Below are 232,570 nucleotides of genomic sequence, written 5' to 3'. Positions count from 1 at the left end.
AGGGGCACCAGTCTCTGAAGTCACCTGGCCTGCTTTGCAACTTCCTGCTTTCTGCTCTTAGGGGCCCAGTGCCAGCGCAGCTCGCCCTGTGTGGGAAGCCATCAGCTGGAGCGCTATGGGGTGGTGGTGATGGCCGAGCTCCCTGAGGCTTGTGGGTTCGCTGGGGAAGAGGGCTCAGCCAGGGCCCTGCACTCGGGGCTACGCAGAACCCTGTGGCGCACGCAGCAGTTGCCAAACCCAGCTCTCCTGACTGTAGACAGGCCGAGGCAGGAAGAGAGGAACAGAGGAAGGGCTCTGTGAGGATTTGGTGGCAAGCCAGGGACAGTGTGGCTGCCTGCACTCGGCCCGTGGGGTGGTCGGCCACAGCACCGCTCCCCATCGGCTCCTTTCTGGGGAAAACATGTGGATTTGAATCCGGATTCTGTCTTAGAGCTCTGTGACCTTGGGAAGTTCTTCAGTGTCTGACTCTTACTCCTCAGATGATGGGCCTCAGAGAGCCGGGGTGGGTTGGGAATACTGCGTGCCCAGTGCTGGCTGGGACTTGCTGCCCTCCTCCGGCTTCCCCTCACAGAGTGGACAAAGGTGGGTGTCTCCTGCAGTCTGCAAGTCCGGGGTGTTGTTTGTCAGCCAGTCCCCAGGTGGGAGAGGATTTGCAATTCAACACTCTGCTCTTTTGCTGAGCCTTGTGACTTGGCCAGGGCTCCGGGTCTGGTGTAAAGGGAAGCACCGCCTGCCCTGGGCTCCAGTGTCCCAGCCTCCCTGCTCCTGAGCTGGTGTGGCTGAGGCCATTCCTTTCTTGACACTGGGAGAGAAGGTGGCCTGCTCCCCACTGGCCCAGCCATGGCAGAGCAGGACCCCATCTGCAGCTCCAAGTGGGAGGCCCCACGGGGCAAGAGCTCCCCGGATTCAGCGTGGTCGTGGGTAAGGGCTCGCCCTGCGGCCTTCCGCTAGCAAGGCCTCTACTTTTCTTCCCTCCCTGTCAGTTCCCAGGTGCTGATGGGGCCACGGAATCATGTTCCCAGGGGGTCACATTCAGGAAGTTTCCTGCGTTCCGGTTATCTAGACAAATGTCGTAAGCGCTGGCCTCCTCCTTGGGGCTCCTATTCAGGCGGCCATCTGTGGGTTGGGGGCCAGCGCATATTGAAGAATTCCAGTCTGTGCTCTTGGCCTTGGGTGGAGGATGCATAGTGGCTGCTTTGCTCCTGGGTGTCCTGAGGGCTTCCACCTCGTCAGAGAGGGGAGGCGGGGACGTGGGGGGACTTGGCCATCTTATCTTGCCAACGGTGTGTGTGCTGTGTGTGCTGGGTGGCCCTGTGTCAGCAGCCTGGTTTGGACCTTGTCCTAGATGCCAGGGAAGGGGGAAGGTCGTTATTTTCACCGAAAACCCTGAAGCGAGCTCCTGAGGCTGTTTGGACAACCCCCGGTGGCGTGAGACTGAGGGCAGGACCTGGGCTGGAATGCAGGGCCAGGGAGTTTGGCTGCAGCGAGGATGCGTCCAACTCCCTGGCCTGGGCGTGCATTCTGGACACCTCTGTGACACTCTGCTCTCAGCTGCAAGGCCGGGCCAGCAGGGAGGGAGGGTCGCGTGACGGGAACGGCAGAGCAGCTTTGCGTCCACCAGGAGCCAACCCGGCTGCCCTGGAGCACTGCCGCCTGTCCCTTGGCTCAGCCTGGTCTTCAGGCAGCGTGGTTCCCCCAGGGGTAGGTGGCCTTGCCTGGGGCCACTCGGGGGCTCAGGCTGAAATGCAGTGAGGGAGCTGGAGGAGGAGAGGGACCTGGATTCTGCTCCTGCTTCTACCCCACTAGCTACTTGGCCCCTTGGGCAGCTATTTCCTGTAGGGACCGGATGCATGCGGAGGTGTCTCCTCGGCTCATCGCTGGCCTCCCTCTGAACATTGAAGACAGGAGTGGGACCTCCTTTGGGAGCGCTGTGCTGGTGGATGACCTCCACACTCTGATTAAATAGACCTTTTGTCATTAGTCAGGAATACAGTGGCTCTGTCTCACTCCCCTCCTGAAGGTGTCCCAAACAGTGCACAGCCTTGCGTGGAGCTGACCTGTACTTCGCGAGGAAGGTGGGTGTGGCAGACTGTGGAAGATGGGGTGGGGACCCAGGCTGCTTGGTGCCCAGCACAGCCTCAGTCTCTCCTCCCGTGTGCCTCTACTGGCTCTGTAACCGGAGGAAGCTCTGGTTTAATATTGTTTTTCTTCTTTTTGATTATTAGTCATTTTTCATGACAATAAAAGCCTGATCAATATAGAACATTTGCACACGAGGAAAGGTGTAAGTAAGATGAGGAAGTTTGGTCGTTCCACTGCACAGGAACCTGGGAGCTTTGTAAGAGAGGTCTCACTACATTCCTTTTATGGTTTTGGTCCTGGGGATTGAACCCAGGGGTGCTTAACCACAGAGCCACATCCCCAGCCCTTTTTGATATTTTATTAGACATAGGATCTTGCTGAGTTGCTTAGGGCCTCACTAAGTCACTGAGTCTGACTTTGAACTCAAGATCCTCCTGTCTCAGCCTCCTGAGCTGCTGGGATTACAAGGGTGCGCCACCACGCCCAGCTCATACTTCATTTCTTGAGGGCTGTTTATAATTAAGCTGCAGAAAAGATTTGAAATCCACCTCTTGTCCCGTTTTATTCCATCCCGCCCCCCACTCCCGCTTGTGTGCTGGATACATACTCACTGTCGTAGAAAACTCTAAAACCCCAGGCAGGGCCTTTGGCTGCTCCACCGTGGTCTGGACACTTCTGCTGACCACCTCCGTGCAGAAGGGGCCTTGGGAGGCTGCAGGTCTGCATGGCCTGGTGGGTACTGGGGTCACTGAGTCTGGCCTGCTTCTACTGAGGCTGCAGCACAGGCTCCCTGTGAAGATGGCCGCCCTGGGTGTGGGGCCCGGAGGGGCCTGCGGCACCTGGGCTTGGCTTGGGCGCTGACCACGGTCTGGAAGAATCTGACACGCTGTGCTGATGGGCTGAAGCAAGGTGATACCAGGAGCCTAATGGGCAGCTCTGTGAAGCCAGTGGCCTCCCTTCACTGTGGGACAAGTCCTTGCAGGGTAAGGGAGGCCAGGCCAGGGTCAGGCCAAAGCAGAGGAACTGGACACAAGTCAGGAAACTGAGGCAGAAGCCCCAATGGGCTGACTGCAGTGCAGGGAGGCTTGGGGAGGCATTGGGGCCTCTGGCGAGCAGGGTGGGATAGACAGGAGCTGCAGCGCCTTGGCCAGGGGCCCAGGTGTGGCTGGCTGGCTTCTGGGAAGGATGGAAGTGACTCAGTCATGAGGGGCTGGGAAAGGGCAGCTGGCAGCAACGTGAGCCCTCGGAGGCACCTGCTAAGTTGGCACACCCACCTGTAGTGTTGACCAGAGCCATTCTCAGAGACTCTGGGCTTAGTCTCTGGCCCTAGGTATTTCTGGGCCTCGAATGTATGCAGAGCCCAGTGGGGTGGGGAGATGGGTAGGCCTGGTTCCCCAGGAGGAGGTCAGGCAGGGTGGGAGTAGGTGAGAGGCAGTGGATCAGCCAGAAAGTTCCCGGAGCACAGATCAGGAGCAATTCGCCTGAAGGGCCAGAGAAGGCTCTGGGAAGCTGGCCTGTGAGTCAGGCCATGGGGGAGGAGTAGGATTTTAATAACAGAGCAAAAGGGAACGGAGCCCTCTCGGCTCTGGGAGGAACTTGAGCAGAGGCAGTGCGAGAGTACAGGGTGTTCCCCTAAAGCTAAGTGTGTTCTCGGGCCACTGGGGATTCTATTCTTCCTTAGTTTGCACTTGTACAGTGACACTGATCTTGGCCAGGCACCCAGCCTATGAAAGACAGCAAGCCGTCACAGGCCAAGCAGCAGACCCGAGTGGAGGCCAAGATGTCGGAGCCAGAGGCCTGGACCGGCCCCCCAGCTGTGCTGCTTGCAGGTTTTGATATTCTGGAGGGTTAGTTTCATCTGTAAAACGAGGGTCACACACCTGACAGTATAACCCTCACAGGTGCACCATTAAGTGGTAGCTGCCATTAATACCAGCACTAACCCTAAGCAAAGGTGGCCTGTGGTTACAGGTTGGGCTGTAACCCAACAAACAGTCACACCCCTTCACGCTTGGACACTGTCACCTAGCATGAAGGAGGACTGAGTTAGTCTTTGTCCAGATGTTTAGTGTGGCACTCAGGCCTCTCTGGCCACATACTCCCCAGAGCTGCACCTTCCTCAGGGGCCCTCGGCCTCTTGCGTTAGCTGAGGCTCAGGTAGGTGACCAGTCTACCCCAAATCTCCCTCCAGTCCCTGTAGGCTCCTTGGGTCCAGGCTGGTCAGAGCACGTTTGCTGCCTAGACTTCTTTGACTCCACTGACCAGAGTCTGGACCGAGGCTGGGCGATACTTTCTTGAGCTCCTTTCTCCAGGGCTATCTGATGGCCTCCGATGGTGACTAGGCATGGAAAGACACATTCAGGTAAAGGGTCCGCCTCTGTCCAGAGCCTGAGTGGCCTGAAGTGCCCGTGTTGGTTGCCCACCAGGTCCTGGGAGGACCCTTGAGGCCACCACCTTAGGGCTGCCTAAGAGCTTCCACATGTGGGCAGGTATGGGGAGGGTGGAGCAGCAAAGAGAAGAACCATGGGAGGAAATGACCGGGGCCGGGGTTGTTGGTGGGAAATAGCCAAGCTTTTTGACCTATTTGCTCCCCGTCCCAGCATCCTGGACCCACTGAGAACAGCCTCCCTGCCGGGGCGCGGCCTTGGGCTCCCTCTCCAGGTGGTACTCTGCCACTACGCACGTGAAAACTTGCTGCTCTGTAAAAGGGCCATGCTGTCTTAACTTCATCTTAACAAGAACTTGGTCACTGTGGGTGAGCAGCCAGGCCAGGCCTGCTTGGTGACTGACAGATCACCTTCTGCATCTTGCATGGACCCAGGTCTTGGATCTACTCTCCCCATTTCCCCATAGCCCTCCCCATCCTGCCAGGCCCAGTTCAAATGCTAGAGGCTTGGGGGTCCTGTCATCCTTCCTGGATTTGCTTCAGGTTTGTCATGTTTCTGATGTAAATAGATTTTGTTTCCCTTTACAGAGTCACAGTGCAGGGGACAAGACACTGGATACTGCTTTTAGATGACCCAGCTGCTGCCTCCTTTTTGGTCTGTGATGCTCTAGAACTTCTTTATCAGTCCCCCACCCCCACCGTGAGCTCTGAGGGCAGAGAGGGAATCTCCGTTGTGAGGTTCATGTGGCACGCAATATGCAGTTGCCCAGACTGCTTGACCCACAGCAGACCCTTGCTGCTGGCACGGGTGTCTGGTTTGCCTGTCCGTGAGGTTTACACGTGTTTTCCTGGCGTGATTATTTATAGCGTCCCCTTCAGCTCTGGAAGATTCTGGAATGCCTCCTCCACCACTCTTCCCCAGCACTCCCATATAGTTCAGCAGGAGAATCTGGCTTTGGAGCCTCTCCCTCACCTGCTGCTTGTTCCTACTGGGTCCTTCCTCACCAGCTACTTGGGGGTCTTCTGGTTTCCCCTGCCCAGACTACAGTGGCCATGTTTAAGGTCCTTTCTAAGAGACTCAGTTTCCTTGCCTGTGAGTGTGAGTCTCAAATGGCTCCTTGAGTCTAAGTATTTTACAAACTGTGGCACTCCCCACTAAGGAACTTAGCCTGGTCAGCGTCTGCTCTGCATCTCTCCAGGGCCTGTCGGGGCTCTAGAAAGAACACATGGTCTGGAATTGAAGTCAGTCAGCAAACTAAGAACTACATGAAATAACGTAGATCACACAAAATGTATCACGTGGGTTTTTGTGCTCTGATATTTTAAAATGCTAAATCGGATGATGGGAAGCATGAGATGACATCCAGGCCAGGCATCCTTAGAGTGAAAAGGTTCAGACCTTGGAGAGATGAGAGCCATCCAAGGGAGGCCTGGCGAGCTGGCCCTTTGCCACAGAAGGCCCGGGCTGAACTCCAGGGTGGGAATGAGGGGCTAAGAGGGGAGGAAGAGGGCAGAGGCCTGGGATGGCTTTGATCTCAGAGTGACAGTTCCTCCCTGCTTTGTCCCTGATTCCTCCTGGACTGCTGATATGCAGGCAAGGTGACCTGATTTGCCCTGAGCTGCACCTCCCCTCCCCTTCCCTGCAGCAGGGCTGGTGTCTGACATTAGCCCGTTGTACCCAGAGACAGAGCTGGGTCTGGTAGAACCAGGCCTTGGAGCTCAGGCTCTCTGGATTGGATCCCAGCTCTGCTACCTATTGACTGAGCTTCTGCCCTTGTCCAATATGATTTTTGCCTTTCTGAGATCTGGATTCTTTTTTTATTTTTTAATTTTTTTGATTCATTGTACACAAATGGGGTACAACTTTTCATTTCTCTGGTTGTACATGAAGGAGAGTCCCACCATTTGCGTATTCATACACGTACATAGGGTAATGATGTTTGTCTCATTCTATTATCTTTCCTTCCCCACACACCCCTCATTTCCATCTATGCAATCCATCCTTCCTCCATTCTTCCCTCATCCCTTCTTTATGTATCATCATCCATTTATCAGAGAAAACATTTGGTCTTTGGTTTTTTGAGATTGGCTTATCTCACTTAGCATGATATTCTTCAACTCCATCCATTTACCTGCAAATGTCATAATTTTATTCTTCTTTATGTCTGAATAATATTCTTTATCCAATCATCTGTAGAAGGGCATCTAGATTGGTTCCATAGTTTAGCTATTGTGAATTGAGCTGCTATAAACATTGATGTGGCTGCGTCACTGTAGTATGTTGATTTTAAATCCTTTGGGTATAAAATGAGGAGTGGGATAGCTGGTTCAAATGGTGGTTCCATTCCAAGTTTTCTAAGGAATCTCCACACTGCTGAGCTCTGGATTCTTGATCTTTAAAAGTGAACTGAAGAGATCTACTAGGCCAGCTCAAGCTGAGGGTTAATGCAGGGAGCTGGATAGAGGAGTCTTCTCTTTCTCCTCCTCCTTTTTCTCCTTCTTCTTCTTTTCTCTTAGGAAAATGCTTTCTAAGATCTTAGAAAAATTTTCTCATTAAAAAGTGTGTTAGAAGAAGTCATGGGAAAAGTATATGTTCATTGAAATCCCACGTGAACTGTGGTCGGTGAGCCCTGGGCCGGCGTCTCGTCCGCTTATGCTGATCTGAGAGGAACCCAGGATCCCAGCAGTCGCTACGGCTGGAGCCCCACTACTTACTGCTGGGAATGATCCTAACGTAGGCAGATGCTGGAGACAGGGTCCGCGAGGCTGATCGCTCTTGACCTTTTTTCTTTTTCCAGGAAGAACCAGAGGGACACAAAGTCAGATGGTTGCGGGGTGGGAGAAGGGTGGGCCAAAGCTCCTGCGGATCCACAGTGAAAGAAAACAAGACAATGTTGTGTGGTAGACATGGGATGTGTTCCCGCCCACATCTGAGAGAAGGCACTTTCCATTTGGGGGAGGTTGAAGTGTCTTGCTTTTATAAAATGATTATTATAGTAGATGTCTCCTTCCTTTGTAAAATTAAAGTTGACAATTTTATGTCACTTTCCACCCACTCTTCCAAAATGAATAGATGATTGTCTTTGTATTGATTTATTCACACATGTCAGCTGGAAATACAATCACCGTCCCTGAATACAGAGTTTGAGAACCTCAGATCTGGTGCAGTCCCTCGTTTCACAGACGGGGAGTCTGAGTCCCCAGAGGTACCTTTTCTAAGCACGTCTATAGCAGCAAAGACTGAAAGTCCAGCTTCCTGACCTTCCATGAGAGCACTGCACACATTCAGATGCCACTGTGCATTTAGATTGGGACGCGCGTGGTCTTGTCTTTCCATATGTTTCCCTGTTTCCCTAATCTCGCTCCTCTGGCTTTCTTGCCAGGCCTCTCCGACCCCATTTCTTCTCTTGTGTTGCCTCGATTGTTCGAGCACCTGGGTGAGCTGGGTCAGTACCCCGTCAAGGCCTTGTCCGAAGGCAGCAGCTGCCCTGAAGCCAGCTGGGAGTGGAGGCTCCACGATCCTCCAGCGAGTCCCCTGAGGAGGCTGCACCCTCTCCAGGGCTGGTCGTGGCCCTCAGCAGAGCAGGGCATCTGTGCAGGAGCGGGTGAAGGAAGGAGGCGCAGGTGAGCGCCCAGGTGTCCCTGCGCGTGCTGAAGCCCCCCCACCCTGTTTTGGCACTTCCACGTAAACATGCACAGCTGCCATGCAAAGCCGTCACTTTGGGAAGCCCTGCCCTTGTTGTGGGATGCTCCTGGAGAGGAAGAGCCAGGGTGTGGGTGGCCAGGAGCAATCTAGAGGTCCCCCTGCAGTTAGGTCCATGGGTGAAATGGGAGAAGACTGGAGGGTGGGGACAGATAGATGCTGGGAAGATGAAGGCTGGCATGGAACCAGAGGCTTGCCCGTGTGAGGTGCTCTGCAACACCTGAGGCCAGTGTGCTTTGGCCCTGGGACGAATGTGTGGCTGTGTGGTTGTTGTCCTGGTTTAAAGGCACAGGAATGGGTGAATGGCCAAGATCCAGACACCCTGGGCAGAGCATGCCCACTAGGAAGACCACCCCTCTGTCACTCTCTTCTCTTCTCTAGGGGGCTCAGACTCTATCCTGCCACCCCTGTGAGAGGATCCATGAAGACATTCCTCATGGTGGTGGCTGGACCAAGCATCCGTGCTCATGAATCGACATGGTCCTTCACTAGACAAAGAGAACCCAGTCTCGTCTTTGCTCTTTGGCTCTGGCTGCCAGAGGCAGGGTTCCGGTCGGTGCCCCATGGCAGGATTATCATGAGTCTAGATTTCAGGAATAGTTCTCTGCATTCCCTTCCAACGTTAAAAATCCTGGTCCATTTCTTGGCTTTTCATCTATTTTTGAACAATTCTATTGCTTTTTTTTTTCTTTCTAAGCTGTTTGTAATACTTTCTGGATTTGATAAAATGTATAAGCAAATAGTAAGCAAATGTTTGGAATAAAATTACCTAATATCTTTTTAAGTTCAGTTGACAAGAAAGCAGGGCATTATTGGACACTGTGGGTGCTGGGAGTCTTGGTAGGTGGTCTGCAGGGAGGCCGAGGGAGGGGAGGACGTGATACCTCCTAGGGCGGGGACAGCGAGGGGCTTTGCCACTGAGACTTGGAAGAGTTGACTACTAGGACGAGACAGACTCTCCGGGTGAGAATCCTGTTTAGTAGGAGGGGAAGATAGAGAACAGGAGAGTCTGGAGGTCTGGGCTCGAGCGCTCGCTGGTGTGGCTCTGGGCAGGGCCCCTCTGAATCTGGGTAATGACACTCTCCCTGTCAGCAACAGTGGGTTCCATGAGTCTCTACATATGCAATTCCAGGTTGGGGGGTGCCCACTCAAGAAGACCAGCTGGCTATTATTCGTGGGGAGGCATCCCTGGAGGCTGGCCTTGAGGCAGGTGGCTTCTGATGAATGCCTTTATAGAAAGAGGTCACGGCAGGACGGCTCCTTGTGAACTGTAGAGTGCTGGCCAAGGGGACGACTGTGCTCGTCACCCCGCCTGCTAGGCCCTGAGACTGAGGTTGGCTGGGACACCCCCCAGAGGAAAGGGCACCTTGTTGAAAGGATCCAGAGAGGTCCTTTGGTTAATGTGCTCAGAGGGGCCCTGTGGGCCAGCAGTGGTCCAGGAGCAGAACCTGACCATGACCTTCGACACCTGCATTCCCCAGCAGGGAGATGTCCACAGTCCCCTCTCTGAATATGGAATAAAACTGGGGCAACTTCTGCAGGTGCAGGGATGGAGAGCTCGGGCCCCCTTACAAAGCTCCCTTTTCATTTCCCACGTCGGCCCGGCCACTCCATGCCAACACCCACCCGCCCTCTCTCCAGTCACGTGGGCTCCATCAGCAACTCTGGAAGCCCTGGAGGAGGCAGCCTCCCAAGGTTCCATCACTGCACTCTGGGGTCAGAGGTCAGACTTCTTTTGGGAGCAATATGGAGTGACAGTCTCCAGACTTCAGACTGGAGGACCGAGACTTCCCGCGCGACCCTGTTTCCATGGCCTTTCATGTTCTGCAGGACCTGCCTGTTCCTCATTTACCCCAAGAAGCACAGCCCTGCTCAGAAATGACTTAGGAGTCCCAGTGTTCCGGCCCAGAGATACCTTCCAAGGGGCACTGTCACACCGGCACCTAGGACGGGGCACACCTGGGCAAAGGTCACATCCTCTGTCCCCAGGAAAGGGGTGTGAGTGTTGACAAGTGAAAAAACGAGTTAATACATAAAACACTTCTGGCCAACAATAATTCCTTAGTGATTTTTTTTTTTTTTTGGTCTAAGAATTCTTTTTATCAAAGAGTAAGGTGGTTTGAATATCAGTGCAATTCAAAATAAAGGAGAGAGCAACTTGGTTAGTTGGTGTCTTCACCTGATTTGACCTAGGCAGAAACTGAGTTTATTAATAGCTATCCGATAGACACTTTTCAGTTAATGGCAAAGCAAGATGGGATCAACTTTCTTGTTTCTATCCAATTGGAAATGTGCCGTGGGTGAGAGAGGTCACTAGATAAAAAGAGAAGGAACAGTAAGTCTCCTATGCTGAATGTCTGGTCTGAGTAGCCAACTCGTGAAATAGTATTTTTCAATATGCTTATTCCCAATTTTTTTGATAATTCTAAATGCTTTCAAAATGATAAATGGTCATATTTATTATTTTTGTCTACTGAATACTCTCTAAATGCCAGACATCTAAATGGCCCTACATGCCATTTTCTATATTTTGCCCTATGAGTCCTCAAAAGAACCATGCAGGTAGATTATTCGCCTCAGTTTGCACACGGAGGAGCTTAGGGAGGGTTATGAACTGAGCTGAAGTCTCACATCCTGCAGGGAAGCCCTAAATCCAGTAAGGGCCTCCTCTTTCCAGTGATCCTGCTCTCTCCACTGGAAATGTGTCCTTATTTCTCTTTGGACGGCACTTGTAGGATTGAACTTTCACAGAAGGTGGTTCTCCTAGCATTGATTAAGATCTGATTCTCCAGCAGGTACCATCTCCCTGAAATAATTTCATTTTCTGGCTGATCCCAGCATTCAGAGCCTCTTCTTAGGGGTGATGGGTGACGGGAGGGTGAGAGGAGTAGCAGAAGTGTCGTCCTCCAGGAACCCCATCTTCGGAAACTTTCTGGGTGGAAGAAGACTTGATGGCTATGGGATCCTCAAGCGTGTTGACACTAAGAAGCCTTGCCGGCTGGCCATCGAACCAAGCCTTACTCTCAAAGGTCTCAAAGGTCTCAAAGGTCTGGTCTTCTCCATTCACGAGGGAATCGTCCATTGGCTCTTGGTCCTGAACATGAGGATCACTTACAGAGATTCCTTAGGTGGGGCCCAAGGCAGCTCTTTTTCTCACAAATTCCATTTGGTCAGGACTGAAAAGATGATTCGGAGCACACCCAAGTTTTCATCCAAAGATGCCTCATGCCTGGGCCTCTTACACAATGGTCCCTGCCACCTCTTAGTCCAGTGAGTTCTTGCTCATCTTCAAGACCATGTCCCTTTTCTTTGGGAACCTTCTCTTCTACCCTGAGACCACATGAATTCCACATTGCTCTCTGGGTATCATAATTTGCCTCCATCTGTCGTAGCACTTCACTATTGTATGGTAACTGCACAGTGTTTGGTTTCCCTACTGGACTGAGGGCAGACGCTGAGCCTGTGTGTCTCTGGTGTCCCAGCACCAAACAGCATCTGCTAAGAGACGGGGGGGGGGGGGGGGGGGGGGGGGGGGGGGGGGGGGGGGGGGGGGGGGGGCAGTAAAATCAAGCAGTAGGTTGAGCAGCTTGACCGGAACTAGCGTAACCTCATTAGGAAACAGAATGTACCTTTTTGCAACCCAGCCTTTGATCCTATTTAGACTCTCTGGTGCTTCCCAGAATCCGTCTGGTGTGTGTGTGACCACTCTCCTAAGATATGCAGAAAGTGCTCACGACCCTTTCTTCTCCAGGTTTACCATGCCCAGCCCCTCTTTGTCACAGAGGCATGGTTTCTGGTACTAGTGACATCCTACTTGCAAAGTTTTGTCTGACCTGTGCAGAGGAGAATGGCCACTGGTGTTGCCCGCTGTGGAAATCAGGCATCTCCAGCGGCTTCCTAAGATGAAAGCTTTCTGGTTTTTTCTCATAATTGTGCAAGCTAAGGCCGCCCCATCGAGGAGTTCTACAACTGACATTTTGAGCCTTGCTGCATGTCTGAAGTGTCATCTTGTTGGCTTTAGACCTGCCAAAATCCTTTCAGATCTTGACCCTGTCTTCCTGCATCTTGATTTCTAAAGACATGACCAACTTGCTTCCTCTTCTGCCTTCTGTTGAATTGATAATCAAGTGTATTTTCCCGTCTCTCTTCTCTTTTCCTCAGTGGCTTCCCTGACTATAGATTGAATTTCTTTTCTTTCAGTGGTTCTCTTCAACTTCAAAAACATACCCACAAAAATATCGTTTAATGTAGTTAAAATTATTTATCATCTCTATTCTGCTGATTAGGACCTAGGCCTCAGCCACTTCAGCAACCACTGGATATGCTCCTATCTTGGTGCGACTTTTCAGAGTTTTAGTTTTTGTCTGAAAGGAAACCTAAAGACCTTTGTTGTTATTTTTCAATAGAAGCCTATTTCATTAAAACGTCCAAAGCCTTGTACCCACTGTCTGTGCTCATTGCTGTTCCCCACTGTCTGTGCTCATTGCTGTACCTCACACCTTCCATCTGGCCGATGGTTCTTTTGCATAATTTGAAGTTTCTTCTAGAGAGGGGACGTGGGCATTCTCTTTGTATGTTAGAAAATGTCTTCCTTTTGCACTTTCTTTTTCTTGAATGGTAGTTTAGCTGAGTATAAAATTTTAGGTTGCCAGTTGTTTTCCCCTGATATATATATATATATATATATATATATTCATACTTATTTAATTATACTTATATTTATATATATATATATATTTAGTTAGTCTTCTGGGAGACATTTAAATTTTATCCTTTGCATTGTATGCTCTGATGTTTTACTATAAAGTGAGTAGTTGTTGACTTATTTTTATTTATCCTTCTCAGTGCTTGAAATTTCCTTGTACTCATCGCTCATGTCTTTTATCCATTCTGGAAGATTCCTGAGCATCTCTTTAAAGCTCTTTGGCTTACCTGATTCTTTTTCTGGAAGGCTTCGATACAAGTTTTGGACTTTCTTTATCTTTCAAGTCTTCTAGCTGCTTTTTAATTTCTTCCCTTATGTCTTCAACTTGCTATTCTGGTTGAATTTGTTTGCTGTATTCCATTTCATTTCATTCCCTATTTCACTGCCTCTGGATAGGTTTTATGTACTATGTTGATTTATATTTTAATTTCAAGGGGTTTATTTTTCACTTCTAAGATTTCCAGTTGGTTCTTTTCCCTAGTGACTGGCTATTGTTTAATTTTGGTTATCTTTCTGCTTTATAATTTTTCTTCATGATGGAAGTTATTTTAAACTATGTCTCTGTGCATCCTAATCATCCTTATTTAAGAGTCATTGTCAAGTTCACTGAGAAGACTATTGTGAATCCATATCCCACATACTCCTCTTGTTTGCTGTCCTTTTTGGAATTAGAGACTTCCCAAGTATAAGGAGTTTTGCTTTAGGGATCCTTTTGAGTGGATTTTTAAATTTGATATAGATTTTCCCCCCTCTTTACAAAATTTATAATTGACACATAAAAATTTATAGGATTGCTGGAGACTAGGTAGGTAGAGAGGAAGAGACAATGGGGAGAGGTTAGTCAATGGGTACAGTTTGGAGAAATAAATTCTGGTATTCCATTACATAGTAATACGACTGTGATCAACAGTACTGTACTGGTTATTTTGAAATAGCTAGAACGAGGTGTTAAAGGGCTTTAACGTCTCCCCAGTGCTCTGTTTCACAGTAGCAAGGCTGGGTGATTGGAGACACACCTCCGGTCTAGCATTTTTGCTGTTGCCTTTTTAGTCTGGATCCTGTAAGTGATACTGAGGACATTTTCCATGCTGGCTCTGAGCGAGGCAGCCCTTGGCATGGTTCTGACCTGAAAGACTGCAGTGGCCTCCCTCAACAGAAACGTTTATGTCTCTTTTCACCAGCAGAGGAGACCCCTTGCCAGAACTGCTTCACCTCAATTGCCCCGTCTTGGGTGTTCTGCAGGGACCAACCTCTGGATACCTCCTGCCTGGAACCAGAACCCACTGGCCTGTGAAACCTGTCTCCTTCACCTCTTTACATGTTTAATCTGTCTTGTGTTTGAATCTCACTAGGTCACTTTTGTGTCGTCCATTTATATACTATGAGTTCTGGGTGATAGAAGTACGAATTCACAGTACCTCTTGACTGCAAGCCACACACGCTTTCCATTCTGACTCAGCATTGATAACGTGCTTAAGAAGAAGCAGGAATAGAGCCAGCAGTATGACATTCGAGGACTCTGTCTAAGCCGATTTCCACATTCTTCTGGAAAGGCAGTTTAACTAGCTGTACTCGTTATCGTATTACCCAGTTCAGGTTATCTAAACTATTCATTAGGGCCTCACAAAAGATGTCATCAAATGCCTCGCTGAAACCACAAAGTATTGTGTGTATGCCTGGGATACTTCTCTGATCTGCCAGCCCAGCTATCCTTAAAAACCGAGAGCGCTCTCTTTAGCCAGCTAGTTCCCTGTGACCGCTGGTGGCTGCCCCTCTCCTATAGGCAGTGAATGCACCTCGCTTTTCAACATTAAGAATGACTCAGTTGAGGACTCCCAGAATCAAGTCCACACACTGATACCTGGGTATCCTAAGGAAGCGCTGGCATGTTCAAAGCAAAATGGCCTCTCTGGTCACTCCCCGCCACCCGGGATTCTGACTTGTTTGCTCACTCTGAAAATACCACTATCATGTTTGGTCCCATTGCCTTGTTTTGGCTCTGGTGCCTCCTGGCCTTGTGGCTTTGGAGAGTCACTCCACCCTTCAGGGACCTTGTCTCTGAAATGGGCTGCTGTGAGGGAAAAAAATGCAGTGCAGTGGTTCCCAAATACCTGTCACCCGGGAGTTTTGCCAAGTTTCTGGGTTCCGTCTGTACAGATTTGCATTCATCAGATTTGAGCAAGGCCTGGGAATGAATACCTAATGCTAGCGAATCCAGCAGATTTTGATAAGCAGCGGGGTTTAGACTTGGTGGCGTAATGTTTGTAAAGTGCTCAGCAAACAGTTGGTGGAGCTTAGGAAATGCCCTGCTCCCGTGCGACCTCTGCTGCCCTCCCAGGCACATTGGGCTGCAGGGAAGAGGGAAGCTGCTCAGCTTGGGTTGCAGAGGAAACGATAGGACAAAACCCATTTCAATTGCTCTTTGTGGATGTTTTCCTTTGATTAAAGTAGTCAGAAAAAAAGGGCAAGTTACCTCAGAGTCTTTACTCAAATTCCACCCTTATTTATTGGGTCCATAATATGGACCCTTTGCTGAATCCCATGATACAGATATAAATAGGATTCTGGCCGTGCACCTGATCTTGGAAATATATTGCAGCCCTCCAGCTGAAGTTAGGGAGAAACCATTTCTGGATGGGGACCAGCTTTGTCTATACATGTCAAATCATATCCCAGAGGCTCTCTCTGATTTTTGTCAGTGTTGATTGGAAGGAAGATTCTAGGTTCTGGTGACAGGCAATGTGGATACAGTAGGTGGCACTACAGAGTCAGAGAAATACAGAAAAGGCAGAATCTAGGTCCTCAGAACCTCAGAAAGGCCAGGAGGGGTGGCCACAACAGAGAAATAGAAGTTGCTTTTGCTAAAAGCAGGGCCTCTTCATGTAGCCTTGCTGTTGCTCAGTGGGTAATAGAAAGAAGAATAAAGGCTTGGCATCTCTCCTTCACTTTGACTCTGTCCCCTTTGCATTAAACTTGAGTCAGATTCTTGCTAACTCTGCACAAAGGCATATTAATCATTTAAGAAGTGTCATCTAAAAACTGGCAATACAAGGTTTATCAGCCCTGAATTTGCCTGTCCTGTCTTATTCCACTTCAAGACTAAGATAAGAGTAACTGAGGTATTTTCAAGATCTGCAGAAAAATTCAGCTGGCAACTTTTATAACAACCTATTCCAACCCCCTGGAGTGGAGCCCAGATGTCTCCAGTCGTTGCCCCCCACCTTCCAGAAGTAATGTCGTCTTTCAGGTAGATCACCCCAGGGTGAGACTGTCCCCCGCCCAAGTAGGATTGTGCTTACGGGAACCTAACTGCCCCTTTCCAGGAACACAGATGTGATAGATAAACATCTGAACCCCAAGTGGAGATGTCCCCCCTCAAGTGATAAGGACTTCCCTGAGTCACCTTACACAGCCAGAACTGAGATGACGGTCAACTAGGCCACACTTTGACCAAGACTGGTAATTTATTTATGCATAACTCTTGCCCTCACCCCCATTCTTCCTCTATTTAAACCGGAAGCTCATGTCAGTGCCTCAAAGACAGGGTTGAGACTTTTGATCTCACTTTGCCTTCCCAATATGACCAAGCTTGATCACAGTTCCTTTCCTGCTTCTCACGTTTACTTAGTCAATCTGGTTTTGGGGCGAGTGACTGGACTTGTTGGGACCCCCAGAGAGGGCCTCTGACCCAGGACTCCACTTACAGTTCTTTTCCAAAAGATCTGGGCAGTGGAACCAACTGAAAAACTGGACTTTCTGTTCTGTGCTCAAGCCTCTGAATCCCAAATCCAATTCCTATGGAATGAAAATGTAGTCAGGCTTGGGAAACACTGATGTAGAGATTCTAGAATGACCCATGTGATCACAGCACTCTTCTGAATGATCCAGTCACCACTCTCTCTGGCCAGAATCTAGAACCCTGTGCTGTTCAATGTGTGGTCTTCAGGCAGTGTCCACACAGACCCCCTTAGGAGCCAGATCTGCTGAATCAGAATCTGTACCATAACAAGACCCCGGTGGTTCCCAGATAAATTAAGGTAGGAGAGGGTACCTGGCCCAGTGCTTGTCTGTGTCTGAACCATCCTAGGATGGGAGCTCCCTGAGGCAGGGATTGTGTTTTATCCTTGGCACTTCTCTGGGACTCAATTTTCTCATCTTTCAAGGGGATTACAACAATCCTAGCCATCCCCCCTTTGGAAGTCTGTTAGGGGAACTAATGTCTGACTTCCATATTAGATTGTGAATTCTTGGAGACAAAGGCCTTATATTTTTTACAATTTCTTCCCACTGCCTAGCATTGTGAGGTAGCCATTGGGGCACAGAATTATAGAACCCTGAAACAGAAAAGACTTTGTAGGTTGTGTAGATCAAGGTGAGGTTAAGCAATGTGGTCGGGACATTCGGTTACTGTCACATGACCCTCCCTGAGAGTTCCTGCAAGGGATCAGAGAATGACCCCACGAGCTGGGCTCAGCTCCACGACCTTTGTGAAGCTCTCTGATCCCTCTATCCGCAGCCACCTCCGCCCGCTGAGCTGCTGCGGCACTAAAGCACTGTCGTTCCCCTTTGCCTGGGTCGCTGCCACCCCCAGTCTCGCAGCTTGCGGTTGGTCCTACACAGCACGATCAGGCTCTTGGAAGGCAGGGCCGTGGTCTCTTGTGCGTCCTGACTGCTTTCCAACGCCCAGCGCAGGACTGAACACATAACAGGCATGGATGACTTTTTGAATATCTACAATTTTAAAAATACATATGCAATTTTTTCACACACATAAAGGTATGGAGAATAATCGGGTGAACTCGTGAGTTCCCACTGCTTCCCAAGGAACAAAGAATATTATCGGAAGTGCTTCGGGTGCCAGTCCTCCTGACCTGTAGGTCTCAGTGACCATCTGTCATCTGGGACAATGTGGGGCTTATTCATTTGGTGTCCTGCCCATAAAATAAGCACCTAAGAGCCAAGGTCCATGGTAATCCTGAGACTCCGATTCATCCAGTTCAGTTATTCAGGAATGTTCAAGGGCTAATGGGTGCCATTTCCTCTGCTGGGAACTTGGGCTGCACTGTGAACAGATCTCTGACCAAGGCAAAACAAATAAAAAATAAAGTCCCACTGAGTTCACCTTCTGGACAGCCCATAGCAACACATGCAATGAATATGTAAGTTGTATAACATGCTAGAATTTAAAAGCAATGGAAAAAAAATGAAACAGTGTACAAAGACCACCCTGTGGTTAGCAGTGGCTTCACTGAGACCATGACATCTGAGCAAAGCCTTGAAGTGGTGGAGACACTGCAGGGAAAGGCATTCCAGGTGGAGGAATAACCCGTGCAAAGGCCCTAAGGTGGAGCATGTGAGGAAGGGCGAGGGGACCAGCGTGGGCAGAGAGCTCCGGAGGCATCAAAGATGGAGGCAGAGGATGAGGTTCTGCCGAGAGGGCACTGAGGGCTTTTCAGGCCTTTGTGAGGACTTTGTCTTGAGCCGTTGCAGAGTTCCAGCTGAGTAGTCGTATTTTCTGGCCTCTTTGACTTTGGCGTGGAAAGCAGTTTTAGGGGCAGACATGCAGCCAGGAGGGTGGTGCAGTAAGAAGAGGAGGGAGAGAGGTTCAGACTGGGCTGAGCACAGTGGAGGGGTGAGCAGTGAGATCTGGGTGTGTCCCCAAGATAGCGCCATAGGTCGGGATTTCCTCATGAATTGCAAGAGAAGGAGATAATTTAAGGACGCTCCAAGATTTTTGTCCGAGCTCCTAGAAGGAAGAGGTAGCCTCCATCGAGATGGGGAGAGGGGTTTGTGTGCAGAATCCTGGACCACAGGGTCACTTGAGGTTTGGACTTGCTAAGTTTGAGAAATCCACTAGATCTCAGAAACGAAGACATTGGGTAAGCAGTTGTGCATGTGAACCTGGAGTGTGGAGAAAACCTGGGCTGAAAGTACACTTGGGAGCCGGGATCACAGGGTTGGCATTAAAAGTTGTGAGACTGGATGAGGTCACCAAGGGAGTTCATCTATGTCAAGAAGAGGAAACAGGATTGATCCCCGAAGCTCAGAGATCTGCTAAGGACGAGAGCCATCATTTGAAGAAAAAGAAAGATCAAGAGATTTTGGTGACCTGGAAACCAGGTGAAGAAAGTATTTCAAAGAAGAGAAAGTGATAAATAGTGTTGAATGTTGTTGATGGACTGAAAGCAAGATGAGGAGTGGACGGAACCACCTGGATGCCACTGGTGGCCTTGATAGGGACAGTTCTGGAGCAGGGGAGTGGGGACAGCGCTAGCCTGGCTGAATTGAAAACAAGAGGAATGAGTTGGAGAAAATGAGCTTGGACAGCTCTCTGGAGGAACTTGCTGGAAAAGGAAATAGAATTGGTTTGGAGGTGACCTGGGAATTGGGGTCAAGAGGTTCTATAATATGCAGAGTCAGGCTGTGTTTTGCTGTAGATTGGCTCGATGCAGTAAGGATGAGAAACGGGCAATACACTGAGAGAGGAGAGTTGCCAGGATGAAGTCATGGAGCCTACAAAGGGCGGGGCTGGCTTTAGAGAGAAGCTCGGATGTTTCATTGACAGTGACAGACAGCAAGGCAGGTGAGAGAGGCCCGTAGATAGGTTATGGAAATCCTTGGAACTTTTCTTCTGGTTGTTTCACTTTTCTCACTGAAGTAGAGAGTAGAGATGGGAGGAAGGTGGTGGTATTTTCCAAAGAGAGTACAAGCTGAGAGATGATTGTTCGGAGAAGAAGTGTAAATTGATGGTTTATTGGGTCTCAGGTAGGAGCTCAGTCCAAGTCAATGACCTCCTATAGATTTTAACTAACACTGTAAATGTGGTCCGAGTTTTTAAATTTCAATTAATACAACATGGTCCCTGTCTTGTCTCCCCAGTGGCCAGGTGCCTTCCCCCTGCCCTGAAGTCTGCAAGAGCCTCAGGCATCCTGTGGCTCTGATGGTGGCTGGTTCTTGTATGAGCTCTGCATGGGAAGAATGGGGTACAATTCATTTCTGAACCCCCAGCTTCCCTTGCAAGGCAGGGGACGTGGGTGCTCGTGAAATCTGGGTAGAGTGAATTCCGTAGTCGATGTATATGTATAGCACAGGTTGCTTATGGTGAGGGTATGTTCTGGGGAATGTGTTGTCAAGCGCTTTTGTTGTTTGTGAACATCACAGAGCATACTTGCACAAACTAAGACAGCTGTGATGTCACTAGCCAGGAGAATTTTCTTGGACCACCATCGTAGATGCTGTCTGTCATCCCCAGGAACGTTGCTAAGTGGGGAATGGTTGTGTATGTATCTTCACCTCTAAGCTTAGATGTATATGACCTATGGTGTATTTAAAAAAAAAACACGCTGCATTTGGACCTAAATTAGACCAAGATTGTGCCGGGGCCTCTGATGAGCCAGGGCTGGGTCTGCAACAGGACTGGTCAGGTCCACTGGCTGGCTAGGAGCCTCCGGGTCTGTTGTGTTCAGCAAACACTGAGCTTCTGCCTCGCCCAGTGCTGGGGAGGTAGACGACTTCCTGCGTTCACAGGCAGGCCGACAGCCATGGGTCAGCGCAGCGAGAGCAGGCGCCAGAGCCCAGCCCCGGCTTCCTCCACGGCACCCTCCGGCCCAGCAGCAGCCTATGGGGCTCCCTCCTGCTCCCCTGCATGGGCCCCAGCTGCAAGGGACCACTGCTCTGAGCCTTGACACCTTTGGGGGCCCGTTCCCCACCATGTGGAGATCTTCCCCCTTTAGCCTTGAAGATTCCTTTGCTGCGCTCTGGTGTCCTCCCTTTGGGCTGCTCTGTGCCTCTCCTGTCCTCTGCCAGTCTGCTCTTCTCTCGGGGACTCTGCCCTGTCTCTGGGTCCCCAGCCTCTGGCCCAGAGAAGACTGCTAGTTTCTATGCCTGGAGCAGCATCTAGTGAGAAGAGGCACGTGGCCACAAAGCTCAGCCTGGGAAGGGGTGCCCCTCCCCGTGGGCTCTGGGCTCGCTCGGCATTGCTTTCCAGAGGCGCTGTCGTTCGCGTGGGCAACCTGGAGGCCACGTGTGCTCCCCACAGCTAGCCTTCCGGCTGCTTTGGAAAAAACTGCACATTCCAGACCCCTCGGTGCCTTTCCCAGCTCCTGTGTAGGGGGCAGTCTGCTTCTCTGCCCTCTGAGGTGGAGCCGCAGCTCCTGGTGGCCTGTGGCCCAACACAGGGGGACCGGGAAGAAGCCGTCAGGCCCCCATCGTGGGCTTAACCAGGAGTGGGAGGCGCCAGCCTCCCTGGGGGCGTGCTGATCGTGGGGAGCTGTGCCGGCCTGCTAGTCAGACTTAGGAAGTCGCCCCTGGCTGCCACACAGGGTGCTCCGAGTCTGCTGAACTGTGCTGACCTGCCATCCTGTTTGCTGCCTTCGGTAGTGTAGGACCTGGCCTGGGGCAGGGGAAGGACACCACTCGTGGCAGGATCGAGGGGAGAAGCGCTTGGGAGGCTGGCTTTGCGGCCACTGAGAGCCTGAAGCATCCCGACCCGCTCTGCTGACCTTGCTAGCATCTGGGCACCGGCCTCGGGCTGCTCTCAAGCTCCCCTCCTCCCATCTCAGCAGGCCAGGGACTGAGCCATAACTCACATTGAAGAGACACGAATGTGCTCAGAAACAGTTCTGCGGAGAGGCACCTCCAGGAGCAGAGGACAGGCCCTGGTGTCACCCAGCCCAAGCAGGAGTGCCCAGCTTTGCCCACAGGGCAGTGGAGACCATGGTGGTCACAGAGCCTCACTCTCCCTTGGGCCCTGCCTGCTGGAATGTGGGCATCTGAAGCCTCAGTCAGCCCGGCTCTGTGGCCTGTCCTCAGGTCCTGGCAGGTCCTGGCTAGGCTGTGGCCTTTTCCTGCTGTCAGCCTTCCCCTGACAGGGGACCAGCCGACTGCAGGTGGCCTCGTGCTTGACAGCGTCGGGGCCGCAGCCTCGGGAGACCAGTGGCTTTCGTAGAAGGGACTGGGCGTGTGGAGGTCAAGGGGCTTTCTCCGCGTTCTTTATGCGCTCCCTGCCCCACACACCCCACTGCCCGCCAGGATCAGGCGCTGTGGCTGGCTCCCTGGCACCGCCTCTTCCGAGAAACGCAGAACGTTTCAGCGGCGCAGAACAGCATCACGCGGTCTAGTGTTGCCAGAGCCATTTCTTCATGTTCTGGGCTGCTGTTTCCACAGAAAAACTCCTGGCTTTTGAGTGGATGGAGCAGGGCCAGGTCATTAACAGCTGGGCTTTTCTGTGGCTGGTGTTGTGCAGTCACGCTGTGACCAACCAGTCCAGACCTCTCCTGTGCCAGGAAGTGCCCGAGAGTCTTGGGGTGGCGCGACTTCCGGGCTTGTCCACTGAAACAGAGGGAACCTGGGTCCCCAACTCTGCAGCTGGAATCTATGGAATTTAGGGAGGTCAAGCTGTGCACATTTTGTGTACAGAAGGCTTGTCATGGAGCGTAAGTGACATGTGTCAGCTGCCACTCTGGGTGGCCAGCCCTGTGCCAGTAGCTGTTAGTCTCACCGGAGTTCTTATTCCTTCTGTTCCTCCCACCTTCAGGCCTTGGGGAAAATATGTAGCAGCTGTAAATTCAGAACAGATCCTCAGATACTTTTGAACCCTCACTTACAGGCAAAATGGTATCTTTGTTACAGTAAATCCACATGAAGACCTTCCCAGGGGACCCTTTCTTGCTTAGGACTTAAGAGCATTATGAGTTGACTTTAGCTCTCTCCGGCACAAATTAATGTTCGACTTGATGGGACCTGTGGTGTCCGGCCATCTGGGAAGCCCTGCAGGCCCAGCCTTACCTCATAAAGGACCAGCCAACTTGCCGGGGTAGGGAGTCCCTGGGGCGGGGAAGTGCAGGGGGAAGACAGCAGAAGAGGGAGGAGACAGAGGCCAGAGCTTCCCAGTCCTGGCTGACCTGAGTCGTCAGGAGAGCTGCCCTCCCGCTGCAGGGCTTTGACAACTGTGGAAACGCAGCTCCTCAGGTGGAGTCAACTCACATACACTGAGGAGCTAGAAATAAGGTCTTAACTACCTGCCGACCACATGCAGTGGGTCACCTGCTCATTTTGTCCCTTCAACGTTCGGCACTCCACCCAGTGTCATTGAGTGGCCAGGGAGCGTGCCCAGCTCTAAGGCCAGAGTCTGGTACTGCTTGCTGGCCTGTCAGGGGCTGACGAGCCCTTTTCCCCGGGTGCATGTGGGTTTGGTTTGGCCAGTGCCTGTGCCAAGACTCCCTGAGCTGTTTTGTACAATCCCCTGGTTATTAACGTGCTATGCTATCCTGGTTGTCTCTGCTGAGCTCTGACTTCTGGTCTTATGGCCTCAAGATGCCAAGTGTTCTAAGGGTCCTCGGGATTTTCTTTCATGGGGTGTGGTTAGAATTGCAGATGTGGAAGTGACTGTCACGAAGCAGAAGGTTTGTGACGCCCTAGACACAGGAGGCTTGGGAGGCCATGCAGGACCCACGGGAAAGCACTGGGCCTGGTCAGGAGGCAGAGAGAGTGAGGTGAGGGAACTCCATGGACAGCAGCTGTTACGGTGGCTTGTGTGGGAAATCAAGGCCAAGACAGGGTCAGCAGGCTTGGCTTGAGTAATGCCTGGGGCACAGGGGCTATCCCTGGCTGTGTGGTACCTGGCCTGGGCTGAGTAGGGCCAGTGAATGCCTCCAGAGTGTGAGATCCCCAGAGAGGAGGCGTTTGGGGCTGGGCTCTGGGTGGGTTGGTTTGGCCGTGAAAGTTTTGCTTGAGGATAAGGACTAGCCCAGGGGCACAGTCTTCCCAGGGTCAGCAAGACCCTGGGTGTCAAAGCATCAAAATGCAGTAGGTAAGAAGCCGTGGGCAAGCCAGCAAGCAAGTGGGATGCTTGAGAAAGACAAGCGCTGCCTTAGTTGGCAGGGCCTAGCTGGGAAGGAGGCCATGCGTGCCAGGCACAAGAAGTACAAGCAGTGTTAGCAGGCGGGCTGGGGCCACTGTCCTCCTGCCCTGGCCTCGGTCCCTCTCATCTCTGTCTTTGTTTCTCCTTCTCTTTGTCTCTTCGTCTCTCTAGCTCTCTGTTTCCATCCATCTCTGCATCTCCTGGTCTCTATCTCTCCGACTCTGTCTCTCTTGGTCTCTTTTCACTATGGCTCAAATACCTACTTTTATTTGCATCCATTTTTGCTGCCCTTTCCCCTGCTCACTATCACGGGAGTCCTTCCATGAGTCTCCCTCTTCCTTGAAACTTCTGCTGTCCTGGGAGCAGTGTGGCAGCTGACCCCCAGGTTTGGCTGTGACTCCTGTTAATTCTGCCCCACTGTGAGTTAACTGGGTGGCCGGATGCCACCATTTGCTTAGTGAGAAAGGGGTTTCAGGATGGTGGTTTGGAAGATGCTACAACCTATCCTCCCTGTTGAGATTGACAGTGAAGGACAGAGAAGCTCCGCAAGAAAGACCTTCGTCTGTTTAACCTGATGTCCCTACATTCATCCGACCCTCCATGGAACTGGGTCTTGTGTAACCCTGACTGCCGCCCCTTGAGGAGCCCTCTGGGGATGTCCCCTGCTGGGCCAACTGGAGCAAAGGTGGCTCTGAGCTGCCACTCACGGCCTTGTAGTGACCAATCCTCACGCCTGGAGGCCAGTGCTTCAGGGAGCCCCGGGGAGCCCGGCAGCTGGCCTGAGAGCACTGGGTCTAATACTGGCTGCTTTCCAATCAAACCTGTCCTTGTGGAGACTCGCACCCGTGTGGGCACACGTGGCCTGCGAGGGCACGCTGCCTTCATGGCGAGGAGGCACGTGAACTCGGGGATTTGATTTCACGCAGGAGAGAGTGTCACTTTGCCATAAATACACACATACAGACACATGTCAACACACAGGCACAAACTGTCCTCTGGGCAAACACATTCAGCCTTGCAGATGGGCACGGTCACTCTGCCCCCAACCCAGCCAAGCACACAGAAATGCCAATCCAGGCCCACCTCTCCACCCCAACAAAACACCCTGTTCTAGCTGTTTACTCCTGGGACAAACTGCTTCAAAACTTAGTGGCTTAAAACAACAACTATGTTACCATAACTGGTGATTTTATGGGTCAAGAATTTGGGCTGGGCTCAGCTGTGTGTCTCCTGCAGCCCAGGGTGTTGACTGAGGTGACCCTGGAGTAACTGCTGGTGGGTGGGCTTGTTGGAAAGACCAGGACAAGTTCCCTCATATATCTGGTGCCTACCTGGGGGTGGCAGGAAGGTCTGGTTCAGTTGGGACTGTTGACAGGAGTCTGCTCAAAGTCACTCAGGTGCGGCATCTCAAGGGACTTGGTTTTCTCAGCTGTTGGCTGGTGTCCCCAGAAGGAGCATTGCAAGAGGCAGAGGAGGATGCTGTAAGGCTTCTTAGGACCTAGCCTCAGGATGGAAAATCCATTTGTCCTGTGTGTTATTGATAAAGCAAGTCCCTGGTTTGCTGAGATTCAGGGGGAGGGTCATCAGACCCTGCCTTTCAGTGGGAAGAGTCACAAAGAACTCGAGACCACCTTTGATCTAACACACGCACACGCACTCACACGGTCTGCATAGCTCACGTGGACCTTGAGCCTTCCCTGCCCAGCATGCTTTTGGGGTGCAACTGGGTCTAAGGCAGTGGCACCTGTGAGGTTCTTATGTGTGTTCTTAGAGGGGCCCCATCACCTATCAAAGTCCCCACCTTCACACACCATCACATTGGAGATAGGGGTTTCAACATGTGGATTTGGGGGGCAGGACGAAGACAGTCAGTCTCTGGCAGTTACATCAATCTAAGTAAGAAATGTAAATTAAAATAAGTGAATACGGGGAAGAAAGAAGTTGGGCAGACGAGTCCAGAGAGAGGCTAAGGAAGGTTGCATTTCATTGACTCACAAGAAGGCTCCGCTGCCTGAAGGAGGACCTGAGCCACAGCACAGCCATGGTGCAGGCAACCCGGGAGCCACCGACTGCTCAGAAGCTGCTGGGCTCCTGACTCGGGGCTTCCACTTCCTGACCATCTTCTGCTATGGTGGCCAGGGTCTGCCCGGGATGCTGCTCTCAAACAGAGTCATCTCTTGATCTCACAGACCTGTGAGATACTGCTCTGTGGCGATCCTCTCTTTGCAGAAGAGAAGGTGGAGGCTTGGAGAGGCCATGCAGCTCTTAGTTAGCACTGGAGCTCAACCTAGTTCACTAGCTCTCGCCATGACCGCTCACTGCATGGTGCCCCCGGGTCACAGGTGGCGCTGCACATATAGTGCGAGAATTTCAAATGACAACAAAAAATTGTTGTGGGATGGAATGAGATAACTTTCATCTCAACTTTGAAAGAAATGATTGAGGAAATACGAAGTTTCATCACGTTTGTGTTCTTGGGCTTAGACTTAATCTCTGAAATCAGACCAAAGCCTCAGGGCTTCGGTCATTGCTCCGCCAGCAGGAAAATCATATATTTGGTATTTGATTTGAAATTTCATTTTAAATCAGGATCAAATGCAAGGCGTGTGAGTTTAAACTGCTGGCAGCCTTCCTGGTCCACCTCGTGGGTGCAAAATCAATCCAGTTATTGTCCGCGCTGAAGGCTGGTGCGCGTGTGACTTTGTGGCCCTGGAAGAATTTGAGTTGGATGGTCCAGGACATCTGTGTCCAAGATGCATGCCTCTTGCAGCAGGCTGGAACGTTCCACAGGAACTGAAGGGGAAATGGCAACTGGATTCCCAAAGTGCTTCAAATCCGCTACTCGGTTGAAACCAGGACTTAGCTGCCATGTGAAGCAGTTTATAGACGGAGAAGCCCGCTGCTTTGTCCTGCTTTCCCAGCGAAGCTCCAGACGTGGGTGGGATCCTGGGACACGTCCTCCTTCGTTCTCAGGACCTACCTCGTAGGAAAACTCACCCTTTTTATTTTGACCTGGTTCCAGGGGGGAGGCTCTTCCTGTGCCTGGTGTCTCCCCGTTGTCCTCACCTAGTTGATGACCCATCGCCCAGGTAGTCACCTAGGGCATCCTTGACTCACCCAGTCCAAGTCGCTTGCCACGTCCAGAGGATGTACTCAGAGTGGCCCTTCTCTCTGTCCCACTGTCACCAGCTCAGCCCACAGCCTGTCCATGGCCATCTTTTGCTGGAATAACCTTCAAACTGGCCTCTCGGCCTCTAGCGCAGCCTCCTCAGAGAAGCCAGCACGCTCCTGGGGATGGACACCTGGTCATCCCCCCGCACCCCTGTTGTGTGCAGCAGATGCCCTTGAACCCTGTGAGTCCCCGTGCCTCTGTCACCAAGACGGGGGACTCCAGGGCCTTTCCTGAAGAGACCCGGCCGTTCCCCTTCGGTCTGTTTACATCATGGGCTCCTGCACAGGGTCTCCTTTGAGGAGGTGTTCTTAAAAATTGATAAAAGGCCTGAGCTCCTCTTGGGGCACCTGGGCCTTGACCTCGCTGTGCCTTCTGTCCCCTCCCAGGGCCCCTTGGTGTCTGCCTACTCTTTTCTCTTTACTCCAGACACCGGCCTCCTTGCTGTCTGACCTGTGTTTGGGGCCCCATTTCTCTGCCCGGCTTGGAACCACCGTGCCCTTCCTCTTGTCCCCCCGTCCCAAGTTGACCATAAGAAGCAGCTCCGAGGGCACCTCTGCAGGTGGCACTGAAATCCTGTGTCCCTGCAGACAGAGCAATGGCTGTCCCTCTGTCCTCCTGCTGTTCCTAGGGCATATCTTGGGGGAGCTCTGGCCACCACAACCTCTTACTGTCCTCTGCCTTGTGTAGGTCATGAGCGACTCCGGGGGAGGCCCACCTCATTCATCTCTGAGCTGCCAGTGCTCAGCAAAGCTTGTGGGCCCCAGAGCCACCCCGCACACGGTGACTGTCAGTGAGTCAGCCGCCGGGGGCTGGGCAGGGACCACAGGCACGGCCGACCCGGGATGGAGCTCCAGGCACATGTGTTCTGAGCACAATTTAAGACCTCAGGCACAACGGGTCCCTAAGAAAGGTGGGCTAAGCCCACAGGGGAGCCCTCTGGGCAGTGCTAACCAGGTCAGCTGTGGGAAGGGCCAGAAAGAGTCCTCACGGCTGGTCCACGGGCTGGCTTCACCCCAACCTGAGGGGATTTGATTCATGCCTGTGGCAATGCCCATCAGCCTGGAGGTGGGTTTGTTGTACCCCACTCTCAGGTGAAGAAACAGTCCCATGAGTGTCACAGCTAAGAAGCAGGTGCCGCAACTTGAGAACACATTCCCATCTCCAGTCCTGTCATTCTAGGCTTCCTGGCTTCTGGGGCTTCACAGGGGCCCTGTGTCCTCTGGGACGGGTGAGAGGAGGGAGAAGGAGTGAGTCTGAAGCTCGTCACCTGCTCTGTGTAACTGAGGCTTCACGTGCTGAATGCGTGCAAAGAAAAACTGCCACATCCTTATTACTGACTTCTTTTTGAAAATGGAGACATAATTTACACACCACAAAATTCACCACGTTAAAGGGCACAGTTCAGTGGTTTTATTCTATTTAGTCCCTGCCATGAATTCCAGAGCACTTCTGTAAATTAACTTAAAAAAATCCTCTTTATTATGAATTAAATTTACTTTTTAGCCCATAAAGTAAAAAAAAAAAAAAAGTGTACATATGAATAGGGTGCCCTGGGGTGATGGGATACACATGTATCACTAACTAACTTCTGATGTTTTTGTTTTCTAGATTCCAATAATGAGAGACCCTGGGTGGATTCGAAATGTGTGGCCTTCAAACATTAACGTGAGTGTGGTTGCTAGAGTGTGATTACACTTCCGTATTTCAAGATCGACCAACTACCCCTGGGCTTGGTGCATTTCTGCCGTGGATCTCTGCAGCCTCCAGAGCAAGATGGCGCCTGTAACCCGTGCTTCCCTGTTGCTCAGAGCACTTTCTCCAGCTTTCATAAGCTCCCCATGCAGCTAAAACACCTGGGCTGGTTCTAATCTCTGCTTCTTGTGATCTGTACCCTGCCACCCCAGGCAAGATTTTGTTACCTCCCTGATTAAAAAGCATTCGGTGGCTCCCTAGTGCCCCTGGTCTGGTTGCTCGTGTCTAACAAGAGCCCCAGCAGCTATTCCTGAGCCAGTCGCGGCCCATCTCCAGGTCCTGCTTCTTCCTCTTGTTCTCTTCTCAGAGCCCTTGCCCAGGAGCTCGGCTTCAAGCTTCAGTAGCATGCTACAGGTGCTGGGGTCTATGGTCTCAAACCTGATGTCAGAGGTGGGAGGCACCGATTTGGGGTTGGGAGGCTGTTGGAGCATCCAGGGAAGAAGCAGTAAAGCCCGAGGCCTATTTGTCCTTATCTGGCCTGTCCCCAAAACTTGTGGATAAAGACAAAGCTGGCCCTAAGTCTGTCCTCAAGGACCTCACTCACAGGCTAGAGAGAGACTTTGAGAACATGGTGTGGACTAAAGATTTGCAGAGGAAGCTGAGGCCTAGCACGGTGCCCACAAGAGCGAGATGGATCCAGGGGCCTCTGGTTAAATGAACAAAGAAGGCTGCTGGGGAAGTCCAGGCCTGGGGACTCTGCAAGGAGCAGAAGTTCTGTTCCAGAGGGTTGGCAGGGATGGGGTCCAATGGGAGACCTGGAATCCTGGTCAGTGGGCAGTTAGTGGCAGTTGAGCCTGGAGTGAGGAGCCACCCTCTGGGAGGAGAAGGGCAGAAAGTTCTAGTAAGTGACCTATCCTCCCGCGGGAGGCATACCGGCCTGGCAGTCATGGAGGCTGCCCAAAGCTGCTTCCTATGGCCAAGTTCCTGTTCTCCAGACCCTGGGCTGAAGCCACTACCACCAGGTTTCCAGGTCACTACTGGACCCACAGGCAGGGCAATGGTACAGTGTGCGGGAAAGGCAGGTGAGGAGAGGTAACCCATGGGCATCTGCTACCACGCCCTTTGCTGAGCCTGTCCCTGCAGGACAGGAAGCAGTGGGCAGGAGACAGGAAGTGGACATTCCTGCTTCAAAGGTGAAATTATGAAGCATCGTCACCACCCACAACAGGGGGTTAGATTAGGAGTCCAAACTCCTGGTCACGGCTCTGCTACACTCACTGCGTGTGCTGCTGGTTGAATTGCCTGCTTCTCCGAGCTCGGCTCCTCCTGCGTGCAGTAGGCATCCACTCAATCATCAGCACACAGTGCTTGCTGTTTACCCCAAGCTGTAGAGGAAGGACAGAGGCCAGGAACTCAGCTTGAGTGGGGTTAGGACAATTCTGGGAGTGTGGGAAGAGCCCCGACCGTTGCAAAGCACAGAGGTAGGAGACATCATGGTGCATTGGGAAGCTGGGCGTGTGATTGGAGAGGGAAGCCGTGGCAGATGAGGAGGAGCGGGCAGCAGGGTGCCAATGACCAGGAGGCCTCATCTACTTTTCTCAGGACCTTGCAGTTTAGCCTGAGGTAATGGGGTGGGGGGACCTTGAAGGGCTATAAGTATGCAATGTCACATCAGAGCCAGCCTATGAGAGGGTACTCAGGGGATGTACCAGGAGCTGGGGAGACCAGCCAGCAGCTCACTGCTGGCCTGGTTGCGTTTGGAGTCCTTGAGGACCATCCCCGTGGAGGTGACTGACAGGTGGCTGGATGTTCAGTCTGGAGCTGGGGTCAAGGTCTGATCTGCAAATACTGAGTTTCAGAGAAGTGCTGTTACCCGGGAGGGAGTGTGGCCTGCAGGTGGGTTTCCACTCGAAACCTCTTCTTCTCGCCCAGCATTTGATGGTTTCTATTCTCTGTCATCCTTAGACGGTAGATTCATAAATTCTGAAAATGTAGAGTGTCAAGAAAGCCAATAGGAAGGGTAAGTCCAACAAAAAGAAAGGAAGACTCAAAGTTTCTCTGTCTTCTCCCTGTCCCCCTCTCCCTTCCTGGTTTTGTGTCACTTAACAGGTATTAGGGACACAGAGCAGATGAAGTCATGGTGGGTCTTTTCCAAGGGTTGGCTATGGAGGAGCCAGGGTGCGCTGTGGAGTCATGGGACCTGTGTGCCATTGTTGAGGTCCAGGGGAGCTGCTCAGCACAGAGAAACCCATGACTCTTCCTTCATGGACCCGAGGAAGGTTCCAGGGAAGGTGGCCTAGGCGACTGGGGTCAGTTTGAAGAATCTGTGGTTTGCAGAAATCCCAAGAAATACACACTCTTTAGCAGCCACACCTGCCTGGTGCATCCCACCAGATCATGGCAGCCCACACCTGGAATTCTGGAGGACATAAATTGAGCAATGGAATGTTCATGGAGGCTCCTGCTTCTCAGGCAGAGAAGCACTGTGGTTCAGTTAGAGTTTGCAGCAATTCCTAGGTTATCCTGGTCCATTACTTGAAACCAGATTTGGCCCATTTATTTTATTTTTTTGTTGTCTGTAGAGTTGAGAAAGGACTGGACTTGAATTTTGGTTTCTTTCTGCATTTTGTAGGGGGAGGGTTTAGATTAATTTTTGAAAACTTTGATCCAAGTGACTCATTGTTTGGCTTCCGTAAGATCAACAAGGAATGCTGACTCACAGCGACAGCCACAGCCTCCCGATCCCACCCAGCTGGCTGGCGGGTCTCCTTTGCCTGTGGTCTAAGGACTCGGCCTGACAGAGGCTAGGCTGATGGAGGCAGTGGGTCCTCCAGCATCGCATGAGGGGCCTCCTTCCTTCCACTCTGACGTTTGTGCGCAAGCTCCTCGTGTCTTAGCCTCCTGTACATTCAGACTCTGCCCTTCGTGTCTGTGGTGTTGGGGGCTCAGTTGTTCCAGCAGTGGGTCTTCTTCAGCTATGTTTGCCTTTCTTTTTCCTTGTTAGAAGGGGGAACACATACTTCCTCTTCCCCATCCTTCTCTCTTACTCCCCCTGCCCCATAAGAACCCTTAAGCTTTTACTGTAACCCATCACTTGGGAATCATCACTTTCTTTATTTGTAGGCTCATTAACTTGGTATCATTGTGATCTATTTCTTCTATTTGGACCATAATTTTCATACAGTCTTAGGGTTATTTATTTATTTAACAAACTTTATATAGTACTTACCTTCTGTTAGGGTTTTTTTTTCTAAGAGAACTATAAATATTAATTCCTTACAGTAGTCTTGTTAGTCCTATGATGATCTCTCTTGAGAGATAAGAAACATCACGGAGTGGTTGAGTCACTTACTTAAGGTCACACAGCTGATAGGCGGCAGGGCTAGAATTCAAATCACACCTCTGGCTCCACAGACCTGCTCCTAAGCATTAGAATGTGCTGCCTCTAGAAGTTTCTCTCTTTCAGGAGTTTGATTCCACTTTTTGTTTCTTGTGTCTAGTGCCTTGTCCCATGCTCCAGATCTTCCAGATTCTCTGCTCTCAGGCAGTGCCCTTTTCCTCCAAGACTCTCTCCTGGGAGCCCTTTCCTCCCTGCCCCCTCCCGCTGTGTCCAGCAGAGCGGACGTGGAGGCCCTCTCTGCTCCAGGGTTTCCAGATTGAAGTTTTCTTCTTTCTTAGTTTACCTTTTAAAAATAAGTAAAGGGGGCACATTTCCAGGAAAGAAAAGACAGTCTGGTGACGCGTTTTCGAAACCTTGCATGTCAGGGTCTCTTCGTTAATTTGGCGCCATATTTTATTTTGGTAGGATTTTGAATTTGAGGCTGACGTTCTGTTTTCACAGACTTTTGGACACGTTGTTCCATGCCTTCTGACAGCTGTCTTCCCTCTGTGCCGTCTGATTCCTGTTCCTTTGCAGGGGACCTTTGGCTTTGTTCTTCCCGCCTGGGAGGATTTGGAGTCCTCTGTCCCCCTTCAGTGTCCTAAAGCTCCTGTGCCGTGCAGTGGGCCTTCCCTCTGCTCAGCCGGGTCTCCCATGGGACATGCTCTTTCAACCTGATACCAGCAGCCGAGTGGTCCTAGCAGCCAACCTCAGGAAGACAGAACGGAGGTGGTGACCACAGGCGTGGGCTGCTCCTCCACCTCATCTTCTCCTGCTGGCCGACGTCTTTGATTTCATTCATTGCAACTTTGGTCATGGCTTTGGTGGCTGTTGTCCTCTATTTCTGTGTCACAGCTCTACTGTTCTGCTCTTATGAGTGAGACCCCTCTTCCTTCCTACTGGTTTCTCTTCTATCACCTTGTTTCTCTCTCTTCTGGAGTCATGGTTCCCACTTGTCACCTGTCCTTTCTCTTCCACGTGCAGGGTTTCCTCACGCCTGGTGAGACTGCGTGTGTTTAGCACAGATGGGATCAGAGGGCTGCTTGGGGCTCCACCTGGCAGAGGCCACTCTGGAATAGGAGGCCAGGAGCTGGCTGTCCTGCAGGGGACGGCACAGACCCCAGCAGAGCCTGCTGGAGGAGGCTCTGGGCACCCCCCAACCCACAGTGGCAGCCTCACGCAGGAACGCCAGGGCACCCTTGCTCCACCATATCTCTTTGGCAATTTGACTAAACGTCTTTTTCAAAGAAGACGCCCCTCCTGTTCTCGTTGTTTTGTATTCTGAGTGTCCGTGAGATTTCATGGGGTCTCTGGCGCGAAGGAGCCTGTGTCTGTTGGTCCACTTGGCCTGCCTGGCCTGCCGTCCAGCCCTGCGCTTTCCTTCCCTGCCCAGCCTGGTAGCGAAGCCATCAGGCAGGTGTCTGCTGACGGTCATGCGTCCTTTATCTGGAAATGCACTGTGTTGGCTCTTAGAGCCAATTGCTTTTTTTTTTTTAAAAGCATGAATCATTGCAGCGTGGATTAGCGACAGGCACGCAGTCAGACACACAATAAAGCATTTAATCAGAATCTTATGTTGTACAGAGCGGCCATTTTCTGTTCAGTGGACTCTTGGGTTCTATAGAGAGGCCCCACGCGCTGTCTGGCCTGTGAATAGGAGCACTGTGCTGATAATTCTCCCTTTGATCATCCCGTCTTCGCCCACCCAGGGAGCATCTTGTCCTGCGTCCCCGCTACTCGCTTTCTCTTGCTGGAGACACTGAATCTGCGGGTCCTGAGCTCCTTGTGGGCAGAGGTGTCTCCAAATCATGCACCTGCCCTGGCCCAGCACACAGGAAGCACTAAAACATGGCCTGTGACAAGAGCAGGGACAGCCTGAACACCAGAACCTGCCTCATTTGTTTTACGATGTTGGGTGTTTATTTAGTATAGTTTTTTCACTCATTTGCTTCTATGATGCTGAGTGTATTTTTAATTTTTATTGTATTTAATTAGGATGAATGTATTTTTGCAACCAGATGTTATGACCCATGATATGATAACTTAAGTATTCATTAAAAAATATCTGTTGAGGGGCTGGGGAGATAGCTCAGTCGGTAGAGTGCTTGCCTTGTAAGTACAAGGCCCTGGGTTCGATCCCCAGCACCCAAAAAAAAAAAAAAAAAAAAAAATCTGTTGAGCATCTACTGAGGGCCAGACATGGTGCTAGGTACTTAAAGAGAAATGGGTGTCTCCCTCCCGCAGCATCCGCCTGCTGGGGAGTGATTTTGCAGTAACTGCAAACAGGAATGGCGCACCACAACTCCAGCCAGTACTTGGAATTCAAGACCTACCAGCAATGAAGTGCCCACAGTGAGGGCCACAGCACTGGGGTGGTTAGTGACGCTCAAGGTAAAGTTGAAGAACGGTGCCCAGTTGGGCACTAAGTGGACAGTGGCATTCAATCCGGGTATCGTGAGGGTAGCCGCACACCCTCATGCCCTGCCTCTGCCTCCACTGGAACCTGAGAGGCTCTTGACTGAGCCTTTATCTGACTGCTGTTCTCTGCTCAGAGCCTCTGCTAATTAAGTTAGAGATGCCCACATCCTCTCTCACCCAGAGGGGCGAGGGAGGAGGAAGTGTTGGATGGACTACTTATTTTAAAAGCACAGGGAATTCACATGAATTCCTTGTTCTGAAACGCACTCTGCAGAGGCGATTGGAGATGCCCTGGGGTATCGTGAAAATGATTCACGTGTACTGCTGTACTGTGTGTGTGCACGCGTGGTATGTATGCGTGTGTGCGTGTGTGTGTGTGTGTGTGTGTGTGCAGTGCCTGAGTGTACAGGGAGAGAGGGCACAAGATGGTCTGAGCCCATGAAATCACATCGTAGACATGCAGAATATAGGTCAGAGCCAGCAGCTGCCCTGCTGGTCTCTATACCCAAATTTGTCACTTCTCAGTACTTGGACTGAGGTCCTCAGGTAACTTGTGCAGGGTCTCATGATAATGACAAAGAAAAACAAGAACCCAGTTTCCCAGTTCTCCAGAACCACAACCTACCCAGGACACTCCAGATTCCAGAAATACCAGACATTCCCCCCACCCGACCCCACTGGGCCTATATCCTGACTTTCTGGAAGGGGATGGGGGAAAACCAATTTGGTTGAGGCCTGTTGCTTTAGTGTGGTGATCTGGAACAGTCACTTTTCCTCTGTTAATTTACAGATGGAACCTGAGGTCTGACCCAGGTCTGGCCCAGACATAGCTCTGTTTCCCTCTGGACCCACTGGGAGGAAGCCTCTGTCACGTGTTCCTCTGTGAACATCAATCATGGTGCTTCCTCAAGAGGGACAGGGAATGGGGAGCAGCTAAGACCCCGGAGGCACAGCCAAGGACATGCAGCTTTCAGAAGACTGGCTTCCCATCTCCACTCAGGACACCCTGAGGAAAAGTAGAGCTTAACACAGAATTCTTAAATGGGTTTTGCAAAAGACAATGCCATAGTTCAATCTGGAAGACAGAAAAGGAGGAGAGCGCTTGTTCACTGAGTCAGTCTAGTTCCACTTGCTGTGCTGTGTTCAAAACCCTCCACAGACCTTCCCCACTGGGGCCTGGAGGGACGGGGCAGCCTCCAGACAGCCCAGGATACCTACGCCCAGGCCGACTTACTCCAGGGCTTTTTATGTGGTGAACACAAATCGAGCCACTCTCATCCTTAGATCCTGTGGGATTGACAGGCGAATGCCACCTATCCTGGCAAGCTGGGCCTCGCTCGGCCATCGCTTCTCCATCTCCCATTACTGCTCAGGGTATTCTTCTGTAGCCGAAACCTCTTTGGTCACTGTACCTGGAGACTCTGGTCTCCCCTTTCAGCATCTCCATTCTCTTCTAGACAGGTGTGCCCTCCCCTCACTCTCGAGTCTGAAGTAGGATTGCCTGCACTGAGTGTGGCTCCTGAGTGTGCTCAGACCTCAGAGAGGACCGGAGAGAACTGCATCCGGCTGTGACAGATGTGTGACTGTGTGGCCCAATGTCACAGGGTTGGGAAAATGCAAAACAACTCTGGCGTGTTCTGCTGAGCCTAGCAGGGGTGTTACGTCAGCTGGAATCTCTGGTCTGTTGACTACGTAGGCTTGAGTCACACCCCTTCCCATCTCAGTGGAATATTGTCCCATTTTGAGCACAAAAGTCACGATTGCAAAAGCAAGTGAACTTAAATTTTATTAGTGCATTGTGGCTGCATATAACAATTGGGTTCATTTTGACAAAATCATGCCTGGAGTTTCATTGCAAGTGAATATTTTTTTATCCCCCAGATTTTGGTATGGAAGGATTGACGTGGCCTGGAGGTAAGACGCGCCTAGTGCTTAGAAGAAACAATTCATAAACATATTTTAGATACAATCACATTCTGTTTACCGGATAACTGAATGTGCTGGATTTGCACATGACTTACTAAAAAGTACTGTTGTGTAACGACAAGTTAACAAAGAGACATTCAAATCCCCCACTGTTACTAGAAACTACTGCCTTGCCTTGGAACATCATTTGTGGGACTCTGCACAACTATACAAAGTACCACGACCCAAAGACACAAGCAAAAAGTCCCTTCCTGTCAGAACTCCTTCCTGTAAGAAATGCAGCTTTTCCCATCATGGTTCAAAAGCACCCTCCAAGGAGGGCCTGGGAAGGGACAGGCGAGCAACCCAGAGCTGGCTCTCACGCTGCGTGTCTGCAGAGACTGAGAAGGCCCAAGGTTCCCCTTCTATCTGATGGGGACCGTCTGCGGGAGGCAGTCCGACCATGTCCAGGGAAGCTGAGGAAGACACGGGCCCGCTCTAATCCTAGGCGGCTACCTAAAGAGGAGGAAGAGGGGAGCTGGGGATGAGTCTTGATCTCCAGTGACAAGCCTGGGACTCCAGTGTCCTCACGCTGAGCTGTCTCCTGATGCGTGTGTGGCAGTACCATCAGCTTTCAAAGGGCTCCGTCACCACTGTTCCACAACTTGCCACTTTGGGCAGCTGGTTAAAAGCCTTCTATCTGTAGTTGACGGGATGGAGATTCCACCACCGTATCCTGTAATTCTTCACCGTTCCCCTCTCTGATCAGGCTCTCGAATGGCTCACATGGAGCCTCAATCTCTCGGATTCCAGGGCTCTCCTGCTCACCACCATCAGGCCCAGGACTCTGCACAGGGGCCACACTAGCCGGCACCACATGTCCATGCTCTCTAAAGACCGGGCGTTTCCTCCCTTAACAGTTTGTCAGCTTGTCGGGGTGCAGTTTTCTGGATTCAGAGTCTAGGTAGCTCGTTGTGACTTCAGACACCAGCGAGCGGTTGGCTCCCAGGAAAGGCCTTGGTCCTGCTGCGCTCCAGCTTCCTGGGCCTCCCGCGCCAGCCAGGCCCTGTGGTGAGCCCCATGCTGCTCCCTGAGTCCTGGGCCCTTCTTTCTTTTCTCCAAATGCTGATGTCATAACCCCAGTGGGGACATCATAATCCTGCCACCAAACAATGAGCTATTCCTAGAGCTCTGGGGAGCGAGGAAGAAGAGGAAGGTGGAGGGGGACAATGGGAGGGGTGGGGGTGGGCTGAGGGCAAGATCAGGAGGAGGAGGATGAAGGGCACACCTGGGGGCACCCGCCATGCCTGCCTGGCCACAGCCGCAGAGGGGTGGCCCAGCCTGCTGTGAGCTAGAGGACCACGGCAAAGAGGGCCGTCGACCAGGCGGCCACGGTGGCCCGGGAAGGGGCCATCGAATGGAGTCAATGAGAGCCAAGCAGGGTCCTCACAACATGCCCGCCACACTTCTTCTGGCAACTAAGGTACAGCGCAGCAGGGAGGGTGGCCTTGAGGAATGAGTCCGCAGCACTCTGGTGACCTGGGTCAGAACCGCCCCCCTGCTGGCTTCTCAGCACAGACTCACTGAAGAGGACACTCAGTGACCGAATGTGGGGAAACTAGGTGGCGTTTCAGTTCCACTCTCTCCTCCGGAACAGGAGCAGCTTTGAGAAACAGGTGAAGTCTGCGCTGGCTCCTCCCCACCGCCCAGTCCCTCCTCTGTCCCCCTTCTCAGAGCCGTTGGCCACACACTAGTTGACAGCACCCACGTGTCTAGAGCAGGCAGGGAGGCTGAGGCAGGAGGATCGGGAGTTCTGGGCCAGTCTCGGCATGTGCGTGGTAAGACTCCGTCTCAAAAAAAAATTATTATTATTATTTTTTTTGAAAAAGAAAGGGCTGGGGATGTAGCTCAGGGTCACACACTTGGCTAGCAAGCAGGACGCCTGGGTTCCATCCCTGGTAAGAGAGTAAAGAAAGTGCTCAGAGGAAGTGCAACGGCACTGGGGTATCAAGACACCAGGCTGGCTTGTTTCTGGATTGGGCAGGGTGGCGGTCACAGGTGTCTCCACAGGGCCCTCCGCACGGCCTGGCAGGGCAGCCCCACTAGTTCCCGAATCACTTTCTTCTCACCTTCGTTTGTGGATGGATGATTGTGGAGAAAAATGGAGGATCAGTTTTCTGGAGTCCAGAAGGACACCTGGGGAGAAAGCCGTGTGGACCCTCCTTTCACAGGGCAGTCAGGATGCGGTGCCCTGCGGGACTGCTGGCCGGTCCCACTTGCCCTCCTCTCGCTGCTCCCACATAAACTCTGTGTAAGACACGGGCTCCATGGGCTGCCATCGGAAGCCATCCCGTCGGGGTTTCAGCTGCTTCCTGTAGTGGCTGCTCAATAGACTCACCCTGCGAGCAAATCCCACAGCTGTGACCCGCGAACTGGTAGCTCCACCCTCTTGCCTGCCCTGCTTGCTCTGCTCAGTCCTTCTGCCCATCAGACACTGTTCCTGTGAGCCCTGGGTCCACCCGGTCCCTCCTCCTGCCAGCTCCTCTAGGCCTCGTGTCTGTAGGGATGGTCTGACATTAAGCTCGTGAGCCCATGTTGACCCAGTATCTCTTGAGCCTTTTTAAGCTGAGCAGCAGTTTATTCAGATTTTTATCAGTTTTCCTACTTATGTACTCTTCTGTGCTGGGATCTAAACCAGGAACCCTCATGCATGTGCTCCTCATGCCTCGCTGGTCTCCTCCCATCTGTGACAGAGCCTGGCTCTTTCCTTGTCTTTCAAGATCTCTTCCCCCATCTCTTTCAGTGGTACCAGGTATTGAATCCAGGAGTCTGCACGTGCTAGGCCAGCATTCGACCATGTGCTCTGTCCTGCCCTATTTAACACAGAGTCTCACTATGTTGTCCAGGCTGGCCTTGAACTTGCAATCCTCCTACCTTAGCCTCCGAGTGTGCCATCACACCTGACTGATCACAGTTTTGAAGAGTACTCGCCAGCTGCTTTGTTGGAAGGTGCCTCATCTGGATTTGCCTGATGTGCTATCATAACTAGATAGAAGTGTCATGCATCTTTGGGAAGAAAGTCACAGAGACCGGATGCCCATTTTAGTGCATCTGGATGTTAACTCTAATCACTCAGGCAAGATGGTATCTGCCAGGATTCTCCACTGTTGAGCAATTTTGCTTTGTAATGACCTCTTGAAAGAAATATTTTGAGACTGTGTGACTACCCTGGTGCTCCTACCTTTGCCCACTAACCTTAGCTTCTGCAGCGAATCCTGTCTGCAGCCGTGGTGACTGTGGTATTTTAAAGGGATGTCCTCTTTCACTGATTCTTTCTACACTTATTAATTGGAATTCTTTAGGGGAAGGCCATAGCTTCACCATTTACTTTTAATTTAGTTGTTATTTACATCAGTAGGGATTCGTGGATTTTTAAATTGGCTTGGGTTGTAACCCAATGGTGTTGCTATTGATTTTGTTGGACAAGGTCAACTTTGGTAACATTGGGGTGCTTTCAGGTTGGCTTCTGTGCACTACTGAGGCCTGTGCCCATCTTTGGGGGACATTCTGTACTTTCTGGTAGCACAAAGTCCTCCAGGCTTCTCTTGGGATTTTTTTCTACTTCGACCCTGGAATTCATCAGTTCTCTGACAAACCCTTTCATTGGAAAATGACATTTAGAAACTAGGACCTGACAGCAGTGTGCTCACGTCCACAAAGGTGTCGCTGTCACTGCCAGGTTCAGAGCTAAGGAATCTATGCAGGGAGAGACCCCTGCACGCACCCCTGCTACCCTTCTCTCGTCCATCTGTACTTAAGAACAAATGAGTCCTAGCTGACTCTAATTCAGACAAGGAACATTCTAGACTTTCCCCTTTCCTCGCTGTAATTCCTCTCACTCAACAGCAATACACCTTGTTCATATTATCTACAATTTATATCACCTATTTTCAATCCTATTACCCCTCAGAAAGCAGCTCAGAATTGCTCACCCATGACCTGTCAGAATCACAGTTATAGACTGGAGCAAGTGTGTTCGGGTCTCTCATTAGCCTGGTAGTATCCAGTCAAAATACTCTCTGCTGTTTACTTAGGTCAGTTCCTGTCTCCTTCCTGTAGTTATGTGAGTCACTTGTAACACAGATTGATTTACCAGTCTACTTTCCTCCTGCATTCCTACATCCTATTTAATGTTTTAAAAACTTGCATGTGGTGCTAGTCTTTGCAGTGTATGGTTATATGAGTTTGGGCCAATTTGCAGAGCTATGTGTGCACATCAGAATTTGGTGTCCTTATATTTAAAGTGGGTTTCCTATGGATATTCCATAGCCAGGTCATGCTTTTTTATCCAAGATTACAATTTCTATTTTTTTACCTGGTATATATAATGTGATTTTTTTTAATACGGTGGAATTTAAATCCATCTTAACTAGCTGTATTCTGCTTGTGTCATCTGTTCTTTGTTTTTTTTTTCCCCTCTTTTTCTGCCTTTGCTTGGTTTAATTGAACACTTTTTATGATTCTGTTTTGTTTCATTATTGACTTATTATCTCTTAAACATTGTCAGTGATTGCCCAAATGCTGTATTACAACTGTATTTATAATGTACCTGAAAACATCACTATAGCACGTTTTGTTTAGGGTGAGGACCTTACAGCAGTATGTCCCCAGTCTTTCCTCCTGTCATTTGTGCCTTTGCTTTCACATGTCCATTGCCAGACAAAGCTGTGCTGTTATTTTTGCTTTAGACAAATGATTGAAAAATTATGGTAGATGGGTCAAATCTGGTCTGCCACCTGTGTCAATAAAGTTTTATTGGGATGAAATCAAGTCCATTTGTTTATATATCATCCATGGCTCTTTCTGCGCTATAATGGCAGAATTGAGTAGTTGCACACAGATCATGGGACCTGCAAAGTCTGTAATATTTGCTAGCATTCTTACATGATTTCTGATGACAATTTGAGAATTTGTATCTTACTTCTCAACATGATTTGCTTTATCTGGCAGTAGCCTTCAAGATTTTCTTTTTCCTCTAATTTTTTTTTTTTTTTTTTGGTACCAGAGATTGAACCCAGAGTTGCTTTACCACTGAGCCACATTGCCAACCCTTTTTGTATTTTATTTTGAGACAGGGCCTCACTAAGTTGCTAAGGTTGGCTTTGAACTCAAGATCCTCCTGCCTTAGCATCCCAAGCCAGTGGGATTACAGGTGTGCACCCCTGAACCCTGCTTCCTCTCACTTCAGTAGTTGAAATGTGATATATTTCTCTCCCTGTCTCTTTCTCTCTTTGTTGATATTTATCAACAGCTTGGTTGTTTTTGTATTCTCTAAGCTTCTTGGATCTGTGGTTTAGTGTCTGTCATTAGTACTGGAAAATTTTAGGCCATTATTTATCTTAATATTTCTTCTGCCCTTCCCTCTCCCTTTCCTCCTCAGATTAATGTATATACATATTAATATTATATGTATGTACATATATATATATATATATATATATATATATATGCCATTTAATATTGACCCACAGCTCTTAGATGCCTGTTCTTTATATTTTAATCATTCTTTTTTCTCTGTTTTGATTTGGGTAATTTATATTGCCTTCAGCTTCACTAATTCTTTCCTCATTATGCTGAGAATACTAATGAGCCCACAGGAAATAATGTTTATCTTTGCTAGGATGCTTTTCATGTCTACCATTTTAATTTGACTCTCATACTTTCCGTGTCTCTGTTGAAAATGTTCTTATGACCTTGCATATTGTATATGTCATCTGGTCTGGAACACTGTAAACCTTATGCACTAGGGGATTCAATCTATTAATCCTAGTTTTCAAAAATATCCATGTCAGATAGTTCCAGCATCAGGTCATTTTTTTTTTTTTTTTTTTGTGGTACTAGGGATTGAACCCAGGGCCTTGTGCTTGCGAGGCAAACACTCTACCAACTGAGCTATATCCCCAGCCCAGGTCATATTTTAATCTGGTTCTTATCACCGCTGCCTCTTGGAAGTGTGTTATTCTTGCCTTTTCATTTGCCCTGTAACTTTTTCTTGAAAGCTGGACTTGGTGTGCAGAACTGTGGACTTGGTTGCTCTTGTCTCTGGCCCTGTGTTGTCTTCTGGCAGGTCATTAGTGTGGGGGTTGAATGAAGCTAGGTAGAAGTTGGGTGGGTTTGAGGTTCACCGTGGTGGTGGCTGTCCTCAGTGTACCACAGCTTTCAGATCCCCATGGAAACACCCTGTTTTAGGGTGGAGTTTGGTTTTTCACAGAACTGTGTGCATGATCCTCAGCTGTGGACTTGCCCTGTGCCCTGTTCCTTGTGGACAGTCTCTGCACGTTACTGTTCTCTGACTCTTGCCTGCCCGCTGTTCTTGTTGCAGTTACCGGGCGGTGTGGGATCGCTAGAGAGGGAGCTCTCTGTTGTTCTGATGAACCTCACTAGAAGGCAGGCCCTAGGCCCTGTCCATGGGTCTCAGAGGTCTGACTTCCTCAGTTCTTGTGTCCCTTAGCAGCAGATTTGATAACTACCATACTTAAGAAAAAATTTTTTATTTGTTCTTTCTAGTTATACATGACAGTAGAATGTATTTTGACGTATCACACATACATGGAGTATAACTTAACTACCATAAGTTTTAAGTTACGACATGCGCATATGATATTTTGTGATATTTGCAACAGCTTTGATGTGGCTTGAAAACATCTGTGATTTTTGCTGTTGGTAGTGACACTGGTCACAGGTTCAGGTAATACTACTGCTGCTTATTGCCTACATTCATAATTAAAAGAAACACTACTAAATTCCAGTTAGAAGTTAATGAAATTAAAATGTCATTTTCCCTCATTCAAGTTCATAGACTTCTGCTTTCTATCTACTGAGCCCCTTGACTCCTAGTTAAGAACCATCTAGTACAGACTAACATATCCTAGAAGTAAGGGACTATCAGGCAGACCCAGGACTTACTCCTGGCTGCCTATTTTCTGTGTGACATTGAACAATTTACCTCGCCACTCTGACATGTATCTCTTCATTAGTAAATAGAAATAATAAGAGTGCTTAATTAATGAGGTCACTGTAAAATCAGAAAGGATTAGATAATGTCTGTGGAGGATTCTGAAATTCCTACTCCAGAGCAGCATTCAACTAGTAAGTGTAAGCTCTCTTTTTAAGTTGATATTAGACCAGGCGACCTCCCCATAATGGCAATGTTGAAATAATAATCCTTCTGCTGGAGGGTCTGCTGAGTGTGGATATGGTCCGAGTGTGTTCCCTAAAAGCTCATATGCTGGAATCTTGGCCCCTGGTGAACCAGTGTGGCAGGGGGGCCTAGCGGGAGGTAGTCAGGTCACTGGGCACGTGTCCTTGGAAGAGGTTAATGCTGATATCTTGGAGTGAGTAGTTCTTGCAAGAGTGGGTCATTGTAAAGCAAGGCTACCTCATGTCTGCCTGGGGCCATTTCCCTTTCTGCTTCTCCACCATGTGGTGTCTCAGAAAAGAGGTCCACGCTGGAGGCTGAATGACAGGTTGCCCAGGAGTGAGCTTTCAGCCTCCAAAACTGTGAGCTAAATCAAGCTCCTTTCTTTACAAAGTTCCCTGCCTTGGGTATTTTGCTATAGCAACAGAAAATGGATGAATATTGGTCTTGAGATGGATGCGGTTTGTGCTAAATTACACTCTGTGGTGAAATGTCTTATAATCTGATAATGAATATAAACCTTTAGTTGAAAATGTACAGAAGAGCCAGTCATGGTTCTCCTTATGCATTGGATTTTGAAATGGACTGTCCCAAAGACAATCACCAGAATTCCAAGTGTCCATTAATGTGAGTGAGTTTGTGTGTGTGTGGCCACATATGTAGCCAGGTGGCAATTCCAACTTGTGAACTTCTGAACCAGTATCTCAGCCTGCGTATCAAAGGAACGTCGAGGGCCAGGGATCAGGACAGAGAGCAGCTGCTGACAGTGCTGGTCCTTCATTTCACTCCTTCCCTACACGTGTTCTCCAGTCAGCAGAACATGCGCCCACCTCCTTCCAGCTCTGCAACCACCCAGTGCTCCCGAGCATGCTCCCTGTGGTTCCCCTCGGCTTCTCCAAGTGTTCCTCTCAACTCCCTAGAGTATCGTTAAGTTTCCAGGGTCGTTTGAGCAGCTCATAGAGATTGGCGCCTGGGAAGCTGCTCAGACATAGCTGGCTTTGATGTAGCAGTATGTATGTTGGTGAGTACACGCGTGCACACAGGTTGGCTCACACGGTCCCTGTCGGCACGCTCCTGTGCACACACTGTAATGGTCGGCCACATGACCCTCACTGTGCTTCCATTCCTGCAAAAGGAGGAAGCACAGCTCGTGGGGCCGTCCTTGCAGAGAAGCAGAAGCTCCCCAAGTTCCACTTTAGGAAAAGCGCTAACAGGGTGGGGGAATCTAGGAAATTTCTTTTTAATCTGTTTGTTTGTTGTGGTACCAGAGACTGAACCCAGGGGCACTTAACCACTGAGCCACATCCCCAGACCTTTTTATTTTTTATTTTGAGACAGGATCTTGCTAAGTTGTATAGGGCCTTGCTTAAGTTGCTGAGGCTGGCTTTGAACTTGCGATCCTCCCGCCTCAGCCTCCTGAGCCACTGGGATCACAGGTGTGCGCCACCATGTCCAGCTGGAAATTGCCTTTTAAAGACTGGATCAAACTGAAGTTCAGATTGGTTAAGTGTCTTGAACAAAGTCACACAGCTGGTAAAGTGACAGGGCAGGGTCATAAAGCCATTGGTTCTGATTTCAAACCTTTGTTCTTTCTGTTACAGCACACTTGATATTCTAAACCAGTCTGTGGCACATGTGTGACCCTGCAGGATGGGGAAGAAGCAACAAGGGGGTTGAAGGCAAGTCCTCACAGTGCAGTCACCTTCCTGCTGACCCGAGTTCCGGGTTGGCTGCGGAGAGCTCCCGACCCACCGCCTGTGGGAATGGGTGTGAGCCAGCAGCACTTGGTTCTTCATGGTGAAGGGTGCTATCATTTTGGGGCATATTCAGTTCCTTCCTGCTCTCCTCGTTTCTGTGGGGCTGACAAATGATTGCATCATGGGGCATTGTAGATCTTATCTTAACTGTGCAAAGCTTCCTCTGCGGAACCACCTGGCGGCTGAACAAGCACCCTGGGGCTGGCTCAGATGCCTTAGCACCTCCTAACAGGTTGCACAGTATCCTCTTTGCAGGAACTGGATTTTCTCTGGAAGCCAGCTTCCCTCACGGAGGCCAGAGCTGGATGGCTCCACAGACTGATGCCTGAGCTTTGTGTTGGGGTCTCGTGACTTCCCCGGTGAGCCTAGGAGGACCGGAGCACCAGCCTGCTTTCAGCACAGGTCGATGTGGACTTGCAGCTACCTGGTGTCCTTTAGGCTGCGAGCGTCTCTTCAGGTCTGTTTAGGAAGCGTCTTAGGTTGTTGGTACAAATACCACAGACTGGGGGCTTAATGAAAGAAATTCGCCTCCCACAGATCTGGAGGCTGCAAGAACAAGATGGGGCTGCCAGTGTGGGGGTTCTGGCTAGGGCTCGTCTCTGGATGCAGACAGCTGATCCTCGCTGTCATCCTGGGGCAGAGAGCCCTATCATTATAAGAGTGCTCATCCATCATGGGGGCTCCATCCCGTGACCTCATCTACCCCTGATCGCACCCAGGCCCCGCCTCCTGATGCTGCCACACTGGTTCTTAGGGCTTCGACCTATGAATCTGGGGGGACACGGACATTGAGTTCCTAGCAGATGCGTTTCTCAGTTGAAGCTCAGAAGCAATTCCAGGTATGTTTTCTTCTGGGGGAGATTCTCGTTTGGCCTCGCCAGTGACTAAAGTATTAGGAATTTAGAAATGGCAGTTGTGGTCTCTGTCTCACATCCCCAACGAGGCCCCATCCTTGCCATCCCTTCACCTAGATTTACCCCTACCCACGGCTAAGTCTGTGACCCAGCAGGCCCCTGCTCTGCTGTGGCTGGTCTCTGTTCTGCCTGGCTAATACTTGTGTCCTGCCAAATCGTTTGAACGTCATCCTTGGGTCTGGCAAAGGAGGTGTGGCTCAGGACAAGGCTGAGAGAAGACTGGGAAGAGGCCCGACGTGCACTAAGCCAAATGCAGACACGCAAATCTGAGGTGTACACCCAAGTCAAAACTTCCGAGGTGACAGCTCGGTTCCTTAAAGTCACTTGGGTCCTGCAGTGCACTGCACCCACTTGGTGTGGATGGTGCAGCTGCTGGAGATGGCCACTCTGGCTCTGCCGGGAGAGCAGGGACCACATTTACCCTCTTGTTTTGACAGTCAGGGAACTGGACAAACACTTGAAACAATGGTCAGCGGATGCGGGACACCGGGCGGTATGGGCCAGCGATTCCCGGGAGAGGAGAAGCCAGCAAGGGGAGACTTTCAAGGGCACCTGCCCTGCAAGGACAGGCAGCCCAAATGGTGCCCTGAGGGCTTGCTGAGCTCCAGAGACGGCTGGAATTTAAGGTCAAGGCAGCTGAACCTGTGCTGGCCTCCACAGGAACGGGAGGAAGCCTCCAGCAGTGGGACCAGCAGGGGAGCAGGTGGTATTTGCGTAGAGGGAGGCTGCACGGCCTCCGCCTCGCGTGCTTGGCTCCGTGCAGTTTCCTGTAGGCAGAAACATCTCCAGAATCCACACCAGCCGGGGAATAGTTTGTGTTTGTGATGGCTTTAAAATAGATTCAAGAATCCTTTGATTCTCTTCCTTTTAAAAAGAGGAGCCTAATCCACTTTCCCTGAGTGTGGGCCGGACTTGCTCACTTGCTTCCGAAGGATAGAGCATGGTGGCAGTAATGGTGGCGTCTGTGGCTTCAGACGCCAGGTTGTGAAGGACCCTGTGGCTTCCACTGTGCCTGTCTTGGATTGGCCACCTTGGGGAAGCCGGAAGTGGCCCCAAGGAGAGGTCCACGTGGCATGGAGTTGGCCCCCAGGGTCAGCCATCTTGGAAGCAAGTCCTCCAACCCCAGCTGGATGACTCAGATCTGGACACCACCTTGATGGCATCTCCAGGGCCAAAGCCGCTTAGGAGGGCTGCTCCTGATTCCTGACCCCTGAGACTGTGGGATAATAACTTCCTTGTTTTAAGTCGTGGAGTTTTGAGGTAAATTTCTGCACAGCACTAGGTAACCGAAGCTAAGTGTCCCCCAGGTGGAGCGGGAAGACCCCCTCCTGCAATGCAGAACAGGGAGAGGAGGGAGGGGGCTGCTTCAGGAGAAGTGGCAAGTGGCAAGTCAGCACCGGACCAGCTGGAACCAGGCCTGGCATCGGCCTCAGAGGGGTCCAGGGATCTCGGAGAACTTGACTGCATCTCAGAACAAAGCCTAGTGACAGTTCAAGGACAAGGAGTGTGACAAAAGGCAGTCACCCGCGGGGCACACTTGACAAGGTGCTGTCCAAACTGAAACACCGGGTGTTAGGAGAAACAGGAGACCATCCACAATCTGGAGGAAAGTCACTCAATACGAACAGACCCAGAAATGCCGGAAAGGACAGACTTGGTGGAGAAGGCGGTTAAAACAGCAATTATTTCTATAGCCACGCTGCCGGTATCATGAAATGCGAGCCCTCGGGGCTAGTCAGAGTCCTTCAGGGGAACAGGGGCATATACAGACGGAGGCAGGCGAGAGAGTCACCACAGAAATGGACTTGTGATTGTAGAGACTGAGGGGTCCCCAGCACCCCATCTGAAAGCGGAGGACCCCGGAAGCCAGCGGCAGTGCTCAGGTTCTGGTGTCCAAGGCCAGGAGAAGGGTGTCCCAGCTCCATAAGAGAGAGCTCGCTTCCCTCTGCTGTTTTGCTCTATCCCGGTCCCAGCTATGGATGGTGCTGCCCACTTTGACCACAGTGGGTTTTCCTTGCTCAGCCCACTGACTCGAACGCCAGCCTTTCCCAGAAACACCCTCGCAGACACATCGGGAAGTGATGCCTTCCCACTATCTGGTGTCTCCTGACCCAGGGAAGCCGACCCCTAAATTTAACCATCACCTTGCTCCACTAAAACTCGGAAATTGTCAGATTAGGTCAAAAAAAGAACACCCCACCATATGCGGCCAACAAGAAACTTGCCTTAAACAAAGAGAACAGAGAGAGGCACACAGTGCTAACGGGGGCAGGAGCAACCTAGCGGGGCTCATGGACATCAGACCAAACAGGTATCGCCACAGGCGGTGTTGGTGTGGTGAGGGCAGGGAGGGTCACGCGGTGGTCCTAGATGCGGGCAGCTCTACCTGAGAAGAGGGTCTCTCTCTCGGCAGACTCCCGCTGGGTGCTGCTGTACTTCATGTGGCCTGTGGGAATGTCCTGTCCTTATCCATGGATACAGGATTAAATCTGGGTCACAAAAAAATGGAAGTCATCTTTCCAGAGATGCCAGTAACCACAAACGCCAGTGAAAAGTCAGCGAGATCCGTGACTGCTCACCAGAGGAAGAGTCAAGAAGACGTATTCTTCCCTGAGCGGTGGCTGACAGGTCTCATGGCCCAGACAGACAGCCACGCCTGTCCGTAAACAGGTCTCACACTTCTTCAGTGAGTCGTGAGAGGTGCTGCACTCAGTTTGCTGATTCTCAACTTGAGGACAAATCTTCCTCAAGGCAGGGAGGACGCAGGCCTGACCGATAGTCGGAGGACCTTCACAGTGACCAGATGGGTGCCCCCATGAGAGTCTCCTGACTGGAGGGCCAACAGGGGGCCCAAGTCCTGCCCCAGCTGTGCCACCGACACTCTGAGACCCCTGTGGACTGTGAGACCGGCATGGTCACTGCGATCCTCGACGGACCTTATGGGCAATGAGGAAATTCTGCGCCTGGTGTCACCTGTCCACAGGTAACTTTGTGAAGGTGAGCTGCTGGAAGTCAAGACCACCTGCTCAGTGGATGCAACCAGCAGGAACCTCATTAGTCTGTCACCCGCAGAGGTGCGGTGACCTCTGGTACCAACAATATGGTTTGGCAACTACCACAAAAGGAACGGCGGAAACTGTTTTCTAAAAATACAGCAGCTCCGGGGTCAGTGATGAGTCAGTGTGAACATGAGTGAGGAGGGCTAGGCTGGGAAGTGACAGGGACATTCTCTTGCTCGTCACTTGGTCACCAATGCCCCTGGGATAGAGGTGCTCCCCCCATCATCAGCCAAGGAGGCTGAGGCTTGAGCAGCCCCTGCCCCGCTCGGGCTGCGCCGAACTTGACCTCCGGCCTGTGAGCCCTAGACGCGTGTATCCCACCAGCTGCCTCTTGGTCATCGAAGGCCACGCAAGAACAAGGCCAGGCACCCAAAGGAGATGGCAGCATCCTCCCGAGCTTCAGGAAAATAAGCCGAAGCATTTCCCTGCGGCCTCCTTGGGCTGGGTGGGGTCCACGGGCAGGGGTGCATGGAGAGAGCACAACGTGGCTACGGTCACCCAGCTGGGCTCTTGTGGCTGACGCAGGCCACAGGCCAGAGACCTGCAGTCCTACCTTGAAAAGAAAAAGTGCTGAGCTCAGCCCACCAGGTGGAATGGAAGTTGAGGGAGACGCCTGGAGAAACCCAGTGTGACGCCCCCTCTTCAGCAGCTGGAGGGGGGCGCACGGGGTGGGCTTTGTGGTCCCGGTTCTGCTACTGGCTGGGGGGCTTCAGTCACCTCTCTTAGTTTTTTTTATCAATAATATGGGACTAATCGTAGCACGTGCCGTTTGTGAGGAACCAACGTCCAGGCGACATAGTAGGGAGGGTATCTAAGGCCTGCCGACACCATTATGGCTCTGCTCCACCGCGGCTGGCACCTCTCGGTTTTCCTGTCTGTCAGGGGAACTTCTAGCCTTTCTCTGCCAGTGAACTCTCTTTCCTGTGGAGCTGTTTTCTTCTCAGCACTGGGGAATATGAGACTTGAGACAAGTGCCCCTGACTGGTGACCCTCGCACCTGTTTAACAAGGTCGCAGTGACTCAGGATTGACGCAGGGGGACGGAGGGATGATTCTGCTCCTCCTGGGACTGGCACTAGCTGTCTCTGTTCCTAGGTAATGGGATGTTCTCCTGTCCTGGTCACGTTGAGGTTCTTCTCCACCGCCCCCTGCACCTGTCTCTCCTTTCCCACGTCCCCTGCTCTGTGTCCCAGTACGGCTCCTTGTGAATCTTTCCCATGAGACCAGAGGAGAAAGGGGATGCAGCCCGTCTTGCTCGCTCACAGGGGGAGAGAGCCAAGGGGCTTGCTGTGCCCCTCCCCCACTCCCCACCCACTGCCCACCAGAGATCAGCCCTTGCCCACCCCAGACTCTATGGTCCATGACATTGCGGACCCTGATACCTGGCCTAGATTCACCTAAATTTGTGCCTAGTCAGGTCACCAATGTCCCTTGAGTCCTCTTCTGGAAGGCTGGACAGGTCAAGCCCCACATCCGTGAGTACCTCTTGGGCTCCTGTGAGCACCACCCAGACTGTGCATCCACTGAGGACAGACAGCAGGGCTGGTCCGCTTTCTTGCGAAGCCTCAGTGCTTGGCACAGGACCCGCAGTGCTGAACGAAGCCACAGGTGTGCGTGAGCAAGGCAGTGGGTAGTGGCTGCTCCTGTGCGGACGGTGTGACAGGTGGCCCACGGGGCAGAGGTTACCATGGAGGGGCCAGGGTGAGCCCTCATGTCTTTGCCCTGGGGTTCACTGGGGTGCTGCTTTGCTGCTGTGTGTGAGGGTCCTATGACTCCCCACTGCCCAGGTTGTGGCCAAGGGAGGCACACGGTGCTGTTTAACTCGTGTGGCTGTTGGGACTAATGCTGAACACTGGGGACTTTGGATGACATTTTTTTCTAATGACATTTCTGTTGAGAAATGTCACTTGTGAAATTGAGCCACATGAGTAAGAACATACAGGCAAAGCCCTTATTGGGGCCTCCAGCTGGAAAGAGACCTGAGGGAGATTTACTGGGCACCTGTGGGGGCTTAGGAATGTTGCCCCAAGGAGAGGGTGAAGGTGCCTGGTTCTAAGGATGCTCCTGGTGTTGTGTGAGGGTGGGTAGGGGTGGCACCTTCTAACGCTATGGGCCCAGACATAGGTACATTTGCCTTATGTTCCAACTAGCTCAGGAGGGACTGGGGACCTGCCCACCAAGACCCCCACCAAAGGTCAGTTGTCAGCCCTTCCCCTTTATCTCCCTTCTCTTGCCTTCCCAGATGGCTGGCTCTAATCTATGAGCCCTGCCCTGCTTATCAGGTGGGCCTTTGGCCAACCGCAGAGCGACTGTGCTTCTGTTCCTACCATTCAGTGTCCCCTCCGCCTACCTCAGGAATCAGCCAGCCACCGCGTAGTGTGCCATCCTGTCTTGGATGGATTTCTAAGCTGCTCTCTCTCCTCCCCCAACTCTGCCCTAGTAAAATGGAACCAGCTTGCCCCTGGTTCCCACCTTGTTCTTTAGGGCCCCGGCAAGGGAGTGCCCGCGGTGACGTCACTTCTTTGGAGTCACTCAACTGTGGACTGGCCTATAAAGGGTCCACTTCTTGGAGCAGAATTCAGTGCCTTTCTTTGAGACCATTTCTGCGTGGGCTTCACAGAGCTAAGTGCTGATGCTGGAGTTGCGGGAAGATCAGGCAGTTGTTCACCCCACTACGGTGGCCCTGGGAAGAGGGACACTCACTGTCCTGCCCATCTCCCAGGCATCCCGGGTCAGGTGGTAGAATCCTTTAAATGTGCAATGGTTGATTTAGGAAAGTTCAGCGTTCCCAGAATCCCACAGCTGTTATCACCAGCTGAAAGAGGGAAGGTCTGGCTTTCCATTTAGGAGATGGTGGCTTACATATTTCTCATCTGCAAAGGACAGCCTGGAATGGTTAGGAACCATGGAATTTCCCTGGTCTATCCTACAGCAAGTGGTGCTCAGCAAGGCAGGGACTTCTGCCCTTGAGGGATGACACTTGGATACTGATGTGCTCAAGGCATTCCTCTTAGGAGGCGGGCAGTGGCCTGCTGGGTTGCCCTCTCTGTTGTCGCTGCTGGGCTAGGCAGCCACCAGATCCTTGCGGGAATGGCCACTCCTCAATTTTGGAATTTAAAAGCCATCAGCAACTGTGCCAAGTGTTTTGTGTGATGCCCTTTTTATCCTGAAAGGGAACCTGTGCTGTGAGCAGCTGCACCCCATTTCCCAGATTGTGAAACAGAGTCTCTAGAATCTAGGATGCCAGTGTTGCTCTGCCCACGTATCACTGGGCAGCTCCTTCCAACTCCCGCACCTGAAGCAAGTTTACTCAGCCTGCGGGTCCTTCTCCTCTTCCGAGTTGGACTGAACACACCAGGTCCTGGGATTGGCCCAGGGGATCACCTCAGCTCTAGGGCTGAGTCACAGCTCAGTCACCAGCCAGGTTGCTGACAACACAGCTGAGGGCCCTTCCAGGGGGACTCCAGACGGTGAGGAATCAGAAGGGCCAGGGGCTTCAGAGAATCCAGTTCGGTTTACAGCCAGGGTGTGAAATCTGACCTAGCCAGTTCTCTTCTGATTGCATGTTTGTCAAAAATGTTCTGAGTCTGGGCAGGGCAGGGTCTAACTCCTGAATACAGCCAGAACCCTGCTAATCAGAGCTGACCTGGGGGGACCGCAGCCCAGCTCCAGCCTGCAGGCTCATTGTTTACATAATGAGGGGCTGGGGCTGGGTTTTATGTTCTTAGACCGCCCCCCCTCCAGTCATCAAATTTGAGTTACTCAAGAATTTTTTCAAACATTGATTCATTTAAGTAAGCTGAAGCAGGACTTCCGGAAAGGCCTGGAAGCAGGGAGGGCACCTGAGAGCTTCCTTCTGTGGCCCTGCAACCCCAGCATCTGAGGACGGAAGAGAAATCCTTGTGGCTCCCTGCGACTTTCCCTGGGCCCAGCTGGAGCACGTGCACACACGGCCAGGTGGACAGCGGCCTCCTTACTGGACCAAGTTCTCCAGGCAGCCGCCCCCACACTCCCCCTGGAGCCAGCCTGGCCTGCCCCGCCCACTCACCTGCCAGTCCACGCATTTTCCTCCGGAATCATCCCACGTGTCCCACCTCTCACTCTGCCCATCCTCGCCAAGGTTTCCCGCAGGCCTGCCTGTCTGCAGGTGTTCACTCCTGGCTCCATTTTCCGTACACAACTCCCAGGCTTAAAGCGCTTGACCTGCAAGACCCCGGTACCTGGCCCTCCCGCCCTGGAGAGGCCGCCACAGCACCCCTGCGCTCCGCTGCTCCAGCTCCCAGGAAGCCCCGTCTCCCCATCTTCGTGGGCTTGGACTTCCTCATCACTGGGGTCTCAGCCCAGATGTGAGGCTGCTACTGGTCTGACTTCCTTGCTCTTAGTTTGTTCGGCCCCTGCGCGCCCCCTGGGGAGCGTGCGCGCCGGGGCAGGTGGCTGCTGACCTTGGGATAGCAGTGGACCGCTGTGGCATAACCAAGTGTGCACCCAGAGGTGGTCAACAGCTGCCGCTTGAAGGTTGAAGAGAGGCAGGCCGAGGGTCGGAGGGGTCAAGGATGTGCCCAGGAATTCGAGGGGGAGGCTGGGAGGGCAGAGGTAGGCTCAGGGTAGGTTACCCCAGCCGATTCCCAGCTAACCCCGCTGCCGATTCTGCACACCCACCCGACTCCACGGCGTAGTTATGTCAGTCTAGACAGTTGAGCTTTGGCTCTGGACAGGAGGATCAAAAACTGGGCCTAAGAGACCCACCCACAGGAAAGCTAAGGCAGGCAGCTAAGGATGGTGGCGGATCCCGCCTTCCTCCAGGGGAAGCTTCCCGCCTCCGGCCCGGGGCCCTGAAAGCGGCCTGGTTGCCGGCCTCCCGAGGCGCCCTTGCGCCGCCCCGCTCGCCCCGCCCCCGGGCGCGCGCCCCGCCCCCGGCCCCGCCCCCGGGCGCGCGGCGCTGACAGCGGGCGGCGGACTGGTGTTTGCATACAAAGGCGGCGGCGCGCGCCGGAGGGTGAGTCGGGGCCGCGTGCGGGGCCGCGCTGCGGGGGCGGGGCGGGCCGCAGCCTGGCCGGGGTCCGGGACCGAGCATCGCGGCGGCGCTCGCCCCGGACGTGGCTCGGGGAGGAGGTCGGGCCGCGCGAGCATCCCTCCGGCCTGCCCTTCCGTGCGAGCCCGGAGGCCGCTCCGGGACCCGGACCGGCTCGCTCCCGCCGGAGCCCCCGGGACTGCAGTGCTGAGCGCCGGCCCCGAGTGCGGAGCGTTCCAGCTGCGAAGCGGTGCGCCCCGGCCGGGCGTCAGACCGGATGAAACTCTCTGGACGGAGTTAGGATCCCTGCTTTGTGACTGAGGAAACTGAGGCTCAGGGAGGTTGACCTACGTGCCCAAGGTCACACAGCCGCTGGGCATCGGGCCGGCCGGGCCCAGGTCGGTTCTCAGATTGCAGATCTCTCCTGGCAGGCCTCCGTGCACCTTTCCTGCCGCCTATTGGGCTCTAGGCCCATTCCTTCCATCAGTTGCCCTGAAAACAGTTTTGGAGAAAGGCCAGGAAAACAGGGTGAAAAGCATTGTTTTGAAAGTAATTTTACGTGGCATGGAGCAAGCATGTTGGCTGATGTTTGTGTGGTCAGTTGCTGGAGAGAGCAGAGGTCAGCCTCCGTGTTGACCACCAGGCAGAAAACTTGAGCTAACACAGCTGGCAGCATTGGATGGGAGAGGTTTTAGAACCAGCGCCTTCTCACAGGCAGGCTAGAAGTGTTCGGGAAAGGTGAGCTTGGAACACAGCGTTTAATTGGGGGTGGCTGGAAGGCGAGGATTGTGAAATGTACTCCTCCTTAGTTTCCTGATTTGGGTGTTATGAATGAAATGAAGGGGTTGAGGGATGTGTAGTAATCGAGGAATAAATGCATTTTCTATGAATGCCTGTTTAGTTTCCTCCCAAATGTTGGGAGGGCTAAGAGTTTGATTTATGGTTATGAATTTTGGTGATTCTTTGTGTTGGGCTGATGTTAGTTTTATTGTCATGTGTTTGGCGTATGGTTGTGTGCTTTTGCCTCTTGTTGCTGTGGGATGAGGGTTGTTCTGTTGAGAGACCTGGGCCTGTTTCTGGCTTGGCCCTGTGTGTCCTGTCATCCCAGGGGACAGCCATCAACAGGCTCATCACCTTGGAAAAGAGCAGCTGCAAGGGGCTCATGGGAGAGGTCCGGGCATTAGGGAGGAATTCCTGGCTATTGTGGAGTTCTGCCCTGGGTGGGGTGGTGATGGCCGCTGGCTGGCCAGAAGGAAGTCTCTGGCTCTGCTTGGTTGCCAGGCCAGCTGCCCTCAGGGTCCTGGGCCAGAGGAAGGGCGAGGAGAAGCAGCTGGGGCGTGTGGAGATCTCGGGCTTGGCAGTTTTCACCGACTACTGGATGGTGTGGGCCACACTTCACTTCTCGGAGCCTCAAGTTCTTCATCTGTGAAGTGAAGTCAGACCATGGGATGGCTAAGGGAACAGGCACCTTGTTCCGAGAAGACCCTGGGGGATGTGCACTGAGAGGGCGGCGCTTGGAACATTTTGGGAAACCCCCAGGAGATGGTGATGCAGCCGGACATGGAGGCTGGTGGTCTGACCTGTGTGCTCTTGGACTTCTCCGTGACATCTCAGGCGGGAACTTGAAGCTGCGGACAGAGGGCCATGAGGAAGACCCTGTAACTGCCCATAGAGTTTCCTGCAGAGAGCAAAGCCATGCTTTTCACACTTCCTGGAACCCTAGTTCAATTTCATATAAAACAAGCCCACTCAAAATCAGAGTGGGGCTTGTGGGGAAGGTCCACCAAAGTCTGAACATCCTTTCAGTGTTTTACAGGTTCTTAATTTCTGGAATGCCCCAGTGTCTACTGGCTGGCTGTTTCTGAAATGTTTGCTTTCTAAGCTCTGGGACCATCTGGAGAGAATCCCACCCCGCCTTGGAGCTGGACTGGAGACTCTTGGCCTGGGGCTGATGGGCCGGGGCACGTGTGCCGCCTCTCTTTCTGGGTCTTCCCTTCCTCTTGTGACTCTCCTCCCTTGCTGTTCTCAGCACCTTTTATTCAGCAGACAACTGAGCAGCAGCCGGGCAGGGCTGGGCTGGGGCTGGACAGTCTGGAGCATTTGGAGGGTGGTGAGGAGTTTCCGCCTGTAGTGAGCTTGGAGTTAGGTACCATTGGCCATGAGAAAAATCAGGTTAGTGAGCAGACAGCATTTCTTTTTAGAAAGTGAAATAAAATTGAACAGAAAGTATCGGGAGTGGAACATACTGATCCTATTATTTTGTACAGCTTGTAGTTGTGATTTGCGTGCGTGTGTGCACGTGTGTGCTGGTGTGCACAGGGCCCAGAGCCATGGCCTGACCAGGTAGAGCTTGTGTGGTGTCAGCCACCAAAGTGAGACTTGGGGAGCCTGCCTGGCAGCTCTCATGGCTCCTTGTGTGGGCACCTCTAAAAGGCCTCTTGGCCTCTGCAGAGCGGTGGGGTTTCCTTATTGTGGGTGCTAGTCAGAAAGCGTTTGGCAAAATGTTGGTAAACACCATCTAACTGTTCCTGTAGAGCAGAGTGTTGAGTGCTCTTTGAAACTACAGACTTTATTGTCTCATTTCTAAAATTAGGATCTCATTTCTAAAGTTGGACATCCTGATTTTAGGAATGTGCCCTAACAACACCTTAATTTTAACACATTGATTTTAATCAGTAACATTCCTTTCCTCTGTCTTTTTGGGAAGATACAGTTTAAATACCCTAAATTTAAGTATTTGCAAAATACTGTGAGGTCCCGTTTTCATCTGGGGCCATTTATGACCAAGGGGTTGTCACCTGGTTTTTATATGGTGTACTTTGAAAAATATTTTACATGAGCTACTTCTCAGCCCTCTGGTCTGGTGGCTACGATTGATATCATCCATTTTATAGATGTGAAACTGATGCTGCCAAGTTAGGAAGCTGCCCAGGCCACAGGATTAGTGGGAGGAGGAACAGGGATTCTCCCCGAAGCCCATGCGCCGCCCTGGGAGCTGAACCATCTCCTCTGGGCAGCAGGGCTCCTGAACACCCAGGGGGCATTCGCCCTGTGCTAACGCCGGGTGGGTGGAGTAGAGGGTGGAGTAGAGGCCGCAGGAGAAGAACGTGCTTTTGACTGAGACTATGTGGACAGAGGCCTCTCACAGGCGTGCGAGGAGAGCCTGTCTTTGCATCCTCCCAGGAAAAACAAAGTCCTGTGACCGATAAGTGAGTGAAATGGTTAAAGCAAAGGATCCGTGTCTGAACCTGGGCCATGTTGTGAGCACATGGCCAAGTGCAGCGGTCACTCTGACCCTAGATGTCTCCATCCCCCTGTCCCAGCCCTTTGTGTTCCTTGGCAGGAGCCCGAGGACATGGTCTCCTAGGTTCATAATACTCGAGCGTTGCAAAATCCCAATACCGGAGGAGCCAAGTGGTCACCCAGCTGACCTTGGGTCAGAGCAGGGTCCCCCGGCACCCCTTTTTGTTCTGTGGTTTCAGTGACAGGGAGACACTCAGACTGAGTGGACTGGAGTTCTCCACCTCCCTCGCCCCTCTGTTCTCTGAGGTCATTAAAAGTTGATGTTAAAGTGAGAGGTGTGCCGGGAAGAACCCGAAGCAGGAGGGAGCATGGGCCGCAGGGGTGAGCCCGGGACCTTGTGTGGTGTGTAACTCATCCCTGTGTTTTTGGTGCACGTCAGAAGTGTGGATGGGGTGCTGGCAACGGATCATGCTGTGCCAGCTCCGCTCCTTTCCCACTCAGCGTGCGCCTTTCATGTTAGGGTTTATGGAGCGACGTCTCCCTTCCCCGTTTTTAATGTCTCCATGGTATTCCATCCTGTGGTTGTTTAAATTGGCTTTTTCACTGTGGTGACTGAAAGATCTGACCAGAACCATTGTAGAGGAAGAAAAGTTGAGGGCTCGTGGTTTCAGAGGTCTTAGTCCATAGAAGGCTGGCTCCTTTCCTCGGGAGGAGGCTGAACATCATGATGGAAGAGTGGCAGAGGGGAGCAGCTCACGTGATGATCAGAAGCAGAGAGAGACTCCACTTGTTGGATACAAAACACCCCAAAGCCACGCCCCAAATACCTCACTTCCTCCAGCCACACCCATCCTGCCTTCTTACCACTCAATTAATCCCACTCAATTAATCGGGTGATTTATCACTGATTGGGTTAAGGCTTTCATAACCCAATCCTTTCTCCTCTGCCCCTTCTTGCATTGTCTCACGTGAGCTTTTGGGGACACCACATCTAAACCATAACATTCTGCTTCCAGCTCCCAAAATCTCACACTCATCTGACAATGCAAAATATATTTAGTCCATTTCCAAGAGTCCCCATAGTCTCAACAGTTTCACGATTGCTCAGAGTTCAAGTCCAAAGTCTTCTCTGAGGCTCAAGTCAATCTTTGATTGTGAGCTCCTGTAAAATTAAAAGCAAATTACAAGTATCCAATATATAATGGTACAGAGTAAACATTTTCATTCACAAAGTCAGGAGTATGGAAAGAAGGGTTAGGACCAAAGTGAAATTAAAATCCAGCTGGGCAGACAAGTCCCGAAGCTCCATGTCTGGCATCTGGGGCACATGGCATCTTGGTGTTCTCTCTAAAGGGCTTGCCTAACTCTGCCCTGTGGCCATGTTGGTTGCAGCCCAAGTGGCCTCTCTGTTGGCTTGTCTCTGCTCGATTCCTGCAGCTTTCCTAGGACTATGTCCCGTGTTACTGGCATTTCTTAATCTCGGGGTTCTCCACTGCAGCCTCGGCTTCCACCTCACATCTCTACACTTTGACTTCTCAGGGGGTGCCCACAGGGAATTTGATCCTGCTGCGCTTTTCCTGGCCTCCCAGGCCTCCCTTTGAAATCTTAGTGGAAACCTCCTTGACCCCTAACTCCAGCATTCCGCATTCCTGCAGAATCAGCACCCTATGGTTGATACCAGGGTCTGCCGCCATCCCAAGCAGTAGCCAAGCCTCCAGGGACCCTGGCTGCAGCAGCCTTTGAGTGTCTGGGTGGCTGAGCATGTTGAAAAAAACCTTCTAGGCCCCCCGTGTGCAAGAAGGATGCTCCACTGGTCTCGACTCAAGAGAATTTTGACTTTTACTTCCTTGAGTATTCAATGGGTGTGGTCTTGCCAGCTCCTAAGATGCCCTCAAGCTGTCTTTCTTATCATCTTGGGCAAAGTCTAGCATTTCTTTAGGGGCAGTAATATCTTTAACAACTCCAACTGCCTTAGCCCCAGTTTTACTCCCACCTTTCAAGTCCCAAGTTTTTCAGATCTTTCTGCTCTGCTTTCTGTTGCTGATTATCACAATAAATTTGGCAAAAAGCCACCAGCAATATCCATGCCACTGCCTGAATACCATGCTTCCTAGATAGTTCTTTTGTCAGTTTAAGAAGTCCATGACTTTTTAAAAAATAAGCTTCACAGAAAGTCTCAGGACTCAGGCAAAATGTGAACAACTTCTCAGCCAGAGCATAACGTGAATGGCCTCTACTCCTATTACTAATAGTGTCCTTCTTTTCCTCTTGAGCCCTGTCTTCACTGTTCACAGTCTTTTTGGCATTTTGGTCTTCTGAGCTCCCACCAGAATTGGCCATTAAGCTCCACCTACAACAATCTGAAGCATTTTCAGCTTGTACTGCTAAACTTCTCAAAATTCCTCTGACCAATTCCAAAATGTTCTAGAAGCTTCTGAACCACATGGTCAGGTAAGTCATATCAGTGACCCCACTCCTGATACCAATTTCTGTTTTAGTCAGCTTCTTTGCTGCTATGACTAAAAGATGTGACTAGAACAATTATAGAGAAGGAAAAGTTTATTTGAGGGCTCACGGTTTCAGAGTTCTTAGTCAGAGGCTGGCTCTACTCCTTGGGGCTCAAGGTGAGGCACCTCACCTCCTCCAGTCACACCCCACCTGCCTGCAGTTACCACTCAATCCCATCAGATGATTAATTCACCCATTGATTTAAGGCTCTCATAACCCAATCATTTCTCCTCAGCACCTTCTTGCATTGTCTTGCATGTGAGCTTTAGGGGGATACCTAACAACCAAACCATAACAATGGTGTGGGTGGTAATTTATTAATCCAGAGTCATGTAGATATTTAAGTTATTCCTAATTTTCCCTATTACAAAGAGACAGCAGTTACTGTCTTTGGCCTTGTCGCTTGCTGTGTCTAGGGAATCACTTCCTAGCAGTGGAATTGCTGGGGTTTGCTAGCATGTGTGTATGAAAGGATAGCTGTTGCCACAGAGTTGACCCCATCAATGACCTTGTGAGGGGTGGGTGTTTGTGATTCCTGTGTCCCCAACCCAGCAGTTCTTAGGAAATGCTTTGATTTTGGACCATCTAAAGGCCATCTTTGACTTGCACACATCTGTGAATGGTGTTATCTTCTTGTATATTAGTGACCAGTTGTATTTCTTCTTGTGAATTCTTTATATATTTTGCTTGTTTTTTCCATTGGGTTGGCCTGAGGCCATCTTAAACTGACCTTGATATTCTAGAAGCGGAAGGGGATAGCAGAACTCGTGGGGCAGTGAGTGCTGTGGCAGAGCTTTTGAATTTTGGCACAGGTTCCAAGAAAGCAGTGTTTCTTGGCAATTTGTGAAGACTGGAGATGGATTCTTCCAAGTGTGGACTACAGAATCTTCTAATGTAACAGCTAGGTGAGGAGTCCCGAGACCCTGTCCCTGTGCCCTTCTGGGACGGCGCGGGGTTGGAGTGTCGATGTCCTTGGGTGTCTGTAGTTGCCAGAAATTGTACAGATCAATTACAGGGTGTCACCTACCATCCTGTGTGGGGGCCTCGAAGGAAGAGCTCCCTCTGCTGAGCTCCACGTTTATCTAGGCAGAATTTGCCTAGGGAAGAACATCCACAGGTCTAAACTGGAAGCTGCATGCTCAACAAGAACAAGAACTTTCGTGCTTTCGTAACCTCAGAGTTTCTCAGAAAGCCCACAGCCCAGCTCTGAGAACTCAGTCTGGCCAGAGGAGTTTTGGCCATGTTTGTCTGGATTCACCATCAAAAAGCTTTTGAACTAGGGGCCGTGGAACGTGCCTCAAGCGGCGCGTCGTGAGATTGAAAGGGGCAGGTTTTAAGGCAGCGTGGTAAGGGGGCTGCGTGCAGGCTCTCAGGCTGTGCGCCGGAAGTGTAAGCATTTCGTTTTGTTCTCTGTGGTCTGTACTCACCTTCTGTTACTTTGAGGTTATTAAAATAATTTCTTCTTCAAAACAAATACTCCCCTTACTGCCTGGTCAGGTATCTTCCAACTCCAGGAAACCCGAAGTAAAGACTGATGAGATCATCTGAGACCATGGCATGTTAGGAGCCAGCCCATCTAGCTTCTTATCTTCAGGCAAATTGAATTAATTGGATTAATTTCTTCCTTGAATCTTTTACTTCACATGCAACTGGAGGAAGTAAAATTTGGGAATTTACACCCAACTGGTTTGTTCTTGTGATCTTTAACTATTTGTGCAGTATTTATTCAGAAGAGAGCCTGGGAGGGGGATGGAGAAAGGAGAGCCCTGGGTGCCCCCTGCACCTGTGCACCCTGAGCCACGCAGGTGCCTGGGTGACTAGGCTCACCCTGGCCCCTTAAAGGACACTGTCTATCTTGTGCCTCCTGGGGCGGCATTATCCTCCACCCCAGGTGGATGACATAGAAGATTTTTAGCCAAACGGTGTTCATCTTCCTGGAATGAGTTCTGCTCAATACAGTGTTCCCTCTTCAGAAAACATTGTGGTGAAGTACACATAAGATAAAATTTACCGTGTGCTTGTTTAACTGTCGAGTAGGTTTCCTGCTTCCACACGGGCGTTTTCAGAGCTGCAGATGTCATCCAGAGACCAACAGCAGTTGTGACAGTGCCTTCCAGCCACTTGCAGTAGGAAAATTCTCCAGCCTCAACTAGTGGCACCCAGAGTGGGTGAGCAAGCAGAAAATCAGTCTTGGCTCGGGCTGCCACTGAGCGCTGCAGGGCAGTCCCGGGGAGCTCTGCCCAAGGCCCTGCCGTGCGAGGGCTTGTTTCCTTAACACAGGCCCCGGGAGCAGTGATGTGCTCAGGATCCTCCCAGTTTGAAATTTTTCAGATTCTGTGAGATCACCTTGAGTTTGCTCACTCCGAGGGGCAGGGATGCTTTGTTTTGGAAGACGGGAGGGCGGAGCAACAATTAGTTTAAATTATTAAACACGCCTCTTGGGTTGCCAAGTGTGAAGGAGTGCAGCTTTTATCTGGGACTGATGAGAGCTGAAATTGGACCTTGCAGGTCATCCAGGCCTCGTGCCCAGGGAAGCTGGGCTGCAGAGACGTGCAACACCATTCCATATGCATGAAAAACAGCAGTCTTTCTTAGGAGCAGAGGCCTGGGCTGGGCCCTGGTCTCGTCATTCAGTGATAAGCATAGTCTGCATGTATATAAGGTTGATGAGATTGGAGAAGCCCTGGGGACAGGGGAGGAACTAGACAGAAGCCAGTCACGGCCGCTTCAGAATCCGAAGACCCAATTTCCAGTCTCACACTGGACTCTAAGCCTATGATCTTGGTGGTTGCTGCACTTGGGCTTGTGTCCGGCTTCCTCTCTGAAAGATCTCGTACCTGCAGGGTTCTTGAGAGAGTCACCTGGGAATGAGATGTGCAGGGCAGAAACTGTGCAGAATGCCTTTGATACTGCGCACATGCAGTGTAGCTTCTGGGGTGTTGATTTCTTTTATAGAGAGATTCACTATAAGAAGAACCAGGGTCACAGAGAGATTTTTATGTTGTACATCTTTTCAGGACCCTCGCCTTCTCATGAAGTTAGGTAAGCCTGCCCTGCCAGCCAACTTATAAAAGGTGTGTGTTGGTATTTTCATATACAGGGGACTTGCATTAGGACAGATTGACAGCTCTGACATTTATTTGTTTGAGAGGGAAGGCAGGTCTGAGCCCCTCAGATGTGTTGGCTACAGGGTCTGCTGGATTCCTCAGCGGTGGTGGGAAGCGGTCATTCTGGAGCCTCACCTAAAATCACAAAGGATTTCTGTGCTCTTTTCTTGCGGGCTTCATTCATTACTTCTAGGTCCCTGGCCCTTCTCAGGCAGAACTCAGTGGGCAGTTCTCTGTCCCCAGCATGCAGGGCATTTGGCCAGCCATCTCTGGGTGCCAGTTTCCTCCTCTGTAAACAGGTGTATAACTTGTACTTCTGCCCAGTTCATAGGGTTGAGGTGAGGCTTACACAAGATACTTTTTTTTTTTTTAAACTTGGAAGGCCAGGGTTTGATCAGTGAGAATAGTGTAGCTTATTAAAGAGTAAAAAGAAAACTGTTTGCTCTCACACAGGACTCTGACTCCAAATGTGTGGGTCTCTTCCATGGCAAGCATTTCTCCAGTTCTCAGCAGATACCAGCAGGTCCTGTGTCACCTGGAGCTAGCGTCACATTCTGCACGTGACAGGCTCGGCCCATGAGACTGCACCCATGTCAGATGCTACCTGTAAACTGTGGCCTCCTGCACTTCTGACTGACTGGCTATCAACTGGGGCTTCTAGGACCTGCTCTGGGTCTCTTTCCTAGGTCACACCTTCGCTAGCATGTAAACGCAACAATCCTGACTCTTAGTTACGTGTGTGTTGCTTCTTAATCCATCCCAAGTCTTTAGGTTTCTACAGGGAGCAAGGGACCATGTCTTAATATGTATTTTTATTTTTAATTAAAACACGGTAATTGTAATGTTTATGGGCTACAGCGTGACATTAGTACATGCATGTAATGTGTAATGGTCAGGTCGAGGTAATCAGCCTATCTGTCACCTCAGACATGCCAATTCATTGTGTTGGGAAGATTCAGAATTCTTTCTACTAGCTATTTTGAAATACTCAGTTTTCAAAATTCATTATTTTGAAATATTCAATGAATTGTTGTGAACTCTAGTGTCCTGCTGTGCTGTCGAGCATTCGAAGTTACTCTCCCTTCCCTCCTGCCCCTCTGCCCCAGGGCTGCGTCTTTTTCTGTGGATTTGTGCTCTGAATGTTTGCAGAGCCCTGAACGTCTGTTTGCAGAGTGGTTGGCGAGAGGCTGGTGGTGCAGGCAGGTGGCGGCATGGTGTGCGTGTCCCTCCGGCGGTGGGAGGAAAGTCCGCAGGCCAGGACCTGGCTGGGAACCATTAGAAATGTGAAGTCGCTGCTTCCCTTCCAGGTGGAAGTAGTCATGTGTCTTTCAGCTACTGCTAGTGAGTGCCCGCCTGCCTGGCACAGTGGGGGAGCCAGCTGTCTCGGATAGAGCCTGTTTAGCGGGAGACCCATGCATAGCGGCAGAGCGGGCACAGGTGGTAGCACCATGAGGCCTCGCAGACCAGGCTCACGGACCAGAGAAGACAGAGCCTGGTGACACCTGCAGTTCGTCTTCATGGGGCTGGGCTGTCTGGGCTGGGCCCTGCCTGGGTGGAGGGTGCTGGTCTTGCTGGTGGTGGTAGGTGTGTGGAGAACATTCCAGAAACAAAATGAGCTGAGCAGAGTGAAAATGGAATGTGTGATTTTGGACGGGGAAAGCGTTCGCTTTGATTGGCTCTGGTGGCTTCCCGGGTTAACCCGGTCCTGTCTCTGCTGTCTCCCAGGCTCAGACCATGAATTACGTCGGGCAGCTGGCGGGCCAGGTGTTTGTCACTGTGAAGGAGCTCTACAAGGGGCTGAACCCTGCCACTCTGTCGGGATGCATCGACATCATCGTCGTCCGGCAGCCCAATGGGAGTCTGCAGTGCTCCCCTTTCCACGTCCGCTTCGGGAAGATGGGGGTTCTGCGTTCCCGGGAGAAAGTGGTGAGACTGGGGCCCAGGCAGCCCGGGCCCCGCCCTCCTGGAGGGCAGCACCACGCACGCCCCTGCTGTCCCACATGCTGAGCTCCGAGAGCTCTCCCTTGGAAATGGCAGTTCCCGGAATTGACAGTCACTAATTCAGGCTGCTCCGGTGGCTGTGGCTGAGTTGGTTACTCCGAAAGGTAGTGGCACATGCCACAGTTGATCATGCCTGGGTTCTGTGGCTCAGGGCTGGCCCGCCTCTGCTCTCTGCAGCCAGCGGCCTCCACTGGAAGGCTCAGAGGCTGTGCTGGAGTTTCCGGGACCAGGGGCTGCCTGGGGCGTGTTGGTTGTGGTCTGAGGTCCAACTGTATCACTAACCAGCTGTGGGACATTGGGTCCAGCCTCTGTGATAGAAAAGAAGCCACTGGCCAGCAGGTGGGCTCTGGGGGCTTCTCCATCCTGGTTTCCTCCCTCATGGTCAGGGGCCTCCGAACCCAGAAGCTCAGTGCTGGGGCATTCGCACTGGACGGGGCAGAGGTGTGTGGGAGGTGTCCTGGGGGGTCCTGTGTTCCTGACCGCGCCTTTCCCTCAGGTCGACATAGAAATCAACGGCGAATCTGTGGATTTGCACATGAAGTTGGGCGATAACGGAGAAGCGTTTTTTGTTCAAGAGACTGATAACGATCAGGTGAGGAAGGCTGGTGTCAGGGTGACTTCCACATTTTGAGCTTTGCCTGTTTTTCTTTAGGATTTTGTTTAACTTTTGATGATTCTGTTTTTTATTTTGTTGCTATGGTTTGGTATCATAGCTAGGACTCCTTTGCCAAACCCAAGGCTGCAGGGATTGACTGCTGTTTTCTTCCAAGACCAACGAAACCACTCTCTAACTTTTGAAGTTTTTGTAGGTACTAGGGTTTGAACACAGGCCCTGCTCGTGATAGGCAGGCGCTCCCTCTGAGCTGTGCCCCCGCCCCCGGAACTCTTCCTCACTGACGGGGGCTGCGTAGTGATTCCTCCATGAAGTCCTCCTGGCCTGATCCCTTCATGGGCAGACGGCATGATGAAAAGGAAGGCTGCCCTGGCTCCAGGCTCTAAAGTGCACGCACCACCTGCCATGCTGGTGTTTCTGTGAGGCCTGCCCGAGGGAGCAGCGGCTCAGAGGGTCTGAGTTCTGGTCCTGCACTTTGTCTTCTGTGATGGCCCTGTGGCCATCAGGGACCCTGCTGCCAGCTCTGTGTGTAATGCGAAGGCCCCGAGGGTTCCTGTTGGTTCCCAGGTGCCTGGCAGGACCTCTTTCTGCTCGAGCTGCCACTTGCACATTCAACCTGTTATGCCTCTTAGGCCGTAAGAAGGTTGTGGGCCAGGATGTCGCGGATGCTGCACCCCACGATGGCCTGCTCCCCTGTGCCTCACTGGGCGTCTGTGGGTTCCTGGGAGGCTGGAAGCTGGGGCTGTGTCCTGCACCACTGATTGTGGACAGTGCTGGCTCACATAACATGAAGACAAATACAAAGAAGTTAAAAAGTTGAAAAAAGAACAAATAAAAAGAAAAAATATTTAAAAAGCAGACATGCACATACATTCTCTCTGCCTTCTGCCCGCTTCCCCACATTGACACCCACAACAAGGGCAGAGCCGAGAGTCCCCTTCCCAGCACCGGTGACGACCTGGAGCCCTTCCTTTTTCTCTGTGCTCTGGGTATTTCGGGTGAAGTGGAATGTTGGTGGCTTGCAATCCCTGGCCCTTGCTTCACTTTGTTATAATTATGTGAATGCAGGTTTCCGTACAGAATGGCAGTTGACAAATGGTTGGCCTGGCCGTGATGCAGTCAGCCTGCCCTGCTGGGGCCCTTTCTGAATAGCCGCTGGCCCGGTCCTGCTCCTTTAGTCCAAATGAACGGGACTCTTGCAAATGTGTCCTTTCTCCAGGAAGTGATCCCCATGTACCTGGCCACCTCTCCCATCCTGTCAGAAGGAGCTTCGAGAATGGAGGCCCAGCTGAAGAGGAACTCGGCAGACAGAGTGAGGAGCCTGGACCCCGGGACGCCCACCCAGGTTGTGTCCCCCAGCGAGACCCCGTCCAGCGGCTCCTTGGTAAAGAAGAGACGGAAGAGGAGGAGGAAGTCCCAGCTGGACAGCCTGAAGAGGGACGACAACACAAACACGTCCGAGGATGAGGACATGTTTCCCATCGAGATGAGCTCGGACGAGGACGCGGGGCCGCTGGACGGCAGCAGGTGGGGCCCAGGGAGGGCGGCCCGTGGGTCGGAGGGAGTAGCTTTTAAGATGGTTTTCTTGAGCTCTTCTATTCTCCTCAGAATTTCTGTTCTTCTCTGAGGCTCCTGGGACTGGCTTTTGGAATCGGGTGTCCTGAGCGGGTCAAGATTCTGTGTAGCTTCTCCCTGGGAGAGGGTTGGAGAGGGCAGCTTCTTGGCCCACCATTTCTGTTCTGCAGAGTAGAACCAGGAAACAGGGCTGAGCAGATGAGCAGTTTGTGGACCAAGTCGTTTCTGCAGAACCTCGTTATTTTTTGGTGCTGGGGGTGGAACCCAGGGCCTCACACAGAGCTCTTAGCTCTTTTTTGAGCACCAGCTGTGCACGTGGCAGTTGGGCTGTTTGCAGGTTGGCTGACGTGTGACAGGCTTAGGGTTAAAAGGTTGAGTGCTTGCTCGGTTTCATCCATGTGCTGCTTACTTTTTAATTTAGGCTGCACCCAAAGTTGAATGGGTATTTTATTCCCCTATTTTTCTTTGTTTCTAAGAGTGTAGTGAAATTCTGTTTTTATATATTGCTATTTTGGTGAAAAATGCCAGTTTTGGAAGAGAAAACCCATTTTTAAAGAATACTTGCTGCTTCTGATTTTTATATGATTTAGTGTTCGTTTTGATAATTGTTTTTACATCTCGTTAACGTACAGAGGGGATAAAGGACATCAGGAGTGTCCCTGCTTCCTTGTTCACGATAGAATTTATTGTTTTCTGGCAAAAGATAAAGGTGGGTGGGCGGTGATGCTCTTCCAGGCTGCCGCGGATGCAGAGTGGGGGCTGGGCTTGCCCTTGCACCCCGGCTGGCGCTGAGTTCTGGAACTGGCCCCCTCCTAGGTGCGGGCAGATGATCTCTGCAGGAGCGCATCACATTCTGCAGCGAGCGTCCTCGCAGCGTGGCTCTCCCCTTGTGATGAAAAGATACATTTGGTTGATGTCATTTATTTCTTCTGCCCAACAGAGCGTGGTCCGTGCGTGGCCCTGCAGTTAGGAGGCAGCGCCACCTGCACGTGGCAAGGGTTTTGTAACGCCTGGGTCTGGCTTTGACCGGGATCTGCCCCTCAGCTGTTCATGAGGCGAAATGCAGAGGGCGACAGTGAGCTGCAGCACTGGGCCAGGAGAGCAGGGTGGGCAGGTGTCGGAGTCCAAGTGCTCAAACAAAGTCGTTTTAAATTTGTGACTCCGCCAGACACACAAATGCATTTATTTGTGCTTCTCTCTCTTTCTCTCTCCGCTGCCTGGAATAGGCCTGAGTGTTTATAAGATGTCCCGCTAGTTGATGAAGTACTAGAGATAATCAAGAAGAAACTTGAAACTTGACTTTAATATGAATCTGTCACGGGCGGTTCTTTGACTCTAACCTTTTTCCCTCCAGAACTCTTTCTAGTGACATACCACCATTCCAAGATGAGGTTCCCAAGGAAAACCTCCCCTCGGTCTTGCCTTATCCCCAGTCGGCATCATACCCCAATTCAGATCGAGAGTGGTCCCCCAACCCCAGGTGAGTGGCCTGTGTGTGTTGTGGTTCACCCGTCCTTGTCCAAAGAGTTAGGAGTCACTTATAGGAAGCATGTCAAAGAAAATAATGAAATATAAATAAGCAAAGAAAACAATTAGGACCAGAAAAACTGCAATGTAGAGTAGGAGGTACAGATCAAAACCAGAACACGTGCCGATCCCAGACTTCCATCTCGTGCCTGAATTCATCCACGATGTGTTGCCTAGTTAGCTGTCCACGGGTGATGCTGAAGGAAAAATGCTGGATAGTTATGAAGTGCTGATCGTCAGCAGGAGACAGGGTGGCAGAGGCTGGTGAGGTCCTTGGCTCTGAAGTCGGGTTGAGAGAGAGGTTCCTGCGGGCCTGCTGAGGTCATGCGGGCTGCTACGGTGACTGCTTACCCTACACCCAGCCCTTGCTGCTGGAATCAAGAGTGCACCGTATTGCCCTGAGCCAAACTTGCCGGCTGGCTGGGAGGCCCAGGCAGACTTGAGCTGCTAGCTGTGCAGAGGGCCTTCCTGAAGACTCCACAGACTTAAATCGGGGAAGCCTAGGAGAATACATGAGCTCTTTCGCCTGGTTTTCACAAGGATTGGGGAGGGGGATGGCTCTGAATTCTGTGTTCTCATAGGGGCAGTATCACCCCCGTTGGGGTGAAAACTGGTTCTTGAGTGACAAACAGATCCTAGATATTAGCAAGGCTTGTGATTTCTAAAGGGACATGGCATTGGAATGCCACAGCGAAGTCAGACTACTGATTTCTTGAATGCTCAGGGGTGTGGTGGTAATGAAAAAAAAAAAAAATAAAAAGGGTGAGAAGCCCCAGTCCGTGGACAATCACATCCTTGGGTTTTCTTCTGGAGTAGTCTGGGGTGGGGGGTCGAGCTCCAGTAGCTCCTTGGGCTGCAGAGGCCCCAACCCAAGGCTGGTCTCATCAAAGTGCCCTCCTGGTTCTGGTTGGCTCAGGGTAATCAAGAGTGAGGCAGCAGTGGGTGCTGGGTGGGTGTGTCCTGTGCCTGTCCCCAGCCAGGCCTGGCAGCCAGGGTGAGGCTGGGGCTCTGATGCATGGTGACCAGCCCTGTCTGGTGGAAATACAGTGCTTAGTTACATATGTAATTTAAATTTTTTTGGTAGCCATATTTAAAAAATACAGAGGTGAATTTAATTTTAATGGTAGATTTCATTGGACCCAGTATATCTGAAATATTATTTTAACAAGTAGTCAATTTAAAGATATCATTGATGAGATAGTTCACTTTCTGTGTTCCTGCTGTTTTTAAATTCTGTGTATGACACCTGTACAGCACATCTCAGTTTGGACTGGCCACATTTGAAGTGCTCCTGGGCCACATGTGACCAAGTGGCTCATTGTACTAGACAGTAGAGATGCAGGACCATTCTAGAGCCTCATGTGTCCTTTCTCTGGATCTGCAGGAATAACCTCTGTGGGAGAAAGCAGTGCACAGCATTTAGAAACCACTAGTAGGTTGAAACATTTATGTATTAGTCTTAAGAATGTAAAATAAGTATTTTAAATACAGCCCCAAGTATGTTTCTCTGTGTCTAGTATTTTGCTTTATGAATTTACAATAATGATCATGTTAAATTTGACAGTGACCACTGTCAAATATGAGTACATGTTAGGCCAAGTGGATACATTTCCATACATAGAGACAGTTGGCAGCACATGCTTAAGCCTTTGGGTTATGCAGTCTGATTAAGCACTGAACTGCAGCTAGACACAAGCCATCTTTTGTGGGCGCATGGTTGAAAGGGAAAGTGAAACATGTTTTTCAGCTCCTTCCTGGAAAACAGGAAAGTTCAAGTTGAATTCTTCATGATCTGGCCCAGAGCCCTCTGCTGTCAGAAGTCTGAATGTTTTCATTTTCTTACAGATGTTATTGTTGAGAGTAGCTGAAGAACTTACAAGAAGTTTCACTTAATTGACCTCTGATTTTTTCTTTCTTTTAATGTGTATCATGTGGTGTGTCCAGCAGCCCGGTAGATGGCAAAAGGACTCCCCCTCATCTTGCAGCTGCGGCCGAGGGCGGCCTGTCTAGTTCCTGCCCTCCGCAGCCTTCCCACTTCCATGCTTCGGAAAGGTAGAACGCAGTGCTCCCACCTGGGCGCATTCTGTAGTGGAAATGTCCACCTAACTCCTGAGTCTATTCACATTAACCAAGTGGCGGAGGAAGAAGATGCCTGTCAATGAGAGGGAGTGGAGATTTTGATCTGACGCTTGCAAATCTGTTTTACTAACCAACTTACCTCTGAAGAAAATGCATATAGATCATTTTTCTTTCACTTGAAGCATTTGTAGATTATTAGATTTTTTTTTAAAGTCCTAAATTTGCCTCTCTGGAAATGATGCTTAACATATCACTCTGCCTAATTCTGTGGAGTGCTTTGAAAACTAGAGTAATGAAATATAAATTGGGAATATGATCTTTTGTTTTATGTCTAGGGTTGTTTGACAAATAAGCCTACAAGCTATTTTTAGGATGTCACTTTAGTATAAGTCATCATTTATTATAAATATTTAAATAGCCTATTAGGTTATCTGAATAATGGATTCAGATTTTCCACAGCATTTCTAGAGCTGAATTTAGGAGAGCTGCGTAACAAGGATCTGAGGACCTCGTTGGCACCTTTGTTTGATGCAGCTGTCTGGGATTTCTGCTTTCAAACCCTCAGCTTTGTCCACACTTCGACTTCCTCTTGGTGGACGGACACGGCTTACATAGGAACTGTAGCAAATGAAGCTATGAGTGATTTCTCCTATTTTCTTTTTGATTAAAGAGTCAAACCTCAGGGTGCACTTTACCGAGAGGTTGCGTGTGAAGGAGAAAGACCGTTTTAAAATGAGGTGAAGTGGATAGGTACAGCTGATCTGCCTACCCAGGACTGGCAGAAGTTCCGAAAACTGTATAGGCTCATGAATACCTTGTTTTTGCAAATCAGCCAGAGACCTTGGAGGCTTACTTTTTTGAACAACCCTTGACTTTAAAGTTAGTGTTTGATAAGGGACCATTTTGGAATCTGATAAATCACGCTCGACATCATCCTGTCTCCTCCCAGCTCCTCCTCAGTGGCCTCAGTTCCTCTGCTGGTTGTGGAGAGTGTGTGTGTGTGTGGCTTCTGTCCAGCAGGGCTGTGATGGCCTAAGAGGGCAGTGTTTATGGTGGTGTCCTATTTGACTTGAAGGAGGCGCCTCCAGCTTATGACCTTCACAGGGTCGGGCTTCTTTCTGAACCAAGTTCACACGCCTCAGTGCCTCGTTGGGCTCCCTCCACACGGTGGCTTCCACCAAAGGCCGGAGTGTCATGGCCACAGAGCTGGGAGGGCCGCTGAGCATAGCGTTCAGCGTTTTCATTCTTCTGGAGCAGAGGTTGGCAAATGACAACCCGTGGGCCAGTCCGGTGTGCCATGTGCTTTTGTGAAGTTCTGTGGAGCGCGGCCAGGCCCTTTGCATAGGGGTCGGGCTGCTTTTGTGCTGCAGTGGCAGAACTGAGTAGTTGGAGCAGACCGCGTGACCCACAGCCTGTCGCCCTGGGCCCTTGGCCGGCACAGTCAGCTGAGCCCTGCTCTAGAGAGGCTCCGCCAAGACGGGCTTCATTCACCTCAGCACAGGGATCAGACCACTGTGGGTCCCAAGGGTCGAGAACGAAATGTAAGTGGATTTCGTGTGGAATGTAGAATGGAGGAGATTTGAAACAGGAAGCTGGTTAGGGAGGACTTCTGTGAGGGCCCCATGGGAGACGGGGCTCAGCAGCCACAGTCTCCCTGTTCCCTTTCGGGGCTCAGTGGCTACAGCCTCCCTGTTCCCTTTCGGTGGTACTGAACGTATGATTGTGGACAGATCAGTGCAGTGTAGAAGGAGGGAGCAGGGTGCCGAGGGGCCGCGAGCACTCCCCAGGCAGGCCCGGTGCAGGACCCGGCCTTCCTCATGGACGGCCGCCTGCAGAGCAGGCTCGTGTGTGTGTGTGTGTGTGTGTGTGTGTGTGTGTGTGTGTGTGTATGTGTCTGTCCCACGGTGTGTGTGTGTGTGTGTGTGTCTGTCCCACGGTGTGTGTGTGTGTGTGTGTGTGTCTGTCCCACGGTGTGTGTGTGTGTGCGTGTGTGTGTGTGTGTATGTGTGTGTATGTGTCTGTCCCACGGTGTAAGCCAGCGTCATGTGGTTTCTCAGGGGCCCCCCCCAGTAGACAGGTGAACTGGAACGTGGGGCGGCCCCATAGCTCGTGCCACCTGGAAGACTGTGGTCGGCCAGCACCAAGGGAGGAGGGACCGGCCTGTGTGCACCTCGGGGGGAGGAGCACATTCAGTGTGTTGGCTCCACTCAAGGGCCTCAGCTTGGCCAAAGGGGACGCCTCCGCTGGCCACGAGTTCTGTACCGTCATCAGCTCTCCTTCACTGACAGGAAGGTGTTCATGCCAAGCTGGAGTCAAAATCTACTCAGGCAGATGAAGGAGGCGAGCGTATCAGTGAGAGTGCTGAAGAGGCTAGACAGGGCGGTGAGAGATGTGACAGGAAATTGTGGCCTTTTTATTTCCTGCTTTATTTAAAGACTGCCGTTTCCCCTAGAGGAGGTGATGCAGGGGAATAACTCAAGAAGTAATTAAATGGTCTTTTCTTCTTGTCTGTTTATTACGTAGTGTGCTGTGGGGATCCAGAACTTAAGGTGATCCTTTTGATCAGTTACGTTGGTTGGACAGATGTAAAACTTTGTTTAGGTGTTAGGAGTAAAAATCCAGAAAACCTGGAGGTAACAGCCTGTTGCAGCCACTTAGAAACTGACCTGAGTGAAGTGGTGAGAGGTCAGTGCAGAAGAGCCTTGGCAGATCTGGGGGAGGGGGAGCGTCCTTCTACGTGTCCCTGAAAGAGAGCTTGGGAGATGGCGACTTGCATGCTTCCGTCCTGTTATGGAGTTTGTTCTAGTCTGCTTTTTTGCTGCTGAGCCTAAATGACCCGACCAGTACAACTGTAGAGGAGGAGAAGTTTATTTGAGGGCTCACAGTTTCAGAGAAGGCCAGCTCAATTCCTCGGGACCCAAGGTGAGGCCGATCATCATAGCAGAGTGTGTGGCAAAGGGAAGCAGCTCACATGAGATCAGGAAGCCAAGAGACTCCACTCGCCAGATACAAATATCTACGCCCCAGGGCCTACCTCCTCCAGCCACAGCCTGCCACTCAGTTACCACTCAGTTAATCCCTATCAGGGGATTTATCACAGTCAGGTTAAAACTCCTATGACCCAATCATTCCTCCTCTGAAACTTCTTGCATTGTCTCACGTGAGCTTTTGGGGGACACCTCACATCCAAATCATATCAGAGTTTATTTGTGGGAGTTACTATGTAACACAGTTTCTCTAGTTTTCAAAACTAGTGCAGATTTGTAAATATTTTCAGTATAATGTCAGAGCTGGCCAGGATCCCTCTTTAGCTTTCTGGCAATCGGGACACTTAATTTAGAAATTGAGTCAGGGCAGTCGAGCCCAGGACAGGGTGTGGAAGGATGGTGGTTTTGGTGGAAGAATGAACCGGTTTCCTTTACCTTGACTTCTCTTTTTCTCATTATCCCTTTTCTTGCTACTTCTGTTTCTCCCTGTCTACCTTGCTTGCCAGCAGACTCCTGTGATTTGCCCCTTGGGGCCGCTCACACCTGGATGCAGGATGCGTGACCCCTGGTGGCCAAGGCAGGGATTGTCACCAGGCTGTGCTCAATAGGCAATGACAGCTTGGGTGCATTTTCTGGGTTATTTGAGCCATAGACCTGGGCAAAAAGCAATGGAAAGTTTTTTTTTTTTTCCTTATCTAAATTATGGGTTTGTGTGTGTGTATTTTTTTTTTTAAAGTCCTTCAGGTTCCCGACCCTCAACACCTAAAAGTGATTCAGAGTTGGTCAGTAAGTCGACAGACAGGTCAGCCCAGAAGAGTAACCTAGAAATGCTCTGGCTTTGGGGAGAGTTGCCACAAGCAGCAAAGGTAAGTCTATTTCCCTCTATTCTGCCCCACACTGAAGATTTCCATCATGGCCAAGAGATGTAACTGTAGGAGCTATTAGTACCCGAAACCATACTGAACACCAGAATTGCTTTTTTGTGCATTACCAAGATTGTAAAAAGGTCTTGCACTTGTGTATTTTAAACATGTAGGATCACTCTTGGATCTTCATTTTATATCACAACTAAAAGCAAGCTATAAAACAAAGGGAAAAAAAAACAACCTTATACAGAAACCACACTGTCCAGAAGCCACAAACAAAAAGTCCCTCCCCGTGTTACTTCTTGCAAGGTCAGTGGTGACAGGAGAGGTGCCATGGGGAGAGACGCTTGGAGGCTGAGCCCTCGAATCCAGGGCTGAGTGAGCTGTGAGGGCCAGGATCCACATGTTCCTGTGTCCCTCAGACAGATGTGGGATGGGACACTGGGCTGATAGAACAGAGAGGAAAGACGTGGGCCTCACAAACCAGGAAACTCTCAGGCTTTGATCCGTCATTGTTGATGGAGCTCTGAATCCGAGTCTTTGAACAAAAAAACAGAAGCAGCTGCGCGTGTGAAGAGGAGGCCCGGGAGGCCAGCCAACGCCCCTCTCCACCACGCGCAGCCAGTTGACCTCTGTGTTGTTTTCTGTAAAATGAGAGAAAACAGTAGGTTCGAGGAGAGACTGCGTGCAGAGTGTCTGCGTGCAGAAGCCCTCTAGATACTTGCTTGCTTTCTCCTTGTTTGTGCCACTTGCATGCTGAGCCTGATTCCCAAGCTGCACAATGCAGTGGGCTGACATCAGGTACACAGCCGTGCCAGCAGACAGGTTTCTAAAAGTGTGAAGTGGACATAATCTTTTCTTTGAAGAAATCTTATCTCGTATTCCAGTGCATTATAAACATATTGAGTTCTATCATATTGCCAGCTTTTTAGAAAAACCTTGAGATCCTTGGCAGAGGTCATAGCCTCCTGCACCCCCAGTGAACGTTGTGAGAAGGAATGGAAGGGTGAGTCAGGATTGGAGACCTTCCTTGTAGCTTCCTGTGGGCAGCTTTTTGGAGGGAATGTCTGTTAGGGCTGAAGCTGTGGATCATCCATTAGCTTCTATAGAAATGCTGGTTCTCTGCCCACGAGCTGTAGTGCTGACCCAGCCGGTGAGCTTAACAGATTCCCCTCTGTCTGTGGCTGCTGGAGGCAGAGTGTGAAAGTGCAGGCACAGACCAGTGGCATTGCTCTTGTCCGTGGTAGACACTGCGAGATCAGATGCAGAGTGAATGCCTTCTCGTCCCTTCCTACCGGAAAACAGCATTTGGGTTGTTGTTGGAATACTGTTTTTCATAGCTGGAAATCCCTAGTGCAGTAGAATCAGAAATGAGATTTTCCTTCCCATTTGAACCAGTCACCTCTAAATCTTCACTTGCTCTCTTGCGATTTAGGGGTGAGCTTTGTATTGAAATGCAGTACAAACATACACAGATGGCAAGTGGGAGCTCAGGGAATTTTTGCAGTGTGAACTGATCTAGGCGCCCTGCTCTTGGAGGGAGAGGCAGGAGTGGGCCAGCAGCGTGGAGGTCCACCCTGGCCTCTCCCCCTCACAAGGATGAGCATCCTGTCTGTAGTAGCAGAGATCAGTTTTGCAAGATTCATCCTTATCATTGGGAGTGGTAATGCATTTATTCTCATCACTGTGAAATATCCCATCACGTGTCTGCTTCTCATTCTGCTGAGGGACTCTGGGTTGCTTCCGCTCATTGTCTGTTACTGATCTCACTTCTGTTCGGCTTCCAGGCTTCTGGGCAGGTGTGGAAGTCCCTGGGTGATTCCTGAAGGTTGAGTTTCTGCTACAGATGACTTGTTTTCCTTTGGGAACTCAGTTTTTCTCTTTTCCCATGTTTGGACCTGTTCTCAAATCTCTCTCCTCCTCTCTCTCCCTCTCTCTTTTTCGGTCTAGTCATCTTCTCCACACAAGATGAAGGAGTCCAGCCCTCTGAGCAGCAGAAAAATTTGTGATAAGACTCACTTTCAGGCCATTCACAGCGAATCTTCAGATACCTTTAGTGACCAATCACCAACCTTGGTCAGGGGGCCACTTTCAGACCAGAATAAGCCTCCCTTGGAAATGCAGTTTGTGAATGAGGAAGACCTGGAGGCCTTGGGAGCGGCAGGCCCGCCCCTGCCTGTGGCTGAAGAGCTCAAGGCCCCCGCGGCCAGTGCAGCGCCCACAGCAAGCAAGATGGACTCTCCTTCCAGGAAAAGGGGTACGAGGCCCGCACCCCGCTCCTTCCCCAGACTCGCACTCCCCGGGCACTCAAGTCCTTCCTCCCAGGGCCCAGTTCAGAAGGCCTCGAGGTGGAGGGGAACCAGGACACCATCGCATCTGATCTGCTCTTTTGCTGAGCGTGCAGGTTGAGTGTCCCTCAGCCTGGGAATTCGGGGGCCACCGATGTCAGAGCGTTTTGGGTTTTGGAAATAGTTGTGTAGACCCCACCAACTGAGCATTCCTGTCTGGAAATGGGCAGTGCTCCCCGGGGTCACGGCAGTGGCGATGTTGTCGAGCCTCGTCCTTGTTCCTGGGTGGCTCTGTGCGGTTTTCGAGATTTGTCTGAACCCGTCACACAGTCCTCTCTCTGCCAGGAGTAGAGAAGAAGTCTGAAGTCCTGGCACACAGCGACTGGCTGTGCCCAAGTTAGGATGCTGTGCCTCAGGGTGTTGATGAAGGCGGGGATCATTTAGTCACAGTGTGATCATACCCTGGCTCCAGGGCGCCCGGGCGGGCACACCTCAGACTGAGCGCAGCCCTGGGACTCCTCAGGGCCACGCAGTGGTGTGTGCCTGGGCCTCCGGGCAGACCCGGGCAGCGGGCCCTGCACCCTCTGACTCGGTTCTGGGGGACGTGGGGACACATCTGCACACTGCTCAGATGCTCTTCCTGGAGGCGGGGTCCGCGGGGCTCTCTGGAGAGCACTTTTCTAGCTGCTTCCATTTGCTCCTTCAGATAAACGAAGCAGACACCTCGGTGCTGATGGCGTCTACTTGGACGACCTCACAGACATGGATCCTGAGGTGGCGGCCCTGTATTTTCCCAAAAAGTAAACTTTCCTGCAATTCCTCGTGTCATTTTCTATGATCTGAGCATTCATTTGCGTGGGTCCCGCTTGTGAGGATGATGCTCCCAGCAGCGGGAGCCGCAGCCCCACTTTCCCTACCTGTGCGGGCCTTCTGGGGCAGGAGGGCCGGGGCTGGAGGCCGGGTTGCACCGGAAGCCCGGGACCTGCTGGGTCTTGGCAGCCAGCGGCCACAACCCAAGGAAGAGCTTGTGCGACTCTCTTCTGCCCTCCCCGGGAGGGTTTCTGGTGAGGTCCCTGGGCTGCAGGGAGGGCTGTGCCTGGAGGGTGCCAGCCGGGAACAGTGCCCGCTGTTCGGTGGGTTAGGAGAACGTGACAGGTGGCAGATGGGCTTTCTCTTCTGAGGCAATTCATTTACCTTTGGGCGCATTAGTGACAAACTTGTCCTGAGGAATCACGTGGGACCCAAGAGGGGGACCCTCAGCCGTTCCTGCTTTTCCTCCTCCAGCGGAGACCCTCCTGGACTCGCCAAACACACCAGTGACAACGGAGCCCGGTCAGCCAATCAGTCCCCACAGTCTGTGGGCAGCTCGGGCGTTGACAGTGGCATGGAGAGCACCTCGGACGGCCTGAGGGACCTGCCGTCCATTGCCATCTCCCTCTGCGGGGGCCTCAGTGACCACCGGGAGATCACCAAAGGTACTGTGGCTGTGGCACCAGCTCCGCCCCGAGTGGCTGCGGAAGGCTGGGCAGCCGTGATGAGTTTGTGTCAAAGGCAGCTTTACCCTTGGTGGTGGTAGATGATGGCCAAGTGGCTCTTTGCTGCTCCTGTCCCCAAGTTCCTGGCTTGCTGCTAGCTGGCCTGGGGGTTCTGTTGGTTGCACGTGTCACGTGTCACGTGTCGACCTGGGGGTTCTGTTGGTTGCACGTGGCATGCGTTGACCTGTGCCAGTTGGTCCTTCACAGTGGACTGCATTCTGCCGCTCTGTGGCGTCTTTCTGAGACCACACATTTAACAGCCAACCCCAGTGTGTTCCTGAGATCAGTGGGGACCCGTTGGAGGCATGGGGTGGCTGGTGTCCTGCTGGCACCCCCTCCCCAGTGTGCATGCAGCTGGTGGGGGGACAGCAGGAGAGGGACAGGCGGGTTACTCTGGGTGGGTGCTCAGGAGTGTCTTATCTGTACAGAGGAGGTCACCAGCTCTGAGGAGAGACCCCGTGGTCTCAGGATTCTCAGGTACGTGTTCAGGCCAGTCTGGGTTGCTGTCACGACCAAGGTCATTTTTCTCTTGGACAGAGGTGAATCTCTGCCAGGTCTTGAAGGAGTGGGCATGCGTTGGGGCCACGTCAGAGCCCTGGCTAAGGCCAAGGCACTGTCCAGCTGAACTGGGAAGTCAGGTGGAAGCCAGGGCTGTAGGCTGCAGCCCCTCACGGAGTGTCCTTCCGGTCCTGCTGCCTTCTCGCCTGCTCTGGGCAGCGGTGCTGCCTCCTCCTTGAGGCGGGCATGGTCAGCACTGCCTCACGCTGTCAGCCGCTCCTCCCACAGGCGACAGCAGCCAACTCCACAGCTGCTCATATCGAGCACTCTGCTTTCCCCTGTGACCTTGTCTGTCCTCATGACCCCTAGGAAGTTGTCCTCATTCCCGAGCTACAAAGGAGGGGGCTCGGCCTGGGGGGAGTCAGTCGCCCCAGTCACCCACAGGGTGACTAAGGTGAGGAAGCCTGGCCTCCCAACCTCATGGCCTTCCGTCTGTGCGACGCCTTCCCTGTGCTGTGCAGGCTCGGGCCCTGCTTCCTTTACGTCTGCACAGACGCTGCCCCAGACTAGCACAGCTGCCTTTTGCAGATACGTCGCATAGGCTCGTGCGCACAGTTGGGACACGTATGCTCTTAGGAAATACTTGTGAGTGAGCGTGGGCCAAACTTGCTTTGTGTTTCTTTTATTCCTTCCGATGCCATCGTAGATGCGTTTTTGGAGCAAGCCGTGACCTATCAGCAGTTTGTGGACAACCCTGCTATCATCGATGACCCCAATCTTGTGGTGAAGATCGGGAACAAGTGAGTACCTGTTGCAGGTTGTCCTGGCAGCAGTGTGACACAGGGTCTCTTGTGCCCTCCAGTCCAGACACCTGCCTGTTAAGCTTTAAAGTGATGATGCACAGGCTTGGTTCAGCGTTGGCAGAAGTGAGGTCCAGCATAGCTGATGGGTCGAGGCATGATCGGCCTTGTGGGTTGCCCCATCCATCTGCACTGGACTTTAGACTGGTGGCGTGAAGCTCTGGAGCTAGTCTGCAGCCTGGACCCTGTACAGTACACAGAACAGCAGAGTAGCCTGCTCTTCAGAAATGTCTCATGCAAGGCCTCGGGAGGCAGGTGTTTCCGCGGACTTCCCCGAGCAGAAGTCGTGGACGTGTGGTTTATTCACTTAGACTGCCTGGCTTCCCCCTCCTTGTAGTGGGGCAGGAATGCCACCAGCATCTGGTGGCTGGTGCAGTCCCTGTTGGAACTTACGGTGTCACTTAACATCAGGTCTGGCTGTTTATCCTGCTGCCATGGTCGCAGCTGGGCTCCTCGCTGGCCACTGGGGCAGGACAGAGGAGGGGATCCCCAGTGTGATGGGTCTGTGGAGAGGGCAGGAAGGGAGCAACAGTATTGGGCTCTTTGAGGACATCACTGGCATTCCTGAACTTTCTATGGCACTTGGCATGATATTAGGCTATTTGTCTAGCTGGGTGTAGTGGTACATGCCTATAATCCCGGCGACTTGGGAGGCTGAGGCAGGAGGATTGCAAGTTCAAGGCCAGCCTTAGCAACTTAGTGAGGTCTCAAAATAAAAAATAAGAAGGATGTAGCTCAGTGGTAAAGTGTGCTTGGATTCAGTCCCTAGTACCAAAAAAAAAGAAAGAAAAGAAAGAAAGGCTTTAGGTTTGAGCCTTGATCTACTGATGTCCGTCTCGTTGTTTTGTTAGATATTATAATTGGACCACAGCAGCACCTCTACTCCTGGCAATGCAGGCCTTCCAGAAACCTTTGCCAAAGGTGAGCTGTAACCCGACAAAGAAAGGGGCACTAAATGATGGCTGTGTGGGTTGGGGCTGGGGGGTTGAAATGGAACATGTGCTTTAGAACCTCCAAGCTGGTTTCGTTGTGCTCTCTTAAAGTCTGGGAGCATGCCAGGTCTCCCTTTTGCACCCTGAATGTCCTCCCTGTCCTTACCAGGCAAACCTCCCAGCTGTGTGGAAGTGCAGATGAGGATGACGGAAGGTTGGGGTGGAGCAGAGGCAGCCAGCAGGCAGAGCCACGTGCCGAGGGGCAGGAGCAGGCAGGGCGAGTGTAGGGCGGCAGCATCCCAGATCCAGGTCTCAGGGCCGAGCCCGACAGGGCCTGGCAGCTTGCAGCCTGCATGTGAGAGTGGGTGAGTTGCTTCAGGAAAGGGTCGAGGTAGGAGGGCAGACCCCTCCCCTGAACCCAGAACCTGTCCAGCCTGCCCTGAGAAGCCCAGTGGACATTTGGCCTGGAATTGTGAACTTTTTCCACATTGTGTCTGCCTACTGGATTGTACTTTCATTTTGCTGTAAGACCCCATCTTAGATTCATTTGTATCCTTGGTGTACTTAGCAAGTGCTGGTGGGGCCAAGGTGTTGTAGTCTAAAAGTTCTAATTGAGGTCCTGGAGGTCGGATCCTACTGCTGAGTCTGTACTGCTTCTCCAACATGTGTGCATGTGTATGCCCGCGTGTGTGTCTCTCTGTGTGCACATATGCGTGCATGCATGCACGTGTGTGTACTTGTATGGTGATGTGCATGTGTGTATGCATGTAAGTGCATGCTTATATGTGTATACTTGCACATGTGTGCTTGCATATGTGTCCACATACATGTATACGTGTGCATGCATGTATGCTTATACATACAAGCATGCACATGCGTGCTTATGCACGCATGTGCATGTATGGGTGTGTGTGCACGGCAGTGTGCATGTATGCATGTGCATATGTGCATTCATATGTGCACACACTTGCATGCATGTACATATGCGCACTTGTACGTTTACTTGTACATGCATGTATGTGCATGTGTGGAGTGTGTGCATGATGGCGTGTGCATCTGTGAGCATTTGTGTATGCATGTGTGTATGTGCATATGCACACTTTCATGTGTGTGCATGTGCATGTGTATGCATGTGTGTGGTGGTGTGTGTGTATTCTGTGTGTATATGTTTGTGGATTCTGAGGCATGGTCTACAGAGTGGTTTTTATGTTGTCCTTGCTAGATTCCTCAAGGTATCCATGGCCTGGGGTAAATTTTTATGTTAAATTTTTCAGATTTCACAAATTCTTAAGAAAAAGATGAATACAATAAAAATATAGATAATTTAGTTTACAGGAAAATAAATACACCTGGCTTTAAAACTTAAATTAGTCCTTGTGATATGAATACCAAACAGGTTTAGGCAGTAATTTTTGGACTATTTGTGGTGGGTGTTTCTCAAATACAGAATTATTTTTATATGTAGAGTTTTTGTCATCTTTTATGGCTGCTGGGATTTGGATCAATTGGAATGGTCTACCTTCCCCATTTTCAAAACTAGTGACAATATGGTCCTGTGTTTTCTTCTAGTACTTCCCTTTATTTTAAATCTTTGCCCCACCTGTATTTTAATATGAGAGGAACGAGGGAGGTTTTAGGAACCTAACCATTTTTCCCCCTGGTGGTTATTACTGGCTCAGGATACTTTTCATTGTAGAAAACACAGTGGCTAAAAGTGGCTTAAATCATATGGTTTATTATGATAATTATTCTTATCATAATAAGCGTCTTCGAGGGTCTGGCTTGGGGCTTGGTTTCTTCTCTGTGTCCCCGGCTTTTCCTTGGCCATCAGGATATAACTGCTGGCCGCTCTCCTTACATGCTGCGCAGAGGGGGCGGCTGCCTCCTGTTTCACTGGCCGAGGCTCCAACACCTCCAGGGCCATTGCCGCAGGTGATGGAGTGATGGGAAAGGCGCAGAGCCGTCAGGGTTTGTCCTGGGCACTCGCCCGGTGGGGCCTGGAGTGGCATGTGCACTGTCTCAGCCTCCCGGACACGTCGCACCCTGGTTCTTGAGCAGAGTTTCAGGTCTGTTGCAGCTCGCAGGGTCTGACAAGGTGGCCGAATTTCCCGATATTGGTTATTAAATAACCTCCCCCTCTGATTGGTGATCACAACTCCATTCCATCCAGTTTCTCTGTGCATTTACATTCATTGCTAAATCTAAATTTCAGGTTTCCTGTTCCCAGGATGTATTTGCTTACGGACCAACATGCATTTTTAAATTACTGTAGCTTTCAAATACCTTTAATAGCCTGAAGGGCTTATGCCTCATTTAAGTACTTCTTGGATGTTTTTGTTTGTTTTTCAAATGAACCTTAGAATCAGGGTGTCTACCTCTGAAGCATCTTTTTCCTTTTTTTTTTTTAACTGGAGGTTTGTTATATTTCCGGGTGAGTTTGCGGGGACAGGGCAATTGATGTCATATTCATGAACAACATACGCATGACTTACGTCTTAGTGTATCAGGGCTTCTTTTGGGTCTGATGAGGATCTTTAGACAGTGAAAAGGAGCAGACTTCAGGCCAAGCCTGTGGATTATTCCCTGTCTACTTGGCTGCTTCCTGCTGGGCTGAAGGGCCTAAAATCATCTTTTCATGTTCCTGGCTGAGGTCTCAGCTACTTGAAAGTTCTGTAAACTGAGGAAATGAAAGGAGAGGACATTTACTTGGGTCCTGGAATTAGCCTCAAGGTAGCTACTGTCTTTGGAAATACTTAGAAGATTATTAATTCATATTTAATCTTCCCCATCAAACTTCCATATATTCAGGGTGTCAATGTGAATTTTCTTTGTAATACTTGTGATTTTTAAATCATATGCATCTAAGTTCAGTTTGTCAAAATTTGGAAACTGACATTTACTAAAAAGTTGTGGGAATTTTTCCTTTTGTTTTTAAAACCATTGTATCCTGTCCATATTAATCATTTCATGTTTTATTTTATAATCATATCATATTGATGGTAACAGTATCTTAATCAGTTAGCCACTTTAGTTTGAGAACTTCCGGTCTTACTAATCACTAATGATTTTTTAATGCTTTCTTTTCTGTTGTTGTCGTGTTGTATTTTATTTGTTGTTTGTTTTTTCTTTAACATCCTCTTAAGTCTTCATGCTTAAGTTACCTTCATGTAATTTTGGACGCCATTAGGTTTTGCTTCTCTAAAATTTTCAATCCACAAATAGTATGTTGTTTTCCTCTGACTTTTTTTTTTTTTTTAATCTTTCTTTAATTTGCATGTATGTTTCTTTTGGTTTGAATGTGCTAAGTCGATCTTTTTTTGGTTCCATTATTTATGTCACCATCCATTTAAAACAGGCCACTGTGGAATCTATCATGAGGGATAAGATGCCCAAAAAGGGAGGAAGATGGTGGTTTTCTTGGAGGGGAAGAAACACCACGATCAAAGAGGTAAGCACAGAAAGCAAAACAGCCTCTGCAGGTTTTGGTTTTGTGTGGCGAAGCTTGTCTCCATGTGCTTACATCAGATTCGCAAGCATCAGCTGCAGCTCTGAGTTTCCCAAGCTGCCTCTGCCAGCAGGGCGTGGGGAAGGTGAGCGGAGGGTGAGGAGCGAGCCAGGTCGGGTTCCTCTGCCTCCGTCACCCAGTAGTTAGGAGCCTGGGTGCAGCCGCTCCCTGCTGTGGCCGTGGGCACCTCTGTCCTCATCCCTGCCTCTCCTCAGGGAGACCGTTCCCTTGCTGATTTCATCTGGCATGCTCTTCTCTTTCACGGTGTGGGACTGAGCCCTGAGTCTTGCCCATGCTCGGCCAGAGCTCGGCTGCGGAGCTGCGTCCCCAGATTTCCCGCGCGAGTCTTCCCCTGAGCTCCAGGCTTCTCACCCAGCGGCTGTCTTACTGTCCACTCCGCTAGGTCCTGTGGCTGCCCCAGTTTAACAGATCCAGAGTGGAGCTTTGCCTCCCCTCTGCCCGATCGATCCATCTGTGGTCTTCCTCTAGCAGCGAGCAGTCAGCATCTCCTTCCAGTTGTCAGGCCTGGCTGGTCATCTTGGAATCTGTGCTTTCACAGAAACCTTGTGTCCAGTCCGTAGAAAGGGTTTCAACGTGATCATTTAATTAGAAGACATTGATGGCGGCCTGATTCCCGTTTGCCTGTCCCCCGAGGAGGTGTGTCTGAGAGATGCAGCTTTGGTTTCTGTCCACATCTGCGGTTCTTTGGGTCCAGACCTCAGCTGCCTTGTGGGCACTCTGCACTGGCTCTGGTGGGCGACCTGCTGGCCTCCCCTCTCCAGCTGCTCCTCCCTCTCCAGCTGCTCCTCCCTCTCCAGCTGCTCCTCCCTCTCCAGCTGCTCCTCCCTCTCCAGCTGCTCCTCCCCGGGCCGCCCTCTCTGAGGGTCCTCAGTAGTTGTCCTCGGGCCCCTCCTGCTTCTAGCCCTTGCCTTCCCTGGCCCTGCACCCTGCCCGTGTGGAGGACCCTTTTCATCTCCCACCAGGCATGCCCTGTCCCCTCCACTGCTGACGAATGGCCAGCCGGCAGACAGCCCCAGTGGGGAGCTTCAAGGCTTTTAAACTCATTATTTCCAAAATGGACCTTCTGGTACGCTAGAGAACTCTTCCTTCCTCGGAGCCACAGATACAAAGTGGCGTCACTGTTGGTTCTCAGGCTGGGTGCCTCCTTCCTCTGGCCCCGCTCCTGTCCCCTCGGCTTACCATGGCAGGTGCCTCTCATGTTTGTCCATTCCTCTCCACCTCCACCCCATAGTCTTGGCTACTGTCATCTCTCCCAGCACTGTTCTCAAATGACCTGTGTAGCTGTTCTCGCCCTCACTTCTTGGTTCTCTGTACTGTAGCTGGATTGTTCTAGTTAGGATACTGGTCCAGTTGACGTTGCTCCCAGCTTAAAGACTTCGGTTTCCAGACCCATATACTTATCCTCTCTGTCTCCGTCATTAACCTTATCTTTACCCTTCTCCTCTCGCTTTCTGTGCTTCAATTTTATTGCTAAAAGTAGTCTACCCCAGGGCCTTTGAACATGTTATTTTCTCTGCCCAGTGTTCTTAGGACCCTTCTCATTCCTTCTCTTATTTAGCCAACCTCTGAAATCCCCCTACTCAGATTAATTTGGTCTACTGTTCTCTGTTCTCGTAGTCTTGCCTATGAGATTTTCCTTCATAAATTGCATTAGAGTTTATGATTATAAATTTGTTAGTCTGATTGTTGAATAGCATGTCTTTTTCCATGAAGGCAGAGACCATGAATAGCTTTGGCTCCGGGGGTGTTCCTGGCGTCCACATTGGACTGAGGGTTTGGCCCGTATTTGTTGAGGGAATGGTGATCACCTTTGGAATGAGCATGTAATGATCAAACCCATCAAACTCAATTACCATTAGTTCAAAGGCAGAAGTTCTGCTGAAGAATTTTATCCCGATCTAGGTGCGCTTTGACATTTTCTGTTAGCACATCTGAGTTTTAGTTTGGGTCCCTTTACTTCTAAGGGCTACAAATAAGGTAGAGCAAACACGTGCTTTCCTGTGGGGAACTGGAAGCAAGAAGGGCTTTCTAGTTTTCTTACTAGAGGGCAGAATGCTCTGTTTTATTTATTTATTTGTTTTCATGGTGCTGGGAATCTAACCAGGGCTTCATGCAAGTCAAGCAAATACTTTTTTGAACTACATCTGCAGCCCTGGGCAGAGTATTTTAGAATTTAAGAGAGAAGTGTATTTCAAAGACCTCTGTACTTTATCCATTCCTATTGGTTTTAATTGAGGGGATGTCACTATGAAGTAAGGGGCATTTATTGAGTCAAACCTTTCTTAAAAAGTAGAAATATACTTATTTCAGACAGGTATATGTTTCTAAACTAACTTAATAAAAACTGTTAGTTGTGGTGGCCAGATTTCCTCAATAAACAAACAAAAGAAAAATAACTTGGGTATGTCATATCAGTTTTTGTGTATTCATGAAAGATTAAAGAGTATTTGAAGTGAGCGTGTATGCGTCGTGTGTTGGAACAGGTACCGTGCGGGGGTGTTTGTGTTGTTCATTTTCTTTATTAAAGTGCTGCAGTGGAAGTGTTAGCCTGTCTCCTAGTCAGAGGATCAAGATAAGGAGGTGTCACTGTGTCCCCTTGCATGTCTCCCTGGCCCCTTCTGACGTGGCTGCGCACCACCAGGTTTGGGCTGGGTATACAGCATCTCCTTCCATCTTCGCTACAGTGCTGGGGATCAGTCACCTCACCCGTTCACAGGTGGGAATCGAAGCTCTGGGCGGGTAGATGACTTGCCCCAGGAAAATAGTGAGAGAAGCAAACCACCTGGGGCTGGGCGTTCTCTTAGAGACCCACGGCTCTCCCCAGTGCACCAAGGAACATTTCCCACTGAGGCTGCAGTACCGAGAGAGAGAGAGATGCCTCAACATTTTCCCCAAGCAAAATATGGTGTGAAAATGTTTTCAAGCATTTCTATTGGCAATTTTAAGAAAATATTTTGAAAACCCACAGGAATCCAAGCAGCCCTTGATAAAAGCATTTGCATGCGCTGCGGTGATGATGGAGTTTGGTTTCGTGCCATGAACACTTATGGATAACACTCATTTCTGTCAAAAATATTTCTCAGCTTAATCATATATTTCTAAGCGAAGGAGTAACTGGGACCTGCCCAAACGAACACAGCCAGAGCCTCCCAGGGCCATCCCTGCGCCGTGTGCCGCTGGGAGGGCCCCTGGGGCCTTGGTCCTGAGGAGAGCCGTGGCAGAGCGTGAGCTTCGGGGCAAGACTCCTTCTTGGTGTCCTTGACCTCCTTTTCTTCTTCTCCAGGAGAGCAAGCCCGAGCAGTGCTTGGCGGGAAAGGGCCGCAGCACTGGAGAGCAGCCGTCGCAGCTCAGCGTGACCACCAGGTACGGCGGGAATCCTCTCCTCGGGGTGCCACTTCTTCCCAGGCCCAGTCCACGCAGGTGCCCCCTGGATGCCGACAGGCCTCACAGCAGCTCAAGTCTCGCCCCTGGGTTTCGGCTCTGGCCTGTGGTGTACTCGGTGACAATGGCCGAGATTGGTGTCCCGTCCATGAGGTGGAGCAGGGCTCCTGCTGACTGCTGTGTGTGAGGTCCCTGTAGCCTGAGAGGAGGTGCCAACCAGCGCGTCGCTCACGGCCCTGGCAGGTGGTGTCCTCCACGTGCCCATGGCGATGTGGTGGTGATGACGGCAGCGATGGCATTCACAGTGATGGGAAAGTAAGGTCCCTTCTGAAGGAACTTGCCTTTCTGTAAAGTCCAACTATGTGCCGGGGCCTCCGTTGATATGGATGCCTGTTAACTTGACTTAGAAGAATTAGGTTTCCGTGGTACCGATCAGTGTTGGTGTTGGTGGTCGTTTGTCTTCAGGCTGAGCTCTGTGGGACTGAGGCAGTCCACTGGCTGTGGTGACCACGTCAACATGCTGGACTTAGGGGTCCGTGCCGGTGGCGTCTCGTATTCATTACTTCACCTCTGCAGCCTCCCATGTGTGAGAAGCCCAGGACGCTGCCTGTTCATGGGTAGAAGTTGCCGGCAGGTGTCGCATCCAGCGCCCGCCGTGCTGCTGGCCCGCGGTGAATGCTGCTGGGGAATGGGTTTCCCCCGCCTGTGGGCTGGTTTCCGGGAGAAGCAGGCTTGGATTTCTGAATTCTGACTTCTGGCCACAGCTCTTTGTCTCAAACTGTTCTCTTTCTGGAATTCTTTGTTGGAAGTGGGAAGCCACATCGGTGACAGGGAGGTAATGTGCTAATCCCTTGTTCTCTATGGAGGAGGCTGGGGAGGGTGCTCAGAACCAGGGACAGCCATTTCTGGATGTGACTGTCCAGGGACTGTACTCATCTGACTGGGACGTTCTTGAAGGGAAACTTGCTGTTTGTGTTGGTTTCCACATGGACCCTGCTGCCTTGTGCCCTCCTGTGACCCAGCCAGGCCCTAGTGGAAGGCCTGGGGACGCTGGGGCTGCTGTTGTCCCTCTGACCCTCTGGCTCTGGCTCTTTCCCTGGGGACAGGCTCTTAAGCACACTGATTGGATACTTTCCCAGGAACCTTGAGTTTGGCTGAGTGAGCTTGGAAGGCAGAACCCAGCAGTGCATGACTGTCCTTAGAAGGGACATGTCCAGCAGCCAGGGGAGAGGCCAGCCGATCTTCAGCAAGTGGCGTTCATTCCTCTTAGTGGCAGATTCTAGCAGAAACAGCAGACTTTGGAGTCGGGTTGATCTGTTGGGAATCATGGTCCTGCCGCATAGTGGCCTCAGGCACAGTACTTCACATCTGAGCAAAGGCGCCAGTGGGGGTTGGAGTCCAGCCGGACTGGAGGAGGAAGCGCAGGAGGTGGCGGCCCCCAAAGAGGGGACACAAGCAAAGACACTCAGCTGCTAGGCTTGAACCAGAGGGTCCGCTGCACTAGCAATGCCCTGTTTCCTGGAATTCTCACGAGTCTGCTGTCCCTGTAACGGTTTCTAAAGAGCAGATGCCAGAGGTGGCACAGAGCAGGACGAGGAGCGGGGTGCGGTCAGCCTCTGTGTGGTCTTTGCCACATCAGTCCACCTCTCAGCATCTCCATTGTGGGGGGCGGGTAGAGTGACCCCGATCCCTGCCTTCTCCCTTCCTGGCTTCCACTCGGGGCTCAGGAGCCCAGCACCTGCCTTCTTCCCGCCTCACTTAGTGTTCACGATAGCTTCGTGACAAGGTAACCCAGGATGCACAGGCCCCTGGGCCAGGCGAGGTCGCCTGGGGGTGTGCGTCCACAGTGTCTGCTCTCCTGTGGGCCGGACCCACCCTGAGGTGCACCAGCCTTCCACCTGGGGAGACGGGCCCAGGCTTAGGGAGGTCAGTTAGAAGGGACCGACGGGGACAACCACTGACAGGCCCCTGCTGTTGTCCCCACTGTGGTTGTTGCCCTTTCTGGTCGTGGTGTGGACCACCCTAGGAGGACACTGGGCAGGCAGAGGGTGGAGGGTCGGCAGGACACTTTGGTACTCTTCCCAGGTTGGGAGATCTGTGTCGTTTCCTAGAACTGAGACGGACCTCCTCACTGTCACGCTCATCTGTTGACAAGAGATGCTGCTCCCTTTACGGAGCTGCAGTTGGACCTTTCACGGTTCTGAATCAGTCAAATGTTCCTTTATCAAACCTGAAAAGTGAGGAATTAACTCTTGTGCAATGGAATTGAGATTTCATGAAATGTAAGACTCCGAAGTCCTCTTGAGAAATATGAGCTTTTCCTTTATACTGGCGTCTTAGGCTTTTAGTCTCCCTGTTGGAGTCGTGCAGATAACTTAAAAAAAAGGCGTTGAAATGTTTTCCTAATTGACAGACTTGATTGACAGAACAGTCCCCAAAGTCCCATAATTGAGCAAACAGCTTGTCACCACACAAATAATTAAAGCACCATTTGAAGAACGTGCACTGTGAGGAGTGACGTAGCGGCTGTTCACAGCCACCCCCGGGCGATGGGAGCCCTCACGTTGTCCTGCTGCTGCTCGCAGGCTCCCTACAAGCGAGTGGCGTTTAATGAGGCTTTGCTGGAGGGGCGCGGGGGCTCTGAATGGGAGGCATTTTGTTCCTGGTGGGGTGGCGAGGGGTGGCGAGGGGTGGCAAGGGCCGGAAGGCGACAGCCATAAACCGCCGTCTCCGCGGCCCCGGCTCGCCGTGCTGGCAGCCAGCTGCACAGTCCACGGAGGTTGTGGCCTGCTTTCCTCTCCACGTTCCTTCCAGCGTGGTGCGCTGCATGGTCGCGGCTTCTTGCAGGCAGCAGATGGAGGCCGCAGCTCCTCTGCCCGCCGCTCTTCTCCAGCGCAGGCACACGTCAATCTGTTTTCACCAGGCGCTTCGTTCACATTTGGCTCTCATTTCAGTCCACACTGTTTGGTTGGAACATACACGTTTTCAGTGAGGGCCCATAGCCGTGTCCTCCTCCTGCTGACCAGGGCGTCTGTTAGGCCTGGCTGGCTCCAGGACTGAGTCCACCCCACTGGAAAACCTCCAGGTTACTGACTGAGCAGAGCCAGTTTGTCCCCAGGATCTGGGGAAGTTAGAAGGGATGGGACTTTGGTGAAGGGTGTCATTTTACAGATGAGCTGACTGAGGCCTGGAGAGGAATCCTCCCCGTGAGGCCTCTCCTGGGGCTGAAGTCTCAGTCTGATTCTTTCCAGGTGGTTCCCTGCCTGTGCCCTACAGTTTCTGGTAGGCTGGAGGCGGTGTGCTCTCTGCATCTCAAGGTTAGGGGAAGAAAGGCTGGAAGCAAAGACATGGTCTGTCCAGGGTGCTAAGCCTCAGACGCGGGGGCTCCGGGCCTGGGTCTCTCTGGTTCTAAGCACTGTGCCATTTCCCCTCACCACCCACGTGGGCCCAGCCCTGCCGTGGACCAGGCAGGGTGCTGGCCTGCGTCCTCTGTGTCCCAGGCTGCTACGCTGGGCTGGACACAGACCGGGAGCACAGGGGCCAGGTGGTTTGCTGCATCATCAATGCCGATGATGTGGACAAGTGTGGCGGAGGGTCAGCCCATGACCAGAAGCCCACAGACCTCTCCTGAGCCTGTGCCTGGGGAGGGGCAGCTCACTCGGGACTGCAGAGCCAGGTCTGCCCACTGCGAGGGCACTGCTGTGTGGTAGCGTCCTTACGTCTCCTGGTGGCAGGTGGCATTGGGTCTCCGGTACTGCCTCTTGAATGAATATGCAGGGTGAGGACGGAGGCGGCAGGTCGAGGGACATCAGCACAAGCAGTCAGCGCCCCCTGGTGGAGCCTGGGTGGAGCTCTGTGTGTGGAGTCGTGTGTGGGTGGGAGGGGTGGGTGGGGCCTGCTCTGGGGGTGCTCAGCCTATTCCTCTCCGTACTTCATGTGGCGTCAAGATGCTTTTAAAAATCGCGGTCCTGGGAGGCAGAGCTGATGTCACTGGGTTGAGATGATGTCATAGCAGGATTTTAATCTAGGGAACAGCAAATTGCTGATCTGCTTTCTACAAACTGATCCCCTCCCTGCTCCTCCGACCCCCTCCTCCACCTCAATAGGAGGGTGTGGAAGAGTTGGGGTGTTGGCTGTGGATTCCGGCAGCTGGTGTGGTGGCCTGATGGGGTCCTGCTGGGGTACAACTGGGCCATCTTCCCTGTTACGCTGGCACCTGTTCGGAGGTCCCCAAGTGCCCTGTGTGGAATCATATGTTTGGAGAGGCAGATACAGAGAACAGATGAGTTTGAACTTGTAGCAGTTTGGACTCTTAGGTTTGACCTGTCCCTCAGGCAGGTAGAGAAGAGGGGCAGAAGAGTGTTGGTGTCCTCTAGGTCAGGAGGGATGGGACGCTGCTGATCAGAGTGGAAACGTAGTGGTGATAACAGTGGTGATAGCTAGAAAATAGGCAGGTCGAAGGAGGAGAGGCGTCCCCACAAGAATGAGGAGGAGCTGTGTGAATGGGGTGCAGCGAGGGTTCATTGATAACTCCAATACCACGTGGTAAATGACCACCCAGGAGACAGTTCTCAGGAGAGACCCAGTTGACTGAGTCATTGACTCAGGGCTAATGCATTTTTAATGGCTGCCCAGATGCATTTTCTAATTGGTGATTACATCACTGTGTTCCAGAATAAAGCATGAATCATCCTCCAGTGATGAAGAGCACGCGGCTGCCAAGCCTTCCAATGCGGGCCACCTCCCTCTTTTGTCTAATGTCAGCTACAAAAAGACTCTCCGGCTCACGTCGGAGCAGCTGGTGAGTCTTGTGGACTTAGTGTGCCCCTGTCTTGAGGTCCTTGCGGGCCATGGCAGAGCGGACTCTGGGGTGTGTGAAGGCTGGATGCTCCTCCCACTTTCGGGTTCCTGCTTCTACTTCCTGGCACCCTTCCTGCCCCAGTGCACCTGCTGCCCTCTGGCAGGTTTCCACCCAGACTCCAGCACCTGTTGAGGCAGCCCCCTCGGGACTTGCCCCAAGTGCCCTTCCTTCTGACCCAGCAGAGGGCATCCTGATTGAGCTCACTCATCCCAAGTCATCAGTGGCCGGCAGACTTCTGAAGATCTCTCAGGCGTGCTTAGGAGAGATGATTGTTAACTTAAATGTATCTCTTAAATTGGTGGAAATCAAGGAGGGATGATGGGATTAGAGGACATCAGGTAGCAAGGGCATCATCTGGTTGTGGTGTGAGAAAGTGTGTGTGTGTGTGTGTGTGTGTGTGTGTGTAGACCAGCTTTAGTCAGGTCCCTTCTCTCCTTTGATCCTATTTCAAACCATGACCAGTCAGTGAGCAAATGTCCCTGCTAATTTGTAAATAAAGTCTATTGCATTTGACTTAGTTGTAAACAGTCTTAGTTGTGGTATTTAATTGGAAAAGATAACAGACAGACACGGTTACCCACTTTAGCCAAGGGTGGGGTCCTGTGGCCTGTGAGTCATTGTGTGACATAGGCCCCTGCCAGCATCCAGGGACACCTGAAGTCAGCCCTGTGGGTCTGTGCAGCCAGCTAGCGTGCACCAGAGCATCCCAGCAAAGAGACTCAGAACACCCAAAAGGTAATTTTGCTTTCCGAATGCATTATGATTTCTTTAGCTCTACACTATATTCTTTTGACTGATAATGACTGATAACTGAGCCTTCTTTTCCACTTTGTGTCAGTATAATAATCATTAAAAACATGTTTTTAATTGCATTAAAACATGGTTATTTGGGGAAACATATTTCATACTCGGGTCAGACTTGAGTCTCCGCAATCCAACCTTCACATTTCTCTCCTGAAGCTGCAATGTATTCTGCCAGGCCTGGAGGCGGGTGGCTTAGCCCTGCCTCGCCATTCTCTTCCAGAAATACGGGGTGGAGTCAGCATTGCCCTCGGAAGCAGGATGCTTTGCAGCCAGTGGGGGAAGCTGCCCCGGGAGAGCTGAGGTTTAGGTTGCCTGTCCAGTTCCAGAAAGACAGAGCCAGAGGCAGCGGGAGAGGACGGCACGGTGGCCAGGGCCGCGATTGCTTTTCAGCCCTTGGGCTTCCTTCTCCCGGACAGAGGTCCATGTCCCTCACCCTGGGCCTTCTCTCAAGCAGACGAAATTATTTGTATTTTTCAGAAAAGCTTGAAGTTGAAAAATGGCCCCAATGACGTGGTTTTCAGTGTCACCACGCAGTATCAAGGCACCTGCCGCTGTGAAGGCACCATCTATCTGTGGAACTGGGATGATAAAGTCGTCATTTCTGATATTGACGGCACCATCACGAGGTAGGACGGCTTCAGGGTGGGAGCCGGGTCTCACGATGGCCTTTGTGCTCCTCCTCGGGCAGTGGTGGGACTTAGAGTTCACTCCTGGGCCTCAGCAGCCGTCCGTGGGGCCTGGGGATTGTTCCCGTGGAGTGTTGTCTTCTGACGTGGTTGCTGACCTGGATGCTTCTGGAGAAGGCCTGTGTGGGATGCTCAGTGCCTCTTCACTTGGGTTTAGCAAACCCAGCTCTTGGCCTGTGATCAGACTGAAGGTGCCCTCCTGTGGCTGCCACACCGCTCCCTGCCCAGGCTCACTCGATTGCTTGGGTCTTGGGCTTTGTATCCACAATGTCTTGGGTTTTGTTCATATTTTTAATGAGGTGCGGATGTTACGTTGAATTTGAATAGGTTTTTTTTTTTTTTTTTTTAATTCCCTTGCACTTACCTTGTTATTTGTCTCATTTCTGTTTTTATTTAGATCAGATACCCTTGGCCACATTCTGCCCACACTCGGGAAGGATTGGACCCACCAGGGCATTGCGAAGCTATACCATAAAGTGAGCCAGTAAGTGCAGAGTGCTTGTGTCCCATGTCCTGTGCACGCAGATGGGGGACCTAACCCGAGAAGGGCCAGCGGGGGTGGGGGGTAGGGGTGGGGAATTCTGAGTGCACAGGGAATCCGACAACTCCAAACTTGACGTCAGGACTGAGAAGCAAGGAAAGAAGGACAGGTGAGTCAGAAATTGCTAGGAGGGAGAAGGTGGCAGTGTTAGCAGAGGGTCTGGGAATGGGTTCACACCAGGGCAGGTCAAAAGTAACCAGATGAAGAAATGGTGGACTTCTACGTGCCAAGTGATTACCTCTGGGCTAAAAAGTTGCAGACTCCAGGCAAAGTTTAGTTGTGCTGGTCCCGAAGCCAGCTGCCCGTGCGCTCCTTTCCACCTGGTCTGCAGAGTGCGCAGTGAGTGGGATGGCCAGTGTCACTGTGGGGCCCGCACCTGGGATGTCAAGTGGGGACTGGTTCTCAAACTACCATTGCGTGGGGCACACGTGCCGCTTCACTTGATCTTGATCTACACTTGATCTAAAAAGCAAGGGACATCATTTCTGTGTTAGTATAAGGGAAATTAACTTGAAAAGTTCAAATAATTTGTCCAAATCCCGTAGCTGCCAATGGGCAGGATTCATCCAAACCCTGATTACCTGGCTCCGAGGCCATGGTTCCTACTCCGGGGGTTGGAGCCCTTCAGTGATCCTCCACCCGCCAGGCTGGCTGCTGGGACCACACCTCTGATCCCTGTCGTTACACTTTCTCTAACTTTCTGTGGACTCGAGTTCCCAGCATGAGTGGGACTCTTCCTCCATTGTCACCTGTTCTCCATCTACTGAATGCTGGAGGTGTGTCTGAGTCAGAAGCGACCCATCTTCTGTCACATGCTTAGTGAGTGTCCGGATGGGTGTCTCAGGCCTGGACTCCCAACCTGATATGCTCACCTCTGGGCCACGTGGGCAGTGATGAGGAGCGGGGGCTGTGGAGCTGGCCAGAGCAGCTTCTGGAACTCTGTGCACAGATGAATGAAATAGTCTTCCCTGCCTCATATTCTTCCATATGCAACATTTGTGGAGTGCCTGTTAGTGCCTGGTCAGTGGCGGGTGGCCAGGGTCATCATGCACCAGTCAGTCACTGACTCTGGACCTTGTGACCCTGCGGTAGAGAAGAGGACCTTGTGTTGTGGTGGATTGCAAGGCTCTGGTCTCCTCTTAGATGCTCAGCCCAGTGGCTTGACCCTTCCTAGATTTCATCTTTTAAAAATCACAAGAGTAAAACATGCTTAAAGATTTTTAGAGGTCAAGGGTCCAGAAATTTAAAGTTCCAAGGTAAAGGTCATAGCTGCCTCCTCCCTGCCCTACCCCTGAGTGAATCTGTTCCCAGAAGTACTGTGGACAGCCAGTTCTGTCGTGCTGTTATACTTAGAAAGAAAGAAAGAAAGGAAATCCATTCTCCTCCCTATGTCCTCACCTTGTTTAATTGTATGTCATGTCTTTGGTTTTGTTGCATGTGAGGTTTACCTTACTCTTTTTTGCTGCTTCTCAAAATTCTGTTATGAACATACCATGCTTTATTTAACTCGTACCGTATTGATGAGCATGTGGTGTCCTTTTTTTTTTTTTTTTTTACCATTTCCAACAGTGATGCTGTAGTATTCACGTATCCTGCTTATAACGTGTGTAGAAATGAGTAAAGGAGACACCCTCAGTGAGGTCCTGCCGTAAGGCAGAGCTGGGTGGATGACGTGCACCTTTGCAGACCTGAAGCCGCTGCCAGGTTGCCTTCCACGAAGGCCCGCGCTCTTATGGATGGGGTGTGTACCCCTCCCCACGGCTTCCCCACGGCTGGCCTTTTCCTCAGGCTTCATCTGCCCATCAGCTGCTGCGACAGGTGTGACACTTTGGTTCAAGGAAAGATGCCCTCATGGGTCCGGGTACTGAGTATTCCATAGCCTGATTCATTTTGACTCTTAGAGCATACATCTATTTCCGTTCTGATAGAGACGTTAAAAAGAGCCCATATTTCTTTTCTTTCTACTTTTTTTTTTTTTTTTTTTCCTTTTTGGCCTTGACTTGTGCCTTTCTTGGATTTTCCCGATGTGACATCTTGAAACATGAAGTCTTGTGACTCATCAAAGATACTGGATCGTTCTTTCCTTTGAGGGTTTTGGAGAGTGAAGTCTGTTGGTTGGGCTCTGAGGAAACTGCAGATTCTTCTTAGTCGTCATCTGGGTCGAGAGGCTGGAGTGTCCTGTGCTGTGCGGTCTGACGTCTGTGTGCTGGTTGAGTTTGGTGTGTGGCACCGAGGACAGTTAGGCTGAGGGATTGGCGGTGATGCTCAGGGCTCCCAGGGCAGCACGCGGGCCTGCAGGGCACCACACCAGCGCCTCCCGGATGAAGCGCCAGTTCCTGGGTGGCTCAGCCTCCTGTTTCCCAGCGGGTTCCCAGCCTCACGCTCGCTCCTCCTCTGCTGCTCATGGTCCTTGGTGCTCTGATCTTGCTGTGTTCCTGACTCTGCTCCTTTCTGTCTCCGACCTTTGCTTTTGCAGTGGCCTCTGCTTGGCACATCTTTACCTCTGATTTTTGCCTCTCAGCCTACTTTTCAGCCTTTACTGTCTGTCTCTAATGCCACAGGCCAGAGTCCGTGGCCCTGGGCGGCTGTGATCTCCCACCTTCCCTGGCTTCACAGCTCTTGCCTGCTGTCCAAGGGCATGGGCCTGGATGGCTGGCCACGTCCCCATCGTGGGGCACCAGGCCAGCCACAGTGTGAGGCTTCTGGAGCTGACCATCAGCTGCAGTGGGCTGCCATCCAGGCGGTATCACAGGCCAGACCCACACAGGCCCTAATCAGCCACAGCGGGGAATAGAGTCAGGACGGAGCACTGACCAGGGCTCATGTCTCTCTTCTAATTAGGCTAGGCCAGTCTTTTGAGATTTTATTGTGTTACCCAGACAAAGACTTAGAGAAATGTTCAGCCTGCTGGAGTACCAGGAAAAGGGTGCCATTTAATGTAGGATTTTTGGACTCTCTACTCTTTCTTGACATTGCTGCCCTTGAATGTGGGTACCACTTAAATTTCATTCACTGCAGTAATTGCCTAATGAAGAAACCAGTCTTATAGTGAGCCACTTGCCTAGAAGTAACCGAAAATAAGGAAGACTTATCTATTTTTAGCTGAGTTTAATTACTTGTTTAAATACGGGTAGCCCCTGAGGAATTATCTGTGAGACTGATTATCATCCTGCTCATAGGAGGGTTATAAAGCTTGCTTAGTTAGTATTGAAAAAGAACTAAAGAAAATATAAATGGAAGATAAATGAAGCTCCTTCAGATTCAAATACGTTCAATAATAAGAAGGAACATGAAGAAGGACTATTCCTAAAATATCTAGATCATTGAGCTAATGGGTTTCTGGGAGCCTAAATTTGAATAATGATTGCTCTAATTTTCTACCTTATTTGATATGTATTTTTATATTCACGTAACCTGGAATCAGTGTCTCTCTGACTCAGCGAGAATGAACTCTTACTGTGTTTCCATGGGCAAATGGGTTTGTGACTTATGGCCATGCCATCTCAAGCCAGTGTACTGAAAGGGGAACAGTCGTTAGCAGACTCATTAGGGCCTTCTTCGTTGTCTCCTGTCCACAGCAGTTACCTCTCTCACCTCAGCTCGTAGTTCACTGCAGTCATTACTCTCTGCCAGCAGGAGAGGGTGGTGGGCAGATGCAGGTCTGGCCGGGAGTCAGCAGGGCTGGATTCCCGCAGCGACAACCATGACCCTGAAACCTAGCATGCACTCGGCTCTGAGCTTGGGCTCCCTCCCCTCAAACGAGGAGGTCAGGCTAGAAGACCCCCGGGCGGTTGCCCTCCGCCATGTGCCCTGTTGCTGTTGTGCTGCTGACCTGCGCGCCAGCGTGGGCTGCAGCTGAGGGGCGCTTTTTCAAACCAAGCCTGGGCCCAAACTTGGAGGCTCTTAGCTGGATTGCGCCTGCCTGCGCTGGGGACCGCCCTGCGGGGCTCTGGATGGTATACCTGCTGTGAACTGGGGCTGCTGTGGGGCTGCAGGGACGTGGAGCAGCCTCTCCTTCCAGGAGCCCACGATGGGGGGACATCCAGAGCTCCTTGTCGGAGGCAGTGAGTGGTCAGTGCCCGGAGATGCTGTTCGAGAAGGACACCACGAAGGGGAGACTGATTCCGATTGACCGGAGGTACCACAGGAAGCTGCAGTGAGAGGGTGGCAGCGGAATTTCGAAGGAGATGACAGGTCATCATAAGTGGACGTAGGACGAGAGTGGAGGTGGCAGATGAGCCGGTGCACAGTGGCCTCGTGCCTAGGGAGGGTGGGTGACAAGGGAAACAGGGAAGGAGTGGGCACCAGGACAAGACCAGTGGGTTTGATGTAGCATCCTCCTTAAGGGGCAGGGGTTTATCCCTCCTCAGCCTGCACATGAGGCCACAGGGTCCCTGAGGTCGGGGGTGCAGCAGAGTACCCCCCACTGCAGCACCGCAGGGGCCCCAGTTGACCCAGGGTTGGGGGCTTCAGTCTGGAGGCTGGTCCTGGAAGGCCCTCCTGGTGTAGACTTGAGACTGCCGAGCTCTCTGTGGGTCAGAAGATTGAGGTTGGGACAGGAGAAACCCTTTTACCCACCTGGACTGGATCACTTTCTCTTACTTTGCTCTGGTGTTTCCCCACGTCCTGTTCCTGAGACTATTGGAGAAATTCCTGCCCCGGGCCCTACTCTGCTTTGTCACCCACCCCTTTTCTTCAACTTTGGTTCCCTGCCAGTCTCTGCTCCTGCAGGGCAGGGCCGCCTGGAGGCTCGGCGAGCGTGCTGGAGGGTGGCAAGAGCCTCGTGGCTGAGGGCCGTGTCCCGCCATGGCTGCCCTTCTGAGTGTGGGTCTTACTCTGAAGGGCACCATCCAGACCTGGGGGCCAGAGCGTTTGATGGTGCGCTTGCCGGCAGCTCGGACGACTTCCCTTGGGGCTGGAAATGGCTCTGGAAGGGAAATCCTGGGTGCCACCGTCAGTCTTTTCTCATGAGGATGTCCTCGAGCTGGTTTTCTGCTCAGTTTGGTAATGGCCTTTGAAGCAGAGGTGGTGCTGGGTGGTGGCGGCTCTGACTCTGAGATGCATTTGTTGAAAATCAAGTTTTGAATGAAATCAGCATCTCAGACTCCTGCAGGGGCAGCTTTAGGACTTCGATATGAAGAGCTGTACACAGAATTGGTGATCATTTTAAAAGATCGCTTGTGTTAGAAACCAAAGTACAAAGATGCTCGATTCAAAAGCCCACTTGGCTTTGAGGTGCCCTCTGTTCTGCACACGCTCTCCTTTTGTCTTGAAATGTCCCTGCATCTTGTTTAAGAACATATTGTGGAGCACTTCTCCAGACCCGGCCCTGGCCATCCTGGCAAGTTCCCGCACATCAGTGAGTTGGACAGGAGCGGGTGGCCTGTACCCACCTACTGGGCACCCCGAGCTCCGCATTGTCTCTGCAGTCACAGCAGGGGCGAGAGGGTCCCTGTCTTCCTGGGGCTTGTGGATTAAGGAGAGAGAGAGTCAGAAGAGGGACGATGACAAGGGATACCAGGAGCAATGAGGCAGGACTGCGGTCTGGGGGCCAGTTGGGTGAGGCGGGTTCATCACCGGGGTCGAGGGCCCCTGGGAGGTGGGACAGGCCTGGGTGAGGTGAGGGTGCACGCTGGTCCTGAAGCTGGGGACTGTGTTCCAGGCAGAAGGCCCGGCATGGGCCTGTGCCAGCAGAGGTGAGTGTGGCGGGGCAGGTGGGGCTGGAGGGAGATGCAGGTTCTGTTGGCCCCTGGGCCGTGGTTGAGAGTTAGGGTTACCTCTGAGAGGTGGCAAAGCCTGGGAGGTCGTTAGCGCCAGCAGACTGAATTTCGCGTTTTCACAGAGTCCCACGGGAAGCCTTAAGAGAAGCAAGACCAGGGCAGCTGTGGGGCCGAGAGGCCGTGGTGGTGGGGACGGGTGCGGTCCTGGGGTGGGGCTGGGCGTGGCTTGGGGTGGGTGTTGGGTACGGGGGTGGGGCGGGGTGAGGAGAGGGGGGCGGGGGAGGCCTCTGAGGTGTGGGCCTCACCTGGTCGATGAGGAGGCCTTGCCACAGCAGGGACGACCTGGGAGGGTCACTGGGTGCGTGTGTGAGGACAGCCACCTTTGAGATGCCGCTGTGTGTCTGGTAAGTAGCATGCTGCTTGCATTTTTAAAACTGCCCTGGAGCTTCAGAGGGGCTGAACTAGGGATGTGAATTTGAGAGATGGCGATGTATAGGTGATGTTTCAAAAATTCTTCATAAATATTTTATTTAATGCAATATATTCAAACTGATTATCATTTAGACATGGAATTAGTATGAAAATTATTAATACGCTGCATCTTACTCTCCCTGCTTTTATAGTGAGACTTCAAAACCTGGTATATATTTTGTGCTTTTAGCACATTTTATTATGGAGATTAAATTTTTAAGAGTTGAAAACAGTGGTGTCCAACTATAGCAGTCAGCTGTGCTTCACAGAGAACTGTCTGGTGCTGCTTCAGACACAGCACCAGGGCTCTGGGGAGGGAGGAGACAGGAGTCCCGGGCCCTCGGGACTGTGCATCTGCAGGCTGGGTAGAGGACATGGTACAGCTGGGTGACCGAAGTCCTGGAAGCCAAGTGGCCAAGGTGCTCGAGGACAGACTAAGCACCTGGCAGAGGCTCCTGGGAAGTCTCTTCCCATAAGAATTGAGAGTCATTGCTTGCATTTGGCAAGGTGGCCTCATAGGTGACCTGGCAAAGCCAGTGGGGAGGGAAGGAGAGCCTGCATTGGAAGCAGATGGCGGAGAGGAGAGGAGTGGAGTGAGGAAGTGAGTCAGGGCCTGGGTTCAGCTCTTGTAAAGAATTTTGCCCCAAAGGGAAGAGGAGAGGGGTCTTAGCTGGAGAGAGCCTGCGGGCCCAGGAGGACCTGGGCGTGGTGGCTGGTGTGTCTGGGGATGAGAGCATCGCATGCTGGTGGGACTGAGCCTGTAGACGGGGGCGTTTGACGGTGTGCGGGGAGCTCAGGGCTGGAGTAGGGCCGTGCGTGGGCAGGTGACTGCCCTGGACCTGGCGCAGCGAGTGGGCCCTCGCTGGAGCAGGACAGGGTGCAGGACACGGTGCAGGACACGGTGCAGGAATGCTGGCCGGTTTGGTCCCTCTGAACTTCCGGCTCTGTAGCAGTAAAGCCAGGGGGAAATACCCACCTAAGCATGCTCTTCAAGTGGATTAAATCACATGGGGAATGTGATCAAGCTTGGTAAGTTACAGCGAAAGCATTTGGGTTCATTTCTCCATTGAAAATAAGGTTTCACAGAACGCGGACCAACCTGTCGAACATGGACTTTCTCATGTGGGAACTTGCACCGAAGCCATTCTTCACAAAACAGAGTGTGTGGGAGTGCCAGAAAGTTCCCTCTGGAATTGCCATCGAGCGTGGGTGCTTCTTCTCTTTCAGAAATGGGTATAAGTTCCTCTACTGTTCTGCACGCGCCATCGGGATGGCCGACATGACGCGGGGCTACCTGCACTGGGTCAACGAGAGGGGCACTGTGCTGCCGCAGGGGCCGCTGCTGCTCAGCCCCAGCAGCCTCTTCTCCGCCTTGCACAGGTACTGCCACTCCCTCTCTTCCACCCTGGAAGTTTTGCAAGATAAATAGCCTCTCACTCGGTCCCCTCCAACCAATGCCTGTGCTCCATGGGGCACCCGGGAGATCATGGGCATGCAGTTCCTTGGGCTCACATGGCTCTGGGTGAAGTCCAGTCAGTAGCTTGCATGGGGTGGTTCTTTGTGACCTGCCCCTCGACCCCTGTGTCTCGTTTCTAAATCTCTCTACTGTCCAGACAGTCCTGTCCACATGCTGCTCTGTTTGGGGTGGCTCTCCCTCTCCCTCCCTGAGTGGTCAGGCTGAGTCTTCGTGGCCATGGGGAATCAACTTGCATCTCCTCTCACTGGGAACCTTGTTGGGGTGACGTGTCCCTCCTACCAGCTGCCCTATCCACCTGACCTTGGACCCTCAGGACACATGCTGATCCCTCTTGGACTTCTAGACGTACTGCTTCTTATAGTTACCCTCTAAGAGACCACTAGCCAATTTCAGATTGCCCTCCTCTTCTCTTCCTGGCCATATTCAAGGCAGCCGGTCACCTCTGGCTGTGGAAGGAGTGGGGATACTGCACTCCTTGTAGTCGGGGTGCCCACTGTGGCTTCCCCAACTCCCCTTGAAGCATCACCTGTTGTGTTCCATTTGGGTCAGGTCGTTGGTCTCTGCTGAAGGCTAACTCAAGGTGTCATGTCCTTGGTCTTAAAGACCAGTGAAAGGCTTTGGCATGATTCTGCCCCAGTTAGAGCAGCAGATTAACTGCTCAGGCTGCTAACCACTGAACCATGGAAAAATCTAGATGGGCCCCAGATGCCAAGCTGACTTGAGTGTTTCTCAGTAGACATCTTTTCCTTCACAGCTTTGCTTTTGTGTGTGAGCAGTTAATTTTTTCCCCACAGTAAAAGGTCTCAAATTGAAGCTCACTTATTCTTGCTTATTCTTGGGGAGAAAATTCAGGCAAAACCACGTGTTTCAAGTCCTATGAGTTATCATGACAGCGTAGCACCCAATGAAATCCAGAGGCTTTACTGAAATTGTGCCACTGAGCTATATTGACAGCTTGCGACTGGCTGCTCATTAGCATATGCTGAGCACCAAGGCCGTGCTGGGCAGAGGGGAGAGTGGACATATTACCCGACATCCTGCTGCTGACGTTAAACTGATCTTTCTCATGACCTTATGTACATATCTTTGGGTGAGATGTATTATTTGCCCGTGGGGAGTTATTCTAAAACTCTCACATCTCACGGTTTGCATGGTGTTCTGGGAGGTGGAAGTGCCCGGGTGGCAGGTAGCCAACACCCAGCCCTGCACCGCAGCCAAAGCCGTTCCATGTCAGCTGTCCTGCAGATTTCCTAGAACGGGTGGGGAGCCTGCCAGGAGCACAGATGACCGTCCTCAGCACCGTTCGGTCTAGTTGCTTCCATCCTGACGGCACTGCTCGGCTTTAAACTGGATGAAGAAGAAGAGGTGGAGGAGGGTGCGGGTGGCGGGGGACCTGCGTGACGCAGTCTGCAGGGGTAGGCTCCCGCCAGGGCAGGGCAGAGGGGGCTGCCAGGGGGACAGAGCCACCAGGCACCTGGTAGACTGCGGTGTGGCCAGAGGCACCCGCCTTCCAGAGGCCAGTGAGCAGCTTGGCTTAGGTGCTCCCAGGGGGCCTTTCCAGCTCTGTGCTGCGATTCTAGGAAACACTGAAAAAGGATTTGGGGGCTGGGACTGTGGCTCAGTGACAGAGCACTTGCCCAGCCTGTGTGAGGCACTGGGTTCCATCCTCAGCACCAATAAAAATAAACAAAACAAAAGCATCTGTCCTTACTATAACTACAAAAAGAAGTTGGGAGTGGAGGTCTGCCTTTTGGTTTATTTCACACTCCCATCCATTTGCTCCCATTAAGATAAAAACTGGAGTGGAGGCACATGGTTGTTCCCTGACCGAGCCTGTCCTGTGGGGAGACAGCTGCGCAGCTCATTGTCATAAACTCCCATCAGCACATCCTGCAGCGCAGCTCCAGGCTCCCGGCTCCGAGGCGGGTGCGCATGTTAACCCTGGCTGGTTCATGTGACTCTGGATTACGGGCAGAGTTGAATTTCTGGAGTTGGGCAGCAGTGGAAGCTGGCCTCTGTCTCTGGGGAAGAGGTCGTTCTGAGTTGTGAGACTAGGACGTTGACACTGTGTTTCAGAATAAAGTCAGCTCTCCCGTGTGGTGAGTGACCCGTCACTATTTGCAGATTCAGGCAGAGATGGGATGCACCGTGGAGCTTGTGGGCTCCCCTGTGGTCACACAGGGCTCCCTGGTGTCCCGCACTGTCCAGCTGAGGGGCCTGGGGCCACAGTGTCTCCCTGCTGAGCACCAGTCCCCCCAAGCTGCTGCACGTGAGTGGGAAGGAGAGAATCACGTGGTTACTCACGTGTGTACCCACAGGGTCCTGAAGTGTGGACAGCCACTGGGCGTCTGCACGCCAGGGTCCTGGGCTGTAGAGAGCAAGGCCCTCACTCAGTGCCCAGCAGGACCATGGCCCGGGACCTGCGCAGAGCCAGGACCAGCCTGGGGCTTCCCATGCTTCGTCTGGGCCCCGTGGTCGTCCTTGTCGTCATTGTTGTCATCCCTGAGTCACGTTTTTCAGTAGCTACACAAGGAGATGCTACATTATCTGCAGGACACAGAGGAAGATCAGATGGTGAGCACAGGGCAGCTCGTCCACTTGAGTGGCAGCCACAGGAGGCGTGCCGTCCCGCAGTGGTCCAGAGGCTCCCCCTCCGTAGCGCCTGCTCCCCGAGTTCTGGTGGACATTCCCCGTGGTCCTACTAACCTCCTCACATGTTGGTGACCCTGAGCAGTGTATTTACCTGTGTGTGTTTGTGGGTTTTATATGAGTGGAATTCCGTTTTCTCTTGGAACACGTCTTTTCACGTTTTCTGCTTGGTGAGGCTCCAGGATTGCGAGCAGAGCTGCGCTTTGCCCGTTTACTTCTGCGCAGTCTCCGCTTGCGTGGCCCTCGCGTGTTTGTCCACTGTGCTGTCGGTGGACACTGGAGTCGATTTCTAGCCATTTGCTGTTGACAGCAGTGTTCTTGTGTGCGTCCCCTGGGGCACGAGTGCCGGGTCTCAGGCAGACTTTCGCATTCATGCCGTGGGTATAAAACACCTCTCTCTTCTGGCTTACTGGCCCTTTGGGCCTGTCCTCCGAATGCCTGTCCAGGCCTTCCCACGCCTTCTTTCTGCTTCGGGAGAGCGTGGTGAGTATTCTGTATAGGCAGCATTTGCTGCGAGTGCGCCGTCTCCTTTTCAGTGTATTGCTCTTAATGAGCAGAAGTTGGTCGTTGCGTGGAGCTGCGTGTGTCGTTGGCTCTGGGGCTCAGGCCTGTGAGCACTGAGAGTCTCCTGCATGTGGACAGGCGTGCTGTTCTCATTTAGATCTGTGTCTGCTAGGAACTGGTTTATGTGGATAGCAGGATGTGGAGACCCCTTCTGTGGATCGTCGTTTGTCCTGCCACCATGTACTGAAAGCAGATGCCCTTCCCTGCTGTTCTGGGGTGCTTTTCTGGCCATAAGCCAAGAGTCCATGAATGCGTGGTTGTTTCTGGGCTCTGCTTTGTTCCCTTGGCACGGGGCTGGACACGTGGACCTGGTACTACAGTGTCTCGGCCCCCAGAGCTTCGTAGGCCTCTCACCCTCCCACCAGCAGGGGTGTCCCGGCTTTCCTCTGCTGTGTGGCTTTTAGAATATAAGAGCTGGCAAAAATCTTTGATAACTTTGATTGAAATTGCAATGACTGTAGGTCAGTTTAGGGAGGATTAATATCTCAGTGCAATATTGAGTCTTCCAATTCCAAGAATATAATCTATTTCTTCATTTACGTAGGCCTTCTCTTAATGTATTTCAGTAGTGTGATAACTTTAGCTAGAAAAGTCTGTCACATCTGTCAGGTTTGATGTTTTAAGATTCTATTTGATGTTTTAAGATTCTATTTTAAATGCTGTTTACACAATTACATTTCCTACCTGTTTCTGATACATGGAAATGCATTGATTTTTTTTTTCTTTGTACGTTGACTTGGTAATTCTAATAATTCATCTGGATTTTATAAAAGTGTAGGTGGTGGCTTTTTGTGCATAAGAACACATCCTTTCTAACCCTTGCTGCCTTTGTTTTTTTTATGTCACTGCTCTGGTGGGACTTGAGGGTGCAGCCCTGAACTGCGGTGACTTTCATTCTGATTTGATGTTGAATTGTATAATTGCCCTTTTTGAGTCAGACATTATCAATCCGATGATGTGTGGTGTCATTTTATGTTGCTCTTGCATTCCTGGAATGAGCCCAGCCTGTGGATTTTGCTGGTTTTGTGCGTCTTTGCCCTTAGCGCTGGACTAGGTTGGCCTACCAGTAGCTCAGAATTTTCCCCAGGTTCTGTGTTCGAGGCTGTACCCGCCTCATGAAGTGGGTATGGAGTGCTCCCCTCAGTAGACCCTGAGTCCCTGCCCCTTGACTGTGCTGGAAGCCCTCCTTCCCCCAGGCGCCGTCCCTGTGCAGGACCGGCAGGTGGCCCCTGGTACTCTCCTGGGTTGGCTTCACTGACTTCGCAGCTTGGAAGTAGCTTAGGGCTAATGAAGTTATTCTCCTGCTGATCTGTTATTTACTTGTTTGTTTTAACAGAGAAGTGATTGAAAAGAAGCCAGAAAAGTTTAAAGTCCAGTGCTTGACAGACATCAAAAACCTGTTTTTCCCAAATACGGAACCCTTTTACGCTGCTTTTGGAAACCGGCCGGCTGTGAGTACGGGTTGGGTCCCTAGATCTCTGGATGTTGCTCCCCTGGCAGCGGTCACCAGAGAGCCCTGGCCCGAACCTCAAGTAAAGCCAGCCCTCATCCTATGAGACATAGCCTGGCAAATGGCCGCAATTCGAGGCAAAAGATTTGAAATCATGTGACTTGTGGCCTCCAGCTTTCTGTGAAGGTTGGCTGGTGGGTTTGACCTTGAGATGTGGGACTATAAACTTGAAATTCCACATCACTTCTTCAGTTGGTAAAGCAAGGGCATTTCATAGCATTAGATCCTTTCTCACAGAAGGGTGGGGAAGTTCACATCCTGAGCCTTAAGGGTGTAGTGTTTAAGGGTGTGGTGCGGACAGACTTATAGGTAGAGGACATGCTTTGAGGTTGTGTGTGTATGGCCCAAGTTCAGTGGAAGGTTCAGAATTCTGGGGAATACAGCAGATACAGTGCTAACTGCTAAACCAGAAAATTCACCTACTCTTAAACATCCTGACGGATTTTCCTGCAACAGGAAAGTGGGTCAGAGAGAAACCCCAGAGCGTCAGGATTGCGGGAGGCGTGGGAAGTCCCTTACTCTCCAACTTGGTTCCTGAACACAAGAGGGAACCACGACTCAGGAGGAAAGCTGGCTGGTGCCCCACCCCTGCAGGTGTGGCTCTGGTCAGTGTGAACTGGACACTCATGTGTTAAAACAGAGGGTGCTCTCGTTTAACCGTGAACTCACTGTTTTTCTGATTGACATTCTGAATCACCTTCCCCCATGCAGGACGTGTATTCCTACAAGCAAGTGGGGGTGTCCTTGAACAGGATCTTCACCGTCAACCCCAAAGGAGAGCTGGTGCAGGAGCACGCCAAGACCAACATCTCCTCGTGAGTACCGCGGCCCGTGCCACCCGGTCGCTCCCATGTCCCGGATGCCACTCTGCTGTTGACGGTGGACCCTCGAGGCCGCTGCTGCCTGTGTTTTGATCTTTACTCTAAATCATGTGTTTTAATTCCTATATTTCTTGTCCCAAATTTGATTTTTAGACAGCTCGAATCAAATCAGATTCCTCTCTAGGGTTAAACTTGAGCTAGATGTTGGATTCTGCTACCAAAAGGAACTGAATGAATTCAGAACTTCGTTGTTTAGATTTGCCAAGTTAGGTTCGGGAGCCTGGAATGTGGATTAGAAATGTAAGCAAACAGAAATATGTGAAGCTGTATTTAAAGACCAGGAGCTGTGTGTCTTCTCAAATACTGAAGCTCCTTGGTCCTGTGCAATTGTTAAGAAATTCTCTTGTATATTTTGGTTACAACTCAGATTCTTCAAGTCAGTGGGCTAACCTTGATTACTTTCCACTTTCTCTCTCTCTCTCTCTCTCTCTCTTTTTTTGGCAGTCCTGGGATAGAACCCAGGACCTTTAACATGCTAGGCAAGTGCTCTACCACTGAGCCAGATCCCGAGCCCTTTTTATTTACTTTATTTGAGACAGGGTCTCACTAAATTGTCCAGACTTGCCTCGAACTTGCAATCCTCCTGTCTCAGCCTCCTGAGTAGCACAGCTGGGATCACAGGACTGCACCATTACGCCTTGATGCGTTGTCTATTGTCGATTAGGATCTTGGTGTACATTTCTCTGAACTCATAATATAATATGGAGATTTTGGAAATTTCCGATGAATTGTTGGTCCCCTTGTTCTGAACGGCTGCCCTGACAGTGCTTCATTCTTCTTCTCCCTAATGCCCAGAGCAGCCTGTGCCCATGCGGAAGGGTCCATGGTCTAGAGATGATCTAGTGGATTTTGTTCAGGATTACAAAGAACTTTCCTGCAATGGCGCCCTGCCCAGAGACGGACAGTGGAGGCCTTACGTGAGAAGCCTGGGTAGGGATTCCGGTTTCTAAGACTGCATCGCTTGTCTGCTGAAACTTGGGTTAGACTGCTGTAACCCTTGCTTGCCGGTGGCTGGGCCCCAGGTGAACCTTTGCCAACTCACATCTTGCCAGATAATGTTCTTCCCTGACACCTGCCTGGCAGTGGGACTGACTGCCCCCGCGCGGGGGACTCTCCAGCCACGTTGGGTTGGCACTGAGCTTCCTACAGCCGTTTCTAAGCCATGCAGGTGCCTGGGGCAGTCGTTTGAAATGTCCTCAGGGATGAGTCCTGCAGGGCAGGCAGCTCACTGCTCTCCTCTCTGTGTCTCAGTGTCGGCGGCTGCGCTCTGCCTGCTGCAGGCAGCCCAGTCATGGAGACTGAAGGCACCCAGTGACTCTGGCCTGCCACCAGAGCAGGCGGGCTCGGTTCTGGTGCCTGCTGCAGCAGGGAACTGCCCCAGCAGGGGCTCCTTCTGTAGCTATAGGCCTTAGAGCTGGGAGGTCTTTAAAAAATTTGTTTTAATCCTCAGGAAAGGCATAATTCCTGGTTTTATATTAAGAGAACTTTGCCCATTTGTGCAAGCCCTGTTTCTCACGAGTCCTTTGGAGGCCCCTTATTAAACACACACCCTCGTCCTTATTTAATAAGTTATTTTATGCCTCAGAACATACTAATTCCTGGAGTTTGGATTTCAAAAGCTCTTTAGGTTTTCAAAAAGCAAAATGGAACTGGAAGGAGGCCCCGGGACTCAAGGAGGAGTCCAGGGATGTGAGGGAGAGGGCTGGGCGTGTCTGAGCCTCGGGTGAGGTGCCTGGAGGTCTGAGAAGCAGATTCAATATGGCAGCTTTCTTTTTGTAGTGCAGACCACAAAAGCTAATGTGCAATGTCCTCTTGGGAATGCAGAGAAACTAGAGTGAGAGAATGTTGTAGGAAATGTTGAGAAACCTCATCTATCATCTAGTCCAGCTCCACACACTCTGAAGATGCAAGGCCTGAGGCTCAGAGAGGGCAAGAGGCTAACCCAAGGTCCCTCAGCAAGTAAGGCAGGAGCAGCTCCCAAGCCCCTGACCCACGTGCCAGCCAGGGTTCTTTTTCCTGAGACCTGGTAAAGATTTGTCGATTAAGTTTGTTGAGTGCCCACTGTACAGTGTTTTCTCCCTGCAGGTCTTGTTCCATTTAACTCTACTGGGAACGCTGTGGCAGTTCTCACTTCCCCCACTCTCCAGGGGAGGAGATCGTGGCTTAGATTCAGCCCTTTTCCCAAGATCACAGAGCTGGACAGTGGCAGGAACCATGGCCAGGCCCGGGACGCCCACGGCAGGGCTGTCTTCATCCCACAATGAGGCAGTCTCTGTTTTGTCTTCCCGGAGTTGCCTTGCCTGGTTCTGCATCCCCTGTGCCCAGGTGCCTCTGTGGCAGGCAGCTGACCTTGGCCACGCTGATTTCCTCTTGTCCTTTGTGCGACGTCAGGCCCCCCACCCCCAAGAGCCCTCGGAGCCTGTTAGGAGCTCTTGTCCTCCCTCTTGACGCCAGGTAATTAGGGAGGAGCCTCCTAACATGACTCGCGTCTCAGGCGGACTCAGCTGGGGTTGCAGGTCCCGCCCACTCGAGGGTGCAGAGCTGTGTTCCCCGCGGCGGGTGTGGCTCGGTGGCAGAGATGCTGCCTCTTCTCCTTGCAGGTATGTGAGGCTGTGCGAGGTGGTGGACCACGTCTTCCCGCTGCTGAAAAGAAGCCATTCTTCAGACTTTCCCTGCTCGGACACTTTCAGCAACTTCACCTTTTGGAGAGAGCCACCGCCACCTTTCGAGAACCAGGACGTTCATTCTGCCTCAGCGTGACGCACGCCACGCAGCCTCCGCGGTCGTGTGGGAGCCTGTCACCCATTAAAGGATGGGTTGTGGGGACCCTGGAGCGGCACTGGGAGCCCCCGCGTGCTCATTTTCTTAGGACTGGGGAGCATTTCTCCCCCTCCCCGCCCCCCGGGTGACGTTTCTAAGTACATTATGGAGGGTGGACCTTCTGGCCAGGAGTCGGGGTCTTCCTGGGGTGCCAGGCATCCTGCTGTGGCCTGCTGCCCACAGCAGCGCTGTGCTCCCAGCCTGCTCCAGGGTCAGTGCTCGATTAATGTGCGGTAGGGGGCTGTGGTGCCCGAGCAGAGGGCACTGTCCCAGGGCTGTCCACTGATGAGCTTCAGCTGAGGGGTGCCAGCTGTGCCTGGCTCGGGTCGTGAGGGGGCACACTTCCACGGCATGACGTTTGAGAGGGCGGCGAAGGGTCACGTGACCGACCCGAGGTCTCCGGTGGAACCCGGCCCTCCTGGGGTCTGAACCTTGGCCAGGCCTTCGTCCTGGCCCATGGATGTTCCCTGGCAGCATTTGCTGACTGGCCTCATTTTTGGGTCATGAGTTCTTGATTCCTTTGGTCAGAGGCAGCCTGCACCTCCCCCATTCTTTCGACTCCAGGCTGGGACATGTTTGCCTTAATGCGCCCGTGGGGGACATTTTACTTAGAATGCGCTGCCCAGCTCTCAGTGATTTGTTTGCATTGCCTTCAAGGAAAATGCTAGTGACTTTTTTTACGGAGCATTTTGAATTGGTTCAACTTCCTGCCAGCACCCTTTACCCAGCGAGGTGGTGCAGGTAGCGGGCCCTGCAGGGCTTATCCTGAGGAGTGATGATGTCCAGTTTTAGTGGGGGCTCAGAAGAAACTGGTTGGTTTAAGAAAATAGTTTCAAGCGGTTAAATTATATTCTTTGTAGGTATTATTTATTACTTCACCCTGATTGGGTTTCTGTTATAAGCATCCTAGCCATATTCTTTCAATTACATCTGTTATTAATACATTAAAAAATGAGTGTGCTAGACATCCAAAGAGCCTTATTCTGTGTATCTCACCAACCAACCTTGTTTTGGAAATTATGAATAATTTATTTTTCTTAGCTTTTTCCACTCAAATGAATGGTAAGGTTAAAAGTAATAATTTGAGTGACATTCTCGAAGCCACAGAAGATGGTTCTTGTTTATTAACCTAGCTGATGGAAAGAACAATGTGAAAGATGAAAGAATTATTTTGGTAAACTATTTTGCTTTACATTTTTGAAGTATTATTTTTTTAAGGAGTGTTTTACTGTGATGACTGAAATACTTTCCAATTAAATTTCATTGTTAGAATCGCAGGCTGCAAAGCATGGAGCAGTTGAAGGAAATGTTACTCTTTCTGTGAAAGAAAACCTGGGGTCCTCGCCTTTGTGGTGGTTGGTGGGCTGTCAGGGACGGGTGGCCCACTGAGCGGTGTGTGGGGAGGCGCAGGGTCTGGCAGCTCGTCCGCTGTGGATCGCAGACAGCATGGACATGCATGTGCACATTCCCTTTGGAGGTCTTAAAAATAATTAAAAATAGTCCTGCCTTAACGAACTCTGGGCTTGTTCTCTGCTGACCTTTAGAGGGCACATAATTCTGCCCCCGGGTATGTGAATGAATTTCCAAGCACACCAGCCTGCAGAGACCCATTGCTTTCTGCCTTGTGCCCTGTGGGAGCCTTGGCTGGAGGGGTGGATGCAGCCTCCTCTGCGGCTCACCCTTCACCCACCTCTATAGCTGCTCTCCAAGTGGCCTGAGAGCATGTGACTCGGGACACTGAATTCTGAATTCCACCGAGTCCCATCCTGAACCAGAGCACGCCCTCCACACAATCACTCTGAGGTCTTGTCAAGTTCAGCGCGAGTCCCGGGTGGGCTGTACATGAGCACCTGCCTTACAGCTTCTGCAGACAAGGTTTGTGCGTGGGCTGCAGCCAGGTGAGCTGGTTTATCCCTGTGTACACTGTAACCTGCTGACCCCAGGGGCACGTGCTGGAAAGCTGTATTTGGACCACACGTTTCAAATGGGCCATGGAAATGAATCACTCCATCGTGTGAGGTCTCCAAGTGTCTGTCACACATGATGAAGAAAAATATATGTATCTGGAACGCTAGAGAAAAATGGTTACGCCTTCACAAAGAATTCCCCTTTTATTCTGAGGTTCGGATCACCGCTTTATTTTATTACAACATTTGATCTTGTTTGTATGTGCTGGTGCAATGGTGAAAATCAGTGTAACACTTCATTATGTTGTGCTGGATGCAAAGCTAGAAATATTGTAATAAATGAGATGGATGAAAGATTTCTCTGAAAATCAGGCATGTGAATTTTAAATAGTTTTCGGTAAGTCGTTAGGTTGCTGTTTTTCTGATGTATTATCAAGCACAGTATTTTCTATTTCAAAATAATCCTGAAGGCTATGGCCTGCTCACCATTTAGAGTGGTGCTTCAGAGTTCCTTCTTCAGAGGGACAGAGGGATAAAGAAAGAGAAGGGTGGGTTGCCTCTCAGGGCTCCTCCCTGTCTTGGTGGGGCAGTTGAGGAGCCAGGAGCTACAGTAAGATGCTGGTCACCAAGTGCTTCCCAGGGCCTGGCTCCGACCGTGTTTAGCCCCCACCACTGGCCTCCCGTGCACCTTTGACTTCTCTGCGGTGTACTCCAAGTTCATTTTTTATTTGAGTGAATGAATCACAATTCCTGACCTGTTGAATTATTTAGGCTAAGAATTGTCTAATCCTTAGTCAACCAGGCCGGAGACTCCTGGTGATCTACCTGTGTGGGCCTTAGCATTTTTGAAGGAAGTGGAAGACTCTTGGTGCCTAAATGTGAGACCAGAGCTGCACAAGAACCTAGGCTGAAGTCCTCACACTGCCCAGATCCACACGATTCGATTTGTCCGGCATCTGTGGAACTAATGCCATTTGTCTCAGGTGGCAAAGCCAACCTCCCATGGTTTCAAGCCTCATCACAGGTTGGTGCCACCTCTGACCCAGTCTGTAGGCTCTTGCACCAGTACCCCAGCAGTTAGCCTAAGCCATTGCCTGTGGCAATCAGTGCCCTGTACTCACGTGGCAATGCCCTCCGTCACCCTCCCATGGGGCACGGCCGTGTCTGAGTGGTTCTGTCCCAGCTCACACAGGTATCCGGGAAACATCCAGCAGCCTGATGCCCCATGTCTCGGGTGTGATCTGACCATTGGGATGCTTTATAGTGTGGTTTTCAACACTGACACAGCACCACCCTGGCATCTGGGGCTGAGGGGTGTAGATGGTGGGGTTGCAGCTACCAGCCTTGGCCACAAAGTGCCCTTTCCAAGCAGGTAATGCATGCCACCCTGGCATAATCCAGGAACAGAGCAACACCCAGGAGGCTGGATTTGAAGGGGTTAAAAACAGGCTCCTGGAGTCTAAATACCCTCCTCCTGGCAGGAGTGCTGTCTAGCCAGCTGTCTGGAGGTCTCTGGCCATCTCCCTCGGCTGCCTGCCTTTGAACATCTGCATTTGTCTGCACACCTAGTGAGAGCAGTGCTCAGTCCCAACTTCACCTTAAACTTAGAGGAGGTGGTTAAAAGGCCACTGGGGTTTCTGACTTTTCCTCTTCTAACCACCTTTCAAGTCCAGCATCAAAGGTGGTGATTGGAGTCTCTTCTGTTGCCAGCCAGGCAGGGGGCTTGGTACCCAAGGAAGCCAGGGTAAGACCAGACAGAAACTGGCCTCAGAAGTCAATGGGCCCAATTGGCCACCTGGGGGCACAATCGGTTTTGTTTTGGCAGTACAATTTTTAAAAAGCATTTCCACTCTGTCAAAGGCCCCCTCCTAGTAGTGCTTGGACTTGGAGACCAGACAGAAGTGAACTGGACTTGGAGGGAGAGGGGGGAGTGCCTCGTGGGGACTGTTTTGGTACCAAGGTACATCCCGTTGGCACAGCCTGAGGTCCAACCTCACTAACTGGCTTCAAAGGGGGAGCGGGCTGTGGCCGTCTGTTAGGCCTAATGTCCCTTTAAGTTTCTTGTTCTCTAAGTTAGTCTCAGGCCTGCAGCTCCAGCAACAGGGAGCTTGTCAGGAAAGCAGATTCTCGGGTACTGAATCAAGCCGGGGCTCGGGCCCTGCCATCTGTGTGAAGTCCTTCAGGGGATCCTGGCGCTCGGCTCCTTTGGATGATCAGTGCAGGGTCCTCTGCTATTCCTCTGACTCCCATCTGGTCAGGCCAGTGAAAACGAACCGCCCAGAGCTCACGGTCCTGCCCACAGGGACATCCCTGGAAAGACCATCTTGCCTTGGCTACTCTCCTGAGAAGGAGCTTGAAAACCAGTCCAGGTGCTCGCTTGAGTCACAAGGTGCTGTGGTGACCCTGTGACACACAGGATCTAGGCTAAGCACCCTGCACAGGGACCTCTGATGTGAGCCATGAGGGCTGGGAGGGAACCACAGGCTGGGCAGCCTGGGGCAGGGTGGGGGCTCATGGGAAGGAGCCTGGCGGGCTGTGCCCAGATTCCTAATGGCTCCCTTCCTCCCCCAAATTGTTGGAGCCTCGAGGTGCCTGTCGTGATGCCAGGGACCTTTTATTTGGTGCAGGAAGTCCATTCAGCCTGCATTGCTTTTAATGAGTTTTGCAAGCAAGTGGCCCCTTCCTGTGACTCACTCTGCCTTTTGTGCACTGGAGACTGTGGTTTTAAGTTTCACTTTGGAAAGTAACCACCGCTTCTGCTGCTTTCTCTGCTGCTGGAACCCGAACAAGTCACATTCATTTTGCAACAAAGAAATGTAAATGTCGGAGCGGCCAGTCATATTTCTGCCCTGATTGTAAAAACATCCTTTTCCGAGATGGTCGACAGAGCCAAACTGAGAAGAAATGGTTTATATTTTCAAGTAACACATTCATTTGGGAACTTCATATTTTTCCTTACAGAGTGATTTGGTAGTTTCACTTTTGTCCTTTGTCCTTTTGATTCACATTTCAGGGGTTATCCTAAAAAACACACGGTGCTCGGTAATTGAGACAGTTAACCTCTGGGTTATTGAAAGGGACTTAGTTCTGAATGAACGTTTGGGTTCTTGCTTTTGGGCAGCACACAACGGACGTTCAGGGTAACTTCTTGTACACAAAAATGTTTTCCATCTGGACCTTCTCCAGATACCAGGTGGGACCCCGCGAGATGAATTTCTTGGGATTAGCCAGTATGAGTTAAGTAGACAAATACCACACAGCATTTTTAACCCAGGTAGTTATCTTCAAAATGTTACAGTGGTAAACTAAATTATTTTTTAAATATGCACAGACATAAAACAGTGGCTCTTTTGCAATTGCAAAGCCGGAGTGCGTTTAAAGTTAAGTGCAGATAAACTAGAGCACTAACAGAATTCCAGCTAACGTTAACATGTGTCGGGAGATGGACGCATTGGAACTGGTGAAATGAGGTTGGATTTGGGTTTCTGCCAGATGCATTGGTGTTTCACGTTCCACTTGACCAGATCCTTTCAGCTTGAAGGACGTCACCGAAGTCACCATCAGCACTGACTTCTACAAGACGTGGCAATGAAGAAGAATTCTTGTTCCCTGTTTGCACACATCCGCACTGACTGCTAATGAACTGGTGCAGAGTTTTACACCAGGGATGGGTCCCCCCTCACCCATCATCTCAGTTTGAATGTGGCACTGATTCGGATCTGGGGACTTTGGGTTCAGCCAGGGACTTTGCCACCCAGGCATTGTTCTGATTTTAGGAGCCACAGAAACTTTGTTTGGACTTCTGTGGTTGCCGGGCCTACTCACACCATCAACACACTTAGCAGTTGGTTGTCCTCCTTCCTTTCCTGTGGGACCGACAGCTGAGCCAAATAGGACCCCCGTGTTGGCTTAGGACCTCAAATCCTGGCTCTCCGGTAAATTGCACTGGAGATAGCTTAGGCCTGAAACCACGCCGGGGTATTGTAAATCTCTCCCTTCACCCCCGGAGTTGGAGGATTCCTCCCCTTTGACTCCATGCAGGCAAGGGGCTTTCCGAATAGTCTTGATACTCGTACCTAAGTAGTCAGAGAGCCGGCACCTTGGGTTGAGGTAGTTTTGCACCTAGCTGTGCTGCACTCTGAATCTGTGGGCCGAGACTTAGTGTCCCCACCTTAGACAGAGTCTCTCCTTCCAACGGGCAAGGAGCAGCCCAGGAGTGGTGACTGACTTCGGGGGGCTGCTCATACACCGGCCCGACTGCTGACACCTGTCAGTAGAGGGGCCCACTGGTCAAAGGAGGTGCTGACACCTATTAGTAAAGAGGTCCGCTGGTCAAAGGAGGTGGGCGGACAGGCCTTGGTTAGAGAGCTGAAGCTTTTTTAAAATTTCTCTTCAGCTCCCTTTGGGATCCAGGTGGCGGATGGTGGTGTGAGAAACGGCTTGGATTCGGGAGCCCCGGGATGGAAGGAGGCTTTCTCTGGGGACTGGTTACCTCTCATTCCCAAGAGCACCTTCTGCCGCAGGAATGGGGTGGGCTAGCTGAGCCTTAAGATCTGTCCCTATGCACCAAGTCCCTGGTGGAAGGATTGGAGAGGGACCTTGGCATGGCACCTTGGGATGAGTGACCTGTGGTGGCCTCTGTCTCCCCTGCACACTCTTCCCCATGCCTGTGGCCCTGGGTTGATCAGAAAGCTCCAGACCCTCTGTGGTCCTGAGATACCCTTGACGTTTGCTGGGCGGAAGGAGATAAGACTCTGGCCTCAGGGGAGGCCTTTATTTTTACCTGTTAGCAGCAGCCCCTCTCCGCATCTGTTTACAGTAGTGTGAAACCTTCAGCTGATGTCTACCGGCCGAAATCCAGACCCGGAGCCCTGGGGGGTGTCATGCACTGGGTACTGCAGTGTGAACTGTGAGAAGGGAAAACGTTAACCCCACACTGTCCTGTGTCCCGGGAGCATCTTGCCATGCCTGTGGGGATAGCATGGCTTTCTGAGGCACTCATACTACTCGATGTGCTTCATTTGTTCGTTCAAGTCCCCTAGGGAACTGGCCCCACTGGTATCCCAGCCGACTACACTGATGCATCCTCCAGTGGCTCCTCCACCCACAGGGTACCTTCCAGGTCTTCAGCTTGCTGGGCGCCCGCCTCTCAGGGGTGCCAACCTCAAGTACGCTTGGGCCCAGCGTCTGCTCAGTCTTCTGTGGTCTCTTCCAAACTGGCCCATTTGAAGCTCTTGGTGCTTTGGAAACTAAAATGTGGCACATCTGTCATTTCTGTCTCCAAGTCCTTTTCCCAGTAGTTTCCTCCATTTGGTTGAGAAGTCCAGTGAAAATGGAAGTTCAGAGAGATTTGTCCAAGATCTTCCAAATCAAAGGCTGAGAGTGCCAGGTCTCCAAATTCAGCGCCATGTCAGGGTCCTCCCACTGTCCCACTCTTCCCAGTAGTTAGTGCTGCATCTCCCAAGAGTGACTCAGGCGTGTGGCCACCGGGATAATGGAGACGAAGTGGTAAGTATTGGAGTGATGTCCACATGTGCCCAACCTAACACGCTCTGCATACCAGAGAGGGCCCAGTGTCCGTCCTGGCTGCGCTGATGACAAGGAGGGAACGGGGCAGGGTCGGGCTGTGAGAAGACTGTAGCAGCTCCACGTTACTCAGGGCTGAATCATCATGTGCACCACGCTGTATTTGCTTTTTAAAAAAGCTGTTTGAAATATTTGCTTTTTAAAAAATGGCGTAAACACTTCCTGTTTTGACCGGGGACAAATGCAAACCAGACCGGCTCCTCTCACCACGCAGAGCTGGCCCCGGGTCCTTCCAGAAGTGTGCTGGGGTGGGGAAGGAGCAGCTGCGGCTAAGCCCCTGCCGGCCACCCCATCCCCGGCTGAGCGAGTGAGGCCGGCCAGTAGGACGTGCCAGGGTGAACGAGGGACGCGTGGGGGCAAGGACTGGGACGCTGAGTTCCTCTGCTGCCTCCGCTCTTCGCTCTGGTGTGTCCCCGCTGAGTAATAACACAAAGGAATGACACTGGCATTCGGTTGCAGGGGTGCGTAACGTCCTCATGGCAACGAGGACGGGTCTGGGGTTTCCTGGATGAGGGGGCAGCGAGGGGGCGTCTGGAGGCCTGCGCCTGGGAGGTGTGGTGGGGTGGCTGGTTGTCCTCTGGGGAGTTCGCTTGCCTACATGCTGCAGTTTTGCTGCCCAATGGCAGCTGCCTGCCAGGCCCTGTGCCCCCCACCTCTGTCCCAGGAGGGACCTTGCCACCACATCTTGCAATGGGAATGTCAGCCGTGGGGACTTGTTTTGCTTCCGGCCACGGTGGCAGGACACGCCTTTCCCACCCTCCCTGTGCGTCTCTGAACTGGAAGGAACGCCTCTCAGGGAGGAGCCCCAAGAGGGAAGGGGGCCGGGTTCCCAGATGACTGGCGCGCATGGCAGCCTGCCAGGCACCGAGAGGGACCTCGTGTGAGCCGGAAGACTCCCCGGCAGTGAAGCTCAGGGGTTCATTTGTGACGGCAGCTGCCATTCCTGACGGAGGAGGGAGTGAGAAAGATGAGGGCGGGGCCGATGCAGCAGAGCGGGGGCCGCAGCCCCGAGAGCCAGGCGGCGCCCGGGCCTTTGCTGTGGCCGCAGCCCATGTGGTTCGGCAGCGCGTCGTCCTGAGTTCCACGTTTTCTTCTCCTGTTTGTGTTTCTCCACACCATTTTCAAATCTTCAGCAGCGACCTCATCCTGGGTTCCCTCTGTGTCAGTTTTGGGGACACAGGGAGGGGATGCTTGGTGGTGGGGCAGGTTGAGGGGAGGGCAGCTGCCTGCAGGAGATGCTGCAGACTGACCTGGCCAGCAAGCGGGATCCCCTGGGTCACATCCCCTGGCACATGCCACCACCGCCTGAGACACGAGGCCACGGGGCGTGGAAGTTCCCCACGTCACTGGAGGGGTTCAGATGCTGGTGCTCAGGGTGCCAGAAGTGTCCCCGGCAGCTGGAAAGAGGGCGGCACAGAGAGGACGCCATTACGACTGTTCACAAGGTTCATGTACGTGCAGGAACACTGAGCGTCCCTATTTCCTTGGATTCAGAAATCACTGGCCTGTGACTTATTCTAGGGGATTTCTAGAAATCATGTCTTAATTGAGTTAGTTAGTCGTTCGGATTCTTCAAAGGTTTTCAGTTGGTTGCCTCAAATCTGTCATTTCCAGGTGCCCTGGGAAGGGGATGGACTGAGCAGGCGATAGGGACAGGGGCAGGTGTGATAGGGACAGGGCTGGGTCTTTAAATATCTCCCTTACGGACTTTGGTTCCTCAGATCCCCTCCCTCCTGACATTGTGTTGGCCACACAGTAGGCCCTCAAGCTATTTTCCTTCTCCAAATGCCTTCTTTATCCTCTGGTGTGACGTAGCCAAGCACCCAGCGAGCGCCACTCAGACAGGCAGACATTGTTCCACTCGCTGCTCCAGGAGCTCCCCGGATCCAGGTAGCCACCGAGTGAGTCAAAGGGCGGCTCAGGGGAGTCTGACCGAAGACGCCTGCCCCGGGGAACACGGCAGGACGCAGGGGGACACGCAGGAGCTGCCCTTCCCCTGGCCCACCTCCCCCACTCTCCCCTCCCTCTCACTACTGCCCTGGTCTGCGTTCTTGTTTTCTGTTGGCTTGCTTTTTACAGTTGTTAGTCTCTAGTTTTTTCCAAATCCAAATAAGATGATCACACGGTTTGAAAAGTCAGAGTATTTCCAGAAGACTCGAGTGAAACCCACGCAGCGGGCCCCACCCGCCCCTCCACGCGCACCCTGCGCTCCCCAGAGATGCCCATTCACCCCTCCTAGCCCTGCATTCTGCTGCTTATAGTTCAAAATAATATAAACATACTGATATTTTTTACTAGCCAAATTCAGTCATTCCTCATTATCTTATGACAAATGAGGTTTCGTCTTTCACATACGATCTTTCCCATGCCGGAGCCTCCTAGAATAGCAATCTACTAACTTGTACTTCTATCATTTTGGGTTTTCCTAGGGTTAAAATGCTGCTTTTGTATTGCTCATTATTTTTTCAAGCTATTACTAATTCCTCCCCCACACCACCCCCAAAAATGTCATGGGAGGAAAGGTCTCCTAGTGTTTCCCACATTGTTAAATATAATGTGTCTGCTTTTTACCCCTGGAAATCTGGCCACTAAGGGCCAGCTCTGCCCTAACAGCCTGCTCCTGAAGTCCTCTTGCCTTGCTCCTTGATTGGAGACCCCATTTCCCAGATCCTGGATAGATTGTCCTCTTGGTTCGTTTGTTTGGATGGTATCCATTTCCCATTTCATGAACACAATATGCTGCCCTTGTGAAGACATTAGTCACAGTGCTGGGCATTTTCTGCTGATTCCTCAACTATCTTGATGGTGACGATGATGATGAAGATGGCAGTAATGATAATCCCATGTAGCTGACTTGCACTTCCATTTCTATTGGAGACGTCCCCCAGACATCTGGGAAAGCACTTGTGTTTACACCTGAAGAGGCGCACCAGACACTGTGTGGGATGCCGAGGGTGAACACGGCACGTGAGCGTGGCCGCTCTAGGAATCCGGGTTTCTAACACAGAAGCGGGAGTGCAAGGAGGACCCACTGCAGAGTCCAGGGCCAGAAAAAGAGAGCCCGGCAGCGGCATGGGTGGGCAGCTTCGGAATCAGCTTGAGCCCAGGTTGGCTGGTGGACCACATGGGAGACCCGTGGGATGGCCATTGAGCAGCAGGTGACTTGTCCCATCTGGGCAGACTCTGCTGTTCCAAACAAGGTGAACAGGAGGGTTCCAGACCCGGCTGGAGAAGTTGCCGGAGAAGGTCTACTCTGGGGAGCTCCAACATGGTGCCAATCTCTCATGGTCCCTTCCCACCTTTCCCCCCAGGTCAGACTGACCTTTGCTGCCTTTTCAGAAAGGCACAAGGCTCAGGGTGGGGAAGGCCTCAGCTGGGTGGTGAGATGCTCCTGGATCCACACCAGGGCCTCATCTCTGTCTAAGACTGCTGACAGGTCTTGTCCCCTCTGGAAGACCCGAGGTGCAGCTCTGACAGCACAATTGCAGCCTGGTGGCCTTCTGCTCTCTCTTCTCAGCTTTTTGGCCCAGGTCTTGTTGAGTGGGCACCTGCTGTTCTTCTTTGCACCTATGGAGAAGTAGGTGAGGAGCCTCATCTGGCCTCAGAGTCAAGGGTGACCTCCATTCTAGTTCTTCTTGTATTCTTCCTTGAGGGTTGTGGGGACGTAGGGGGTGTTGACAAATGTCCACTGAATAAAACTGACATTTGTTTTCTATAACCCATGAAAAAAGAATCTAATTTACTATTTATTGACAAATGAAAAATTATATATATTTATGGTGTGCAACATGATGCTTCAATATACATTATGCAATGTGCTAATGCTTTGTATATTTGACAGTTGCTCAACGAGTAGATTTTAAAGGTTTTCATCACAAAATGATAAGCATAGGGGACGGATATGTTAATGATTTAATCCTTCTGCAATGTAAGTAGTGGAGAAGGGACATTGAGGGGGAAAACCAAAGCTCTCTCACTTATGTTGGCACAGCAGCAAGACAGAGGGCTTCTGGTGGCTGTCCACTCTGCTTTCCACGGCCCTCCGGACTTCTTGTTCAATGAGAAAAAAAAAAAAATCTCCATTTGAATAAAAAGATCCTTCCCCAGTGCGTGCTTACGTCAATGCTGTTGGTCTTTCGAGCATCAGAAGCGGGCTGGGGAGGGCCACTGGCACATCCTGGCTGGGAACCTTTGAGAACTCATTGCGTGAGTTTTCCATGAAGGGAAGGAGACTCCGGGCACGCAGCCCACCTGACCCTACTCTGTGGGGCCTTGTCCAGCGTGGATCACAGCAGCTTGAGTCCCTTCAGATCGGCAGCAGTGGCTGAGGCTCGGATCAGGCCATCTTCTGGTTCCCATCAGCAAGGACTTAACTGGTGCAGGGAGTCCATTTTAAAAATTATGGGTGCCTGAGTCCCATCCCAGACCTACTGAATTGAGTCTGAATCTACGCCCCCAGGAATCTGCACTTCCAATCTGACTGGAAGCGTTTCCACCCTGAACTCTGTCATTGCAGATCTAAAGGACCTTGCCTGTGGGTTTAACCATGGCAGCTTGATGGTGGATTTTATCTATATAAAGATGAAGACTTCTGTGGCCCAGGGAAAGGGGTTGTTTTACAAGGGATAGTCCAACTTCTTGAGTAACATAGAGGAAAAATCAAAATGGAATTACCAGGAAACAAAAAGATAAACGTAACCCTGGCCCGCTCCACCAACAGGAGGGATGGGCCTCAGAGCCGACACTGCGGTTCAGCCTTTGGGTGCCAGGGACACCTGGGGAATCAGAACCGAGGAGATTTGTTTTAAAAGGCAGACAGGAACCTCTCGTGACATATGGACACTTGAGATTCCTTGAGCGTGCAGGGGAGAACAGCTGGTGTCTGGAGAGTTGTCCATCTGCCACTGTCACCAGGAGCCTCCTGGAAGACAGGGGTTTCCTGTTGAATTTGCATTTATAGAAAACACACCACACCACTGCCCAGGCACACTGGCATTCTGGCGAGGTGGAAATCAGGATGTGTCACTTTTTATATACTCTCCTCCCCCACCCCAATTCTCTGGGCGCCATGACAGTCTGTGGCAGGGTCTGAACGCACTGTGAATTGCACCTGCCTCTGTAGTGATGGCATGTGACTCTTCCAGAGGTTTCAAGTTTGCTCGGGTTTTCTAACTTTTGTGAGAGGACTGGGTGGAACTGAGGATCTCAAGGCTCTGTTTACTGTTTGGAAAATGGGCGGCATGAGAGGCTTTGGCGTTGGATTTGAGCTCCGGTGCATGTTCTAAAGACTCAGACCCCACTCGAGGAGTGCAGGTAGGAAACGGCAGCTTTGGAAGAAGTTCACCTGCTTCCATCAGGAACCCCCCTCCCTAACACTGAGCAGAAGGAGAAATTCGAAAAGAGAATTATTTCACACTTCAGTTATTTGAAATTTCATTCCTATGTAGAATCAATAAATGGGGGAAAAGTGTCCATATTTGAGAGTTCTTAGGTGCAGATTTGGGGTCACTGTCTTACCTCTCTAGGGTTATTTTAAACTACATTGGCTGGACTTATTTCAGTGTGAAATATAATGCAGGTGAATTTTCAGAATAGAGAACAATGTGACTTTGGAGTTACTGAAATTAATATTCTGTTCTTTCCCATTTCAGAGCCCCTGGGGACACATACACACACGCATGAAGTGGTGGTAGGAGCTGAGGGGGTGGTCTCACAGTCAGTGTCCTACCCCAGGGGACAGCTAAATTCATAGACACACTTGCACAGTTGAATCTGTATCCCGGAATCAGGTGACAGCTTTGTTCTGCATTTGATCAGTGGAGTGGCCAGTGTTGGGGTGGGCCTATGGGTGGTGGTAAATACCCAAATACTATTGTTGGAATACTTACCCCACTAACTAATCTTTCTGTGTTGGTAAAGTAGTACTAAAACAGTATGGGATTCTAGTAAATTGTCTTTAAACTTTATTAAACTTGTGGACCTGGATACTGGTTGTGTATCCAGGTTGGATAACGTTCCTGTTTATTTAGCCAAAGATGCCGACGTCCACTGGAGTGAAGAGCAGAGAGCAGTAGGAGATGCTCAGGTCTCTGTGTGGCTTCCTCTGGCCTCTTGTTTATCTACAGGGTGCTGGTCAGGCAGAAGACATTCTTCCTGAACCAAAGAAAGTAAATTTCTGTCATTCTACAACATCTCGGAGAGCTGGATCCTGCAGAGTCTGTCCTTGGTCTCTTATTTAAAATTCTTTTACAGAGGAAAGACTCAGAGAGGGAAGGAGGTGGGGAGAAAGGAGGATATTGGTTTATACTGGGTGTCAGTCTGAAGTCGGCAGCAAACTACCAGGTTGGAGGCCCAGGCAAGAGCTGATGTGCAGCTCAAGGTCAAAGGTGGTCTGGAGATATCCTTCTTCCTCAGGTGTCAGGGTTTTCCTGTTATAACCTTCTGCTGGCAGGAGGAGGCTCATTCATATCAGGGTGGGAGGATCTGCTGTGCTCCATGTCTGCTAATTCAAATGTCCATCACGTCTCAGAAATACTTTTACTGCAAGATCCAGACTGATGTTTGACCAGACATGTGGACACCATGGTTCAGCCACTTTGATACATAATATCAACCAGAACAGATGATAAAGCTGAAGCTCAGAAAAATATTGAGTGCTGCACTAGGACTTTCACCGAGGGCGTCTGGCTCCAGAAACTTTCCATCAAGTCACATGGTGCTATGTACATGTTGAGGGTGTGTGTGGGTCTCTGGGACTGTCTGTTGAGGCCTGCTGACTGTGGCAGCCAAACTTCCCACCTTGAAAAGCTTCTGGTCACCTTATGGGGAAAGTCTCCTAGGATTTCACCGTTCATGGGGGGCTGGCCTCCTAGGGAGGCAGGTATTCCTGGAGAGGGGCAAGAGGCGGAGCTCAGCTTCAAATCAGCTCAGTCTGGTCCAAGGCCCATTGTTTGGCCCTGATTACGGGCCAGTTTGCTCTTAAAAACAGATGGAAGCACATGGCTCTTTGGATCTGGTGAAGGTGGAGGCAGGCGGACTCGGAGAATATTTGGAACAAAAAAGCCTGGCCTGCCATATTACCCAAGTCAAACCTATACAGTCCTTGTTAGGCAAAAATCAGTAACACAACTTTTAAAAGACTGTTATAATTTGGATGTGAGCTGTCCCCCAAAAGCTCACGCATGAGACAATGCAAGAAGGTCTGGAGGAGAAATGATTGGGTTTCGAGAGTCTTAACCTAATCAGTGAATGGATGCCCGATGGTATTAGCGGAGTGGTAGCTGGAGGCAGGTGGGGTGTGGCTGGAGGAAGTGGTTCCTTGGGGGCGTGGCTATGGGGTGTATATTTTGTATCTGGCGAGTGGAGTCTTTCTGATCATCATGTGAGCTGCTTCCTTCTGCCATATTCTTCCACCATGATGGAGCCGGCTGTCTATGGACTGAGACCTCTGAAACTGTGAGCCCTTAAATAAACTTTTCTTCCTCTACAATTATTCTGGCTGAGTCTTCAAGTTGCAGCCGTGAAAAAGCTGACTAAAACAAAGACTAATTTAAAGTTGTGTAGCTTTGAATGTGTGTGTGTGTGTGTCCATGAGCGAGCACGCTGGGAAGGAAACCGGGCCTTGCGCATGCTAAGCACATGCTCTCCTGCTGAGCTACAGGCCCAGCACACGTTCCAAGGTTAGTTTGTTTTTGACAGAGAGCTTAAAGATAAAGAACTTGTTATCAGCAGTGACTGTGTGTGAGTGTGTGTATTTGAATAATTAATCAGAAAGAATCAATTACTTTGGGTTTCAATCCTAAGTGGTGTTAAAATAAAGGTAAAATCATCACTTCCTGGAAATATATAGTGAATATATGCCAAAGATTTTGTTTAACTCATTAATTAATGAGGAAACTGTAAAATGTAAAATCATTCTATGGAGAAATTCAAAGAACATACAAATAAAGGTAACAAGAATAAAAAAGAATTAACAAATAAATGCAAAAAAAGTGGATATCCCAAAGCACCCAAAATAAGGGTGATAATCAATGGTCTGTCTAAGAGCTGAAGTTCATTTGCATTCCCATGGACAGGAATGATTTGCATGACTGCCCATCTTCTACAACCACGAGTAGGAAAATAACACAAAGATGCTCAGAAAGTGCCGAGAACCTGGAAGCATTGCTCTAGAAAGAATACCCACTCTTAGTTTTTCAAAATCTTTTGCCATTTTTTTCTGACACTGGCAAATACTGGGCTAATGAATGACCTGGGTGTTATTTAACCTCTCCAAGTCTCAGGTTCCTCACCTGTAAAACAGGACTAATATTTCTTCATTGAGCTATCATAAAGACTAAAATTGATAATGTGTAAACTTCATGACAGAGTATGTATTCAATCAATATTAGATCTCCTTCCTCTGGGTTTTTCCCCCCAACCATGTGGACTTCTTCCTCACAAATCCCTTTCTTTATGCCTTTCTTTTTTGGCATTTGTTAGAGGCCTGATACCCCAGGCCTGTGCTAAGCTAATGCACAGTTGATGGTCATGCAATGAACAAATCGCAGACTTTAAGGTGGTTGTAGATTGGGGTGGGGATGGGAGAGGAGAGAGACCAACAAATCAATCAGAAATGATGGTTTTGTGTGTCTCAGTTCAGGAGGATCCTGGGTAGTTCAGGGGAGGGTCAGGAGTGATTGGAAGCAGTAACTTAGGAGCCAGGCAGCCCAGGCTGATCACATGTGTCCTTGGACAAATTGCTTCACCTTTGTCTTTAGAATGGAGATGATACCTGAGGTTGTGGTACAGATAAAATACGTCAATATTTATGGACACTTGGGGCACTACCTGGCCCCTACTAAGTTCCAGCTACGAACTTCCTATTATTTAATGAATATAATAAACAGAGATAAAATTCAAGTTAGGGAAAGACAAAAATCATAAAAAACCATTCACATGTGTCTGTTGCTAAACTGAATCCTCAGACTGTGTTCACGTCCAGACTTGATCTTGTGCTTTGTCCTGTTCTCTCCAGCTGGTGACGCAGGCACATTGGCAGCTCTGAAATGTCTCTTCTCCAGACAACTCGCCAGAGATGTATGAGAGCTCATGGGCCACCTGGTTGGTCACTCAAGTTCAAGTCTTCCCACCCTCCCTGTCCATCACCTTCCCAATGTTGTGGACAAGGGAAGTTTCAAGACAGATCTGCATCCCTTCATCTACCTCTGTGTTCTTGGACCTACCTGCATCCCTTCATCTACCTCTGTGTTCTTGGATCTACCTACTCCCTTCGTTTACCTCTGTTCTTGGATCTACCTATATCCCTTCATTTGCCTATATCCCTTCATCTACCTCTGTGTTCTTGAATCTACCTACATCCCTTCATCTACCTCTGTTATTGAACCTACCTGCATCCCTTCATTTGCCTACATCCCTTCATCTACCTCTGTGTTCTTGAATCTACCTACATCCCTTCATCTACCTCTGTTATTGAACCTACCTGCATCCCTTCATTTGCCTACATCCCTTCATCTACCTCTGTGTTCTTGGATCTACCTGCATCCCTTCATCTACCTCTGTGTTCTTGGATCTACCTGCATCTCTTCATCTACCTCTGTTCTTGGATCTACCTGCATCCCTTCGTCTACCTCTGTTCTTGGAGAGATAGCTCCTCAGTCCAACTCATGTATCTTCAGCTCTTACACGCAGTGGGGTCCCTGGTACCCCTGCAGCCTCCTTCATCCTTGCCACAGCTGAGGGCAGGTTGGGATGGGCGGTTTGTCTCAGTTGCTCAGTGGGGGTCAGTTCTGAACTCAGCGGGGGCATGGCCCTCTCTCTTTACCACAGCCTGGGTGGACTGGACCTAAATGGCTCCTGCCCTGAGGAGGGCTGAAGGTGCTGGACCATTGTTCTTGCCCTTCCAGCTCTGGGCAGCAGCTGGCGAGACGTTTCCAGACCTGATGGAGAAGGCACTATGGATCTTCTACTGTGCCATGGTCTTCAACATATACATAAAAAAGAACGCCAGGCAGTATCTGGGCTGCCTGTGGCCAGGGAGAAGAAATGGTCACGATTTTGGTTTATTGAGCATCTATTTTGTGTCAGGTACCATGATATACTTTCTACTTGTCATGACTTAGTTCTCAGAACTGCCCTCAGGAAGTGGGGTTGAAGGCTATGTGTGCAACTGACCAGCGACTTGAATCCACAGCTGGCACCTGAGCCAGGCTCTAAAGATCAGCCCGTGGTGGTGAAGAGCTAACCTGCTGTCATGGCGTGCTGAACTGCTTCCCTCTCCCAGGACTTGTGCGCCACCAGGGTCGAGGGCTGCTGGAGGTGCTGCAGCTTCTGGCGCAGATGTCCCTGTTTCTGAGACGTCGAGGTGAGATCAGCTGGGAGTAGCATGCGCGAGCAGGTGGCCCCTCTCCCAGCCAGACAGGCTCTGAAGACGGTGTGGTTTCCGGAGGGGAGGAGGGGAGGAGGGTGCAGGGGCAGGTCCCGAGCTTGGGCACGCTCCCAGGGGTCCTGTCCTCAAGCACCGGGACCTCTGGAGCTGCTCCCTAGGGTGTCCCAAAGCCATCCTCCTCCCAGTCTTACACCCTTGGGTTGTGTCCCATTTTCTGCTCAGTGACATGCAGAGCCTCAGGGACCCTGTCATGGCCACACTGAGCCACAGGCCTTCCCAGGCCCCTCTGGACCCACAGCACTGCATACTCAGTTTGCTCTATTTAGACATTTGGGAACCATTTTGGAAACCGTGTTAGAGCTGGTGCCCCGCAAACCCTGCGTCATCCCCCTGCTCATTCACGTGGCTCTGTCAGCGTCTCCTGGTGGGAACGTGGAGAGGTGCGGACATCGTCAGGGAGGAGGAAGCCCTGCCCTGAGTGTCAGGAGAGTTTCTTTCCCTGGTGTCCCTCTGGAGAGCTCCGTCCCCTCTCTGGGCCTCTCCTCTCCACATTGCACCCCAAGTGGTCTCTGAGCATCACCTGGGAACTCATTAGAGTGCCAGCCCCCAGGTCCTGCCGCAGACCTCTTGGATCAGGAGCTCAAGGCAAGGGGGAGGGGTCGTTCTGAGACAGCCTGGACTTGGAGAAGCAGTGGCTACACAGCATGTCCCCAGAGTCTATGCACAAGACAGATTGCACCTGTAACCAGTGACGTCCGGATGGCGAAGGGTGAGAGGGGCCATGCCCAGGAAAGTGAGATGCACTCAGCAGCCTCGGAAGTCCCTCTCGAGGCCGTACCTCCGCTCACTTGCTGTTTTCAGTGAAAGCTGACAGAAGACCCGTGGGAAGGCCCCGAAGTCCCTGCAGTGTTGGCCTGGGAACAGTCCCTGGCTGTCCCTAAGCGTCCCCTGGGAAGACTCTGTGGGGCTGGCCCTGGACAGGGGGCCGATGGCAGCTTTGTGCATCTCAGAGCGGATACTGTTTCTCCATTGGTCCCCGACACAATTGGGCAAGTGTGCGCTGGCCCGGCTGGCCTCCAGCAGCACCGCGTGCCCGGCTCTCCTGGAGCCGTGCCTTGTCCTGAGAAGGGGTGATCTGTTTCCCAGGGAGCATCCCAGCTCCTGTTGCAGGTTCCTAGCTCCCTCAGGGGGAGGTCTGCTTTCTGAAGCTGGCTTTGGACTGGGTAGGAACACGGTGATCCTGGGCCCCAGTGTGTGGCCTGGCCTGGGGGGTGTGGTGACTTTCAGCTGATATGCTGGGTCATTTCCTAAAATTGCAGTGGACTCCTGGGAATCTAGACTCTCTTTGGCCAGCTCTTGGCTCCCCTGTGCTCATGGGAGGGAGTGTTACACAAGCCTCCTGCTCGCCAGCCCCTGCCTAGTGGAAGGGAGGCAGCAGGGAGGTGCCGTGCGCCAGAAGGGCCACAGTTGCTGCCTGGGGTCTCACTTCCATGCTGCGTCCCGTGCGCGACAAACCGCTAGCAGCCGAGTGAAAGATCAGGGCCAGGAGAATCTCCCCCCAAATGACAAGAAATAAATGATAGAGCGAAGATGCTAAATTTGTTTTATTTACTAAGGACTTACCAAGCAGCTAAATAATACTCTTTGTACAATGGGTTCCTAATTATTCTATTTTACCTATTTAGTTGAGATGAATCCTCGCAGGAAAGGCTTACGCTCAGAATTATAGCCACTACATTACCGATGAGGAAACAGAGGCTCAAGGGAATAAACCAACTCCCCTGACACACCTGCGAGCTGTCTGGGTTTGGATTGCAGCCCTGAAGGTGACTGGATGGGTGGATGCCATCAAAGCCTGACCTCTTCTCTGTCCCTCTCGGGGTGGACTTGAGGGTGACCCAGAAGATCCTGCTCCCATTGAGGGGTCACCCTGTTTGGATTTTCATCATCCCCAAGCTTAAGGACTCTACCTCCTTCATCCTGCAGTCCTGAGTGATTGACAGGTGAGCACACATCCACACCATGAGACTATAGCAGGCATACAGACGTTCCTTGGGATGGAGTTACATAAGGCTCATGTCACCCATGGGTACTTGGGCAGGAGGTGGGGCACTAACCGGGAGAGATTCTAGAAAGAAAGAGGGACGGAGGCTGAGGCAGAGGATGGAGTGCTGCTTCACTCCATGTGGTTCATGGGGTAATCTGATCTCCATCTGCAGGTGGAGAAATGGGCTCAAGATGGTGGATGAACGACTTGGTTAAACTGAAGCCATTCAGTCTCAGGTTCAGACTCCAACAGCGACTTCTCTGTCCCAAGGACGGATTACAAAGGGGAAAACAGAGGATTCCATCCCTGTCCCCGGGAAATCCCGGCCAACTGGCAGAGACACGCCAGACATCCTAGGAAGGCAGGACACCAGAGGACAGGACCATGTGGGCCGGGTGCTCTGACTTTCAGACTGAAGGACGGTGGAGAAAACAGCCTTCCTGTCTCAGAGGGCAGCAGTGGGCGCAGACCCACAGCTGTGATCGCGCTCAACCCCAGCTGGCCAGCGGAGGATGCCACCCTGGGGACACCCATTTTGCTTGCTGTGCCTGAGGCAGGACAATCTGCGAGGGGAGTTGGTACTGGAGCCCAGGTGTCTCTGGGGGTTCCTAACATCAAGTCAGGTGAATGAGGGCGGAACTGGAGCAAAGTCCTTCTTTCCTCAATTTCTGACACGTGATGGGCCAGGGGCGTGGGTGAGGGAGGGTTCGGCCGCCATGTTCCGGAGCCCGCCATCCTGACAGCTCTGAGAGCTTCAGATCAGAACCCAGATGGGGGACGGGGCTGAGGTCGGTGAGCAAATCCCAAGTGGAACAAGTCTGAGGCTTTCCAGGTGGGATGAGGGGACGGGAAAGGAGAGCAGCGACAGCAGGGACAGGTGGGCCAACTCGTGGCAGATGTTTGGGAGGTCAGGAGGGCAAAGGGGAGAGAGAATGAGCGACTCTGGGAACTGTGTGCCCAGCACTGTGCACACGGGAGCCCGCGTCACTGTCTTCCAAAGCTCTGACATGTGCTTGCTTTAGGGGCCGGGGAAGTGGCTTCTCCAGCCCGCCTGCTCATAAGTGGCAGAGGCGGGTTCTCTGCTTTCCCCCCTTCTTCCACGTCCAGGCCTCATGCTGCTTCTTGCGGCACCTGCCTCGCCTGACCTGACCCCGGCCACGACCTTACACGTGATGGAGCCCCGCAACTCGCACCCTGCTCACAAGCCGGCTTTCATGTTAGGGTGGTGCAGGCAGCCGGTGGGCAAACGGGGACCTCTCCCAGGGGGCTGTGATTGCTCAAGAGGAAGCAGGAACCGTGGCCCAATTCTGAGGAGGAGTGAGGATCCCAGAAAGATAAAGAAACCCATCTAAGCGGGAACCTACAGGCGTGGTGGGCATGCGACTTGGGTTTCGGGGGCCTGGAGTGCCTGCCAGGTGAGCCAATGGTGGGGGGTGGGAGAGGCAAGGCTAGAACAGGCAGGTGGGTGGATAGGAGGCCTGAGCAGGTTTATTGGAGGGTGTTAGGAAAAAATAACAAAACCAAGTAAGGCAGAAAATCCTCGGCCCGTTGGTGGGATAGGGAGGGGGTCACCAGCAGAGAGGGAGAGAGAGGTCTTACCTGAATGGGGGATGGAAGGTTGGAGCTGGGTTTCTGGGCCACCTCAGGACGGAAGTCCCTGGAGTCCTTCGATGGAGTCTGCTCTGATTGGTTGGAGCTGTGCAGGGGCAGCCGTGCGTCTGCCTTGGAAGACCCTGTGTGAGTTCTGAGACCCACGGCTGCCACCTTGCGGGCCTCTCCCAGGCGTTTAGATAGGGGACGCACGGTTTGTGTCTGAGTGGGCGCTGAGGATGGGAATGGAATGAGAGGGGGAACTGGCTTTCCAGTCAGAGGGAGCAACCAGGAGAGTGACCTGGCAGCTGGACCCAGCCATGAGCGCCTGAGAAGTGAGCGCAGGCCGGTGAGGCGGCCGTGAGGGGGGCGGTGGGCGGCAACTGTCTCTTGGTGACTAGGTGGCAGGGTTGGATGGTGTCCCCTCAAAATACATGGATTCGGTCTCTAGCTTTGAATAAGAGTGCCTTTGGAGATAGGGTCCATTGTGTCAGCTCTGTGTCACTGTGACCAAAACACCTGACAAGAACCACTTAGAGGAGGAAAAGCTTTATTTGGGGCTCATGGTTTCAGAGGCCTTGGTTCACAGAGGGCGACTCCATGGCTCTGGCCCAAGGTGGGGCAGCTCGTCATTTGTGAAGGGCCCAGTGGGAAAGCGGCTGAGCTCAGGTGGGGTCGGGAAGCAGAGTGGGCGGGGAAGGGCCACAGGGAAGACGCAGGCTTCCGGGGCACACCTGGTGGCCCGTCCTCCAGCCACACTCCACCTGCCTGCGTTACCACCTGGTCACTCAAACGAGGATGGACCGACTGGGCTCAGCTCTCAGAACCCGGTCGTTCGACCTCTGAATATTCCTGCGTTATCAGGAACATCGGGGGATCCTGACACCCAGACCACAACAGGACCTGTAAGGGAGGGTTATGCTAAAAGGAGGCCCTTGGGGTGAGCCCCGATCCCACCGGACTGGTGTCCTCCTCAGGAGAGGGAGCGTGGATACAGACAGGCGCCCACACAGAGGAAAGGCCGCGTGAGGACACAGGGCGAAGGCGGCCACCTAATGCGGGGGAGGAGAGGCCTCAGAAGAAACCACGCCTGTTGACCCCTTGATGCTGGACTTGAACTGTGAGGAAGTCCAGCCGTGTGTCGGCCCACCAGCCCGCACAAACCAGCCCGGGAGGTCCTCTGCGCCCCAACACTGACATTTGCTCGGGCCCGCGTGGCTGAGTGACCTGGCCAGCACTGCTGCCCAGCGTGACGGAAGGATGTGCCCTCTGAGTAGGGCGCCCCCTCGGAAGTACCCGCCTCTGGGCCGTCTTGTAAGTGGGTCTGACTGCACTTGGGTCCAGCAGCTCCCCGGAGAGGACCAGCGCTGCGTTCTGTCCACGGCCGTGTTCCCAGAGCCTCGCCTCAGGCCCCTGTGGGCCCCCTCCCTGCGCCTGCTTCATGGTTCTTCTCCACAGGACTTGCCATGTCACACAGATGCTCCCGGATTACGAAGGGGCTATGCAGGTGGAAACATTGAAATCGAATTCCGCTAACCTTCTGAGCATCACAGCTCAGCACGGCATGCTGGAGGGTCTGGGCGGTGTCCCCTCATGGACACAGGGCTGCTGCCACTGCCCAGGGCCTCAAGAGTGGACATACCTAACTGCATACCACTAGCCTGGGAAAATCAAAATCCAGAGTTTGGAATATGGTTTCTACCCAGTGCACCTTGCACAGGAAAGCTGAAACAACAGATTGAACCACTGTAAGTTGGGGACTGTCTGTTTCCTTTGTTTGCTCTCCTGGTGTAGAAGCTGCATGTGGCCAAACAATTTTGTCCTTTGGGTTCTACTGGGGCAGTACTGGCAACCTAGCCTCACATGCCACGTGGTTTTATTAATGAAGGAGTAAATGAGAAGTGACCATGCAAACACCTTGTCACTTCTGGGGACGTTGCAGAGAGAAGGTCCCCCCACGTGACCGTGCCATGCTCCGGGACCTCCCTCGCCTCCTATTCCCGACGTGACGGGATATTGGACTCACACAATTATGTTTCCGAGGACTCCAGGATGGTGCTGTGCAGGAAGATAGACTGGGGGTTTGCTAGCCCAAAACTTAGTTCTGGTAAAATATGATCTTCTTGCTTCTCTGGTTAATGGCTCCCGCTTATTGGCAACCTTAATTAGGACTCTATTCCCAAGGTCTGGGGAACTGCCTGTCAATCAGGGGGCAGTACTGGTGTCCTGGGGTGGACCCAGGACAGGACAGGCAGAGCTCAGAGGTCTGCAGGCCTTGCCTCCCTGGGCCAGCCCACAGCTGGACCACGCAGGAATAAAAGTATGGCCAAGATTGGAAAGGTAACGGAGTCCAGGGTTTGGGGGAGCTGGGGTTTGCTCCCATGGTCGTGACTACCGCAGGTTTCGCCTGTGCAGCCGTGTGGAGGTGCAGGCATGCTTCTGTGGTTGGGGAAGGGCGTGGGGTGACTGGGGAGGGCACAGGTGGAGGTGTGGGCAGAGTCCACCTGCAAGGCTTGATGTGCCTGCATATCGCTGGACATTTGAGAGGACAGGGTCCTTCCCTGGGCCAGGAAATGACAGGGTGGCTGGAGTGAAGTACCACAATAGAAGGTCCTTCAGAACCTTCTGCGGTGGCCTGTCACCTGCCAGCCACCTGGGACGGGTTGAGTCTCTTTGAAGCCCAGAGCCTGCCTAGGCAGCTTGATCTCTTCTTTCTTGCTTACGTGACTGAGTGCTGGGTGGAGGATGGAGAGGAGCAAGCCCTCGCCCGGCTTTGAAGTGTTCGCCGTGCTGCCAGATGAAAAAGGAGGTGGAGGGGATCCTGCCCTGGGCACGTCCCGAGAGCCACCTGAGTCCACGGACGCCCTTCTCATCCTCGCCTTTACTGTCCTCTGTTCTGCTGATTCCTAGACATATTACAAAAGACAAGTCACTCAAGCTGTCCTCGGCCATTCATTCAGAAAGCATTTATGTTCCAGGAACTAGTCCAGCCCCTGAGTTCAGAACAGGGAACGATTATTCAGTAACAAAGAATTTATCCATCCTTGCTCCTGGAGATATGAATCATCTCCTGAACCTCAGCTTTCCATCTGCAAAAGAGGAGCAGCAATTCTTGCCTAGCATGAATGCCACATTCAGAGGAGATGGCCAGTGCATGGTGGGGTCTGGTCATCGCAGGTGAGAGATGGGGTTTTCCTCTCCACCCCGTGGACCTTCGCGCTGAGACAGCTTGGACTTCCTTGGGTCAGGGGAGGAGTGTGGTTCCCCTCACCACCAGCAGATGGCAGTCAACAGCCCCTGCGGGAACCTGGGCCAGCATCCTCCGGTTCAGCCCTACCTCCTCCTCCAGCAGTCCCCGGTCATCCAGGTCCCATCAAAGTCACACAGAACCCTGTGTCTGTCAGCAGATTCCTGGGAGGTCACGTGGAATGATGACTTCTCCTGGCTAGGACTGGAGAGCTCTTTCTTCTTTCCTTCTTTTTTGTCTCCTGTGAACTGTGTTGCTGGGCAGCCTCTTGTTATCAACAGACTCCTGTGGTTCCAGATCTTTCCCAGTTGCTCAGGTCTGCTTCTTCTCCCGGCCCCTTCTGGCCAAGGCAGGATCTTCAGGGTAGGCTGTGACCAGGCAACTGGCCACTGCCCAGCGTGTCCCCTGGACACACCCTCTGCTCCCCTTGACCCTGAAGAGCGCAGTCCTGGGGTCAGAGACCTGCTCATTGCTTTGACCCTGGGACATCTCTTCACCCCGATTTCCCAATAAGGAGAGCCTTGCCCAGCAGGGACGTGGATCTCATCTTCAAGTTCTAGCTTCACCAAAGTCAGGCCCTTGGAAATCCTGCTCTCCTCTTCTTCTTCCCGACCACATATGTGGCTCACCATGTTTTTAATTTCGCAGACTCTTCAGTTACCCACATGGATACCTACCCCTGCCCATCCTGAAATGGTTCCCATTTAACATGTGACCCATTGTAGGATTATTAGGTCATCCAGAGACATGATGTAAGGGACACAAGAAAGCTCTTTTTCTGCCACCTGTCACCTGCTCTTTGCTGGGCAGTGTGGGCTATTCTGTGTACAGAGATCAATAGAAATAGACCCTGCCTTCAAGGATCCCCTAGCCAGGGGCCTGAGACAGACACTCCAGGCCCTGGAGTGAGACATACTGTAGAACGGACAGAATACATGCGACCAGGATCTAAGAGCTGGGGGTAGAAGGGGCTCTGCTTCCCATCACCCCTAGGGCCCTTTGGGGATTTGTGCCTGTCCTTGCAACTTCAAGTCCTGGAGATTTTGAGGTCTTGATTCCCATAGGGGAGGTGTTACCACCAGGGACTATGGCAAGATGGCAAATATAAGAAACTCCAGCTGCCACCTGGTCCTTTTGGGTTCCTTGTTCCAATAGATCATCAGGCACGGGAAAGAGATCCTGTACCAGGAGGAGGAATGGACTCTGCTTCCAGGAGCAGATGTGTGCTTCCTGATGAGGGCACTGAGGTGACTCCCTGGCAGCCCTTGGCATCCCTGTTCTCATTGCCAGCAGCAAACGGGCAAGTTCCACAGCTGTGGTCTAGTAAGAGAAATAGGAATGGGGCTCAGACCCCGCAGGTGAAGATCTGGGTCCTCTCTTCCTCAGGGAAATCAGACCTGCCTGCCGCATGCAGGAGAACTTAACGTGGGTGGTAGAAAAGGGAGAGGTTGAGGGCTGGGGAGACAGCTCAGTCCGTAGAGTGCTTGCATATGAATTTTGAGGAGTGGGACATAACACAGTCCATAACAGGGTCTAAAACTCAAGCTGCCAAATTCTGACATGAGGCTTTATCTTTTAACCACTGTTCACAATAATAAAATCCTTTGAATGCTAAAATGATTCTAACCGCTCCCAGCAATGGGGACGGATGAGACCTTATTCATCTCTGCTTGGTGTTCCTAAATGCTTCTTTCTTCCTAACAACTACTGAGCAGTAACAGTAACTCAGAGTCACCTCACCTATTTATCTCTCTAACCTTACTCTGCATCAGCTGCTTCCACGTCCAATTCATTTGGTTCTCACACCTTCCCATAAAGTGTGTAGTTTCAATTCCATTTTACAGACAACAAAATGGACTCACAACCTGGATGAACCATAGACCCAGTGGAAGAGTCCAGTCTTCCACCAGAGTACCTATCATCACGTACCAACAGTTCCCAAAACCTAGTGGATTAAAACAACGTTTTGTGACTCCACGGGTTTGCAGGATGGTTGTGCTCAGCCGGGTAGTTTTCTTGCGACTCTTGACTGGGCTGTGGTGCGCATCTGTGGGCAGCTGCTGGCTGGCAGCTCTGCTAGCAGGTTAAGGTTGGCAAGGGGGTCCTCGCCCTGGGCATCTTTCATCAGCTAAGAGATTAACCAGGCTCCTCTGGTTGGTTCTTCAGGGGCTTCAAAGAGCAGCATGTTAAGACAAGCTACCGTGTGTGTGTGTGTGTGTGTGTGTGTGTGTGTGCGCCTTTGAGTCTGTTCACATCCCAGCTGCTAATATCCCACCCCCCAAAATGGCTCATGTGGCTAAGCCCAGGATCAGTGTGGCACATCACTGCTCCAGGGTGCAGATGCAGGCAGGGGAATCATTGGTGGCAAAGTTTTCAGTTTACCAGATTTTGTTCTTGAAACTCATTTTTTTTACAATTATATATATATATATATATATATATGTCTGGAAAAATTGGGAAATGCAAAAATCATCTAAAGAAAGGGGAAAAACACCTGTACATCATGATCCAGAGATTGTTGATCTTTTGGTATATTTCCTCCTTATCTGTTTTACAAGACTTTGAGTGAATCAGCGTGTGACTGGGTGAATATCTGAATAATATTTTCTTTTAAAAGAGTGGTATCAGAACTGCCATTTTTGACTGACATTTTGTTATGAACATTTTGCTGTGTCATCAAATAATTCTTGAAATTATGATTTTTTTTAAAAAAACTGTCGTATCTCCGTTTTATTTGCTCCTTACCCCTTTATCTATTTTTTTTTTTTTTGATGTTTAGTTGTTTTATTTTCTTTTTCTCTCTTTCTCTTGGTTTAATATTCTGGAATAAAAGCCTCTCTCCATATCTCTGATGGTTTTCTAGGATAGATTCCCAGCTATGAATTCTGGCATGAAAAGAGATGACATTTGTTGGGCGTTGGTTGTATCCTGCTAATTGTTTTCCTACAGCCTCAGGGGAGAAGCTCACTTTATGGACTCTCAGAGGTACTATGTGGTGTCCCCCCACAAAAAGTCAATTAGGTAAAAAATGGTACATTGCTTAATTTGCATTCCTGGTTATCAGTAAGGGTGAACAAATTCCTCATGGCTATCTATATTTCTTGTGCGGTTGCTTTTTAAAGTAAAGAAGGGCACTTAAGATGGATTTGTATGAATTCACCTGTGTTAATGTTATCAACCTGATACCATTTAAGTTGTAAATATCTCCCTCTTTAGGTTGCAATTTGCCTGTTAATTGTGTTTGGGGAATTTTTTTTTTTTTTTTGGACATGCAGAGATTTAAAAATTTCCATTGTTGAATCTCTTTCTCTTTCTTTTTCATTTCATGACATTCACTCTTATGCTCATAAAATCATTCTTAATCCATTTCTTTAAAAAATGTCAAATGTATAGGCTTTGCCACTTAGAAGACAACACCAGAGGGGCTGTCTGTCTGGAACCAGGATTGACAAGTAGAATTGACTCTCCTGTGTGTCGTTTTTGCCTCCAGGGTCGTGATTTAAACACGCCCGGGTGTTGCTGGGAGCCCCTCAGGCAGACTGCAGCACGGAACCGCACACTTCTCTCCTTGCAGGTGGCCCGTCCTCCCAGCTTCCCCCCAGGTGGGTGGGCAGCTCTCCTCTGTGCATTTTACCCTCCTGGTAAAATGGTTTGATCCTCCACCAACACCCCACCGGTGTGTCTGCCACAAGTAGATGGGGGATGTGAGTCCCGGTGGCCCTGCTGCTGGTTGTCGGTGCCTGGCTCGGTGGTGGGCCAGCGGGGTCAGTGCCCTTCTGCACCTGTGCCCAGCGGGGTGTGTCCTGCTGCTTGTAGAGTAAAAAACTGTTTCTGGATGAAGCTGGCCCTGAAGAGATCCCGAATCTTGTGCTCCCGGGAGTCGCACTCGGTGCTGGGGGTTCTCTTTGGCAGCAGTGGAGTTCTGGGCTTGATTTCTCGGCTGCAGGGCAAGTGGGGACTGGGAGCCATTGGGAACTGGTCTGGTTCCTCCTCTGCCACCTGCTGGTGGCTTCTGACAGACCATTCATCCTTCCTGAGCTTCCCCTGCCTAGTAGAAGACACAGTCCTGCTGTCCCTTTCTCAGAGAACCTTATGGGTAGGGACGAGATAATTTTGACCAAGTGGTGGACACACAATAAACTCTTAAGTAAATGGTAGATAGCATTTTTATCCAAGGAAAAGTGATCTAAGTAAGAAAGTGATGGTAATAGAGATCATGGCTGTTTGTATTTCAGGAAATATTATATATATATATATATATATATATATATATTTTTTTTTTTTTTTTTTTTTTTTTTTTTGCAATAATAGGACTGTGTTACTGAGTTTTTCCAGGGACATGAGGTGATGGGTTCCTGGAGAGGCAACAGTACCGGATAAGCCTGCAATCAACTTTGGCATGAAAGCACAGTGGTGTGGATGCAAAGTCCACATGAAATCATAGGAGAAAGCATAAGGCTTCAGAGAAATTGCATTGTGCACGATCTCTTTGGTGCTGAAAGGCTAGCGGTCACCACTGGGGGAATGCTGGAGAGACTCTGGAGCTCCTAGGGTCTTCCTAAGCAAGGAGGGAGAAGCTGCTGGACGCTCATGCGCCCCGGCGGGATCTGGCCCTCCAGCTCGGCACAGGCACTGTCTTCCGCTCACAGCAGCTTTGTGAACTCCCTCTGGTTGTCCCTGGTGCTGCCTCAGGTTATTTCTTGTTCTTCCTGGTCCTGGATGGGGCTGTTCTTCCCTGTCCTCTTGGAATTAGAGGCGGCCATGTGACTTGTCATAGACATTAGCCTGTGGGCAGAAGTGACAGGTGTCATTATTTGAGCAGAAGCCTCAAAGGCCAGAGGCTGCAGAGACTAACTTACAGATGGTAGGGAGCAGTCAGCGCGCCATTTCACTTTGTTGGTCTCAGCCATCCTGGGGCCAGGGATGGCGCTCTCCCCAGCTGAGTCCATGAGGAGGGTCTGTAGCAGAGGCTCCCAGGGGCCGTGGTGGTATGCAGCACAAGTGAGAAGCAAGTCTTTGTTGTCTCACTCACGTGGCATTTGGGATTCCCCGTTATTGCGGCGTGACTAAACTTGTTGTGACCGAGAGACTACCTGGGGGCAGATGCTGAAGATTAGATGACTTTATCTTGCCCGCCCAGCCTTCATAGCACTGAACTCACAGTTGACGTTCAGATCTTTGTTTCAGAGGCATATTGAGCTTGTCATATGTCTGGCCAAGAAGACTCGACAGGGAGGGTGACTGAGTTGTCACACCCCACTGACAGCCGCTCCAGTGATACCAGGTTCTCACGCTGGTTTGGCTGCTGGTTAGGCTGATGGGAAAGGGAAGCAAGAGGCTGGCCTTTGCCCAGTGCCTACTGCACGGCCAGGCGTTCAGTAGGTGCTTCTGATCATTGCTTCTAAAGATCTCAGCAGCCTATAAAGGTGTGATTGCTACTAACCCTCTTTTATAGATGGGGAAACAGCATCTCCAAGGGTTTAAGTCACTTGTTCAGTGCCACCTCGCTAGCCGGGGTTCCAGCTGAGATGCAGACTCAGGCTGAGAGCGTGGACGGTGGGCGGAGTCTGTTTCCCCACCATCTCCAAAGCCCCGCCTCCCCTCCAGTCGCGAGCAGAGGTGTTTTCTGATCCGTCTAAAGACGATCCTTGTCCTGCTCTGTATCACTGTATGTTTTCCCTCACAGGTTTCACTTGTGTATCTTTCTCTTCCTCACTGCTGTAGATTCTAAAGCAGGAAGGATCACATTGTTTCCTTAACTCCCGGGTGTCCAGGACATTTCCAAGGTAGGCACAGAGGAGGCATTTAGTAAATAATCATTGTTTATGTCAGCAAACAAAGGACCCTTATGCTGATGGAGTAACCCTTGAGCTTGGATGGTGTAGAACTCATAGACAGAAACTCTGGAGTCAGACTACCTGGGTTTGAATCTCAACTTTGCCACTTAGCTGTGTGACCTTGGGGAAGTTACTTAACTCCTCTGGGTTTGGATTTTCTCATCTGTTGAATGAAGATATTATTTGTAATTTTCTTTATGATTGTGGTGAAAATTGAGTAGCATGAAAACAACGTGTGAGGTGCTTAGAACAGAGTGGGGACATAGTAAGTGCTCAATGAACACCAATGGTTTAGACGGTGTGTGCCAGACAGGCCCTGGTCATGTTGTTAGAGTCCTTGGAAATGGATGCAGCCACAGGACTGGGAGGTGCCAGACGTGAGATGGTGTGGTGTGGTGGAGGATCAAGGAATCAGTCATCAGACGGACTGGGGTTCCTTGCAGCTCAGTGACTTGCTAACCAGGTGACTTCGGCAAGCTCTGAGCTACTCCAAGTCTGTCGGCTCCTGTAAGATACGCTGTGCTGCGTTAGCAAGCAGCTGGCAGGGAGTGGAAATAGAGCCACTCATCAGGGACACGGATGACATCTGCACGGGGCAGACTGGCGGGTGGCTAGGACGGGATGGGGTCTGTGACCCAGCGCGCTGCAGCAGGTGCCTGCGGATCTGATTTCTGAAGGGTTGAATGAATGAATGCAGAGGAGAGAGAAGGGGTCCTCTCGGGTCAGGACTTCAGAAGCTAACGCTGGGGTGGCTGGGTGGGAGGAGCTGCGAGGACCAGGAGGACTCCTGGCGACTGGGAGAAGTTCTGGCACTGAGTTGAGTTCAGGACTGTCCAGGCATACACGGGGTTTGTTTGCTGTCCCCTGGGCTGCTGTGCGGGCGTTGCTCTCTGCTAATGCCCCACACATGGGCCTATCACACGGCCCAGGCTTCCCTGGCGCTGTGTAGGGACAGAGCAAAACAACTGCTCCCAAGATCCCCTAATGACTGCAACATTTGGCTTATTGAACATAACTGAATTAATTCATGATTTTCCTAGAATAGGAATGGAATCCATTGACTTGTGGCTCAGCCACACTTGTTTTGGAGACCCGTCCATTGTTTGCGATGGTTCTGGGAGTAAACAGCTGGGGGCCAGGGTTTGGCACCTTTCACCTGCACAGTCAAGCCTGGGGGCCTTTCCTTCCTGGTGAGGAGATGAGTCAGCTCCCTGTGTAAAAGGAACCAGTTGGAACCTTACGTGGAACTTGTAGTCTGCAAACGGCACCGTGGAAGACGGGCCGTATTGGTTCCATTCTTGCAGGCGGTTGTGCAATAACGGAAGCACGTTGTGAAACTAGGTATGGCGGGTTTCAGCGCGCACATTTCCAAATGGCCTGCTCGGCTTTCTAACCAAGTGCAAATTGCTGAGTGACAATGGAGTTAACTGAAGTATTATTCACTCTAAATGACTTTGCCATTATTCCCTAAATATGAAGGCCACATGAGATGCCTCTCTATATAAAATATATTGTGGGTAATTTTGCAACTGCTGAGTTTCTTCGAAACATTTGTTTGGAAATCCAGGAAATGGGAGCCTCAGCAGATCTAGAATTTAATTAACCTTAACTGTGATCACAGTGTAACTCTTGGCAAATGGGCGGGGGTGGGGGCGGGCAATGACTGTTACTTGGTAAACAAGAGGGAAAAAGTTAAAGGTTAAGAAAGTTCACAAAGGAGCCCTCAGCTGCTCCTTTTGTGTGGCACTTTTCACTTTCCTGCCTGTCTTAGGGACATCGTGGTGTAAAAATGAGCCCACACTTTGTGAGCAAGAGGGCTAATTCTCGAGGTGATGAAGAAAGTAGGCTTCTGAGTTATGTGGGTCAGAAAATGACCTTATCTTCCTTTGTCAAGGTCATCCTGTTGTCACCATAAATGAGGCAGAAGTGTGTTAAAAACAAAAACAAAAACCCCATTGACTCCCAAATCCCTCCTGATTGGAAGCGGGACCCTGGTGCTTCCTTAATCCATAGACACTTCCCATCGTTTGCCAGGTGTGCTGGATGCAGGTTCTTAAATCTGAGAGGACTTTGAGGAGGGAGACTGGAGCAAGCCTATGATCTAATGAGAAAAAAAAAAGTCACTGATGAACCGGTTACTTTACTTTTTAATGTCCTTTTCATAGAGTCAACGTCCTGGGTCATTTAATCCACCCCGAGGGTCGGTTTCTCCCGGAGCACTCCTGACTCAGCCTCCTAAGCCTGACTGGCAGACTCCAAGTTCAATGTTGGGGAGCTCGGTGCCCGTGGTGGAAGGAAGGCCTGGCGGGAGGTGGAACAGAGGGAGGAGAAGGGACTCGGCTATGTGCATTTGCTGGGCTGCCCCACCCCCGGGTTGCCTCTGACTTTGTCCCTCAACTGGTCGTCACTGTCCCTTTTAGAGACCTGGGAGCCTGCTGACCATGGCTGCCTTCCAGGTGACTCTGAAGCAGTGCTGCCTCCCCGCCCATGACCTGGCCTTAGGAACCCTCACTGTCCTCCGAAGGGCTCCGGTCAGGCGAGGCTCCTCAGGAAGTCCAGGACCCAGTGCAGAAAGTCCCGATCCTGTGCGTGTCACAGATAAGCACAGATTTTAATTGGTCATGAACCACCGCAGGAGGCGAGTCCAGGGTGAACTGAGCTGGCCTTTGGTGGCAGAGTAAACTGGGCACTTTAAAGGCAGAGGGACGCAAGGGCAGGTGGGGGGTGGTGAGCAAGGCCCAGCAGGGTCAGGGAAGTGACGTTACAAAATCGGGAAGCAGGCTGGTCCTCAAGATGCACAGCTGGTTTTCCAGCTGGCTGGTCCCAGGGTTGGGCCCTGCCCTCCACCGGGGCTGGGAGCCTGGCACCTGCAGGTGTCAGCTGGAGCAGAGAGCAAGGCCTGTGTTTTCCCAGCCTTGATTGTTCTAAGGGACTGGAGTCTTGCTCGGGATGTGCCCAGGGTCTTAGAAACTAGGTTTGTTCAATTCTCAGCCAAGGTTGAAGCCGAGTGGAGGGAGGCCCCAGGAGCCTGGCAGGAACTCAGTCAAGGAGAAACCTCCCTCGGTGTCCAGGGCTCCCCTTGAGTGCCCCTGGGGAGCAGGCCGGACATTTACCAGCTGACTCCCCATGTCCCAAGTTGGCGCGCTGGGGCAGCCCCTGACACCAGGCGGCATCCTGCACTTGCCACCAGAGGTGTGAGGGGAGGCTCACTCTCCCCTGGGATTGGGCTCAGCCAGGCTCCACCACTCCTGTGGGGGTGGGGTGTCACCAACTCCGAGCCTGCAAAGGGCCCTGCCTTGGACTGCCCGGTCAGTGTAGATACTATTATTGTTATGAAGTGCTTTATTTCTGCTCCTTTTCTTTTTAACATTTTTCTAATAGCCATACTAAATGGAGTTTGGTGTGATATTCCACACACACAGCTCAGGCTGATCAAATCCAGCACCCTTTCCCACTGGCCCCACCGGCCCTAATCTCTAGTAATTTCTATTCTACTTCTGGTGGGCTGGTTTTTTTTTTCTCACACTTCCTCCAATGAGAGAAAACGTGCAGAACTTGTCTTTATGTGTCTGGCTTATTTTAATAAGGCAATGACCTCCACCTCCAGTTCCATCCCATTTTATTTTATTATTTTATTTATTTTTTGCTACAAACGACAGGGTCTCGTTCTCCTCTGTGGGATACGTGTCCTGTATCCCTTCCTCTGTGGAAGGGCAGGTAGGCTTCCACGCTCTTCTTGTCTGCCTTCTCCCTGCTTTCTTTTCTCTTCCCTATCTTCCTCCTCCTGCCCCTCTTTCCCTTGACTATCCCTTCCCCTGCTCCTGGACAGCAGCAGAAGTGGAGGACAAGAAAGTCTCTGGTGCCTGACCTCCTCTCTCAGTACCCTGCTGCTCCTCAGGGACCCCCCAGGGCACCCCTCTGCCAGCCCGGACCCAGCGAGAACCCTTGCATTTCTTCTGCACATTTTGGTATTAACTCAGAGAGTGGGATCAGGACAAATCTTAGTTAAAATCTGGTTCTACTTAATTAAAAGAATGAAGTAAGGTGAAGCTTAGCGCGTGTAAAAGGCTCGTCTACATTTATGGAGCAAATTAGGGATGCACTCAGGTCTCCAGCCTGGGTAGCTCCCAGGTCACCCTTGTGTCTCTGATGTCACTCTGCCCTGTTCCAAGGTGAGACGTGTGTCCTTTTCTTTCTCGACTGTGGACTCTGGGAGGACAGAGACCGGGCCTCATTCTTCAGAGTTCTTCCCTCTAGTGACATTCCCCCCGAGCCTGGCACACCCCTGCTGGTGGCACACATGGCTGCTGAACTGAGGCTGGGGACCAGAAAGAGACTGAAAATCAGGGGCTGTTTGAAGTGAAATCGAGCGGCCGGCTTCTCTGTCCTGGGCCTCCTCCCTCAACCAGATGACAGCCAGTTCGTCTGCTTTCCCGGCCATGCTGAGGTTATCACTTTTCTCATTAATTTTAAAGGAACGTTTTTAAGATTCCCTGTATACGACCAGTAAGTTTTGCTGAATAGAGAGTTTGGAACACCATCTTAAATTAAAAAGACTCTGGAGTACATGAAAGTGGAAAATTCAGTTGCTTGTGACTTCCTTGGCTTATTGCAGTGAGAAAAGTTAGCTGACAAGAGTGAATCTTCAAAGAATTAATTTACAAACTACACGTTTAACATTGCAGGCTCAGCTGAAAGGAGCAGAGAGCAGGAGAAAGTGCTGAGTGTGGGGGAAGTGACTGATGGCCTTTGGGTGTCGCAGGGAAGCCATGCCTTGACCGCGTGCCCGGAGGGGAATATGGCGGCCAGGCAGAATGGTTCCAGTGAGCCACACTCTGCAAGGTGGCATTCTGCCTCCCTGAAGTTCTGTGGGGAGGACTTTCAGGAGGCAGGTCAGTGTCTTGGAGCCACCTTCCTGGGTCACAGTGATCTGAGAAGCCAGAGTGATTCTCATCATGCCATCTGGTCTTGCCTGTGTCTCAAGGAGGCAGAAGCCACTGAAGTAATGTGATAGCTTCATGCGGGGGAGAGTGTATATATCAAACCATGGAGCAGGGACAGCTCGACCCCTCTACCTTTGTTTCTTTCTTTATTTTTGGTACCAGGAATTGGACCCTGCGTGCTTAACCGCTAAGTCTGTGGGGTTTTCCGGGAACCCCAGCCTCGGGCATGGTCAAGATGGCGCCTGACGCTAAGCCAGAGGCGGCCAGCTATACAGTAAACAACCAGCGAATTCCAATAATTGGCTAGTTAATGATGTGACTAGAGCATGCCCCCCCCTCGTGCACCCGTCTTGTGCCTGCAGCTGTCCGCGTTTATCTTGTGTACTCTCCCCTGATTGACTGAAGTGTATATAAGCCTGGTGGGTGGGAGAGTAGGGGGGAGAAGCTGAGGAAGGGCAGAAGCTGAGGAAAGGAGAAACGGAACGAACGGAGCGGAAGAAGCTGCGGCGGCGACGGCGGCGACGGCGGCCGCGGCAGCAGCGGGAGCGGAGCTGGAAGGAGGGAGTACGCGGGAGTGGAAGGAGCTGGGAAAAGGGAAACTGAGAGTGCGCAGAAGCTAGGGGTAAGAGAAGCGCAGGAAAGAAACTGTGCATAATAAACTTCCAAAGCTTCAGACGTTTGCCGTGTCTCTCTCTGCAGGCAGAGGGGACGCGACAGCTGGTGCCGAAACCCGGGAATATAAAAGGGACAAGGTAAGATATCTTAAAAATTTTTTTTTTAACAAGCTAAACCGGTTATAAAGAAGTCAAAAAAGGTAAACAGGTAAAGAAGTCAAAAAAGGTAAACAGGTAAAGAAGTCAAAAAAGGTAAACAGGTAAAGGAGAGGCGCCTCGACGTTCGCGGTATAGCGACTATCCGGATACGCGGAATGTGGTCCAGTTAAAGGGTATCAGGACACGCTATCAGCGGTCCTGGGGGCACGCGGAATGCGGTCCAATTAAAATAAAAATAAGGACACACGGAAGGTGGTCCGGTATCGGGACACGCCATCAGCGGTCCTGGCGCGTGGAACGCGGTCTAATTAAAGTGAAAGTAGAAACACGTTTGAAGCGGTTCTACGTGAAAAGCCGCTATAAAACTTTTAATGCGCACTTGATAGTTTTCCTTTCAGCAATCTTCTTGTTCCTGGTAGCTAGGCCACTGTTATTGTAATTGCCATAACTAAAGCTATTCAGATTAGTAGCAATGGGGTCTGGGTGCGGCAACCCCTCAGGGAACCATTGAAAAACAATGGGACGCCATTGAGGAAAAAAAAAAAAAAAAAAAAAACAGCTAAAGTAAAGAAAAGCCGCTTAGTGTGCCACAAGGGGGATCTTCATGAACAGGGCCTAATAGCAACAGAAAAAAAACCCTTAAAGAGAATAAAGTGAGGAAAAATTGAGTGGTGGTGACCTAGAAAATAATTGCTCAAAAAATCTAAGAACAAGGGAAAAAAGGGAACTAAGTCTAACATAAAGAACCCCCAAAAAATAAATAACCAAGTGGTAGTGAAAACTTAGGAACAAGGGAAAAAGGTAGGAGAAACCTAAGCCTAATAAAAAGAGCTTCAAAATTTGTAGAACCTGCCCGTATTTGAGGAGCAAATGGAGATACCATCAACCATTAGAAAAACTTTAAAGAGGCAGTTAAGACTATGCAGAGCAGTGCTATTTGGAGAACAATGGCTAATTGGAGAGCTCAGCTGTTGAAACTGCTTGCAGAAACATAGTGGCAAGGTTTCCCGATAGAAATGTTAATAGGAGAAGGCCAATACGTTTCAATACATGCACAAAATCAGCAGCAAGGAGATAATGCCCTAACAAAAGATAAGAGATAACTATAGTAAAATCTGTTACACCTTATGCCCCAGGGCTATGTCCAAGATGCAGAAGAGGAGGTCATTGGAGTGGTGCCTGTCAGCCTATTAGAGATAGGGAGGATAATTTCCTAGGGTCAAATCCTGAACTTCAAAAAAAAACAGGAGACAGGGCCCTCCCCGGGGCCCGCAACAAATATACGGGGTAATTCAACAAGTTCCCCGACGGTGGTATCCTCCCACAGAGAAGGGGAGCGCAGGGCCACCTCAGGGAGTGCAGGATTGGACATCTGTGCCACCTCCAGACTCATACTAACCCCAGATATGGGGGTGCAGATGATTGATACTGATTGGCATGAAAAAATCCCACAAAATAGTGTAGGACTATTACTAGGTAGAGGTTCCTCAACACTAAAAGGACTTATAGTACACCCAGGGGTTATTGATCCTGATTTCACTGGACAAATAAAAGCCTTGGTCTCTTCACCAAAAGGAATTACGGTCATCTCTCCAGGGGATCGCATTGCACAAATGCTTATATTGCCCAGTCAACATTCTTTGTGGCCCAGTGAAAATACAAATAAAAGACAAGGAGGTTTTGGATCAACAGGAACCACTTTAATAAACCTTACTATGGATATGGAACAGAGGCCCCTCCTAAAATTAAAAGTGGGAAATATGGAATTTACAGGTTTATTAGATACAGGAGCAGACAAAAGTATTATCAGTGCAATGGTCTGGCCAAAGCACTGGCCATTGATCACAGCAGCTCAGAGCTTGAGAGGCTTAGGAGTAGCAGAAAGCCCCAATCAAAGTGCTTCCTCATTATCATGGAAAGATACAGAGGGACACACAGGAATATTTCAACCATATGTCTGTAATGTTCCTATTAGCCTATGGGGACGAGATGTCCTGCAGCAAATGGATATGAAACTCACCACTGACCAGATTTACCAAGGGACTCCTGTAAGAAATATGTTACAAAATATGAATTATGATGATAAAAAAGGATTAGGAAGACATAGCCAAGGATCTACCCAACCACTGCTTTTACTTCCACCAAAAAATGATTCTCATGGATTGGGTTTTTCCTAGGGGCCACTGATAAACCATCAATCCCTATAATATGGAAAGATGATAAGCCTCGCTGGATTCCACAGTGGCCCCTAACAAAAGAAAAGCTAGAGGCAGCTCATAAGTTAGTACAAGAGCAGGTACAAGCAGGTCATTTACAACATTCTACCTCTCCTTGGAATACTCCAATATTCTTAACAAAGAAAAAATCAGGAAAATGGAGGTTATTACATGATTTAAGAGCCATAAACGAACAAATGTACCCTATGGGACCCGTCCAGTGTGGACTCCCTCTTGTTACTGCACTACCAAAAAATTGGCCTACTATTATTCTGGATTTAAAAGATTGCTTTTTCTCTATACCCTTGCACAAAAATGATTGCTGGAGATTTGCCTTTACTTTGCCCTCTCTTAATCACACTCAGCCTGACCAGAGATTCGAATGGACTGTGTTGCCTCAAGGTATGGCTAACAGTCCTACTATATGTCAAATATACGTAGATAAAGCATTAACAACTACTAGACAAAAGTTTAAGAGATTGTTGATTTATCACTATATGGACGACATACTTATTTGCCATCCAGAAAAAGAAGTTTTGTTAGAAGCATTACAATTTATAACTCAAGCATTAGAAAAAAGAGGACTAACGATAGCCCCTGAAAAATTACAATTAGAGGAGATCCAAGAATATCTGGATACAAGGCTCACTGCTACTACAGTCAGACCAATAAGGTTGACCATCAGGACAGATCAATTGAACACCTTGAACGATTTTCAGAAACTCTTAGGTGACATCAACTGGATCAGATCCTATTTAAAATTATCCACAGGGGAATTAAAACCTTTATTCGATATATTAAAAGGTAATCCTGACTTGAATTCCCCTAGGAAACTTACTCCTGAAGCACGGATTTCCTTACAGCTAGTAGAGAATAGACTTCAGCAGTGTTACGTTGATCGTTGTGATCCTACTCAACCATTAAGTTTAATCATAATCTCGGAGAAACATACCCCTTTTGGCATAGTTTGGCAAGGAGGACCTTTGCAAAGTATAAATCTCCCTAGCTCTCCGGCTAAAACATTGCAATCATATCCCCAAGCTATTGCACAGGTAATATTCAAGGGAATAGAATCTTGCATTACTGTTTTTGGAATCCATCCGTCTATTATTATAACTCCTTATTCCACTCAGCAAATTAAGTGGTTAATTAATAATGATGATGATTGGTCAGTATTGTGCTGTTCAGCTCAGTTCGATAACCATTATCCCCAACATCCCTGGATTCAATTCTGTAAAAATACTCCCATAGTTTTTCCAAAAGTGACTAGTGTCCAGCCTCTTAAAGATTGTGTAACCATTTTTACTGATGGCTCCAAAAATGGAGTAGGTGCAGTACTTATCGGTAAACAACTTCATACCATAATAGTTCCACCCAACTCCGCACAGGTTACTGAACTTGCAGCTGTAATATTAGCCTTTAAATTAGCAGATAATCAGCCATTCAATCTTCTGTCTGATAGCTTATATATCGTTAACGCTTTACAGGTTCTTGAAACGGTACCCCATATTTCTTCCATGTCCACGGTAGCTTCTTATTTTACTACGGTACAAAACCTTATCCTACAGCGTAAACATCTATTCTATGTAGGACATATTAGAGCTCATTCTAATTTACCAGGACCTTTGGCCAATGCTAATGACTTGGTAGATATGGCCACCAAATCAATTTTTGTTTTTTCCATAGAGGAAAAGGCAAAACTCTTTCATGAAAAATTTCATGTAAATTCCACTACTTTGAGCAGAAAATTTCCTATATCTAAATGTATGGCTCGACAAATAGTAAAAAATTGTCAACATTGTGCTCCTTTAATCCCAGTACAATCCTTTGGAGTTAACCCCAGGGGACTGCTGCCTGGTCATATTTGGCAGATGGATGTAACCCATGTTCCTGAATTTGGTACTGTTAAGTATGTACATGTGTCAGTAGACACTGCTTCAGGGGTCATTATGGCTTCCGCTCATTCTGGAGAAAAGGTAAAAGATGTCATTCAACATTGCCTACAAGCGTTTGCTGGCTGGGGCATACCTAAAGTCATTAAAACAGATAATGGTCCTGCTTATACTTCCAAAAGCTTCCGGTTGTTTTTACAAACATTTAACATCCAATCAGTCACTGGCATCCCCTATAATCCTCAGGGACAGGGCATTGTGGAAAGAGCACATCTTACTTTAAAAAATTGTTTAAATAAACAAAAAGGGGGAATAGGAGCCTCCTACAAGTCTCCTAAAGATAAACTTAATTTAGTTCTTTTCATTTTAAATTTCTTAACTCTGGATAGGGACGGCCATTCTGCAGCTGATCGACATTATAATCCCCACAATACTTCTCAAGTATGGGCAAAATGGAAAGATATCCTGACAGGTTGTTGGAAAGGACCGGATCCAGTCCTTCGTTGGGTCCGAGGGTCTGTTTGTATTTTCCCACAGGATCAACTGACTCCAGTCTGGATTCCAGAAAGGCTGGTCAGAGTTTTACAACATGCAAGTGATGCTGTTCCTCCTCGCGGTGACGAGCCTGAGCCTTCCTCCAATAACAGAAACTCAGACGGAAAGGCAAACCCGGAACCTATGGGCCATTGTTAGCCTGGCCATATTTTTCATTTCTGACTAACATATTTTTTATCCTTCCTTTTCTTGTTCTTCACCAATTTCTCTACAAGTCTGTCAATTCTACTGATGATTTTTCAGGTCGTGCTGTTTTTGGTGACAAGGATATTTCTAGCCTTTCTTTGCTTTAACAGGAGAAATTCTGCACTTTGCCGTTGGAATCATACTACAAATCAGACCCAGAGTAGAGCAACTCGTTCTGCTGACCCTAGCTATGATGTTGCTTTTCCTCCCACGTCAGCTTGTGTATTTTCTCTTTTTTATGTTTCTGCCAACTAACATTTCTAATAATACCTCTTAATTGTTCACGAACTGTGTCCTATTTTTCACAATACTGGAATGATTCTTTTGCTACCTGTGCAATTTGCACATTTCTATCTTCCTACCAGTCCTAGTTTCTGTTGCAGATATAGAATTGCCAGTGCTATTATCAAGAAACAAAAGAGGCTTTGACATTGCAACAGCCGTGATCACTGCCACCACAGTCCTTGCAGTAGCAGCATTGACACAACCACAACAACGATCATTCGGCCGAGAATGCAGTTGCAGCCTTACAGACCATAGAGACTCTATCAGAGAATGGACTCATTATAAGAACAAGTGGATACCTTGCAAGAACTTTTGGGACTGGGATGCGTTTATTCCCTGAGAGCTGCTTTGTGTTACCCATATTGTAACTCTATTGGGATGTATATTATTTCTGTAGTTAATATGGCTATAAGGTTCCTCTTCTGTTTATAGATTTGTCAAACAGTGGGCAAGCTTAGGAGCTATGGTGGTACCCCTCTGCCTTGGCCTTCTTCTCTTCATTCGTTTTGGCATGCATCTGCAAGCTAGCCAATAGAGAGATCAAATTATTTTTCATCAGGCCATGACCGCCCTAAAGGCCTACAGCCCCCCATTAGTATGGCTCTTGATGCTGGATCGGTAGTCAAGGACGGGTAATGAAGGAGGTGGCTGTGTACCAACCTAAGACAGGAGCTGCAGCATGCTCTGCAGGCTCTGATGACGGGTAAGGACATATGCTGACCACTCAGCCTAAGACAGACACGGTCCCGAGCCTTAGTTTAATATTAAAGAAGGGGGATCTGTGGGGTTTTCCGGGAACCCCAGCCTCGGGCATGGTCAAGATGGCGCCTGACGCTGAGCCAGAGGCGGCCAGCTATACAGTAAACAACCGGCGAATTCCAATAATTGGCTAGTTAATGATGTGACTAGAGCATGCCCCCCCCTCGTGCACCCGTCCTGTGCCTGCAGCTGTCCGCGTTTATCTTGTGTACTCTCCCCTGATTGACTGAAGTGTATATAAGCCTGGTGGGTGGGAGAGTAGGGGGGAGAAGCTGAGGAAGGGCAGAAGCTGAGGAAGGGAGAAACGGAACGAACGGAGCGGAAGAAGCTGCGGCGGCGACGGCGGCGACGGCGGCCGCGGCAGCAGCGGGAGCGGAGCTGGAAGGAGGGAGTACGCGGGAGTGGAAGGAGCTGGGAAAAGGGAAGCTGAGAGTGCGCAGAAGCTAGGGGTAAGAGAAGCGCAGGAAAGAAACTGTGCACAATAAACTTCCAAAGCTTCAGACGTTTGCCGTGTCTCTCTCTGCGGGCAGAGGGGACGCGACAAAGTCACATCCACAGCCCTTTTTATTTTTTATTTTGAGACCGGGTCTTGCTAAGTTGCCGAGACCCTTGCTAAGTTGCTGAGGTTGGCTTCTAACCTGCAGTTCTCCTCCCTCAGCCTCCCAAGTCACTGGGATTACAAGCGTGGGCCACCATACCCAGCGTAACCCCCTCGACTTCTCAAGATGGTACATTTGGTGCTCAGGATAGCACCGGAATGGTGGGAAGAAGTAGGGAGAGAGCAGGGCACTCTGAACTCAGCATCAGCTTGGAGTCAGACTGAATGGACTTGATCTGGTGCTCTGCCATGTACTTGATGGATGACCTTTTAGAAATAATTTGCCTCAGGGAGACTCGGTTTCCTCACCAGTGAGATAATGAAGGTACTTTGGGAGCCCTTGCATTGAGAGGCAGTCGGTCCGTGTAAGTATAGCTGGTACTAGTGCCCAGCACGGCAGTGATGATGGTGGGCGATGGTCTTTTTTTTTTTTTTTTTTGAGTGCTGGGGATCGAACCCAGGGCCTTGTGCTTACAAGGCAAGCACTCTACCAACTGAGCTATCTCCCCAGCCCCCTGGGCGATGGTCTTTTAACCATGGTCACCATGCTGACAGTGGCTATCATACCAATGGCACTTTTCCTTTCTATTCGGCATTTGGAGGTCCACACTTTCTCACTGTGCTGGGAAAGTACTATCCAAACATGATGTTTTCTTTCTTTTTTTTTTTTAAATTTGTTTTTTGTTTTTACAGACTTCATTTTGATTCATTCTACACAAATGGGGTACAACTTTTTGTTTCTGTGGTTGTACATAGTGCAGATTCACACCATTTGTGTAGTCATACATGTACTTAGGGGAATGGTGTCTATCTCATTCCGCCACAGTGGGTTTTAAAATTCACTTTGATTTGTTTTTATTGCCTGGACCCTCCTCTCTTATTTGTAGTAGTCTGTGCACCCCAACTCATAATGCCTTATTGAGTCATTCTTATTAGTAGACTTTAGATATTTTTGTCTTCCTAGATATTCTATTGCACTTTGGCTGAAATTGTGCTAGTCTTATTGGGATAAAGATCCCAGGAATTGATGTAAGGGAACAAATGAGAGCTGAGTATAAATTAGGAGTTGTACAGAAATAAATGGTATAGGAATAAGTAAGTGAGTGAAAGTGTGAGTGGAGAAAAACATGACAAAGAGAAATAGAAAAGATGATGCAAACACAGACTAGAAAAATGAATAACTGCTGGACCTAAAGAACAAATCAGCAACAATATTCATAATAGTACAGAAAAAAATTTTCTGTACAAGTCAATTGTAAATCTATTATGTGAATCTTATCAGAAAAATTATTAAAATGGACAAATAACTTGAAGTACTCTGATAAAAATATTTAATTCCAAAAACAGCAAAAGAATCCTAAGATACTCAGGAAAAAAGAGTATAGTGAAAAAACATCGTGAATTCTTTAGACATCTCCCTACAACATTGATTAAAGGTGGTCAATGAAATAATGTTTACATAGCCTGGGAGAGTTAAGGACTGGGATTCAAAAATTCTATACCCAGCCAAACTATCATTCATAGTTTTAATAATCAGTGAATTTTCTTATTACAAAAGAAAAAAAAATGTTTATTACAGGAAACAAAACCATGCTATTAAAATTTTAAATGCATCTTAGAAAATCATAATCCCAATTTTAAAAGTTTGAATTTCTTTACTACTTCTTTTTTCCTGAAGTCACCTACAGTGAGATTTAGGGAATTTGTGGTTTATGCTCATTCTATTCCCTAGCCTCAAAACAATGATTAGAATTTGACTCTATATTCATACTGCTGCACCATACAGAAAGATTTTATTTTGGTTTTGGTTAAAGTGGAATTGAGAACAAATTACTAATGAATACATAGCCTGGAGATGAATGGATTTTGTACATGCAGATTTTAGATTCAAGTGTATCTCTAAGTTTTGAAGCAAATACAAAATCATGTATTTGGAAAGTCAAATGATTTACAATGGAATAAATTCTCAGTTCAAATTTTAGTAAATCTGAACTATCAAGCTGTTGGTTTGAAGCAAGGATCATCACTGTGGCAGAATTACACAGATACACGTTTGTGCATTTAATTGTGACTTTGGCTACTTAAATCACCAAGGTTACTTTTTTAAAAGCACATGTGAAATGATGATAATTATGTCTGTCCTAAAATAGTTATGGTGAGGGCTAGATGAAAAGAGGAGTATAAAATGCTTACCATAGCAATGCACCAAATATTGTCATGGATCCACGGTAGCCGATGTTATAGTAATAGTTTAGTAAAGACACAATAGTGCTGGTTTTTATTTTAATGCTGCATAAAATTGGTGGAATTTCAAACCAGGAGCTCAAGAAATTAAGCATTCTTTCGACATCTGGGCCAAGTAATTAATTCTCTTATTTATAAGCTTTGGTGATACATTATCAAGTAATGCAGGCCTCTTGTGAATTATAACTTTTTAATTAATTCACCTCATGGGTACTGATTCTTACTAATTTATAGCTTAGTTTGCATATACTTGAAGGAGATAAAGCTGTGCCTTCTGCATGCATCTGTACACCTTCTTAGATTTTGCTCTAACTCAGTCCTTGACCCTCCTGCCATGTTCTGCTCATCATGAAAGATTTTTCTGCAGTTTCCAATGACCTGGACCAAGCCAGGTAAGTCACAGTCACAGTTGCAGGCATTGAGAGCTATTTTTCCTTTCCCTTTTTTCCCCATCTGTCTCTATTTTCTGCCTCTGGTTGTCCTTATGGGATTGGAACCAAATGCCCTTAATGTGACTTCATGGAAAGATCTGTAAACTCAGTGGCAGAAAACTTGGGTTTAAGTTTTGGTCCTGTTAGCTATTGATCATTTGTCTTAGGAGCTCTGATTTATCCTCCCTGACCTCAGTTTCCTCTTTGAGGCAAGTGGACTGCAGAAAGTCAGAGTTCCAGTTTGCTCTGAGGATCCAAATGAGCAAATGTTAAAGTGAGCAACTCTGGTGGGAGGCTCCAAGAAGGTGGTACAGTGTTGGAAAGAAAGGACAGCATGAGCAGAGACAAGCCTCCCTCTCTGCTGCTCACTTTCAATAAAGAACAGGAAGGGCACAGGGAGGTGGGCATTGTGGCTCTGTCAACCCTCCAGTGCATGGCCACAGCAGGACTGATGAGGGTTTGGATGCTGTTGGTCTTGTTTCTCCCTGAGAAGTGGTGAGTAGGGTGGGATCAGCCCCCTGGGTGGAGTGTCCAGGGCATGAGTCTAAGTCTGGGCATTGCCATGTTCAGCTTTGTGAGCTGTATAACCTCTCTGATCCTCCTTTGCCTTAGCAAGAGACCACTGAAGAAGGATGTTAACAGAACTTCTCTTACAAAATAGTTGCAGGGATTTGATAAGAAAATAAGCATGAAAGTGATTTATCAAGTGTGAAGTGCTGTATAGATGGTAGTTATTATTGAAGATGATCTCAGTTATCCCTTCCAGTCCTAAAGATTTGAGATTCTCAATGTAGTGGTGTGAGTGAGTGGCTTACTTCCTACTTAAGCAGTTAATGAATGTGATTTCCTCAGAGTTTCCAGTTCTTGATGGACAACTAAGGAACTATCTCCTTCCTGGGAGGAAATGTCTTTCCTCAAGGAACTGTGCCTGCCACAGGGACATTGGGGTGACTTGCAGAACTGAACCAAACTGGAGTCCCACCTTGAATGTCAGGATTTAGAATTGCAAAATATAACCAGAACTTTATTTTTATTTATTTATTTATTTGAGAGAGGAGGAATGTTTATTTTGTCTCATGGTTTTAGAGGTTTAGTACATGGTCTGCTGATTCCATAGCTCTGGGCCTAAGGAGAGGCAGAACATCATGGTGGAAGAGCGTGGTGGAGGAAATCAGCTCAGGACATGAAAACCAGGAAGTAGAGAGAGCTCTGCCCACCAGACAGAATATATATCCCCAGTGACCCACGTCCTCCATCCACAGCCTACCGTATGACATTTACCTCCCAGTTAACCCATATCAGTGGATTGATCTACTGAGCAGTTTGCACCTCATAATATAATCCTTTCATCTCTGAAAAGTCTTGCTTTGTCTCACACATGAACTTTTGATGAACAGCTCACATCCAGACCTTAACACACTCTCCATCCAAGGCTGACTTGTGGCACTCACAGATTTAGACAATAAAAGGCAGAAATCCCCATTTCCCTCAGAAGTTCTCAGGAGTTGGCCTCTAACCATGCCTTCAATCTCCTGGGCAGAGATTACATAAACTTTAACCAGAACTTTAGAGGTCTAAATCCAGTTTTCTTGAGTCAAATTAAGGTTTTGCAAAACCTTCTTCTTCCAGCCCCAAAGCTCCAGGAGAGCTTAAAGGACTTCTTGGACATAAAGTAGCCCTGTGGGGAGAGAGGAACCATTCTCATGATCAAAGTGTAAATGAAGCTGAAACAGATGGATTTGATTTTGCCCCATAATATGCACATTTGCGTATTGAGCAGAAAAAGGCTTGGAGATGTGAATTTGATGTTTTCCTCCAAAACTCTAAGCATTTATAAGCAGATCAACATGCATGAGGGAAGAAAGACATTCATTCTTTCTGGGTGGAGTGTGGCTCAATTATATCGTAGCTACACTCAGATCTTCAAATGAGCTCATTCCGTGTTCTGTGTCTTTGGAGCAGCTAGTTCCATCTGCAAGACTGACTTCCCAAGTTGTGGATCCCAGTGCAAAGTGAACATATAGCTGCTGTGGTCTGAATATGTCCCCAAAATTCATGCATTGGAAATTTGCATGGTATTGGTATTTGAAGGTGGGGCCATTGGTATGTGCTATGGTTTGGATGTGAGGTGTACCCCCAAAAGCCCGTGTGTTAATGCAAGGATGTTACGAGGTAAAGTGATTGGATTGTGAGGACTGTAACCTAATAACTCCATCCTCATTTGAGTGACTGGGTGGTAACTGCAGGTGGGGTGTGGCTGGAGGAAGTGGGTCATTAGGAGCATGTCCCAGAAGGGTGCATCTTCCTTCTGGCCTGTTCCCCCTCCCCTCTGCTTTCTGACCTCACTGTGAGCTGAGGAGCTTTCCCACTGGGCCCTTCCCCCATGTAGTATTGCCTCACCTTGGACCAGAGCCATGAAGTCAGCCCTCCATGGACTGAGACCTCTGAAACCATGAGACCCAAATAAAATTTCCTCTTCTAAGTTATTCTTGCCAAGAATTTTGGTCATAGCAATACAAAAGCTGGTGAAAACAGTGGGTAATTAGAATTTTATGAGGTCCTGTGAGTGAAGCCCCCATGTTGGTATTAGTGGCTTTAGAAGAAGAAGGGAGACCTGAGCTAGAGCTCTTGCTGGGTTTCAACATGCCCTCCACCATGTTATAAGAGTAGCAAGGCCCTCACCAGACACCAGTGCCCAAGTAGAGGCATGCTCTTGGACTTTCCAGCCTCAAAAGTGCAGCTGAATATATCTCTATTCTTTATAAATTACCGGATCTTGGGTAGTTTGTAACAGCAACAATGTTTGGGCTAAGATAACATTGTCTTAATGTTCAAAAATGAGGAATTTCAAGCTGCTGACACCAAAGTATTAAAGGAAGCAAGGGGCTCTGTGTGACTGTGTAAGTGATAAGGTGACATGGTGGTGGAGCTGACAGCTTATCATGTTGCTCCTTCCTCTAGGCCACCCCCATGCTCAGCTCTGTTGCAAGAGATGAAGAAGTGCTATACTACTCTTCTAGAGCATCCTTTATGGCACCTGTTACCTGTAATTGACAGTGTGTGCATTCATTAATCCGCTCCACAGATGTTAATGGAACTGCCAACTATGTGTCGAGCACTGCCTACTATGCGTTGAGCACTGCCAAGTGGGAGCCTAAAGGAAGGAGCCTAGGTGAGGTGCAGGAGACTCTAGGCAAGTTTTCTTTAGATGGAGGCTCAAGCTGAGTCTTGAGTGTGAGTCACCATAGGCAGAAGGTTGGAGGGACAGGAACCAACAAATGCAAAGAACATGGAAGTTAGGAATGGCTTGGTATATGCAGTGTCAATGCTGAAGCTCAAGGCAGGGCTGAGTTAGGGCTGGAGAGGTAGGTTGGCATCAGGTCATGGAGGCCTTCTGAGCCACAGCTTTCTTTGTCACATTCAGGAAGCTGCCTGAGTTGTAAGCCAGGTGGTAAAGAGTCAGATTTGTGGTTTAGATTAATCACAGTGGTTTCTGTGGAGGCGACAGATCAATTGCCTTGGAAGCAAGGGGATAAGTTAAGAAGAAATTCCAGGCTAGACATAAAGGCACAGAGAGTGGAGAACAATGTATGGATTTAAGGGACAGTTAGGATGTGATGAGCAAGATTTACGTGATACAGAGACTGAAGGAGGGGAGGCCTGAAGAGGAAGCTGGGTTTCCAACACAGGTGACTTGCTTTCAGTTGTAATGCAAAGTGAGACGGATAAGTAGAAGGCTTTCCCTGAGGGGGCAGTGAGGGTAGTAGTGGAAATAAGTTTCGTTTTGAATGACTTGAGTTTCCTATTGGGTTCCTATGTAGAAATGTGCAGCTGGAAGTGGCCGTAAGAGTTTGAAGCCACAGGGAGTGGTCTGTGGATTTCAAATGTGCGTCTTTAGGTGGTAGCCAACCCCCTGCCTAGAAACTCACTGAACAGATTTAATAAGATATGAGTAGATGGTTTCCATTGCATTGGGCAATAAGTTATTACAAGCAGTAAGAACTGTGTCCTTCGGGAGGAGACAGGAAGCATTAGGTTGTGTAAGTGGAGTGTAAAGACATAAATAAAGAGTTCAGACAAGTAATTTTAGAAATGTGAATAAGAAAGTGATTGGATGGAAGGCTAAAGAAGGATTTAGATTACAGGAGATTATTTTAAGATATTAGTTTCTTGTTGTTGATGTAACAAATGACCACAAACCTGGTACCTAAAGCAACATACATGTATTTGCTTGTAGACATGGAGATGTTGACGTGGCTGCATTTCTCCCGGAAGCTCTCAGAGAAGAGTCCATTTCCTTCTCTTTGTCATTTTTTGGAGGTGCCTGTGTTTCTTAACTCCTGGTCTCTCCCTTGCATCTTCCAATCACGTTGTCTCTGCCTCTGTTCACATCTTCTCTGGTTCTGACCTTCTTATGAGGATCCTTGTGAATTCACCGGCTCACCTGCATGACACAGAACAAAACCTCCCCGTCTCACGATGCTTAATGTAATCACATCTGCAATGTCCTCGGCCACATCAGGTAACATTCGCAGGATCTGGGAACTGGGACTAGCGTGCCTTTGGGTGTGGGCATTATACTATCTATCACAGGGTAGGGAAGGATTGAGCATGATATACATGAAGTCTGGCGGTAAGGAGGAGGGAGGGAAAGTCACAGTAGTGGATATCGAGGGAACAAGGGATGAAGGGCTAGGAATGGGGAAAATGAAGTCCTGATGGGCGTGGGTATGTTTGACTTATACCACTCTCAGGGAGGCATGAGGTAGTACGGTCATGAGAGGGTTTACTGGGTAGAGAAAAGTGGTAAATTGGTGGAATAATGGGGACTTGGGGTAGGAGGAGTAAGATCAGTGATGGATTTGCAGTTCAGTGTTGAGGATTCAGCGGGCTATGGAGAGATGAATTTGTAGTTGCCTCAGACCTCAGGAGTCTCTTTTCTCATGATTGCTTGTCCACTTGGGTACAGAAGTGCAGATCTTGGGTTTTCCTGGGTAGAGATGGCAGAAGCTGTCACTGTGGTTCAGATGGTCAACCACGGGGCTGTGATGATTGATTTTGTGTGTCAACTTGAGTAGGCCACCGGGTGCCCAGATATTTGGTTAAATATTAATCTGAATGTGCCTGAGATTAGCATCGGGTTGGTAGGCTAGGCAAAGCAGATGGCCCTCCTCCTGTGGAGGCCTGGAGAGAACAGAAAAGGCTGAGTGAGGGGGGCTTCACCCGCCCCTCAGGAGCTGGACATCAGCTTTCTCCTGCCCGTGGACTACAAATGATACCATAGGCTTTCCTGGTTCTCTGACCTTTGGATTTGGACTGGAACTTACCATCTCTAGTCTGTTGGCTGCAGATATTGGGACTTATTATTATAGAGTTATCATCCATAACTGAATTAGTCAGTTAATTCTAATCAATCTTTCCTGCTCTCCCTATCTTTCTCTCCCACACTGCTTCTGTTTCTCTGGAGAGTCCTAGTTTAGATTATGGGGAAATGGAGGGGTCTAGGACCTGGAGGTCTGTTCAAGGTTAAAGACTGATATGAAAAGAACGTGGGTGAGGAAGACACTGAGGGATTGGCAGCCGCGGCCGAGGAAGCCCGGAGAGTGGAGTTCTGTGTTGGTGAAATGGCGGGGGACCCTCGGAGATCCTGCAGAGCAGGGCTGTGCAGCCAGGCATCTGATCTGAACATCTCTGTCGCAGATGGAGGTGCAGTGCGCTCAGGGCTCGGAGCCCCCTCCTAAGGAAAGGAGCAGGGCTGGCCCCTCTGCCCATGTCGAGTGCCCCTCCTGCCACCAGGGCTTGGTGGCCGCTTTCTTGCTCCATTTTCCTCGGGTGCAGTAGTTCTGCTGCACCACCATGAAGGCAGCTTCCTCCGACGCTGCCTGCTCTTCCTGCGAGCCCCGCGGGGCTTCTCCCTGTTCTGAGCACCCCCTGCTTCTCGCTGCTGGATGCCAGGCTCTGGCTGAGGAGCAGTTCTGTGACTGCCTTGGGTGGCACTTCCTTTGGCATCAGAGCAGGAGACAGATTGTGCTGTCAGGTAGAAACGTGGATACCAGGAATTTTCTTCATCACACCATGAGAAGGAAGTGCTGGCTGGGACGGCGGGGCGGGGGTCACCACTTTTTACCCGCTCCACGCCAGGCACCTCGCGGCTCGCACCCGCATGGCCCCTTCGCCGGTGCAGGGAGGCGAGTGAAGGCGCGGTGGCCTCAGCGAGGAGCTCTGCTTCCCCGTCAGATGGACAGTAGTGAGACATGGCCAGATGACCAGCAGGCGCTGTGACCCGAGACCCTGACTCTCTGCCTGCGGTCCCTGGTTAATTCCGTCTGCAGGGACAATGAAGCGGAAGCTGAGGGCCTGGGGTGAGCTCTGCACATCCTGGAGAAGCCGTTCATGCCTCTCCTCGTGAGGACAGAGTGCTCTCTGGGTCAGATTCAGGACTGAATTTTCACGAGGGAGCGTTTCTCCTTTATTAATCTGGAGTTAGCTTTTCTGGATATGATGCTTCTGTTTGTCTTTTTGTTGTGGCGTAAGATAAACACCATCCTGCCTTCTCTTTCTCTTCTTTTTCCTCTCTTCCTTCTTGTTAGGTGTTTAGGTTATGATAAGGGTTAAGTTCAAATAGTATGCCTGGCTATTTTTAAAATCTTTTTCTTAGGATTTGAGAGAAAGAAAAGTGGGCATTTTAAAATTCCTGAGCTGTCAGAGCCAGTGGGTGGATCTCAGAATGCTTGACTCTGGGACAGAGAATCTCTCCTTTTCAAGATGTCATGCCTTGTGTTAACGCCACCTTCAGAATCCAGACCCTAAACCTCCTCTGCATTCTCCCACTGAAATTATTAACCTTCCCTGTAAGATACTATAAATAGTCCAGATAGTCCAGATCCTTGAAAAAGGGTTTTTTTTTTTTTGTTGTTGTTGTTGTTGTTGTTTTTTTTAGCCAAAGGAAATTTATCCCAAATTAGGAAGGGTTAAACTTTTTTTCTTGGCATCTATCTGAATAAGCAGTATGATTCTGTGGCCTCTGAAGTTTGCATTTAGATCAGCATTCTTAAGAAAGCAAGATGACCTGATTTTTATTTTCCCTTGTAGGCATGTTGTGATGAATCCACAAAATAATTCCACCTTCTTCCTGTGTCTGCTACGTGGCTTGCGCAGTGTGGCCTTTCCAAGGGCAGCCGTCGATGGGGAAATAACAGGAGGTTTGGGCAGGGAAGAGAATCACAGGTGAAACTTGGAAGTAGCGGGTCGGGGGCAAACCCAGGACCCTGAAGTTCATGCCACTTGCCCCATGTTCTACTGCAGAGCAGAGGAGGCAGAGGAGGAGCAGGAAGGGCGGGTTGGAGGGAGTCTGGTGGTCAAAGCCTCGGGGTAACTTTGCCGTTGGGGATTTGCTGGCCATGTGAATATGCCGGCTGGGGAAAGGTCATTGGGTGGAACCATGAGGAGGACCCTGGGGACTTTGGAGTCAGGGAGGCTGGAGGGCCAGTATTGGGGAGTAGGGCCACAGGGCAGGGCAGGAGGAGGGAGCAAGGAGAGCAGAGTGGAGGCTGGAGCCTGAGACTGGGAGGCAGGGCGGATGCATCTGTGACCTGGAGGAACAGCGTCAAGTTAGGGAAAAAGATGGGCGTATTTGGAGATCAAGACCCGGGGCTCCTGCTGCTTCACCCCCATGAGCTTTCCAAATACAGCCGTGCACTGCTCAACAGGGGACACATTCTGAGAAGTGTGTCTTCAGGTGATTTTGTCACTGTGCCAACAGCAGGGTCTTTGCACAAACCCTGATGGAAAAGCCCCCTACACACCTAGGGCCGTGTGGTGCGGCCCGTCGCTCCTGGGCCACAGACCGACACAGCATGCTGCGGACTGAAGGCCGGGGACCGTCGACCTCAGTGGTGTGCGTGCGTCTGGACATACTAACACAGAAAGGCACAGGGAAACTGCCGAGCGGCAGGGCCTTCCCAGCTCTGCTGGCTGAGATGTCGCCACGCAGTTCATGACCGTATAAAAGGGGCAGCCACAGCCCCCGCAGGGTTCAGAGAGTGGACGGAGGTTGTGTGGAGGGTTCCATCCAGAGCCGAGGGCCAGGCCAGGGCAAGACAGACGTGTTCGTTCCCCTCCCTGGATGGAGAGTTAGCTTTGTAGCAAAGAAAGAGTGGGGGCAAGGAACCGAGGAGAAGGGGAGAGAGGAGGATTGGGGGCGTTTACGCCAGTGGTTCCCTAATGCTTGCATTTCAAAAAGAGCACGACATTTTAGACCAGGGAGGAATCTCAGTTCCTCTGCCCAGTGCTCTGCCTTCACCCCAGTGAAGTAGTTAACCTGAATTTTATGATATAACTGAAGCCCAGAGAGGTTAGGGGGCCTGTCTTGTGTCACACAGTCTGTGAGAGGATAAAGTGGGGTGAGGATTCCACGGTGAATCCTGAATTCTTCCTCAGGGCATTTGGAAGAGAGGTCTGTTCCCAGAAGGCTGACCCTGCCTTGCATGCCCGAGGCCCTTGTGCCCTAACAAAGGAGACCAGTGTGGGCATGCAGCCTCCCTTGTCCCACAGCCCGACGGCCCTCACCGTGGGATTCCCCTAAATCTGGTTAGTTTCCGAGTGAGGGATGGGCGAGTCTTGCTCGGCCTGCATCTGGGCAGAGGAGCAGCCTGTTAAGGCCCTCCTGCCTGTGGGCTGGGGACACTGAGGCTCTCCTCACTGGGTCCTGGACAGGATGTCCGTAAAGGTAGGAGCCACTTTGCCAGTGAGGACTCCTGACAGAAGGCCTTCCCTTTACTCTGGCCACCATGACAAGCCTTCCCTCGACTCAGGTCTGCAACAGCGGCCGTGGCCTCTCCTGTGTGTCTCCGACATAGGCCTTGTTTAGGTTAGACTGATTACACGGGGAAGCAAAATATTCTGTATGGATACCAACAAAAGCAATGTGTAAGCGAGGTTTGTTTATTTTTTTATAAAATGAACCCTATTCAAAACAGAGAGCTGCTTTTCATCATAACCCATTTTACATCAGTCATGTCGTACGCAGAAGTCCGTGTGGAACCTCCGTGCCTCCTGGCTCTGTTTCCAAGAGAGGGCACCTGATGGCGTCAGGACTAAAACATGAATTTTGGGGACAGAGTTCAGCCCATACAGATACCCTCATCTGTGCCCCCTGCACTCTCTCCAGCGCCAGTCCCTTTAAGATGGGGACTGGTCCCTCCATGATGGGGACTGGTCCCTCCCAGGGCAGCAACTGCCACACCAGCCATCCATGTGTCTGGGCTGTGGGCCCAACAAACAGTGCAAAGGGACCAACCAAATGAGCTCACATCAGCAAGCCTGCGCGTGAAGGGACAGGCCTCTCTGTGGGGCAGAGGAGGGTTGGGGCATCTGCAGGTGAAGCTAGAGAGGGTGGAGAGTTAGCTTTGTAGCAAAGAAAGAGTGGGGGCAAGGAACCAAGGAGAAGGGGAGAGAGGAGGATTAGGGGCGTTTATGCCACTGGTTCCCTAATGCTTGCAGGTCAGGGAGGAGGGTTCAATGAGGACGCAGGCAGGTGAGGTCCTGGGTGTGGGCAGGAGGTGTCTTTGGCTGGGTGAACCCCTTCCGTATTTGTGAAACCGGACCTCAGCAGCAGGTCCAGGCCCTGCCATTTGGGGTCCTGGATCTTCCTCCTTATCCGTTGGGATCGCATTCCAGGGTCTCGTCCCCCTCTTTCCTGAGAGCTTCTTTTAAGCCAAGCTACCCTGCTTTTGTGTTGCTGCCTCTTCTGTCTCCTCAGGGTTCCTTTCAGAAAATTCCCCTGCAAAACCTAATGGCTGGCTTTGGGGGAGAAGCCATTAGAGGTTGTAGGGGGAATTGTAGTCTCTTGCTTCAATTTAAAAATTTTGCAGATATTTGAATTCTATTCCATTTTTCCAAGTTTGTGCTAGTGTAAAATTCTTCCTTGAATCTACTGAGCTTTGACCTTGCTGGGAGATGGGGTGTGTTTATCCCACGACTCAGCGTGCCGTCCGCTCCTTACATGCCTAAGCCTGAGAGGCAGGGGATCTCTGCTGGCTGGTTCCTATAATTTTGGGCTGTGGCTTCAGTTCTCCTGCCTTGTTTGATTGACCGGGTACTGGACAGGTTGTGTCCTTCCTAGCCCCTGGACCCAGGTTCCTGGCCCTCCGTTTCCTTAGTGGCCCCCAGAGACCAGTCCTCTCGTCTCACCTGCCCTGACCACCCGAGCAGGGCCAGACCCGGCCCCTGGAGCACCTGCCTGGTGGCGCATCTTCATGCCTGGACAGAGCACACCCTCATTTCTAGTCCTTCTCACTGTGGCCACAGGTCCCTCTTTCTGTCTTGGGGAACATTAGCCCCCCAAAGCTGCAATCATCCAGCTCCTCTTCCTCCAGCCCCCTGCCTTTCCAAGGGGCCAAGACAGCGCCTCCAACATGAGCCCCTCTGCCCAGATCCTGTGTGGGGAGGGAGCGGGTGACTGCTGGAGGGCTGCAAAATAAGAGCTAGAAAAGGAATATTACAAACCAGAGACGGGGCTGGGGTTGTGGCTCTGGGGTGGAGCATTTGCCTGGCAAGGCAGTGGGTTCGAGCCTCGGCATCATAAAATAAAATAAAGTTATTGTGTCCATCTACAACTAAAAAAACCTTAAAATATTAAAAAAAAGACAAAAGATGAGAATTCTATATTCAAAAGCAGGGGCATTGATGGGTGGATAGGCCTGATGGGTCTGATCCTAACAACGAGAAAAGCCCGCGAATGGCTTATTTACAGCAGTGCACACACAGGGAGTTGATAAGGAGCTGCTTCAGGAAAGCAGAACCAGCATTAGGAGAAGCGGTTTGTTGGATGCCTGGCAGGTTCCGCCCATCTCCCTGCGGCTGCCTTTGATCCCAGGGCTGTGAGCTGGGGAGGGCACCAGTGTGATCTGGGCTTTCTGGAACCGGGGAATTTCACCCAGGAGTTCCCAGAAAAGCAGCTTCCCTGCATTAATGGCTCAGACACATCCATAGCTCACACACGGCTTCCAAGGAGCCCCTTCCTAGCCCCGCAGGGGAGGGCGGGCCAGCAGAAGGTGCTCGCGCGGCCCTGTGGCCTCTCTGCGCCAGCTCAGGGTCTTGTTCCGTCGCCAGAGGTCTTTGCATGCAAACAGCACAGGCTCAGGACTCGGAAAATGGGCTCTGAGTCTGCCCCCACTTTCCCAGTGTGGATCCCGTGTCAACCTCGCGATGCTGTGGGCCTCAGTTCCTTATTTGTGAACCAGGGTATTAGTTTCAGCTCCAGTTGAGAGAGTTACGTGTGGCCACGTGTGACAGCACACACCGCCAGGCGGGCACACAGTAGGTGCTGGCAGGCATTTCCTTCCTGCCTTCTGTCCACCAGGGTCTGTCCATGTCTCCATGGGTGCACTGCTGTTCCTTCTGGAGGCGCTCCTTGGCTCCCTCCTTGCCACATCTGCGTGGCCCCTCTCAGGTCCTCCCTGGGGAAGGGGTGAGGTGCGGGGGCCTCGAGTGGCTTGTTCTGCAGGGATGACCTGGGCCTGCAGCAGTGACCTCCAGGGCCAGCTGGAGAGCAGGCTTTCTCCAGGCCTAACTTCTGATTTCTCAGCTGCCTGAACTGGGACCATATTTGCAGAGGAGTGTGGTGACAGGGGGTGACTAGGACCAGACCTCAGTTACGCTCTGGTTGCACTGTCACACTGGTGTCTGAGCTGTGATTCTCCTCGACCTGCTCCCATCTCTTGGGGATCTGCTCTTTCTCCTTGAACGGTTTCCTCTAGCCATACACATGTGCCTGATCCCATGAGGATCTCCTGGTCATTGGCAACTGGTCCTGTAAAAATACCAACTTGCTCATTTGTTGTCTTGCACGATTCCATCTTCATTTCTTCTTTATGTCTGAAAATGTGCTTACAAGCTCCTTGGAGGCAGGGACCACATTTCCTGCTTTTCTTGTTCTTCTTTTCTTAGTGTCTAGCACATTACTGAGCTCATGGTAGGTCTCACATATTTTGTGTCTGCTTTTTAGTCTGCGAAAGCAATAGAACTAGCATCTGAAAATAAGTTATAGTTTGCCAAACAAGCTCTGTTATTACATTTGATCTTCTCACCTACTGTGGGAGTTAGTTAATATGGTAATAGGAACACTGAAGTTCAGAGAGACTCAGCAGCTTGCTCAGGATTGCACAGCTAGCATGTGGAAGCAGGATATTGGGACTGTAGGACCTGGACCTAGCAAGACATAGGTACACATCGCAGTCAAGTGCTTTCTTGGGTTCTGCAGAATTTAATCTCGCTGCTTGGATGCTTGTGTCTTATGCCTCGTTCTAGTCAAGAGACATAAGCAAAGTGATAAATCTGATCTGTATCCTTAAGATGGCTGAGTTGGTCTTTTGTCTCAGACTGCAAGGCTTTTTAGGAAATCGTTTCCTTATGTTAACTTTTTTTAAATGAAGTTTTTGGACTAAGTACATATTTTCCATTTTTATTGCATAAGCACACAGTATTTATCTCATCTAGCATTATGATAAACCTCTGAATGTTTCATGTTTTTCACGATTCATATGGAACAAATTAAAAATAACTTCCCATAGTACAGTTGCCCCAGAAAATGGCTTGAACACCCTTCCTCTGGCTTGCTCCCTCCTCCTTCACATCTGCCTCAAATATTACCTTCTGCAGTCCAAGAGAGACGCTGGCCAGGAGAACCTGTGAAGCACCTGACTCCTCACCTGGAGCCTTTGTCTGACAGGCCTCTGTGAGCTCCGAGGGAGGGTGTCTTTTGAGATTTTTGCCATTGTAGGGCACACGTGATTGGGGAGGTTGGCAATTTTTATTACTCTGCTCAGTCTTAAAATCTGCTTTTTTTTGGGTCACTCTTATAGGTATTTTAAAAAAGGAAGATATAAGTAACAGGTATCTGAGTTTCACTCTCTGCTCCGCAAGAACGCGTTGGCGAGTGCAGTGGGTCTGAGGTGCTGTTGGCCCTGCCCCCTCACCTCTGCCTCGCGGTGCCCCGGCCCCAGGCCAGCCAAGCGTTGGTGGCATGTGGGTTGAAATTCATGTCTGTCGGACAAACAGCGTTTGCTTTCCATCCCATCAGGTTGTTTTGGAAAAATTGGTTCCTAGTGACGGCTCTGCCTTCTATAGAAAGTCACTTACTTCTCAGTGAAGAGGATAAAAACTAGGATGCAGCTTAGTGATAGGGCATTTGTTTGGCCTTCACCAGGCCCTGGGGTCAGTCTCCAATGTTGCAAACAAACAAACAAACAAACAAAAAACCCACAAAGACAACTGCTGTGAGTTGCTGTGAAGAGTTAATTATACGCGAAGCATCTAGTTACGCAGCAAACAGCGGCAAGAAGCCCAAATGCTAAGATGGTGGGTCTGCTGATGCAGATCAGGGGCATCTGGGAGGTGCAGGATCAGAGCTGGCACCTTCCTCGGCTTCGTCACCTCCCTCGCACACCCCAGCACCAAAGCGTGTGCAAAAGGGTGAGAAGCAAGGCTGGACTTCTCCAAAGGGACATGGGCAACTGTGCTCTGGGGACATCTTCTCAACACTGAGCAGGGGCTCAAAGGTCAGGCAATCCCTCACGACCACAGAGCTGGAGGAGAGACTGGATGGGGGTCTTAGGGATGGCGCTCCAGACGTAGAGAGGGAACTGGATCTTCTTTCTGGGACTTTGCCCGGCTCCCGTGGGCCTCAGAGAGGAGTCAATGGCAGGAAGTGCCAGTTAGGTCCCATGGTCCATCTGTCCATCCATCACCCACCACCCCTCCATCCACGTGTCTGTTCTTGTATCCATGCACGCACACACACACATCCATCCATCTAGCTGTCCAACCAGACTTTTTTTAATGTTGATTATTCACTCTTAGGTCCTGGCCTTGTGACTCAGGATACAGACATGAATCTCAAGGGCCAGTGTCCTTTAAGACCACCCCCATGCTCTTTTTTTTTTACCCCCATTGGTCAAAGCTTTAATTCACAGGGAATGACCCTCCCTGTGCTTCCATGATGGACATACTTGAGTGTAATAATTGCCATATGAGCAATCATCAGGTGGCCCTGGGCAGGAGGTGAAAAGTTGCAGTGCTATCCTGTTGCCCCTGCATGCAAGTGGGCAGGATCTACCCCAAGAGTGAGACAGCTCAGTGGTAGCTCTGAATGAGGCAGGTGGAACAAAGAACAGGAAGTATATCATAAAAAGTTCCGAATGCAGTTAGACCCCTTGTACTGTCCAGGTCCTCTTGGCCTCACTATTATATCCAGCTCCTAAGGGGGAGAAGCATTAGACCTTCTGGAACAAGTTACCCTTCAAGATCAAGGTCAGTCAATTCTATGGTTCAGAATAAGTAAAACAAACCTCAGTCCACACAATTCTAGTTGGATCTGCAGCCATAATTAAGATTTATCTCCAATCTCTTCGAATAGCCTGTATGCAACTCACCATCAGTCAGCACATTAGCTATATGGGGTGATGTCCTAGTAGACTGTACAGACCTTCATTTTTAGGGACCAGTGCCCTTATTTTCTTTGCTTTTACTGGGATGTCACTGTTGCAACACAACTATATGTCAACTTGACAACACTATTGTCACACTGGACATTGAAACACCAAGATGCAGACCTATTATGAAACCCTTGGGTTCGACACATGCTTCTCCCCATCTCATTAGGTACAGCAGGCCTAGTTCTTCAGGATAATCAGGGGTTATTACTTTCATAAACAGAATATTTTTCCTTAACTGTTGCCTCCAGGCATGCTGAATTCAACTGGTGTTTCAGCTTCGGGTTCAGTGGACCCCTACCTTTCTCCTGGCGGAATCAGTCTCTTGCCCATCCACCACCACCAAGACTTCTCATCCAGTAGAGGTTAAGGTTGCAGGATAAGAAGCACAAAACCTCTAACCATTGGATTCCTGGTCCTATGAAACTGAGCTCCTGAGGATTTGGAGCTTAATATTTATCTCCATATATATCCATACCACACCCTGGAAATCTGCACTCCAGCCCTCCAAGGTGTTGTCCTCAAGCAGGCTTCTATTTTTTTTTCCGTTCCCCCCCCACCCCTCCCACCCCTCTTTTCCCTCTATACAGTCCTTCCTTCCTCCATTCTTACCACCCTCCTTATCCCTAACCCTAAACCAAACCCTAACCCTAACGCTAAACCCTCCCACCCCCCATTATATGTCCTCATCCGCTTATCCGCAAGATCATTCGTCCTTTAGTTTTTTGAGATTGGCTTATCTCACTTACCATGATATTCTCCAATTTCATCCATTTGCCTGCAAATGCCATAATTTTATCATTCTTCATTGAGGAGTAATATTCCATTGTATATATATGCCACAGTTTTTTTTATCCATTCATCAACTGAAGGGCATCTAGGTTGGTTCCACAATCTGGCTATGGTGAATTGAGCATCAATGAACATTGATGTGGCTGTATCTCTGTAGTATGCTGATTTTAAGTCCTTTGGGTATAGGCCAAGGAGTGGGATAGCTGGGTCAAATGGTGGTTCCATTCCAAGCTTTCTGAGGAATCTCCATACTGCTTTCCAGAGTGGCTGCACTAATTTGCAACCCCACCAGCAATGTATGAGTGTACCTTTTTCCCCACATCCTCGCCAACACCTGTTGTTGCTTGTGTTCTTGATAATCGCCATTCTAATTGGGGTGAGATGAAATCTTAGGGTAGTTTTGATTTGCATTTCCCTTATTACTAGGGATGTTGAACATTTTTTCATATATCTGTTGATTGCTTGTACATCTTGTGTGAAGTGTCTGTTTATTTCCTTAGCCCATTTATTGATTGGATTATTTGTATTCTTGGTGTAGAGTTTTTTGAATTCTTTATAGATTCTGGAAATTAGCACTCTATCTGAAGTATGAGTGGCAAAGATATTCTCCCACTCTGTAGGCTCTCTCTTCACATTACTGATAGTTTCCTTAGCTGAGAGAAAGCTTTTTAGTTTGAATCTATCCCAGTTGTTGATTCTTGCTTTTATTTCTTGTGCTATGGGAGTCATGTTGAGGAAGTCTGATCCTAAGCCAACAAGTTGAAGATTTGGACCTACTTTTTCTTCTATAAGATGTAGGGTCTCTGGTCTGATTCCGAGGTCCTTAATCCATTTTGAGTTGAGTTTTGTGCAGGGTGAGACATAGGGGTTTAATTTCATTCTGTTGCATATGGTTTTCCAGTTTTCCCAGCACCATTTGTTGAAGAGGCTATCTTTTCTCCATTGCATATTTTTGGCCCCTTTGTCTAGTATGAGAAAATTGTATTTATTTGGGTTTGTGTCCATGTCCTCTATTCTGTACCATTGATCTACATGTCTATTTTGGTACCAATACCATGCCATTTTTGTTACTATTGCTTTGTAATAGAGTTGAAGATCTGGTACTGCGATACCCCCTGCTTCGCTCTTTCTACTGAGGATTGCTTTAGCTATTCTGGGTTTTTTATTCTTCCAGATGAATTTCATAATTGCTTGCTCTATTTCTGTAAGGTACATCATTGGGATTTTAATTGGAATTGCATTGAATCTGTATAGCACTTTAGATAGTATGGCCATTTTGACAATATTAATTCTTCCTATCCAAGAACTTGGGAGATCTTTCTATCTTCTAAGGTTTTCTTTAATTTCTTTCTTTAGTGTTCTGTAGTTCTCATTGTAGAGGTCTTTCACCTCTTTTGTGAGATTGATTCCCAAGTATTTTATTTTTTTTTGATGCTATTGTGAATGGGGTAGTTTTCCTAATTTCTCTTTCTGAAGATTCATCACTTATGTATAAAAATGCATTGGATTTATGAGCATTGATCTTGTAACCTGCTACTTTACTGAATTCACTTACAAGTTCTAAAAGTTTTCTGGTGGAATTTCCAGGTTCCTCTAAATATATAATCATGTCATCAGCAAACAGGGATAGTTTGAGTTCTTCTTTTCTAATTTGTATCCCTTTAATTTCTTTGGTTTGTCTAATTGCTCTGGCTCGAGTTTCAAGGACGATATTGAAAAGAAGTGGTGAAAGAGGGCATCCCTGCCTTGTTCCAGTTTTTAGGGGGAATGCTTTCAGTTTTTCACCATTTAGAATGATATTGGCCATGGGCTTAGTGTAGATGGCCTTTACAATGTTAAGGAATGTTCTCACTACCCCAATTTTTTCTAGTGTTTGGAGCATGAAGTGATGCTGTATTTTATCAAATGCTTTTTCTGCATCTAATGAAATAATCATGTGATTCTTAACTTTAAGTCTGTTGATATGGTGAATGACATTTATTGATTTCCGGATGTTGAACCAACCTTGCATCCCTGGGATAAACCCACTTGATTGTGGTGCACTATCTTTTAATATATTTTTGTATGCAATTTGCTAAAATTTTGTTGAGAATTTTTGCGTCGATGTTCATTAAGGATATTGGTCTGAAATTTTCTTTCCTCAATGTGTCTCTGTCTGGTTTAGGTATCAGGGTGATATTGGCTTCATAGAATGAATTTGGGAGGGTTCCCTCCTCTTCTATTTCATGGAATATCTTGAGTATTGGAATGAGCTCTTCTTTAAAGGTTTTGTAGAACTTGGCTGAGAACCCATCTGGTCCCGGACTTTTCTTTGTTGGTAGGCTTTTGATGACCTCTTCTATTTCATTGCTTGAAATTGATTTATTTAAGTTGTGTATGTACTCCTCGTTCAGTTTAGGTAATTCATATGTCTCTAGAAACTTGTTGATGTCTTCGAGGTTTTCTGTTTTGTTGGAGTATAGGTTTTCAAATAGCTTCTAATTATGTTTTGTATTTCACTCGTGTCTGTTGTGATATTTCCTTGTTCATTCTGAATTTTAGTAATTTGAGTTTTCTCCCTCTTTCTCTTTGTTAGTGTGGCTAAGGATTTATCAATTTTGTTTATTTTTTCAAAGAACCAACTATTTATTTTGTTAATTTTTCTGATTATTTCTTTTGTTTCAATTTCGTTGATTTCAGCTCTGATTTTAACTATTTCCTGTCTTCTACTACTTTTGGTATTGGTCTGCTCTTCTTTTTCTAGCGCTTTGAGCTGTAGTGTTAAGTCGTTTATTTGTTGATTTCTACTTCTTTTTTTGAATGCGCTCCATGAAATAAATCTTCCTCTAAGTACTGCTTTCATAGTGTCCCAGAGATTTTAATATGATGTGTCTTTGTTCTCGTTTACTTCTAAGAATTTTTTAATTTCCCTCCTGATGTCTTCTGTTATCCATTCATCATATAATAGTGTATTATTTAATCTCCAGGTATTGGAGAAGTTTCTGTTTTTTATTCTGTCATTTATTTCTAATTTCAATCCATTATGATCTGATAGAGTACAAGGTAGTATCTCTATCTTCTTGTATTTGCTAACAGTAGCTTTGTGGCATAAAATATGGTCTATTTTAGAGAAGGATCCATGTGCTGCTGAGAAGAAAGTGTATTCATTCTTTGTCGGATGGTATATTCTATATATGTCAGTTAAGTCTAAATTGTTGATTGTGTTATTGAGATCTATGGTTTCTTTATTCAATTTTTGTTTGGAAGATCTATCCAGTGGTGAGAGAGGTGTGTTAAAATCGCCTAGTATTATTGTGTTGTGGTCTATTTGATTTCTGGAATTGAGAAGGATTTGTTTGACGTACATGGATGAGCCAATGTTCGGGGCATAGATATTTAATGATTGTTTTGTCTTGGTGATTTATGCTTCCCTTAAGCAGTATGTAATGTCCTTCTTTATCCCTTCTGACTAGTTTTGGCTTGAAGTCCACATTATCTGAAATGAGGTTGGATACTCCAGCTTTTTTGCTGTGTCCGTGTGCATGGTATGTTTTCTCCCATCCTTTTACCTTTAGTCTATGGGTATCTCTTTCTATGAGATGAGTCTCTTGCAGGCAGCATATTGTTGGATTTTTCTTTTTAATCCAATATGCCAGTCTATGTCTTTTGATTGATGAGTTCAGGCCATTAACATTCAGGGTTATTATTGTGATATGATTTGTATTCCCAGTCATTTGACTCCTTTTTGTTTTTTGACATGATTTGGTTTCTCTTTTATTTGGCTATTCCTTTAGGCTAGCTTCTCCCACTGCTGATTTGCATCATTGTTTTTCATCTCTTCCTCATGGGATATTTTGCTGAGAATGTTCTGTAATGCCAGCTTTCATTTTGTAAATTCCTTTAGCTTTTGTTTATCATGGAAGGATCTTATTTCATCGTCAAATCTGAAAGTAAGTTTTGCTGGGTATAAGATTCTTGGTTGGCATCTGTTTTCTTTCAGGGCTTGGTAAATGTTGTTCCAGGCCCTTCTAGCTTTTAGGGTGTGGATTGAAAAATCTGCTGATATTCTTATTGGTTTCTCCCGAATGTAATTTGATTCTTTTCTCTCACGGCCTTTAAAAGTCTGTCTTTATTTTGTATGTTAGGTATTTTCATAATAATGTGCCTTGGTGTGGGTCTGTTGTAATTTTGTATATTTGGAGTCCTATAAGCCTCTTGTACTTGGTTTTCCATTTCATTCTTCAGATTTGGGAAATTTTCTGATATTATTTCTTTGAATAGATTGTTCACTCCTTTGGTTTGTTTCTCTAAGCCTTCCTCAATCCCAATAATTCTTAAATTTGGCCTTTTCATGATATCCCATAATTCTTATAGATTCTGTTCATGATTTCTTACCATCTTCTCTGTTTGGTCAACTTTGTTTTCAAGATTAAATATTTTGTCTTCAATGTCTGAGGTTCTGTCTTCCAGGTGTTCTATCCTATTGGTTATGCTTTCTATGGAGTTTTTAACTTGGTTTATTGTTTCCTTCATTTCAAGGATTTCTGTTTTTTTTTTTTTTTTTCAGTATCTCTAACTCTTTATTGAAATGATCTCTTGCTTCCCGTATTTGCTCTTTTAACTGTTGATTGGTGCGATCATTTAATGCCTGCATTTGCTCTTTCATCTCCTCCTTCAATGCCTGCATTTGCTCTTTCATCTCCTCGTTTGCTTCCCTGATTGTTTTAATTATGTACATTCTGAACTCCCTTTCTGACATTTCTTCTGCTGTGCTGTCATTGGGTTTTATTGATATAGTATCTAGGTTTGTTTGGGACATTTTCTTCCCTTGTTTTCTCATATTGGTCAGATGTCAGTGGGACCCTGAGATATTGCAGATTTCCTCTATTGGCTTATAGTGTCCCTGTAGATTTCCAGTGTATCACCTCCCAGCCTTCAGTAGCCTGAAGTCTTGGAGGAACTTGATAATGCAGTGCTTCTGAAGAAAGCTGCCCCTAGCCCGCTACTGGTTCCAGGACTTGGAGCTGGCTCTGTGCGGAAAGGCTCTCACTGGGCGGTCTGCTCCGAGAAGCTAGCCTTGAAAGGCGCCTCCCGCCAGAGGGAGCCGGGCTGCTTGGGGAAGTCCCTGGCTGCCCTGTCCTGGTCCCTGAAGCTGCCTGTGGGCCAGAGCTCGCCGCTGGTGGGACTTGGAGCTGGTTCTGTGCAGAAAGGCTCTCACTGGGGGGCCTGCTCCGAGAAGCTGGCCATGTGGGAGGAGCCCACAGCCAGAGTGAGTAGGGCTACCTGGGGAAGACTCTAGCTGCCCTGCCCTGCACTGATAAGCCGTCCCTATCCGGGCCTGCCACCCAGGCCGAGCTTCACCCGGAGGTGGAGACTCACCCCTTGGCTCTATTTTAGTCTGAGTCTCTCAATGCCTCCCCTTCTTGAATCCTGGGTTCTGGAGTGACTGGAGATGCAGTCACCCTCTAGTCCACCATCTTGGATCACCCCCCATGCTCTTTCTATCAAATAATTTTGGCTAAATTTTTTCACTGGACTCTCCTCATCTGAAATGGTATTATGGGTTGTGTACATGTCTCCTTCCCTGGGACATTAGCTACTCTTTTTCTCATTTGCGGTCCTATTCCAGTGCCCACCATGGTTTCTGGCACGTACCGGTGAACTTCAAGGGACTCATGATGCTGAGCAACACAGGGAGGGCAGGGACTTTGGCATGAATGTGATGGAGGGAATGTCAGAGTCCCACTGACATCTGATATTGGTCAGATGTCAGTGGGACTCTGAGATATTGCAGATTTCCTCTATTGGCTTATGGTGTCCCTGTAGATTTCCAGTGTATCACCTCCCAGTCTTCAGTAGCCAGGTACTGGCTGGTAAGGTGTGTGCAGGGTCTGGCAATTGCCTGTGGTAGTCAGAGACGAGTTACTGGTTTTGTGATTGTGGGTGATTTTTCACTCTGCTTTCCCCTTACTGTTTTCTCTGGAATTGTGTAGGATCTTCCCACTCTGGTGCTTGGCTTGGTCAAGTGGCTGACTTTTGTAAGTCAGCAAATAGGAGGCCAAACAAACTCAAAAGTCCTTGCTCAGCTGGGCTTGCTGTCTTGCCCCCTGCCTGGGCTAGCCTGCTCAAGGCTGGCGGACCACAGAGCTGAGTTGCTTTGGCTGCTACGATGGAGGCCATCCTAGATCATCCGACAACCAACCAACCCCAGACATGAGAGAGAGGCTGGACAACATGAGTTTGGCTTGAACCCCCTAATCCTCAGAATTATGAGCTGAGCAAACATTTCTGGCTGCATGTCACTGAAGTTTTGTGGTATTTGTTACACAGCATTATCATGGCAATAGATAACTGATACAAGAACCGAGAAGGGGTTGGTTGTATACATACCTCCTACTGGTTTCAATTAGAATGGTAATGTTGCTAATCACTCGTTACATCTTGAGTACCTGCCAACTGTGACGGTGACCTCCATGTTTCATTCCTGGTCCTCACAATAAGCTTTCAGTGTAGGCAAATGACATACACTGCACTGCTTCTGCTCCTCTGTGAGCTGCAGACGTGTGGGACTCGGGCTGCCTGGGTTCGGATCCCAGCTGCGTCCTGTCCCCTATATTGTTGTGTGACCTTGGCTACAGAGATGGTGTGTTTCAGCTGGCTGTGCTGTGCTTTCCTTTCTGTCCATCTAAAAAGGATCGTGATGACCTCTCTCTCATGGGGCTGCTGGAATCAGGGGACACATCTGGGCACAGAGCCGTGGATATTCCCAGCATGGTTACCAGGTGATGGGTCCTGGGCTGAGAATTTCATGGACATGACCTTGCTTCATTCTTACAAAACTCAGGGTGGAGGGCTTATTGTTTCACTTTACTGAAGGGCAGAAGGGGTGATATGCTCAGCCGCCCAGCTAGAAGCACTGACAGCACAAGGCCCTGCTTCGGGGGCTGCTTTCCCTGGTGACCCCCTGACCCTCTGTAGGAGGCCTTCCCTCTGTAGGGAGGGGAGGGTGGACTGTAGGGTCAGCCCTTGTCCACCTCTGGGGAAGGAGCCCCACGTAATGCTCCTGGCCTTGCTGCTCCTGCTCCCATGGGACTGGGGGTCTCCTGTCCCTGCTGTGTCCATTCTGCTTCAGGGACCAAATTGTCAGCACCTTCCTCCTGGGCTGCCCTGGGGCTTTGACACGGAGCCTGAGCCATGGTTGCTGGCTGAAGCCCTTCCGTGCTCTGGTTACAGCCAGGCCCTGGCCCCATTTGCAGATAGAACCCCACCCTGAGCCCGGCACCCCCAGGCCTGGGGGGTGGAGGGGAGCCCTGGGCCGGTGCGAGCCACCCAGCCCCAGGCACACGCCTGCTGGCCCACTTGGAGCCTCCCTCTGTTGCTTCCTGCGGCTCCCTGACTCCCCCACGACCTGCCATGGGTCACACGTCACTCTATGACCACTGTGCACGTTAGGCTGTGGCTGTGCAGTGTGCCAAGTGTTCCTCTCGTGTTCTTGGGTTTTGGTGTGGTCACAGGCAGGTTTCTAAACACCCATGTGTCGGCCTTTAACAAGTGAGAGGTGGGAAGGGATTGGGGAGGGGGATCTGACGTTCACTTTACAACCTCTGTTTCCCAGTAAAGGGTCTCTTGGGAGCGAGTGTCTCTGGAGGTCAAGGACTAAGTCCAGGCTTCCCCTGGGGCCTCAGGCCGAGCTGGCATGGGGAGTGCTCGGGAGCGTCTCCCGGGTGAGTGTGGGCCTGAGAACCTGCCCACGGAGCTTCTGCTCCGCTGGCTGAGGTTTTCTTGTCTGATGTCTGGGTCTCTGAACCTTCCAGAAGGCTGAGTCTTGAACTTCCAGGAGCCTGGGCCAGCTGTCTGGGTCCCCGTGTCTCCACTAGAATCCCCTGGGCTGCCAGACACCGGGGCGTGTGCTCAGCATTCCCAGCACTCGGGGTCTTCCTGGTCAGGACGTGAAGAGGGCTGGGACTGCCTCCGAGGACGGAGAACAGAGAGGCCAAGTGGGAAGCCTGCCAGGCGGCCTTCGCCTTCCCCCGCAGGAGGAGCTGGGGCTCGGAACTGCGCCTTGGGTCCAGGGCCTGTGTCCTGCCTCTTCGTCGACACCGGCTGTAGGACACGTCAAAGGCCAGGGACCTGCAGGTGCCGCTTTAGAGGCCACGGGGAGTGAGGGATCTGGAAAGAACCTTCAGAGTGCAGCTGGCAGGGTGGGGTGGGTGACTACGGGGAAGAGGCCTCTGGGAACATCGTGGGTGGTGCCGGCTTCAGAGAGGAGAGAGAATTGGAAGGCGACCTCCTGAGGCTGCAGCTGAGAAGGGGCTCAGGGTATGAAAACCAGAAAGGCCTGGGAGGCCCCTGGGGCCCAGCGGCCAGAAAGCAGCCTCAGAAGCCTTTCTAGGAATTAGAGCCTCTGCCTGCCCCTCCCATCTTACCCTTGTCCCAAGAGTGACTCCGGAGGCCTGGCCTGGTCCTCCTCTCCCACACAGGCTGCCTCTGCTCTCTGGCGGGAGCGCTGCCTGCAGGCTCTTAGCTGAGGTGGAGGACGCGGCTCCCAGGCGTGGGAGCTCTGAGCCCTCAGGCACACATCCTCAGGCTCGGACTGGGTCTTTGCTTCCAGGCGGCTGCAGTCACTGCAGAGCTGCTGTGGGTCGGAGTCCCCCACCAAACTCATTTTGAAATTTAATTGCCGCTGCAACAGTTGACATAAGTGATTTGTGACGTGATTAGGCCACAGGAGTCCCATCCTCCTGAACAGATTGAGGCTGTCGTCCTGGGAGTGGGACCTGATAAAAGGATGAGTCTGTGCCTCAGCCAGAGAGAGCTTGCTTCACACTTGTGAGGCCCTGGTTCCAACCTGAGCACCGTAGGACGAGTTTGCCTGACTTTTCTGTCTAGTGTGTGCTTGCTGTCCTTCCACCAGGTCACAACTCAGTGTGAAACCTCACCACATGCCAGTACCCTTTCTTGGACTTTCCAGCCACCAGACTGTGAGCAAAAGGAACTTCAATTGCTTATAGTACATCCAGCCTCCGGCATTCTGTGATAGCAGCAGAAAATAGACTAAGGTGGGAGTGATGGGCAAGAAAGGAAAGGAGAAGCACCAACATGAACCGTGATGTGACAGGGTTTCTTGGGCCTCCTGTTCACAGGACATGTTGAAGAGTGGGCACCCCTGATGACACAACATGGTTGCACTGTGGGTGGGTGGCTCTGGTGGCAGTGGTCACTGGTGGTCCAGGTGGACTTGAGCACATGATGGAGACGTGTGTGGATGGTTTTTGTCCTTTCAAACAAAGCCGAGTTCAGAGAAGGGGCCCCGGAGGACTCTGGACTGGAGAGGAATGGGAGACCGTTTCTGTCTCAGGCGTTGCTGACTCCTGATGCCCTCAAGGAGCCAAGTTGCCTGACAAGGACAAATGTCCCCTTAGCCCTGGAAAGCGAAGGACTTCCCTTGATGAGTGACAGCTGGGAGCATTTCTCTCAAAGAATTAAACAGCACCAATGAGTCTCTGCTTTCATCATCTTTTAAACTACTTTGTATAACCCATTTATTTAGCCTAGGGTTTTTTAGCCTAGGGTTTAGCCTATTCAGCCTAGGGTTTTCAAAAAAACTTTTTGAAATCAGATTCTCTATAGCTTAAAAAAAGATTCAAATGATCTTATGGCAATAAACAGAATTTGGAGTGAGTTATAGACAGGTTGGGGGAAGTATCTGAAATTGGCCTGTGAGGAGTCTGTTTTCTGGGCCTGGGAAGATAGCGACAGACGGGCCCAGGGACTCACCAGATCCATCTGAGGTGGCCTCAGGCAAAACCCCATCCACCAGCTGACACCTCACTGTGGCTCCTGCCCTCACTGTGGCTCACAGGGATCTTCTGCGTCTTTTGGGGTTGGTGCCAATTCAGATGGTGACCAATGGTCCACCAAGTTCCCCTTGTTTTCTTTCCTCCAACACAGAGACTGTAGCAAAAGGGCAGGTGCTTTCGGCGAAGCCCAGGAGAGGTAAGCAGATGAAATTTTGGTAGCGTAGCAGGGCCCTTCCCCAGGGAAACTGGCCTTCCCTTCATTCAGGGACTTCCAGGTCTGTATAATGGCCCAAGTCTAGGAACTGATGGAGGGATTGGGGCTCTGCTTTTGGTGATTCACACCAGACTTCTGTTCATTTGAGCTAGAGCTCTGTCCATCACACACATCAGTAAGACTTCTGTGGAACGCCCCTCCATTTCTCTTCTAAAGACACAGTGATCAACTAGCCAACACCATAGGTTTCCCTGAGTCTTTGGCAATTAAGATTTTGGAGATTCAGGGCGACCACCTGTTGCTTGATTCTGTCGCCCTGGAATCCAGTTTTCCAGATTGCATTTAGAGATCTCAGACAGTGGCCATAGTTCCTACGATAATTTCTGAGTGACCACAGAACTCTGCAAGCATGCTGGGTCCCTCAAAAGCTTATTTCTCAGAGCTGAGTGAAAGGAGTATCCTCTGGGGTGGGTCAGCATGTCTTCTGTGATAAATCCATTCTCCCATTGTCCCCCTGAGTCTTCGGGTGTCCTCTTACAGAAGACACCCTGGAAGTTGTGGATTCTGACAGCATTTAGGGTGGGCCATGTTTGGTCCCTGTTCCAGCCAACAGCTGCCTCTTTCTGTGTGCTCTGGACACGCAGCCCACTTTCCCTGCATTACGGGGCGGGTTCGTGTCTGCACCAGCTTTCCTTCCCTGCCTCCTGCTCTGCCTTAGAGAGGAGGTGGATGGGGACACTGGGGGCTGACCCTTAGCCTGGGCCGCGTCAGGCTGCGCTGCGGCTCTGGTGCTCGGGGCTCACTCCTGGACAGCTGGGCTCTGAGCCTCCAGGGCAAACCACAGAGGGGCTGCGCTGGGGTTCATGGTCACGCTCTCTTCACTGCCGGGCTTCTCCTAACCCTCCAGCGCACTTAGATCCTATCAAGGATGGGGTGGGCCGGTCGGCAGAAAACCCTGACGTGGAAGGGGGCTGAACCAAGGTACCCTGAGTTCTTCCCCAGGACTCGGGTGTTGGTCACCCAGAGGGAGGGGGCTTGGGGAAGGCAAGGGCGTCGGCCGGCTTAGGGTCGATGCTCATCCTCAGACACCTTGCAGGGGGAGAGGAGTGGCCCATTCCACAAAGGGGAGTCCAGGGATTCAGCCAAAGGCCTGCCTCTGGGCTGGACCCTGGGATGGGCACTGTGTGACCTCAGACCCGGACTCTTTCCAGGGTGCTGCGTCAGGCCTGTGGGGGGGGCAGTCTGCGGGTCCTCCTGCCCCAGGGCCTCTGCGCCAAGCTTTCTGCCCCAGCTGTGTCTGCTTTGGTCCTGAGTGTCCCTCCCACACTGCTGTGCGGGGGAGGGCTCTGGGGGAGGGCCCTGGGGGAGGGCTCTGGGGGAGGGCTCTGTGCAGGTTGCTGAGTGGCTTCCGGCTCTTTAGTGAGAGCCCGTCATGAAACCTGCAGCAACACCTTCTCTCGCAACATATGGTATGGGGACGTCAGGATAGTCACACGTCTCTCACTTGCTGTATTTTCCAAAAAGAATCCTTTTAAAAAATAAATATTAACCCATTTTCATAAACAGCTCTCACATCCCTGGCTTCCCCTCTCACCTCTGTCTTGCTCATCACGGCCACTGTCTCCTCCTTGGTCTCCCATCCCTGATCTGTTCCCACACTCTCCCTTTTCCGTTGACAGCTGAGTGACCTTTATAGAAAGCACATCCGGCCACGATGCCTCTCTATTTAAAACCCAATACGATCCCCCTTGTGTCAAGGACAGGGCCAAGCTCCATGGCCTGGTCCACAAGGCCTCCTGCTTTCTGCCGACCACCACTGGCCCTTCCCCACACAGTCTGCATGCTCAGCCCACCTAGGGACGTGCTGTCCGAGGCACCACGGTTCTTCACGACCTGTGACTGTCATTTTGTCTTTCCTCTGTGGATTGGCTGAAATATCGGTTCTGTTGAAGTTTTCCTTGATCCACTAGCTATGATTAGCTTCTCCCTCGTGTAATTTTTTTCGTACCTGCAGTGAGAGTGATCCACTATTGTAACTATTTGTACATCGGTCTTGTGGAAGGCAGGGGCCGCCTTCCATCCTTACATACCTAACATCACAGTTCATGTTTCAGTAAGCCACCCATAGGTCATCGTTTGTTAATTTCACTGGTATTTATTGAATTTTGGCAATCTAGAATGTAAGCCAACTCTAGACTTCTATGGATCTTTCATGAGATGATAGAAATATTTGGTATCAGCATTGTCTCCTGTGGTTGCCATGAACGAAATCTCTGTGTACCTATTCAGATTTCATTTTTAATCAACTAAAATTAAATGAAATTGAAAGTTGAACTCCTTAGTTGAACCAGCCTCATTTCAGGTGATAAAGAGCCAGGTCACTAGTGGCCTCTGTGCTGTGTGGTGCAGGTGGAGGAGACTTGGGATGAGACAGAGGTTGGGAGGTTATTTGAGGGTTTCAAGTTCTTTGATAGTGCTTCCACTCTTCATTTAATTAGCAAATATTTTATTTATAAATATGGCCAAGGGGAGAGTCTCCTTTCATCTTGCTTTTAGAAAGGGAATTCATATGATCAGTGTAGAAGAATTAGTCTGCTTTTAAGGTGTTTAGATTTGAAGCAGGAATCTTTAAAATGGTCAAGCTGAGAACTCTTTCTGGAGGTAGAAAAATAAATTTCATCATGAATGGACATGTTGTCTAAATCTGTGACCCAAGGAAACCACCCAATTTTCATGGAGCTTAACTTGCAAGGCATGTTTGTAGTTCACCAATTCTATGAAGCACCTTTTGGAAAAAAATGTATTTATTTTGAGACATTCTTCCAACAATTAAGGCAAATTGTCAAGTTCTTCATGTACCCTCAACTATAATTATTAGCCAGTTCTGAGCTTCATCTTCTCTCTCTCTCTCTCTCTGTGTGTGTGTGTGTGTGTGTGTGAGAGAGAGAGAGAGAGAGAGAGAGAGAGAGAGAGATTTAATAAATCCTGAAGTCACTTGTTGGTTGGTATATTGTTTTATGCCAATGTAAACAGATTTTGTTACCTTTTTTTCAAGAGTTCCTATTGAACACTATAGTTTATTTCAGGACATTCTAATTTTTTTTATCATTGTTCATATTTAATTAAGCAGACATTTATTTAACATTTCGAGGGCTTCTATCCTGCGGTTGGGAGACAGATGAATCAGAGGCTGACAGGGCCTTCTAGAACTCACAGTCTAGAGGGAGAAACAGGCAGACACAGACTGTAAAAGTCGCTTCACTGTGACCAGAGCTGAGGCAAGGAGATGTTTGTAGGGAGCAATTATTTTTTCTTGGGAATTTGGAAAAAATATCATAAAACAAATGCCGCTGAGATAAAACCTGGGGACTAGTGGAAGCCCCTCAGCAGGCTCAGTGCATTGTGAAATGAAGGCTCAACCTGAAAGAGATGCCGAGGCTCAGGAACATCCGTGAGTGGGAGGAGAGCCATTGCCAGGGTCTCCGTTCCATTTCATGCATCCACCTCTTCCAAGGCCACCCAATTTTCTTATTCCTGTTTTATAATAAGCCTTAATCTGATAAGGGCAGTGACCCATTATTCTACTTTGCTGATTTTCTTAAAAAGGGACTCATTTCTTAGGCTTTTCTCTTAGGATCAGGAGTTCCCTAGACCAGCCTCAGGCTTAATGGTTTTCTAGAATGACTTGTGAGATTCAGAAGCAGTCAGCACAGTTAGGATTTCCTGTTGGGAAAGGATATAGTTCAAAATCGGCAAAAGGAGAAGGGGCATGAGGAGAAGTCTAGGAAAAATTAGGTAGATGCTTCCAGATGACCCCTCCCAATAGAGTTGCTGGGACATTTAATCCCCAACAAGAGTGGTGGTCACATATGTGGAGTGTGGCCAACCAGTGAGTCTCACCTACTTGGTGTCCAGGGCTTTTACAGGGGTCACTTACATAGTCATGTAATGTCTGTGTGACTGACCTCAGCTTCTCAGAGTCTAGATTCCCCTTCCTGAGAAAAGCAAGCATTCGTAGCACTCACCACAAACCAGTGTCCCGATAAACGTACCCGATTCAGCACGGTTCAAGGCTTCAGACATACTTTCATTGGGAAGAATATTCCTAGGACTCAGAGGGTATCTCCAAGGATATTCCAGTCCTGAAGACATGCCTTCCCTGGAAATGCGCAGGGTGTGAGCAAGTCAGGCCTGCCGAACTAATCCTCTCCTGTTCCCTCTTCCTTTTGGATTCAGAATCAGCTTATCAATTTCCACAAGAAAAACCTTGTTGGGATTCATGCAGTGAAGATAGATTCACTTAGGAAAAATGTCTTCTTTATGATAACGATTTTTATAACAAGCATGGAATAGTTCTCCATTTATGAAGATATTCATTTATGCCCTTCAATATATTTTATAATTATCTTCATAAAGATCTTGTGCATCTTTTATTGCATTATTCTTCACTCTTTCATTATTTACTTACATGAAAGAGCTTTTCAGTCGTTGTCATGTTTATACAGATTGATGTTATCATACAGATGGCGTTTTTTTTTAATGTTTTGATTTGTATCCAACACAACTTTTTTTATTGTTCTATAAATTATTTTTGGAATTTGGATTTAGGCAGTGTGTTGGTTTCCTATGGTTGCTATAACAAATGACTACCAGCTTGGTTGGTTGAAAGAGCACAAGATGATTCTCTTACAGTGTCGGAGATGATATGAAATCAACCTCACCAGGCAGAAGTCAAGGTGTTCTGGAGCTCTAGAGGAGAACCTATATTTTTACTATTTCTAGCTTCTAGAAGTTGCCTGCTTTCCTTGGCTCCTGACCCCTTCCTTACTCTGCCCTGCATCTTGCTTCTGCTGTCATATCTGTTCCTCCTTTGCTGATCTACCTGCCTCTGATAAGGATCGCTCTGGTTACCTCGGGTCCACCAACATAGCCCCTGACTCAGCCATGAGTTGATGATAACATCCCCAGCCCAAAATCCTTTAAATAATTGCACTAGCAAAGTTCCTTATGCCATGTAAAGTAGCATTCACATGTTCCGGATCTTAGGGTACAGGCACAACTCGTTCTGCAAAATAGGTGTAGGTTTTTTTTCCCACTTACCTACATATTATCTTATATATTTCTATTTATTTTCTGTTCTAGTGGATCATCAAGGATTTCCAATACAAAGTTTAATGGATGTCACCAGAGTAGGCATTGTTCCTACTTTAATGGTGCCACTTGTAATAGTTTGGCATTTTATTTTTGTTTGCTGTGGGTATTTGGCAGATACTTAATCAGATTTGGGAGATTCTATATTACTAGTTCAGGATGAAATTTAAACAATGCTTGGATGCTGGATTTTATAAAGTGTATTATTTTCTCTGAAATTTCACACTCTTTTGCAATTAGAAGTGCAATACAATAATTATCTACCACTGTCTAACAAACCCTTTCAACCCAGTAGCTTTGAGTAATAACCATTTAGTTGCTCGTATGCTGTCATTTGGCCTGGGGTAGCGAGTCTGGTTTGGGGCCACTCATGTCATTTGGCTGCTCTACTGACATGAAATGGTGCAGGGTGACCTCATTCTCATTTGTGGCTGCTGGCTGAGGCTGTCCGCCAGGAGGTGTCGCTTGTTGTGTGTGTAGCCTCTGCAGGAGGACAGCCTGTGCTTCTGGCGTGACGGGAACAGCGTTCCAAGGCAGCAGCCCCCGATACCCGCAGTCTCCTCGGGTCACGTTTGCTGATATCTGTTGGTCAGAGCAGGTCATGAAGCCACCCTAAGCCAATGATGTGGGAGGGGACCACACAAGAGTTTGCATTGCAGAGGTGGGTTTGTGGGGACATTGATGTCACAGCCCACCAGATGCGGTGTTGCGTTTGGACTAGAGCAAAGGCCAGGTGTCTCCTCGAGGTTGATCCAGGAGCAGTTCTGTGTGGCACGTTTCTCCTACTGCTCTTCCTCTCAGCTGTCTCATGACTGTGGGGACACAGAGTCACTTGGATGCTGAGGACAGGAAGAATGTCATGGAACACACAACTCACTGCGTTTGGTTTAGCTCTAGTAGGAAACTCTCAGACCCTACTTTCCTCCCCCAAACAACCCGACCCCCTGTCATTTTTAGTAATGCCCACGGTAACTCCTGGCTACCGTGGGAGTTTTTGTGGGAGTCTGGCTCTCCAGCCCTCACGCCCCTCACACCTCTCTTCCTCCAGACAGACACCCTCCTATTATCTTTTCTAAAGGCAAAACATGTGTAAAAACCATTCTGTCACGTTCTCTCTCTTTCTGTCTCCCCCCGTCCCCAGCTCTGACCTTCGTAAGTTTTAGCTCTCCTATTATAGATCAAGGTTAGAAAGTGGAATGCTTGCACATCCTTCATTCTCAAGTGTGGTTGGGTTTATGTGCTCTTCAGGAAGCCCAGGGCGCTTCAGTGATGAACAGAACAGAGGACACTTAAGAGCAACTGCGGAGCAGTTAAAATGACTGATGGAGAAATATGGGGTCGTGTTCAGACTCCGGTCAGGCCGCGGAGGATAAAGGAAGGAGTAATTAAGATGGTGGGCGATGCTGCTCACAGAGGGAGGCTGTGCAGACTGTGAGCAGTCAGCAGGATGGGGGTCAGGAAGGGAAAGAGGTGACTTGGAGATGGCTCATTAACATGAGAATGGAGGAAGAGGCTGGACCCTGAACATCCACCGAAGGAGCCAGTTGGTCAAGCGCTGCCACTGAGAAGGTTACGGCATTGGACTTGGGGAGCAATTTGAAATCCATATGCCCCAATTACAAGGTAGAATAAGAATCCGAGCCCCTTCTCCCAAATCTCCATGTTGATTAAGTGGCATTTTCTTTACCGTGGCTCTGCTAATTGAGAGCAGGCAATGAATGTCAGCTCAATGTTCACTCCATCTCAAATTAACCTTTGACTAATGGCTCCCTGCAGGAATTGGTTGCCCTCTGCAAAGTTCCAGCTAAGCCAACACTCCCCAGGAGGAGTACCGGAGACCCTGTCCGTCCTCATAGATGTCTTTTCCCTTCAGGCTGAGTCAGGAAAGATGGGAATGCCGGTGGATCAGAGCCGGCCCTCGCCTTGCTGGCTCATGAGCGCCCTCTGACTCTGGCTTCTCCGTTCTTCTCCGGGGGCTCCAGGCTGAAGCACGGAGAGGGTGAAGGTGTGTGTATTAACTAGTATTGGCCTTCCTGACAAAATGGCTTCTCTCTGTGGGTCCCAGGACAGTGACGGGAATCAGCTGGGGTATGCAGTTAGAAGGCACCTCTGGGTGCTGTCCACACAGGCCCCCAGAATCAGTCTTCCAGCTGGAGCTTTGGAACCTGCACTTCTCAGCAAGTCCCAGAAGTGATGCATTTGCGTACTTCCTGTTTGAGACCGCTGCTCTGGGCCCACTCTCTCGCTCCATTTTCTCTCTCAGTCCCCTCGCTCACACCCAGCACACATTCCCTGGGTGGCCTTGTAGTTAGTTCCACAGGAGGAGCAAGGTCCATTCTTCAGCCCGGACTGCCTGGCCTGCCCGGTGACTCTTGTCAGGGTGGATCCCTTGCCTCTCATTCCCATCTTGCTTGTGAGGATAGAAGCTCCAGTGTTCACCTCCTCACTGCTTAGGTGGGTGGTGAGGAAGGAGCTGGGGGCATTTAGCCGTGTGGGCCAGGCCTCAGACCCACTGGGGTCTTTACGTGAGGCATTAATTATGGAGGTGGACCTCCTTGCTGGGGAAGAACCTGTACTTCTCCGAGGCTCAGACCTGCACTGAGAAACAGAACTGATAGGATGTGCCCCTATCTGTCTGTCTATCCATCTTTCATCTGTCATTTATCTAATGTTAAGAAATTGGCTGATACAACTGTGGGGCAGGTAAGTCCAAATCCACAGAGCAAGATCTGGCTGATGCAGGACAGGCTGGTACTGCAGTCTGGGGAATCGGGCAGGATTTCTTTGTTGGAGGCTGGAGGCAGAATCCCTTCTCTTGTTGGGAAACCCCTGTCTGACTGGAAGAGTTCTACATGGAACCAAGAGTTCCAGTCACACTAAAGGGGTAAAGGGGTGACCTGCTTTACTCAAAGTCTGCTGATTTACATGTTGCTCTCATCTGAACAAACACCTTCACAGAAACCTCTAGACTGGTGTTTGACCAAACCCCTGGGCACCAGTCCAGCCAAGTTGATACACACAAGAAGTCCCACGGCTGGCGTGTTCCTAATCATCTTAAAAAAACAATCCCCAGGGCCTTCTGATTCTTGGATAGAATAAAAATGACTAAATACACAGAAAGGGTTTAAAAAATGTGAAGATGATATCAACCTGTCACCTGAACCCTGGGTGGAGCAGGAGAGGATCCACTGAGAGTGGGCCTCGGGTCTGCAGGAGGGCACTGTTGATGGCGACTGGCATCGCCTTCTGCCTGGGCCGGCTGGCTTTCCTCTTCTTGGTGCCAGAGCACTTGCTGGTGAAGAGCTGGCTGCAGGACGGTCTGGAGCTCCTGGCCCCAGACCCGTTTACCACTTGGAGCTCCGAGGAATCAGCACTGGTGTTTTCTGGAAGTGGAGCATGGATCCAGGTAGGTGTGTGTCGTGTGTGCTCGGGGAGTTGCCCTTGGCCGTTTGCCACCTCTTCTAATTTAACGCTTTATCTCTTGGCGGGAGGCTGAGAGCAGGAAGGGGCTCTCCTGATTGCAGCAGGAAACCCTGGCTTTTCTCATCACTGAAGTCATGTCCTGTTGTCGGGGCTGCTGGTCTGGATGCAGAATAAGTCTGACTTTCGAAAAACGTGCGACTTCTTTCCTTGCTGTGTGATAACTGTGTCCTGAGGGCTAAGCCGTTGGAGGTTTGGATGAAGACACAGATGTGTGGCTTCCAGTCTTGGCAGATGGGAAACATGCGCTACTGTTGTTCTGAAGCTATTGTGAGCCCTGGAGCGTCTCGTTTGTCACCAGTCCCTTTCCTGGTGGTGGCTGTTCCCTTGGCCTTACTTTTCCTCCTAGGGCAGCGGAGTGAGCTCAGGGGTAGACAGGAACTGCTGTCCATCAGGTGCTGTTTCACTTCACACTTGATCAGTTCTCACCATGTGAAGTGGTTACCAGGGGACTAATGCCCCCATCTCATAGATGGAAAAACCGAGTGCTGGAGAGAATTAATAACTTGTTCAAAACCTGTATGGTACCACGCTTCTTAAGGGCTAAAGCTTTAAGATATTTTCATTAGGAAAATACCTGTACAACTCAAGAGAAAGATTTTTTTCTCTGTTGTGCATGTCTGCTGGTCGGTCAGGGTTCCAGCAGGCTGCAGCAGGATTGCGTGGTGGCCCCGGTTCCTGCCAAATAGGGTCTGCTCCTCTGCGTTATTCCCAGGCTGCTGTCCTGGTACAGGACAATGAATGCACTCGGTTCTCCAGCTCATTCTAGCTCCCAATGTCACACTTGGTGAACAGAATGTGACACCAAACACTAAGCACTGGCTTAGTTCACGGTGCTGAGAGCCTCCTAAGCCAGGGCTGGGAGGAGCTCAGCCGAGGGCCTTGTGGCCACGGGGCTGTCCTCTGATGAGACAAGCTTTACAAACAGGGTGTTTCTTTGCCTCACTATAGAAACTTTGAAAAACAAAAAGAACAAATAACCTTGCCCATTTCATCATTCGAATTATGGCCAGCCTCTTGAGGTGCTGCGGTGGTGGTATGCTGATGTGGGAAAGCCCGTGGTGTGTCCCTGTTCCTTTTCTACCTTCAGAGACAGGAGCAAGGGGTTGCAGCTGGAAAAGCCATGGCCTGAGCGTGCCCATCACAGCCACCAGCACTGGCCACAAGCCACATTCAAACCTGAGACCTTTTTTTTTTTAAAATCAGCACTTACCTGGTTATTGCCTTCTAGTCTTCTGTATTTTAAGCATAGTTTATCTTATTTTTCATTTAACCTGAAAGCACAAGCCCTTTCTCCATAGATACTTATATGTACACATATACATATATAGGTACATATATGCATTCTCCTAATATATATTATATATCATAATCTAGATACATATCATGTATATACATATATATGTATAAGCACCAGTTTTTTCCATATTTTTGATGTATAGTTTATGTATATATCATATGGGCACCGATTCTTTTTCCACGTTTTATCGGCACATCACAGCTCACGTGTGGTGGGTTTGTGGTCACACGTTTGTGCATGTACACAGTGTACCTCCGCCAGTATCATTCCTAGCGCCTCCTCTGCCCTCTCCTCCTCCCTCCCGCTGCTCTTACTCTGCTGATCTCCCTTTGATTTTCACGAGGTCCCCGACCTTTCTTTTCTTTCTCACTCTCTGTCTTCCACATATGAACGAAATCATACGACCCTTGACCTTCTGAGTTTGGCTTATTTCCCTCAACGTAATGTTCTCAAGTTCCATCCATTTTCCCACCAAGGACATAATTTCATTTTTCTTTATGGCTGAATAAGACTCCACTGTGCTTCTTTAACACATTTTCTTTATCCATTCATCTGTTGGTGTACACTTAGGCTGGTTCCACAGTTTGGTGGTCGTGAATTGGATGAGCATCAATTCTTAACAGAAAAAAAATTCCTTTTGAATAGAGGCACCAGCAGCAACTTTGGGGTCTAAATCACCGGGCTTTCCCCTGGCTTCCAGTTATTAAGGGTCGTGCGTCAGTGAGCGTGTTCACGTGTCAGGTGTCGGGTTCTAGACAAGCTATGATCAGGGACCTGGACAGCACTCTGCTTCTTAGGCATGCGCCTGCTGCTGGCCTGGCTCAGCTGCCTAGCCCCGAGTTCTGCTTCTCTCTGGTTCTGCTCTTTCTCTCTCCCCCATTAGCTCTCGGGTTCCCTCAGGTCTCTGACTTGTACCTTTTGACATCCGTAGAACCCAGCACAGTGCTTGGCTTATGGAAAGTGCTAAATAAGAGGTCGTTAAGGAAAATAATGTTTCATTTATGTCAAAAAGTGGTGCACGATTTCCAATACTGTGTGCATTTCACTAAGCCCTGGAGGACATTGAAAAGATCAATGAAGTCAACAAGAAGGAACCCCTTTCAGGAGGTGCGAGTGTGACCCTGTTCCCGTGTTAGTTTGCGGAACAGAAGAAGAAAACAAAATGTCATTGGTCCCCTTGGGGAGCTGTGACTGGGACCCACCCAGCCTCCAGGGAGCTGTCCCTGCTACTTTGGCCTTCACTGGCCTCTTCACTCTCTGCTCTGCAAGGTGCCTTCCCAGGCCAGGTGTGGTATCTCTAAAGGAAGTCAGGACACACGTCGCTATTTGTGACCATCATTCTTGCTGGCATCTTGGACAGCTGGTGTCTGTGCTGGGTCAAAAGGCAAGCAGGAACTGCCACCCCTGCAGCGGGGTCAGAGCAGAGCGGAGCAGAGCAGGTGGAAGACGGGCAGTCTGCCGGGAGACGCTTGTTCTTTAAGGAGGGGTGGGGATAATAATGTGAGGAAGCCTCCCCCATGTTGAAGGATAAGCGCATTATCTGCTGTTAAGTGAAAGTTAACTGGGTGGTTAGTTAACCAAGTGGAGCAGGTGGACTTAGGTTCACCGAGTCTGTCAGCGTTGATGTGGGGGAGTCTCGTAACCTCCTGGGGACTCAGTTTCTGGAGCTGTAAAAGGGGCTTCTCTGTAAAGACTAAATTTTATTCAGTTGGTACATGAAGCATGTAGCATCGTGGGTGGCCACCAGTGTCTTGGACAGAGTGCTGCTTATTGGAAATTGTCGGTGCATGAACACCCGAGGCGGTGACAGAACCCTCCAGAGGAGGTTGAGGAGCGGAGAAGCCCTGAGGAGCTAAGCCTGTGTCTCGGGCTTCGGCTGTTGGCGGCACTCCTTCCAGACTGGAGCCTCAGCCCAGCTCCTTCTCTGGGGCTTCAGGCGAGGGCAGGGGTGACCCACGGCAGACACCCTCCCACAGGGCAGTTCACTGTACTCCGTCAAGTTCCACGAAACGTCAGGAGAACTCCTCTCTTCTGGTTAAACTGGTAATTGCTGCCCGAGGAGCAACTCTGTCCAGGATGAAGTCAGCCGGCGCTGGGCCTCCCTTAACCCTCTTTAAGGCTGGGCTGCCTCCTCTATTTTTGGAAGGGAGCAGAACCTTTGCAGACCAGGCCTGTCTTTCTTGAACTGCGGCATGGGAACAGCGGCTCCCCTGGGGCAGAGGGAGCTCCTAGTCGCTCCCCCAAGGGCCGTAGTGTTGGCATCCCAGGTGGGAGTTTTGCCAAAATAACCCACAAAGTGGTCGAAGTGCCTTTCCTGTGCCCCCGTGCGGGGCACACCGTTTCCCTCAGCGTCTCAGCAGGGGAAGTGAGAGGGGGCGTCGCGGGGGAGGAAGCTCGTCTCCTGCCCTGAGTGTGGGCACGGTTCTGCCCTTCCTGGGCCTCTGCACAGCAGAGCAGGAGGGGCACAGACGCCTGCCTCGGCTGGGGCGGGAGACAGCCTGGTATGCCCCGGAGCCTTCTGAGGGACCAGAGGCCACCAGAAGTAGCCGGCCCAAGCCGGGTGTGGCTGCTTGTGGGAAAAGTCACCTCCAGCACCTCCAGTCACCCCAGGAGGTGGGGCTGTGGCGGGTCCTGGCCAGGGTCCTGCTGGAGGTGCAGGAGTGGGGCACTGCACTGAAGGGGACCATGGGCAGAAAACAGAGCCCTCGCCCACAGCGCTGGACACTTAAGATTTATGACTGCTTTTCTCTCCGTTGCTAAGAAAAATATCCAATTACATTTTTAACATCTTAATCTGGGTATGTTTGTATTAATATAAAGACACCTTGGCACATCTAGCCGGTGTTGGCATTCAGTAGGTGCTCAGTTTAAAAAAAAAAAATGAAGAGCCCAGAGAAGCCTTAGGCATACAAATCTTCCCATTTGTTAATTCCCATTTGTTTATTTTTCTTTTTTAAAAATTTTTTTAAATGATAGTAGAGTGTATTTTGACATATTATACATACACGAAGTAAAACTTACCCTGACTAGGATTCCATTCTCGTGGTTGGACATAATGTGGAGATTCACTATGGCGTATTCATATACAGACATGGAAAAGTGACGTCCGATTCATTCCACTGTTTTTCCTCTTCTCACCTGCCTCCCTTTCCTTCATTCACCTTTGTCTAATCCAATGAACTTCTATCCCCCCATTATGTGTTAGTATCCATATATCAGAGAAAACATTCAGCCTTTGGTTTTGGCTTATTTCACTTAGCATGATATTCTCTAGCTCCAACCATTTACTGGCAAAGGCCATATTTCATATATTTTATTCTTCTTTAAGGCTGAGTAATATTCCATTGTGTATATATACCACATTTTCTTTATCCATTCATCTGTTGAAAGGCGCCTAGGTTGGTTCCATAGCTCAGCTATTGTGAATTGAGTTGCTATAAACACTGATGTGGCTGCGTCACTGCAGTATGCTGATTTTAAGTGCTTTGGGTATATACCCAGGAGTGGGATGACTGGGGATATGGTGGTTCCTTTCCAAGTTTTCTGAGGAATTTCCATAACGTTTTTCCAGAGTGGTTGCATCAATTTACAGTCCCACCAGCAATGTATGAGGGTACCATTTTCCCCACATCCTCACCCACATTTATTGTTACTTGCATTCTTGAGAATTACCATTCTTACTGGAATGAGATGGAATCTCAGTGTAGTTTCAATTTACATTTCTTTAGTTGCTAGAAAAGTTGGACTTTTTTTCATATATTTCTTGACCATTTGTGTTTCTTCTGCTGTGAAGTGTTTGCTCAGCCACTTTGCCCACTTCTTGATTGGGTTATTTGTGTTTTTGGTGTTAAGTTTTTTGAGTTCTTTGTAAATCCTGGAGATGAATGTTCTATCTGAGGTGCAGGTGGCAATGATTTTCTGTCATTCTGTAGGCTCTCTCTTCACATTCTTGTTTGTTTCCTTTGTTGTGAAGAAACTTTCTAGTTTGATAGCCTTTCCTTTTTTTTTTCCTAGAATGACTTTTCACTGATTTTATTTTATTTCATCGAGTATGTGTACAATAAATTATTTAAGCAGCATTCTGTGTTGGACAAAGGGCTCAGATGGAATTTCAGTGTATTTGAAGGAGAGAACTTCAGTCAAAAGCCTCATAAATAAATGGAAGTTCCCATCAGAGGTGAGCCCTATGAAGGACAGGTGCCAGTGTCCTCAGAGGTGAGTGCCACCAAGGTCAGGTGCAGGTACCCTTAGAGGGCGTGACAGGAGATTTTCTTTGGTTAGAGAGGAAATCACAAATGAGACATGAGCTGCAGTTAAGTGGGAATTAAACAGAAACAAGGAATTTCCAGGAATAGTAATTGTGGAAGAGAGGAGAGCTAAGGAGAGCCCTCTGGGAGCACCAACAGATAAAATTGGTATTAAAGAAAGTCCACAGTGTAGACTAAGAGAAACAGTCAGGTAAGGGAAGCAGGAGACTCAGAAGAGAGATGGCCAAGGAAAGGGGATGTTCCCATAGAAGGGAGTGACCCAGTGTCGGATGCTTCACGAAGCTCAAGTGAGTTCAATACTCTGGAAACCGTCCACTGGTGTAGGCAGCTTCACGTGACCGCTGGCCTCCGGGAGAGCAGCTGCAGTTTGGCTCAGAAGCCAGATGAATGGCAAGTGGATTGGTAGGTTGTTGAGGGAGTGGACTGAGTTCCAGCAGCTTGGCCGTGTGGGAAAGGAGGGAGTAGGTGCTGGCTTGGGGTCAAGGCATAGCCCTGGCTCCCTGTCCTCTGCGAGCCTTTGCTGTCTCATGCTCACTGGGAAACCAACCAAGACTTCCCAGGCCACGGCGCCCGCGCCCAGGCCCTGGCCTGGTCAGAGGGCAGCCTGCCTTGGCCTGCAGACTCTCTTAAGGCTTGGTAGGAAGTCTACGGTGAGACTCGAGTGCTTAGCTGCCAGCACAGTTCCTGTCGGTAAGTTGAACGCATTAAACAACGAATCCAGCTGGGGGCGAACTTGTGAAGAGGCTGGTCAGCCTGGAGAGAGAAGTGATGCCCTGGTATCTCAGTGGGGACAGAGGGACCGACGCGATTCTGAATGGGGAAGGGTGGGAGGGCGGCACCTACCTCTGAGTCTCACGGGACGGAGGCAGGAAGGCAGGACGGAGGCAGGTCCGACAGGGCACGTTTGCTCCATGAACTCTGAGAAGCCACCTGCTGAGGCAGGGTAGCCAGAGCAAGGTGGGGGCGGAAGAGGGCGGCCACGCTCCCACAGAGGCAGTGACATGAGGTCCACTGGCATCCATGCAGCAGGATGGTGGAGGCAGCATGGGGCCCACTGAGTTTGAAGTCAGTGCTGCTGAGCGATATTAAGATGGGTGTTTCCATTATTAAATGCTGCTCACACATGGGTGGCCCTCGGGTTGACTGAGGTGCCACAGGGTGTCTGACAGGCCCGAGTTCTCTCATCACATCTCAGTAGCTGCACTCGAGGTCCCCAAATGCCCCCTGCAATGTCCTAATGTACCCATGGCAGGACCTGGGCCAAACAAGTCCCCGGGACAGGAGAAGTCAGCCTTGATCCCAGCCTCAGAGTGACCCGAAGCCCACCTGCGAGCCGAGCAAGGCTTTCTGTGTGTGAAGCCAGAGAGCGAAACTGCAGGACCTCCATCCTTCGCCCTTTGCTGGAGACTTTTCGTTGGGTTGGGTTCAGTGGATGTAGGCCAGCCCATGCTGGATCAGGGACTCCGATGAACCCAGGTGGGATCAGAACACCTCCTTTTAAAAGTCTAGCTCTTCTTGTTATTTAGCATGGCAAAGAAGACACCAGGAGATGACTGCTGTTGAAAAATAATGGTTTGTTGATCCACATCCCCAGGACAAGGAGGCCAGCCGTGCAGGGCCCTGTGGTGAAGCCTGGGGCTGAACTGGAGTCAGAGGGCGGGTGAATTCAGGGTAGGGGGCTTCACTGTGGTTTAACTGGTGAGGCAGAATAGTAGGCTTAGGGTGGCTGGTTTGAAGAATTCGACGACTCCCAGACACAGGGGCTGGCCTTCATTGTCTCCTCCTGGCTCTGGGGCACTTGGGGCAGGTGGATGGTGGCCCAGAGCATGGGTGTCCAGTCGAGGAAGTGGTTGGGTCTGGGCTCTGGACTGGGTTGTGGAAAGTGCTCACAGGCGGCTGTTGACCACCTCTAGAAATTGACTAACTCTGGGTGGGGCAGTCGCAGGCTCAGCAAGACCCCCACAATGACAGAGCATCAGAATACAGAGAACAAGACAGGGTTAGTGCAAGTTTAGAGCAGAAGGAATCTTTCTAGAAAATACCCGAGGAGGGATCACAGAAACCAAATATCTGTACTCAAATGGCAGGTGCTGTCTTGCTTTAGGGGCCTGGCTTGGCCAGAATGGAGCTGTCACTGTTACAAATGGCATGGACGCTTGGGTACCTTTCAGATCAGGAGAGACACCTCAGGGCCCTCGCTTATTGTGTGGGGGTGCAAAGGACAGGTAGGCAGCTCCATAGTCTGTGGGTCGTGGCTGTGGGACATCAGGGAAGAGGAAGAGGGGTTTGTTCCCCAAGCACAGGACTCTCAGGACGTGCTTTCCTCTGATAACAAAAGCACAGTCCCTTCTCAGACAGGAAGCGTGGCATGGAGAGCTGCCAGGCCAGTGACCTCATCCGAGTCATGGTGTTTCTTGAGCTTATTTATCAGCTCCTTCCTGTGTGTGGCATGCTAGCCAAGTCCCTGGGTGCTGGAGGCACAGAGGTAACAAGATGTTCCCCTTGCCTCCAAGGGCTCCCCACTGGTCGCGAGTAGAAATGAGTAAACACAGCAGGCGCTCAGTGTGATGGGGACGCTGGGCGGTTTCAGGGACCCGAGACTCGGACCCCTCTCTGCAACGTCACTGACTTAGTCTTTTGGCTGCACTGTGGGCAGCTTTTTGACCCCATGACCAGTGCTGAACAGAAGGAGAACGGGCTGGTTTGATGCAGGCGGGAGCTCTGCTTCCCGGGCACTGGCCCTGGTGGTTCAGCTCCCAGGTCCTCTCCACAGGCAGAGCTGGAATTGGATCTGCCCTGGAGGCCTCATCCTGATCATGGCTCCCTGCTGCAGATGCCTGCCAAGATCTGTCTGGCTCCTGGTGCCCCTTCAGACAGAGGCTGAAAGGACCATCTGAGAGACAGGGCACTGGCTGGAGTCACAGCCTGGTTGTGACCGCTTGCGGGTGGGTCCTCAGATGGAGAGAGTCGCCTGTCCAGGGATCCATTCACTGAGCTGTGTACACCCCAAAGGGAAAAATCACATTGTGAGGAAAACACAGAGGCCAAATCCTGTCAGCTTGTGTGCATCCAGAGCTCTGGCTGACGTCAGAGCAGCCAGGCGTGTGTGGGTGTGCCGGGGTGGCCACTGAAGCAGCTTTTCACCAGTGGCTCCTGCTGCTGACAGTGCAGAAGTGGCTAGGGACTGGATGTCCCCTCTTACTAAATTATGCACATATTTCATTGGGCCACCAGCTCCTCACACAGCATTTCCATTTGGATCAGTTTTCTGAGAACCGTGGGAACAGTCACTGGGGTCCTATGTTAGAAGGAGCGGCCTGGGGAAGTTTTGGTGGCCACGAGTAAAAGAAAGGAAAAGGAAATACATTTGTGGAGCAATGGTTCCCAAAGTAGGTCTGTCTTGTGAGCATCTTCTCCTGAAGTTCTGAGGATAAGGTCACAAAATTAAAAAGGAAGAGAGGCCTACATTTTTATGAAAGACTTTTGAAAAATTTCTGGGAAATATCTTAATTATGACCATTAACTTTTCATGGGAAGCAGGGCCTATGACAGAGGCTCTGTATATCTTGGTGCATCTCAGAAATGAGTGGGTCACTGGGAATCCCCATTATTTGTGAGTTTCTTGAAGCTTCTATGTTCTACCCTCGTGTGCTCATCTCATAGCTCCTGGAATTTGCCACATTTTTGTTCCTTTTAGGAGTTAACCCCTTTTTGCTTAGTTAGGAATGCATTGTGTTAAATTTTCCCTGCTCAGTTTTGGGGTGTGTCTTCTAACTTCTGCAAGAACCCTGATGGATGCAGGGCGTTGCAGACTTTGGATTTTTATATTTTGCTGTTGGATGGACTCCTTTCATCATGACGACATAGGTGTGTGCATGCCTGTGTGTGTGTGTGTGTGTGTGTGTTGGAATTCGGTTACCCTATTGCAAGGATGTTGCCTTCCTGGGGGTCCCACAGAAAGCCCGGGTCTTACCAGGGTCCTTTCCTCTCGGCCTGTCAAAGCCTCTGATCAGCTTTCCAGCTGCTCACCTCCAGTTTTTTGGCAATAACCCGAGGTGCCGAATGTTGGTCTCTCTCTGGTTTCTTTTCTCTTCAGGCTTTCCATCCCCTGGTTGCCTTCCAACACCTTCAGACGCTTAGAAAAATTGTCTGCTTTTCTAGTTGTCTTGGAGAGAGGGCTGCAAGTGAATCTTCTGGCCCTGGAGATGGAATTCTGGAAATGTCCACAGCCAGAAGAATCGATGGTTCTCTCTCAGAAAGGGGCAGATGGAAGCATCCCCCTGAGTGACAGAGAACAAGGAAGAAACACCAACACACTCTAGCCCTGAAGCCCAGACTGGTGGCTCATGGTTGGAGTGAAGAATGGCGTGCCTGTCAAGAACTGAGAAAGAGAGAGAGGCCTGGAGGGAGGCTTTAGCCCGAAGGCCTCTGTCACGAGGGAGGACCTAGGGAAATCCCTGCTGAGGTAAAACCATATTAAATGTAGTCAATATTTAATTAAAATTATTTTTATCTAGATGAATTGTTGAGTCTTTTTTTCATTTTTTTAAGATGTGGATGGACCTTTATTTTATTCATTCATTTATATGTGATGCTGAGGATCGAACCCAGTGCCTCACACAGGCGAGGCAAGTGCCCCTCCACTGAGCCCCAATCCCAGCCCGGATCATTGAATCTTGGGGGTTACATTTCTTCACGTACTGCTTTACATCATGCTTTTATTTAACTTGGTAAACCGTTTCCACCTACGTCCTGGCAGTTCCTGGCACGTGGAGAACCTGAGCGGGCACCAGTGGGAGGAGCCCGGCGTCACTGGCGATGCTCCCGAGCTCCGCCATTCAGCAGTTCAAGCAGGAGGACGCTTAGGGTCCTCGGCTCTCTCCCCTTTAGGGAGCAGGACATCCTGGAATTGCAGACATAGGATTCTAGGATGAGTTAGTTAATAAGACTGAGCAGCCAAGCTGTGTGATGGTGGCCCCAAGGTGACAGAGAGGGAGGGGTTTGCAGTTGGAGGACCTGGGTGAGAACCCAGCGTGGTGGCTTGCCTGCTTCCTGACTGGCAAGAACGGTTGAATCTGCCTCGGCCTCAGTTTCTTGACTTCCTGTCCATCTTGCAGATCCCTGTGGAGATGATGAGACAGAGGACTTGGCAGAGGGTTCTCAACAGATGTGGGTTCTCCACCTCTGTCCCTCTCCTTCAGCCGGTCCTGGTGGGAGACCCAGAGCATCCCCTTCCCACAATAGGCGGGTCACGGGTTCACATCTAAAAGGCAATGACCTTCAGGTCCCTGAAAGGAATCATCCCAAACTCAAGTATTGAACACATGCGCTGCTCAGCAGAATAAGGCAAGACCAGAGGAGGAAGTGAGAGGCTGTTCCACTTGGTCTGGGTGGGGGCAGGGCTGACCTGAGGAGCCCCTGGGGGGAAATCCCTTCAGCGGATCTGGTCAGATTTCTTTATTCCTTAAAGGCTCACAGCAGCTTCTAGAATATGGGGAAGCCAGGGTTGGGTGGGAGGGAGGAGTGGTTGGCCAGGGGATCCATCTGCCTCTGCCCACTTCCAGTTCCCTGGTTATATAAGCATCCTAAGCGCTAGGGCTTCGGCACTGACTTCTTTCTAAGGGTCAGGCAGCATTTCACGCGCGTTAACTCACTTGCCCTCAGACACAGGGTCCCACGTGGGACTCACAGCCAGGCAGGCAGCGCTCTGCCTCTTTGTATGTAAATTTGCTCTGTTTTCCGGGGCCTCCTGTGGCCTGCAGAGTCATCCTCTTGCCCCAGACCTGTTCCTGCTGTGCAGTTCTCTTTCTCCCTCGCAGTGCCCAAGCTGGAAGCCCAAAGCCATCCTTGGCCTTTGTCACTCTGGGCTCACATTTAAACAATCGCCAGGTTTTATCAGTCTGCTCACTTAGAGTTGTGTAGACCCTTCATTTGTCTGCACCGTTGCGGTGCTGAGTCCGTTTCCGTTGCTGCCTCCCCGTCTGCCTGGACTGTTGCATTAGCTAACAGCCTCCCTTGGGTCTCTCTGACTTGTTTCCCTGGCTTTGGTCTACTCTTCACTTTGCACAGAAAAAGCAGGGAAAATGCTGGTCTCTGCATGTCAGGGTCCTGCTTAAAAGCTTCTCATGTCCCCTCTAATCCAAGTGAGGCACTTGTACCGGAAGAATATTGACCCTGGAGCTTGACAGCAAGGGGTTGGGAGTCCCAGCTTCCCCATTTAATAAGTGCTTCTCAGACTACTTTATCTTCAGCTTTTCCATTTGACAACTGAGGATAACAGGGAAGCTCCCCTCGTGAGTGTTGATTGAGGTGATGTATGTGGAGCACTTGGCATTGTGCCCGGGAAGAAAGAACTCGGCCCTGTTCCTCTCTGGTGTCATTGTGCCATGAAGTTCCAAACTCTTAGCTTGCCTAAGTCTCTTTAAGAACGTGGTGCTTTCAATCTCCTATCTCGTATAATCCTGTACATTTTTCATGCTTTAGCCACCCTAAGCCTCATTGGTCTAAGATACATCAATATTTGCATTCTGCATCAGTTTTTAAAAATTCCATGCCTAATTGAACAATATCGAAGGAAGCAAGTGTTTTAGAAAAAAGATCCAGGTGTCATGAGGGACTCATGACTAAGCATCTCCTTTGCATTTTTATTTGAAAGTAGCACAAGATTGGGGACATGGCCCTTTTGTTCCTTCATCTCTCCTCCTCCCCCAGAGTCTCAAGTCATTTCCAGATCAGCATGTGGACTGAATGAGAAGCTGTTCTTCCCCAAGCTTAGTGTTGGTCACTGGTATAGTTTGCATCTGGATTGTCCCTGAAAGGCCCATGTGATAGAGGCTTGTCCCCAGCTTGGTGCTACTGGAAGGTGGCAGAAATGTCAAGAGGGGGTGCCTATTGGGGGATCTTTAGGCCGTGTACTCACAGAGGATTGCAGGATTCCAGGATCTTTCTCTTTTAGTTTTTTGGCTACGAGGTGAGCAATTTTCCTCTGTCATGTGCTGCTGCTATGATGTGCTGCCAAAGGCCCAAAGCAACAGGGACCAAAATCTCCAAAATAGTGAACCAAAATAACCTTTTTCTCTTTTTAAGTTGATTATCTCGGGTATCTGTTATAGTAATGGAAAGCTGACTAATACAGCCACTGAGTTTTTCCCTATTCCTTGGTTAATTGGAAAAGGAACAGAAAATAGAAAAAAGTAAGGCAGATACTGATGTCACCTGGAGGAAATGGATACACATGGAAGCAGACAAGTTTTAATCAGAGCCGGGTCCTGTGCTAATCATTTTATATATTTTACCTTTATAAATGTTTGAAACAAACTTCTGAACTCTCATTATCATTTTCTTCCTTTTACAAATTAGACACTGAGATTGGCGGGAACTGAGTTACTTGCCAAGATTCCCATCCAGCTGTCTGATGACAAGTTTTACCTATTATCTTTGGAAGTCTTTGAACCACCAGAGCTCTGTCTGCACAAAGAATCAATTGGATGCACAGTTTTCAGACCTTTTAGACTTGAGCCACAGTAAGAAGTATATTTTTGTCATAGCCAAGACTCAGGACAAGCACACATTCAAGCCACATATTCACACGTGCACACACACTTGAGTTCACATATCTTCATATCATGTAAAACTGAAAAGTTTCACAGGTTAATAGTTGCTCTCCCTCTATTTATTCTACTGAATTTTATTTTATTGTGAAAAAAGGCTGATCACACTCCATTAGGTGACCTGAACTTTGAAAAACAGTGAATTAGGAGATTGGAATATTTTTAGTTCCCTTTCAAATTATTGGATCCCTATGTTTCTGTATTTATTGGTGTTATGGTTTAGATAGGAGGTGTCCTCCCAGAGCTCATATGTGAGACAATGCCAGAATGTTCAGAAATGGTTTCTTTGTGAGAGTCGTAAGCTAATTAGCAGATTAATCCACTGATATGGATTAACCGAGCAGTAACTGTCATAAGATAGATTATGGATGGAGAAGGTGGGTCATTGGGTATATGCTTTTGGGGTTTGTATTTTGTCCCTGGTTAGTGGCACTGTCTCTCTGCTTCTTGGTGGCCATGTCAGGAGCAGTTTTCCTCCTGTGGGCCCTTCTGCCATGATGTGCTCCCTCACTGTGGGACCAGAGCCCATGGAGTTGGCTGTCTATAAACCGAGATCTCTGAAACTGTGAGACAAAACAAACTTTTCCTCTCCTGTATTGTTCTTGTCAGGTCTTTTTGTTAGAGCAACAAAAAAGTTGATTAAAATGGAAATTGATATTGAGAAGTGGGGTCATTGCTGTGATTAACCTGATCAAGTTATTTAGAAATCTTTGGAACTGGTTTGTGGGGAGAGGAATTTTGTAAACTTCACAATGAAAGCTGGAAAAACTTTAGAAGGTGTTAAACAGAGCTTACTGGATGATTCTGGTGGGAGCTCAGAAGACTAGAATGCAAATAGGACTGTGGACAGTAAAGGCTGGGCTCACAAGCTTTCAGAGGAGGAGGACTCTATTGGAAATTTGACTAGAGGTCATCCATGTTATGTTCTAGAAAAGTTTTCTACATTTTGCCCATGTCCTGAGACTTTCTGTGAGGTGGAATTTAAAGGTAATATACTAATTAATCTGACAGAGGAAATTGCAAGGAAGCGCAGTATTCAGGTGGTGAAATGGATATTGCTGGTAGCTTCTAATCAAATTTACTGTGATAATAAGGAGCAGAAAGCTAAGCAGGAAGATTTTTAAAGTTGAAGTTTGATCAGAAAAGTGCAAGTAAAACTGGGGCTAAAGAAGGTATAGCTGTTAAAGAGATTGCAGTTACTAAAGAAATGCTAAGTATTTTACCCCCCTAAAATAGAACAGATAACTTGAGGACATCTCAAGAATTGATAAGACCTCACCTATCTTAAGTTCAAAGGTATACAAGTGAAAATTCTCTTGAGAAGAAATCACTAGAGGTCTTGCATAGGGAGGATCTAGGAAGTGTTTTACTTCAGCTGTCCAGGTACTCAGAGACTAGTGCAGCCACAGTCCTAAGGAGGTTTGATTGCTGCTTGAGATGGGTAAATTTTGGCATCAACCATGTGGTGCTGTTCTGCAGAAGTGCAGGTTTATGGGGTTATGGGGTCATTGGAGGCTTCTACCAAGTTTTCAAAGGAAGGCATGGGAGGCCAGGCAAAGAGTAGCAGGGTCAGAGTCCCTGCTGGTTGCCCCTAAGGGGGTAATGTATGAAGATGTAAGAAGGAAGTCAAAAGCTGCATTGGAGATCTCTGAGATTAAGAGATACCAGTAATGTGGGACATCTGCTGAGGAAAGATATATGAATTGATCAGAAACAGCCAAGAAAGAGGCCATGTGGGCTGCAACCAGCAAGAACATAGGGATGGGGCTGCACAAACCTTTTGGAGAGAACATCACAATGCCATGTGTCTCAGATACATAGAGCTACAGGACTTGTTTGCCCAGCTGGATTTTAGTCTCGTTTTGGTTCAATTCCATCTTTCTATGCCCCTATTTCTCCCTCGTGAAATGGAAGTGTTTACTCTGTGCCTTTAAATAATAGATGGATATATGGATATATATATATAACTTGCTTTTGATTTTTACAGAGGCTTGTACTGAGAGTTTGTCTTGAATCTCAGAGGAGACTTTAGACTTGAACTTTTGGGAAATGCTAGAATTGTTCAGACTGTGGGAATTTTGGAAATGGACTAAATGTATTTTGCATTGTGAGATGGGCATGAACTTTTGGGAGGCGGGGGTGGAATGTTATGGTTTAGATATAAGGTGTACCCCAAAATGCGTGAGACAACACAAGAATGTTCAGAGGTGAAATGATTGGCTTGTGAGAGTTGGAACTGAATCAGGGTTTAATCCACTTAAGTGAATTAACTGAGCGGTACCTAGAGGCAGATGGGGTGTGACTGGAGGAAGTAGGTCACCAGGGGTGTGTTCTTGGGGTTTATAATTTGTTCCTGGTGAGCAGAGCTCCCTCCCTCTCTCTTTCTTTCTCTCTCTGCTTCTTGGTGGCCATGTCCTGAGCTGCTTTCCTCCACCACACCCTTCTGTCATGATGTTCTGCCCCACCTTGGGCCCAGAGCTGAGGAGTTGGCCATCTATAGACTAAGACCTCTGAAACTGTGAGCCAAAAAACCCTTTTTTCCTCTACATTGTTCTTGTCAAGTCTTTTGGTCCCTCACAGCAATGAGAAAACTGACTAAAACTCTTGGAAATTCCTTTGGGACTCTACTGTTCATTAAATATTCCAGGAAACACCTTCTCATCATACAATATATAAACGTTTAGTATCTCATGGTCCTAATACCTCCAGGTATTGTGTTGTAGAAATTATTAGAAAAGTGTTTTGTAAAATGGTTTGTGTCGTGTGTGTGTGTGTTTTGTAATAAGAGTTTGTTTTTATTTATCTTATTTACTAAAAAAAATCGTATTACACTGATCATTTCCATATGTATTCTTAAAGTTACTTGGCTTGTTTAAAATTTTATTCTCTAAGTTATAAGGGCATTGTATTCAAATAAAAGGAACAACCATAGTAGCAATAATTAGAAGAACACTTAGGCTTTGGTTTCCATACAAATGAGCATAATTGAAATAGACTGAGTTTTCGCAAATGGATTTTGAAACTTTGGTGGAATAACTTGGAAGATAAATATTCTCAAAGCTAAAGCAAATGCAATCTGTATATGTAAATGAATCAATTAATTTTAGCAGGCAAATGAGAAAATCAATGATTTTCAGAATCTAGTAATTTGGTTAACCATTAGTTTCATTAGTCTTTCTGTTTTAAACTTAATTATTCAAATATAGAACCAGATTGAAGTATAATTTATGGAGAACTCATTCTTAAGTTAATTACATGCAAGTCTTCCCCTGCAAATGGAAGAACTGAGGATGAAATTATGAATGCCAATGCAGAGCGTGGAATCCGTTGGTCATGGCTCATTTGGGTTTAACTTGGGAGACTGTGGGGCAGGAGTATACTGGCTTTGCCTCAGAACAGAGTTTGAATCCCAGCTTTGATGCTTTCTAACTAGGCGCTCTTAGGCAACTTCATTTCTAAAGAGTTTTGATTTTTTTATCCATTAAATTAGGACGTTATACCCATACTGGAGGGTGATTGTGAGGACAAAAGGAAGACGTGCATATCAACCTTTAGCACAGTACCCAGCATGCAGGGAAGACTCGTTACAAATAGCATCCATACCCTGCCGGGCCTCCCTTACTTTCCTGATTGGAGGGAGGAGGGCTTGGGTTGAGGAAATGCTGTTTCTGGATTTGCATTGTCTGGCTGGTATTTTTCCTTTAGCTGGCAGGAGTTTTAGCTGATAACATTCTGTAGGTGTTTTGCAGCATCAAATCCATCAGAAAACCAAGATGGGTTTTAGAAGCAAAGACACGGACTTGCTAAAAGGGCCAGAGCAGCAGATGCAACAGGGATGAATGCATGCAGTTCATTTTGCTTCTGTTTCCTCACTGCAATGATTGGGTTCTGATCTCTGGTATTTTCTGCCTTCACTACATTATCTCTTTATGACAATTGTGATAATGAATGCCTGTGTGACACCTACACAGTGGTTTCGTGAGATCGTGAGATGAAGTATTGTTATTGACACTATACAGATGAGGAAGTACCCTCAGGTCATGTCGGCTGTCCAGCTGCAAGGAGGTGAGGTTCAAGTGTCAGGTTGCAAGTTTCGAGCTTTGTTTCTCTGAATCAAGGCTCTGACACTGCAAGATGCTGCTGATGGCCCCCAGGTAAGTCTTGATTAGAAGTGTACATCTCACTGCAGATCCTTTCATACTGTGGGAGAGTGAATGGAGCTGGTGTTCATAGGGATGCATCTCATTTTCACATCCTGGAAAGCTGGTCAGTTAACGAAGGATCACAAATCTGAAGAGGATAGAAGCATCTGACCCACTGAGGGAAAACCCACCAGAAGTGAAGGAATCAGGAGAGTCACTCATCTTTCCCAAACAGAATGGACCTAGAATAGTGTTGGAAAGTAACAGGAAATTGGAAGGTTTAACTAGCTGATTGGAGGTCTTACCACAAAGTTCAGGTGATCCTGAGAGTGTGGTGTTGGCATAAGGGTAAACACATAAAGAAGGGTCCAGAACACACCCATACACGTGTGGGAAATTGATCTGCTGCAAAGATGGTCCAATGGGAGGAAAGAGGAGCTTTCCAACAAATGATGCTGGAAAAATGGCTCATGCAACAAAATAAAACAAAAAAATTCACACTTCCCATTTACCAAAGCTATCTTAAAATGGCCATAGACCAAAATGTGCAAAAATCTAAAACTAAAATGTTTAATGGAAAACAGTGGAGAGATCTCTTGGAATTTTGACATAAAGTTTTCTTAGGATGTAAAAAGCATTGACATAAAAGGAAAAAGTAATACATTGGACTTCAGCAAAGCTAGAAAATTCTGCTTTAAAAATAAACTTCAAGAAAATGAAATAAGAAGATACATCTTGGACTATAAAAGTACATGTATCTGATAAAGAACTTGTATTCAAAATATATTAGAAGAATGACACAATAAGAAGAACAACTTCCCAGCTAAATATGGGCAAAAAAGTAGAATATATACTTCATAAAAGATAAACAGATTGCCAATAAACACGTGAAAAGGTGTTCAAATCATTAGTTATCTCGCAAATGCAAATTAAAGCAATGAGAAGCCATTTTTACTCCAAATGAAATGATTCAAACAAACAGACAACAAACAAAAAGACTGACATTGGGGTTTTCTGAAGTTGGAGAGCAATTCAAATTTTCATAAATTGCTGGTGAGATAATAAAAGAGCACAACCCTATTTGGAAACAGTTTGAAACTTTGTTTTAAAATAAAGTTAAACATCCACTGAACATGTGACCCAGAAATTTTACTCCTATGTATTTCTCTAAGAGAAAAGAAATCATGCATTTGTACAGCTTCATACACGTCCATAACCACCTCGCTCCTGTCCATCCACAAACCAGAAATAAGTCAAGTGTCTATGAACAAATGATGGATAAACAACTCCAGCAATCCAACAATAGGATACTATTCAGCAATAAAAAATAAAATGATTATGAACAAAATGAAATGCTTGAATCTCCAAAATATCCTGAGTGAAAGAACCTGACATAAAAGAATATGTGTGATAGTATTGGTGACATTTTTGCACTGGCAATTGAATCTTTCGCATTGGGAATCTTAAGAGTGTGAGGTCGGGTGGAAATGACTGGTTGAATATCTGGGTAAAGGGAATTTCTGTGTTGATACATTACACTGTCTTAACTGCATTGTGGCCTTCCTGTGTAAATCTTTATTAAAACTCTTCAAATTATACATGTACAACCTGCAAAATTTGTTGTACATAAATTACAACAAAAAAGTAACATTGGAAAGAAGAGTGTATAAACAGACTACAAATAGCTATTTTCAGGGCATACAACTGATGATGATTTAATATCTAAAGACCTACATCAGATTAAGAAGACAAAGAATCCAATGGAAAAAAGCCAGGCGATAGGTAGAACAAGTATTTCAGAGAAAAGAAAATATGAGTGGTCATAAATGCAAGTCACCATGCTCACTAGAAATCATGGAAATGCCAATTAAAATTACAAGCTGGTGCCACTTCACCCCTACCAGATTGGCAAAACTTAGGTATTGAACAATCGTGGTAAAAACACCAACTTTAGAACGTGCTGGTGGGAGTGTGTGTATCAACTGGTTGGAAGCGGGCCTTTTCTTTCCAGGTGTGAACTCTGACTCAGCGATTGCTCTTCCAGTGCGCACACCTGATAGAGTCTTGCTTGTGTGCACCAAGAGACCTGCAGGAATATCATGGTTCTTAGTGGCATTGTTTGTCATAGCAAGAGCTGAAAACAGCCCAGCTCCTGTTCCTCAAGAGAAGAATGCATAAATAAGTAGTGGTTTCTCATGTGACGGGATACGATATTTTGGCAAAACAAATTAGCCGAAGCCTCATGCCTCAGCAGCAGTACGGTTAAGAAAACATTGTGCTGAATGATAAAAGCAAGTTTCTCTGGACTATAAAGAGTAAGATTATTTGTAGAAAGCCCTCAAGCATATAAAACTTTGCAATTGTTTGACGAGAGTTGTTTTTTAATTATGCAATTTTTTTTTTTTTTTTTTGGGAAAACAATGTCATTATAAACTCAAAACTCAGAATCATGTTTCCCTTTTGGAAGAGGGACTGTGAGAGGTACCCTGGGAACTTGAAAGAGATTAAGATGATCTCCTTCTAAACTTGCGTCATGGGGCAGTAGTGTTTGTGTTATAATTCTGCACATTTTGTCTATGCATTTCATGTATTTTGTGTATGATGTTTTCATAATAAACCATTTAAATTAGTTTTAAAAGAAGTCTTAAAGATGTTTATAGCCCGTGACCTTGCTTCCTACTTGTGGGACTACAAATACAGGTTAAGACTGAGCTTGTGTTGAAAGAAAAGACCTGAGATGTTTCCACTGAGGTCAGACTGGGTGCTTTGTGCAGGGCTTGAAGGACCAGGTGGGTGCCTGGGACTCTGGGCAGTAAGTGCTGGGCCCAGCGGCGGTTAGCCAGGCCCCTGAGGTGAACCTGCAGAGGGGCAGGATTGCCAGGGAAGTTTGCCGCCCTCCAGGGTTCCGCAGCAGTGACAGACTGGTGTGTAATCCACCAAGGCCCAAGGCTGGCTCTCAGTCTCCTGATTCTGGCACAACCTGCACCAGGAAGAGGAGCCAGATAAATTACTAAAAATGGTTGGCTTTCCAGTCTTGGCAAATGAGGAGTTTCAATAAGGTTTCATTTGATTTTGATTTTGTGTTTATTGCACCTTGAAAGAAAGGGATCAACACTAACACAAATAAACAAACAACCAAAAACACCATCAGCAATAAGATGATTTTGTACCAGGGCATCCATTTATTTATAAAATCAGAATATGGAGGTGTTTACAGTAGTCCCCACTTCTCTGAGGGGGATATATTCTAGGCCTCCAGTGGATGCCTTGAACCACTGATGGTAATAAACCCCGTATGTACCATGATTCTTCCTAAACATACATGCTTATGATAAAGTTTAATTTATAAATCAGGCACAGTAAGAGACTAAGAGCAATAAGTAATGATAAAACAGAACAGTTATGACAATATACTGTAATAAAAAGTGAATGTGGACTCTATATATCTCAAAATATCTTACATTCATTATAGTGATGCAGGGAGGCGATATGTGTATGCGATGAGGTGAAGTGAGGTGAGGGAGGTGTTAGGGTACCACAGAAAGTTACTTGAACACAAGCACTGCAATGCTGTGGCAGTGGATCTAATAACAGATGACTGCTAAGGGACTAGCAGGAGGGTAGCATATACAGTGTGGATACACGGGTATATTCACACACGGATGATTCATGTTCTGAGTGCGACAGTGGGACAGCAACAAAATGTCATAGTATTACTCAGAATGATGTGTAATTTAAAACTTTTGAATTGCTTATTTCTGGAATATTCATTTACTCTTTTGAGACTGCAGTTCACAGAGGATAACTGAAACCACAGAAAGTGAAACCTCATATAAGGGGGGATTGCTGTATATTTAAAAATCTGTAAATTTACATATATATGAATACACATATTCATATGTACTTATACATAATATACACTTATTTATAATCATACATAGGTACTATATATACTTATGCATTGATTATATAAATAAATATGCATGTAATGAGTAGAAAGTGTATACATTTATTTGTGCAATATAGATTGATACAATAAAAGTATACCTATATAATATAAAATAAAAGTATGTTTATAAATATTAAAGTAAATGTAGACCCTTTTGTGTAAATGCTGTTGTTATGAATGCCCTATTACATCCAGTAGAATATTCACCAGTGTTACTTGTGCATGGTGATATTATTTTTTATCTTTTATGCTCTGACTTTGCCACAGGGTCTACAAAAACTGATCCATTAAAATTGAAATTGATGGTCTTTTATGATTTTTAAGAAAAGTGCATGTGCAGGCAGACCCAGCACTCTGCCTCTGGGTGCCCAAAGCTGGGGTCTTGAGGGTCATCTGCAGGGATCACTGGTGCAGACCAGGATGCCCCGGTCCTGGCGGGGTGCCTAGGGTGACTTCCAGCCCCCGTGCAGCTTCTGGTTGGTGCCCAGGACTTTGCAGGCTCCAGCGACTCATCTCATAAAGGTCTCCACTGTAGTGTCTGCAGTTTTCACAGAAATGACAGAACCCCAAAGCCGAGGGTCCGTAAGGGGAGTTTCAGGCCGAACTTCAACGCAGCATCATTTGAAGGAAGCGTGGCCGAGGGAACTCAGGGGTGGTGAGCAGCAGTGACAGCAACGGACCTGACACACAGCATTGCCTCAGGTTTCCAGGGGAGGCAGCCAGGGCGTGGACCAGGGGGCCTTTGATGTCAGGGTACCAGGTTTTCTCCTTTGATCTGGTGGCTCGGTCACTCTGAAGTGCTGAAGATGAAGAGCTCCCTTCTTGGCAATATCGTCTTCCTATGTTTTATGAGGTTCAATCTTTACTGCCAAAGGGTGAGTCTTACTCCATGAAAAATAGACAGAGGACCAAGGGAGGAAAGGAAGGTGGCGGGAAAGGGAAGGGAGTGGCCCCGGTGCGGGGGGAGCTGAGGGTGGAAGAGGGAGGGACGGGCGGGCTGGGGAACAGGTCGGTGGATGAGTAGGAGTGGAAGAGCCCACAGGGGGCGCCACAGGGGAAGTCGGGAGTCTGAGCACTGGGTGCTTTGCCTCGGCAGGTGCTCACGGGGCCTCCCCACCTGTGGTCTGATTGGATCCTTTCCCCTCCCTTATTTGAGGTAGGCACTCTTGGTATCCTTAACAGATGGGTTAAGTAATTTTCTCCGCATAACACAGTTTCTTGGGGTTTGAGCTTGGGTCATCTGATTCTCGAGCCCATAACATCGATCACTCTGCCATGACTCCTTCCCCTATGTCTGCAGCAACATCTAGCATGGCGTTTTGGTGCACAGTAGCCTTTTGCTAAAACGCTGTGTTCTGGTGTATTTTTAATACCCGGGTAGAGTCAGCGGCAATTACTTCGGGCTTCCAATTCCCCACTGGCTACACTGTTTTTCTATCCCTCGTTCATCCCCTGAAAGGAAACACATTCTGCGCAAACCGAGTGGAAAGGGGAAGTCACCACCCCCCCTCAGAAGAAGTGTGCCTGTCTTTGGTCGTTGTTCACATGGGTTGGTGCACATGAGGCCATGGGCTGAAGTCACACTCTTGGTGCATGAGGACAAGAGTCACTCAAAAGCCACAAGGTGAAAAAGATAGGAAAACTGTCCTGTAAGTGGAATAAATCAATTGAGAACTTAATATGGGTGGAGAAACTTGTTTAGAGGAGCCAAGAGTGACATGGAATTCCCAATCACAAGCTAAACAACCGGGCGATTCATAATCTACAGTCTTCCAGCCTGAGATTAAAGTCCAATTTATCTCTAGGTACATAAAATTGGAAGTGAAACGCTTGCCCACCTGCTGTTGATTTCTTTCCAGGACAGGGCGGAGCCCAGGCCTGGTTCCACGCTCACTACTGTGGGTCACGGCAGGTAGGAAAGGCAGTTACCATCTCTGGGTCTCCACATCCTCATCTGTAAATGGTGCTTATCATCTTTTCCTCACTGAAGTGTCATGGTTGCTAAATGGGAATGCAGGCCCACACCTGCACAGAGATGGCGAGGCACAATGCTGGTGCTCAGTCCCACGGGGAGAGGCGCACTCTCCTAGGCTGTTAGAAATCCAGTCCCCCTGAATATGAGGGGGTCCTTGAAGACTTGCTGTCTTTGATCATACTGGTCAACGTCTACCCAAGCTCTGAGCGAGCTAATGTTAGGATGGTCGTCGTTTAACTTGTAAAGAAGTCTAGGGTGGGGATTCTGAGCCAGGATGTCTGCCTAAGTTCTCTTGCAAAGATGGTGGCCCAGCCACTTAGATAAGAGCATTGAGAAGAATATAAAGAGGACCAGCACATGAGTTAGACAAACCTGGTTTTACAGTCTATGATTTTGAGTTAGCTAGAGTTTCAGTTTTTCCATCTTTCAGATGTTCATTCCATGAGTAGTTATTAAGCACCTACCAGGGGTCAGCCCTAGAGATAGAGCAAAGAGCAAGACAGGCATGGTCTCCAGCTTCATGGGATTTACTGACATTGGGAAGAGGACAATGTGGGGAGGGTAAGGAATCTGGAAGATAGCCAACAGGGGCATGGGACCTGGGACCTGGTGTTCACAGTGACATGAGGGAGGTGTGGGTATAGCCCCTTTTCAGAGGGCCGATGTGAGGGTTAAATGAGATGGCATATGTGTTGACTGGTACCTGGTGGTGACCCATGTGTGTTATGACTAAAATAATGGCATGATAGGCTTCAGAGCTAGAACGACCACTTCTAGATATTTAGAATTTTCTGACTTTCTACTCCGGTGACTGGTGCAGCGGTTGCCTTAGAATCTAGGAAATTTGTTAAAAATGCATATTCTTGGATTTCATTTTTCAAGGATTCCAATGCCATGGGTAGGTCTAGGCGGGAACTTGGGAATGTACACTTCTGCAGAATTTTCCAGGTGATTTTGGTCTAGCTTACTTGCTCCTCCTAATCCCAAATTAGAGCTGGAGAGATTGAGATTCAGAAAGTGTGATTTTGACATGCCCAAGGCCAGGTGGCCAGCAGAGGGTTTGGTATGGAATCAAGAAACTAGGAACGGAGGGGTCTGAGAGCATGTGACACCAACATTCCTGTATTCCCGCCTTCTGAGTCCATCTGAGCATCTTGGCACTGTCAGTCAAGGACCAAGGAAGCCCAGTCCGCGCAGGTCTGCCGGTTAGTGCTGGGGCTGGGGCAGGGCTGGGTGCGGGTGGAGACTGGCCGTGGAATGACTTTGGGGTTCGCGGGCCGTGGCTGCTGGGGAGGTGGGAAAGCCGGGCTGGGAAATTGCTGTGTTCTCTTCCCCTAATTCAATTCCGCATGGACATCCAGTGTGTCAAATCGCCGTGCAGATGAGATGACAACGTGGCGATTGTGTGTGTGTCACAGTCCCTTATTTTCAAGTGTGTGCGCGGATCTGTAATTGCGCTGACACCCAGTGGGTCTCCCCCCGGGCAGCACCAGGAGCTGTTGTAATTAAGCCTCCTCATTCTCCCCTCCAACCTGTTGTCCCAAGGACGTGCAGCATCAGGCACTGCTCAGGCCACGGGAGGTGATGGTCACATTTATGCAATACTCGATCGATAAAGGACATGTGTTCCTTCATCTCTCTCCGGCCCCGTGATGTGGGGGTGGAGAAGAAGCCGATTCATTTAAAATAACAGCATCTTCTGGTGAAGGCCACACTCCGACCGGCTGAGATTGTGCTCATGGCCCCTGTTCTTAACACACACTGATCATTTAAACAGCCATCTTGCTTGCTGAATTAATTGTCGTGGAATAGGGCATGTTCGGGAAACTTTCATCGGCTCCTTGTCCAACAAGATTGAAGATAAAAGAGGAAAGTCTATGAGGAATTTTGTTAACTTTAATATGCAACACAATTATACCCTTCATTTTCTTTCTAGGCAACGTCAAATACAGATCCAACCCCACCTATTCATCCCCAGTGGACCATCTAAACATTTTTATTACAAAAGCAAATTGAAATTTCTATAGGTAGGTGAAATGGGGATGGTAGTCTAGGGCATGAACTTTTTTCTTTTTTTAAGTTAGAATTTTTAAAATGTATTTTTTTGTGTTGCAAACAACCAGAGTTAGATCTACGTTTCTTCCACTGTGTTTTAGTTCTACAACTGCCACAAATTCTTTCAAGTGAGGAAAAGAGCAATGTGATATTTAGGACATGCTTCTATGGTGGGAAATAATATTTAGTATCATTGATGATAATGTTAATCTCATTATTACAAATTCCACTTATTAGCTCTTCTGTTTACACACATGCTTCTTTTGTCTTATGTAATTTCATTCTTTGAATAATACTGCCAGGTAGGTATTACTGTATCAATTGACAAAAGAAGACAATGAGGATCAGCAAATTAAGTAACTTTCCCAAGGTCAAAGCTACAAAGTGTTGGAATTGGGACAGACTCAGACCTGTCTGTTTTGAGTTCATACTCTGTACAAAAAAATAAATGATAATAAAACCATTTCAGTTTTCAAAATGTCCTTCCTATTCCCCAGTAGGAATTTGTCTTTATACCTCATTGATTTATATTTTAGGGAAAATTAATTTTCTACTGTACTATCTGCACACATTAAGTATGTAAGATAGCCCAACTTCAAAAACATGAAGGTGTTGGTGTTAATATTATGGTTGTGATTTTCTGATTTTCAGAGCATTTTCAAATCAAAGACAGATGGTAAATGCTGCATGTGTCCCTGCTGCCTGTGAAGGGCCTTGAACTTGCATCCACAGAGTTCTCAGGGTTATGGGAAGCAGCAGAGGTGTCTAGCATGAGAGTGGCTTGATCGCATCTGTGTTTAGAGGGTGACTCGTGCAGTGCCTGGGAAGGTTGGGGACAGAGACTGAGTATGGGTTGGCCGCAGCCCAGGTGGGAGGTGAGCCTTGGTAGGGAAGCACAGTGGACTTGATGGGCAGTCAGTGTCCGGCTGAGGCCTGTGTGTGTGGGGGGGGGGTCCTGAGAGGAGGGCAGAGTGGGCCAGAGAAGGAACGGAGAGAGGAAGGCAGGGTGGGCGGGGGCTTTTCCAAGACAGTCAGACCTCTAGTGCCACACATCAGGCCTGCTGCCCTTCCTACCTCTCCAAGGAGGAATGAGGTCTTGGAGGCTCCCCACAGCTGGACGGACTCATTTAGGTTTAACAAGGTATGCTACAGGGAGCGAGCGAACTCCTCGAAGCCATTATGCACAGGCAGATCTTGATTGGATAAGGAATAGGAGATCATCCATTGCGTTTCCTTTGCCATCTCTTTAACCCCCAAGCCCATTCCGATTTTATGACTCCATAATTAACCAGATAATTAAACAACTGTAAATAGCCGTCTTGTACATGCAGGGCCACGCTCCGCTGCAGCGTTCTTATTAGCAGCCTGAGTTATTTCTCATTGGCATGCAAGGAAGCACAGGGATGCAGTGCTCACAGAGAACCGCATGATGTGGTTTCAGACCACACACACTTAAACCGAGGGAGCGTGTCTGAAAATTGTGTGTGTGTGTGTGATAATTGTGTTTCCTTAAACATTGTGCTAAAATACCCTCTGTGTTTATGACCAATGGTCATGTTGCATTCATCTAATGAGTTTTGTTAAAGAGCATGGTCTACTACTTAATAATATCATTTTTAAAAAATGATTTTCTTTTCACCATTTGTTTTCACCATGTGATGGGGCAAGGGACAGAGAAAGCCAATGCGACAGCCCTAGAAGTTGAGGATGAGAGTCCCCATCTCCCAGCCGGAAGGGTGAAATGACACCGTAGGAGCCACCTAGAAGGCAGAAGCAGAAGAGCATTTCGAACGCGAGTTTCCAAGTAGGGACGAGACTTGTCAGCTCTTGGTGGCAGCATGAACTTCTGAAAATACACCAACTCCAGCGTCCAAAGGAAGGGGTGTGAGTCCAGCTCTGATTCTGGCCGGACACCTTGGTCAGTTTCTTCCATTTCTGTTGTGTCATACAGAAAGTGATGGAGGATCTATAGTCCTTACTTGGTGGTATGTGTAGAAATGAGAAGTACTTTGTAAGAGCAAAGTGCTCTTGATATCAATCAATTGTGCATTTATTAATTTTTTATCAAATGATATTTCTGACAATCATCTCCTTACACCATGCTCATTTCTCCTCTATGCTCCTATAACTTCCTTCCTCCCTTTTCCCCTCCCTCCTTCCACAGATACACATTGAGTATCTATTAGGAACCAGACACTGTGTTAAACACTGATTGGCACTGAAATCACCCAGACAGTATTTGAAGGGACCATTTGCTTCCTGAAGGCAGAATATGTTTTAAAGGAAAGAAATCTTGTTTCTCAGGTGAAGGAAATCTGTATCCTAGATCTTGGCACAGTGCCCAATGTACCACAGAAGGCTACTGCGTTGAACTGAGCCTAGATCCACCTCATAAGCCCATGTCCAGCTAGTTATGTTGTATAACAATAACAGGCAGGGCTCAGGAGTTTTGGACCCAATTGATCAAACTTTAGAGACAAACAAAAAGTAGTCCAAATGGCCCAAACCAACTGGGACCACAGCACTGAAGTGGTAGAGTAAAAATGCTGGTCATGGGAGGCCAAGGCGTACATATCAAGCGGAGAGTAGCGGCAGTGTTAGGGTACATCAGTTCTTGATGAACTCACTCCTCATTCTTTTTTTTTGTGGGGGGTGGAGGTACTGGGGATTGAACTCAGGGGCACTCGACCACTGAGTCACATCCCAGCCCTATTTTGTATTTTATTTAGAGACAGGGTCTCACTGAGTTGCTTAGCACCTTGCTGTTGCTGTGACTGGCTTTGAACTCACCATCCTCCTGTCTCATAAGTCCTCATTCTTAGCAGCATTAGCATTACGGCCTAGTTGGACCTCTTGCTTGCTAATCCTTGTCCATTCCTTAGCTTTGTGTTTCCACCAACTTCACACCTGCAGTGAGTGACCTTGAAGCTTGTCTGTCCACTCTGGGGTGGTGTCTTTCTGAATGTAGTGTTTGGGATACACTGAAGGGCTGTTCAGCCTGGCCGTGTCCCTGCAGGCGACCCTTGTCCATCATGGCCCACCGCGGTGGGTTGTTCAGAATATTACTGCCCCTGTAGACAGAGACCCCTCCACAAGGAGGAAGCCTCACCCACACAGGTAGACAAAGCCCCTGCTCCTCTCAGCACCTTCTGTACCTGCTTCAGCATCTGCATGGGTTCCTGAGAAGCTCCAGGGTTTGTCTCTAGAGAGTTACTGGCTCTTGGGGTTTGCATCAGTCGCTGTCTGCATGTGTTGGGAGATCGAGAGAAGAATGGGACATTTGAAACTTGCCTTTGGGATCTTACTGGGCAGAGGAGACAGGAATTCAGGGAGCCTTACCAGGCCTGCACAAGGAGGTGATGTGACATGCTGGGAAGAATTTAGAGAGACAGAGATCCGAGCTCTTGCCTGGTTGCAGCTTCAACTCTCTTGTGTGGGAAACACATATGTTCCCTTAATTCCTAGTCATACTTTGATCTGTTTTCACATAGTGGGTTTCTTGATGACTTCATTTTAACAAAGCTTTCTGCTGCTGTTGGAAAATGAGGGTAAAAATTACTTCCTTGCTAAGGTCCTTCCAGGTGGAACCATCCACTCTTCCATGAGAAGTCACATCAGAAAGATTCCCTCCATCTTGTTTTGACCATAGTGATGAGTAGTCATCAGTAGAGTCCTTAGCACAGAGACAGATGCCTACCAAGTACTAAATATGTAACTGCTTCTTTCCTGTTTCTTGTGCCTCCTTTGACTTCCTCCTCTCTTATTTCTTCAAGCCCTTTGCTACTCTGGCAGAACTCATCTAACTCTTTTGGTCTTAACTGAAAATTCAATAAATTCCACCCTTGAACTGCAGTTACTGGCTCTAGGCAAAGAGAAAACAAGATTAACCATGACACCTTAAGTTTAGCCAAGTCAAATTCCTTGAATCTACTGGTAAGCTTCTGTCTCCACTCACCACTAAAGACCTCATGAGCACAGGAGCAAAGCCCATCTCGGGTCCAGTCCTATCTCTTGGGCCTTTGGCTTTTGTGGCTGGTGGTCCTATATCACCTTCTATGCCCAACATTTTCAGCCTACCACTTTAGGACTGTGGTCTGGGTTATTTGGATGGCAGGGAGTACTCTAATTTCTATCCACAAATGTGGCTTGCTCTTACGAGCTGGCTATTCATTCAGCACTTTGAATACTGCACAAATGTTTTCCATCAGTTATTACTGTGAAATGCTGGCCATTGGAAAGGTAATAAAATCTCTGACCCACGGAAAGAATGTTTCACACATACCTAGCAACCAGAGCGAACTCATAAAAAGTTCCTTGCAAGGTAACACCATTCATGATTGAGTATCTCCCCTGCCACAAACTTCGGCCTAGAGTAGACGTTCTTACGGGTTTGGAGGGAGAAACGTCCAGTGACAATCCCCTGGGGTTAAAGGCTCTCCTTGTTTTCCCATGTTTCTAGCCCTTGCTGGTCTACCATGCTTCTCCTCTGCCCTCAAAATTCCTAGTCGTTCTAACCGTGTTGGAGAGAGTTGATAGGAGGCTGGCTGGGTCCCGCAGAACCCAGGGCAGCGGGCAGGGCCCGTGAGCAGACCTGGGTCCCAAGATGGTTAAGAAGATCTGAATTGAATAAACTGAATATTTAATGTGCTTGACATGGTAAAATTATGCTGAGCAAGAAGCCACCTGAGTCGGCATCCTCTTCTTGTCTTCTCTTGCTGCCTTTGAAGAGGGCACAACCAGGCAGGTGCTCTGCCCAGCTCACTGTAAAACGTATCTTCGGTCGCTCAGTTGGAAAGACAGCACGATGTTTATCACACAGTTGGCCCAGCTCGAATGAGAGCACGCCTCACGGCCGAGGTCCTGAAGTCCGTTCAAAGGAGAGGCCTGGTGAAGAAGCACACTAGTGGTATTTTAAATTAACTTCCACCGTGAGAAGTTTCAGAGGAAGATTTTGGGTGAGTAATACCTTAAAGTTTCATTGTAAAAATGTAATTGCTAGTTTATAATTTTCCTAGGTGCCTTTCTCCTCTAGATAGTGATTTTTTTTTTTTTTTTTGAGAAAATGACCAGGTTGGTACTGACCCTACAAAGAGAAGGATGGTTTCTGACCATGGCTCTGCAGGACGCGTCCGCCGGCCACGATCAGTACCAAGGGCAGCATCTGGCTCTCTCTGTAACAGGGACAATGCCAAGGAGTGGGTAACCATGTCTGGAATACCCTGGCGTCCACTTATCTACACCTCCAGAAACAGCTCTGGAGCCATGCCAGAGGAAACATATTAGAGCCCAGGGCCATTTTGACGAAGCCTAACTCATCCGGGTTTTTCTTTCACAGGTTGTGCTTTTGATGTGTATCTCCGCCTGGCCTCAGGTCACAGAGACTTCCTCCTATGTTTCTTCCAAAAGTTTTATAATTTGGGGTCTTCGTATTTAAGTTAACATATTTGAGTGAATTTTTCTAGAAGCGATGAAGTTTAGGTCAAAGTTCTTATTTACATGTGGATGATACTGATGTTGTAAGACCATCTGTCAAAAGGATCGATTTTTCCTGGTTGAATTGGAAAAAGAAAGGAAAGACCCAGATTTCACCGTTCAGAGTGTTGGGGGCCCCCTTTACCACTCTCTGAGCGGGAACTAGAGGCCTCTTTCTGGACCTCTCAGTCGGTACCTTGTTGTCCACTTTTTTTCCTGATACATTTTCAGACCAGGGACAGGAAGTTCAGCAGCCACCAGTTCCAGGTCCTTTGAATGCTGATCTTTCTCATTCTGCCGTGCAGAGTCTTACGGGGATGCTCCAGAAGTTCTGTGCAGGATTTATGGCTGTGGTCTTGGGGGAGACGGGGCCCGCTGGGCAGACTCCACCTAGCTCAGACCTGGAGTAAGAAAACTTATTAGGATCTGAACTAAAAATTAAAACTGGTTCATTTTAAAACCTTTTGCGGTGCCAACCCCGGTTGGTCCTTTCTCTCTGCTTTCCTAGTCTGATGGTGGTGGGGGAGGCACTTCTTTGAGTTACGTGCTGTCAGGTTTGGGAACTCGGGGCACATGGACAGTGCGGGGGGCACTTTCCCACACAGGCAAGGAAGAGCGGCAGGCCAGGGAACCAATGTACGGTTGAGCTGGGTCCCGAGGAACAAGGAGGGGTTGAGTGAAGGAGAGCGGGGGTGGGGGGACATTGAAGGCAGAAGTGGAAAGACACGACATGGGGTTCGTTTCCAGAACCTCACGTGGCGCCGCATAGGGGGGCCGAGCGTGTGTGCAGGAGTGAGAGACAGCTACAGTGGAGTGCCACGTGGAGACGTTTCGACTGTGTGGACAGCCATGGGAAGATATTCAGGTTTTGTGAGCAAGAGACAAAGTTCCCTGCACTGAGTGTGGCTGGCTCATCACGTTTGGCTTCAGGCCTGCAGATTAACTGCCTCCCTTTAGAGGGATGTGACCAGAACTTTCCTGAACTGCACTCTCTGTGGAGGTCGCTGCTCATGAGTATCTGGGAGCTGGTGCCAGGGCCAGGCTGCCCCTGCAGACCCTCAGCTCCCGCCTCCGCGGGGCCAGGGCCTCTCTGCACACCTCACCTTCTGGGCGCTACGTTCCTTGCTTCCAACTCTTCAAGGCTTGTGGGCTAAACCATGTGCAAAGGCCCAGAACATTTTTTTTTAAATGTACATGAAGGTTTCTGGTCCCCTTGCTCTTCCTCAAGGAGTAGCTGGTTTAGTGTCCCCATGTCCCTTTGATTTGTGCTCTTTGGAGCACTTTTGGAAGGGAGGTGTCCTTTCCCCTTCAGGAACAAGAACCTGCATGATGTTTACAGGACATAGTTTTGGTGTGACTTCTAACCATCTGTCTGAGTTCTCACACTTTGGGTCCACAGAATACACAGGATCCTCCTTTCACATGAAGGCTTTCTGAACATTGAAAGAAAGTAATCTCACCCTTTACTAAACAAGCACTTTGCCTTCCGAGTCCAGAGGTTATACCAGGATCCAGCTCCAGGCTCGATGGCTCTGCCTCTTTTAGGTCAGTACACCACGTCCACAGCCTCCAAACTCCCCCTGGAGAGAGAAAGCCACAGCCACAGATCAGCCTGCACAAGTGCACGGCTGTCCCTGTGTGTGAGGTCTGAAGAACGGTGACAGGCCACGTTTCCTAACCTCGAACCCAGTACTTCGGGGTGGGCAGGGCAATGCTGTGTGTGTTTTGGGGGATGGAGTGCACTTGGGCTGGAGATGGAAGCAGCGGTTAGGGTTTGCACCACTGGAGGGAAGTCACCTTCCCTGGAGCTGTGGCCTGTCACAGCTGCTGTGGCCTCAGGCTGCTGCTCACTCTTTACCCTAGCAGCCCCGGGTGGCCACAAGCCCTCGCTGTTCCCTCAGCGAGGTGAACAGGTGAAGCTTGGTGTAGCATCAGGGGTTGCACAACAGCTTGCAAGGAAGGACCAGGTGTGTCTGCTTTCAGGACACCGTCCTGGTCCTTCCAAAGGAGTTCCCCAGGCTGCTCCGTCTGTTCTTCTGCCTGGACCTGCTGCAATGTTCTGCCCAGGAGCACCCTTGTGCGACTGTCTCCTCACCATGAAGAACCAAGGATGGGACTCAGGACAGGCAGAAGCTCTGTCCTCCCCCAGGACCTGTGGTCCACCTCTCTACTTCCTCCTCCCTGAGCCACATTCTTTCAAGATGATGGAATTTCTCATACTTCAGTGGACACTTTGTCCTCTACCCACAGGGGTGTGGCCTCCCCATGTGCCCTAAGCAGGTCCAGAACACAGGGCGCAACAGCCCTACATCCTTACAAGAGGGTATGGAGGCCCCTTTGGCTGGAGTCAGTCCACGTGTCAGTCTCTGCTGTGAAAAGGCTCAACTTCCAAGGACAGGTCAGCTGGCCACACTCCCCGTCCCATGGAGAGGAGATGGGATTCATTCTTTGAAGAAGAAATCAAGAAATGGCAGAGGCTTGTAACTTCCCTTCCTCTGCCCTTTATATTCGCTGCTTCTTTTAAAATACTCCCTGATTGGGAGCATAAGTGCAACCCGACCAACACACAAAATAACAGTGATTACCATTGTCATGACTGTCATCGTTGTCACTGCCACCGTAGCTGGTTAAAACGCCTGCTGTGTTCCAGGTGTTGCACAAGGTCTGTGTCATTTGTGATTCCCAGCAACCCTGTGCTGCTGTGTTCCAGCTGCTGGAACTGAGATTGCCTCCTGGCAACTAAGCTGCAAAATCAACAGGCTGGCGCAAAACCATCTCCAGTTAAAAGACGTTTGTTCTGCCTACAGCACGTGAAGAAGCCCGATCGAATGTGCTGGTATTTCTAAGAGAAAGGTGGGGCAACAGAAAGGGCTTGTGGAGGCGTTGCCAGGCAGAGGGCTTTGGTGGTGGCCGGTCTTCCCTGAAGCTTTGAAACAGGTGTTTCGTCCAGTTCTTGTTCTGAGTCCCAGGTCACCAGTGGACCTCCTGATTACAGTGTGGCTTCCCATGTGATTTCCACTGGGAGAAAATGCTGGGGACCTTGAGGGTTGTCGCTCATTTCTTATTCTCCTTGTCATTTAGAAAGTTGATATTCTGTTTTTCTTTTCTCACGAGTGAGTGTGATTCCTCTAAGCAGTGATCCGCGACGTCAGTGTAAAAAGCTGATTCCCAGACCTTGGGTCACTGCGGATTTTCCAAGGTGACCCTGACCCTGCGTTTTTCATTCTCCACCTTGGACACAGCTGTCCCCACAGCCCTTTTCCTTCACGGGGCGAAGCTCCTGTAGATGTCGCTGGCAGCCGTTTTTCAGGTGGCAAGGCAAGTGCTCCGGGAAGTTAGGCGAAGCTTTGAAACTCACACAGCTGCAGTGAGCCAGCGGGTGTGGAATCCAGCGTCCCGATCCAACCTCATGCTGTTTCCCTCCCCGGGGTTTCGCTCCTCCTGCTGGACCCCGTTCTTACCACGGCCTGATAGTGCAGAGGTTTGCGGGGCGTGCGCTGCCTCTGAACCTGTGTCAGTGGCTCCAAGCTCCCAGTCTGTACGGAGCAGTGCTGCTGTGGAGGACGGATGGCTCCTCACCTTGGGACTGCAGACAGACCCTGTCACCAAATGAGTTCATGGGATCTGTCGTGGTTTGGATCTAAGTGTCCCCCAAGGCTCACGTGTTCGGCCCCATGGCAGCCTGTTCACCAGCAGGGCCTTTGGCTGGGGGTTGGACCATGAGGCCTCTGGCCATACCCAGGGCCTAATCCACGGACAGGTTCATTGCCTGCTGGGCTGTTGGGAGGGGTGGAAGCTTATGCCGCAGGGTCGGTCCCTGGAGTGTGTCCCTGAAGGCCATCTTTTGCCCTGTCCCCTCCTTCTGTCTGTTTTCTGGACTTACCATGTGCTCCCCGTCCAGTGTGCTGCCTCACCACGGGCCTAGAAGAAAGAAAGCCGCTGACCAGGCCCTGAAACCTCTGAAGTGAGCCAATCCATCTTTCCTCCCTCAAGACGCTTTTCTCAGGTACTTTATCACAGTGATGGGACACTGACTTACATGGTGTCATAACTAAAGGCATTTTTTAGTAAGTCTGCACAATGCATTTCATGGAGAATGTAGCTACTCAGCCACTGGTAGGCTCGACCCTATTGGGACCGTGTGTGGGGAGATAAAGAACATGAGCCAAGGACTCTCGGGTGTGAAGACCCCGGGGACCCCTCGTGGTGTGAAGGTTCCCTGGGAAGTTCTTCCCAATCATCCACCACCAACAGGCTGTCTCTCCTTGAGTGGAGAGGGTGGCCCAGACAGATAAGAAGCAGTCATCTGTGAAAGCCATCTGCAAGTGCTGACAGGGCGCTGGCGGGAGGCAGGCTGGATCTGTTCCTACTAATCTGTAAATCCAGCTTTCAAACCGCTCCCCGCGGGAGACCCAGGGGTGGCTGAGGATATTTTGCAGGTCAATTTCAGGGACACATGGAAGAGTGTGTGTGGAAGGGCAGGAGAATATGTCAGCAGGAACCATGTGAAGGGACACTCTACAGGTCTCGGCCCAACGTCACCTCCACAGGGAGGCTTCCCTGACAGGTGCCGGGGCCCCAGTTACGCTCCCTATTTAGGTATTCCACAGGCCAGGCATCTGGATCCTCACCCTCCATGAGGCAGCCACCTTGCTCATTTCCTCAGTGCTGTAAGGGAGGGCCAGAGAGGAGCCGTGCTGCACACACCGCAGAAGGGGACGGTCATTTGGAAGTATACAGACAGGATCCCAATTTTCATCCTAAGCTAACTGCACATAGGATCTGACCTTTCTGACTTTCAGTTCCTGCTCTGTTTAACTATTTCATAGGACTATTATGGCTTCAGTGACCGAACTCTCCAAGTCTGTTAGCAACTGCACAATGACTGACAGCGAGGAGAACTGAGTCGTCAGCACCGCTGTCTTCCCCAAGGGAACACGCTCCCCGCCACACCACAGCCACACATGTGCCTCATGCTGGGCAAGATGCCACTCAGCGTTTGTTTTCAGCACCAAGTGCTAAGCCGGGGGGAGCTGGAGAGAGATGAGGTTCAGTCTCTCTTCAGACTGCTCATAGTAGGACTTGCCTGCAAACATAAAAGTCAAGTTTGCTCTGCACACAGGTGGAAGGCGGCATCCCCTTCATTCCCTAAACCATCAGCCACCACGTGTCTCACCCAATTGTTTAATTTTCAAACCAAGCTCAAGAACTATGAGCTATTATTTTCATTTTACAAAGGAAGAAATTGAGAATCAGAGAAGTAATGTGCTCATGATCACACCCTAAATGGACGGAGGGTGGAGGGCCAGCTACCAGTTCCAACCACTACCCAAGTCTGTGCCTTTGCACTGTGTTTCCAGCCTGCTCGCGCCTAACAATGCCACCAGACACTTTGGAGAACGTCTCTCTTCTTTATTTACCTGTTTGCACGGGCAGCGTGCACTCTCCTTACCGGACTGAGCCTTTCTCCTTGGAGTCCTCTAGGGGTCTGATACACGTCTGCTTTGATTTAAGCTGCAGTTGGCTGTGACTGCTTGGTTTATTTCATTATTATAAAGGATGTGCACATTTTATGCATTATGCTCTAGGGCAACACAGTGAATCATCCTGTGATTTGAAATATCAAGCTAGTGGTTTTTTGAACTGCAGCCATTGCTTGGTGCAAGCATAGAAGTTGAGTCATGTGGGTGTTTTCTTTGATAGCCAGTTTGTATCAAGATGAGGACTCACAAACTACTGAAAAATAATAATAACAATGTATCAGGATAAATTGCACCTTCCTATAACGCCATTTGCTATATTAACTGTTGAGTGAAACAAAGCCCAATTTAAAAGACTGCATGAGCCCTTTGTGTAGAGGTCCAAACAGCTACGACGCTGGCTGTCTTGCACCAGGGGCGGGGTCACAGCCCGAGGGAGACTTCTGGGTGTGACTGTCCTCGGTTCTGGGATGTGGGTACCTGTTGCACTGGTATGTTCACATGTTAATTTTTGTGGAGTTGTACACTAATATTTGTACACTTTCTAAATCTGTGGCAACTAGGTGTTTAACATAAATTGTTTATAATCTTTCCAACTTTAATAACTGCTCAACTGTCACCAGCTTTCAAAGTTGGTATTTTTACCTGAATCTAACAGATATGACAGATATGCAAACTGAAGCTCGGAGAGTAAATTTACCCAAGACTACACAGGGAAGAAGTGACAGCTGGTGTATCTGAGGTCCGGGCAGCCCGACTCCAACCCCCGCGGCATTCTCTGTGGTGCTCGCTGACTCCAGGTGCTGATCTGCCTAGTGGGTACCATGCTTGAGGCAGGGGGACTTTTGATATCTTATCACAGGTTGGTGGCAGATGAAACATTCTTTGGGGAATAATTTTTAAAAGGTGAGTTGGAGGGGGTCAATAAAACAGTTCCCTGAGGGCTTGCTCACAGAGAGAACAGCTTCAAGGGAGTAGAGACCAGAGAGGCTGATAATCGGGAGCCCTGTTGGCTGAAGCCATGTGGCAATGTAGGCCCAGGCTCCCACTATACAGCATCATGGGGAGCCGTGGCTTTGGCAGGGACCCACCACTGGACTCCTCTGCAGGACAGGCCTGGCTCCTGCACGGTCCTCACAGGGCGTCCTTTTTATTCAGATTTGATTGGACACCCGGCCACCCCTTACCTTGCTCCCGTCCTTTACAGTTAGTTACCAAAGCACCCCCAGCCTCTGCCACTGTCAAACAACTGTGGATCCCGGAAGTGGGGACAGTAGGAGAAGCATTCAGTGACTTGCTTGGGACCATACTGGCTGTTAGGTGGGAGCCAGGTCCAGAGTTCTTTTCTCCATACCACATGGCCTCTTCCACATGGGGACTTATCCCATAGAGGGCATCCTTTTCTCTTTTTGAGTCATTCTAGTTGATGAATACTCATTAAATTGAAGGGTTTCTCCTGTAAATTCCACCATTTGTTCCACTTATGTCCTTTGGTTATCACCTCGAAGGCCAAGAAGAATTGATTTGATTTAGATGAGATCAGTCATGTGGCAGGCGTTTGACATATTTTTTTCTTAATTCTCATTAGCATTCTTCAAGTTAGACACTATTATTATTATTAATTTTTACCCTCTTTAAAACTAAGAAAATTGAGGGTTGGAAAGGTTAAAGCTAGATATTATCTTTCCTTTTCCATATTTAAGAAAACTGAGTATCAGAAAGGTTAATAAAGTGACCCAAGTCACATAGCAACTGGTGGCAGGTTTTGAACTTGGGTCCAATATTAAAGCCTATGGGTTTTGAATCACTCCATTTCCTCCTCTCTCTTTAATGGGAGAGCTGATTAAATACTTGAATACCTGCCAGCAATTCTTGAGTCTGCTTCCACCTGAAATTTTAATTTCCCAGCTGACTACCCTGTGTGAACATCTGTTGTTTGCCTGTTCAGCATCTCCCTCCAGCTGTGGCGTCCACAGGTGCTGCCACATTCTGACATGACCCCATCCAGGTCACTGTGGCCTGATTCACGTGACCCGTGAGTTCTGTTTCCTCCCTGTATTGGCATGGCCGTATGCATCACCTGCAGTCATCTGACCTGTGTTAATTTAATCAAGTAGCTTTAGAAACCACCTGAATTGTTGGGTCTTAGTTACGACTTTTCTAAAATTTCCCCCTCTTCTAAATCATTGAGCAAAATGTCTTCCTGGGATGCTGCTCAGCTTCTCCGGATCTGGGGTGACATTCTACCATTGGTCAGGACGTGGTCCCTCCCTCAGTGTTAAGCCCTTACCCCATCCAAGGAGACCATCCCCGTTGTCCCACCTGCACAGCCAGCCACCAAGACCCCAGATGAAATGATTCTGCTCAGTTTTCTTGTCTGCCCACCCGCCAAGCCCTGGGTTCCCCTGCACGAACCTTTCTAGACTAAGCAGTGGGCTCATTCATGTGTCTTCACTGTGGGACCCCAGGTTTTGCTGGTGGCAAGGCACCGTGCTATGTGTTTCATTTAGCTTTTTCACCGCTGTGACTAAAAGACCCAACAAGAACAATTTTAGGAGGAAGTTTATTTGAGGCTCACGATTTCAGAGGTCTTAGTCCATAGACAGCAGGATCCATTCCTTGGGGCTCGAGGGGAGGCAGGACATCATGGTGGAAGAGGTGGTAGGGGAAGCTGGCTTAGGGCATGACCAGGAAGCAGAGAGACAGAGACTTTGCTCACCAGATACAAAATACAAACTCCAAAGCCACGTCCCCAAAGCCCACCTTCTCTAGCCACACCCTACCTGCCTTCCGTGACCACTCAATCCCGTCAAGGGGTTAATTCACAGACTGGGTTAAGGCTCTCATAACCCAGTCCTTTCCCTCTGAACCTTCTTGCATGGTCTCACACGGGAACTTTCGTGGGGACACCTAATACCTAAATCATGACACCATATGTGCCTCTGTTTCAGCACCAATCTCTTCAGAGGCGGGGCTGCGACTTTGCCCAAAGAAGGGTCTTCAGAACATTTAATAAAACAGAAATAAATGACAGCAAAAAACCTGCTTGTGAGTGTGAGGTGTCCTTTGGTGAGTAGAAATTCCAGGAGGCGGATTTCCACTCGGAAGACTCTGTGAGCGACACACAGGACCCCTGGGAAGGGTGGGCCTTGGGGCTATGATGTGGACTCACAGGTGGGTGTCCACTTGGAGGGCTGCTGGAGTGGACAGCCACGCACAGTCGGGCACTGCAAGTAGCTCCTGAGGTGAGCCACCTGCAAGGAGGAAGCCTTGTTTCAGGTCATGACTGCAGAGGCTTCGGGGTGTGGCTGCCTGGCCCTGCTGTTTTGGGCCTGTGGTGAGATGCCTGAGCGCTGGTCCTTCTGTAATAATAGTAAAAACAACAGCAGGAGCAGCAAGTGACCATGGTGGCTGCCACAGCCAGCTCAGTGGGCTGCTGCTGACTGCTGGGTGCCGTTCAAGCGTTCTGTGGATTTCTTTCTTGTGACCCTCACACGGCCTGGCGATACTGGCACTGCTCTGATCTCCACTCAGAGACGGGATCCTGCGTCACAGAGGGGCGGGAGGACCAGTCTGCACATAGCCACACAGCTAAGAAGCAGCAGAAGCAGAGCTCAGCATGCTCCAGAGCCTGGGATCTTAATCACTGTGTGCCCAGCAATGCCAGGGCCCCTGATGCCCACCCTGCCCTGGGCAGGGCCCAGGGGCCCTCAGCTGTGTTGACCCGAGTATCCCCACTGTGTGCTGCATGGTTGGATTTAGTTAGCAGAGCTTCTCAGTGCTCTGATTATATTGTAGGTTTTTGCTGGTTTGGTTTTAAGTCATGAGGCAAGGAGGACGCCAAGAGCCCCTGCCTAATCTGCCCAGCTGGCCTTTCTCCACGGGGTGGCCCATCCTCAGCAGAAAGCCCAAAGCCTGGAAGAACCTTTAACTCCACTCCAGCCAAGTCTCGCTCTTGCCTTCAAAGGCCCCCTGGAGCAAATGCCAGATCTGGGTATCAGATCCTGGTCCAACTCATGCAAACCACAGAACTCCGGGCAGATCAGGCTGCAGAATCCTGAGCACAGATCAAGTGGTTTAATACCAAAGGAAAATATTTTCAAAGTTTTCTTAGAGAGAAAGTTAAACAGTGCTGATATTTCATTCTCCAGCTAGCACATTAATTTCCACTTGGCCAGTCTTAATAGGACGTGATGTCTGAGTGCCCCAACCCACAAGTTTATTGTCAAAGAAGTCCGTGTTCTGCATGGACCAAGTGGATGTCGGATGACAGATCTGGAACCACTAAGTATCAATAGGGAGATTTTCCACCAACCTGGGAGGTTGACTTTGACAGACTCTTGTGCTCGTCCTCATGACTGCTCATGTACTCTACTACTTGGTCTCAGTTTGTAGCTTTGAGATGAGAGCAAACAGGAGAAGGAAGAAAAATAGCTTTTTGTTGATCCTAGAAAGTGGAAGGGCTGAGCTTAAGTCCCACATTCTGACTCCAAGGCCGCAGAGTTGGGATCATGTCCCAGGTTCAAAGGCTTCCTTGACTTTCACTGTCAAGTTTATCTGGCACCAGTGGGAAGCTCCTCCCAGGGCTGAACAATTGCAAAATGAGGGGCAGAGATGCTGCACTGTGCTGTCTCTTTCGTGCGCGCTGCTAGATTGGACTCTCTGGGCTCTTCTGCTGATCATCATGGCCAGTTTGGGCCATGCTAGGTGATCAGAAGTGACATGTGTACAGGTGATTTGGACTCTTGGAAGCCGACTCAGCCTGAGATCAGCAGGAAGGGAGCTCATCCAGGAGTGCTTTGGGATTCAGACTGATTGCAGAAAAGGGAAGGAAGCGGGGCAGAGGGGGAAGGTCAGCAGCGATGGCCATGTGACACAGACCCAGTTAGGGCTTCAGCTGAGCCGGCACAGCTCTGAGACTGGAAAGACTCGACATTGCCCTGGGTTGTGGTGAGGGAGTGGGCCTTTAGAGCCCTGAGTTGATCGTCATCTGCCTCCGGAAGGGAAGGAGACCCTGAGAGAGGTGCCGCTATTAGCCCAGGGGCTCCTGAGGGGCTCCAGCTGAAGACTCTCTGGCGGCAGGCTGCAGTGTGCAGTACGTGCACCCCTCGCCGTCCTGGCTCATAAAACCCTCACGTGTAATCTTACTCTCATGGGCCCTCTGAACAGAGAACATTCCAAGGACTGAGAGGAGGTTGGAGCCACAAGTTGGAAGAAGCCTGGGTCCCTGAGAGACTGCCTGGAGCAAAGCTGCTCAGACTGAAAATGTTGAGCTGAGCGATCCGTATGTCCTTTCTGTGTTAGTGCAAACATTTGGAGTCAAAGCGAGGCAGGCAGACAAAGGCATCAAAGGGAACACTGGGAAGAGGCTTGGGGGCCTGGAGAGTGTATAACCTCAGAGATGCAAGAGTGGGATACCATAGCCTGAAGAACTGGAATGTGGGTTCCTCTCTCTGGCCCATGTTGTGCACAGGTGGCCTTGGGAAGGACCACCCAGGACTGCATGGCCTGGCCGTGAAGGCGCGGCAGTTGAAGGCTTCCCCTAGCTCTCACACCCAGCCCACTCTTGCTAACTGTGCCATCTTAGGCCCTTTTGGGATCACTGTGACTCTGGCTGAGGTGAGAAGGCTCCCTGAGCCTGACCAGTGTGACCTGGGGGCTCTTGACTGACATGGGCTCACCAACCATCAGGCAGGCCAAAGCCAACCAGCCTGAGTTACCGGGAAGAAGGGGAGAAACATCAAGGGGAGTCACAGATAGCCACCCGAGGCCAGGCTGGGTCGACTGGGTCAACAGAGGAGAGCCGACGTTTTTTGGCCCCATATTCTCTGAGAGGAGCAGGAGGAAGGAATTCACTGAGGCCACTTTGCAAAACCAGCCTGTCACCCTGCGTGCCTGCAGCACTGGTGCTCAGCGTGCACTGGAGGGAGATGGGCAGGGTTTCTAAATGCCACCCCAATGCAGCTGGCCTTTATGGGACAGGCAAAGGGTCAGTGGCAGTTAAGAGAGAAACTCCATCTGTTGCCTCAGAGCGGGAAGGGTGGCTGACTGGCAAGCTTGCAGAGGGCACGGGCGAGGTGGAGGGCGATGGGGAGGCGGTCAGCCAAGCACAGCACCGTTGCAGAAATGCTGATCCGTGCGGGAGAGGGTAACGGTGAGGGATGGCGGAGCCACAGC

The 232,570-nt window shown here is 49.7% G+C and overlaps 1 protein-coding gene and 1 non-coding gene across 6 annotated transcripts; one reads left to right on the top strand and one right to left on the bottom strand.

Annotated features, from left to right (window-relative positions):
• Positions 1–729: 729 nt before the first annotated feature.
• Positions 730–113,012, top strand: Lpin1 (lipin 1). Of its 5 annotated transcripts, none has more exons than XM_047522357.1 (22): positions 730–921; positions 28,518–28,574; positions 64,825–65,025; positions 65,597–65,692; positions 66,933–67,240; positions 68,643–68,768; positions 70,763–70,867; positions 74,618–74,747; positions 76,698–77,004; positions 77,742–77,835; positions 78,320–78,510; positions 79,775–79,868; positions 80,780–80,849; positions 84,216–84,308; positions 87,670–87,749; positions 92,442–92,568; positions 93,910–94,058; positions 94,516–94,602; positions 102,078–102,230; positions 106,877–106,991; positions 107,762–107,865; positions 110,532–113,012. In XM_047522357.1, exons 1-22 carry the CDS (start codon positions 841–843, stop codon positions 110,689–110,691), a joined length of 2,928 nt encoding a protein of 975 aa, XP_047378313.1. In that variant the 5' UTR covers positions 730–840; the 3' UTR covers positions 110,692–113,012. The 5 variants fall into 5 exon arrangements, with proteins under 5 accessions (XP_047378313.1, XP_047378312.1, XP_047378314.1 ...); XM_047522356.1 differs by having other exon boundaries at positions 70,760–70,867; XM_047522358.1 differs by lacking the exon at positions 70,763–70,867.
• On the bottom strand, positions 42,193–42,266 carry Trnaa-cgc (transfer RNA alanine (anticodon CGC)). Its single transcript has one exon. It is a non-coding gene; the product is annotated as a tRNA-Ala (tRNA).
• Positions 113,013–232,570: the final 119,558 nt, after the last annotated feature.

This window comes from Sciurus carolinensis, chromosome 13, assembly GCF_902686445.1.
Source record: "Sciurus carolinensis chromosome 13, mSciCar1.2, whole genome shotgun sequence".
In the NCBI taxonomy this organism is placed as follows: Eukaryota; Metazoa; Chordata; class Mammalia; order Rodentia; family Sciuridae; genus Sciurus; species Sciurus carolinensis.
This window is presented reverse-complemented; position numbering and strand designations above follow the sequence as displayed.

Coding starts and splice junctions, on each gene's coding strand:
- Lpin1 (XM_047522356.1), top strand. CDS start 841: ATGGCAGAGCAGGACCCCATCTGCAGCTCCAAGTGGGAGGCCCCACGG. Junction 84,309..87,669: donor GAAACACCACGATCAAAGAG/GTAAGCACAGAA, acceptor CTTCTTCTCCAG/GAGAGCAAGCCCGAGCAGTG. Junction 107,866..110,531: donor GCCAAGACCAACATCTCCTC/GTGAGTACCGCG, acceptor TTCTCCTTGCAG/GTATGTGAGGCTGTGCGAGG.